The sequence below is a fragment of the Xyrauchen texanus genome, chromosome 35 (genome assembly GCF_025860055.1).
Source record: "Xyrauchen texanus isolate HMW12.3.18 chromosome 35, RBS_HiC_50CHRs, whole genome shotgun sequence".
In the NCBI taxonomy this organism is placed as follows: domain Eukaryota; kingdom Metazoa; phylum Chordata; class Actinopteri; order Cypriniformes; family Catostomidae; genus Xyrauchen; species Xyrauchen texanus.
The window spans coordinates 26,023,785-26,312,142 of record NC_068310.1 but is presented as its reverse complement, the minus strand read 5'-3'; the positions used below and the strand labels follow the sequence as shown (position 1 = coordinate 26,312,142).

Here is a 288,358-nt window from a genome sequence, read left to right as displayed (position 1 = left end):
CTGCAATGGATGTTTATAAGCAATCAGACGGAGTCTGTTTCTCAAATATGAGTTTTTAATGCGTGTACCAGTAAAAATGATAAATTCATAAAACTCTTTAAAAACCATCTAAAATAAAAAGTAAATTACATCATAGTATGGCCAGTATGGCGAAAGTGTGGCGAACCTTGGTACACTGAAGGTATCAGATGCCATGATACTGAATAAATTCAATGGTATTTATATGGAGGTACTTCAAAGGTACTTCAAAGAATACCATGGTGTTACCATGGTAGAAGTTCAAAAAGCCATGGTATGATCATGGGACCATGATAAAAGAAAGAAAAAACATGCTAATACTATGGTACTTTTTTTTGTAGTGAGTTTAGGCAGAAATCATTTAAGAGCACTTTTTCAATACAATCAGAGATAAATACAATAATCAAGAATTCATGGTCTTCTACAAAGCAATATTTAATGAGATCACAGTCTGGCTATTCATTACCTCTCTTTTTTTTCATTACTGTATTTATTGCACAACTTGCTATTTTGTGCAAATGAGTGTACACCACACCTTAGCATATATCACAGCGTCAGTTCACAGAATCAATGAGCAGAGTAACTACAGACCAAAGGTGTCATCTGTTCTTGTATCAGTCTTACCAGTGCAGTGTTTTCTATTAGAGTGGAGCTGGTATCCCAATCTACAAGTGCAGTAAAATCCCCCCACATAATTGTGGCAATTATGGTCACACATGGGCTCTCCATCCACAGTGTTCAGGCACTCATCAATGTCTGTAAATAGTGAAAAGAGCCCGTTTAGCAACGTTTTTTTATTTGCACTTATTCTTGAGGATTTTGGGCCATATAGTTAAATGTGGGCCATATAGTTAAATGCTAAATATGGCAAATTACAAATGACTGTATATTCAATCAAGATTTTAAATGAACTAATTATCTATTAAGAGAGACAGCAAGCAGTGAATCCATTATCTCCATCACCTTCTGCAGAATAAAATGCCTGGAACCCTGTGAATCGATCTTCATTAGAGAAATCTGATCTGAAGAGCATGGACATCGTGTTGGTAGCAGAATAGATGATAGTGTTTTTTGGTGCATCGCCATAATGTTTCTCTACCTCACCACAGAACCGAACAGTCTTATTTCCTTCTGAGAACACCTGAAACAGCCAGTTGTCAGTTTCAGCAAGTAACGCATTAAACAAGTAATAGTAATTATAAGCAAACATCATTTATACCCTGAATTTGCATAAAAAGCTCACATAAAGAACATAGATAGCATCATGCTGCCGCTGGCCAAATGAATGCACTACAAAGGGGGGTATGTGTTCCCCAACTGCTTTCGGGTCCTTGAATAACATATAACGTGTGAGTAAGGGCAGCCTGTAGGTAAGATGGTGCCTCCCTAGGGAGTTGGTGCCCTACGCAGACAGCATAGTCTGCTTATTGGGAGTGGCGGTACTGGTTAGCATACACTAGCAGATCAATAGGGAACTATAGTATGGTGTATTACATGATAGAGAGGTTTAATTAATTGTTCATAAGGTTTTTTTTTAGAACTTTTCATAAATTTTTAATTACTTTTAGTAATCTAATATCATTAAACTTAAGTTTTATTTTTCGCAAGATGGTTATATAGGCCTATGTTGCATTATACTTGCAGATAGTGTTGCCATCCGTCTCATAAAATAGCCTAAGGGATCATCAAGTGATCCCTTATTTTCATTTCAAAGATGAAATGATGCATCCCGTATCTAATCAATACAGGACGAACTTTGTCCCTTATTTTTAAGATGACCCCGGCGGACCCTGGTTGGGTGGCGAAAACGTTCAAGGGGGTTCAAAATACTTAAATTCTTTTTTTAAGTGTTTGAAGATAAAGATCTAATCTGTGTTTTATATTAGGTTTGGTGGCCCCTCTAAACAGCTTATGTAGAAACACAGAATAAATGGTTATTTTTCCAGTTAAGTTATTGGTAGCTACAAGCAGATTTTGGAATTACTTGCATGGTAAAACTTTAGAATAAGGTTCTGTTTGTTAACATAATTTAACATGAACTCACAATGAACAATACTTTTTAAGCATTTGTTAATCTAAGTTAATGTTAATTTCAACATTTCCTTGTAAATTTTTTAAATCAAAAGTTGTTCTTGTTAACATTAGCACTATGAACTAACAATGAACAATTGTATTTTTATTAACTAACATTAAAAAAGATGAATTAATGCTGTAAAAAAAGTGACATACAGTTAATTGTTTGTTAATGATACCTAATGCATTAAATAAGGTTAATGAATGGAACCTTATAGTAATGTGTTACCAATTATACTTGAAACATGGGGGAAATTATAGGTATCTATCATGGTGAAAACCTTTGGAAAAACCAATACCCAGTTTAGCTGGCATTTAGCCATATCATCAGATTTCTAATTAAATCTGATTTGGATTTGACACTGAAAGGTCTGTTAAAGACATAGATCTAACCTGAACAAAGTCATATTCACATCGGTGAGAAGGCTCCAGGCTAAAATAAGTGAAGTAGAGGCGTAATCGGTGTCCTTCTGGTCCTGTGATATTCCACACCATGTGCAGGTTGTTTGGATAGACATTTGGGAAGTTGGGAGAGGTGAAGCTCCCAAACAGTCCTGTTAGCTCTGAGCCAAACACGAATGGAAGCAGGACCAAAGCCAAACATAGACTAAAACAAAGCACAGAGAAAAATAACAAAAACTAAATTTTGTGATATCAGACATTCATGTTTGTTTCAATGACAACATACTGAAAAAGACACACTTCTAACAATTCAAACTTCCCCGTTCTATACTTAACAAATTACACTTAACACATTTGAACAATTTGCATACCTGTTCATCATTCCAGAAAGCTTCAAACTTCAGTTTATCCCACAAAGACGTATTAAGGACAATATGTCCTAAACACCTATGCAGAACACTAATGTCCTCTAGGTTACTGAACCAGCCACCCAAAACGACTTTGTGCAAACATTGCTGTGAACAGCACTGCTCTGATTTTCATTATTGTTCATTTTGTCATATGAGAGTATCAGTTATTGGATTGAAGACATAGAGTATCAGCTAACCCTTTACATCACCTTTACCCTCCTTTAAGGATGGATTTTGTCATTGTTCCTGTTCTATGCTAAGATGAAAACAGCAATCAGATGGTTTCAGACCAAGTAAATAAAAGGTCTGAATAATTCAACCTGATGATTACAAATATGGTCCTCTCTTAGACAGCGCTTGTCAGCAAAGGGTCAAATTAACTCTAGTTTTTGGAGTCTGTCCCTCTCGCCAGTTGTCAATAATTGATTTTTTCTGTTTACTTGCAAACAAAGCAAAGAACAAAACAAGTATGTACACTAAAAAACTGCACATCTTACAAAGCAGTTGCTTCAACTTTGTTCATAGCTTAGTTTTCTTAAATGTTAGAAAACCTATTACAATAACAATATATTTGTTTCTGTCTGTGCTGTTTTAAATAGGTTTTCTATGTAAACATGCACTAAACAGACGTCTTTGACCACTTCATGACACGCTGTGTCATGTTGGGGGTCATTTACACCAAATACATTTTACGTCCATCTGCACCACTTTGAGAAAATGTTTACAAGCAGTTTAATGGCTTTCATTTAGATTGAGCCAAATCAATTTCCTTATTGGTCCAAATTAATTTAGACTCTCACGTGATGTAAGTGTGTTTGCCTCCTCTGCATAGATATTCACATTTTTATTTGCAATACTGTTTCCACAAAAAACGGTTTATTCAGTGGTCTGAGCAATGAGCTTGGTCTGAGGCATCTCCTCCATTCATTTGCATTCAAACCAATTCAAACATCTCTCCTTGTTTTGTTGTTTTTGTGTTTTGTTTTTCCAATTTGGCATGCCCAATTCCCAATGTGCTTTTAAGTCCTCGTGGTCATGTAGTGATTTGCCTCAATACAGGTGGCAGAGGACGAATCCAAGCTGCCTCCGTGTCTGAGACCGTCAACATGCATCTTATCACATGGCTTGTTGAGTGCATTGTCACGAAGATATAGCGCGTGTAGAGGCTTTACGCCATCCATGCTCTACTCACCACATGCCCTACGAACCACATTATAGTGACCACAAGGAGCTTACCACATGTGACTTTACCCTGCCAAGCAACTGGGCCAATTTGGTTGCTTGGGAGACCTGGTTGGAGTCACTCAGCATGCCCTGGGATTCGAACTTATGAACTCCAGGGTTTGTAGCCAGCATCTTTTAACACTTGAGCTACCCAGGCTCCCTAACAGCTCTCCTTGTTGATCGTTCCAAGATAGTGCTGCAGTTGACATATCCAAACCAGCAGAATGAAGTATCTATGTATGATTATGCTCCTCTGTTGTAAACAACAATGCATTTCCGTATTGTTTCATATTTCATACGTCAGTTCTCGCGTGAACCAATGTGCACAATGTGCGAGAGGCTGCGTGACTGTGAATTTTCAGTAAAAAAAGTTTTAAATATTGATCTATTTCTTACAAACACATAGCGTTTCATTTCAGAAGACATTAATTAATCCACTGGAGTCATGTGGATTACTTTTATGATGGCCGTATTTGCTTTTTGGAGCTATAAATATTTCACACCCATTCACTTGCATTTTATGGACCTACAAAGCTGAAATGTTCTTCCTAAAATCTTTGTTTGTGTTCTGCTGAAGAAAGAAAGTCATACACATCTGGGATGGCATGAGGGTGAGTAAATGATGAGCTTATTCTCATTTTTGGGTGAACTATCCCTTTAACACACCTGCATTCTGTTCTATTCATTATAATGCATCTAGTTTTTTTTTTAATGCAATACATATTCAGTCTGCCCCTTAAAAGTAGTTCAGCTTTGAAAAATGCACCTTGAGACCTCTGCCTTTTGTTCCATTCCATTGCATTGTGTCTCACTGTTTTTGAATGCAAGAACGCTTCATTTTTGTCCGGCCCACAAGTCATTATTTTTATTTTTCCATATACACTTCAAATCTAGCAACGGGGAGTAAATAAAATATTCAAACAAGAAGAACAGAAATGGGTCATGGCATACAACAAAACTGTCTCTGTCATCTGAGCCACTAAACAATGTGGAAAAGTGAATCTATCTAGCTAATTTGTAAAATGGCTCTTTCAACACCAATAGTTGATCAGTTTTAATTGTGCTGTGATAATAGTTGAAGACATATTGTAAATGTAAGGCAAAGCTAGAATGGTCATATTCACATCTGTATTTGCCGACAAATTAAATTTCCAGACCTGTGAACAGCGATGTGCCATAGGCAGACACTCAGCAGAGATGTTTGTGATGAAAAAACAACAGGTGACGATGAAAGCCTATTGCTGTCGAATGTGCCAATTACACTGAGAGCAGAATTAAATCTAAATGCCTTTGTAATGCCACAGTCCCTTTCATTTAAACATTTGGCACAGAATTAAATAGTTATTTAATGATTTAAAAAGATGGTTCAGCAAGAGTGAGAAAGAGAAAGAGAGAGTGGGTGAGAGAGAGAGAGAGAGAGAGAGAGAGAGAGAGAGAGCAACAAATGTTGCACAAGCAAGCTTATAATAGAGCCCTCATTTCTAATACACTACTCTGTTAATGGCTGATGTATGAGGAGATTATAATAATTATCCTCATAACTGACAATGTAATTTCCAGCTGTTCATTCCCATGTTGATTGTGGCTGTCTGGTATAATGTGGTGACCTTTGTCATTATGCCCGCTTGAGATCACAGGTTGTTGGGCCATAGCTGAAGTGATTCTTAGCAGGAAACAACACTTCACACTAGTTTTCCGACTAAAAAGACACTAAGTTTAATAAAAAGTCATTTCTGCCATTTTTCTAAATTCTGCTTGATTTAGTCTCTAATTTAGACCTTTAAAACCTCTTTAAAACCCTCCACTCTCACTCTCCAAACGATATGTCAGTAAAATGACTGACAGATAGATCATTTCTGATTGGTTCAGTTTTCTGTTGAACTAAATTTAAAAAAGGAACAGATCAGACTTTGTACGGAGTTTGCAGAGACTAGGGTACAGAGACAGGAGTGATATCTAAGGACATCTTTTTCAGTGATATTGTACATGTTGGGTCAGACAAACTTAATTGTGTAATCTTTAATACAATTAAATGAATATACCTTTAAAAATAAAATCTATGGTATTTAAATGGTAATTTGTTAAAGATTATTTAAGTTTAATGGAAATATGTAATGAAATTGAAATATGTAAATCGTAAAAATATATACAGTATTTTTTTGAGTGTACGTGAAGTTTTACTAGAAAAGAAGAAAAAAGAACAATTGAAAACCGTTTGGTTACGTATGTAGCCTCCGTTCCCCGAGGGAGGGAACGACACGTTGTGTCGGAGAAGCGACACTAGGGGTCTCTCTTGAGCGCCGATATTCACCTCTGATCTTATTGAAAAGGGCCAATGGGAGTTGGCAGTCGGTATTTGCATATCCCGCCCCCGGACATACGGGTATTTAAGCGGCGCAAATACGGGAGTTCATTCAGGATTTTTCTGAGGAGCCGGAAATGGTCCGGCCACAACAGTGGCTCGGTTCAGTGACATGGCGGAGGAAAGACACAACGTGTCGTTCCTCCCTCGGGGAACGGAGGTTACATACGTAACCAAACGTTCCCCTTCTGTCGCTCTCTCCACGTTGTGTCGGAGAAGCGACACTAGGGGACCCATTCCAATCTTGCCATGCGCTGAACCTTGTACGTGGACCGCCGATACAGAGGCGGGCAGGGATTTCATCCAGTGCCACGCATCGTCTGTACCTGGCTGCACGTACCCTTCCCCAATGCCCCATAAGAACATCGGAGTCCTTCTAGTTACCCTGGGAGGGGAACAAGGCGATGTTTGCCAACATGGGAACAGGCCAGCCTGGCTGGGCCTCTTTTCTCTCTATGTTTCTCGCATAGAGCAATCACGGCCGGGGCCCTTACACGCATATAGGGAAGGGGGTCTTACCCAGACCCTGCGGAGACCACACCTGCCCTTTTTCTTGGGGAGGAAAAGTGGTAGACACGTCACACGGCCGTCTTAGGGCTCGTGTGGAAAGTATGGTGCGGTGGTAGATCCAGCCTTGAAAGGGGGGAGTTGCTACAGCACGGCGACCGAGGCAGCTGTAACTGCCTAAGGGAGACACGGGGGTCCGCTCGTAAGGGGACAGAACCGTGGAATTACACACAGGGGGAGTCCGAACAGGAGGCCTTCTTATTTTACCTGTGGAGCCCCTATACCAGTACGGGGTGGCCATCAGGGTACCCGCAGTGGCTTGGGTCGGCGAGTTCCTCCGCTGAACCGCGGACCTGGAGGGCTGGGGAGGAATCGACCAGGGGCCCGACTCGGAGTGGGGCGCCCTGGGAAGAAGGCGCACTACTTTACCTTGACGTCAGGAAAAGGGCGCTGGGCGCAAGCGATCCACCCGGCCGGTCGGTCTACGTGTTACCGAGTTCTACGGGCTCGGACCTGAGAAAACACGAGACGCAACCGACTCAACGCGGAGGTTGTAAAACCTTGCGAAGGTGTTGGTTGTTGCCCAACCCGCGGCTCTATAGATGTCTGCTAGGGAGGTGCCCTTGGCCAGTGCCCACGAGGACGCAACACCCCTTGTTGAGTGAGCTCGGACCCGTAAGGGTAGGGGCACGGCCTGGGTGTGATAAGCCAGTGTGATGGCATCGACAACCCAGTGGGCGAGCCTCTGTTTGGAGACGGCATTCCCTTTCTGCCGTCCCCCAAAGCAGACAAAGAGCTGCTCAGAGCGTCTGGTGCTCTGTGTGCGGTCCAGGTAAATACGCAGGGCGCGCACTGGACACAGCAATGAAAGGGCTGGGTCTGCCTCCTCCCGGGGCAGCGCTTGCAGGTTCACTACCTGATCTCAGAATGGTGTGGTAGGAACCTTGGGCACATAGCCCGGTCGCGGTCTTAGGATCACAGACGTATCTGCCGGACAGAACTCCAGGCAAGTGTCGCTGACAGAGAACTCTTGCAGGTCCCCGACCCTCTTAATGGAGGCGAGCGCGATCAGCAGGGCCGTCTTAAGAGAGAGGGCCCTGAGTCCAACTGATTCGAGCGGCTCGAAGGGAGGTCTCTGGAGTCCTGCCAAGACTACCGAGAGATCCCAGGAGGGAACTAGGCCTGGCCGGGAGGGATTCAACCTCCGGGCGCCTCTCAGGAACCTGAGGATCAGGTTGTGCTTACCCAAAGACTTGCCATCTACAGGATCGTGGTGGGCGGCGATAGCGGCAACATACACCTTGAGGGTGGACGGGGACAGCCTCCTGTCCAGCCTCTCCTGTAGGAACAGAAGCACTGACCTAATCGCGCATCTCTGCGGGTCTTCGGCTCGGGAAGAACACCAATCTGCGAACAAGCGGGCTCACAGCGGGCTCTCCACGTAGACGTCAGCTCATCATGCACCTCCGGGAAGAAAGGGACCAGGGGGATGCGAGGCCGAGAACGGCGCGCTGCCCCCAGGAACCAATCATCCAACCGAGAAGGCTGTGGGGAGGATGGAGGGTTCCAGTCCAACCCCACGCTCAAGGCGGCCCGGGCAAGCATGTCGGACATGTGAGCGTCGGCCTCAGCCTGGGCCTGCTGGCCTGAAGGCGGCAGTCCAGGGGAGTCCTCAGCATCAGACACCGCACTCTCCGATGCAGCGGCGAGCTCATCTGCTTCGGACTCGGGAGGATAGACAGCCGGGCCGTGAGGCGAGCCGCTATCGCCGCGAGCGTGGACAGAGACCAGCGAGCGTGTCGGGAACGGGAGGTTCGCGGGGGCTACCCGGCGAAACTGCACCCGCTGCCGCCCCAAATCACCCCCAGCGCCAACCGCACCGTCCTTAATCCCGTGGGAAGAAGGAGCAATGCGGGGTGCAGCTGGGGTGGCTTGCTTTCTGTTGAAAGCGAGCCGCGACCGCAACGTGGTCATGGTCATGTTCTCGCAGTGAGAACATGAACCATCCACAAACGCCGCCTCGGTGTGATCGCGGCCCAAACACACGAGACAGCGCCTGTGGCCGTCTGAAGCAGAGAGCACTCTACCGCATCCAGGAACGACACAGGGGCGGAAAGGCATCTTGAAAAAGACGCGTCCTTAAAAGGACGTTCAACGCCGCTGTGTTTGCTCTTTTAGAGAAAATTACTCTTTTAGTAAAAAACTCTTTTAATACACAGTGTGTGTGTGTGTACGTGTCTCGCGCTGTCGAAGAGCTCAGGGGCAACAGTGCACGCCGTGCACTGAGAAGGAGAAAGCCGCTGTTGTGCGCCGTCAAGATCCAACAGCATGCAGATCGTCAGAGGAAAACAGGAACGTTTAAGTGGCGTGTAATTCGCAGCAAACTGCAGACAGGCCATCGGCTCGAAGAAATTTTCTGAATGAACTCCCGTATTTGCGCCGCTTAAGTACCCGTATGTCCGGGGCGGATATGCAAATACCGACTGCCAACTCCCATTGGCCCTTTTCAATAAGATCAGAGGTGAATATCGGCGCTCAAGAGAGACCCCTAGTGTCGCTTCTCCAACACAACGTGGAGAGAGCGACAGAAGGGGAAACTCCTGTTTGCCTCGACAACCCAGTGGGCGAGCCTCTGTTTGGAGACGGCATTCCCTTTCTGCCGTCCCCCAAAGCAGACAAAGAGCTGCTCAGAGCGTCTGGTGCTCTGTGTGCGGTCCAGGTAAATACGCAGGGCGCGCACTGGACACAGCAATGAAAGGGCTGGGTCTGCCTCCTCCCGGGGCAGCGCTTGCAGGTTCACTACCTGATCTCAGAATGGTGTGGTAGGAACCTTGGGCACATAGCCCGGTCGCGGTCTTAGGATCACAGACGTATCTGCCGGACAGAACTCCAGGCAAGTGTCGCTGACAGAGAACTCTTGCAGGTCCCCGACCCTCTTAATGGAGGCGAGCGCGATCAGCAGGGCCGTCTTAAGAGAGAGGGCCCTGAGTCCAACTGATTCGAGCGGCTCGAAGGGAGGTCTCTGGAGTCCTGCCAAGACTACCGAGAGATCCCAGGAGGGAACTAGGCCTGGCCGGGAGGGATTCAACCTCCGGGCGCCTCTCAGGAACCTGAGGATCAGGTCGTGCTTACCCAAAGACTTGCCATCTACAGGATCGTGGTGGGCGGCGATAGCGGCAACATACACCTTGAGGGTGGACGGGGACAGCCTCCTGTCCAGCCTCTCCTGTAGGAACAGAAGCACTGACCTAATCGCGCATCTCTGCGGGTCTTCGGCTCGGGAAGAACACCAATCTGCGAACAAGCGCCACTTTAGGGCGTAAAGGTGCCTGGTAGAGGGGGCTCTGGCTTGGTTGATGGTATTCACAACGGTCGCCGGTAAGCCGGCTAGCTCTTCCGCGTCCCATCCAGGGACCAGACGTGGAGGTTCCAGAGGTCTGGGCGCGGGTGCCAGAGCGTGCCCCGTCCCTGAGAGAGGAGGTCCTTTCTCAGGGGAATTCGCCAGGGAGGAGCTGTCGCGAGGAGCCTGAGTTCCGAGAACCAAGTCCGAGTGGGCCAGTAGGGGGCCACCAACGTGACTTGCTCCTCGTCCTCCCTGACCTTGCACAGCACCGGTGCAAGAAGGCTCACTGGGTGAAATGCGTACTTGCGCAGCCCCGAGGGCCAGCTGTGTGCCAGTGCGTCTGTCCCGAGGGGAGCCTCTGTTAGGGCGTACCAGAGCAGGCAGTGGGAGGTTTCTTGGGCGGTGAACAGGTCTACCTGGGCCTTGCCAAACCGTTCCCAAATCAGCTGGACCGACTGGGGGTGAAGCCTCCACTCCCTGCCAGGCAGGCGTTGTCGTGATAGCGCATCCGCTACGACGTTGAGCTTGCCGGGGATGTGAGTGGCACGCAGCGACTTGAGTCGCTGCTGGCTCCATAGGAGGAGACGGCGGGCGAGTTGTGACATGCGGCGGGAGCGTATGTACGCCACCACCGTGGTGCTGTCCGATCTCACGAGGACATGTTTGTCCCGAACTAACGGGAGGAACTTCCTGAGAGCAAGAAGGACGGTCAGCAACTCCAGGCAATTGATGTGCCAACGCAGCGGGGCCCCTTTCCAACGGCCCGCTGCTGCGTGCCCGCTGCACACGGCACCCCACCCGGACCGGGAGGCGTCGGTTGTGACCAGGACGCGTCGGGACACCTGCCGCAGGGGCACTCCTGCCCGTAAAAAGCAGAGGTCTGTCCAGGGTCGGAGTGTTTTGAGGCAGGCGGGGGTGATCCTTACCCGATGCGTGCCGCGGTGCCATGCTTGTCTCGGGACTCGAGTCTGGAGCCAGTGCTGGAGTGGTCTCATATGCATCAACCCCAGCGGCGCGACCGCCGCGGAGGACGCCATATGCCCCAGGAGCCTCTGGAAAAGTTTTAGAGGGACCACTGTGCCTGGCTTGAAGGAAGCGAGGCAGTCCAGCACCGACTGAGCACGCTCGCTCGTGAGACGTGCTGTCATTGAGACTGAGTCTATCTCCAACCCGAGAAAAGAGATGCTCTGAACCGGAGTGAGCTTGCTCTTTTCCCAGTTGACCTGAAGCCCCAAGCGGCTGAGGTGCCGGAGCACCTGGTCTCTGTGTGTGCATAGTAACTCTCGAGAGTGTGCTAGGATGAGCCAGTCGTCGAGGTAGTTGAGAATGCGGATGCCGGCTACTCGTAGCGGGGCAAGGGCCGCCTCTGCGACTTTCGTGAAGACGCGAGGGGACAGAGAAAGGCCGAAGGGGAGGACTTTGTACTGAAAAGCCTGGCCGTCGAACGCGAACCGTAGGAAGGGTCGGTGTCGTGGCAAAATTGAGACGTGGAAGTACGCGTCCTTCAGGTCCACCGCTGCGAACCAATCTAGATGCTGAACGCCAGCCAGAATATTTCTCTGCGTAAGCATTTTGAACGGGAGTTTTATCAAGGCCCGATTGAAAACTCGCAAGTCCAGGATTGGTCGTAAGCCGCCGCCTTTCTTGGGTACAATGAAGTAAGGGCTGTAGAAACCCTTCCTCATTTCGGTTGGAGGGACGGGCTCTACCGCGCCCTTGGCTAAGAGGGTCGCAATTTCTGTGCGCAGGGAACTGGCGTGCTCGCCGTGTACTGCGGCAAAGCGGACGCCCCTGAAGGGGCGGGAGCCGGGCAAACTGAATTGCGTAACCGAGTCGAATGGTCCGGTGCAGCCAGCATGATGCGTTGGGAAGCGAAAGCCACGCTTCCCAGCTCTGCGCTAGGGGCACCAAAGGGACGAGTATTTTGGACGTACCCGGCGGGGCCTCGCAGCGGGGCGGAACAGGTAATGCAGCGTCGGGCGGCTTCGTTGGGGCCTGAGGCTGAGGTGCTGAGAATAGACTCAAAGCACTTACCTTGCTCCGCGCGCCCGGCAGGGGGCGGGTTCTTGAATGAGGAGGAGGTCTGATGTTGGCGTCCTCTGGACTCGTCTGAACCGGCCAGCCGGGGGACAGTCGTGGGCAGGCGGAAGGCGGGATCGCCGCATCCGGTGTACCGGGACTGTTGTGATCTGAAAGCACATTGCCGTGAGAACGGCATTTGCGGGCCAGGTGACCCAGAGGCAAAGGAAATAGCTCTTTTATTGAGAATGTGGGTACCACAGCCCACGTCAGGGGGTGTGGCAAATGAAAAAACAAAGGATTCTCCTCCCGGCCCTCCACCGGGGGACGGAGCGGTCTTACCACCTCCGGAGCTAACGTCTTCGGCTCTGGGTCGGCTGTCTCAGGAACGCTTGGGAGCCTTCCGGGTCCTGGAGGGGGTTCGTGAGACAGGGGGCGTGCGCCACCTGCGGAGTGCTCGACGCTGGGGCTGAGAGCTGGGCCCGGGTTGAGGCGGAGCAGGAGCTGGTTTCCTCGCAGGGGGACGCCCTCGGCGGGCAGACGGGGCAGGGCCCGTAGCGACAGGTCTGCGGCGGGGCATGATGTGCGAAATGGCCACCGTCTGCTTCTTCACCGAGGAGAACTGTTGGGCGAAGTCCTCGACGGTGTCACCGAAAAGGCCAATCCGGGAGACAGGTGCGTCCAGGAAGCGTTTTTTGTCAGCCTCACGCATCTCGACCAGGTTGAGCCAAAGATGCCGTTCCTGGACCACTAGGGTGGCCATCGTCTGTCCGAGTGCCTGCGCTGTGGCCTTCATCGCTCTCAGGGCGAGGTCGGTCGCTGAGCGCAGTTCCTGCAGCACATCAGGATCAGGTCCACCCCCGTGCATGTTTCTGAGAGCTTTGGCCTGGTGGACTTGCAGGAGGGCCATTGCATGCAGGGCGGAGGCAGCGCGTCCAGCCGTAGTGTAGGCCTTCGCGTTAAGCGAGGATGTTGTCCTACAGGGCTTGGATGGGAGTACGGGGCGACCCCGCCAGGAGGTAGGGCTACCGGGGCATAGATGGTGCGCAACTGCCCTATCAACCTGGGGAATCGCGTCGTACCCGTGGCGCTCTCCGCCGTCGAGGGTGGAGAGAGTGGAGCGGGTGGCACCTAGACGAGCGGAGAGCGGGGCTCTCCACGTAGACGTCAGCTCATCATGCACCTCCGGGAAGAAAGGGACCGGGGGGATGCGAGGCCGAGAACGGCGCGCTGCCCCCAGGAACCAATCATCCAACCGAGAAGGCTGTGGGGAGGATGGAGGGTTCCAGTCCAACCCCACGCTCAAGGCGGCCCGGGCAAGCATGTCGGACATGTGAGCGTCGGCCTCAGCCTGGGCCTGCTGGCCTGAAGGCGGCAGTCCAGGGGAGTCCTCAGCATCAGACACCGCACTCTCCGATGCAGCGGCGAGCTCATCTGCTTCGGACTCGGGAGGATAGACAGCCGGGCCGTGAGGCGAGCCGCTATCGCCGCGAGCGTGGACGGAGACCAGCGAGCGTGTCGGGGAACGGGAGGTTCGCGGGGGGCTACCCGGCGAAACTGCACCCGCTGCCGCCCCCAAATCACCCCCAGCGCCAACCGCACCGTCCTTAATCCCGTGGGAAGAAGGAGCAATGCGGGGTGCAGCTGGGGTGGCTTGCTTTCTGTTGAAAGCGAGCCGCGACCGCAACGTGGTCATGGTCATGTTCTCGCAGTGAGAACATGAACCATCCACAAACGCCGCCTCGGTGTGATCGCGGCCCAAACACACGAGACAGCGCCTGTGGCCGTCTGAAGCAGAGAGCACTCTACCGCATCCAGGAACGACACAGGGGCGGAAAGGCATCTTGAAAAAGACGCGTCCTTAAAAGGACGTTCAACGCCGCTGTGTTTGCTCTTTTAGAGAAAATTACTCTTTTAGTAAAAAACTCTTTTAATACACAGTGTGTGTGTGTGTACGTGTCTGCGCTGTCGAAGAGCTCAGGGGCAACAGTGCACGCCGTGCACTGAGAAGGAGAAAGCCGCTGTTGTGCGCCGTCAAGATCCAACAGCATGCAGATCGTCAGAGGAAAACAGGAACGTTTAAGTGGCGTGTAATTCGCAGCAAACTGCAGACAGGCCATCGGCTCCGAAGAAATTTTCTGAATGAACTCCCGTATTTGCGCCGCTTAAGTACCCGTATGTCCGGGGGCGGGATATGCAAATACCGACTGCCAACTCCCATTGGCCCTTTTCAATAAGATCAGAGGTGAATATCGGCGCTCAAGAGAGACCCCTAGTGTCGCTTCTCCAACACAACGTGGAGAGAGCGACAGAAGGGGAAACTCCTGTTTGCCTCTGCAAACACCTGAGCATGCTTATATAAGTACCAGGTAACACTTTCTATGAAGGGTCCACATTAATGCTAGTTATTGTAGTTAACATGAATAAGACAGTAATTAATAATGAACTGAATGTAGAGTAAGCTATCTTAGCCATAATTAACAAATTATTAAGCGTCTTATTTTAAAGTAGAAAGTACTGCTCAATTTCAGATATGTTATATTAAGTTTACTAAGCAATATTAAACCAATAATAAAGACTAATTAGTATTTGCTTTAAAAAGCTGTTAAAATTATATATTAATACAATCTTCTATTAAAGACAACTTTGTTTTGCACATTAAAATTGCAATAAAACTACAAAAATATATATTTAATGCTAAAACTGTAATCACATAATGAATGTAATAAATCGTTTAATAAACATAAAATACCACATTTTAAAAGCAAAACATACCAATAACTTGAAGAGGCTAAACTTTCACTTTATGGGGTCAAGTTGTCTTAAATACAACATTTTAGCAATTTATTAGTAACAACTTAGTTAAACCAATACTAATTAGTCATAATTGCCATTTAAATATATTGAAATATACTTTAATACCCCCTCAAAACAAATTTATAATTTAGGTGAATGTTTCACTTAGAACAGGGGATCCTGTTGTATTTAATAGAAGATTTTAGTAATTTATTTGTAAAAGCTTTGTTTTATGATGAATCTCTGAAATTGAGCATTAATAACATTACTTTCTATACAAAACCAAGATGTGGAATTGGGCATGCCTAATATGCTGTAATGTCTGGCCAAGATAGCCTTACTGTATATTCAGTTATGCAGGCACGTGCACACATAGACATCAAAGGGGTTTTATATATATATATATATATATATATATATATATATATATATATATATATATATATATATATATATATATATATATATATATATGTATGTATATATACCTGTTTGCACACAGCTTCCACGACACAAATATATTTATTGAATAAAAAAATCTAAATATCAGGTTGGAAAATGAGACTTGGTCAAGTTCGGATGCCCTCCCGCCCTCTCTCCCTCTCTCCCTCCCTCCCTCCCTCCGCGTCTCCGCACAGCAGTGCAGCACACATCAGCACATCAGACAGCAGCCCTTCCCAGCTCCTATCCCAGTTGTGTTTTTCTTGGCTTGTGTGGAGGTGAGTGGTGATGAACAAAAGACTAAGCTACCAGTGCCTCAACTTTACAGCTGATTAGCCAATAGACATAAGACAAGTATAGTTAACTTGTGTCTTGCTACCATGCATGACTCATAAGCTACTAGCTAATGTAATAAGTTATCTCAAGTTTGGCTAAGACAATATATCATGGCCATATAGGCTAATGATAGCCATGTGCTTAATGGAGACACTTCAGGTGAATACAGTAAACATTTGTGTCTAATAACGTCATCACGATTGATATGCAAATTAGGTGTTAAATAATTAAAATGCGCTAATTTGCATTCATTTGACAAGGCACTGAAGGTGAATAGGATAAACAAAATAACTAAATTATATCACCACAGAACTTCCCCAGTTAATGACTTACATCAACAGTCTTTTTCCCTGAAATGTTATGTTTAAATATGCTGATTAGCTTGTTTTGGTTCATTTAGAAGAAATCTACAGATGCAAAAAGACGGAGGGTAGTAGGCTTAAAACAAACACCATCTGAATGTGTATTTTGGAAGTTTTCTTTCCATTAGAGTAAAATAAGACACGGAAGCAAAACCTAAATATTTTGTAGAAATCTGTTGAGTATGAAACAATTGCGTGAGTGTGAGGGAATTAAAATAACTTGGTAAGGAAGTCAGAGTTGTTTTAATATATTTAACATTTTGTTTAAAAAATATTTATAAAAAAAAAAATAATTATGAGTTCTCTTTTTCCACTTGAGCCCCTGCCCTCCAAAATGTCTCTGCACGTCCCTGCAGTTATATATTAATTACTGTCTTTTTCAAGTTTAAATAGTGCATTATTGTGTACCCTTAAAATAAAGTGTTACCAAGTAGCACATTGACTCAGCAACATGTAGCATATAACTTAAAAGCACTGCACTTGATGCTGTCAAAGCTGTGGTACATTAAGCAGTTCAAGTATTTACAGGGACCCAGGTTTAAATCTGTATATATTGAATATTTCCTGTATATATACTGTAACTAATATATATATATATATATAATGTATGTAATCATTTCTGTCATGTGGGAAGCAGGAAGTGGGAATCAGTTATGTTGAAACTCAAACTCAGGTCTTTATTATACGTTTAACACAGTCAAGCTTACACCAGTGTCTCTCCTTGTCTCTGGCATTGTCTCTCCTTTTATCGCTCTCTCCAGGGCTTACTGCAACCAGAAACATGTGTTAGACATCATAGCGCTCAGGTGTGCACCCTTACCGCTTTCTCTCTCTCTTGTGAATGCTCAATACCAACGCTATACCAAACATGACAGCATAATTTTCTGAAAAGCTGCTTTGTGTTTAACAATGTGTGCTGTGAAAAGCGCAATACATATAAAAGTGGCTTAATGTCGCATGAACTTGACAAAAATGAGTATTCATTACTCTCTGCATGTCACAATTTTTTTTCATATTATGAAGGGATAAAATGTTTAGAGGAAATTGACATTACTGACAATAATCAAAGCAAATTAGACAATCAGTACACATTCATTTACTTGCAAGTGACTCTGCGTCAGAGATTGGGTGCTTGTCTGTGTATTAGCAACTAGTGAAGTAAAGTCAGTGAGCCCATGTTCAATTCGAAAACTGTTTACAGCTCTTTAGTTCCTTTTAGAACAAGTTCCTTTTTGGAACAAGTTAATTATGAAAAGATGAGTCACTGTTCAAGTACTTGCATATTGTTGCTGAGTATGCACTAGAATATTGAGGACAGCTTGAAGCATTACGTGAACTCTAATTAAAACAATTCATCACTCTGATAGCTTACGGTGGCCATATTCCATTCCATTAGCCTTGTTTGACATAACTGACATATTTTGTTTAGCTCTCTATTGAAAACATCAAAAAAGTATCTCACAAGCAGTGGCGGAAACAAACAAGTGCATCCATCCAAGCTGCTTGCACTGATGAAAATTACACCAAATTCTGTCATTTTAAAGAATTAAAACAAACCGGGCAATTTTGCACAGAACAAACAAGATTTACATATACAGAATAAACACAGTGCAAGACTATATTAATACATGTAAAACTGAAGCCCACAACTCAATTCCTTGTCAAAGGAAAACCTTCCCACTGAGCAGCCCAATGATATTTGTTAAACCATAGGTAATGAAGTACATCCTGACAAAGACGTCAGTCATCACCAAACATGTCACTTTGATGTAGAACGGGCACCCTACGGAGCACAGTTAACATAAAATACATATCCAAGATCAATACTGACGAAGAGACAAAAGGGGACAGAATCACACTTGTGACTGTGACCTCAGACTAAGGCCCTAGAGAAAAACATGTTGAAACGCTGCACACAGGGATCAAAATTAACACTCGCCGAATGCCAAATGTGAGTGCATTTACATTGCATTTAGTCATTTAGCAGACGCTTCTATCCAGAGGGACTTACAGAATAGGAATAGAACAAGTAATTTGTCACACAAAAGTAAAAAATATCTGCAGTATAACAATGAGTAAAAACAAATGAAATAAAATGATGCCTCCTATGCTGGCTGAAGTCAGTTCGAATCCTGCTCGGAGCGGGTCGAGCAGGACCGTTTACACTTGTGTGTGGGTGGCAAGTTTCCGAAAACGTAGGATGACAACGCAATGGTCATTTCTATACATGAGGAAAGCAATACCCGATTTGACGTTTCAGTAAATTTTATCAGTAAGCCGCTAGCTGATTGGTTGGAGAAACTAAACTCCAACCCTAACCCTACGCCTAAACCTTTCCCTAAAGGCCAAAGTATACTTCGGTTTTCTGCGTTCCTGATCGGCTCAGTCACAGTATGCATAACGCAACTTTTGTCATCAGCACAGTCTGTGCAGTCTGTCCACATGTGGCCCATTTTTGTTTCCCGACACACAGACAGTCCTCTTCTGTGCATGTCATTGTGTGTGCGCCTGTAGTTGACTGTACTAGATAGATTAGTAGTATGCATCAAATGCCTCTGTAATCGCTTGTGATCAAAATAGTACACTTTGAAAGGCTGAGCGCTCAACAGTGTGCGATACAATCTGGCAAACGAGAACACAAAATTACCTGTGCCAAACAAATCCCATCACACTTCACTCATAAATATGAACGACTCTTCGTATGCTATCCTACATTTCAGTACACCGTTTGTGTCAATGACATGGACAATAAGCCCAAAATTATTAATAATAATAATAATAATGTCAGATAAAATGTTTATTTGGTAGGAGGTATTGAATTTTCTAAATGAGTTAATTTTAGACCTTGGTCACATGCTAATGCAACCTTATGGTTTTGTTGTAAGTTAATATACTATTGAACTTTGTATACGACAGCCAGTGTTGGGGAATAACAGAATACATGTAACGGGATTACGTATTTAAAATACAAAATATGTATTCCACTACAGTTACAATTTAAATAATTGGTAATTAGAATACAGTTACATTCAAGAAGTATTTTGATTACTGAAGAGATTACTTTGCATTTTATGGTCATTTGTTTAGTTTAATATTTAGTCCTTTCTGATGGAAAACATTTATACTTAGAAATGATCCAAAGTGCATTTGAACAGCAGTGAAACACTTTCTTATGATGTGTTACACTCATACGAGCAGACAGAGAAGTAAGTGTGAAGTAAGTTTGGAGCAGAAGAAATAGAAATAAACCTTGTGTAAATTGTCAGCTTTATGCTAAGCTAAAATGCTATTTCTAGCCATTTTACATGCATGTTACCAGACACGATTATATTTTTTTATCAAGAAAATTCACAATGGATTATAATTTCTTTTTTTATATTAAGACCTTTTATATTAGGGCAAAAATGGAAAAAAATCTAAAAATCCTTAAACAAGATAAATTTGATTGATCTTTTTTTTAGAAACAACGCTGCATAAGATATTTAAGTTTTTCAGAGAATGTATTTTTAACATGTGTATTTTGTCTTACTGTACTGGCAGAGTTTCTATAGTCAAAACAAGTGAAAAAAATCTACAAGTGCTGAAGAAGTAATCCAAAGTATTTAGAATACATTACTGACCTTGAGTAATCTAACGAAATCCATTACAAATTACATTTTACAGCATTCTGTTATCTGGAAAAGTGGAATACATTTCAAAAGTAACCCTCCCAACCCTGAAGACAGCATAAGACATCTACATACTTATTGTTGGCTGGCTGTTTCCAGAACCGGCTGAATCAGGTGGAGGAGTTATGCGCATCACCTGGATGATCTAAAATTACAAACTGAAGCAAAGAGGTTACGAAAAATGCAAAAAACATTATAAAGGTTGTCAGTCATACATGCCACTCTCTCAGCTTTGGTATTGACTCTAGTCCTACTTCTCAAATAACTCTTTAAAACCACAGAAACTAAAAACACAAGGTGATCAGTGGTATCACCCACCTTTTCATTTGCCCAGGTTAAATAAAAACACTACAATCAAGACAATGAATATAATTTTCCTCATGGGTCAACTGTGTCATAAACTGACAAACAAACAATAAGAAATAAATCTTTGCAGTCTCAAGATTTTTCTGTAAGAGATCAGTATTTCTTATTTCTCGCACATTCATTGGTGTGTCCACTACCTCAGGGGTGAAGTGTCACAAATCAGAGAGAGAGGGTAATCAGTCCACAGACCAAAAACCTCAGAATGTGCCACCATATCTGACAGTCCAATTATTTTCTGTTTGGCCATCAAATGTCTGCTTGCTAAGGTAGACTGAAGCTTTGTGTTCAAAAAAGCAGCTCAGATATCCTTAACAGGCTAATGGATTTGGGAACTTTGAGCAAGTCACAACAGAACACCACAATCATTTAGCATACAAAAATGTTCTTAAAATCTAAATTAACATTAAGATTACGATTTTCAAGGATAAGAGCATGTCATGCAACCGGTCCATGTTGGCATCTGCTTCAATTGAATATCTACTACTGAGTGAAAGAAAAAATTTAACTGATCGGACTTGCAGTTTTCCCATAGCGGGTGACCAATTAGCCTATATGAGGAATGTTCAAGCAATGGAATGCTTGTTAATTTAATATATAACTATAACAGATAAAAGATGGGTAAGGAGGAGGCGGAAACCAGCTGAACTGTAAACATAACGTTTAATGATAAAACTCAACATAAAACAAACATAAACACACACACACACATGCAGTGCAGCCGAACCAGTGTCTCCGGCTGCACTTTATCTCGCTCTCCCACTAATCAGCCGATTCAGCGCCGGCTGTGCTCCATTACGGTCTGGCCACGCCCTCGTCCTCCTCCTCACCTGCCCGATTCAGGCCGGAGCGCCACCGGTCTGACCAAATCCCACCCCCATCGCTGGCAGACAGAACAGCTCCTCCACTTCTTGGCAGATGGCCACGGTTCCTCCAGCTCTTGGTGGCGTACCCAGGCGGTGGCTGCTCCCCTGATGGATGGCAGCGGCGAGAACTCCACTACAGCACATCCCTCGTAACAGTTCGAGGACGGGCAAGGAGGAGGTGGGAGCTGACTGAACAGTAAACATAAAGTTTAATATAAAACTCAACTTAAAACAAACATAAACAAACACAGGCACACATGCAGCGTGGCCAAGTGCGTTCTCCCACTGATCAGCTGATTCAGCGCCGGCCGTGCTCTATCACAGCCCAGCCACGCCCTTCATCTCGTCACAATAACTGTCAAATTATTCAAATGTAAAAAAAAAAAAGTATTTTATATGCATATAGCACTTAAATAGACATGTCACATATCAAATGGAAGCACTCATTCTCATGATGTTGACTGCACAATTTATTTTGTTGCCATAATACCACAGTTTGAATTATTTTCAAAAATATCACAGTGAAATTTTATTTCAGTTAGGCATAAAATGCAAACATCTCCTTGAATAATCCAATTTTGTGTCAATTTTATCGAACAAAATATGAAATTCGGTGGAAAAAGTATGAGAAACAAATCATCAGCAAAATAGGTTCTCATCTATTGAAGATTCAAGTAAATTCAAGTCAAGTTAAATTTATTTGTATAGCGCTTTTCACAACAGGCGTTGTTTCAAAGCGTCTGTACCTGGAAATATGCTATATAAATTTAGAACTATTAGTGGTTAAAATGAGTAAACAAAGTAAGTGCGGGCCAATGGTTAAAGTCATCCTGAATTAACTGAGAAAATGCACATAGATGCACTGTCCTTTCATTTTGGCCGATGAAGGCTTTTTTATTGTGGTTAATTCATTTTCTATGTAGTTATTTTTTCTTTTCTTTTTTAAGAGAGTGTTGTCCCTTCTTTGACCAAGTTGATAAAGGTATCATTCAGTGAGGAGTAGCGCAGTCCGGCTGGAAGCTTATGGCAAATCATTTTGGTGAACTCCATCTCAAGCCTATTCTTCAGATAGTGGCTCTTGTCATTGAGTTTGCATAAATTCATCCTCTGTGAAGTCTGTTTTAGTAAACTGAAATGACGTCTGGCTGGCACATGCTGCAGTTGGTCATGATCACTCAGCAACACAGTGGGAGTCGGACATCAGGCAGGACCGGAGATGGATTTGGCAGACTCTGGTAACCTCAGGATATAATCCCATGGTTTAGGCAGGGAAATAAATTGTATTAAATTACCATAGATACTATTCACTTCAAAGCAGGGTTTTTTTTCTGTTCTGGCAGAACTAACTAAAGCAGCATAACTATGAATTGAGGGATGAATTAGATATTTTTAAGTAGAACTTTAAAATTAATATTAAACTTAACAGGTCTCCAATGTAATGCCAATAAGATGAGGCTGATATTATCATATTTATTGGTTCTATTTAGCACTCTAGCTGCTGCATTTTGAATTGCATTATTAAACCTGCAGGACATCCACCTACTAATGCATTGCAATAATCTAGTCTTGAGGTCATGAACGCATTAATACGTTTTTCTGCATCAGAAACATATAGCCTATGTCTTAACTTAGCAATATTTCTGAGGTGGAAAAATGCAGTTCTACAAATATTGGAAATGTGTTTTTGCTGTAGAAGTTGGTTATAGTACATCCATCAAGAGTCAGATTATATTTTATCATCTTATTTTTTTAGGTTTATTTCCAATTTATTCTTACTTGTTTTATCAGAATTGAGTAGAAGGAAATTTCTAGCCATCCACTCTTTCATTTCATTTATACACTCCTGATAATGTCTCCTAGGTGGAGCATATATAGGGAGAAAAGCAGAGACCCTAAAACTGATCCCTGTGCCACTCCATACTTAATTTGAATTTGATCTGACAGTTCCTCATTTACACAGACAAAGTGGTAGCGATCAGAGAGATAGGACCTAAACTGATCTAATGCCTGTCCACAAATGCCAACACAATTCTTAAGCCTATCCAAGAGAATGTCATGATCTTACAAAGATCTAAGAGCACTAGAAGAGAAATGCAGCCGCGATCAGATGATAAGAGCAAGTCATTTGTAACTCTGATTATGTACTATGTAATCTCTGTACTATGATGGGGCCTGAATCCTGACTGAAATTCTTCAAACATACCTTTCTCTGTAAAAATTAACATAGTTGGGAGTACACTACCTTTTCAGTCTTTTCTACATAAATGGGAGATTTTAAATATAAATCTATAAATCTCCAGAATCAAGCTGTGGATTCTTGATAAGCGGATTGATAACTGCCAGTATGAAATTTCTTGGGACATGCCCAAAGTATAATGAGGAGTTAATAATATTAAGAAGAGGTTCTGAGATTACAGGAAATGTCTCGGGTTACATGTGTAACCCATGTTCCCTGAAAAAAGTGGAACGAGATGCTACGCTGCTAAGCGCTATGGGGAACAATCCTAGTTGTGACCGAGCTGAATAATGTGTGTAACACGTCAATGAACATTGACCGGAATTTATAGCCTCGGCTGATGTAATCATTAGATGCGCCTGCGGCCAGGCTATAAATGGATACGTCACCAGGTGTCGTCAGATACTTCTTTTTGAAGAGCAGTCCTGTGACGTCTCAGTGTGGCAAAGAAGCGCAGCATCTCGTTCCGCTTTTTTCAGGGAACATGGGTTACACATGTAACCAGAGACGTTCTGCTTCACTATGATGCTGCGTTGCTAAGTGCTATGGGGAACACAATACCCACACCGCCGCACTTGGCGCTGTCCGGAGCCCTACGGTTGTGCAGTGTACTCACAAAAACGCGAGAGGTCCCAGACATGAGCTTGAGATGTCGACTCAAGGGCATAAGAGCCCGGAGTAGCATAAACATCTAAACCATTAAATTTTGATGAATGTGTGCGGAGAGGACCAGCCTGCTGCATCACAAACTTGTTTAGGCATGGGCTGAGATGTCGACTCAAGGGCATAAGAGCCTGGAGTGCAGAACATCCAAACTAAAAAAGTCCAATGAATGTGTGCAGAGAGGACAACCTGCCGCATCACAAACTTGTTTAGGCATGGGCTGAGATGTCGACTCAAGGACATAAGAGTCCGGAGTAGCAAAGCATCTAACCCATAAAGTTCGATGAATGTGTGCGAAGAGAACCCTATCGCAACACAAACTTGTCATAAAAACTGATGAATGTGAGTGGAGAGGACCAGCCTGCCGTATCACAAACTTGTCCAGACATGAGCTTGAGATGTCGACTCAAGGGCATAAGAGCTCGGAGTGGCAGAACATCCAAACTATAAAAATCGAATGAATGTGTGCGGAGAGGACAACCTGCTGCATCACAAACTTGCTGCAGAGGGAGACCTCTTGCCAAGGTTTTAGAGGAGGAGAGCCCTCTGGTAGAGTGCACCCTAAAACCTACTGGTGAAGCTTGACCGCGCGCCTCGTAGGCCCGGGCAATAATGAGGATGCCTCTTTGAGGGCACCCCGCCCACCAAGCTGTGGCAAACCACAGTGGCCACATAGAACCTGGTACTGGCGAGGCAAGTGCCCGCTGACAGTTCTTTCTACAGAAAATCCAGAACTGAAGCAAACTGGCAGTTAGCTGGTTCTGTAATATGAACTTTAGTAGAAGGAAACGCATGCAGGCGCATTTGTGCTATGTATGCGTTACTACGATCAGAGGGGGGGGCGGGGGGCGACTCGGGGAGAAGTAGAGGAGACATTGCGCTATCAACAGAGGCGAAGAGGTCCTCTTCTGCCCTGTAAAATCTACCGAGATCAGTTCCAAGTGGAGGGAGCCCTAGCACTTGAAATGGTCTTGATAACCTCAAGAGAAAACCCTGTGAACATCATTTGGTACCCTTAGGGGCCAGACATGAAAGGTTTCACAATTCGGGCTAAGGATGAGAAGGTCCTCCCTTGTTCTGAATCGCCCAAGGTGAGCCATCGAGGAGAGGAATTAACTCCGAGAAACATATCCTGTTCGGCCAGCGCAGCGCCATTAATAGGAGGCAAGACCCTTGCTGGTGAACATTGCCAAGACTCCCGGGAGCAGAGAAACCGGGGAAAGAAACACACACAGACGCATTCTGGGTCATGTATGTGTCTTAACGTCCAGACCCATGGGGGCTGGGTGATTTCAGGGAGAAGTAGAGGAGACATTGCGCTATTCATAGAGGCAAAGAGGTCCTCTTCTGCCCTAAGATCTCACCCAAACTTGTTCCAAGTGGAAAAAGCCCGGCATTTAAAAAGGTCTCGATAACCTCAGGAGAAAGCCCTGTGTCCCTCAGTTGGTACCCTTAGGGGCCAAACATGAAAGAGTCCATAATTCGGGGCAGGGATGAAATATTGCCCTGTGCCTGAGATAGAAGATCCTTCCTGTTCGGAATCGCCCAAGGCGAGCCATCAAGGGACGAGATTAGCTCCGAGAACCAAGCCCTGTTCGGCCAGCGCAGTGCTATCAGTAAGAGGCAAAAACCCTTGCTGGCGAACTCTGGGCAACTACTACCTTAGGGTGGAGTTCTTAACTCCCCCGTTGGTATTTTCTGTCTGGACCGTAAATCTGCTCCCATATACGGGCATCCAGGGATTTAACTGACCTGAGTGACAGGAGCTTGCCCTGGGCCCTAAGGAGAATCCGACATGTCAGAAATACAGCTGACAAGAACGTGGGTCTCCTTGATGATTTATGTAAGAGGCTACCACTGTATTGTCCACCCGCACCAAGACATGGCAGCCTCAGGAGGAGGTATTTCAGGGCCAGAAATACAGCTATCAACCCGAGACAGTGACTGTGACAACCGAGCTGATGACCCTCCTATCCCCATAAGCTGGACGACCACTTAAGATCGCTACCCCGCCCGTCAGGGAGGCGTCTGTTGTTAGCAGCCTGCGACAACAAGACGCACCTAGAGTGGGACCAAAGGCAGAAAACCGGGGTCTGAACTACATAGAAAGGGAACAAAGCCTGAGGCGAGTAACCCTTTTTAGCCTAGGGGTTTTGGCAGTAGGAGCTTAGACGATGTCCCTGTGCTGAACTGCCAGTTCCTGGAACTGTGCTAGGATCAGCCAGTCATCTACATAATTCAGAATGCAGATGCCCCGGAGTCGCAAGGAGCCAACGCTACATCATGCATTGTGAATGTGCGGGTAAAAAGGGCTTGGCCGAGTGAAAGAACCTGACACTGGAAGACTTCGTATAGAAGTCATATAGAAGTGCGTCATAAGATCGATGGTTACCAGCCAAACGAGTTGTAGGGCTTGAGACACGACTGTCTTGACATGCCTCATCTTGGACTTGAACACCCACAGGCAGTTCAAGTTTTAAGATCTAAACCAGACGCCACCCCTGACCCTCCATGGGAAATGGGAAGTATTTAGTGTAATAACCTAACTCTCTCTCTGGAAGGGGAACACATACCATGGCCCCTTTAACCAGGAGATTGAGGGGTTTTTTTTACATAAAAAAGAAATCCGATTTACGGTAGTGAGAACACACCGTTGAAACACAGAAAAGCGGCGAGTGAATTAAATCCTGACGCCCTTATAAAACCCACAGAAAAGAATATCTGGCAGAAGTTTCCACGCTGCCAGGATCTCTGAGATGGGTATTATATTTTAACACTTCCTGTTGAGGGGTTGTCGAGTGTTTCGCATCCTGAATAAAATGCAGGAACAGCGAAAACACCCAATTTTGACGGAAGCCTCTGCAACCCGAAACACCAAGAGGTGGCGGGAATGGAGGGGCTTCGAGGGGGTACCGGGAGGGGTGAAGTGAAGCACGCGCCCCGTCCCGAGGGGAGCTACCCCCTAATCTAGGCACAAGACCATCAGGGTTTTCTCTTACTAGAAATTATATTCCTGAGGTCTTGCTTCGGGGGCTGGCGAGGGCGGCAAGACTGTCTCCAATCCCTGGGAGGAGGAGCACGACTCGCCACGCTTTGCTTTTGAGCCTCCCTTCAGACAGGACCGAGGCGGGTCTGATGCTTGCTCGTCAAGCGCAGAACCCACACTCAGGTCATCCAGAAGGTCGGCCTGGTACGCCTTTAAAACAGCCTAGTGTGCAGAGCAGCACCAGCCTGACCTGCTGCTTGATAAGCCCTTCCCACTAAAGTGGAGGTTGTCCTACAAGGCTTTGAGGAGAGAAAGGGCTTCTTAAGTGACGATGCCAAGCCCGGCGAGAGATGGCCCACAAGCGTCTCTTTTTTTATTGCGGACGGAAAGCTCAGAGGCGGGAAGAGAATTGCGATCCTCGTGTAATAACCATGTGAAGGACCAGCTGGGTTTGGGGAGAGAGCAAGAGAAAGGGATCAACCCGTCTCTTGCTCCTCAGCCAAATCCATGCAAGAGCCCCACGAACTATCTTTTTTTCGTGAGTGCTGACTCCCGGAAGCAAGCGAGGCGAGTGCGAAGTACTTTGCCTGTTAAAGCAAATCGCAGTGCTCGCACCCGCCCTGCTGCAACGCGAGAGCCGCGTGCTCTTACCCCCAAACAAACTGATGCAGTGTTTGCGGCTTTCAGTCATTCTCTCTTTTTTTCTTTTCTTTTTTTGAAATATATATATATATATATTCTAACCAATTCTAACTCCTAACAGAGGAAAGAAAGTTTTGACAGGGTTTGTAAAACACACAGAAACAGAATCGCTCTGAAAAAAAGAGTTTCTGACGACACCTGGTGACGTATCCATTTATAGCCTGGCCACAGGTGCATCTAATGATTACATCAGCCGAGGCTATAAATTCCGGTCAATGTTCATTGACGTGTTACACACATTATTCAGCTCGGTCACAACTAGGATTGTTCCCCATAGCCCATAGCAGCGCAGCATCATAGTGAAGCTTTTTGTAAAGGGAACACCTCTTTTAGGAGTTTAGTCAGTTTTGGATCTAACATACATACTGTTGATTTTGACGTTTTGATCATATTTGTTAGTGCTTCCTGACCTATAACAGCGAAGAATTGAAGTTGCTCTTAGGTAATAATTTTAGTCTTCTGGGGTGAAGATGAAATATTTCCATTGTTACCATTGCAAAGCTGTGATTCTCTGTTTTTCAATGACACCTAGATTGGGCTTCTAGACAATTTAGCAGTCAAGATATTCAGCAAAACAATGTGCTCTTAACACTTCAGAAAAAGACTTGTTGTCTATGGGTGTGCACAAAAAAGTGTTAGAGCACCACCTACATTTCAGATCAGTATAATGTGAAGGAAGGTGATAGAGGGAAAAAAAATTTCAAGTACTTGCTGCCATCCAGCGGAATACAATAAGACTTTTTTAGAGGACACGGAACTGAAATGGCATGCAACTTCAGAAAAAAAAAATGATCATACAATTGTAAACATATACAATGTAATTTATTATTTATTGCAATAATTTCTTAAGCTTTACGGTGTTATCTGTAAAATGAGACCATTTTTATTCAATTAGTCCACAGTATGTGTGAACAGGGAGCTTTTAAATTTGAGTGTGAAAACTTTCAGGCAGCAGACCAAAAATCATGCAGAGCATAAGAGTTTAAACTTTCAGGTCAAGTTTTGTCAAATCAACATCAAGTTTGTCTCGACAGACTTTACCTATCTATTTTGTATTGCTATTCTAACTACGCATGAAAATATGGTTAGCTGCATTTTATTATTTGCATTTAACCTTGTTTTCTTCCCTACTGTCTGCTATCCTATTAGAAAAGACATAAGGTTGCATCACCAGCTGAAAAATTGACATGTACCGTATCAATGAACTGACTTTAAACTACTACATCAGCTGTTGTTTTAATTCTTTCAAACAACTGCCGAACTGCACGTGTAGGATATTGTGGGATATGATAGTCAGCGATAGTCCATGCTTCCTTTGATTAGATGGAGGCATTTTAGTAAAGAAGTCATGCAAACATTGGGTTTGTACTTTTGATAAGGCAGCATCTTAACATTTTCAGAGACTTGGAGTAATTGAGAAAGTTTACTCTATCTTAGCAGACTCAGCTATCATTAGTAACTTCAGGGCTATATAAGTCACAAAACCATTGCGAGTGTGCTTAAAATGCACAGCGTAACCGTGATTAATGCATTTTTGGTGTTTTCCATGTCCTATGATAAGTGGTTGTCCTGTTGTCTGTAATCAAGTTAGATATTGTTCCATAGTCTGCGGTGAAGCTATTGTCAGCTTGAATTCTACACCAAAGCTGTGATTGCTGCACCTGGGCACCATTTCTCGTCATTGCCACCTCAGTCTCCATCCTTGGTGCAGAGCTGCGTGTCAGAGATACTGATTTGGCAAACGGCCACTGGCCCACAAGAGAATGGAAATGGCCATATGGGGACTTAAATCTGTGAAAGATGCATCAAGGACTAAATTGAAAGTGTAATGGCAATCTGACATTGGGGCGAACCTCACTGCAGTGAGATTCAGCCTCAATTTATCACAAGTAATTTCCCTATCATTAGCTGCACTGTTTAAAAGGACATACAGCTGCAGCTGGAGGCTTGCTGTGTTTTTCATTCAGCCACACATCAGGGTTAGTCTGTCTTTCTTATTCCCACCGCCATGTTCCCATAGCACACCCTCACTCCGCTCCAGAAGCAGCTTGCCCATTTAAACTAAGTGCATTAGTTGTACCTAGCTGAATACAAAGAAGGTATTAAAATGATAAAACTTCTCAAAATGCATGATCAGTGGTTTCAAATTGGCTTGACTAAATATATCAGTATACAGTTTAGACCCCTTGATTAGCTGTGGTTGATATGTTACACAACATTGATGCCAAAATCTCAAAACTCAAAACAGGACAGCAAAAAAGTATAGTTGATGCCAGACTAAGAGGATCAATAAAGCTGTTTACATTTGATACATTTAATATGAAGATTTTGGTACTTCCTGTTAAAATTAATAGCATTCTTAGCAACCCAGTAAGACCCAGCAATCTACAACAACGATTGTTAAATTTTAGGCTTAGACATTAGTCACCTTTACCATTTCGTGTCAAGTTTTAAGAGAGTTTACATTTCCCAGTGTTTCCCAGATTGCACTCCTGATGACATTTCTCCAACATGCAGAAATCTAATAAGAGAGCCAGAAACAAACTCAGAATTGTATAGAAAGAATAAACCTATGTAATAACGCCTTGAAAACCATATCCCACAATATTATAATTTTTGAGTGAAATTCTCAATAGAATACTCTATATTTATGCCAGGGAGACAATTTGCACAAGGTGTAAATAGCATCTCACACAGTGTGGCTATTTACACTCAAATAGTCTAGTGGAAACACACTAATTAAAGACAAACTTACCTTTAAGTGTTGCTCCAATGGCATAGCATGTAATGACTTTGTGCGGGAAGGTTAGATTTGATTCGATGTCCCACATTTCCCCATCCTGTTTCGGTCTCCACTTTCAATATTTCCTTCAATACTACTACTACTAATAATAATAAAAAATATATAAATATAAAGTTTGTTTGCTTCGCAGTGATTTGATGTACATACCCAATCCTTGTATGTGCAGCAAAACGTGGTCCAACTTCACACATGCAATCCATATGCATCCTTCAAAAATTATCCATAGCAATCACAAAATTTTAACATAGGACTTTTCTGAACACACATATAATGCAATTTATAACATTTTATATTACCCAAACGATGAACAAAACCAAGAACTCTCTTATGGCTCTAACACAAGTGCCGAAACTCAGGTGTCACAAAACTCTGGTTCTTAAAGGGGCCACGTCCAATTTATGATGAGTTAAATTACATTAACATTTTCCACTTGGCTACACTAGGAAGAAAGAAAGTCATACAGGTTTCAAAGGCATGAGGGTAAGTAAAAGATGACAGAATTTTCATTTTAGGGTGAATTATTCCTTTAACGTTATGCCGTTCATGATTCTGAAAATTCAGTACTTCACAGCTATTAATCAGGCATGGCCGCATCACAACAAGCAGGTAAGTAATATTAACAAACTTAAATTTCATGCATTTACATGCATTATGCAATTTTTCCTCCACCAGTGAAAATAGTTCCAAAAGAAGCCTAAGCATCAAGCATTACACTCAATATTATGTTTTGAACTAGTGGTGTTTCTTTTGTGAACAAATCAGTGTTTTTGAATGAATCATTTATGCGATCGAATCAATCTATTGTTTCGACCATGAAAGACTCTGTGGTTTTTTTTATGGATCATTTGAGAATGATTCAATGACACACTCATAACATGCAATGAAAACCACTGAAGTCACTGAATGAATCAGTAAGCGAATCTTGTACTACAGTATTTAGACTTTCACTTGCTCAGCTGGTGTTTAGACATAGAATAGCATTGACAGATGTCCTTAAAGGCTTTTTAATCATTAAAGCTCCTCATTTGCTGAAATACCAGTCCTTCAAATTGTAAAAAATTGTAAGAAAAACAAACTATCATAGTCTAGTTGTGGCATATCACATGGGTTCAGTTGTTCTGCCTGTGTCTTGAGTGTGATGACTCTATTACAGGTTCCCTAAAGATGGATCATTTCTGACATTACTCCACAAGTGGCCAGTCTGTGATTGAGATATCTAAAGCACAAGTCTCAGAGGTCAATTCTGTGCTTAAACAAGACTGTGTTGTGTTTAGTGGCCTTCTCTCTATCCACAGTCCATTCTCTGTATTTAATTACACCAGAGTGAGCGAGCGAGCGAGTGAGTTGGGATATGACGGAGTCATTGCACAGATAATGAGCTGCTGCTACAACAACCACTGCTTGTTAACAGACTATCTGTGATACAGACTTAAACAAGTGTGATGTCAAAGGAGAGCTTCTGGCAAATGGTGCTTTACTTAAATTTCCCCAAATGCAGAGTCTAGAATGAATCTGAATCCATATAGTTCCCTTGATAAACATACTTAGTCAAACCATAATTATGCTAGAACTGAAGCTGGAAAACAGATTTGATGCTCATGAAAGAGGCTGTTGTTTTTCTCATCAAAATAATTATCAGAATTTTAGATACCAAAGAAACTCTCAAAGACAATGTTGCAGTAATATAGGGCAGGGCACGATGCATTATTAACAGTACATATGGTAACAACTGAGCGTTTGTGATTCGGTTTACTTAAAAAATTCTAATGATTCATCAACAGTTGATTGTAAACACTGTAAAAATAAGTAATTGAATAATAAAGATGTCTAGTAGTTCATTAGTTATTCAGTAGTTATTTCTTTAGTATCACTAAGTAACACTCATTAGGTTACTACACACTTTAAAATACTTCAGCATGCTAAAATAGAAACATTTACTTGATCTCTTTCCCCTAAATGTTTTAGTAAAAATCAAAGTGATGCAATTTAACCTGTTGTAATAAGTTAATTGCACCTTTTGGACCACTTTGAATTTAATTACAAATAAATAAAAATGGCCAAAACCACATAAATTGAGTTGAAATGAAAGAAACAATTAATTTAAATGGATAGAATCTTAAATTTAGTTATAAGAGCCAGATAAAAAATGCAGTGCTATGAAAGTTATATTTTAAGGTGTGGTCACATTTCCATAGGTGAATTACAGCCTTACATTACATCTCAATGGGAATCTGAACGATCAATCATTTCGAATGGAGTTGCGTTAGACTTCCAGTGGCGAATAATCTCCCCTTGCGGATTTCACATTAAAGTTTGGTGAACTTTGACAGGCAAATTCATTGAGTTGACCAATAAGAAGTTGTTTTATATGGCATTGTGTGGGTGGAGCAACTGAGTGTTTACAAAGGACAAGTCAAGGATATAATTTGAGCGGTAAGTTTCTTTTTAGCTTCACCCTCACATAGCATAAAGTAAGAGGCTACTTGACCGCTCAATTTCTACCCACGTCTAATTTGCCAGCGGAATTTCGCATTTCCATTGGCACGGAAAACGATTGTGGGCTGTGTTTGCAATGGCTTACAATTCATAATACTTTTACAGCTTCTACCACATCAGTTTATGGCAGAATAGTAGAGAAGTATGTAGTATGCCATTTTTAACTCGTCCTGTGATTGACCCTGAACTGAAAACAGTCTAATATAAATATGCATGATTACAGCGAGAAAGATACAATATGCTTTCAGCTCACACGTGATTGGCTCGCGCTAGGCGTTTTCCGCTGCTCATTTGCATAAAGTTGAGAATTCTCAACTGTTTTATGCTCTTGGCCACTCTCAACGATTGCAAGTGTAGTACATTCATAAAGTATTCAGATCCCATCATTTTCCCCCCACATTTTTTATTTTGCTGCCTTATGCTAAAATGCTTTAAATATTTTTTGCCCTCATCAGTCTAAACTCCATACCCCATAATGACAAAACAAAGACCAGATTTTTGATAACTTTGCACATTTATTAAAAAGAAAAAACTGAATTATCACATTGACATAAGGATTCAGCTATGACACTTGAAATTTAGCTCAGGTGCATCCCGTTTCTCTGGATCATTTTTGAGATGTTTCTATAGCATATGTATACAAAATTGATTGGAGTCCACCTGTGGCAAATTCAACTGATTAGACATGATTTGGAAAGGCATACACCTGTCTATATAAGGTTACTAATTTTAAGGTATAGACCAGGTAGAAATAACTCCTTAAGTTAAACAATTGCAATGTTTCCAATAAATTTTTTCAGTGTACCAGATTTGTAATATTTTTTTTATTTTATTTTCAGTGCCAAGTAAAAATGCCATTGGAAGAGAATGTGTTTTGTGCCCCTAATAAGCCCCTTCTGAGGACTCAGTCCCTCCTCCAGAACTGGCCCCCTCTGTGATGGGCAGGGTCTCTATGGTTACAGGCATCCTGCATCCCTTCTTCATGTCTGTGACATCTAATTTTCTCAGCTCTCGTTGTGATGTAGGGTGTGATGAGAGGGATAATGATATGCTTTTAGCCAGTGCTGACTAGCAGTGCAGTCACAGCACAACACATCAGTCGTCATTAGTGGCTGTTGAGCACGAAATCTAGAACTTCATGTCTGGTCACATATGCGGCCTATCGTGGTGCCCTTTACCTCAACATGCCCTCTGAGATATTGACAAGGGTTTGATTTTGTGGCTTGTTTCATCATTTAAGTTTATGAGAAGGCAATTACAGTGTAATTCTCATTGCAATCTGATGGCATAATGTACACTGCCTTTTCAGAAAAATGCAAGGCACATTTCTGTGTATAATCCTTTATAGACAGTGGGGTTCAAAAGTCTGAGTTTATATTTAAATCTGGTTTGCAAAATCAAATTCAAACCTTGAAATAAGCAGAAGTTTTGGGATAAAAAAAAATAAAAAATTTCTAAATGTTTAATAAAATCAGGGCTGCCCCCGACCAAAGATTCTCCTAGTCGACTAGTAGGAGTTAATTTAAGCCATTAGTTGACTAGTCGCCCATTTATTATATTAATTTAATAACTTGAATATATCGCATCAGAAAATGGTTTGAGTTCCAGGGTTGAGAAAGGATGTTATACGTAACATTGCTAACACTGTTCTACATTACAGAAAATACTAAACCGCAATAATGAGCCTTTAAAATATACATTTTACAAGCGCACGCACAAAGCAAGCCACAGTGACACCGGCAAAAGTGGTAATGATCCTGAATGTATCGGAAAAACCAGCAAGGCTGAACATTTTGTTAATTTATAATGAGAAATACACATGTTGGTGCCGACAGATGATGATCTCATCATCTGACCAATAGCTGATGCTTTTGACCATAAGACGATATTTGTCTAGTTTTCCCATATATTCATTTATTATATTTATATTTATTATCAAACTATTATTATCAAATTAATATTACAAATTCTATTAATAATAGACATGCCCTTGAAGAAACACACTTTATTATATTATTAAGAATAGATGACAGAAAAGTGTCTATGTATGTATTTTAATTGTAGTGCAATTTGAATATAGAAATGTATTTGAATTATGTTTTTTGTTATTTCGTTATTTTAAATTTTCAATGCAAAATCACTAAAGCAAGAATATTCACCAATCCCTCAGCCCGGGGGTTGCCAATGTAATTGTATGTATGTATGTATGTATGTATGTATATGTATATATATATATATATATATATATATATATATATCGTGAAGGAGGGAACGAAGCAAATTTATTCACACACATGATGTATTTTCCCCGATTACGAAATACCTGACCGGTAGACAATGCACAGATGAAGAAGGTTCTTTGCCAGATAGACGTTTACAACTGTTGTAAAACCATCTTTCAAAAAGTTGAACAACACATTTTAATTGCACTTATTTTTTTTTCAGTTTTATTTGAATTTTTAGTTAAAATAAATAAAAAATGAAGTTCGAAGTTTGAAATCAAAATCCAACCAGCGGTAATACTGGTGTTCATAATTTTTATGTGGAGTTTTTTCTGTGACAACTGACCAATCAAATCTTGGTCGACCAAGACTCTTCTCATCGACTAACTTTTTAATTATGCAAATAGCACCTTAGCATGATACTGCATAGCACTAAATCCAAAAGTATACTTCGCCTGTCCGCGTTCCACGACGGTCCGCGCACAGTGTCTGTGTGCAGCCAGATTTTTCTGTCCAAGTGGACTGTGCATGGACAAACATGCATGCGCAAGGTTGACTGTTGAGATAGAAGAGTCCACTAGGTGGCAATATGCACATTTGGGCTCACTGTTGCCAACTTAGCGACTTTGTCGCTATTTTTAGCGACTTTTCAGACCCCTTTAGCGCCATTTTTTCAAAAAAGCGACTAGCGACAAATCTAGCGGCTTTTTGGACAAACCTTTGCAACTTTCCAAATTCCAAATATCGCCAGTAATGCAAGCGTGAGGTCTTACTTCCCCGCTGCGTCTGCTCTGTTCAGTGAGCGGCTGAGAGGAGCAGCACATTCCGTTGACTGCACGCCAGCAGACATAGACATGAATGAGCTGCGCATGTGCACGCTGTGTTAGCAGGAACCAATCAGTGATCACATAGCAGCTGCCTTCTCCTTTGTTTTAATTCAAAACATTTAATTTGACCGTTTTTTCTTGGCCTGCGCTTATATTCACTACTAATCAGAGTTTTAGTTCATTCCGGTTCGGTTTCTGAACTCTCCAACTTCAGATCGTATATTTACAGACTCTATACATTTTACTTATCCAAACACAACAATAAACATTCTTCAAACTCATAAACATGTAACGTTGGCTAAGTTCTGTTCCGTTCCGTTGTCTAACAGAAAACATGTAATTGAGAACCGTTTTACTGGACATTCGGCTATATACTTATATAAAAACAGTATGAGCACGGTTTAGGGGAGATAACCGTTATTATAAACTGAAGTAGGCTACAGTACCGACAAATTAGGCAGAATGCAAATACAACGCAATGACGTCATTAATATGCTAATGACGCATGACGTCATCTGGCGACATTTAGCTACTTTTCGAGCAGGCTTTAGCTACTTTCCATTGAAAATAGTTGGCAACACTGTTTGGGCTGCACTGTCAAGCAGTAGTCGAAGGACATATCCTTCTCCTTGTTTTGTTGCTGTTGTTCTTGCTCAGTTTTTCTTCTTCCTTATCCTTCAGAGCGAATGTCCTGTAAATGACATGACTCGGTGCTGCCCTCTAATGTCTGCTAGCGTAAAACAAAGCAATTGTACGGCGCATGTTTCGAACAAGTCCATTCACGCGAGGTATACTTTCAAAGCTGTGCGCAAACTACTGTGCGTGAGATGGACCTGAACGCGCAAAGTTAAGTATACACTTGCACTTTTGGTGCGCACCCGAGGTCGAATTATGTCAAATTTCGGTTCGTTTGGATAATGTAAACCCTGTTTTCCGAACTCTGGTGAGCACCTGCGAACCGCACCCGGTTCTGCTTGAAAAGGTGGTCCGGGGTACGGTTCATGTGAACTCGCTGCTGATATGAACACATTCGACCAAATCGCAGAAGTGTACTGCTTATGATGACGTTAATCTGCGTCTTTGCAGGCTCCCGATCGCAATTGTTATGGTATAATGCATTTCTCATATCTGCTTATGTCCAAATACACCATCTTCAGAGAGCAACTCACATTCTTCACATCCCTTCTAACGCATCCGCGGGCACGCACCAGACAAACGTTAATATTCATCACAACATTGCACGTTCAATGCATCTGCGGGAGACAAACACATGTGTTGTTCTGTGCATGGCAAGTTTTCGTGGTAAATTCAAAGAGACTAACTTTAATACTTCACTTAACACAGTGGGTTCTTCTAGAGCAGTGGTTCTTAACCTGGGTTCGATCGAACCCCAGGGGTTCGGTGAGTCAGTCTTAGGGGTTCGGCGGAGGATAAGACACACCCGACTCATATGATTCGTGATGACACGCCCCCCTTGGCCATCGTTGGCTGCAGGTGATCACGCAACATCGCTTGGCCTATCTGTGCTGCAGGAAATTTGGTGCGCCCAGTAGTCGACTTGTGACTGTCGTGATGGTACGTCGTGTGATTTTTTTCTTAATATTTTAATCCCTTCATACTAACTATGTCGAGCAAAAAAAGAAAGTGGTCGGACGAATATGTACAATATGGATTCACATGTATAACGGAACATGATGGGAGTCAGCGTCCTAACTGCATTATTTGCAATGCCAAGTTGAGCAATTCTAGTCTAGCACCAGCAAAACTAAGAGAACACGTCCTTAAGCTGCATGGAGATGGAAAATACAAGAACACAACGCTCGCTGAATTCAAGGTGAAGAGAGCCAGATTCGATGAAAGGCTACTTTGCCTGTTCTCGGCTTTGTACCCATCAACAAACCGATCCTCACAGCATCGTACGAAGTTGCTTACCTGATCGCAATACAGGGCAAACCACACACCATTGGTGAAACACTCATAAAACCAGCTGTGTTGAAGATGGCGAATATCATGCTGGGAAAAGCGGCTGAAGTTAAGTTATCCCAAATTCCTCTTTCAAATGACACCATCAGCGACAGAATAGAGAACATGAGCAAAGACATCTTGGCTCAAGTAGTTGCAGATCTGATTTCAAGCCCGGCAAAATTCAGCCTTCAACTCGACGAGACCACAGACGTTTCCAATCTAAGCCAGCTTGCTGTATTCGTGCGCTATGTGAAAGGCGACTTGATAAAGGAAGATTTTTTATTTTGTAAGCCTCTTACAACAACAACTAAGGCAGCCGATGTGAAGAAACTTGTGGATGACTTCTTCAAAGACAACAATCTTTCGTGGGATATGGTTTCTGCAGTTTGTTCGGACGGAGCTCCAGTCATGCTGGGAAGAAAGTCTGGTTTTGGTGCGCTAGTGAAAGCTGATGCACCACACATCATTGTTACGCATTGTATTCTGCACAGGCATGCATTGGCAACAAAAACCTTACCTCCAACATTGGAAGAAGTATTAAAAATTGTAGTGGAATGCGTGAACTATGTGCGAAATAGTGCTCTGAGGCGCCGCATCTTCAGTGAGCTGTGTAAAGAAATGGGCTCTGAATTCGAGGTACTTTTGTACCATTCTAACGTTCGGTGGTTATCCCGGGGACAGGTGCTGAATCGTGTTTTTGCCCTGCGTGTGGAATTAGCCCTGTTTTTGCAAGAGCACCAACATTTTCATGCAGATTGCTTCAAAAATTCTGAGTTCATTCTCATTTTAGCGTACATGGCTGATATCTTCGCAGCTCTCAATCATCTCAATCAACAGATGCAGGGCGGTGGAGTCAACATCATCGAAGCGGAAGAAAACCTGAAGGCTTTTCAAAAAAAGCTACCGTTATGGAAACGACGAATAGAGAACGATAACTTCGCAAACTTTCCCCTGCTAGATGACTGTGTATGTAAGATCGAAGATGTATCTGGAATCGGAGACATTTCTTTACCCGCGGAACTGAAGCAAGCAATTGCCACGCACTTAGATGAGCTTGCAAAGTCTCTCGACGGATACTTCCCTACAAGAGAGTCTTATCCAGCATGGGTGAGACAGCCGTTCACGTTTAGTGTTGAGACAACAGATGTCAATGATGAATACCTTGATGAAATCATTGAAATTCAGCAGAGCCAGGTCCAACAGCAACTCTTCAGAACAACAACGCTCTCAACGTTTTGGTGTCAACAAATGGTAATGTACCCTGTTATTGCTAAGAAAGCTCTGGAGATTTTCATACCGTTTGTTACAACATATCTTTGCGAGCAATCATTTTCGAGGATGCTGGACATAAAAACGAAGAAAAGGAACAGACTTTGTTGCTGAAAATGACATGAGAGTGGCACTTGCCAAGGTGAAGCCGCGCATTTCTGAACTGGTCTCTGAAAGGCAACAGCAGAAGTCACACTGATTTGCAGTAAATATTCATTATTATGTTTTTGTTTTTGTGTGAAAATCATGTTTTAATGGTTTTGTTCTTTGAACACAGTGATGTTGATGCACGGTTCATTTTGTGCACCAGTAAAATATATACTTATGTTTTGAATTTGAAAAAAATCATATTTTATTTTTCCAATTAAGAAGTGTTCGGTGAATGCGCATATGAAACTGGTGGGGTTCAGTACATCCAACAAGGTTAAGAACCACTGTTCTAGAGTTATACCTAGATACAATGGTAAACAACAGCTGCCGCTTGTACTCACGTTGATGACGTAATCAGACTGTGGATCGGACCCAAAAAATATGATGTGAACAGAGAACAGCGGAGGCAGGGGAGGGTGGAGGAAACTAAGACAGATTCGGTCCTAGCAATCGAAACAAGTGTGAAAGCACCCTATCTCTACTTCATGGCACTAAAATATTGTTCATAAGCACAATTATTTGTTGAATTTATGAATTGAAGACCAACACTATTTTTAATTCATATTCAACACTTTTATATACTCTTGAAGTATGCTGACTTCTACTATGGCTTTAACATGCCATCAGCTACCCACACGCTCGCTAGCTCATTAGAGAGGAGGAGAGTGTGTTGGAATAACAGTGTTCAGCATTCACAAATGTGTCCTCCTGACCTAAACCAAAGAGGGCCTCTTTGCAAAATGAACTTTCAGGAAAACGGTGTGTTGGTAAAAAAAAACGATTTGCTCGGACGAATCATGTTTCAACACCATGTGGTAAAAGTTCATGTTTTGTAAATCAGTCCTGCTTAGCATTCAACAAAATACAGTAAGTGAAGAAGTTAATAAAAGTCAGTAGTGTTAGGTTTAAGGTTAAGAATATTTTAATGACGTTCCAAATGTAAGTCCGTGAGGAGCTTGTTCATCTAGGCCTGCCAATCATATTTCAATGAAATATAAGCACCCGCTTCCTCGCTCTGACAATGATTCGACAACATGTTTCTTACATCAGTAATGTCCTGACTTTACTTTCTGATCAGTTGAATGCAACTTTGGTTAATTAAAGTAACAATTTCCTTCCAAAACAGCAAAATCTAAACATTATTCCAAGCTTTTGGCCGCCAGTGTATTTAAATCACATTGTATCTCACAATACATATTGTTCCAAAGCAGTTTTACTAAGAGAAGTGTGTTACAAACCCTGCAGTGGGCAATCCAAAGGTAAAACTAGCAAGGAAAATTCTAAGACATACATTATAAGTGACGAAGAAACCTTGGCAGGAACCATGACTGGAACACATTGACTAATTTGTTGTTTAATTATATATGATCCATGATGGAATATGTGGCACTAGTCATGTCCAGAGGTGTATCTGGGCATGACAGGAGCTAGTGGGTGGACAAAAGAAATGAAAAGCTTAAACACACACACACACACGTTGAGTTTTCATGTTTTATGAGGACCCTGCATAGACGTAATGGTTTTTATATGGTATGAACTTTATATTCTAACCCTACCCCTAAACCTAACCCTCACAGAAAACTTTCTGCATTTATAAACTTTCAAAAAACTTAATTTAGTATGATTTATAAGCTGTTTTCATCATGGGGGACTGATTGTCCCGACAACGTAAAACATTTCAGGTTTTACTATCCTTGTGGGGACATTTGGTCCCCATAATGTAAGGAATACCTGGACACAAACACACACACACATATATATATTAGTCAACTTCAATAAATCTGAATCACCAAATAGATTTTCCGACCGCCAATGGCAATATTTCCACAAATGGCAATTTTCTTGGTTCTTTCTTTGATTTCAAATGTCTTAGTTACTCACCCGTGGTATGTTTGTGTCTGTTCCAGTAGTCATACCTTCAAATGTCACTACAAAATAAAAAATATTGATGGTGATAGAAACATTGCTGGTGGCAATAGGTAAAGCAAACGCACAGACAATGCAGAACTAATGAAGTAAGAGTGCCCTCTGACTCAGTGAAAAAGAACTAACATGGAGCATATTGCCATTTATGCAGCACTGAAACATTACTCACCTCTCACCTGCGGAAGTCTATCAAGATCAGAGGAACAAGACATTTTGATTGGGGCCTTAGTTTGGATGTCTCAAACCATATTATGTTTGCTGGATAAACAAGGCAAAACAAATGGCCAATCATTTAAAAATGTAACTGCGTATTTGCCATCACTTCCTATTTACTGCCAGTGAGGTGAATCCCTTTCATGTATATGTTCATTTCAATTGCAATAACACATAAGCAATTTAATAAATAAGCAGCCTGTGGTTATGGCCTGCCATCTGAAACATTAGCTTGAAGGGGAAGGTTTCAAAAAAAGAGGAGTGAATTTCTCCTCTCTCACATTACCTCATGCAGACTAAGCACTTGACATTTAGTAATTTGTGTCCTCCTTTCATAAGCAAAATTTAACTATAATATATAATAATGTTTAAATTAGACAAGGTAAGGAGTGGGATTTCAAACTTGGATATATATTCAATTATTTCTGAATTGAGTTTGTTTTAGTGCCTAAAATGTGTATTATTAAGTTATTTGTCGAAAAACAAACAGATGAGCTTTAATGTTTAGGATCTCACTTTGTTTTGGAGGACTTTAGTGAGTTTACTGACAAGCCTGATATTAAGGCATATTCAGGGTTCATTATTATGACTTATGCTTGACCTCAAATCATGGGCACTGAATACAGGGGTGCCATGCACCTTTTTAGTTATTTAGTTTTTGGAGCTGGAACCAGGTGCCCTGGGCAAGATAACATATTACCAATAAATAAATACATTTTATTTTATAACAACTACATAATTGTCTATGTGTTAGACTAGAGGTAGGCGTTTTTTTTTTTACGCATTTCAGTTGTGTAACAAATTTCCAAATAAGATATTCTACAAAATTACATTTTATTAAACTTTAGTTTTTTAACTATTTTTTTAAAAAAGTTTTACTAATCTAATTTTAAGATTTATTCATTTAAACGAAGGTTAATCAATTCAGTCTAATAGCAATTTGTTATGCAATTGAACAAGGGGCGATTATAGGGCATAGGACATTCGGGGCTTAAGCTGCTTTCACACTGCCAGCTACTTTGTCACTGCATGGTCGTTAGTGGTGTGACCATATTTACTTGGTCTTTGTTTTTGCATTTTTGCTTTATCAAAGGAATAGTTCAGCCAAAAGTGAGAATACGCTCATCATTTTCTTACCCTCATGCCATCCCTACTGTGTATGATTTATTTTCTTCTGCAGAACACAAAGACTTTTCAGAAAAATATCTCTGCTCTGTTCGTCCATTCAATGCAAATGAATGGTGGCCAGAACTCTGAATGCCCAAAAAACATATAAAGGCAGCATAAAAGTAATATATAACACATGTGGTTAAATCCATGTCTTCAGAAGTGATATGGTAGGAGTGGGTGAGAAAAAGATCAATATTTGGGTACTTTTCTTTTACTATAAATCTCCACCTTTGACCAGCCCCAACCAGTAGGTGGCGAAATACACGAAGAATGCAATTAGCAAAAAAAAAAGAAGAATTTGAAAGTGCAGATTTATAGTAAAAAAATGGACTTAATTATTGATCTGTTTCTCACCCACACCTATTATATCATTTCTGAAGACATGGATTTAACAACTGGAGTCATATGGATTACTTTTATGTGCTTTTTGGAGCCTCAAAGTATTGGTCACCATTGTATGGACCTACAGAGCTGAGATATTCTTCAAAAAATCTTAGTTTGAGCTCTTCAGAAGAAAGAAAGTCATAAACATCTGGGATGGCATTACGGTGAGTAAATAATGAGAACATTTTCATTTTTGGGTGAACTGTCCCTTTAGACTCATCATTAAACACTGAGGGCAAAAAAGTCATTCTAGTTTCAAGCGGCATGCGGGTGGGGATGATTTTCAATTTAAAGCAAGTGATTTGCAGAAGCTGCCATTGATTAGACTTATCAAATTAAATTTTGTAAATGAGTGACTTCTGCCCCAGTGTTTTAGACAAACACCTTTTACCTAAACTATTCCGTAAATATAGTGCTCAATTACGAAGATGCACATATTTGTTTTGTTTTCAAGATTATTTCATAATTTGCTTTGCTCACAATTTGTATAGGGCATGTGTAATCTGACTGCATGACTTTGGATAAACTTTAGAGGTACATTTTCAATGGCTTGTCTTGTGTGTAACGTTTAATTTGAGGCTATAGAACTCAAATAACTAAAACTGATGAATAGAAAATATCCTATGAATAACATTTGAAAAACAAAATACTTTGTGCTTACCTCAACATTCCTGAGTGAATGGATTTGTGCTTACAAAAATACTTGACTTAGTTTTATTTTACTTAAATTTTCTTCCATTTTTATTTATTAATTCATAATTATTATTTTTATTCATAGTAGTGAAGTGAGTCAACCCTGTGCTTATTTCCCAAAGATAAATATACAACACATTACATGTGAATTTCAAATTCATGTTCAGGTGAATGCATGCCTTCAGATCAAAGCCAAGGCAATCAAAATGCTTTAGTTACCAGCAGCAGCTTTGATGTCCCCTCACAATGCTCTCATTGGAGCTCAGGGCACTTGTATAATAGCCAGTTTTTCCTTTGCTTACACAAGCCTTTGGTTAATAAAACATGTATTCCATTTTTGGGTAAACCAGAGACTTGATTTAATAAGTTACTGTATCATCATATGCCACTGTTGAATACGATTAATAAACTTGGTCTGTGGATCCAAGCTGTTAAACCAAAGTGATTATAGTACATTATTTTTTAGTATATTATTACACTTTTATCAGGTCCAATCCTAATGTCTTGTTGGAGTGTATAACACAGGATCTTCTGAATTTTTGATTTTAATTAATACAATTATTAAAATAAAATTGACAGTGTAACCAGTGTCAAATCAGCAGCACTCTTATGAAAAATCGAGTATTGATGTATATGTTGAAATTGTTAAGTGACTGTCATTAGTATTCTGAGAGACGACCAGACAGTTTACAATATATAACATCTAAGATGCTTTTGGTATCATCTTGACTTCACCATTGAACTGATCAAATAATTGAAGAATGGGTCAAGCTGACTCCAGTACAATAGAGCATCAGATATCTACTGAAGACATAATTTTCTCTTTTAATTTAGAATGTGATGACTTTTTAGGGTATAGTTTAGTATGGTAATAAAAGTTTAAAGCCATACACAGACATTCACTCAATTTAATGTTTTCACTTTATTATAAGAATGATAGTATTTGACACATTTGGTTGAATAAGTATTATTTTGTGCTGGGCAACTTTAGACACATGTGCCATATTGGACAAGGGCACCACGTTTGACATAATTTGGATTAGGTTTGAAACGGTCTAACACTTTTATCTTGAACATGTTTAAACGTACTGATATTTGACTGCAGATCAAAGCTTGTTTTCTTAAAGAAGTGTGTGATTTTTTTTGATTACTTTTTTTTAGATTAAAAATACTCTATTCTATTGGTGAGACCAGTACATGAGGGCTGAAACCAAACCCATATGATCTGGTGATTGATATGTCTGGAGCGTTTGTGCGAAACACCAGGTCATGCGGCTCCAACACGTTTTCACACTAAAATGGTCAATCCAAAAAAAAATAAAAACACTGAACACTGATGCAAGTAGCTCTTTACTTATGCAGACAGTTTGCATGACAATGTTTCAGAATGCAAAAGTATTATATCCATTTTCACTTATTTATTTAATTTTTAGATATTAAATTTACATTATATTATATATATATATATATATATATATATATATATATATATATATATATATTTGTTTTATTTTATTTTTTCTATTTAATGAAAGTCAAAAGCTACCATTTAGTCGAAAGTCTAAACATCTTTTGTGTTTCATGGAAAAAAGTGGAGAAATACCCAGTTAATATGTTTTGAAATGTATTATTTTTTATGCATTTAAGACTTTTGGTAATTGTTAAAGCTAAATAGACTTTGGCTATGTTGAAAATACAAGTACTTTATGTATGTACTTGAAACCTTACAAATGGCAGCATGCATGATATTGATTCTCTTAAACATACTTAATTGTGTTAGCTATTTAGGAAGTTTGGATTTCTTTTTATTTATTTTTTTACAAGCATTTAAAGATTTTGGGGGGGCAAACGTTTACCCTGACTCAAAGAAAAAAAACAATATTTATTTGAATTTGCCAGTAAAAAAGTATTAGGCAATGACCAGAAGAATAATGAAAAACCATAATCACCACAAAAACTGTAAATTGATTAATTTTATATTTTTAGTGTCAAACAACCACTGTTTGTGAAAATGGCATTAAAACAATACTGTATTTAAAATTTGCCATCTATTATTGTAGGGAAATGCTTACATGTTGACTATAATAATATATGTTATGTTTATTCAACAGTCAGGATAACATAATTTGATGCTTTTCTTGATGTTGACCACATTGAATGAGACATGTTTTATCAAAAACAGCAAACATGCTTAACCATGCTTTATTCTTTTTAATGCTGAATAACAAAAAAGTCCATAAATATATTAAAGAATTGATAAACAAAATAAATAAATATAATCATCAATGTCTTTAACAAACAGACTGTGTCAGAGTAAGTCCCCGGAGATCTTTCTTCAGACACTGGAGATGGTGTGTACAGTGGAGGTCTACACAGTTCATGTCAGGTATTAGTGAGTAGTGCAGAATCGTTGCAGGGCTTGAGCTGTTAGCACGATGTGAAGGTCTTCCAGAAGAAGTTTTTGCAGGGGGCTTTGCGGTCACGCTGTGGCAGCTGTGATAACCGGTTGTAGACTGCCCTTTCTTCCAGACGGGACTCAAGGGGCTCCTCCACATCCAGCGGGGCTGGTGCTATCTCCCCAGCAAGCACGCTGTTATCTACTCCATCCAGCAACCCAGAAATCAGCTTTAGGATCAGCTCCTTATGCTCTTTACTTAGTTCCTGATGAGAAAATGTGTTGAAAATGATATATGATGTTTTAAGGTTTTAAAATGGATTTCAAAGTAATATAAAAGTGTTGGCCTATCTACTTAACTAAGTAGCTTCTAGAATATACTACTATTCTAGTAGTAATACTACTTTTAATGCTAATATTAATATTATGAAAATTAAAGTTAAAGAATGGTTTCTTGAGGATGTTGAACAGCAAGATACAAGAGATTTGCATGGTAAATCCATCAAATCTATAACTCAACCAAATGAAAATCTGAATCACTGAAGAAGAAAAAAAAACACACAGACATCTCAGATGTAGTGTAGTATACTTGGCACCCACTCACCCTACTGTGTACTAGGTTCCTCTCCTCCACTGGAAGCACAGCTGCTGCTCTGACACTGTACAGCACCAGCAAAAGAGACACTAGGCTGGACAAAAACTGCATACTGACTAAATGTGAGTGAGCAAAAGTTAAAGTGCGCAAAGATCAGGCAAAAACCGGAGCAAAAACTTCAAAGACGATGTAGCTCCTGTTGCAGAGTAAAGCTGGAGGGATCTTGGTCTTTGAGAGCTTCAGGTGGCAGGGTCTTATATACCAGTCCCCTACTGACGCATTTGTTGGAGGATGAAGGGAAGGGGTTGGGGAGTGGGAGGCTTAGGGACTAACGAAAGCATTGAGTAGTTAACCCCCCAACAAACCAGAGACGCTGGTGCAGAGGACTGCGCCACCATGCTCACGTCATAGCTCTAAAAATGGTCCTAATTTTCAGTGGAGGCAAGGAAGAAAAGAAAAACGTTGCTCACGATGAATCTGCCAAAAGCGCAAAGTGATTCTGAAAAGTTCTGTGGGCCTCTCATTTTTAATGCTAATTATAATTTACATCTATGTAGAGCAAAATGGTGTGCAGGCAATGAACCATATTGATGGAGTACGGCAGGTGCACATACACTGTAATTATGTGAAGTTCTCACTCAGTGGTATTGTGATATCAATACAGAGTTTCACAAGGAAATCACACTAACCCGTTTTGTTGCATACGGTGATTTTTATGCCACTCTTCTCTCATTTCAGCCTGTAATTCACCAGCACTACTCTTCCTCTTTCAGATTGCCATTGAACTCTCTGGCACACAGAACAGCTGAGAAAACAGTTTTTATTTTTATTAAGGAGAAAGAAAAAGGATGTTTTGATTCACACATAGAAGGTAAGAGCAGTGTGAATAACAAGAAATAAAAATGTTATCAAAATTCAACTGCAATCTAAAAATCTTCCAATTAAATCTTAATCTTAAATACACTATAAAATGTATTAAAACATAACCTTAAACCTAAATCTAATCTTAAATTAATACATACCGTGTAATATAAAAATAAACATAAGCATTAAAGGAAAAAGATTATGGATAAGTCAAAACTACAGCAATAAGTTTAATAAAAACATAAGCTAAAGCAATCATAAATAAGGTATACATTTTAAATAACAAAATAATATCTTGAAAGGATATCAAATAATAATATAAGAAAATAACATGTAAAGAAATACAACAGCAGTAGTCAGTACTACAACATCAGTAAATCTAATGAAAACATAAGACAATGCAATACTACTAACAATTATTTAAAGACCACATTTGTATGATAACCACATGGATAGTGTACTCTGAAAGTATAGATTTTCCTAAAAAAGTTGTCAAAGCTGTTTGTGCATAACAATACACAGAAGGTTTGCTGAACATTAAATGGAAGCATATATTTGAATTATTTGAATAATAGAAGGGAAATTAATGTGCACATAAGAAGCCTAAAAAGAAGTTATGTTTTTAAGGGTTCGGTGTTTTTAATATTTTAGCTGAAATGTTTGTGCAGATAGCATAATATCTCATTTGTAATGCAGCATGCATGCTTAAGTAACCCGTGTGTGTTCCACAGTGTTTAATTACACTAGAAGGAGAAATGTCCTGTAATCAGTGAGGTAAAGTGAAAAATGAAATTTGTGATTTGATAATTGGCTTTTGGGCCCCTGTTCTCATTCTGGTCAGCTTCCTGGCACCCACACAGAATCTGAAAGACACCTCTTTGGATATGCATACACACCCCCCATCTGAATTCACTTAGCCAGGAGACCTAATACTCGTGCTTTAGCACGTTTTTCACAGCAGACAGACATGGGCAGACTTCGGGGCCCGGGGCTCTTTAAAGATTAACAGTGCGTTGAGATGAACTGCCCCAAGCTGAATCATGATAAAGTGCGTTTGAAGAATTCATGCCAATTGACCACTGCCAAACAAATAATACGTTCACTTGCCAACCAACTTCAAACATGTCTGGCGTCAGAGGAATCCACCAATCTATCATTCTGCTGTTGTCTCATCAGGTGTTTTGATGACTTCATAATTCTCATTTTAAAGGCAAAATTAGGCTTGCTTAACAAGTAAATGATCTGCTAAACTTTTCATTACAGTAACCATGTACATTGTGCAAATTTATACCACTATACTGTTTACAGTAAGTGAAATTAGCATAAATTACCATAATTTGATCCCTTAATGCTTTATTTATTTGCACTTGGAATTTCATATAAAATATGTATTAATTTGTGCATGCTATTGGTGTGTATTATATATATATATATATATATATTTTTTTTTCATTGTATAACTACTGCAGCAGGTATGCCTATATTATAATAAACTACAGTTCATAGTTTTGCATTTTTAAGGTTTGTACTTTTTAATATATTGACAATCTTAAGCTTACGTATTGATGTCGGGAGTGTTTGGTTAAAAGCTCTGAACTATAAATATAAAGAAAAGATCATTTCCAAGAATGTTATTTACGCCAGAAACAATACAGATACACCCTATGCTAGAACAAATATTTTATATTTACCTGGAAAGTATTTGAAGTCTGACAATTAAATGCCACTCGTGTTACTCTTCTCACAAGCGTCTTGTGCATTCAACTAGTGGCGCGACATTTGTGGGTTGAACTTCCTGACAAATGAAGCCATCTGGTGGTCAGAACTGCACAATCACGCATTCGTAATGAAGATAAAACATTTATTTTAACAGAATTGAATTACGTTTGATGGGTAATTAACAAAACACATTTCATTTTTTACACACTTTTTATTATTATTTCAAAAGAATTTATGAAATTCACAAAATGAAATGTACATCATGAACACAAAATGATAAAAAGGGCAGATAAACCCTTTCATACAGTAAAACTTGACAACAGTACAAAATAAGTGTGGCCTATGCAACTAGACTTAAAAGATATAGGATCATAAAACACACCGTTATCATTTTATCTTGACGTACAGCTAATATTCCTATTCAATCCATAACCAGGTTCAATATTAAGACAGTATCTTGAGACTTCGAGTATCCTTAAAAGATATTTCATTTCAAGTTAAAAGGAAACCCCGTTCCACCCAGTTTCCATTGACAATAAGCATACATTTGCAAAAGACACATGATAGCACATCTCTCAAAAAGCTACATACCAAACACCTACAGTTGAAGTCTGATGTTTACATACACTTGGGTTGAAGTCATTAAAACTCATTTAACAACTCCACAGATTTGCAAACTATAGGTTTGGCAAGTCGTTTAGGACATTTATTTTGTGAATGATACAAGTAATTTTTCCAACAATTAACACACAGATTGTTTCACTTTTAATTGACTATATCACAATTCCAGTGGGTCAGAAGGTTACATTCACCAAGTTAACTGTGCCTTTACGCAGCTTGGAAAATTACAGAAAATTATGTCAAGCCTTTAGACAGTTATCTTCTGATTGGTGGTGTCCTGAATTGGAGGTGTTCCTGTGGACGTATTTTAAAGCCTAACTTCAAACTCCGTGCCTCTTTGCTTGACATCATGGGAAAATCAAAAGAAATCAGCAAAGACCTCAGAAAAAAACATTATTTGTGGACCTCCACAAGTCTGGTTCATAACACAACTGAAAATGTGTGTGCGCCCAAGTAAGTCTACAAACCTGACTCAGTTACACCAGTTCTGTCTTGAGGAATGGGTCATAATTCCAGCAACTTATTGTGAGAAGCTTGTGGAAGGCTACCCAAAATGTTTGACCAAAGTGAAACAATTTAAAGGCAATGCTACCAAATACTAACAAAGTGTACATAAACTTCTGACCCACTGGGAATGTGATGAAAGAAATCAAATCTGAAATAAATAATTCTCTCTACTATTATTCTGACATTTCACATTCTTAAAATAAAGTAGTGATCCTATCTGACCTAAGACAGGGAATGTTTTCTACGATTAAATGTCAGGAATTGTGAAAACCTGAGTTTAAATGTGTTTGGCTAAGGTGTATGTAAACGTCATACTGTTTTTGCTCTATATAAATCACGTCAAGCAAACATGACTCATGTAACTAGAGTTACATAACTATTCATGAGAGCAAGACCACACAAGTCATCTGCAGAGACCCCAATGCCATCTTTACAAAACAAAAAGCATTCATGTTTTGAATCATTTTAAACAATTGCAGGAAATGATTTCCAGTTTGAGAGGGAGAGCCTGCTGTTAACAAAATATGTACAATTACCTGAAAGTCTTTGAAAGGGTTTACAGAAGAGGCATGCTGATGCTCTGGTTCTGTTGATTCCCACCAGTAGAAATGCAAAATCTTATGAGATTTCCCTTCCATTAGATTATTATGTAAAATATGCTTATTAAATGGAGTATTGCCAAGCTAGAACTGTTAAAACATAAATAGACTGAGGAATCTGTCATAATGCATGTATTGATTGTCTTTCTGTATACTTCTGACAGTTTGATGTGGGCAGTGGTATATAGGAAACAAACCAACTCATAAGACGTGAAGTACTGCTGGGACCAGGCATACGTAAATACAGAGAATTTCCCACAGAAGGCATTTCCACTTGAAACAGATCATTGACCAATCAGTCAGAAAGCAGGAGGCTGGAGAGTGATCCAGAGTGGGAGGTACTGCAGCTGTGGTGAGGGTTTGTTCTGCTTTCACAGAAGGCAGCATGACACAAAATGGCATCCAAGAAGCCATTTATGCCTCACTAAGTACCTGCGTAAATTACAGAACATAGACTTTTGTTAGAAATGGGTGTCAGAGCACAACAAATGGAAAATACTGGACTGCCCCTCACCTTTCTGGCAAATTCTGGGAGAATAAATGCAGCACGGTGGATTTCTGGATTGTAATATTTTAGGTCCATGCTCTCAATCTCGTCTCTTGTTAGTTCTCGTACTGGTTCACGGAAATGTGTTTTCTATTAAAAATAAAATCAGTGTTGAAGTTTTAAAGGAATATTCTGGGTTCAACAGAATTTAAGCTCAATTGACAGCATTTGCAGCATATTGTTGAGAACCACAAAAAACAATTCGACTCATTCATCCTTTTCTTTAAAAAAAAACAAAACAAAAAAAGCAAAAATCGAAGTTACAGTCAGGCTCTTACAATGGAAGTGAATGTAGCCAATTTTTGGAGGGTTTAAAAAGGCAGAAATGTGAAGCTTAAAATTTTATAAAAGCACTTACATTCATTTTTCTGTTAAAACTTGTGTTATTTGAGCTGTAGTTTTTTTTAAATCGTTGTTTTTGCGAGATAGAGTTACGGCGTTACGTTGTCTTGGCAACAAAGTTATAAAAATCGGATAAACCTTTTCTGTGTAAAGCTACGCAAGCGATTTTAACACTAAAATCAAGTTAACATGCATATAGTTTATGTCTTGTAGCTATACTTTTGAACCAGTGAGTATAGATTAGCCCCATTCACTTCCATTTTAAGTACCTCACTGTAATCAAACTTTAGCTTTTTTTAAATGCTGTCGATTAGGGCTGCAACTAACGATTAAATTGAAAATTGATTAAATCTAACGATTATTAAAACGTTTATTCGACTATTCTGCGATTATTGCAACGATTAATTATTAGCTCTTAACTGATTATTCAGTCTTAAAAGTTTGTATTAAACGTGCTTACTAACAAAAATAAATAAATAAAAATCATCTTTTAAACGTCTAAATGACATTCACTGAATTAAAGGGAAAAATTGTTTTTATTAAATTTAATCCAGTAAAGAAATTCACTGCAAAAAATCCTATTGTTATCAAGTGTTTTTGTCTTGTTTTCCGTTTAACATAGTCTAAAAATCCTTAAAACAAGATACATTTACTTGAGAAGCAACATATAAGCTATTTAGACTTGCTTTAAGTATATACTGTAAGTATATGTGTATTTTTCACTTGGCTATACTTCTGTGAGTGCAGTAAAGACAAAATATACTTATATTCAAGATCTATTCTCATAAAGCAAGTCTAAATATCTTAAATGCTGCTTCTCAGGTGAATGCATCTTTTTTAAAGGATTATTAGATATTTTTAAATATTTGTATTTTTAATATTACAACATACACGGATAACAATTATTTATTCTGCAGTATAGCTGGTAAAGACAATGTACTTTGTTTTAGATATTTATATTGGATAACAAGCCAAAAACGTATTTTGTTGCAGTGTGTACTGGGGCGAAGACTACCCTCTCTCACATTTCTGTTCACTTCAGTCCATCTTTAACTCACAAAAAAAATAATACTCTCTTATTAATAAAGCTGTGTATTGCCAATTTTCTTCACGATACGAAATGCACATTGACAAATATAAAGAAATAATAAATCGTGAGCTAACACGTTATAATCTAGCTGCAGCAAGCGTGCGTGCGTGCTTGAGAGACGAGCGTCCCCGCGACAGTGTATTCATCAGCCGGGTGCAGTTTCAGTCTCTCCCCCTTTGATCGGGACATTCACGCAACTAATAGATTTCTGACCGCACATAGAAATGCCAGTTTCAGAGTTTGTAGTTATTTACATGACCAGCTTCCTTATTATTTGAACTTTAATAAAGCTATATCACATTAAAATAACTGCATTTAAGATGTAACGCGTGTTTCCTTTAAAGATGTTCAGCTCTGCTTATTTCACAACAAGAGTGCTTCTGTATTTGTTGAAAGTTAAGAGTGCATCTGGACCATGATCTGTGTAATTCTTCCTCTTCTCAGTCAGGCGCAAACTGCAGTGCTGCTCTCATCATTAGAGTTTAATGTGATCTCATGTTACGTTAATTGAGATCAAACCACTATTCGACATCCAAAATGTTTGTTGACAATTTTTTATTGTCGAAATTGCCGATAACGTCGACTAATCATTTTAGCCCTACTGTCCTTTGAGCTTAACTTGTATTAAACCCGGAATATTCCTTTAAGGGAATTGTATGTTACTCAAACAAATGGATCAGCATTGCTAGGTGATAAAGGGATAGCTTACTGGATTTTTACTGCAAAGCATGAAGCCAATTTGGCCACTTGGGTATGTTGGAATGGTGCAGTAGGCATAATCTACTACAGGAAAGAGCGTCTTACAGAAGGTTCGCATCTCCTTGATTAGTTCCAAATGCAACCACTGACACTCTCCTGGAAAATTCCAAATGAAAATTGTGTTTGCATAATCTTCATTCGGTAATTGTTGTGCATTCTAGGGATGTGCGAGACTAGCTGACTGGTCGACTAAACGGTTCTGATTCTGCTGGTCAACACTGGAATTACTAGTCGGTTAATATTTCCCCCCCATTAAACTGATCATAATTTTTTCACATTTACGCTTGGCTTTATATTTTACATATTTAGGCTGTGCTTAAAATTACAGTCATATTAATGTTACATATTTTAAATAGAATTAATAATACAAATATTATAAAAATAAAATAAGAGGATATCTGGAGCAGATAAGAAGTTTAATTTCACCTCAGGCTGCATGCGCTTTCACTCACTCACTCACTCAACTCACTCAACTCACTCAACTCACTCACCAGGAAAATGTCTTCTCATTAGACAAGCAAACTTAGCAAAATAGTTATAGTACATTAGGTTTATTCTAGGCTACATCACAGGCCTATTTTATCTATCCTATAGCTATTTTTAAATACATGCAACTTCTCAGCACATTTTTCTCTCTCTCTCTCTCTCTCTCTCGTAGATTTGGCTTAGTCTACCTGTGCATTATTTTCAACAATGTCCTGACTATTTTAATATGTTAAGTAACCTTTACTTGGGTTAGAGCAATTAGGGTTGCTCTGTTGGTCCTGCGCAATTGTTTTCAATATATATCTCTGTTAAATATTTGCTAATGTTGATTCAGTGACTGCGTGTCATGTTCTATATTTAAAGAACAATGATCATAATGCAAGGCGAGTATGTCACAGATAAACACCCCTTTTCAGTGGAATTTAGCGTCGGATTTGGAATAGATTAAATATTTTAAATGGGCCACAAACATATTTTTTGACTGTTTTCTGAAGGTTGATTTGTTTTAGACTAGTCGACTTCAAGATTTTCGTTTAAACGTCAGTGAAATTAGTCGTTCCGCACATCCCTAGTGCATTTCTTTGTAACATATTTAGTTGTGATATTTAGCAATTATAATAACCTTGACAACATAGTATTCCTCCCTCGTGAAGTGCAGTTTTCATTAACTGATAGTAAGACTCTTTGAACAAGCTTTCGGCAGGACCTGTGGCAGGTAAAAAATAAATGGTCACAAATGAACATCACGTTTCTCTGAGTGTCAACGGCAAAATCATTATTTACCAATGCAAAAAGAAACTTAGAGCTGCATACCGACAGGGTCTGAGGAGTCTGTGATGATGACGTCAAAGGCATCCTGATTCTGTTTCATGAATTCAAATCCATCACCTACATTTAGAGTGAGCTTGGGGCTAAAGAATCCTTTTGCCATTCCAAGGAGGTACTTCTTGGATACATTTATTACATCCTGGAAGAAAATATAATCCACTTTGAAATATACCAATTTTTAATAATTCTGATAAAAGTTTAAGATATGTGCAACAGTTTATAGCAGGGTGTTTGATTTCCTTTAGTTTTAGTCTCAGACAGTACGGTCAAAAAACACCTACAGTACATTCACTGACAGTTTTGTTATAGGCACCTAAAGGGATAGTTCACCCAAAAATGAAAATTCTCTCATCATTTACGCACCCTCATGCCATCCCAGATGTGTATGACTTCCTGTATTGACTATTCTGCCTAACACAAAGATTTATAGTTGAATATCACAGCTCTGTAGGTCTATACAGTGCAAGTGAATGCGGACCAGAACTTTGAAGCTCAAAAAAGCACAAAGTCTGCATAAAAGTAACCAATCAGACTACAGTGGTTAAATCCATGTCTTCTGAATTTATCCATTAGGTTTAGGGTGAGAACAGGTCAAAATATAACTCATTTTACACTATAAATCTTGACATCAGCAGTCTCCTTGGCAATCATGGTTTCAAGCTTGATTACACTTCCTAGTGCCATCTAGCGCTTTTAAAACCCTGATTGTGCATAAGGACTGCAATGACAAGATGTTCCGAAGAAAAGGAGATTCATTTTTGTTTGTTCTCACCCAAAACCGTTTGATTCACTTCAGAAGACATTGATTAAACCATTTGAGTCGAATGGTTTGTGTCTGAGCTGCCGTTATGTGCTTTTTGGAGCTTCAACGTTTTGGTCTGCATTCACTTGCATTATGTGGACATAAGAGAGCTGAGATTTTCTTCTAAAATTCTTAATTTGTGTTCTGCAGAAGGAGGAAAGTCATACACATTTGGGATGGCCCGAGGGTGAGTAAATGATGAGAGAATTGGCTTTTTTGGGTGAACTATACCTTTAATAGGATGTAAACTAAATATCCACAAGCTTGACTGTATGTTCTCCTTGGTTATTAGCGGTATATTATATTGGCATCTTTGATTTTAGATTTACAAGCCCCTTAATGTTGTGCAAAAAACAATAACACACAAAAAGTGAGCGGTTCTTGGCAAGAATAAACTGCGAAGTGAACCAGACTTTATGCTGATAGTTAAAAGTCTGTTTCAGTGAGACTAGATTTCTTTGAATGTAACAAAATTCATTTCATACAGTGGGGGGAAAACAAATATGTTCAGGTTTAACATGACACAAACCTCATCAATCTCACACTGGACAACCGACTCAACCAATGGATGCTTTACAACTTCCCTCAGAACACCACCATCTCCTCCACCAATAATGAGAACCTGATGTGAGGAATGAGAAAGTCTAACTAAATTATAAGTGAATAAAACTTGCAGGAAGTTGCAGGTCAATTCATTTTAGAAGAAAAAGAAGAGATGGATTCATTCAAGCAGATTCTAAACAGCCAAAAGGTATCAGTTCTTCCTAAACACATCAAAGTGATGTATAGAAAAACAATTATTATAAATCTGGTACCTTCTTGGGGCAAGGGTGGCAGTAAAGAGGTAGATTTGCAATCATTTCCTGATAAGAAAATTCATCCCGTTCTGTGCACTGGATAACTCCATCCAAAACCAGAACATTTCCATATGTTTTACTGTATGAAGACAAGCATTGACATTAATTGATCATTCCATAAACAGAAGCAGGGAAAAAGAAGCCCTGCTGCCTAGCGCAACACAAATTTACCCCAAAGTATTCCAAATGGGCCAAAGGGAAAGATCAAAGAGTTACTTTGGGGTAAACTAGGCACTGCAACTAAAGAACGTGGCATTTAAAATGACAGATGACAGCTCCAGCCACTCATCACACACTCACATCAGTATCAAATATCCTATTGGGAACGAAGCAGCATGTGCCATACCAAGCAATTGATTATATTGAGTTAAAAGCTAGAACAGCCGATGTACAGTATTCTTAAGCTACCTCAAACCTCTGTATTTCTAACAGCATGAAGCATCTCAACGCTGACAATCTAGCGTTATGAGCCAAGTATCCCACTACTACAGCAGGACAAAGTGTGCTTCAATGACAGATAAAGGCCATGACGTGCTGTGAAATGTGATGCATTAATAAAATGTATCCTTTTCCTTAAATAAATGTACTACACAATATACAGTTTAAGTAGCACAGGCAACATTTGTGTCATTAATTGCATATAATTAGTGCACTATTTGACTATTTTTTACCTAATCTGTACATTTGTCAGATTTAGTTTATATATATATATATAAAGATAAAAATGGAAGCCATAAAAACAATGAAGCCTCATACTATTGCACTCTCAATGCCACGCCAGACCTATAGTAGGCTATGCAGATAGCAGGCTAGCTGTAGTCACCCACACAGCAAGACATACTAAAGCCAACGTGCCATTTCAGTGGACACCTCAGAGAAGAGAGAAGACATCTGAGCAATAACTTTGTTAACTATGACAACATTGACGATGAGCTTTGTTTATGCACTGGTAGAACATACGGGAAGTTAGCAAACAAGCTAATTCAATCCACTTTCCGCCAAACCTCACCTTTTAAAAACCATCACATCCTGGAACTTGGATTTTTTATGATACAACACTTCCTCCACTTGAAGACTCATCGCTTGACCAGGCCATAATGTGCACGTTTCGGTGAACCACCCGTCTTTGATGCTGTCCATTGCTGGGGGATCTAAAATAAAAGCACCGGTGCAATGAACCAGTCTGATCAAACTAGTTCAGTGAGTGCTCACACCAAGTTAGTTACGTGGATTTCTTGAACGCCGAATGACACGTTGTGGGTGTTCTCTGCAATGCAACCAAACCGTAAGACACGAGAGGTGACCAATAGGAGTAGGCTGACGTCAAACAAAGGCCTCAGGGCGCGTCTTTTTGAGAGGGCGGGGCGTCGACGGCAGCGGTCTGTGAGAGCAAGGTTGGGTATGTGCTGGTGAAGATGAGCCGCCCACACCCACAGTAAAGTCGGGTCTTAGCCGTTCACACAAAAGTTTTTTTTGGCGTCTGTCCCCGTTTTTGTACGTAAACATGCGCTAGACGGATGTCTTTGACCGCTTTTCAACGTCTCGCGCAAGAGCGCCGTGTTTTTTTTACACGCTGTGCAAAATAACTTCAGCGTTAAAACGTCTCTCGAGACACATGTGTTCTGTTTATTGTGCTGCGTCATACCTTTTTAGCGCAATAACGTGTTTGGTCCTAACGGCATCTAATATCAGTTTGTGTGTGTGTGTGTGTGTGTGAGTGAGTGAGTGAGAGAGAATTACTTTTAACAATGGTTGGTTACAACGTTTTTACACAGTACAAATGCTGGTCAAAAAACAAGTTTATATATATATATATATCCTTTGTTTCACATAACATTTAGGATAGCATGTGTTTATTGATGAAACCCAATGACACAAGCTCTTATTTTTTGTTTCAGAAATTATACAAAAAAAAAAAAAAAAGAAGACAAATATAGATTACATATAGGCCTACAGTACATGTTTCACATTTTTCCCTAAGGAGAGAAGAGAAAAATCATAAAATAGATTTACATATTAAACATTCCCCACTGTACTTAAATACAAAAGGCACAATTGTCAATATGGTAAGATGTTTTGGGTTGACACTTCAATTGTGTTTCATGTAAGATGTTACACAAGCATTACACCAAGAAAGTGCAGACAAAACATTGGCTATATGCAAAATCAGTGCACTAGTCTTTCCAGTTTAACTGAACATAGCTTTTCACAAGTATCTAATCTATAGTCTATTTGCAGCACAACAGTTTGCATTTTATTTTAACAATCATGCATACAATTTGGCATCCATTAGACAATATAGCAATTTAGCAACATTCTGCATTAAAATATATATGTAAATATGACTTTTATTACTTTTTACATAATATTTTATTACTGTAATAATGTTTTTGGAAAGATGACGTTGATCATTCTCTTCAAGGAATAGTTCACCCAAAAATAAAAATTATCTCATCATTTACTAACCCAATCATATGCCATCCCAAATGTGTATGACTTTTTTTCTTCTGCTGAACACAAATTAAGATTTTTAGAAGAATATTTAAGCTCTGTAAGTCCATAAAATGCAAGTAAATTGGTACCAAAATTGTAACGTTCTAAACCGTATAAAGGCAGCATAAAAGTAATCCATAAGACTCCATTGTTTATATCCATGTCTTCAGAAGTGATATGATAGGTGTGAGTAAGAAAGAGATCAATATTTTAAATCCTTTTTGGTAAAAAATTAGAGAATTAAAATTTTGGGATGAACTATCCTTTTAATTCTCAACCCTTGTCTACCAATACATTCAGAGTAAAGTGACCTAATCATTGGGATTGGGATTGCCATCCGGATACTGGGAAAGATCAAAGGTCAGCACTTTACTGATGACACAGTCTCCTTGCTGTGAATAAATAAAAATAATGTTTAATTTATTATTATTATGATGATTATCATTAAATTAACACAACTGCAAAATTGTACATGTTATACAATGATATATATACATATCAGTACTGTGCAAAAGTCTTAGGTGATGTTTCACAAACATTTGTCCTAAAACGGTTATTTATAGTTTCAGCTTTAGTGTGTCACTAGGAAACATAAATGTTAGACTCCCAAACATTCCTTTTGCAAATAGAAATGGTTAGAATAGAAAAACAGGACACTCTGCAACAGATGCCATGACCCCATGGAGCTCCCCTCTGAACATCGAGTCTGTCTAGGATTACATGAAGAAGCAGAAGCATTTCAGACAGCCTAAACAGACAGAAGAACTGTGAAGAATTCTCCATGAAGCTTGGTACAACCTATCTGCCAACAACCAAGAAAAACTGTCCAGGTGTATCTAGACAATTGGTGCTGTTTTGAAGGCAAAGGTGGTCAAATCAAATATTGATTTAGCTTTTTTATGTTTACTGGACTTTGTATGATGTTAATTGATAAATGAAAACTATTCATGAAATTATTATTGAAGAAATCATTACTATGCAAAATGTTTCATAAGTGCTTTTTGCACTGTACTGTATATACACAGTTGAAGTCAGAAGTTTATATACACCTTAGCCAAATATATTTAAACTCAGTTTTTCACAATTCCTGATATTTAATCGTAAAAAACATTCCCTGTCTTAGGTCAGTTAGGATCACTACTTTATTTTAAGAATGTGAAATGTCAGAATAATAGAGAGAATTATTTATTTCAGATTTTATTTCTTTCATCACATTCCCAGTGGGTCAGAAGTTTAAATACACTTTGTTAGTATTTGGTAGCATTGCCTTTAAATTGTTTAACTTGGGTCAAGACGTTTTGGGTAGCCTTCCACAAGTTTCTCACAATAAATTGCTGGAATTTTGGCCCATTCCTCCAGACAGAACTGGTGTAAATGAGTCAGGTTTGTAGGCCTCCTTGTTGGTAAATGCTTTTTCAGTTCTGCCCACAAATGTTCTACTGAGGTCAGGGCTTTGTGATGGCCACTCCAATACCTTGAGTTTGCTGTCCTTAAGCCATTTTGCCACAACTTTGGAGGTATGATTGTCCATTTAGAAGACCCATTTGTGACAGAGCTTTAACTTCCTGGATGATGTCTTGAGATGTTGCTTCAATGGCTGTTACATTTTACTTTTAACATCCACTCGCTAACTCCCCTAAGCACTTCCTGTTCCACATCGTTAAGATCCTGTTGATAGAACCTCAACCCCTTGATTTTGACCAAGGGAGCGAGTCTACTCTGATGTATGCTCCAGGTAGCTCCATATCCCACATTGCAACTCAATAGAGAAGATTGCACTTCATAAAGCCTAACCCCACACCACACAACAGTAATATATGATGGAAGTGAAGATAGGTTAATTAAGCAGTTTAGAAAAGATATATTGAGATTTAACAGAAAAATACTTGTAGCCACCATAAACTGTTTATCACACAGTTATAGCCTATGTGTTCATTGTTATGTTAACATTTGTGTTTGTGTAAATCTTGATTAATCTTTCCAACAATTAATTCTAATGAAAAAAAATTAAACATACAAGATTTATATATAAGACTCTGAAATCAATCTCCGAAAACATTGTTTTCTCAGGTGCAAAAATCGAAAAAATAATTCCACAAATTGACATCAGCCTTCAACATACTCCAAGTGATCAAGGGTTAAGGGTGTTCCAATTAAACCCATTCCATGTCTTCCGTAGTCTGTCTTTTTTAATGGCGGTTTTGGAGCAGTGGCTTCTTCCTTGCTGAGCAATTTTTCAGGTTATGTCGATATAGGACTCATTTTACTGTGGATATAGATACTTGTTTACCTGTTTACTCCAGCATCTTCACAAAGTCCTTTACTGTTGTTCTGCGATTGATTTGCACTTATCGCATCAAAATACGTTCATCTCTAGGAGACAGAATTCATCTCCTTCCTGAGCGGTATGATGGCTGTGTGGTCTCATGGTGTTTATACTTCCATACTATTGTTTGTACAGATAAACATGGTGCCTTCAGGCATTTGGAAATTGCTCTCAAGGACGACTAGACTTGTGGAGGTCCACAATTATTTTCTGAGGTCTTGGCTGATTTCTTTTGATTTTCCCATGCTGTCAAAAAGAGCAAAGAGGCACTGGGTTTGAAGGTAGGCCTTAAAATACATCCACAGGAACACCTCCAATTCAGTACACCTCCTATCAGAAGCTAATTGGCTAATCGCCTAACTGGAATTGTGATTTAGTCAATTAAAAGTGAAACAATCTGTCTATAACAATTGTTGGAAAAATTACTCATGTCATGCACAAAGTAGATGTCCTAAGCGACTTACCAAAATTTATTGTTTACTAATATTAAATATATTTTAAATATATATTTTTTATATTAAAAAAATGAGTTTTAATGACTTCAACCTAAGTATATGTAAACTTCTGACTTCAACTGTATAACAAACTGCTGCTGTTTCTAGGACATGGTGTACAATAAACATAAATAGAAAGATTAGAAGTTAGGATGGGTTTTATTTCAATGGATTAACTGCATGTGTTTACTAGTTTTGACATGATTACATTTATACAGCCCATTACTGTAATACATACCTCGGGGTAAACTCCAATGAGGGAGTCAGCTTTTGTGTAAAACTCCTCTTTGAGAGAGATGACAATAGCCTGGAAATTCTGGACTGACTGGTCCTTTATGTAATTGGCCACCTGCACAGTAAGAATTTATACCATTCATTTCTTTGGGGTGACCTATATCCATGCATTTGCATTTGGAAGACGCCTTATATGTGGAAGTCAAACCTACAAACACTGACCTTGCCTATGTTGGTGTTATCCAAAGCAGCATCAATCTCATCCAGGACAAAGAAGGGTGCAGGCTTGTAGCTATGAGGGAAAGGAAATAAAATATTCTAATCTGCGGGCAAAACATGCTAATAAAAGTTTAATATTAAATATAGCTGTACATTTAATATAAACAAGAGCTGATAAGATCTGGAGCCTTTATTTAGCTATCAAATAAACAAGACCTATATCTAGGGATCTTTGTTGCACCTGTGAATGGCAAAAAGCAGTGCTAAAGCTGCTACCGTCTTCTCCCCTCCGGACAGATTGTCCATGGGCCTGAATCGCTTTCCTGGAGCCACACAGTTGTAGTTGATTCCATCTAAGTAAGGTTCCTCTGGATTTTCTGGCCCCAGGAATGCCTGGAAGGGCATAGAACATACTGTATACAATAACACTAGAAATCCTACTTGTGCTATTGATGCAAAAAAAAAAAAATTAACCTGTGCACTACTGTTACGTGAGAGTGCTTTGTAGATCTCGTCAATGTTGGTGGCCACTGACTCAAAACAGGCATTGAAACGATCAAACCTCTCCTTCTTAATCTGCTCAAAGGCCTGTTTGGCTTTCTTTGCTCTTTTCCGGGCAGCCTCAAATTCTGTAAGGCAACACAATTTCATATATAATTCTTAGTGGAAATATCAGTTTAATTTCATGATTAAACTCAAAATCAATCTGTAGTTATGTAGCTCACTGATTCTTGAGATAAGGGACAAAACATGTCTTACATTCAAAAGTCATCTTCATGTTAAAAATCAAGACAACAGTGTACAACTCATGGTTAAGATGGAAAAAAATTGACCAACTTTGTCAGAATAGTGTGAAAACAGAAGAAAAAAATATTTTATCACTGAACAACATTATTAGATAATTAAAGACTTTATGCTCTTGTTTGATGGATCAAATTAAATGTAAATTAATTTGAAGAGTTAAATTAAAATAGCATACTTTTTAGTGTGTCTGACAGAGTTGAAAGAAATGACAGTAAGATGTAAGTTAGGAAATTTCTAATACTTATGGGTCATTGACAAATCAGGTTGTACAAGGCGTTATAATGAGAAATCTTATAAAAATCTAGTTTAAAACACTTTGTTTCATGTTATCAGAAATTTAATCTTTGTGTCCAATTTGGTTTAATACAAAAAACAAAACAAAAAAACTTTCAAATGGTCATATGGTTTAACCATTAAGTAAAACATATTATAATACTTTCTTTGCACCTTGGATACATGAGAGTATAAAAAACTTCATTTTCAAAACTTTTCAAGATAAAAAAATTACTATTTTTTTTTTTATATAATAATTTTTGAGTTTCAATATCAAGAAGATTTCTCAGGGTATTCAGGTAATTGATTTACTGCTTATTTTTTTAAGAAATAACAATAAAAGATTATTCTGCTCTCATCATGCCAACATTTATTTTTTTCAGGATTTTCAGCTTTTAATGAGACATTTTTGTTTCACCTATAGAATCTGGCAACCTCACTTATGTCTATATCTAATTCTGACTTTTATTTAAAATGTGTTATTAATCAAACATATTAAAATTAAATATTAAATATTTTACTTGCACGATTAGTACTAAGTAATACATGACACAACTGATCTAAAGCGGATGCTAAGTGGGATAGTGGTTTTACAAGGGGGATACTTTTTGGTATTTCTTGAAACAAGGGGGATGGCATCCCCTCACATACCCCCTCAACTCGAGCCCTGCCTTTATCCAGACACTATTGTGGAGTTGTAGCTGAGCCTGAACCCACCATCACTGGTTTCCTGGAACTTGTCTCTAACACTCTCGAGTTTCTCCATGGCCTTCATGTTAGGGGCACTGATTCTCTGCAGGATGCTCTGCTGTTCGTTCAGCCTCTGTTGTAGTGTGTTCATCTCTGCCTTGATCTCCTCCTCTGACAGAGCATCCTATAAACAGGTTTTTCATTACCGTTGATTGTCCCAGCTTGCTTATTATAAACCCATTCAAACTATTTTATGAGGTTTAAATTACCTTGAGGTCCTCATTCAAGTTGCTATAGTCGATCTCTATGAGGGCCTCCTTGGCATGCACTGAGCTCAATGCTTTCAGGCTGCTCATAGAATCCTCAATTTGAGAGCTTCCCTGCATGGAGAGATCAAGTTACTACTGTATAGTGCAAACAATCTATCAATGGAAATTGCAATTGCTAGCAAAAGAAGTATGGTGCACTGAAATATACTGTGCAGAAAAGTCTGTGTCTATACCTCTCCCTGGCTAATGTCATCCATGGTCCCTGATTTTAGGGGCAGTTTAATATCCTGCATCTTGCAGGCTTGCAGCAAGTTGTGTCTGTCACTGCGTTTCTGCTCTAGCTTGGTCTCAATGGCTGTCACTTCCTTCTGAAGCTGTGTCAGCTCTCTTACATTATGACAAAAATACCAAACACATTTTAATTATAACTCCAAACAAACACATTTTTGCTTCTAAAGTTATTTTGCATGTGCTGGTTTTAAAGAAATAGTTCCAAATATTTGATTGTATGGAACAAGGTGCAATGATAGTGAATGGTGACTGAGACTAACATGCTGCCTAACATCTCCTTTTGTGTTCCATAGAAGAAATTAGGTCAAATCAGGTTGGAACAATGAGAGGCTTAGTATATGATGACTGAATTGCCATTTTGGGCGAACTATTCCTTTAAAACCAGCACACTCAAAACCATTTTAAAATAAGATAAAGTATTTCTAGATTTAAATGTCAAACAATACATCTAACATCTCTTTAATGTACTGTATCTCTGGCTGCAAAAGCTCTCTCACTTGTTGGCAGCCCCTAGTTTCTTGCGGATCTCCTCCATCTCCCGATTCTTGTCATTGACCTCTCCTTTCTTAGTGAGGTGCTGGTTCTTAAGGTCCTGCAGCTGTGCCATTGTCTCATCAATAATCTTCATTTGCCTGTGTTCCTCCTGAGATTGTTGGGGTAGACAGATATCCATTAGAGGAAGTATTTTGCTATTCAGATTCAACTGAATTGTACTTTGCTTTTCAAGACTGGTTACTTAGACCCCGTTTACACCTGATATTACGATGCATTTTTGGTGATCGGATCATATGTGGTCAGCGCTAAATACAGGCCTAAGTATGAACTAAAACGTTTTGTAATCGGATCACAAAAACCACATACGAATGTGGTCAAAAACGTCTCGGTTATGTACATAACCTCGGTTCCCTGAGACAAAGGGAATGAGACATTGCGTTTACTAATGCATATGGGGAGTGCCTTCATACACAACCTATTTTAAACCTCTCTACAATAAGGCCAATATTCTAATATTGGCTATGGTGTTTGAGCCCCGCCTGTTTTGGCACAAACTGACCACTACCTACATACGTAACTTGTGATTTATCTTAAAACCAGGTGTAATCAGGGTTTTAGAGCACATACTGTAACATGGGATTAACCGGCAACTACAAGAAGGCTGTTTAAATCCTCATTCTCTTTTCTCTGTCACCTTTTTAAGTCTTTCAATTTCATTCTCATCCTTCTTTACAGTCTGCTCCCACATCAACACTTTCTCCTGGTCCTCCTTCAGCTGGTTCTTCTCATAATCAAGCTGGATGGCCAGACGGGTCTTCTGTGTCTCAAACTCCAACCTATAATGCTCATATTACGCATGCTAAATGAGCACAGATAGAATATTTCCTACCCTGTATACAGTGGTGTAGTAGTGTCTGAAGAGGTGGGCATACTGTGAATTTATGAAAATTGTTAATACTTTGTTATTACTCTAACTAATAAACAAATTCATAATACACAATAAAATGCATTGTTTCTAATATGAGTGTAGTAAAGTTCACATTAACACGTTATCTTCTACTACTCTATATAGCCTACATAAAAATAATGGTTATTTGTTTTACTTGTGTACTATTATGTGATTTTCTGTGTATAGTGAAATTGTTTTCCTAATTAGAAATATAAATTGAAATGATTTGATATCACGAGAAAAAGGCACCACCGACAGCAGTAAAAGCCAAAAATAAGAGCATCAAAACTAGTAGGGGTGCAATAGCATGCAGTATTTACACAAAGTTTAATTGCACGAGTTAAATATAAATGTGTATATATATATATATATATATATATATATATATATATATATATATATATATATATGTGTGTGAGTGTGTGTGTGTGTGTTTAGCAGAGAAATACATTTACAGTACAAATAATGGTTACTCCAGGGATGCTTGTGAATCAGACACTGGAAATGTCCCGCCCCTTACAGAAACTGATAATATTATTGGTTAGCAAATATCCAATCACGTCTGAAATGAACGTTCTGATTGGTGGACCAGCTTATTCGGATTGTCTGTCTTGCCCATGCCATCAGTTGCACTCCGGTCTGCCGCTGCTCTGTGTGCATTTAGAGAGAATCTCTGTACATTTAAAAAATATATACTGTATATATATATATATATATATATATATATATATATATATATATATATATATATATATATATACATATACACACACACAATTCACTCAACGGTGCTGCGGCATTGCGTTAGTAGATTGAAAAAGTTCCAGGTCAAAAGACTACTCGTTGTTCTGGTATCAGGTATGTATCAGGTATTTCAGGTTGGCATACGCAAAATCCTAAGAAAGATAGGTGGGCATACAGCATGCCCTAGACTACACTACTGCCTGTATACGGTCAATGTAGCATTAACAAGCTTACCGCTTTTTGGCAATCTCATTTTGCCTCTTGACTTTTTCTTCTTCAAACTCGCGGATATTTCGCACACCAATCTCCTCGCAGAACTCAACAAAGACCTCATCCTCCACCTATAAAACGCCACAGTTATCTGTTTGCAAAGTAAAATTTGACAGCATTTCAAATCTATAATCTCACTTCCATCCTTACCAGGTTCATACGGTCTCTTAACTCTGTAATGTCCCTTTCTCGTGCCTGGATCATTCCTTTGATGTCATTGATTCGTGGGCCGAAATTAGCCAGCTCGCTCTCCAACTTTGATTTCTCCTAAACAGACATACAACGGATTACACTTGTAAGAGTCCACACTGAAAGAAATGTTCACCTAAAAATGTGTTTCATGTAGATTAACTTGTTTAATTGATGTCTGAATCAAACTGATTACATTAGGTTACACCAACAAAACTCATTTTAATGGTTAGATATAAATAGCTCATTAATGTAACAATTACAGGTTACCACTTATTCCCCAGTTATGGAAACATAACATTATGTCCAGAAATCATCTGGAACTCTCTTGTAAAGGTTTATGGGGATTTTCTGATTACATTTCTTGACGGAGGAGGTGATTCTCAGGTGTACCTGCATGTTAAGAGAGAGGTGGCGGGTCTTGGTCTGTTCCAGATCGCTCTGTGAGTACTTGAGCCTCATTTGTAGCCCATGAGCCTGAGACTGCACCTGTCTAAGCTCTGCTTCCTTTCTCTTTGCCTTCATTTGTTCCTGGAAAGACAAAGATGAGGGATGAAAAACAAACTTGAGCAAAAAGTGATAAAGAATGCTTTATTGCCACACAATATTTTAACTGTAAAGAGATGAAAATTCTATCATCATATATTCATTATAATTTTGTTGCAAACCTGTATAACTTTCCTTCTTCCATGGAACACAAAAGGAAATTTTAGACAGTATGTTAGTCTCAGTCAACCATTCAATTTCATTGCAACACCTCCATTAGTGTTCCATGGAAGAAAGAAAGTAATTTTTGGGTAAACTATTCCTTTAATGTCATTACATACATTTATAAATGATGGTACATTTTCCAGCTGTGATGTCAACATTTCCAATTCTTTGTGTTACCTTCAATTCTTCTGTTAGTTTCTCTTTCTTTTCCTTGAGTTTGTCCACAGCTTTCTCATCCCAACGTCGAGCCTTAGCTTTCAGGTCACTAGCTCCTCCAGAGATCACGCCAGACTTTTGGAATAGAGTACCATCCAAGGCCACAGTCTACGTAAGAATAAGACAAAAAGTAAAATGAATAGTTTTAATATAAAAATATATCTTGTTGTGCTTTAAATACATAAAACTACAGCATATATATATATTAACCTTATGACGGTACGGGCCTCCAAAGGCAATCCTGCGGGCATCCTCCACATTCTCACACACTAGAGCATTCCCACAGGCATACTGGAGGGCTTTCTTTATGTGTGGAGGCTCATAGCGGATCACGTCAATCACAAGCTTGGCCCCTCGAAGCTCTCTCAGTTTCTCATCTGTGGGTTTCACCTGAGAGAGAGGAGAAAAGCATGTGTCCAGTGAAACCGATTCTACCAGCCTCCCAGAAGGAACACTTAAGACCTCTAACACCTTAGTAAACCACAGACCTCTTCAGACTAATAAATGATTTATTCAAATCTGTCTGTACCTCTAAATAGTCTAGAGGCAGAAAGGTCTCTGGTTCTCCTCTTTGCTCTTTTATGTACTGGATGCAATCTCTGCCTGTCTTTTCTGAGTCCACAATGATGGCATCCATGTTTTTTCCGAGGACTTTGGTCACAGCAATCTGATATTTTTTCTGGGTGGGCTGGCACAAGTCGATCAATCTGCCATACTTCACAGACAAAGGTTTGAACATGGAAAATAAAAAATGATTTTTATGCGTAAGCAAAGACACATCTTCCAATGTTCTGCAGCTTCGTTTGTACGCAAATCATGCACGTTTAAACTATCACTTTAAAACTAAACTGGACATACATGTAGTAACTCACCACTGAGCCAGGGTAGAGTCGTTTAATGCTCTCCATAATTTCAGCTTTGCGCTGCTGACGGCTATTTTCCTGCCTATCAATGCGAGCATCTCCAAGTTGCTCCATCACCTGTTGCCAGTATCATAAAACGCAACACTCTTGGTGAAATGTTTAACTAAGCCAGTATGTTTTATGTGTCTCTGTAAAGAGTGTGCCGTGCATTATTACTTGGTTCAACTCCATGTTTATCTCATCAATCCTTCTTTTGGCCAGCTCCACTTCCTCGGTCAATTCTTCTTCCATACACTTCTGCTCATCCAGAGACTGCCTGATGAGAAAAATACGGAGATTGATAAAAATCAAAGCTGTGCTTGGCGTGATACTTAAAGGATGAAGCAAAAGTAGAATAAAGCCATAAGCCAAGAGACCCTTTGCATTACAGTGATTTTACAGTTAAAGGAATATTCCAGGTTCAATACAAGTTAAGCTCAATCGACAGAATTTGTGGTATAATACTGATTACCACAAAAATCTGGGTTAAAATGAGGCCCATAAACACTAAAATACTCACTGTTTCAAAAGTATAGCCACAAGACATAAACAATATTTGTGTTAACATGATTTTAGTGTGACAAAATCATTACTAACTTTTACTGTGTAAAGTTATAGCCAATTTTACAACTTCATTGCCATGACGATGTAACATCAATGATTTAAACAACTTTACAGCTCAAATACTACATGAGTTTTAAAATAATGAATGTAAGTGCTTTTATAAAATTAGAAGCTTCATATTTCTGCCTTTAAACTCTTCAAAGATTTGCCCCATTTACATGCATTGTAAGTGCCTCACTGTAACCTCGATTTTAGGATTTGTTTTAAAGAAAAGGAGGGACGAGTCAATTATTTCTTCTTTTGATAATCGAAATTATGCCGCAAATGCTGTTGATTAAGCTTAACTTTCATTGAACCCGGAATATTCCTTTAAGACAAAAGATTTCTAGGTCACTAATAAAATGTAAGCTATCTATCATATTATTAATTTAATTACTATAATATTGGAGCATGCATTTTGATAAGTGATGTGTAAACACGGGTGTTTGTATATCAGTTGTTTTACAGATGGGAAATGTGGCTCATTCAATCACATTTTACAGACAATTATATATATGATCTCTTTTTATAATTTATAATGTTCTCTGCAGTACCTGCTTGTTGTGATATAGTCCTCCAGCTTTTCAATGCGCTTCTGGTTTTCCTCTATCTCTCGAATCTTCTGCTTGATTTTGGCCTGTTTTCCGAAAAGGGATATAAAACAGTTTATATCTTCCCACCATACAATGTAACCTGTGTCTGAAGCACAAACAACAGGGTTTCCATTCATTCCTTGTTTGTACCTCTGTCTCAATCTTCTTCCTCTCCTCCAGATCCAGTCTGTCCTGGTCGGCCTTTTGATCCCTGTTAAACTTCTCCAGCTCTTGTGCCAAGGTAGCTGCCCGCTTACTGGCCTCCTCTTTCAGTCTGTGATACTGCTTCACCTGAGAGAACAATATAAGTGTAAAATGATACACTGAAATATAAAAACATGATTTCATTCATATTTCATGGTGATCATGGGGCTTTGATAGGCTGACCTGGTTCTCTTCCAGTGTTAGATCCTGGCCTTGGCTTTGGGCCTCTTCTTCCATTCGTTCCTCAAACTCTTGTCTTGCCATTTCCACAGAGCCCTGCTCCCGGTCTAGTTCCTCTATGTCTGCCTTACGCTTCTTGTACATCTTCTGGGCATTCTGGAAAGACTTTCGAGCTACCTCCAGTTTCTTGATCTTATGCGCAGTGTTCTCCTTTGCTTTGATGTACTGCGGCCGTTTCTGGTTGAGCTCAGCATCTTTCTCTCTAAGGTGGTAAAACAAGTTTCAGTTTATCAAACTGTGCTTAAGTGACCATGGTTTTAAATACCTTGTCATGACTGTACTGCAACACATTTTTTAAAAAGTCTTAAACCACATTCAAATTTAAAATGTGCTTTTTATTTACAACAAAGAGAAGGATTTTGAAAACAAAAGGAAAGTTATGGTGTAAAATTAATTAATTAACTAATAATATAATATTTTAACAAGTGGTCTCAGAATTTTGGACCCTACTTTATCACTATAGCCAATGAATTATCAGAAGCCCCTGTAGCATAATGAAGCAGTCACATCACTTTATCTCTTTCTCCACATTCTGCTGTTCCCTCATCATTCTTCCAAGCTCCTTCTTCTTTTCCTTGAGCTCTTCCTCCACATGATCCATCTTCTTCCTGTCCTTCTCAATCTCACGGTTGCGTTGGGACAACTCTCGGTTCAGCTTCTCGATCTCTGCTTCATTATGGTAGAGTTTAAAGAGCTGTAACTGCACATGAGCTCTGACAACCTCATCTTTCAATCTCTGGTACCTCTCAGCCTGAAAGCGAAAGTTTAATCATCAATACCAGAGTATTGAATGGTGTTCCTCACTACATGAATATTATCTGCCCTAATAAAGCAAGACTATTACAATTATTTACCTCCTCTTTTTCTTGTTTGGCTTCTTTGCGCTCAGCTGCTATGTTCTTCTTACGGTGATAATTGAACTGTGTGTCTTCTTCTGCTTTCACCATTTCTTTCTTTCTGCGGTCGTACTCCTGGGCCAATTCACCAGAGCGGGAGATCTCCTCGAACAGAGCGGTCCTCTCTTTAGGGTTCTTCATAGCTATGGACTCCACCGCACCCTGAAACAACAAAACAATCACGTAGATACAGACAAAATTTATTACAATGAACCAACTCTGTCCTAAAAGATCTGATCAAGCTTATTGTTGATATTTTCTGAAGCAAAGTTACTGAGACACAGCAGGAGGTAATATGCATTTATACCTGGAACACAAGAAAATTTCTGGCTTTAATAAGGATACCAAGTTTCTCCAGTTCCACACTGTACTCTGAAAGCCCAACCACCTTACTGTTAATTCGGTACTCTGAAGAGGAACCTGAAACACAAAAATAGGTATTTTCACTTTGCACCAACACAAAAGTGGAAAAGTTATTTATAATATGACGGTGGGGGCACTTTTTAAAATTTACCAATGATGACCCGTGTGAATGTACGTTCATCTCCATTGTCTTCGCAGTAGACCATGCTCACAAAGGCACGGTTGGCTGCTGGTTTTCCCACTGGTGCTCCATGGATGAGATCCTTCAGGGTTTTAACCCGCAGGTTACTTGTCTTCTCCGCCAATACAAAACTGATGGCATCCATTAGGTTTGACTTCCCTGCAGAGTAGTGAATATGACATTACTGGTGGCCCATTGACATAAAGTACTAAAAGAGTTGTTTTACTTAAAGGTGTTAGCTATATAAATATAACGTACAATGGGGCTAATGGCCCTCCAGGAAAAACATTTTATTTACTTCCAAAATCCTAAAAAGCAAAAAAACTACCACAATACTTTCCTTAATACCTATTTGTCTCATACACTGCAAATATTCATGATCCATGAGATTGTTACAGGCAATGTCTAAAGTTTGATTTTGAGGTAATTTGATGTACAATGTCATTATAATTTTTTTAAATGTTTCAATTTGCACATTTATGTAGCTAATAAGAATCCCTGAAATTATCACATTTATTTTTAGACAAAATACTTATTTTTTATTTTCAGTTTGTTCAAGATGATTAAATAAAACATAAAAAAAATAATAACATTCCAATCAGTGAAAGGATAGTATTTGGGGTTTGTTATGAAATCTATTTGATTATAGAATTCTTGAGATGTTATGAAATGCCAAATGTGATTGAAATTAACAGAAAATGGTGCACCCTTTTCTGAACTGATCATGATTTGAATAAGCATCTTCATTTTATGCCAAAAAAAAAAGCATCTTGTTGTCTCAAGTGTTTGCATAATTTGACAAATTTTGCATAATAAATACATTATTTTTAACCATAACAACCTTATTATTTCTTTACACACAAATAATGCTACTACATAAATATTCAATAAAAATTCATTATTATATCAATCTTAATACACTTTTTGACCAGAAAAAAAAAACATATTTGTCTTTAGTCCCGTTGTACACTTCGAGCATTTAAATGTCAAAAATAAATAAATAATAAATGTAGAAAAACAAATAGAGCGATCAATCAAGCGATATTGACATAAAATAGAGCGATAGCGACACAATTACAAGTACATGCAACGTACACGGCACACTAAGGGGACGTTCACAACAAACATGTACTTGCGCTAAAATAATCTAGACGCAGCGTAACGCATATAACAAAACGCAGATGTCACGAGCCTTTACCCTGACACGGCGTCTAAAAACGCGGCGCAATGATCTAAGACCTCAATAACAGTTGAAAACAGAGTTCGGTGTGAATGGCCCCTTGCAGTCCTCTGCGCTGCATCAGTACCAATGTAACCGAAATTACGCTTACCAGATCCATTTGGTCCAATTACTGCTGTAAATTTGTGAAACGGTCCGATTATTTGGCGGCCCTTGTAAGATTTGAAATTCTCGATCTCGATCAGTTTTAAATATCCCATGCTGACTGTTATTTATCTCTGAGGAGGTGTGTCAGATTGATGCTCTACACAGAGGCGAGCTTCTGCAGACGTTTTATTGTTTTTGGGTGTCTACAACAGCAAAGCTGGTTTAAAATGAACTGACAACTGGTAATATAATATCTCGTCTTTATAAGTTTGAGCAAAACCGCTGCTTACAACGATAATCTGCTAAATTATTATCTTAAATTGACTGAAAATGCAGTACGTCCAGCTCTGTACACGCCCCCCATTCTAGAGCAGAATAGCACCCATAATAAAAGTCCTAATGCAAAGAGGGTAATTTAGCCTATGTATTTCATTATTCATCATAAAATGAAATGAAACTAGTCGAAATGACAACCCATTTCTACGAAGAGCCGTGTAAAGCCTCTTCTAGACACTAGTGAAACTTAGATATAGATATAAACATGAGTGAAATTCATTCATATGCATTATTGAAAATCTTACAAACACTAGTGAATTTACTTCATTGATATAAGTATTTGTGAAATTCATTCATATGCATTATTGGAAAGATTATTAGTGAAATAAAAATATTCATAAAACTGATTCGGTTGACATACATTACCTACACTAAATTTACACATAGCTGAAATTGTCTTTCAATTATTACTTCATCTCTTCTCATATACACTTATGAAATTGTCTCTCAATCACTACTGAAATCTCTTTCAAACAGACATATGAAAATGTCTTGCATTTCACTAGTGTTTATAAGAATGTTTCCAAGAATATATATGAATGAATTTCACTAACGCTCAAATTAATATAATAATGTCACTAGTATTTATAAGAATATTTCCAATAATGCATATGAATGAATTTCACTCACATTTATATCAATATCATAATTTCACTAGTGTTTATAAGAATCTTTCCAATAATGCATATGAATGAATTTCACTAACATTTCTTTCAAAATATTATAATTTCACTAGTGTATATAAGAATATTTCCAATAATGCATATGAATGCATAATGAATTTCACTAATATTTCTATCAATATCAGAATTTCACTAGTATTTATAAGAATCTTTCCAATAATGCATATGAATGAATTTCACTAACGTTTATATCAATATCATAATTTCACTAGTGTTAATAAGAATCTTTCCAATAATGCATATGAATGAATTTCACTCATGTTTATATTAATACCATAAAGGTACTTTATGTAATATTTTTGACCATAATATGTCATTAGAGAATTAGGAAACATGCTAAGTTGAAATACTGGCTTATCTGATAACAATGCTACAGCCAATACATTCAACTTTTATATTTCCATTCCGGGCTGGAATTTCTGTTTATGTTTTGGCCTGTGTGATCCCGCCCACTGCCCACTCACCAATAGTATTTAGACACAGCCAGGTTGCCAGATTTCAACAAGTTTGCTGGCAAACAACACTGCGTGCTGCAGCCATGGAAGCCAGCAAAGGAAGTGGATCAGAGATAACAGATTCCACCCGACCTAAAAAGCCTTGCCATCTGTCTAAAACCCACCACGACTAGAGGCGTAGTAAAACAAGGATAAATATTTTAGCTTAAAGTCCTGAAATCCTTTAAAACTGATGCTAAGTTGGCTAATTCTGACAAACAGCAACGCTTCAAGTTTGGGGTGGGGCAGACCACTCTCCAATATTTGGAATTTGGACTGCAGTACTCATTTCACACGTTTGTTGTCAATCTTACATATATCTTACATTACTTGTTTTACGCCATTTACTCGGGGAGTAGTGAAATCTACCTGTTGGTTGAAGGATATCCTAAAACGTTAGTGTTTACTATTTGTATAAATATCCATTAGCATTGATAATACATGTCAGTCAAACATCTCTCTCAACGTAGTCATTGAAGGCACACGTGACCGAACGTTACCATGGCAACGCCAAACGACGCTTTAAACACAACAGGAGAGCTAACAACACTGCCGCTCATATTAGCAAGTAAGTTTTATTTTCTCTCTCTTTCTCTGTATATACTATTCCTATTAATAATAATAAAACAATCTATTTATATTTTTAATACAAATAAAAAAAATTGTTGGGACTGTAGGCCTAGTTTTATTTAAGTCTGCAGAACGAAACTTAGTTTAAAACATCCTCGGCAGTGTTTGATTGGTGAGAGGGGGCTGATATATTTAAAGGGAAGGAAATGCTTGTTTTGCATTCACAGAACATGTACAAGGTTGATCTACCAGGGGATGAGTCTGTTCTTAAGGTGATAGAGCGGCGACGGGCCGCAGAGGCGGAGCGCAAGAGCCGCATATTCAACTCCAGAGCTCGGGTGATCGGCCTGGACCTGCCCGTGCTCCACAAACAGTTGGAGGAGAAACGAGAACGACTGGAGATGGAGAAACAACGAGATATGGCTCATGGTAGGAGGCAAAAATCTTGTAGCTTGGAAAAGACCGCTGCGTTTGTCTCTATGTCCCGCAGAAATTATATATCCTATGTTATTCAGATCTTTTACGCTTGTCCCTTGACGAAATGGCAATGCAACAACAAAAAGAGCAGGAAGAGTTTCGAGGAAAGTTGTCTCGGGAATTGATCCAGTATAGAGCGATACATCAACGTGCAGAGGACAGTCTTGATGCAGATATCAATTATGGCCAACAGGGGGCGCAAGATGTCAACATTTCTCTCGCAGATTCTGCACTGGGACCTGCCAGTATGCAAGTGTTTCAGGTAGGCATATATTTTAGTAAATGCAAGAATATCAGGGCAACAGATTACGACTAACAAATGCATCATTAACTGATAACAAAGAAATTACATGGGCATTCACTTTTGTCCTTTGTCAAAGAGTTTATCTTACAATCGTATGCATGTGTAAGATAAAGTGTATATTTTAAGTGTCTGTAACTGGTTAGCATTTCTGTTTATATATATATATATATATATATATAAAAATAAAGAATCTTTTGACCGGTAGTGTATATATAAGTAATTGTTACACTGCAGGAGTTAAAAAGTTTGAATATACACTGGTGGCCAAATGTTTGTTTGTGTAAACTTTTAAACTTCTGCAATGCAAAAAAATACTTAAAATTTTTTGAAGTAGGCCTATAAATATCCCATGTTGTCTTTCAATTAATAGTAAGTCATACAAACTGAAATTATAATAGTTATACAAGAATTAGGACAATAATATTTAAAACAGATTAAGTGTAACATGTCACACTGTGGAATACTGCTGTCACTGTTTGTAATTTCATGTCAGTAACCCAGATATGGTTATATTCTAATCAAATGTTTATCTATTCACAATCAGGGAGAGGGAATAAATGAGAATGAAAGAAAGAGAGCTCAAATGGAGATAACTGAGAGAAATCTGAGAATTCAAAAGATGGAGAGAGAAAAACAAGAGAGGGAACAGAAAAATAGAGGTAAACACAATAATATCCCCATATCTTACGCTGCTTACAGTATCCACCATTTAGTTTTGGGTGTATTTTCACTGTGATGCATAGCACAGAGTTGCAGAGAGGTAGTAGAGGTTCTGAGCATGTCTGTCTTATGATAACATGTGTACTTGCAGAACTTTTGACTAATAGGGAACTGGTGGAAAATGACCTAAGGGGAGTACAGTTAGACGCCCTGGAGGAAGAGTGCAAAAGATCTGCCCGCACTGCACTCAGTCGCTTTCACCAAGCTCAGGTAATGAATTATAAAAAAGAGAGAATGTGTAATCTTGCCATTCATCAGGCACCATAAATCTTACTTATTGAAACTGAAGGTCACGGTAATCTCTGTCCTCCACTTGCAGGCGGAGGAGAGGATGGAACAGGAGAGACAAGAGAAGTTGAAGCGAGAGGGAGAGAAGCTAGCAGAGGTACAGTACATGGTGACCTCTGACCTTCTGACAGAGCGACCCGAAGCTGCAAAGAGACAGGCAGCATGCTCAGCAGGCAGTCCACGAGTCCTGACCGACCGCTGGAAGGGCATGACCCCACAGCAGCTCAATGATATCCACAAACATAGAGAGAGACAGTGCTTTGAAAAAGAGGTTCAGATCCAACACTGACATTTACTCCAAACTTTCCCTTTGAGCATCAATTTGCACATATTATCTATGTGTGTGTTGAAATCTTTGATACTTTAAACAGAGATGGAGAGAGATGGAGAGGCAGAAAGAGCTGACCTGGGATTGCCATCTGATGGAACAGGCCAGGGATCAGGAGAGAGAAGAGAAAAGAGAGAGGGAACTGGAGAGAGAAAGGAGAGCTCAGCTCGACAAATACAATCAACAGTTGGCCAGAGAGCAGCAAGCACAGTAAGTGACAGATTTAGATCTCATTTTCATAAAAAATACATGATAGTACTCAAGCAGAATTCAGACTACTGTCAAAATACTGCTCTTTATTAAAAGTAGCTGTGCAGTGCAGTATGTTTAAGATCACAACACTAAAACAGATTTCCTTTATATGTAATATGTTCTATTACATGTACATTTGTAATATTTAATATATGTAATAATAGACATCTTTGTGTGTCTGTAAATTAAAATGTTGTCAGGCCTTGATGGAATCTGCAGACATTTTTAAAATTTTCTGTGCTAATTTTAGCACTTAATTTTGTGGAATGGATTTAAGCTGCATGAAATGGTGCTGATAGTACCTGATGCTTATAGGTATCTGAAAGCATCATCAAATGTACCAAAATATTTAATAACATTACATAGAACTTTTTTAGAATAACAGACGTTCAAATTCTTTGGAAATATTCTTTATAAAATATGAGATTTCTGTAGGCACAAGTTCCACATGGTCATATTATTTCACAGTTGTTTGCAAAGTCACATTTTTGGGTGTCTAGAAACACAGTATTTTGTGTTTTTTAGCCAACACTACTTGGACAAGCAGCTGTATACAAACCGGCCAACTGTTCAGTACTTCTCCCAGTTCAGCAGGAGCTCTCGCTAAAGTAACATCCCATTTTATCCTCTCATCTAACCATTTTCTTGATAAAGAAATATAGAGAACACAGTATGTATTTCTTTGCAGCTTTTTGCTCACACTGCTCTCTGTAAGGGCAGGGTCAAATAGGTCAAAGGGACAGTTCTGTATTTGGCAAGCCTCCATATGCAATGTTCACATGTCTACCCTGTATGTGCATTCTCCAGAAATGTGTTTGTAGGATTATGTACAGTATGAAACTGTATTTAAGCACTCATTTTCTCTTAAGCATTAGAAGGCACAGTTAACATCTGTGTGTGAACCAATACGATCACATGGGAAATCGGTATGTTAGTTTTAATTTTGTTTTTCATTCAAATGTGTACCCAATGTGCAGAATTCCAGACAAGCATCACAATGTGGCAAATTTGTATGCCCCCAAAAAAAAATCACCCATGCTACAGCTTTGACATCACATCCCTTTTGATCTCTGAAAAGCGAGATACTACATTTGCAAAGATGTAAGTGATAGAATGCTTGTCTTTGTACTGTCACGATAAGGTTTAGGGATTGGAGTGTATTCATGTAATAATACTACTCAGATGTTTCCAATAATTGGACGGACTGTGCCTTTCATGTCACGCCCCTTCAAAGAAGTGACAGATCACTGTTTTTGTCTCAGTACTGTTGGGGTTAGGGTTTGGGTTTGGGTTAAGGGTATATTTTGGAATATTGTGAGTGTTGTGCCTTTCACATCACATCCAAAGTGAAAAGGTGCATCCCAAATCACATACTTTTGCAATATTCTATGCTGTTTTGTAGTGCGAGTGGTGTTTTCACACTGAAAAATGCACCAAGAATTAAGTGTATTACAAGTACTGATATAGTTCTTCAAATGAAATAATAAAGTGTGGAATCAGTGGTCACGATTGTCTGACACAACAACTGTAATTAATGGTTAATATGATAACTACTGAAACTTCTGTGAGGACAGAACCTTGGAAATGTGATTTGAATGCTTCACCATCACCCAGTGTATATTTATCTAATTTGAGATAAAGTATGTGTTTGTATTAGCTAATGCGCTAAAGCTAGCAGCAACACTTCCCGTGCATTGGAAACTTTCGTCGGCTAAAAAACGTGAATGCTACCGTGTGGTAAAACATTTTAGTCTCCCATTTGGGACAACACTACACTTTGGAAAATACACTAGATGTGCATAGTAGCATGTCATTTGAAAGTTCACATACACACAGCTGCAGTCCAGATATTCAGAAAGCATAGACCAATTTTAGCAGATATTTGACCTATCACCAATTTTCCTGTTTGTGAAGATATGAAGACACATAACATATCAGTGTGTTAACTGTGAAAAGAAGAATTGAAGAAGATAAATAAAATAAAACACACATTTTTGGGTCCGAAACTTTGTAGTGGTGTGGTGGTGGCTTAGTGGGCTAAAGTGCTAAACCGTTAAGCAGAAGGTTGTCAGTTCGATCCCCACAGCCACCACCATTGTGTACTTGAGCAAGGGACTTAACTCCAGTTTGCTCCAGGGGGATTGTCCCTGTAATAATGGCTCTGTAATCGCTTTGGATAAAAGTGTCTGCCAAATGCATAAATGTAAATGTATCCTGCTATCTTCTCTTATCCTAAACCACGACAACCAGGAAAATTCCAAAATCTGATAGAAATAAAGTTGGTCTAGATTTCAGAGCACTAATGTTTTTCATTCATAAGTTGGACTTGTAGAAGAAAATTGTTGCTGTTACTTCTACAGTACATTTCTGAGGCAAGTACATTTGTTATAAATGTCATATGGTGATGAATTTTCACACAAAATGACAACTGTTTGTTGCTGATGAACATGATTCCATTGATTTTATTCAATAAGTATGTACTGACACTGGCTATTCGGTGATGCAGATACAATAGCATAATCCAGTTAATAGCTAGTTAATTTAGCCCACCATCACAAACCCCTTCAGTCCATTCACTGCTGTAGTACACACAAACACCGCAGGGGGGTGTGGCCAGCCAACGACAGTCCCACAGACTCACTCAATCCTAAACATCTGGTCCTTCATTTATTGTCACATCATATGCAGTAACAAACAGAACATACAAGAGGAAAAGACTTATTAGAGGTCAAGCTTATATTTGCATTAAGCCTACAGTAGATGAAGCCAGTTTAAGATGCATTTTAAATGGACTATGAGCTCCAATGCATACATTTGACAAATAACAAATATGGCAATGATTGTTCACTAATTAAGCCTTAAAGTCAACATGAAATGTCATTTGCAACCCATTTTATTTCCATTATGTGTCATTTCCAAATGAAAGGGAGATTTGATTGGATAGTGAAAAAAAAACAGTTAAGGGGAGGGGTTGAAAAATAAAAAGCTTTGGTGACATCAGCCAAAAAGGAAAGTCAGAACAATTTATTACATTTTGATTAAAGATTGCGTAGACCGTTTTATTCTTTAAAATAACATGCACCAATGAATAGTTCACAATGAGATCAAGAATGTGTATTTAGAAAGTAATTAGGGTCTATATATATTTAATATTGACTTTAAGCGGCACCCTCAATTCTCTTGCAGTAGTAGAGGGCAGTATAGTGGATATCTGAAAGTGAATTCATCTCCATTCTCAATACACAGTCAAGACACTGACAAAATACACAAGTCTAGCAGCAGTTCAGTTGAATATTGAATTGAATATAATTTGCATCACTGCCCCCCTCCTGTAAGAAAATAGATCTCTAACGGACTTTTGTCCTGAGTGTTTCTATATAGCTTTTGTGGAGGAAGCGAACACAGATAAGAATAAAAACAGAGCAGTCTGGCCACCACAGCTGTCCCAAAGGACTGGGAGTAACTGCAAGACAGTGGTCTCTTAGATCTGATTCAGTGCATATTGCACCCTGGGAGTGTATGTGTGTGCAGGGTACAAATACAACGACTGCATCCTTTCTTTTGCCCCACCACTGCAGTGATATACTTGAATCAGATACACACAATACTGCCATTCTTCCACACTCAGGAAACTATCAGTATGATCTTGTTTTGTCAGTTACTTCAATTAGATGAAAGTTATGGTGCTTTGTTGTCTTTTTTATCCAATCTGTTTTTACAATTGTATTTTTTTAATCAGAACCTGCAACATTTAGTTATCAAAGGACATTTTCTTTGTTTCTGAAAACTATGCACAGCACTACTTATCTACTCATATCACAACTAACAAGTTACTCTAATGTTTAAAAAAAGTTACAAAAATGAAACGAATGAACGATTACAAAACCTAAAATATAAGACAGTTTCAAACGTCATCGACAATCTTTTGGGTTATATTTACATTCATCTGAAAATTAAAGGTTTAGTTTACCCAAAAAAGACATTCTGTCATAACTTATTCACCCTTTCATGAAACAAGTTCAATTTTGTTATTTTTTTCCATACAATAAATGTGATTTCCAAAAGAAAAGAAAAAAACAAGTCTTACAGGTTAGGAATGAGTATGTGGACGATGAAATGATTTTCATTTTTGGGTCAACTACCCCCTTAGGACATTTTTTCCCCTGTGCCCCTCTTTGCCATAGATTCTTTCAGTGCTATATTCTGCTATATTTGTATATCAAACAAGAAATCATTGTAACCAAAAGGCAAAAAGGAACAAATGCTATTTGGTATACTGGTATGGAATCATATTTCCCATCCAAACAAAGCATACATTCTCTGTGTAGTAAGACACAAGCCAGAACATACATGATTGCATTTTACATAACCAAACTAAACTATATACGTCTCTGAGTGTATTGTTCTCTCTTACAACCCTATCTACCTCATGACTACCTCACAACTTACTACGCACCTTACGCGTGTATTCTTATGGCTTTACACTAACAGGACTGCAAGAGAGTTACTGTCAATACAGACTAATACACTTAATAATTTTTTTTTAAAATAAACAAAAACAGACAAATGTGTGGTGGTGGAAAATGCTTAAAAAGGCATATTTCACTCGAAAATGAAAATTCTGTCATCATTTAGTCATCCTCATGTCGTTTCAAAGCAGCTTGACTCTCTGTCATCCGTGGTACACAAAATAAGCTAGACAGAATGTTTGCCTCAGTCACTATTCACTTTCATTACATATTTTATCCATACAAAGTAAGTGAATGGTGACTGAGACTGTCAGTCCCTAGCATTCTGCCTAATATCGTCCTATATGGAAAAAAGAGAAATTCAAAAGAGGTTTGGAACAACATAAGGTGAGTAAATGATTAGCATTTTTGGGTGAATTATCCCTGGTGGTGGGAACATTTCTGGTTGAGTATGTTTTTGTAGGCAGGCACTGGAACCAATGGAGAGATGAGAGAAGATATATTATAATACTGTATTTGGCTAAATTGATAGATGCTTTTATGTACAGCTTGCTATAAACGATCTTATGTCGTAGAATCATTGCATCTCATATATTTACACTATGGAAATCTTTTATTTTAACTGAGGGCATGTGGATATGTATATGTTAATGAATCACAAATATATTACAATGAATTATGAGTAGATGACAAAGCACGACATTAAACATTTTCTTGAGTAAAAAAATTAATTAAAAATAAATTAAAAAAATGCCACAAACAAGTCTTCAAACAATAATGATGCCTTCTTTAGAAACAAAAATGGTAGAAAAGGACAAAACACAATTAGTTGATAAAATTTTGCAATCAATATCCAGCTTGAGCTGTCAATATGCTTGCACAGTGCACTTACTCGTGATTTTAAGGCCCTCAGTCCCTCGCTCTACCTGTTCTCCTTCCACAACACTTGTTATAGGATTACAGATGAATCCAACTCCATATTTGATTCAGCATCCACCATAAGAGCTCGGCATCTGCATTATTTGTATCTGAATTATCAAATAATTATTTTCTGTAAGTTACATGGGATGTTCTTGTGTATAACTGTAAACGACAATATCGCAATCACAAAATGAGAGATAATATCTGTAAACAATGAGCATGGCAGTCCTTATACGTTTGATGTCGGATGTCGAATGTTTCCTTCTGGCTGTGTTAAAAGTGTTGTGTTGGTCCAATTATGTCTGAAGTAAGTCCTGGCAATGGTTCTGCTATATTTCTTGGCATCTGTTTGGTTTGTAAGTGTCAATATTGTGGACTGTTGATAATTTGGTCAGTCATGAAGGGTTGCAACAAGTGGGCACGTGTGTGAATCCACATTTGGTCTCAGGCATGCTCAGCTCTAATCAAGGAGGGCAGCAGAGTTGGGCAGGCCTTGGTGGGAGATGGTTGTGGCAGGATTTAGAGGGGAGCTTTCCTGAGTCTCAGGGTCAGGAGCATCTCGAACTCCACTGCTCTGACTGGCCAGTGACTCGTCCATGATCACCTCAGTCTGCACGCTGTTGCTGTTGGGGTAGTCGTCTAGTGCATCGTCGGTGCACAGCTTACTGTCTTCACACAGAGATGGCTGACTCGCCGTCCGCTTTTCCTCATTGTCACTTCTCATCAACATCGAGTGAGAAAGGGAGTGAAAAACTGATAAATTTACAAACAGAAACCAAGTGCAGAGGCAAAAAGTAGGGGAGAGCAGAGGCAATTGGAACAGGGCCATCATGGGCGTCACTTTGTTTTAAAAAGTGGTGGGGACAGCATATTGTTGACATCAAAATTATGAATACGAGTTTGATTATGTGAAGAATAAAGCCTATGGGGGCAATTGTAATGCATTACATTTTAAATCTTAAACAAGTGCTGAAACTTTTTCAGCACATTCTCGGTAGAGTCTGCTCTGGAATACATAAGGGGCTTTTCCACTGCACGGTACAATTCAACTCAACTCTGCTCGCTTTTTGGGGGTTTTCCACTGTGGATAGGACCTGGTACCGGATACTTTTTTAGAACTTTTTTTTAGAACCACCTTGGCCGAGGTTCCAAGCGAGCAGAGCTAAATGTGATGTCAAAATCCTGTAGATCACTGATTGGTCAAGGAGAATCATCACTACCAGCGTTACTGGATTTCCGACACACGACATCAACCTGCTAGTTTTAAAGTTAGCAACAGTGATAACAGTATAATTTGTTCATGTGACTTTCGAATTGTGAAAAAAGAAATGGCGAGGTGCTCTCAGTAAGTGTCTCAACTGTTGGCTGCACACGGCGAAAAGTAAAAAAAAAAAAATTACTTAAAAGTGACTACAGAGCCATCAAGGAAAAGTGTAAGTGGTTCGACCAAATGGACGCTATCTAGAGTAGAGGCAGCGCAACTATGATGATCAGTCTATAATCCCACCCACGTTGAGGTGGCACTAAACTGCAATGGAAATGCAAGCTCAGAAAAGTAAAGCGAGTAGAGTTGAGGCGAGTCGAGCCGTAACGTAACGTGCAGCGAAAAATGCCAAAAGACAAATTAATGCCAACTAAAGCCTTTACCAGCCAGACAGCAAAGGACACTGCATTTTCATGCACCCCAGCTGCCAATTCGGGATGGTCTTTAAAGACACTTAATCATTAGTTTTAAATATTAGTTAAATATAACAAAAATCTACTCAGTTTCCTCAGTTACTTCCTCAGTTTCCTTAGTTAGTTAATTAATGTAAAGCTGCTATGAAACCTGTATTGCGAAAAGTGCTTTAGTAATAAAATTGACTTGACTATTACTTTAACATATTCTCTTAATTGAGATACAGTTGGTTAGGTGTTAGGGGCCATTCAGACAGAAGGCGTTCCCACAGACAGAATGCGTTCTTGTTTTAAATAAAGCTAGATGTAGTGCAATGAATGCTCAACATGCACTTTTTTTCCAAAAGTTTAAGCTTTTTTAACTTGACGTGGCATCTTAAAGGTGCACTCAATCTTTTTTCCCCATTAAAAAAGTTTTACTCCTAAAGAAATTAATTGTAATTTTGAAACAGATGTATAAAATGCACATGAGATGAGGACTCTTTTCAGTAACCTTATAAAAGCTGTTTTACTCTACATGGGGAGGGGCACCCTCATGGGGGCTGCCATTTTAGAATCATATGACCAGCTGAATGCTACTTGCTCAATCTCAGTAACCATCTTTGTTATTGTATACTTTCACTCTTGGATTAAATTAATCATGGCTGATTATGAATAGTGAATTTTCAAAATGCATCTGTAACTGATACTATTGATTTTGAATGATTTTGAACAGTCAAAGGCATCTGTCTAGTGCCTTATTGTGTCCTCCACTTTTCAAATTGTTCCTATGCCCCTGTATTCTGTGCATAAAAGGAAAAGTAATAAGAAAGCCATGCATGCAAAAGAACACCAAGACACTGCAAAGCATACCTCTCCAGCGATCTGCAAAGCATTGGGAAGAGCATTTAGGAAAGAGAGGAAGAACATAAGAAACAGGGAAATGAAACAGTATAATTTGTTTTAAGTGCCTATGAATAACACACTTTAGAAACGCACCTGTACTCCCCAAAAGCCTCGTTATTCATTGGCCGCGCTTCGGAATCTATCTGGCCTTCTTCTTTGTCTTTAACTGCAACAGAGGAATATGTGATATGGTACTAAAACATCAATACCTGCTGTTTTTGTGCATTTGATAGTTTGTTTCTTACTGTGAGTTAACTAATCACTAAGTAAATGCACTGAGGGAGGTTAAGTACTGTACATTGAAAGATTAAACTACTGTACACTATGTGAGTAATTATCTCTGTACAAAAGTGTGTGGACACACAAGAGTCTTGTTTGTGTCGAAACATTAACCACATGATTACTTATTCAGAAGTATATTTCTTGGAACAAAACTTTAATGTGTGAGCCTTTTTTCTTATTTTTGATGTTATTGTTTTGAACTCAGCACCTTAAAAACATTGCTTTGGTGTGCATGTGCTTTTATAGACAATTTGAAGGGGGTGTCCATATATTTTCAGCTGTGTAGTGTATGCATGTTTATTCTGCTGTGAGTTTATTTTACCAGAGTATTTGCCACCTTTGCTCCGTTTTACAAAACAGAGAATGAGCAGTAACAGTAGCAACAGCACTAGTGCGCTGATAAGTCCAATGAACCAGCCCTCGGTGACAAAAGCACCCTGCACCTCCATGACTCCTATTGAAATTAGGGAAAAGAAATCCTGTATGAATTACATGATAATAAAATACTCTGTTTGATAACTATGTTACAACAAAACATTCTCTCCTGTCCATTATCTAGTCCATCCTGATGTACAAGCTTAAAGACCCCATGAAATTGCTTGACGTTGTGCAATGTGCAGTGCAAAATGAGTCATCAATATTTTTGGTCTGTTTTTCCGGAAGAGAAATACTGTTGCATTTTACATGCATACAGTACATGCTTAAAATAAATTGCAACCACACATGGAGTAAAAGCCACAAAATGATGATTTCATGGGGCCTTCAAAAAGAACCTTCAAGTGGTCTGCATGGAAATAGGACATCAGCACAATTTATTGAGTAAGAGAATCAATTTAAGAGAATTTAGGGAGGCTAGTTACTTGCTCCCGCTGTCTCAATCTCAGTTTCCCAGAAAGTTTTGTTGCTGAAGTCAAAGTACAGGCGGTACTGGGATCCGGGCTGGAGCCCCTGCAATATGTGGAATGACTGAGAGGTGTTCACTCTTTCAGAACGCTTCCATTTACCCCTGCCTGTATAGAACACAGCACATATAAGATAGTTGAATGAAAAAACGTTTTTATTCTCTTTATGTTCCTAAAAATCTCCATCAGGCCCAGTACCTTAATTAAGTCCCTTAATGTAAAATTAATAAGAGATTCATGTTAAATAAGTATGTCTAAGAGGTTAAATTTTGGGGAACTGGGGGACTCTCATTCATACCTATTGGGCAATTTAGAGTCTCCAATTCACTTAACCTGCATGTTTTTGGACTTGGGGAAGTCGTGGGGGAAACCGGAGTACCTGAAGGAAACCCATGTGAACACGGGGAGACCATGCAAACTTCACACAGAAAGGCCCAGTTGAGCCGGGACTCGAACCCAGGACCTTCTTGCTGTGAGGCAACAGTGGTAACCACTGATCCACCGTGGAATGTATAATTTATGTGGCTCTTACTGCAATAAATGGAATTGCAAAAGTAATGAATATTTCTGAATAGGTTATGCCAAACACCCGCCCCATCTGCCATAATGTGTTCAAACAGTAGTCCAACCCCCAACTCAAGCCAATGGTTGAGCCAGAAGTTGACATTTCAAACTACACAGTGCTCATTCAAAGAGAGCATTGTTTTGAAAGCACACAATGTTCACAAGTTCACATGGGATTCCAACCCATGAATGACTTTACTTACAGTTGTCTCTGCACATTGAACTGGGATAGGAAGAAGTGTGTAAGAACAAAATATACACTTCACCTTTAAGAATGGACCAACAACATAGAGGCTACAAGAAGGGCCAAAGTAAATTCATATTGGGATAAGGGAATTCTAACAAGCTGAATGGGCTCACCAGAAAGACAGGTTCTTCCACACAATTAGGTGTACACCCTCATGGGGATTGTGGCTAAGAGAAAAATGATGTCCAAATTATTGACAACATATCCCACTCAATCCATGCCATGCTTTTGGAGCATGTTCGGCAGCTGGATGATCTGACTTTGAGGTAACAGAAAGTGCTACTAAAAGGTGATTTGTGCCTACTGCAATAACACTATATCTCATCCTCTATGTGCATGAGCAGAGTTGTGATTCATGTTTATTGAAAAGGGCATGAATGTTCTATCTGGTTTTTAAACCATAACCATTTTTTCTCTCTACCTACTTACTGTTAATACCTACCTACCTACCAACCAACCAACTTAATAACTAATTGTAACCAACTAACTAGAAATATTGATCAATATTTTTTTTATCAGATATTTACACTTTTCCACTTAATCTATTATTGGTTCTTTAATATCGGGTTTACCGATAAAATTGTACACAAAATAATTTTAAATATTAAGTGAGGGGCTTTGAACAAGTGTATTCTGCAACTAAAACTCGTTCAATTAGTACATTAACTACAATTGTTTTGTAGACTGTGTGCAATTGTTTTTGTAAAGCAGTTCACCAGAGGTTGGTGATAAATGATTAATGTGAATTAGTGTGTCTAAAAGCAGAAATAAAACAAGAGTTAAAAATTGGTTATGCTAAACAGTCATCAAGCACTTATAATAATCAGTAACCTATCTGTCACTAAAAACCAATACCGTCGATCTCTAAAAAATAACCAACTAACTAGTTTGTTAGTACACCTTAGCAACTGCATAGCCAACCAACTAGTTAAATAACCAACCAACCAACCAGTTAGTTAATACATCCAAGCAAATAGGATGTATCAACAAACCAGCTAACTAACTAGTTAGTCAGTGCACTCTAGCATCTGCATAGCAAACCAACCAACTAGTTAAACAACTAACTAATTAGTTGGTATACCATAACAGCTGCATAGTTAACTAACCAACCAACCATCCAATGAATTAACCAACCAACCATTTAGTTAGTACAGCCTAGCAACTGCATAGCTAACTAACCAACCAACCAACTAAATAACCAACAAACCAACTAACTAGTTAGTTAATACACCCTAGCATCTAACTAACTAGTTACTTAGTGCACTCTAGCATCTGTAGTTAACCAACCAACAAGTTAACCAACTAACTCATTATTTAATACACCTCAGCAACTGCATTGTTATTAACCAACCATCCAATGAATGAACCAGCCAAACAATGAACCAACCAGCTATTTAGTTAGTACACCCTAGCAACTGTATAGCTAACTAACTAACCAACCAATCAATTAATTAACTAATTAACCAACCAACCAATTAGTTAATACACCCTAGCAACTAACTTACTAACTAACTAACTTCTAGAATAGTGTTAGTTCCTGTTTTGTTTGGAATGCAATTTATTGGACAAGTTTGTTTTCAGTCATTTCAATCAAATTTTGTCTATACATTAACTTACCATCTTTTCTCAGGTAATGAATAAGGAAACCCACGCTTCTTTGTCTCTCTTTGGACACCCAAGTCAGATTGACTGATGTCTCTCCAATCGATAGGCTAATGTTGGAGGGAGGACCTATACACACAGAGAGACGGATAGAGACAGAAAGTCAGATTTAGGGGCCCTTAAATCTGTGCCTTTGTTTCATTATAAGACACATCAGCTTCATATAAGCATGGGACAAAATCTGTCTAACTTATCTGGACTAATCAAAATCAATTGCTTTATCATGACTTGGGTCTGAAAACATATCATAACAAAATATATAATATTGATAATATATTTAAAACCAGTGTGCATCTAGATACAACTCTATTATGCCCAGATCAATAATGTAGTGATTATTAAGTGTTGGACCTCCATCCAGTGTAGTGGCTCCCTCTCTAATGATTGGCAGGCCTTCCCCAGCAGCAGTGCGCCCTCGTATGTAGAAGCGGTAACGACTGTGAGGGTCAAGCTTTGTTAAGGTGAAGTGAGATGCACTGTGGCCACTAATAATTTCTACCTGCATAGGACCGTCTTCATTGTCAACTGCAGAGAAAAATACTGTTAGTTGTTTTTCCTTATAATGTCTACAAATGATTTGAGGTATATTTCATGTAGCACAAACAGTACAGGAAGAGTTACAAGCCAAAGTTTAATACTTATGTTTAGGGGTTAGTTTAAATCCCTAACCCCAAGTATGAGCAATAGTAATAGTGATTCTTGCCTCCTGATAAGAATGAATCAGTGGACGTGTTGACATACCTTGTTGATACTGTAATGAGTATCCAATCAGGACTCCATTTGGCTGGGTGGGTGGAGTCCAGTGCAGTGTAATTTCGGTTTCTGAGGGGCTATCCAGCATCAGAGATGATGGAGGACCAGGTACTGAAACAATGGAAGACACTCTTTACTAACACTCTTTTAATTTACCTGCCCCTTTCTATGTTTTATTTTTTCCCACACTTTCTGTCTTACCTCCCTCCGGTGTGTGGAAAGTGAGGGGTTCAGACTGGGGTCCATCTCCTTTATTGTTGAAGACACTGACAGCAAGTGCATAATGGGAGTAGGGCTGTAGATCTCCTAGAACTTTCCTCTCCTCCGAACTGCCCGTGGTCACAACCGAGACATTGGATGGCTTCCCCTCCCTGACACGCTCCCGTCTGAGGTGTCTGCTTTCAGGTCCATAGTGCATCAGATAAATCTGTAGGCAATTGAAGAAATATTCAAATTCTCTGAAATTTTCAAAAATATCTTCAATAAATGATAGAAATTTGTTCAGTTTCATAATCAAACTTTATCTGAGGAAGGAGATTTGAGTGTCAAATACTACTGTCCAAATACCACTGTTGATATGCCATTTATATCCATTTCTATTAATTCATTTGGCAGAGGCTTTTATTCAAAGCGACTTTGGGGCCGTTCAAACAGAGTGCATTTTTGCATCCGTCTGTAAATGTTCTAGACAGTTTTACTCTAACATGCCACCTCGCCATTCGTTCAGCTTCTCACACATTTTGTTTAGATGCCATGTCAACTTGTATATTCGTTTCACTGCGTCTAGCTTTTTTTTAGCACAAGAACGAGTTTGGTCTGCATGGACCCTAACAATGCATTTAAGGTTAGAGTTGTACATGAGGCACAGCCTGTTACCTTGTAACCCTGTAGATGACCCCTCACTGTCTCTCTGTTCACAGCTGCCCACGTCACTTTAATGGCAGTGCTGTTGATCAGGGCTACTCCAACATCTAGTGGGGCTTCAAGAGGGTCTGTCAAAGAGAAAGACCACTAGTAATGTTTGTCTCATGTTTTACATAAAACTAGAATCAGTGACCATGTTTATAGCACATATTTTTGATTAAAGATAACATTCTGGTTAAGCCTTTAAAAAATGCACACAAAACCAGCCTGTTTGAGTGTTAGTAGAAAATAAAAAAACAATCTTAAAAGTATTCTCTCTCAAGTAAACATAGTCAATGTTTTCTTTTTTTGAAATTTAAAATATAGCCTTACAGGCAGGTGTCAGGAAAAGGTGTACGAATAAAACTCACAGTCCTCTCCAGAGTATCCAATGGTGGACTTGGGATCTGGACCATCTCCAATCTCATTGATAGCTTGAACTTTTAAGTCAAAGGCAGTGAAGTTGCCCACATCTGTGACGATGAAGGGTGGAGAGGTTGTGTAGTTGGTGTGCCAGGAAGGACCACTGCCCAAAACCTTTCTCCACATTACTTTATAGTGAAAATCAGGGCCATTGAAACTACGCCTGTCCATCTCCTGCAAGAACACAGATTCAGTCTTGAGCTAAAATGCATTTTTCATTGAGCTTTGCACCATAAAGTTACAAAAGTGGACAATGGAGCTGCCTGTGCATTTATGGGACTTGCTTACTATATGTGTGTGGTCTATTCTGGTCAATATATTACAAACATATTAAATGCTAAATAGTGCACTGTACCTTCCATGTGATGACAAGGGTGTCTGGGTCGATGGAATCACTGCGCACTCCTTCTGGGTTGCTGTCTGGAGCTGTAGACGACAAATCATTGTTTAGTGGGGAAACATTCTAGCAGGCAATATAATCCTGTCACTTCACATCAGCCATATACTCAGGCTAAACACAAACACATAAACAAAACTGTCATACAAGAATTCCAGGCATAAAACAAATGCATCACAATGTGTCTATACACTTGTTTGTCAGTTTTAGGCAATGTAAACATACACATTCACAATAGCAATAGGGTGAGATTTGCAAACTTCAATAATACTTACGAGCTGCTGGTGTGGAATAGGGCTCTGTGTGCATGCTTGGGTCACTCTTGCCGATGTCATTGATGCCGATGACCCGGAAACGGTAAGAAATGAAGGGCTTCAGGGGAAGGGTAGCTCTGCGATTTCTGCCCGACACACGGGCTAGTTCTTCCCATTCCTGTCTTTCAGATCCTGTCTCTTCAAACTCAATCAAATACTCTAGATACATAAACGCATACATACAAAAGTTTACCACATGCTGTTTTTTTTGCTCGTTTGACATTTAAAGAAGCAAACATCAATAATCAACTGCATTTTAAATCATAAACATGTATTAAATATTGACAAATTGGGACTTTCTACACTTACTGTACAAATCCATGTGTTTCTGTATACAGTAGATGATACATAAGCAGGTCAAAATGATATACCTAGCACAGGGCTGTTGTGATCATCTCCAGGTGTCCAGCTGAGAGCCACACTGCGTTCTTTAGGTTCGGTCATCAGGACTTGGGTTGGAGGATCTGGTCGGTCTGGTGAAAGTAGGAGAAAAAAAAATGGTAAGATGCCAGGTAAAAGAAAGTATATATGGTTTTAAATGTCATTCCTTAAATCTGCCCACAGCACAACAAATCTTAACCGTTTACCCCTTCTATAGGTCACAATTAACGTAAGGCATGTAGAGCACACCACAACATGCTTAATTTTTGGAAATGGCCAGCTTCAGAAATTCTCAAACAAACCAAAATCTGGCTGCTTTTATTTCAAGAACTCTTTTAGTCCTATATTCTCATTTCACAAGGTTGTTGCTAGTTGATAGGTCTCAATTTATTATTACAAAAGCAAAATAAACCATGCTAACAATAAACCAAGAATAACTTGCTTAACTGCACAAAACTTCAATTTTTACATCAAAATTGTTTTTCCAATAAGTTTTCCCCCCACTAATTTTGATGTCTACCTTTCTGAAAATTGCAAATCTTAAGAAATCTTCCCAATTGTATTTTGTCTTGTTCTATTGACAGATCTTTCCACAAAATGTATCAATTCAATTTGTATTTTCTAACAGCCATTTTTGCAGTGCATACAAATCCTGACTGGCAGATGGTTTAAATATGGCCATGTCATAGGTAACTGAAATTTGTTTCACAGATTATAAAATGTCCTACCAACTATAGTGATGGATCCACTTGCTTCAGCCATATCCAGCATTGTGATGACCTCACAGGTATATATCCCTTCATCCTCTTCCTCGACATCAGGTATTATGAGGGTGGATTCATCTAGCATGTATCTAAGACATTTATGGTAATACTTACTTTTCATGAGCTCATTTATACATAGCAGCCACGTTATGAGTAAAAGAAAGTTGTAAAAGCGTACCTGTCTGAATCAGAGGACTCTGAGAGCTTTTGTCTATTCTTCCTCCACTGGACTTGAGGGGCATCCTGTCTGGAGTCCACCTGGTACTCACAGGTGAGGGTGGCTGGTTTACCCCGCTGGATTCGCAGAGCCAATGGAGGTTTCACAATGACTGTTTTGTCTGAGAGACAATGGAATTGTGTGTTTGTAAAAACCCTATAGTTTACATTTTTTGAGTTACAGTATTCTTATAACTCAATTGCAATAGAACTGCCATTAAAAGCGGTATTGTTCTATTGGAAGGTTTATAATGATTCAAAATCACTACAGTGCTAGTAGCTGTATGAAACAGTTAGAGGATATCAGAGTAGCTACAATAAAAACAATAACCAAAGAATTGTTAGAATGGACAAAAATGATTCTAACTGCCTGAAATTAAATTAATTCTGAATCAATTATGCATATGAATGCGTATGAAACTTACTGAGTACATCAAGCTCAGCTGTGATGGTGATTTTGCTATTGCTGACAGTGCAAGTATACTGGCCACTGTCATTAAGAGAGGCATTACTGATTTGTAGAGAACCATCAGATAGTTGACTCATCCTAGGGTTGGCTATAAGAGCACCCCAGGACTCCCTGTGAAAAGTACAATCAAAATACAAAATGAAATAAAAACTAGTCAAAGTTTAAGAACTATTATAATCCTGAAACACAATATTCATGTAAGCTTGTTCATATGAGAGCAACATGCAATTTTTTAAGAATACCAATATTTAGAATGACGCTATCAATGACTACGGTGAGTGAATTTGCCCATGTGTCATTATGCACTCCCCAGAAAGCCCCCCACTAATACTCAGGACAGCTGGCTGGATCAGTTCTGGCATGTGCGGAAGGAACACCCCACAGGATCGAGTCTGTCTCACCATGTGACATTAGGCAGAGGAGAGCCAAAGGTCTCACAAGCCAACTCGATCGCCTGTCCTTCTGCCACTGAATACATGAGGCCATCCTCTGTCAGAATCTTAGGGGGTAGTTCTAGAGAAACAAGAAATCTACTATTATTTACTTTCCAACATTCAAAAAAAAAAGTAGATTTGATTATTTTCTTAAGAAAATCTGAGTGGTGTTTCCCATACAACATTCACTATGCTAGGGTGTTGTGGGTGGTTGCCAGGGCGAAATGTGGTTGCTAAATTGTTCTATGTGGTTGTTAGCATGCTGATACTTTGTTGCTAGGGAGATCTAAGTGGCTGCTAGGGCATTGCTAGGTTGCTGCTTACTGCCCCAAGTCATAAGAATCCACTGCAAAGTTTCTACAGGTGCGTTCAACTCACTTCCTTGCCCACAGTGACGTTAATCACTATATCATAAACACAAATTCGGGCACATAAAATGGTGTTCATTCCCTGAACATTTGGACATTTATGACTCAATTTACTGCAACAAGCTTATATCCATCAACAACATGGCTGTATAAATGACACTGATGTGCATTTTTTATAAAAAATTATATTAAAAAAACACTTTACATTTTTTAAATATTGTTTCCCTTTCATGCACATTATGGATAAAAGTTCATACAAACATCTCTTTTAAAGAGAAAATAAAGCTTTGATTTTATCATTTTATTCTTGTGCTCACCTTCTCATGACTTGAAAGATTTTAGAAAACATGGTGACGTTTCAGGTAAGGGAACATAGTGAGTAATAATGCTGCCTGGGATTTATGTGCAATCTGGGAATTTTTAGGGAGAAAATATTTCAGTACACTGGAATGATTTTGTGATTGAGATAGTCCTAGAAATGGCTGACTCCCTGGTCAGTCCCCTGACTACTGAACTAGGGAGCTGATTGAGACACACCCTGTGATGTAGTCTGTAAGTATGGCTTGGATCCCTGCTTCAGTATAATTCATGGGACATTTTCTACCTGTTTTATCATCTGCCAGACAAAAATCGTCAATGTAAAATCAGATCGCTTAGGAAACGAATAGCACAACTCTCCTCAACAAGCCACATGATTTGAGGTATCATTCAACTCATAGCACAAATGGTGCAGGACAAACCATACATACCATAGTTACATTTTTAGGGTCAGGGATTTTGTCTTAGAAAGCACCACCAAAAACAGCTGTTAACCAATTTGGCCAAAATTCTCTCACCTATAACATAGACGTAGGCATTGATGAGGACTGTTCCATGCTTATTAGCAGCTTTGCACTGATACACTGCTGTGTCGCTGATTTTTACATTCTTCAGAGTGAGTATGCCATGTTTTACACTGCGTCTGGGGTCTGGGTCAATATCTGCACAAACACACCACAGTAAGTCAATGCATGACAATACACTAATGTCTCTCAAATCACAAATGCACAGATAAAGACTGTTCAACATCGAAAAGAGACAGAAATAAACAAGCAAATTGTTCCAGAAACATGGAATGTGTTACCAGTAAGAAGATTGCCATTGATGCTCCAGGTGACCACAGCGCTGGGAATGCCGTCAGCCTTACATTCCAGTTTGACTGTATCTCCTGGTACATACAGCTGGCTCTTTGGTTCTTTAGTCCAGTATGGGGCAGCTAGACCAACACAAAACATACTCATGACAGGTCTCTTCAAACAGTTATACAAGCTTCTAAACTGAGCATGGTAGCCTATGTGTAGCCAATTATAAGCTTTTATTATACAATTCTCGGAAATACTTGATTCTGATTGGTCAATTGCATAATTCAGTTGTCAAATGTTTTGAATAATATCTGCTAAAGTGTACATTATAAGTGTTTATTACACGGCTCTCTGGAATACTGTATTTTGATTGGTCAATGGCGCCATCCAGTGGTCAGATATTGCTCTGTAACAACCGCACATCCATGGATTAAATCGTATCAGACCACTCATCCAGGTTCTGCGAGCCTTCTCTCCTGCTTCTTGGATCACTGTGCGATCTCTACAAGTAGGCTAATAATTTCAACTCAAATCAATGTTTCATCTGCATTTATTTATTTGTTTGGCAAGTAGTCTTGTAATAGGCTGAATAATGAAGAGTCAGATGGTCTTTTTCATAAAATTAACACCAACAGAACTCCGATGCAAACCAGGGGTTGATTTCAGCTGTTCAGCGATTTCTTTCTCAAATTGCAAAATTTCAATGCATTGATGAGGACTGTTCCATGCTTATTAGCAGCTTTGAACTGATACACTGCTGTGTTGCTGATTTCTACATGATACTACAAAATAAATGCCTTCAAGATGATATGCTGTTGGGGTATATTTAGCAGGTAGACTGAACTTAATCCCTTCCTTTTTTAGCCAACACGCAATTATACACCAATCATACACAGCTAAAAGCCCTCAGAGAGAAAACTTGGGCTGTTGCGAGTTATTCTAAAACTCAGTGGGTAGCTTTTGTCAGCAAAGTTAAATTTTTCTGAGCTATTCTGAGTCATCCTCCCACAGTTGCCCTCAAATTCACACCCCACATCCAAAACTTCAGAGGAACTGATCTGGCAATGGGAAGCCATACCTTCTACAGTGATGCTGTAGGTGTGAGTGGTCATGCCCTGAAGGTTGGTGGCAGAACATTGATACTCGCCACTGTCAGACTCAGAGATATTCTTGAAGCGTAGCACTCTGTCATAACTGTCTTTGAAAGTGCGAGACTCAGACAGGACTCCATCTATCCTGATCCAATTGATTTTGGGAGAGGGCCTGAGGAGATATCATGAAATGAAAACAAATTAAGTTATGAAATATCACATAGAAGTCAGATGACCAATTAGTTTATGTTTTCAACATTCAGCAAAATAAGCTTTTTTTTTATCATAATTGACAAGTTAAATTTAACAAATGCTTATAGGTCAGTAATTTTTTTTTATAAATTGATTGCTTTATTAATATTACTTTTTCCTTTCTACCATGAGAACACTTAAGTAAAACTCCTGGTAAAACTTTGCGCCCCCATAAAAACACACATAGTCAGAGCAAATGGGACTTACAGGCCCTGTACAATGCACTCCAGCTCCAGGTTTTGCCCACTGAGTACCAGGTAGGAACTGCGGGACCCAGAGGGTCTCATCATTTGCGGCCTTCTGTTACGCACAACCGAATTAGCTAGAAATACACACAAAAGAAGAAATTATTAATGAAAATATGGAGAGTGCAAGACTAACTGTGTACATAAACACAATAACGTTCAAATTACTGAAACACATGAAATTATTAAGAAGTGAATGCCTTGGAGTTGATTTTTAGGGGCATTAAACCTATTAAATGAATAGTTCACCCAAAATGGTAATTCTCTAATCATTGACTTACCCTGATGTCATACCAGATGTGGATGACTTTCATTCTTCTGCTAAACACAAACGGTTGAGAAAAAGGTAAATCCATGGCTTCAGAAGTGATATGATAGGTGTGGGAGAGAATCAGATTAATATTCAAGTCCTTTTTTCCATATAAGTTCTCCTCCTTGCCCAGAAGGTGGCGATATGAACGATGAAAGTGAATCACCAAAAAAACAAAACAAAGAACTTTTAGTAGAGAAGAGAGCTTAGGAGAGCTGGTGATTAAAAAAGGACTTAATCACTTATATCACTTCTGAAGATATGGATTTAACCACTGGAGTCTTGTGGATCACTTTTATGCTGCCTTTATGTGCTTTTGGGAGCTTCAAAGTTCTAGCCACCATTCACTTGTATTGTATGGACACAAATCTTTGTGTTCTGCAGAAGAAAGAAATTCAAACTACAGCTCAGGGACAGTTTATTATTTTATAATATATATATATATATATATATATATATATATATATATATATATATATATATATATATATATATATATATAGTGATTGGGGCATGGCCGAGCACTGGTTTGTGAATGGAGAGCGAGGACTGGAGGAATGGGAAGGACTCGTACCATGGATTGTTCAACCGGCTCCCACTTCCTCCTCCAAACCACCAGGTTTCGGCAACAATGTGGCAGAACTCTGCTTTCTTATGGAGGAGGAAGCGGGAGCCGGGTGAACAATCCATGTAAGACTTTTAAGGACACTTTTCAGTGTCTCTCTGGGCTTCTTGTCTCCCCTTTATCTCCCCAACGCCACTGAAACACAGAACAGCTTTTAGAGAAATTATACACACGTGCGAGTCCTTCCCAATTATTCCTCCTGGCCTCGCTCTCCATTCACAAACCAGTGCTCGACCACACCCCGATCACCACAATATACTCTCTCTATCTATATATACAGTATATATATGTATACTGTCCCTGAGCTTCGGACAGAGTGATCTCTGCTAGACCTTTAGCTTACAGCTTGACACATTCACATAAAGAAGACATGAACTGGTGTAGTCTAGTCCAGTGGTATTTAAGCTGGTATCTGAAAGATTGTTTGAATCCCTGTGGATCCTTGAGCTATCACCATTGTGCTCTTGAGCAAGACGTTTAACCCCAGGTTGCTCCTGGGGGACTGTCGCTGTGACTATGATGTGGCTACAAATGCCAGTGTACTGATTGTAACAGATAAACTGGAATCCTATCGCCCTTCCCTTCTGTTCCTGCCACAGCTTTTTGTGGCCACACAGTGACGCCAGAACCGTAGGGCCACCTTTTGAAGTTCGTTAGATGAGGTATTAACAATGTTAATTGTTTAAATGTTTAATAATAAAAATACAATAAAAAAATCTTTCATATTTTGAAGATAAAATCAATGGAATGCTTAGCAAATCTAGCAACATCAGCATGACCTAATTAATATACATGAGTTAAGATATTCCATCTCAGTAAGACCCAGTCAGTGGCCTGCCATTACTTCAAAACTTGTTTTGGCACACAAGGTACTGTAAGAGTGCTTGTAGGTCTAGGACAGTCAGCATTCACTGTCTTGCTGCTTACAGGGGACAACAGTCAGCTTGATGGGCTCTTTGAGCACGATGATACGGGCACTGAGGAACTGAGTGCTGCAGGTGTAGTCTTCACGGCTGTCTGCCGCAGTCACATGAGAGAAGTACAGGTTTCCATCTCGACCCTGAATTACACGCTCATTCTGCTGAATGTGCCTGAGTCCTGATAGAGAGAGAGAGCAGAGACAAGAAAGTATAAGTGTGTTTATTTTTATATCGCTGAGTAGCAAAATGCTAATAATCTTATTTATAATCATAGGGGAAAATCTGAAAATAGAGCAAAGTAGTGAGAGAACGACAGACTAACTCTTATCCATCCAATGTATGACTGGTGCCACAGTGCTATTAGGAGGGTTACAGGGAAGCACCACACTCTCTCCTTCCTCCACTTTTTTTGACACCTTCTTCTCCTTCTGTAAAGTGGGAGTGTCTGTGTGTATGAGAGAGAGAGAGAGAGAGAGAGACAGAGACAGACAGAGAGAAAGAGAGATGAGACTGGTGAGAGAGGCTCACTTTCTACTTCACTGCCCTAAATTCAAGGGCGTAGCCAGGAAATTACTTTTGGGAGGGCCTCAATAAAAATGGATGGGCCAAGTTTTTGGCCAATAAATTTTTCTTTTTTAAACAAACTGTCCTTAACAACAGAGAAGTGGCACATTCAAACAGATCTTCTTTTGCACTTTCAGAAATCAGAATTTATGAATTTTTTAAACTAATTTATAAATATATATTTGAAGTCAAAGAATAATCTCTAATATTCTGGGTGGACCTAGGTCTAATTTGGGTGGGCCCAGGTCAACCCCCACCCACCCTTGACTATGCCACTGCCTAAATGTCAAGATACAAGAGATAAATCCTTGGAAAATCTTTCAAACATCAGACCACATATTTTTAATTTAGCAGAAAAAGATCAAATGCAAGTGCTAAAATTTAAACTACACACAAATCACTGCTTTGACCAGCATATTTACTAGTATATCTGCAAAGCAGATATTCTTAGAACAGTTTCTTAATTTTTTGTTATGTTTATTTTATTTGATTAAATCTATTGCATTTTATTTTAATCTATATTTATATTTTTATGAACGTTATTAATTGTTATGAAGAGACTCTCAGATTAATAGCAATTTATGTAAACATTTTTGTGTAATTTCTATTGACACTTTGGCAATATTGTGAGTATAAAAATCATTCAAACTATTTTTTTTAAATAAAAAAAAAAGAAATAAAGAAGTACAGAGAGGCACAGAGGGAACAAATTGTAAGAAAGAGATAAGTGCAAGAGAAAGGTTTTAAGTTGCGGTAATAATTCTATGAGAAAAACTCAACTTAATTATGTTTATGAATTTAAATGCATAATATACTTGTGAGAAACAGAAGTTTGCTAATTAACTTGCAATTACTTCTTCAACAGTTCACACAACAGTTAACAAAAACACCAGAAAGCATTAAATAAAACTACATAGCTAGTCAAACAGTATTAAGAAGATGCTTTGAAATGATATAAAGGGTGTCAGTTCGTTCATAAAATGAAAGTGACCAGCCCCGGCCAGCTGCATGAGGAGTAATATGTAGGCTATTGTTAGCCCTTCTCATGCAGAGTACTCTCACTTCCTGCATGCATTATTCCCACGAGTGGTCATCCCTGCTGACACCCTTTCACGACAACTCACACTGGTTTCTGAGGTAACCGTTGTCAGGGAAACTGGCAGAGACGTTGGTATAGAGTGAGAGACACAGGTAGATTGCTAGATTGCGTGGCAAAACAGCAATTGTGTTGCTTTTGTATACAAAGTGCTACTCAGTGTCGTGTTTGACAGCTAATTGGGGAGCAATCTAGGATTTTTATTTGTTTGGAAATTTTGACCGTGTCGGTAAAATGCTAGTGTGACTGGCTCACAAAATAAGCTGCAATTTCCCTTTAAATGGCATTTTATGCATATAAAACAACAGGGGGCAGGGGTTTGATTGTGTGCTGTTATCTGCTGCGCACCAGCTTCTCTCTTAAGAAAAACTATCCACATGTGGTAGCGTCAGGGATATCAAACATGCAATCAAGTGCGTGTCGCTCCATAATGTCACTACAATGAATGTGACTTACTATCTGTGATGATGTGAGCCTCGTTAGACACAGCTGTGCCAAGCTCATTAGACGTGTAGCAGCTATAACGGCCCTGGTACTGGTGGATCGGTCCATCCTTGGCAGTCAATGAAAAAGTTCCAGAATCTCTTGACACTGAAAGGTCAGGGTCTTGAGATGGGTCAAACTCCACACCATCTTTTACCCATCGGAACCTAGTGATGATGCAGAGATGAAAAACAAAAATAGATATTTTTCACAGAATTCAAATAGTGATAACATAATAGAAGTGTAACATTCATAAATTAAAGGGATAGTTCACCCAAAAAATTGTATTCTCTCATTCTTGTTTACCCTCAAGTCGTACCAGAAGTGTATGACTTTCTTTCTTCAGCAGAACACAAACAAAGATTTTTAGAAGAATATCTCAGCTCTGTAGGTCCATACAATGCAAGTGAATGGTGATCAGACCTTTGCAGCTCCAAAAGTCACAAAGGAAACCAAAAAGTAATCCATTCGACTCCAGTGGTTAAATCCATGTCTTCAGAAGCATTATAATAGATGTGGGTGAGAAACAGATCAAAATTTAAGTCATTTATTTACTCTAAATCTCCACTTTCACTTTTACATCTAAAAGTCACATGTGGTGCCTGTTTACTTTCACATCTGAAAGTGGAGATTTAGAGTAAAAAAATGACTTAAATATTGATCTGTTTCCCACCCACACCTATTATATTGCTTCTGAAGATATGATTTTAAACACATATATAAAAATCTTTTTTGTTCTGCTGGAGAAAGTCATACATATTTGGGATGGCAGGAGGGTACGTAAATGATGAGAATTTTCATTTTTGGGTGAACTATCACTTTAAATTGATGCTGTGTGGATTTAATGCTTTTTCTCAACCAATCCTTTTAAGATTAACACGAAATTATGGGTAACACATTACCTAAAATCCTGCACATGAATAAAGCAGGGCCATAACGACCCTAGATGAGGGGGACATGTTCCCCCTAATATTTGGAGTAGTGGTTGATCAGTATGGGGTTTTCATGGGCATATTCTTAAACTTCTACATTTGGTACACCAAATATTGAATATTTGGCTAAATCCTTGATATAAAGCAATAAAACACACACATACAAACATACACACGTGCACACACACACAATATATAAATAAACATAAAAATGCATAAATAAATAATGCATTCACGATGCCTTACAGAACACCTTATAATCATTTATACGTTCACTTTAATAATTTTACCACAGTTATACAGGTTATCGCTGTTAAACAATACATTATAATACATTTTTATTCATTCCTATTCCTTGAAAGAGGATAATGTATTTGTGGCATGGGGGGCGTGGTCATGTGTCGGTCTGCGGGAGAGAGAGAGAGCGGTAAGGCTTGTCACCTGGTTTGTAATTACCTCTAACACCTGTGTCTTGTTATAGTGATACGGAGAGAGACATTTAAGGGACGCCCCCCCCATGCCACAGTATTAAAACACTTGATAAACTCAAAATTTCTTGTCATAATGCATCATACATCGTTTTGCATCATGCATCATGCAAGGTGTATTGTAAGGTGTCCAATATACTATAACTGTGGATAAAACTATGAAAAATACAATGCATTAAATGCATTAAATGCGTTTTTTTGGAAGGCGTTATGAATACCTTTATGAAAAATACTTTCATAATGCATAATGTATACAGACGCCACAAGTGAAATACTACCAAATTAGGTAAACATGATGCTATGGATACTGACGTGGGTGGAGGATTCCCAGTTGCTTCACAGGTGAGTGTGATGTCATCTGCTGAAAAGGTGGTGACAGACTGTGGTTGTGCAGTTATCACTGGGGGGCTTTTTACTGCAGAGAGAGTATACAGTCAGACATAAAACACACATTTACCCACTACTTTCCTAGTTGAGCTGTAAATTTAGCAAGGCAAATAGATCAAAGTCCTCTATTTCCAGAAACCAATATTATTTTCATTAATTATTCTAAGATGTTGATGAGGAAGGCACATTTATAACAGTAATGAACAGCCCTTCTGCTGACCTCATGTAATCACACACCATGCAATATTCACAACAATTTAATGATGTGCTGCACCAATGACTTCCTGCAGCACCGTTTCCTATTGAAACTCTACAGCGTTCTGGAGCCAGTGCCTCTGAATGTTTAAAACACACACTTGATTAGTTCCAATAGACATGTCTGAGAAATACCATTAAAACTCCCTGATGCAAATTGTGCAGAGGTAATACATGGAGATTACTGTAGGTGAGCACGTGTCAAATGTTTTTACAGGTGAGTAGCCTGTGAGAGGATGGAAGAAATTGATAGTGGAGGAGAGAAAAATAGATGCAGATAGCAAGAGCGTAAAGCCCTTGATGTAATATGTGGATGCATTCACAGAAGCTATAAACATGTTCTTATACTTGACGCATAAAACCAGAGATGTCAGGGAATGGTGCGATTAGAGCAATCCCTCACACCATGCAATTTATGCCCTAAGACTTTTATATGCATGCCTGGTATTTGTATTGGTAACATATTTACTATTAGCTTTGGAAGTGAGAGCCTGGTGAGAGCCTGGTGTTTTCAGAAATCCTTTATATAGCTATTTTTCTAGTTATAATTTTTATAGTTGATCTGTAAATATCAAGTTGATCAAGTAAAAAATAATCTAAAATCAGGGCTAGGGACAGAAGTGATACTAAAGTGACAAAACTGCCTCAGAACTCACCTTAAAGGGGTGCCACTGTTATGCATTCTTCCGATTTTTTTATATCCTTAAATCGGTTACGCAACTTTTAAAGGGGTCATGAGTCATGGCATGCCTATTTTGTTCCTTGAGGTTAACTTATAATATTTGTAAAGTGTATTGTATAAAATCAGTCATATAGTTGTAAAAGGTGATCATTTTGACCCTCTGTCAGAAACGCACAGTTTTGGTGCTGCTTCTCCTTTAAGACTTGACAGCAAATTCCCACTGTTCTGATCGGCTCTCTGCTCTTTACTGACCCGTTTCCTCATTGCCATCTTACTGCAACCACTACAGAAGTGATAAGGTAAGTAAGCGTTGATGTGTTGTTGTGGAGGTGGTCAGATGCAAATGTATACCACAGTGTGACAATTTTTGCAGTAAGGAGGACATTTTGAGTTCCAAAACTTACAGTATATGTTTATAGTACAATGACCTCTTAAGTCAAAAGGTCAAAATAATATACTTTATAGGTTTTAATATAAAAACGATTTAATAAAAAAAAAAAATAATAATAAAAAAAAAACACAGTCGATGTGGCATTATATATATAAGAATGAAACAGTAGGGAAACACAAAAAATTAAATATGTTAGAGGCCAGTCCTCTATAACTGTGCAAAACGTGGTCAAACTCCACATATGCAATGAACAAAACCGGGAGCTCTCTTGCACAATGTATGCTCTCACATTTCTTACAGGAGTGTGTCAGAAAGCAGGTGTCACAAAACTCCAATTCTTAAAGGGCCATGTCCAATTTATGACTAGAGTTAAATTACATGAAATTTCTCCACTTGGCTACACTTATTATTCTGTTCTTGGCCTATTGCATGAATGGTTTTCATGCCCCTGCAGACATTGATGCTTGTTCTGTATTTGCTATCTCAGTGGCGAATGTTGTTGTAAGTGTTGCTAACATAAAAGACAAAAAAAAAAAAACTACAATCAGTAGTACAATATGTAGAAAATACTCCCGACAACTGCAAAACCAAAAACAGCGATTACATCAAACATGCTATAATTCATTTTAAAATATCCGTGTTTTAATACACCCTGCAATTTTTCAAATTGTTTATCCACTTCTGAATCTAACAGATTTCTCAGGGCTTGGCTATTGCTGCACTTTTTTCAGTTATTGAAACAAGTTTGGGGATTTTTTGTGAAGTAGTGGAGTAAAGTTAGTGCATGCAAAACCACATATTGTGCACACAATTATACACACACAGGGCTTGAGATACTTACGGTCTCTAATTTTGTCTGTCCATTGAGCCAGCAGGGGGATCAATCACAAAGAAATCATGTTAGTTTACAGTAATATAAAGTACCAGCAACATGCACTTGTATGTTACACAATACACATGCACAACCATATGCACTCAATTAATACACTTACTTGCGAGGACCTCCCATAAGACAATTATTCTTAAATTAAGCAAACTATAATTACTATACCCTACACCTTACCCTTTCAGACACCTTTTGCAGTTCTAGATTTTAATTAACAAATCATTTTGCCCATTTATAATTTTTTCCTAAAAAGTACCATGTCTTTGTCTTTTAATATAGCAAGGAAACCGACTTACTGAAAAAACAAGTCGGTTTTACAATATCTGTGAGTAATTTATCCCTCACAAGTATAGCAAATAAATAAAGACACATAGATTGCATGGTTCCAGATAATGCATTGTACATTTTTATTTGTGAGATAAATCTTGATAAATCTTTGTATGATTACGCTAAATTGGATCCGGGTAAACAAAGAAAATGCATTATGCCACTTCCGACACCTGGAGTTTAGTTCAGCTGGCTGAGACTCAAAAGCACGCTAGAGATAACAAGATGCTGGCAAAGCAGAGCAAAAATAAACTCTTTCAAGCTGTTTTCCTCGCTATGTTTCAAACTTCCTTTGCATTACTGGATCATACTGCAGTCCAAACAACTTAATATGAAAACAATTATGTTGAATCCTTGAAAATTGCCCCACAGGCAGTGGCATATGCACTCAGAGCACATGGGCTGTTTCCAGTCAGGCCGTGCTCACTGAACATTTTAATGTGGGAGTGTTACTGATCTAAGTGGTCACATCTATGTCAACATCTCCACTTTAAAGGTCACTAATTGAAAGTCAAGAGAAACCTTGACATTTACTCTTGGTGTAACTCTTCAGACTCTTTCAGCTCCACATGACATTTCTGTTTTACTGTTTTCATCATCTCTTATGTGTGTGTGTGTGTGTGTGTGTCAAACCTTCTTAGCAAAGTGTAATAACCATTACAATAAGCCATAGCAGAAAAACAACCATAGAACAACATTGCTAAAAACATTGTTTTTCTGCTATCAGTACCAGTTTGACACACTTGACTGAAATTATTTCTTAAAAATAAAAACCTTAAATTAAATGCTTATGCTTTAATGCTTGAAATTAGTTTTGTAGACAAATGTAAATTGTGCCTATGTGTGAATATCTTTTCAAAACTAAAATTATTATTATTATTAATTTATTTTAATGGACGAGTAAGACAAGAGATGGAAGGAGCAGCAGCCAAACAAGTGGCTAGCGTATTTGGGAACTAAATCATCCCAGTTTGGATACCTCATGAAGTTGGCTGAAAGAATGCCTAGACTAGTGTGCAAAAAGAACTGCAATCTAGGCAAAACTTGGCTACTTTAAAGAAGCTAAAATATAGTTTGAGATAGTCTGGATTTGTTTGACATTAATAGTTCACTGCATAATTCCCTTATTTCCATTAATATTTTTTTCAGTTTTGTGACTTCAATATTGTTCTAAAATCCGGAAAATGCCAATAATAATAAAAAAAGACTAGGTGTGTCCATTCTTTTGATTGGTAGTGTACATATTTCATGCATTGTAAAATCCTGTACTCACATTTAGATGGGATGTTGATGGTGGCTTGCCCAGGTTTGGGAGCGAGGAACAGCAGGAGGAGAGAGAGCAGAGGCAGCAGGAGAGGTGCACATCGCCCCCTGCTGCCCACCTGCTCTTGTGACGTGGCAGGCATTGCACCTGCTTCCAGGCACAAACACAACCGGTAGGAAAATCTTGGATAATCTCACTCAGAGAAAAGCAGACCTCCAATCTACCTCCTCCTCTGCTGCTCTCTCACTCACTCTGTTTCTTCTACTAAGTCTCTTACAGGTCCACTCCCTCCTGTCGTACTCTCACTGCAAGAGAAGAGAGAGGGGGAGTGAGGGAGGAGACCCACATATATTGGGGGAGAGAAAAATGAATTAGACCTCCACGTGGCTCAGGATAGAGGGAGACGGAGAGGTAAGAGACAAAAGAGTGAGAGGTAGAGAGAGTAAAATGGTGGAGTGAGGGACAGTGTCCTCCAAATTACCAATACTGTGGAGGTACCATGATGATGATAATGGATGGGGTAAAACCATGGTACTTTGATATATACACGATACTGAATGATTACCATATTCATGTGCCATGACATTTACACTTGCACCCCCCAATTTGAAAATCCCTGCTTTAGAATAATGCTTTGCTATTAGTTAATAGTATTCTAAAGTGTTACCAAATATTTAATGACCAATGGCACTTCAAGCGTGTACAAATCTAGATTGCTGCTTTAGTGTAAATGCATTTGTTTATATTTCAGTGGTTATGCCTTGTTAAAATAGGGAAAAGGCCAACAGTTTGAGTCGCTAATGTATAATAACTTAATACTGAATAGCAGATGATATCTATACTGTATGTAAAGTTTCCATACTGCCTACAAACAAGCAGAAACCAAACAAACTGGCAAGCGTCCTTTTCAACATCACAGAACAAATGTGTCATCTCATAAAACAATTTACTCAATGCATTTCCTGGATCTCTCATAGAAAAGACTGATGGTCATAGTCATTAATACAGTATATAATGGTGAATGGAGGCCTGTGTATGGAAAAAAGATGTAAAAATCCTGGCTGGGTCTTGAGGATTTTTTCAAGGACTTCTATAAGAGCATGAATATAAGCATCTATTACAGCAGGGATCACTCACTCTATAGGATTAGAAGCTGCTCTGCAGGAGGACTACTTCTGTACATGGGCCTGCCAAATTATACCACAAAGGCCTGCATGTGTGGCTCCATTTCTCAGTACTATCACTGGATCAAACTTCTTTTTTTTTTTTTTATTCATCTGCCTTGATCACACTACTGTACAATAGGACTTCCACTGATTACTCCAAGAAGAGAATGGAAAAAATTAAATGAGGAAATTTTCGTTGGCTTGGGTACAGCCTATTTGAAAGCAGATGGCAGCTATGCATATCTTTAGCTGGGCACCGCTGTAATCTTATGGTGCCAAACCCTGCCGCTGAGTAACCTTGGAGAGGAGGGAAAGGTTGGAGTAAAATACAATCTTTCATTCAGCCAGACATGTGCACGCAAGCGCACACACACACACACACACACACACACACACACACACACATGTTGTGTTTCCATGTTTTATGGGGACTTTCCATAGACATAATGGTTTTTATACTGTACAAACTTTATATTCTATCCCCTAAACCTAACCCTACCCCTAAACCTAACCCTCACAGAAAACTTTCTGCATTTTTACATTTTCAAAAAACATAATTTAGTATGATTTATAAGCTGTTTTCCTCATGGGGACCGACAAAATGTCCCCACAAGGTCAAACATTTCGGGTTTTACTATCCTTATGGGGACATTTGGTCCCCACAAAGTGATAAATACACGCTCACACACACACAAACACACACACACACACACACACACACACACACACACAAAGAACTAGCTCAGACCAGCAGACATTTCAATGCTGTTCCACACTGATATATGCTGGTTAGTATATATATATATATAATACTGGTCTAGTTGGCACACATACAATGCTTTTCACCACATTGCTGGATCATGGCAAAGTTCCTTTAAGGCAAGTCAGGACTCCAGGATGCTATTTTCTATGGAGTACAGCTCCAATCTACTCGAATGGCAAAGGCTAAAATCTCCAAAACCGTTGGTCAAGACTATGAGCAAATAACATTTCAAATCAGCAATAAAATATGACAACAATTGTATCATATCATATAGATCACACACACATTTTAAGGCTGGTCCAGCCGATGCGCATGGGCATTATCGACTGTAAGATGGGACTTCCATTCCTAGAACCACCATCTTCAGCATTATGATTTCTCCCATTCATAAGTGTACTGTATGTTAAGGAACCAGAGGGCCAAAGTGAAGATCTCTGGCTGCAAGATCTTTTTTGAGGCCCGGTGCACTGGCCTGACTTGCCAAGTCCCTAATCCAGCCCTGATTCACCAGCAAAAAATGCTGGTCTTGTGAAGCTGGTTGACTAAGAAAATCTTGCTGTATATGCTAGTTTTGAAGCCTAGTGGGGAACCCAACATGCTGGTATTTTCAACAAGGATGAAAACACTACGGACAGAGTTGGAAACCTCTTTCAGACAAGTATGTAGAGGCTTAACTGACAATGTATTTAATTTATTTTAGCTTCTATAGGTTTTGAGTCAGCATTTGAGCCTACACAACGGTACTTACAGGTTACGTATGGAAGATCATACACATAATATTGGTGTAGGACCTCAATCTTGGATTACTAGGCTCATTAAACACCGTCAACTCCTGTCAGTCCAGTGGCCTCAAAGCCTCATTGTGAAAGACAGAATTAGAGGAGAGAAGAAAAGAGAGGAAAAGTAGGGGAAGGGGTGATAGAAGATGACAGCCGAGACAGTAATCCCTTCCTCCATTAAATCACACAGCTGCCCAATCAATCAGTCACCTTTCCTCTCCTCTCATCCTCTCGTCTGTGTGCTGTGCTGGCTCTGAGATATTAGTACAAACAGATCAGAGGGGGCAGGGCTGTGTGAGTACCCAATTACAGGCTGGTGAGCTTCCATTGGCCTTTAACAAATGCCATCAAATGAGGATGAATTGAGCCGAAACACACTGGGCCGAATGGTAGAAGACAAGGGTGTTGGCCGTTATCGGAGTTCATTGGAACTGAGTGATGCTGAGAGAAGAGCGATTAGCTCGGTCAAAAATCTGCTCCTCAGGGAGCAAGCCGCCAATCAAATCATTGCCAAGTAACGTGTGATCAAACAGCAGCCGGTTACTAGGACACCAATCCAAGCATGGCTTGGCTGGCAGAGAACAGTAGAGGAAAGGAGGGGTTTGAGGGTGGAGAATTGGGCGAGAGTGCCCTTGCTTTAGGCAAACACTGCTTCAACCCCAAACATGCTGATAAGAACTGTATCTATAGCAGCGTGCATGTCTACTACTGCTGATGTGAATGAGATTGCCAACAGTCAGGGCTTTAGGTCTCTCTGCACTATTGTGCAGCTGTTGATAGCATCTAATCCTGTCACCTGCCTCATTACCTATGGTCATGAGACTAAACATCATTGATGTCCTGCAGCTGCAATGTACCAATGGCGAAAAATGTATTTTCCACAGAACAGATGTCCATACAATGAGATAAAAAACAATGCTATGCTTTTAGGCCCTTAGAGAACTGATGTACCATTCCACATAAACATAGTAATATCAAGACTTTTGAAAAATAACTAAATTATCTTTGCGAAATGGAGCACGCCACTTAACTCACAGCATAAACTGCTTAGATTATTAGCGGAAATGTGAATTATATCATCTCAGAAAGTTGCTGTTATCCACGGTATCACATCAATAGTTAATGGATAACAGTCTTTATATCTAAAATGAAAGCATAACATGATTTAAGGCTTCAAAATGTGAGATTTTGGGGAAAAGAAAAGATTTATTGTCCTTTAAGTGCATTACAGGAATATTTAACCCAAAAATGAAATCGCTGACATTACATACTAATGGAGATATTGGGCTGTTAACACTGAACATGCAGCATGAAGAAGTGTACTTTAAGTATCCGGATGAGGCATTATTTTAACCTTCAAATAGGAGTGTGGAATTCATGCACTCAGCGCATGCAGTTTGCCGTAGATAGCGGAAGGGGCGGAGTTACCTGGCTGCCCTGCTGGTATGACAAAACAGTTGTACAATGAAGAATATAGCAGCTGGCAAAACATCAGTCAATACAGCACCTCACAAATGTGAGTTTAATGCTTTACCCCGAGCTCTAGCTGTGAATTTGTACTTGTTTTAGATACAAGTTTTGAACTGATGTTGGCTAATGTCTTAAAGCTAGCGTCAACACATCACGTGCATTTGAAACGTCACTTCCGTCAGCTGTTAAACAGCAAATGCTTCCATGTAGTAAAAATGTACTGTTCAATTTGGGATGAAACATGTATACACTATATGGCTGAGTGCATAGTATATTTTGTAAGTGTAGTCGTTTGGGACACAGTTATTGATTTCATCTGAGTGCATCTTTTCTCCATACAATGAAAGCGAATTATGACAGAAGCTAACATTCTGCCTAACTTTGTGTGTGTGTGTCAATTCTTGGATAAACTAACATTTAATAATGGGAAAACTGAAATTCTCATTGTACTCTGTGGGGTATGGTACAAGCTTTGGCAGACCATCTTGCTGACCAATGCACTTCAGAAGCTGGAAGCTAAATTTCTACTAATCCTGGCATCTGTATTCCTATCATGTTAGCTAGATAAGGGTGGAATCTTGGAAGATTCCATCTTGGTCTTGATCCTGAGGTTATCTGTTCATAAATTTAATATGCCCAAGTAACACTACTATCCTCCCATTGGAAAGTGTGCAATATGAATCAAGAGTCTGTATTCACCTTATGCGCCAGAGAAACTAGCGCGCAGCCATCTTGAAAGTATTGTCTCTGAACTTCCATTGGTGTCAAAGTGTAATTAGTTGTCAAGTTGTCAAAAGCTATCATGAGTATTTTAAAGTTTTCAGGGGATGTCACAACAACGATTTTAAAGCAAGAGTACTTAATAAACACACAAGAGCTTCAAGCTGTGGATGTACTGATGTGCCTCTGTGCTCATGAAACTCCAAGAGACAACACGAAGTCATTAAAAATATCTCTGTACGACACTCATGCTATCTTTTTTTGTCATTCACCCATTGTGGTATTGTTAAGGTGAGTAGATTTTTAGAGCGTTAAACCAGGACGAGGAGAGGGGGTGACACAATATTCCCACACACACGATGTGAAACGGTATGTTTCATTTTTTATTACATTTTCAACTGTTTTAAATCACATTTAAGCCTCTAAAAATTCATTTTAAAAAGTACAATTTTCTTTAATGTTATGAACTTGCATGTATAATAATATGAGCTGTCACTGTTGGAAATTTCATATCAACTACACATTTTAACACAAATTAAGTTGAAACCTAAAAATTAAGCATAATTACACGTACAACAATTAAACGCTTATATTATGAAAAAGTTCAGTATGTCATAGCTGGCTGAATGTGATTTGCCATGTGCAATTAACCTCCGTCGGTGTTGGTAAAACGTTTTTTTTTTTTTTTTTAGAGTGACAGAAAAAAATACCTCACGAGCATTTTCACAACGTAAAGGTGTGCTGTAGACTCACTCCATCAACTCTTGGTGAAAAATACTTTGTGCTCCCACACGTAATCCATTTGGATTGAATCTTCTTGGTAGCTTTAATACAAACAGGAAATTAGCTGACAAAATTCTGACAATAAGGGCTGAATAAGGTGAATAACATTGTTGAAGTCTCAGTACAGTGAAGTTGTACTTTGGAACTACAACAACTGGGATAATTGACCATTCGTTCTTTAGACAAGCATTTTTCAGATGTAGAGAATGCTGCTGAGAAAGCACTGTGCAGTTTCTTGATAATGATAATGTCAGATTAAATCAAAATCAGTGGCTTGTTGTCAAAGCCATGTCTACACTAATAGGTTTTCCCTTTTATGCTTTTAAAAGTTTTCGGTGGAGGAAAATAACATTCCTACGTGGATGAGAGGCCTAATGCATTTTAACAGAAAATGTATTGGTGTGGACAATACAAATGTTTTAAAACATTTAATGTAATTCATCCTAATTTGAGCCTTTCCTCATGAAAAATAACGTGGCTGAGACACTTTTTTGGCAAAATGATATTACCTGGTTCATTACATGTATCACGGCAGTTCCAAGGCGAAATGTCCACTGAGGGGCACTAAAAGCGAGTTGAATCATCTCCCAAACAGATGAGGTTATAAGGGAATATTGAGTTTTATATAAACAAAACCTACCTTCCAACCCTAAACAATACCTAACCTACTGTGTCATTAAAAACAAATGTGAGATGAAAAATTTAATTGTAAATTATTTTATCGATAACTGCCTTAAAAATATTGCGATATATGTTATATCGTCAACCCCCCTGCCGAAGGTCAGTGAATGTTTTTGCTTTTATTGATTTTGCTTTAACATTTTTATTCATTTATTGAAACATGAAAAACATAAGACATTTCTAAATTCAGATTGTACTTTAAACAAAAAAGCAATCAAATAAAAGATGAAAAAAAACTTTAACCACCTCCCCAAATCCAAACATTTACCGTCTCCAACGGCTCCATTTGCCTTCACACAAGCATCCGTCAACAACAACAGGTGGAAAATTACTAATAGCCAACAGATTAAGAACTTAAGACAATTATAAATGTAAACATAATAATAATCATAATGATAAAGCCTAATAAATTTCCCTTGTATTCCCAATATAATGCTGCCAAATATGTGTTCTTATTGAATTTGTGTTTGTATTGTGGTTTGTTAATACAGTTAATGCTGTCTAAAGAAAATAAAATAGAACTCAATTTTAGGTTCAAGGTGAATGTGTCTTGTATTGCTTTATGATTTAATCACTTTCATCTTTGTTTCTTTAATACAAAGATATACATTACTAAACATGCAGAGTTGTGTTCACAATGCATGCTAACCACAAACTGGTCCTTGGAAATGAAGCAAACTAAACTCACAGCACCTCCTGAGATGATCAGAGATCCTTTGCAGCATTCTGATAGATGAAATTATACTCTCAAACAGTTTTCAGATGAATGAAACAGAGTGATAACTCTTTACATGCACTTGTTCAATGAGACATGCCTCTCAACTATTTCCCAGATCCATGGTTTTGCCATTTCCCGATATTGTCCATCATTGTCTGTCAATGAGTGTTGCAATCGGCATCGAGATCTTTGTAAGATATTATCAATATCCGATAACATCGTCCTATCGCCCAACCCTACTGCTGAAGCAACCATGTTAGTTTGTGGTTCTTCTATGACACATTTGACTCATGTGTTGACTCAGTTTCAGGATTTTTACCCAAGTCTTTTGCATCACAATTGCAACACTCTATCAATTAGTCTACCGTGCAATTTGATTACACTCGAACAAGCTTGTAAATGTAGTGGATCTTTTCATGAAAACGTTAAATTGTATTTCCTTATAAGTCATATGCTTCAGTTAAAGTGTTCTGATGTCATAATATATGTAGAATTGTGTGAGGAACAATGCAAAATGTAAGTGTTTATGAACTGATAATCTGCTGTTTTACTCTAGATTTGGGTGAAGGGGGTATTTGTAGCGCCTCTAGTATTCTACAATAGGAAACTGGCACGATTTTCTGAGGGTTTACAAAGTAAATCCTTAGCTAAATGACTTTGGCTTTGGAGTGTCCTCATGCGCATTACAAAGATGGAACACATTTTAATGCATTTACAGATATTTTTAAATAATGAGTACACACAAAAGCAATAGGAGACCTTGTAGTATCAGTGGATTTAGCTGTCGTGACCCAAAATGTAGGTCTGTTCTGATAGGGTCATTGACAGCAGGGGTAAAAATATAGGCTGAATGCATCTATGGCTGTATATTTAATCATGTAAAGTTATAAATGGCTGTTATCTGTTTCTTGTCATTTAATGTAGTATTCTCACATTTTCAAATTCAGATAAAAACAGAAGCTGATAAAACCACAAGAGTGTTTATCCAGTGAAAGTCATCTTATAAGGGCCGGGTTCTGTTATGCCTTCTCTTTAAATATTTACCACCTCCAACTGTGAAGATATGTGTCAGCGACTGGAGGAGAGAGAGATGGAGGGGGGAAATAAATGAATACACGCTTGCCCTCCACCCCTCAAGACCTCCCCGAGGGTCTGTCTGTCTGGAACGCAGTGCAACTGGGAGAGACAGACAGGAAAAGAAACAGATCTTGAGGACAGAGACAGAAAGAGAGAGGGACAGGAAAGGAGGAGGTAGAGGAGGGTAGAGATAGGTGACTGAAGGTAATGGGGAAAAAGAGGGAGTGGCAGAAGACAAGGAGATGCAGAGGGGGGCTTGTAATTTGCAGAGACCCCCTGCAGGGTAAATTATTTATAGCCTGGCCTTCCAAGTTGGTACAATTTGCCCTGAATTCACCTAAATTCATAATTCATACCGGTTTGTTCACCATATATTTGGTATGGGGCCAGACTCCAGACTCTCTGTGTAGTGCAGCACACTAAAGTGTTCACCATTCAATGAATAAAAATCAGCATCTCTTCTGCATGAATCTGTTACAGATAAAGTAAGGGGTTAAATCTGTAATGAGAGGTAGAACAAAAATAATGATCATCTCTGATCCAAGCAGACAAGCTCCACACAATAGGGTGCATGCTAGATTAAAGATTAACTTGATCTCATTACAGCTAAGCGAAAGTAGTGAAAGCAGCAATTATTGCTCCCTAATAAATAGTCAATAATCTACTGAGACCATGCAATGACTGTCTTTTCATTTCATGTGATGAAGTGTGTGCGCAGTAAGAAAAAACTGAGAATTCAAAAAGCCAAAAGAGGCATTCTTATTTCAACTGAAAAGCATTGGTACTTATACTATACAGTATATTATAGAATTAGCATGTTTGATAATTATGGATCATCCATCCACATGCCTAAATTTGATCAGTCCACTTGATTTAGCTGTACCTTCTACAGATCATTTTAATTAAAAACATTAAAAAAAAAACACACAAAAGGACACCCTTTATTGATGCTGCCCACAACTCACGTTTTATATAATTATTTTATTGGAAATACTGTTTGGAACGACCTTACAGTATGGCTACCGTGATTGTTCGTCGAAGGCACCATTTATGCTGTTTGGAACTGCTGAGACTGCTTTTTTCACCCCCTCTTCTGATATGGACATATGCACACTCCACTTCGCCTGGCTTTGGACAGTTTTAAAGTACACAGAGATCACTATATTGCTGACTTCAGGCGATATTTCGTGCTTTATTGACTTGACATCATATGCCATTTACCCCAGGGTCCCCATGCGTGGATGTGTCTCTGCATCTTCATAAAGGCCCCTGATGTGTGCCGACAGCACCGGAGAGCAGAGAACAGAACTACCCACCTGACAACTGACCTGTATGTAAAATCCGTTCAGATGGAATGTTTGCGCAACACTGAGTCTGGTCATCCAAAGAACACTAGTGCCCCCCCCCCAAAAAAAGAAATATTGTATGCATTACTTTCTAAAAACACTAGTTCAGATTCATACTTGTATATTAATTTGTCACACAGCAGGACTAATTAAGTACACTGCAAAAAGCTAAAAAAAGTGACAAAAAAATAGCAAAATAAAATAAATATATATGTTTACTCTATATTTCACTCCAATATTCATAATTTAAAATGTTTAACTTGACGTTAAAGTCTGTGTTATTTGTCCTGTAGCCCAAATTATAGAGTTGACTAGCAACAGCAAGGCCATGGGTTCGATTCCCAGGAAGCATGCATACATATAAAATGTACAACACAAGAATCTAATGTTTGAGGATGAGCTTTTATCATAATTCTCATGCTTCTCACTTACTAAAAACATCCACTCATGCGTGATAATCTATTTTATTTTTAAGTTTCATTCTTGCTTTCTCACTCACATCTGGGTTAAGGATTAATATCAGAGACAGAAAACTGTTGAAAATAAAAGGTTGTCAAATGGTCCACCGCCCACTCGCTCCATCCACGTTGCCATGGCTACGGGGTCTCCAAAGCATCTTCTCCATACATGGACATACAAATTCAGTTATTCACGTGCACACACACACACATGCACGCATAAACGCACACGAAAACAAAGCTTGGAAACATGATCAAGCTCGGAGGTTTGTAACACACTTGCATGCTGGATGCTTCTTGCACACACACAGAAGACACAAATCTCATGTTTGCAAGACAATAATCTCGAATGCACTCAAAGTCAACATGATGTCAAGCAATCCAGGAAAATAGTCTTTTTCTGTGTTCCTAAAGGAAGCAGCAGTCAGGTTTGTTTGTTTATTTATTTGTTTCTCTTAGGACAATCAAAAACAGAGAATCAAAGAAGCTGTGAATAATTCAAGTAAGGAAGTGTGTTCATTAAGATGAGCAAGGTGGAAAAGGGGGTATAGATGTTTCCAACAGGGCTTGAGGGGGATGGGAAAGAGGAGAGATGGAGGGAGGGACAGAGATGGATCAAGATCAAAGCAGATTCTGATTGAATGATGATATTAAAAATTAAACAGATGGTTGTACAAAGAGAGCATGAGAAATGTGGGAACATGGTGTCTGGAAAATGTGACGACGTTTAGGGAAAATTAACTAGGGTATCACTAGGGAGTTGCAATTTTTATCCAGACGACAGCAACATGTGTAGCTCCATTTGGCTTAGCTGGAGAGTCTTTTGGTTTGTTAATGGACATACATACAAGGTCAAGTAAGCTAATTTTACTAACAAATCACATGGAAGCATTAGGACTATCTGTTAAAAGGATCCAAAATTAACTTATTGTCCTACCAAAGGCAAGTGAATTGATAAAAATTCCTATTGGCCATGAATCTGAATTTTGCATTAGGGTAATCTTTAAAAAAAACTAATCCAACCCGGTCTCATGAATTGCCCAAGGACACAATGGTGGTGGCTGTGGGGATCGAACCAACAACCTTCTGATTAACAGTTATGTGCGTTAGCCCACTTTAGCCCACTACACCACCACCACTCCATACTCAACACTAGCTGCTTAGCAGAAAGTTTTGTCTTTGATTTGACTCGATCATGTCAATTACATTAGTGAGGTTCAGACTATTGTAATTACAGTTCAATTCAAACCATGTATAGGTTTTGGTTCCTCATAATGTTACCTACAAAATGGCACGCATTGCCGCTTTATTTACTCGCCAAAGACAATTTTCCAAATTTGGTGCTTGGTGGGTGTTAATTTCGGACCCTGTTAGTAGCCTCAGGTTATCAAGACAATCTGCTCAATATCTATTGCAGTTGCAGATCCAAACTGGATAATTGTACAGCAAACTGATGTCAAAAGCTTACATGAAGGCGCTTCATTTGTTTGGAACCAACACCTACAGATTCACTGGCACCTAAATGGGCCACGCTCACTTTGTTAGTGTTAGCCGCAATGACATACTAAGCCTGTGGAACACCAGCGTTCATTAAAAGTAACACCTCTGGTGCTTTGGGATGATGCATGACATGCACACTTGGCCGATCACCCAATTACAAATTTCACCCCATTCCGACAAGCCACGTCAACAACGACAGCTAATCTCTAAAGACATGGAGATATTCTACAGTAAAGATGTAATTAATATGACAATTGTTGCTTAAAGAGCTTGTGGAGTAATATGCTAGCATAGGACAGATGCAAGTCTATACTTTAGCTATGGGGAGGGGGGACCTAAACTCATAAAAGGCAACACTGAGTCAATATTAGCTCCAGTAAATGCAGCAATCATAAGATTATGAAATTAAGCGGAAAACCCATTAGCACTGACCTTCTTTCTCCCTTCCCCCTTGCACCGCTTTTTGAGGCACGGTCACTTTCATGCCCGAGTATCTAGTAACTATTGATTGTCTAAATTCTCTTTTGATTTTTCACTTTTAAAATACAACTTGATGCTTTCCACCTGACTTGAGTCTTGATGCTGGATTGCTGTTCTCAAGGGCCGTCAAAGGGTCAGGTTTGAGCAGATGAGACAGGTGAGGACGTTTAGAGGAGCTGTCTCAAGTGCTCTACTGCAGACAGTTAGGGTAGACACTACTTGTTCTACACTGACAGACCCGCAGTGGGGCATTTGACCCATGCAACAAGCCAATACAACAGAGCTTTATATAAAATATATTAAAAATATACACACAAGGCAACAGAACAATTTAGACAAGAGACTGACTAAAGGGTCGTTCACACCAAATTTATTTTTCTATGTTTTTCCATTTTATTTCAATGCAACTATGCACTAGTTTTTGACCCTTTTTTCTTTTAGCTGTTTTTTCAGTGTCTTGCACAGGAACGCAGCATTTTTAGATGCTGTGTCAAGTTAAAAGATATTTTAAAAATGTGTCTCTAGACACCCCAGTTATTTTCCAGTATTTATCTTAATGCAAGAACGTGTTCAGCATCCAAGATAAAAAACATGGACAAAACATATCAAAACAAATGACAACAAGTACAACAGTATGCAGTGTGATATGTTCTAACCCATATTAAAAAAAAAATTAAGTACCACTTTACAATAAGGTTCCATTTTTAGTCCACAATTTTAGTTAACATGAACTAACAATGAACAATACTTTAACAGCTTATACAAAACGTTTGTTAATTTTAACATATACTAATACATTTTAAAAATCAAAAGTTGTATTTGTTAATGCACTATGAACTAACATGAACTAACAGTAAACAATTGTATTTGCCATGCATTTACTAATGCTAACGAATGGAACCTTACTGTAAAATATTACCAAAATTTAAATTCCCAGGATACATGCATACTAATAAAATGTGTACCTTGAATGCACTGTAAAGTCACTTTCGATAAAATTGTCTGCAAAATGCATAATTGTTAATGTAGAACTACCGAAATACAGCCACACAAGCAAGCCGATTGGTAAACTAGATGCATAACATAAAAATGCTATAACGCAGTGATATTTTCATATAACAACAGTAAAGTCTACAACATTGTTAAAAACAGAAAAACATAATTAAACAAAGAACAATAACATTTGTCTATGGCAAACAGCAAGTCACAGCAACCCAACACAGAGGATAATTAAACCCAGCACATCTCAAAGCACAGCAGCTCAATTAGGCCTTTAATAAGGTCTGGACCACACAATTGTATGGAAGCATATCATTAGCATACCGCATGCTGTAGCTGGCTCATAATCTAAGGGCTTCTGTATGATGGAGACGGGGTACTGGCTGTCAGTAAGTGTGCATGAGTGTGCGTGGAGGTGTTAGAGGTCCCTTGGGCTCAGTGATAAGTGGAGAGTACAGGGGGAGCACAGCTGTCGAGGGGTTGTGTGACACACAGGGGCCATGTTCAGGCACTCCCCAGGGGACAGTGCACACGCACCCGACACCCTCATCATTCACAGATTGATGGAAAGCCCCTTTACACTGTCAGCTCTGACATTACACCACAAAACACACATTACCATCACAGATCACGGCAGTTACAAGTCTTTCACAATAGCTGAACTGGTAGAGGATGTGCTAAAACACTAACGTCATTGGTAGATTTCTGCTACCTAACCCACGCATGACGGAACCTAACAAATATTTGGGATCGGGATGGGTTTGGGTTAGTTTTCAAGAATAACTTTGGTTATTATAGGGTCCGGTTTGAGTTTGAAATTAATGAAAAAATGTATTCTTCTGTTGATAATTTTGATAATTTATATGCACACATGCTCTCATGCACAGAGTTAGGGGCTGTACATAACGAACATGTTTTGAACTGTTTTTCAATAGTTTTTCTATGTAACATGCACTGGACAGACATCTTTGTCCGTGGCACCTCGCTGTCTCGCTGTTTTGTGGCGTCTCGCATAGGACTGCAATATCTTTAGACACGGAGTCATGCTAAAAGATCTTAAAAACACCTGCAATCTGTTACTTTCGTCCCACTGCGTTTAGCTTTTTTAGCCCAGGTGTCGCATAGATGTTCTTAGGTTGCTAGTTCAGGTTGCAAAAGGACTTCATGTGACACTTACACTGTTACACAGATAGTTTCCAGATAGTTCTTGTGCTGAAGGGTCGCTGTGCCCTGTTAAAAGTGTATGTTTACTGTTACTATAACAATATGCCTACAATGCTTAAATAAAATAGACAACTGCAAGAAATGTGCTCACTTTGAGAAGAACTTATAAAGCAAGTGAGAAATTTTGAGTTTGAGTTGAGTTTGTTGTTAGAATTTGACGGTTTTGGTCTGGTTGGGTCGCTCACACAGTCTCAGGCTTTAACTTGAAAAATGAATATTCTCTCATCATTTACTCAACCTCACGCCATCCCAGATGTGTAAGACTTTCTTTAGAGTAAAAAGGGATTTAAATATTGTTCTATTTCACACACAAACCTATTATATTGCTTCTGAAGACATGGATTCAAACACTGGGTTCTTATGGATTACTTATATGTTCCTTTATGTGATTTTTGGAGCTGCAAAGGTCTGATCACCATTCACTTGCATTGTATGGACCCTAAAGATCTGAAATTTCTTACTAAAAATCTTTGTTTGTGCTCTGCTGAAGAAAGTATGAGGGAGAGTAAATGATAAGAGAATTTAGCTTTTTTGGGTGAATGGTCCTTTAATGTCCATGCAGACCTCTAGTCATGGGTTCAATTCCCATATCAGTGTTGTGATAAGAGCTGTACAAATTAACAGAATGAACTGAATTTTACTGAACAGAATGGAACTGAACTGAGTTGAATCGGAATACCTTAAATGCAGTATACTTTACTCTTAAAGATGAATTGTCACTGGAGTCAGAAAACAGAATTGCTGAAATAATCGCCGTTTTCAAACAGGTTTCTTGAACATTCCCCCAACCTTCCATTAGTCGACAAACAGATAGTCCCACTGCAAACTCATCCCATTATCACTGTAAAAAAATTCTGTAATTTTAAGGATAAAAATGATCACTGTAAAAAAAAAAACATAAATTGGTTAATGAGTAGTTACCGTAAAATACACGTAAAATGTTTAAAATATATGTTAAAAGAAAATACATGTAGTTTTAAGGTAAATAATTGCTAAAATTACGATAAAAAAAAAACAGTAATCAGGTGTTCCCATAATTCCCTACGTGGCTCGTTACATTTCATTATATTTTATGGGAATAGTTGATTCTTCTTATTTTTAATATCAGTCACATACATTGGGGTGTTCTGTGTTATATATGATGTAGTTTAATGTTTATTGCATAATTTTAATTTCACATGTGTTACCCTGATGGTGTTTAGTGTTTGTGACACTGAGCACTGTCACTACATGTTTAATGGTGTTTGTTCCTGGAAGGACCCTATTGATGAACTTCATGTCATTATGATCCCTTCTATAATTACTACGTGATTGACAATACATTCTAAAGTGGAAAGCAGATTTTTTTCAGAAGGTTAATATATTAACTTAATCACTTAATCATATAAACGACGGTACTGCACTGTAAAACATACCGTAAAAACAACAGTTTTAATCTGTAAAATGTACATGTTGTTCTGTAAATTTGTTAACATTTTAACTGTATTTTATTACAAAATTATTCTGGCTGCACTGTTATACATAATTATATAACAGTGCAGTGTTATGTCTGGCTGGTTGTGATGCTCAAACAAACAGAGCAATGTTTACAATTGTACAACCACAGTGTTTACAATTTTTGCAGGAATCAACCTAAAAAATGCTTACTTATAGATGTCCCTGCACAATAAGCCAAGATAGCAAAAGGTAGTTCTACATCTAAAATTTACACAGATCACCTTTAAAGAGCATGCCAAATAATTAAATAAATGTAAATGCAAAGTTCTTCCCCCTCAAGCTAAATATATGAAAACACTCAGCCAGGCAGTTATTCAAGTCTATTAGTCCATTAAGCGATCTTTGAGGCTATTTCAGCTTTGGATTATTCATGATGCTCCATGACTTGTTTCATTATCTAGAAAGGCAAATCACTGAAATATCTTTATTTCTGTGAATGGGAAATTAGTATGGGAATTCAAGGATTTAAACCAAATCCCTGCTAGTGCTCTCCTCTCATATGGAAATGAGAAGTATTGACAGCTCAAGGTCAGCACTGCTTTAGTGTTCCACAGGATTTGCATTCAGAGACCGGGCCTTGCCTAGAAACAAAGCTTTTTATCGGGAGGGTGCTGTCCACATGATCAGATGTTCATTTTGCTGCTTCATTCAGATCATCTGATTAACCAGGTTAGAGGAACCTTTCTCCACCAGCCCCATTAACTTTGTAAAAAGTTGCAAAAGTAGCACTTGCTCCTAAGTGCTCCTGTTATAATCGAAAAGAGCACCTCTTGGGAACGAAGCGAGGGGAAATAAAACTGAAAGAAATATTGCATTGGGTAAACAGACACTGCTGCCTGCAGGCTCTGTATGCAGTTTGTGTAGGTCAAGTGGAGATGTTATGTAAAGAAATTGAGTTGAGATATTCATCCTCCTTGAGCTAATGCTTTTCTATACATTTATCACATCCGAGCCACACAGGTTTAGATGAAATCTCTGTCTTTTAGCAGTTATCACATGCACACACACTAGAAATGGGCAATACACTTCCAATCTTTCTACAATACAATCTTTCTTCCGATCTGATATCACTTAGGCCTCATTTCAAGGCCAATTGTGCTGAAATGGATGACAATAGCTGTATTAAAAAGGATATTTTTGCAATTTCTAAGAATAAAATTGGCAATTATAGTCATTTAACATCAAATTCGAAACTTGAAAGCCATCGTTTTTAGCATTTAATAAACAAACTGCAAAAGATCACATTCGTTCATCATTTATGAACAACAATTACAGAACATTGTCAATCTTAAAAACTACTTTTAATGTAAATACTTAAAAATGCAACACAGAACCCTATTTTAATAAATAACACAGCAAATGATAAAGGATTTTTTTTGTTATCGCTAATGATAAAATGGGCAATCAGTCATTTAACATTATATTTGAAAGCCAACAACAGAAGAAACAAACTGTAAATTATTAGACTTTTGATTTAGTTTATTATTTATGAACAACAATTACAGAGCATTGTTAAACTTTAAACAACTTTTAATTTAAATACTTGCATTAAACAAATCCAGATTAATAAATATTGCTGAAACTGATAACAATAGCTGTATTAAATTGATATTCTTTTATTATAAGGATAAAATGGCCAATTAAAGTCATTTAACATTTTATATGCATGCCATAATTTTTACCATTTAATCAGCCGAAACTGCTAATTATCAGATATCTGATTTTGTTTATCATTTATTCACAATCATTTGAGAACATTCTTTTAAAAACATTTCATTTAAATAAACTTAAATGTAACAAACTCATTATAATAAATATCACATTTAGCTTTGTCGCTATTTAGCTTTTAGCTTTGTCGCGTCTGTCAAAAGAACAGATTATAGTGTATGAGTTCCTCGTAACTCAGTTTCAACAAAATGTGTATTTACAGCATTTTTCTTTTCTATGCGTTATTATACAGTATTATGAGACTTGGTTCCTATTGTACAAAACTTTGCCAACAGTTCATTGACATGCATACAAATTCATGGTTACTAAGTAATAAAATCCATATAGTTTAAAAAAAATACTTTAATTTCGATATTTTATATATATTAGGTGTAGCTCGATATTTTAATATAAGAGGTGTAGATACGTGATATCAATCCGCCCATCCCTAACACTTGTGCACACATAAGCAATTACTTGCATGAACAACAGAGGACAAGTGAAATCGGTTTGAACTGATTTGACTGCCATTCAAATGTTTTTGTCCGAGTAGTGAGAAAATGGGGTCATATTGGGTGAGTGTGCTGTGAAATGCATTCTGCCTGCCATACTCCACACTGCATCTCCTGGCAAAGCCAGTCTGATATCAGTGTGTTTGCAGAGCAAGCTTAACCTGAGACCAGACTGGTGTAATAAAACTTTAGGTTACTTGCATAACTCCGGTTCTCTGATAACATGAAGTTATCTCACTATGGGAATGCCTCAGGTGTGAACAATTGTGGAAGCGCCAATTACACCATGTTTCTCATGAATGAAAGACCAATCACTGCAGCTCTTAGGGAGTCCCACCTCCCCAAAATAAACCAACGCTACCTGCCTCTGCCTCATTCTCTGCATATCTCTTCTCCGTGCGAGCCGCAAGGAGGGCGATGCCGTGAGATACCTCACTTCATGGTATCAGAGAACCGGGGTTATGCAAGTAACCTAAAGTTCTCTTTCTAACACTTGTTCGGTATCTATGGGTTAGAAAACTTCCGTATTGCAGATACGCTGGCCGAAGCAGACGTGAACCCACCAGTAGTATTTAATCATTTTCTTTAATATAAAAGAAATTAAAACAGTAAACCAGTATATGGATCTGCTTTAGAATACTGTAATAAGTGTGTATGTGTATATGCTTCTTGTACAGTATGCTGCGCTCCCGTCTCAAGGAAAGAATGAGCCACTAAAGGCTCTGTGACATCCAGTCTGTAAAATGTGTGGGGAGATGACCTACTCGCCACAGCACAAATCTCTTGAATTGAAATGCCCTTGAACAGTGCCCAAGATGTAGCCATACCCTTTGTGGAGTGGACTTGTAACCCTTCCGGAGGCTACTGATTAGAGCTATTGTAAAAAAAAACACAATCACATCAAATAAGCCAATGAGAAAGAAATATTTACTCTTGTGAGAATCAGACCATTAAATAAATAGTGGAGTACTCGCTCCTCTGGCTTCTGTGGGTGGAGGGGAAACAACATTCTCAGGGGGCACTTGGGAAACTTGTGCTATCACTCTGCACACATTTGGGAGTGAAACTGAACAGTCTGTTTTGAAGCCACGAACTTGTCCAACAACAAGCATCTGTATCCGTTTCCCCATGGGAGAGAGATAGCCACTGACAATTTGGGGGGCCCAGACAGAGAAACCCGTAGAGCGGTCTCCATGCGCCCCCTCTAGCCAAGAAACAGCATCAGGTTGCCCAGCTTTTCATCTGTCCCTGGGGATTAGGGGGACGGTGTCTCATGGTGACCACTGCAAAAGACGGTTTTGGCTTTGAATTGCCTGGTTTAGGATGCAGTGACACGTTTCCCGGTTGCAGAAGCGGCATGGAGCGGGAGGGCTGTAAATCAGGCTGTCCTTCCTTTCCAGGGGGCCTGAAGCCGATCCAACTGATAAGGACGAGCCAGCCGTTTTTGCGGGAGACATTCTTTTAACGCCTCTCCTTCCTTAGGTCGCATTGTTGGCGTATAGCCTTAACAGTGGTGCTGAACATGGCTTTCGGGTCTATGGGAGTGTCCAAAAATGTCACTTTCTCCTTGTCAGAGAAACCTGAAAAGTTCAGCCATAGCGCTCTTTCACCTACCACAGCCAACCCCATGCTCCTTCCACAGCTTGTAACTGTGCCGTGTGACATATGCAAGTTTAAATCCGCGATGATACAGATCTCCTCCCCGAAAGCTGGGTTGGGAGATCTGGAGTCGAGCTGTCTTCCCATCTCCTCTAACAGCTCGGTCTGTCAAGCCGTCAGGAGGGACGTTGCATTGAGGGCACAAACTGCGAGTGCTGAAGATTTATAAATATGGAAGACGGAGGCCGTGAAACGCTCCTTTCCCGACAGTGATTCCTCCATGGAGGAGAAAACTGCTTGACGGCCTGGGTGATTGGCAACTGATAATTACACTTGGGGGGTTCAGATATCCCCATCCCCTGGACGTCGAGCCTCGAGGACCCTTTTACTGGCACTCGGTAAGAGAAAGGCTTATCCCAATAACGTCTCATCTCCACTATACAGGCAGGGACGGCCCAGAGGAATTGCTTTACCAGAGGTAGGCGAGACGGTAGCCTCTTGCCATCATACAGATCTCTTTCAGCTCCCGCAAGTCCTCCTCGAGGATATCTGACAAGGCTTTTTTGTCTCTCACCCACAAAGACGTCCTCAAACAGCAAGAGAAGGACCGGGGGCACATTGCCCATCATTTCACCCCATGATGGGATCTGAGGATGCTCCACTGTCTCTTCTCTGGCATGAGAAAAGTACCACAGGTCCTTTTTTGTCATCAACGACTACGCTCAACCTTCTCTCCCTCATCTTGGTCGTGAATGATAAACGGTTGCAACTGTATGGGCTGGACAGTGCTCTAGACAGCTCTTCACTTCATATATTTTGAATCCCAAGATCTCCAAATGAATCACTAACAATGTTTGTATATCTCTAACATGAATCACTAACATGTTTGTATATCTCTCCGCTTGCTGCTGAGACGGAGCGCTACAAGTAGATCATCTTGATAAGCTGATACCCGCATTCCCTAGCAATGTCAGAGCCCCCTCCACGTATTTGGTAAATACCTGAGGTGCCAGAGAAAGGCCGAAAGGTATTTTCCCATATTTCACACTTTGTCTCGATAAGCAAACTTGAGCTGGAACAATGTCTATGTGAAAATATGTGTCTTGGAGATCTATTGATGTAAACCAGTCTCCGCGAAGAATAGAATGCAACAGACTTCTGAGCGTGGGCATTTTGAACTTCTATTTCCTGAGATGTTTGTTCAGAAACCGTAAATCTAGAATGGGATAGAGACCTCCCCCTTCTTTGGGATCAGAAAATATTGTGATCCCAAATGAGGCATGAAGCAGATAACTGTGGTTTATATTGGGGAGGTAGGACTCCCTAAGAGCTGCAGTGATTGGTCTGTCAGTCATGACAGACGTGATGATGATTGGTGCTTCCACAATCGTTCACGTCTGAGGTGTTGCCATAGTGAGATACCGAACGATTATTTATTGTGCCATGCTTGGATGGAGCATGGACTGCAGCTGTATAACAGTGTGAAACAAGCAAGGTGTCAATACATGCCTTCTAGTTTCTTTAGCACACCAATCACCATGACAACCCTCTGACTCTAGCCCATTCCCCCATTCCTCCACCCCCCCCTTCTCTCTCTCTTCATTACCTATCACAACCTTCTTCCTGGCACAACTTCGTTTCCCTCATGTTTTCCACAGCACATGGATGGTTGACGTGACATGCTTTCATACATGTCTAGGCTGTGGTACATGGGTAAAAATAAGCAAACTGTCTTAAATTGCATGCTCATATTTTTAATCATATGCATTTGCTGAGTAAACTGGAATTTCAATCAGTTCTTGGGAAACAGTCAATATTTTTGCAATTCCATTGTGATGCTGGTGGCGCAGATGTCACAAACTTCAAAATTAAACCGCTAGTTAACCCAAAAATTCTGTTAACATTTTCTCATCATGTTGTTCCAAACTTGTATGACTTTCTTTCAGGAAACATTGAAGATGTTAGACAGAAAGACAGCCTCAGTCACCACTTGCTTTCATTGTATGGAAAAAGATGCTTAATCAATGGTGACTGACACCAACATCTCCTTCTGAGTTCCACAGAAGGAAAGTGGGTTTGGAACAACAACAGGGTAAGCTAATGATGACAGAATTTTCATTTTAGGACGAACTATCCTTTCAAGTTATTTTTTTACCCAGTACATATAAATTCAGCAGTTTATACATAATACAGGATTTTGCGGTTCTGATATATTTTGTAAGGGAATGACATGATACGCGCTGTTAACCTAATGGAATTATTTCAGAGTATGTGTCAAAGTGGAACAATGTTAAAACAAAAATTTAAAACTTTTAAATAAATTTAGACACTGGTGAACTAAAAGCATTAATGCCATTTGGTTTGTTATGAGGATTCTTGCTGGTTTCAATTAGGCCGAAAACCGATCATGATATTTGGTTTTTGAGCCACCTTTTTTTTTTCTTTAGGAATTTCCCCTTATATTCTTCTACCAACCACTCAGCATGACTATAGCAATTTTCAGTTGAATCTCTTTTTGCAGTACGATACATATACTGATGTTGTATATTATTGCACATGGAACAAGAAAGCTCTAGGAAAGAAAGAGTAAATATAGCACAGCCACGGAAAAATATATTGCACTGTATTACAAAAGAACCGTAGAATATTTGAAATGATGAACTGATTTTTCAGCAATATACTTGGAATGTTGTGTATTGTTTTTGTTTTAAAGAACAATTTTTTTTAACGAACATATAAAACTGTTAGAGTTGAAATTGTTGTAAAACAAAATTAAATATATAGAATTGTGTCATTCTGTTATTATTTTCCAATGTTGTTAAATAATGACATGAAATGTTCAAACATAACACTTTTACAATAATTTCCTGTATAGTATGATTTTCTTTGTATGCTGGAAATTTCATTTTCAATAGTAGGTAACAGTAGGTTGACCTTTCTTTAGATAAAATTGGTCTGTACTTATTGAAATGCGAAACAGTGCCCCCGGTGATCTAAGCGGTAAGTGTTACTGGGCGTATGGGCATGTGTGAGCTCCACTTTTTGGGTGTAATGTCCACAGAGGGGTGCCAAAAGCAAGTTGGGAAGTTCTTTTCAGCTGTATATGCTCTAATACATAAAAGAGGAATGTGTATTTTATAAATGTTACATCCCAACCCCCAAATATAAACCTAAAGTAAAAATGTACTGTTAGAGGAGAAAATGCAACATTCAAATTGCATTCATCACAGATTATGAAGATGCAATTAATTCCCATTTTCAACACCGGACCCAAACCCAGGTCTCCCATGCTGCTGACATAATGCTCTTTCGGACACACCACAGGGGAACATAAACGTGCTGGAGTGATTAAAAAATGTCTGATAGGAGGTGGTGCTTATTGGCGAGTCGGCATAGTGTGGCTGATCCTAGGGAATACCGAAAATCTAGGAAACAACATGCCGGCACCCACTGTGATCAATTTTGTGAACGAGCTTCTCTCATGCACTCATGAGCGCGCAATGGAGGCATTCATTTTGGGTTGTTTCTCACAAAGACATTGTATGCCTTCAGAACACTTGGAACATAATACACAAGTCACACAAACTACTTTTACAATACTTTTGGGGCATTTTTGAAGCTTTACAGTGAGGCACTATAGACTGATTCGATGAACCACAATATTCATATATATATAGTGTTACTCATATCAAAAGAAAGCCATATGGGTTTGGAACACTAAATAATAATAGAATTTTTATTTTTGTGTGAATTATCCCTTTGATGTCAACTGCTCAGTGTCCAAACATCCACTGTAATCTGTTGAAGGTATCTTAGGTTGAGGATTTGTTCTGGTTAATTAAGTTCTGGATACATCCAGTCAATCTCTAGCTCCAACTTCCAATTCTCCCTTCCTGTATAATGGCTGTTCATCTTCTGTTGGTCTGTGCACTAAAATGCTGAGCATCCCTCTCTAACAAAATGCACTCTCATGCAAACACACATCCTCCATCACTTGTTTAAACAGATTGCACTCTGTGTTCTATTAATAAGAACCAAGAGAGCTTAACATCTTACTGACAACATACTGTTTCCATCATATTTCCCTAAACATGTGTTGCAACTGTGTAATAATGTATAATGTAAATCCATCTCAAACAGTCTTATTCACTAAACCAAATAGATATTAACATAACCCATTCCTCTGCACTCCTTTTCTATACAGAAACCCACAAGTCATGTGGGCCATGGCTAGTTGATTTTTAATGCCTTGTCCAACAACCCTGCAAAAAAGACTTGCTTAAATCAGCATGCATTTCCATGCTGGTTCAGGCTGGTTAATGCTGGTTTAGTGCTGGACTATTATATCCTAAATATTATAGTCAACCAGCATGGTCTTTCTGATGAAGCTGTTTGACCAAATTTGTCTTCCTCTGGTTAAGCTAGTTAGGGAGCCTGGTGAGTACCAGCATTCAAAAAACACATATGCTGGTGATAAGCAATGCTGCTTTTTTTTTTTTTTTTTTTAAGGGATGATGATGATGATGATTTTACCCCAGCAGCAAATCTAATTATGCCCATTTGAAAGTACTGACAAACTCCATTTCAGAGCCAGCAGTCTTACCCTTTCAACTTACACTGATTTGGGCCCATCAAAGGCGACATGTTATCTCTTGCAACCAGCTCTGCCTCGGAGTTGTTCAAGTCTGTGCGTGGCATGCCACTTCACTATGTTTGGGATCAAACACAAGTAATTCACTCGTGATGATATTCTGTGGCTTGTTCTGTAGTAATGTGATACAGCACAGCGCATTCAATTTGTCCTTATTCTATATACATCACTACATCTCAATGATACCCAGTGAACAAGAATGCACACACATAGTGACTACATCCTACATTTTCTAATCTTTTTTTCCCCCCAAAATCGCATCAGGGATCTGGGGCCATTCTGTCCTTTCTTTCTCTTCTCCTCTGTTTTTGGCTATGTACTGCAGAATGGGACTCAGCTGTGACCAGGGCTCTCTTTCTCTCCAGGCTGATAAGAGATGACAGCGCTAGTTGGCCCTGATTCCTGGCTGAGACTCAGAGGGGAAAATGGGGAGACAGAGACAGACACACACACACAGGAGAGAGAGAGAGAGAGAGAGAGAGAGAGAGAGAGAGAGAAATCTGTACTGACCTTTTCTGGCTGTTACAGAACCAGTTGAAAAGCCATAGAAAAAGTGTATGTCCACATGGATCTAACAACAACCATATGCACAAGTGGTACTCTATCGTTTTTCTTCAGGATCCACATTTAACATTGGACATCAATGGGTGACCCAACACAATTACTAAAATTGTACAAAAGTAAACCATCATGTCCTTAAATTGATAAAAAAAAAAAAAAAAAAAAGAAACATTTAAATGTAATGTTTCATTCCCTCAAAGCCAATGATTAAAAAGTCTGGGTCATGCTTTTACCTTGCATAGCTCAAGGCTTTTGAGGATGACAGCATGTCATGCAACCTATCCATGTGGGAATCTAATTTAGCTAGCTTCTAACAAGTGACAAGTGGCTCGTTTTGCTATTCTAATTATGCACAATTATATTATTCGCTATACGTTTATTTGCATTTAGCATTGTTCAACAAGTATGGATCACAATGGTTGAATAATCCATTAACCCCTAAGTATCTGTCAATCTTGATGCGAATGCTCAGTGTCTGCATACAGTTGAAGACGAGCCTGTCAAAGTACACTCCATTTGACGGTGCACGCATACAGAAGTGGTTGGCGCATGCATGCTATGACAGATATAAGACATTGGACTATTTCTCTTCAGGAGTCTAGACTCATACACATGTCTTTATATTCCTTCAGACTGGAGTTATACAAATGCAGGTATCTCCTGACCTCCTCACACATTACATCTTCATTTAGCATTTCTTTGGGATAGCAATGGTTTAAATGTGAATAATGTCACCTTGTGGACCCTCTAATTAGAACAAACAATTCCAGGCATATGCACATTCTGTGCGTTCAAAGATGCACGATTGCAAAAATCGGGCTATGCACTTCAGTGCTCAAGCACTCTGCTGCTGACGAGATTTGCTTCACGTGTCTGACCGAAGTATGCTTTGGGCTTTCAAGCGATGCTTTAATTGAACAGTGTTCAGAGCGATCAGTCGACTATTTCTTCAGGCAACCCACCAAATAGGTGATTTATAACAGGGGTTTATAAATAGGGGTCCTAAATGTATTTCTTTTAAGGCAAAATTGGATTGTTAGATTGTTAAATTAAGATATTAATGATATCTAGCATACTTATTTTAAACGGTTTGAATTTGAGATAATTATCATCGTTCTTTCTAAATACTGGTCACATCCATGAGATATTCAATTCTATAAAATATGCAGTCAATTTAATATTCAATCAAAGTGAATATTCTCCAGATAATATTTAAATTTCATTTGATATGTTTTGGCTTGACAAGATCCCAAAAACTTGACAACCACTGGTATAAACTAAAATCAAAAGCAATTGGCTATCATGGGTATCACAAACTCAAAGGTAATATAACAGACAGAACAAAGACAGAGCAAGGGAACACCAGCATATCTTCTCCCAAATGCAATTAAGATTCCATGATGGTCTCTATAATCCATTCAGTTTCAGGGTCTACCAGAGAGGACAGGTCAGCACATCCAACCCTGTGTCATCCTCTATTCCACAAAATTAGGTTACCAACCTTCCACATCCATGTCATTATCAGAGACATTATCAGCCATACTAGAGGAGATCAAGTTACAAGAATCATGGTATATATTTCTAAGCGACCAGAGAAATTTTCACTAGCTCAAGTGATGGAGATATTACAGTGGGAAGCACTCAATGATGCTTAACAGACCGTGTGAGCTGCCACCACAGCTATAGCAGCTTACATGTCACAGGAATTTACATTTCATTGTGGTTTCTTTTCCACAAGAGGGGCGACGAAACGCATGTCTAATCCTTATAAAAATAAACCAGACAGGTGGTTCCACAGTGGCTTCACTGCGGGAGAAGGAAAACCAACAGAGTGCAAGACACAATACTGGAAGGAATGAGTGAATGAGAGAAGAGGGAGTGTTTGTGACAACAAACGCAGCAGTCTCAATTGTCTGTTAGCCTTAAAGGGATAGTTCACCCATAAATAAAAATTGTTATCATTTACTCCCCCTTATGTTGTTTTCAAACCCCATAAGACTTACTTTCTTCTGAGGAACACAAAAGGAGAGGTTAGGCAGAATGATAGCCTCAGTCACCACATACTTTCATTGCATCTTTCTTCAATACAAGGATTAATCAGCTGGTGGTGAGCATGTGATACTAAGCGATCAAAGACTGACGATTCTACGGTGAGTTTTGATTCCTGCAATCGGTCCAGAAACTTATCAGACAACAACATTGTTGGCAAAATTGTACAATGTGCACTGAGCTTTAGCTTAAAGGGAGGTGAGCCTTTGGAATGAAAATATTGCGCACATTTGTCATGTACGTGTTTTTTTTCTGCCGCTTGTGTGTATTTTTAAAGGAAAAAGGCAGTTTCCTAATTAGTGCAAGGCTGATGATATAAGCAGTGTGTTATCTTCTGCAGGGGATGTTTGTGCTAGTGGCATCATTTGAGTGTGTGTGGTGTGTGCATGCCTTTGAATTCATGTGTGTGAGCATGTCTGTATGCAGTTTGCCATAGTTCATCACTGTCAGCTGTGACATTTCAGTGGCTTCTTGCATCATCTTCCTTACACTCTGCTCTCTTTTAAATACAGTTTATACACACTCTGATGCAGTTCTTCTATTTTCCCACTTCTCATTAGTGGTGCTTGTTAAGGCAAGTATCACTAATACAATTGCTCATACTTATGGTTAGGGCTTTGAATAAACCCATAAGCACAAATATTTTCAGTTTTGACATGAAACTCGTCCCACAACGTTTGTGCCACAGACATGAATGATACCTCGAATCGTGAATTTCTCTTTTTTTTTTTGAGAGAGAGAGAGAGAGAGGTGTTCGATTACTGTTCTAGACAATCAGACTTATAATATTCAATTAATAGGTGACAAAACGGGTGCAAACATCCCTTCGAATTACATTGAAGGTACCCAAGACATATCTAGATTAGGACAGAATTTCAATTTGGCGGTGGGTTCTTTTGACTTGGGCTAGTAAGCAATCACCCAGAGCTACGCTGCTAAAATATAAAACATCTTAAACCAGACTAAGCTTGTTTGCTTAGCAGGTCTACATTAGCTGGTCACCCAGCCTGACCGGGGGATAAGTGCCCCAACCCCAAACCCAGTAAAACAAAGTAGCCCAGGGGTAGTCAATTAGCAGACTCCAGTCCTGGACCGAAGGACAATTCAACACCTGTCAGATTGTGTAGGCATATGCGCACAGAGAAGAAATGAAGTACGATCAGCAGTAGAGAGAAATATTTCCCTGTTATCCACCTTATTCCAGACTTCATGGTCTCCATGGACGATTGGCATTACGGCAACAGACTTCCTCTCGGATGCTCCACACTTCCGCTTAGTTGTTGGCTTAAAACTATACTGTAAAATGAATGGCACAAAAATAGGCCCCCACAAAAGCAGCCAATTCTGAAACATTTCAAGTCAAACCAGATATAATAATCAGAGGTTGGATTAAACTAACTCGGTCACTTGCCTATTTTTTAAAACATTGACATATAATTCCAAATGATGTCTGTCATTTTGGAAGATAACAAAGATGAAAAACATTTAAATCAAGCTCCTCGTTGTATAGCATGCAAGAGTATGATATTGCTTATATACAACTGTTCAATTAACTAAGTATATTAAACTGAGTACGGCCATAAACACGCATTTGTGTATTGAACTACTTTTTATGCGGCGGATCAGAATCTCTGTTGCTGGTTCAAACCAAATTATTAGTCCAAGCCTTCATTAGTAGTTCAAAATGTTCACTTCAGAAATAGTATCACAGCTTGTGCTGTTTCTAACATGTTATTGGATAAACAAGGATGTGGATGTGTGTGTGTGTGTGTGTGTGTGTGTGTGTGTGTGTGTGTGTGTGTGTGTGTGTGTGTGTGTGTGTGAGTGAGTGAGTGAGTGAGTGAGTGAGTGAGAGTGTGATCACCTTTTGCCACACCAAAGCAGAGATGCTGTCAGCTTTCTGAAGATCAGCTTTCTTAGTGGAAAAATAGTCGTCCAAGCAGGGGTATTTATCCCTATTTCACTGTATCCGGTGCGCAAGAGTTTTTCACTATAGAAACCGCAATGTCCTCTGCCATTTTAAACAGCAGTTCCTCTCTAATGTGGAAACTCCATTAAGAGGTAAGAGCATTGAGTTCTGTAATTAATCAGTCTGTTGTGTCTCTTGTTCGTTTAAAACTGTTTAAAGCTATTTTCTAACTTTAGTAGTGTTGTAGTAATACGAGCGATCATGGAGCGCTGTTGTATGCAAACACTGACTGATGCAGATTCACTTCACGTCACCTAACTGGCTTGTATTACACACAAAAATAATCTTTTGCCACCACCTGCATATGTAATATCACAAAAAATAAATACATATAAAGAGAGAGACATACTGTAGCTCTTAACACATATGCACTGCTCTTACAATATAGTTTAGCATGAACACACAGTGAAGTGTCCGAGTGCTGATGGTGAGACCATCAGATCTCATGGAATGCCTCGTCCAATCAGATTCAAGGACCAGAACCAACCGTTGTATATAGAGAAATATTTCTCTCTAGAGTGGGAATAAAGCGTGTCCAGCACTACGCAATTGTTGCTTTATTCCCAATCCGCAAGCGTTGCCTCTTTCCCCAGGCAGGCGCTGCATAAAGCCTGAACTGAACGTAGTCGAAGGTTCGGATATTTTAACAACACTGCCACAGATACTTGCATCTTTCACTTAAACACTGTAGAAAACAGATGTGTGATTCAGACTGTTCAGATTAGTCAGGTTTGTGTCAGGACAAGCTGTTGTGCCGTCTTTAAACTATAAAGTTTTTTCAGTCAAAGTTAGCTTCATTAATCAGCATGTTAGCCTTTCATAATAAACAAACAATTAATTAGATGTAATCATGGCATGGGTGGCAAGGAAAGCCTATTCTAAAAAGTCCATTCAGACTTTTACATTTTATAAACGTTCTCTCTGATGACACCCTTGAACACCCATACAGTAATTTTTATCCATCAAAAGGCCTCCTATGCTATATCCCATACATGTATATTATGAATGTAAAAATATTTAAAACACAAAAAGTGGACTGTTGTCATTCAGCTTAAAAACAAAGCTTTGAAGAGAATATTTTGACTGTTTAGGATTTATTGAGTACTAATGCTGCCAAAATGTGGCAAGTTATAAAACTATTCAAAAATATACATTATATATGGTATATAATTTCATAGCAATATGACACTATGTAAGCTCTGTATTATTATCTTATATACTGTATGTCTTTATAGAGACCGGACATCTTGGAACTTTAATTGAATACCCTTGAACTAGCCTGACCAGGTTTGGAGACCATCTAAGACCAGCAAACCAGCTTTGTCTGATTTAAGCAGCTGTAAGCAATGTACCCCCTCCACCCATATTTTCCTATTATTTTCTTTGCATCTGTGTCACACAAATTTCCCCCACCAGCTCTATCCACCTTTTTTTCCTCATTCCTCCTGAACCTCCTTCCAGCCATGTTCCCCTGACTCTCTTCAAAGAAATTATTTCCTGTCCCCTCATGACACCCTCTCGTCCTTAATGTGTGTCTTCATCCAGTACTCATGCCTGAAACCCCTTACGAACCCCTCTCCCCTCAGGTTATCCCCTTTGTCTAACTGCATAATTACCTCATTAGACTTGTTAGCATTGTTTATGACCCTGTATTTTTGCCTCCATCTCATCTTTCTCCCACCTCTCCATCTCTCTTTTTCTTTGTTCCCTAATCTCCTTCATTTTTTCAGTGTACTCCTAATTTGCCACCATTAGCTCCTTGGTTAAATATAACTCTCTCTCCTCTCCACTCTTCTATGCCATTTCATCTCACATTTCTCACTCAAAGTGTCTGTGTGTGTGCAGAATAACATCTCTCAAGTTTGTTGTTGTTTATCATCTCTTTTTTCCCCTGAAGTGAGCGTCAAAATACTGAGCAGTAGATTTTGCAGTGGTGCACTGCACCCAGACTTTTCCACCTCAGGAACACATCAACAACACAAACACAGCAGTTCTGGTTTTGCATTCAGTCCCAGTTATCTCGTGACTGTGAAAATACAACCTTCCCCACATTATATGCAAGAATGAGCAAGGAAAAATTGAAATAGTTGAGAAAGGGTCACACACACACTGCTTGGAGGCAGAGCAAGCCAAGTAAGCAAAGCTTAGCTGTGATTATGTTTCGAGTAATAAAACAGTAATGTATCTAACATTGAGAGCTCGGAGCATAGGCATGCAGGAAATAAGACATTAGAGAGCATTTCTGTATATAAATATCTCACTTTTGCCCTGCTGCAGAGAGATAAATGTGATTAACCCAAGGAGAACGTGTTCCTGGAGCAAAATCTTTTGTATAAACGAAATATTTACGGAAGACTCCGACCAGGATTAATGGTTGGAATAAAAAAATTAGACTCGTTTCCTGACATCAATGAGCTCATGTTTTGTTTGACAGGCTTCAGTCCTTTCGACATATACGATGATGTTAGCATTTACACTCATTTACATTTACGGGAGAACACTTTATGTAAAAAAACTTGCTTCAGCATGAAACCGATTTAATATTGCACTGTCCTGTGTACGCCGCCCGGTTTCAAGTTTCAACATATATAAATATTAAAATGAATAAATGCCTATTTTTCCAGCCTCTTGCATTAGTATTTATATATTGTCCCTTATTCATTTTAGATACAGTTATTGAATATTATTATTTATACAAGCTAAATATTTCATTAATGAAATCTTGTTTTATTACGTATCTTATTTCAGTGGGGATATAATTTATTACAGCTGACAGTTACGTGAGCAAACAAGGTTGAACATCAACGGTAACAAGATCAATTTGAAATTCGCAGCTTTTTAACATGCCTGTGCATAAATTTGAAGGCTGTTTATTGGATAAACTGCAGGTAAACGTCATATTGTGACTACGCATTACTTTAAGAACAGGTGGAGCAACCAAATTAAGCACTGACTTAGTTACAAAATAACTACTAGTTACTAAGCCCTTAGTGTAAATTTTACGTCTCAACTTAAGTGAGACCTTACTGGTGCAACCCTAACCTGGTCCCCAGCATAGAATTCTGGTGTGCTTCATTGGTTATCCAACTTCACCAGAAAGATCATTCTGGCTGTCCAGCATTTTTTGCTGGTCCACTTAAAAATAAAGCTAAATAGAAATGGAAACTTGCCATGTCTTTTTCCTTCTCGAACTTCTTTAAACTGAGCTAAATTCGAGAATGTTAAGAGTTAATGAGCTCTGAAAAGATGCTGTATACATTTAACATTATCATTATTATTATTTAACTCAATTATGGTGTCTCAACTTTCTGAGAAATTTGCCGTACATAATCAGTCACTTTTGTGATTGTGAAGAGCAATGATTAATGTGCAAATGTGACTGATATTTATACGCGTTAAGGGTCTTTCACGAGGCTAGCGTCAGCGCTGCAGAGTTCACTGGTGTAAAGTGACGTCACTTCATAGACTTCAGTGTTTTTCACACACACGTTTCTGCTTCACCAATAAAGTCTTTGAGAGTACTAAGCGACAAGACATTTTTAAAAACAGTCCAAATTTGTGATGAGACATTGAATGTCTCATTTCTTTTAGTTAAATATTACCTTGTCGTTTACGAATATCAGAAACCCCAGTTATTGGACTAATATAAATTCACCAAGAAAACACTTACACCTAAACATAAGAGTCCTTTTATTACTTTCTGCTATCAAAGCAACTGCAAGATTTTTTTTCTCTCTTCCAAATACATGTTTTCAAAGTTTATTGTGCACACCTCCTGCTTTTGTGTGTGGCAAACTTGTAAAATTGCCCCACTGTGATGCTTTCTGCAACACTTGTCATGTGGAGGGCAATCCGGCACTTGACGCCTCGACTCAACTCATGTGAAATGCGCTTTACAATAACGATTGAACATTATTGAAACTCAAAATTATTATTATTTGTCTATTATTGTGGTCTTTTCTGATAAAAGCCATGCTCAGATGTTTAAATAGGCTACTGTTGGAAAATTATACCATAGATCTGCTTTGTGTTTATAATTCTTATACTGAAGTCAATAGATTTGTAGCCATGCAAGTTTTAATAAAGGAGAGATAAGGACGTTATTGAAACTCACTTTTATTAGACTTTTTGGATAAAAATTAATGCTCAGACTGAAGGAAGACTATATATCTGCATTGTTTTTTAATGCTTAAACACTTTAAAGTCTCTTGGTAGATTTCGGTCATGACTCACTCAAAGCACATAAGATGCTCATTTGTCACCACCTATTGACATTTCCAGAAGGGGTCACAGTTAATAAAATTTAACCGATTTGTGAAAGAAGCAAGCCTCACCAACATACTCTTTATTTTGCAGCCAATCTGCACAATTGTAAACTTGAATCACTAAATAGCTGGAATTGGTGCTTTTAGCTTATTCTTTAAAAAATATATCCCCAGAAAAATATTCGTGGACCAGTGATTGTTTAACTTTTTCACCCCTCATGAGTTTGCAGCCCTGTAATTTGTTGTGGTATTGCAAAAACAAATCTACAAATTAGAAAAGAAGCTAATTTTTTTTTTTAATTGCCCATTTAGCGCTCTTGCCACCTGTGACTTCACACAGCATAGCCTACCTATGTGACTTTCTTTTTTTTTTTTTTTTGCATAGCTAAATTTCAAACATTACAAGTAAACACGTACTAAGACAGACAGAAAACATGGACATGTCCTTGAAAAGGAAAAATATTGACGATGGTTAGCCTATGTGGGAATTTTTTACTCGTAAAAAGTGAGCCATGGCAGAAAAACGTTTGGGAAACACTGATATAGAGAATAAGCACATTTACAAATTGGGTCTTAACCAGCGTCATGTTTGCGAGACAAATTGTTTTAAGGGGATGGAAGTCGGATGGAGCACCCCCATTTCAGGAATGGTGCTTGGAGAAGGGAGGGTGGTGGCTTTTGAAAAAGAAAATCTAGAAGACTGGGGAATTTGGACTTGTTTGTGAGAAAATGGGGCAAATATCTGCTGTTTTTGGAGGGCTCTCAGGGAGGGACAGTGGAGAGAGAGGTGTAGTGGTTAATATGTTCCAGAATTAAACTAAACCCACTGAGACCCAGATCAAGAATAAAATCACAGAGATACAGACCAAAACTAGACATTATTGAGACCCAAATAAAGACTAGACCCATCGAGATCCAGACCCAGAATAGACCCATCAGGACCAAGACTAAACCCATTAAGATCAAGACACAGACAAGTCCCATCTAGACCTAGTAAAATACTTGACTCACCGAGACCAAGACTAGAACCATCGAGATCCAGACCAAGACTAGATTGGTTTACACCCAGATCAAGACTAAACCTATTGAGACAAACCTAAACTAGAACCATTGAGATTCAAAACCAGGCTAGTCCCATTAAAACCTAGACTAGATCAAGACTAGACCCATTAAAACAGATCAAGACCTGTCTGTCCAAGGACAAGGCTGTGTTTTGTTTTGAGCTCAGACCAACAAACCAAGACTATAAAGACTTGGACCGAGATCAAGACTAGAAACCAAGAAATTTCACATAAAGAAAACAGGTAAGTTGGCAATTAAATTTAACCATGGCACACCAATAACTCTAAGAAACACCAAATAGTAGCTGGGGGATGTCTTCTCCCTATCAATGAACATGAAAAAATAATGGTCTTATATGAGACCATAAGCTGAGAACCACAAAAATGTGGTTTGGAGAGGTCTCAAGACCAAGACCACAAGATGAAGCCAGCTCTGATTGATCGCATAGGATGTCTGTTGTACAGGTGTCCAACCCCTTATAAAATGAAAAACCACAAAAAGAGAGTTTTTATTAAAGTACCCATTCTTTTACCAACAACTGTGTTTAGACATTAAACATTTAAATAAATTTTTCTAAACTTTGTTATGATAAGAAAGTTGTTATAGATGTATGGTGCCTGGTGTGAACACATCTCTACATTCATTAATTTACCAGACTGTCGAGCCCACGCCCACAATATGATCTCCCACAAGTCCAGGTCCTCATGAAAAATCTTCCAAACACCAGATTTTCATCACAGTGCTCGAAATGAAACGATTCGTTGCAGCTGTACACAAGTGGCACACCAGAACTTTAGGCATCATATGAAAGTTGCCTCATTGTTTAATTCAAATGAGTTTGGAGAACTGCAAAACGTTGCTATTAAGGGAAATTTAAGAGACTCCATCTAAACAGACTCCATACACAACTCTACAAGACAACAGAAAGACCTCTCAAAAAGCATTCATATGGTCAATAATGCTTCTTTCTTTTAAAAAGTTAATTAGATGAGTGAGAAGATGGTTTTTCAAACAAAGAGATGGCTTTATTTCAACAAACTATGAGAGGAAATGGGGAGGGCAGATGGTTATTAGGGTGCACTTGTCTTTAGCACAGCTGTTTTTTCTCCTTTAGTTTTTTACTTAGTTGATTTATGTTGATAGTCACACCCTAGTTGCTTTGAATAAGAGGGCCAGTTATCAGTATTTGTAATGAGATCTGCAGTCAAAATTTGATAGCAAGGCCTATAAGGAGAGGAAAACCTTTGAGACTTATTGCGGTTAACTACAATGTGGGTTTAGTTTTGATTTATTGTCAAACTTAAGTCTGCTTTTTGGAGATTAAATGTAGATGTGACAGATTTAATGTGACCTCTTGTCAGCTTAGTTAATTTATCAGCATATTCGGGGGCCTCTGTTTGAGACCGCTGCCATTACAGTCTCCATTGCATGATTGGCTTTATTTTGAGAAGTTTTGTGTGTGTGTGTGTGTGTGTGTGTGTGTGTGTGTGTGTGTGTGGTTTAAAAAATTGCAATTCATTCTCAAGAACCCATTACTTTGATTGCAGTCTAGAGAAGTGTTTCAGCCTAGCAATGTATGAAAAAGACATGGCCTTGGAGAAGAAAACACTTGATAGTGTAGAAAAACAACAATAAAGAAGAATGTTCAAATGTTCCCTCTTTAACAAATGCTTTTATTTAAAAATGTACCGTTTGTTTAATTAGGTTACAAATTAAATTCACTCTCCCCTCAGTTATCACTCTCTTATGGTCTCTTGCTTCCAACTCCCTTGTGCACTTTGAAGTGCTTTCTTTATATCTGATATTTGAGGGTTTTTATTCTGCAGTTTACTTCGTGCACTACAGTACACAGAATATTTTGACACTTAACCCACACAAAATAATGCATGAATTTCTTTGAAACCAAGGGGCATCTGCAAATAAATTATGCTAGACATTTTCTCAGAACTAACTACTTTGTATTTTGTGGTTTGTGTGTCTTGATACTTTTAAAGGCCATAGCACATAACACATTTTTTACTTGCATCTACACATTTTTTTCTATTATCATCATGTATGTTGTTACAGAGAAATCATATAAAACTCACATTAACTTAACTTCTCCTGCGTCTTGTCTGCACTCAGCTCCAGTATCTAATTTTTTTTTTTACATGAGCTCTACTGCCTTCACCCTCATTGGTAGTCATCCCAGAATGTCACTCATCATTTAAACTTCTCAACTTTGTCATGTCGCTCGCCACAGCCACAATTTGTGCTCTCAATAAAAATGAAAGGAATTGTTTCTCTTTGTCGCTGCGTGCTGCTGGTGTTGTGAACGGGGCTTTAGGCCTCTGCGTCCATCCTTACCACTAATCTTCCTCCTATCTTCTTATGAGCTCATGCAGAATCTTGAGTAAATTACAGGCACCTTTCCACTCATTCGTGCTCAGTATGACCTAGCTAGCCAGTTTTGTTGTTGTGCACTCTTTAAATCAGCCTAATGCATCCGGTCACCCTTTTTCTCCTTCTCTGGACTCATCTGAGTGTCTCGGCACTGTTATGGTCACACCCCCCACCCCTCCCCTAATGTCTACAAAGATCCATTCCAATCACAACCTTCCCAGCCACTGCAAATGGGTTTAACTAATATGTCTGTTCTCTATGGCAGCAGTGGGTTTGCTAAGCCCTTTTCACTGCATGGGTAATAAAAATGGTGTTGTGGGTGATTTTTCCCCATCATGCGTGCTGTGAGAGCAGGATGTGCCAGCGACACCAAGGCCCTCAAGCAATAACAGGTGGCTGTGGAGACTTGCGGGCTGTGCTGTTTCTCCCCAGAGCTTCTCTTTAACTGGCACATGTACAACAGATGCTCCACATTTACTGCCCAACTAACAGGAAATGTTCTACGCACATACTACACTAGATTTCTTCAAAAGGGTAGTTCACCAAAAAGCTAAACTTCTGTCATCGTTTAATGTTGTTCTAAACCAGTATGAGTTGTTCCACACCAGTATGACTTATATTAGGACTATTATGTTAACCATAAATTACATATAACTAATGTTAAAAAAATAACAAATTTGTTAGATGAGACAGCTGCGTCTCTACACCAATGCAGCATTATTTCAGCATGCTGCTATGATGATGTTTCGGCTGGTGTGCGTGTCAAACAGTGGTCATCAAGGAGACAGACGCTGAGAGTGATTGCTCTTTTCTTTCGGCCCTACTTTTAATAGCCCCCTCCCCACTCCAAGGGAACAAGCCCTCCCCTTGATGACCTTGCACCCATTCTCTGCCTCTCCACAGACAGCATAAGTGGACATATATTATCAGCCTGCAGAAGGGCTTTGCCTGTCAAAATGTAACCCCAGCCTGCCTCTTCCCTTCTCTCATTGCTCCTAAATCTCTCCAGCCTATCCATCCATCGGTGCATACAGCTCAATTAAAGCCTCTGCCTCTAAGGAGAAGATTTGGTTGTGGAAGATCATATTTTTCCTTGCAAAGAGCCAGTGTTTGTGTGGCAAGTATTACCAATGATGGATGTAGAATCTGAGCAGAGAATGGAGGATTCTCATATTTAAGAAGTTCACAATTCTTGGCCCAAGCACCTGTATGCAGTAGACACCTTGCCAATGATCAATTCCGAGTGATTTATCTAGGAAAGACATAAGCATTGTCAGAAAGAGCGACAGGCAATTCCTAAAAATTCCTTTGCAGGGAGATAAACTAATAATATTCAAAAATGAGCTGTACTAAGGCACTATGCATTATTTTTAGTGCAATGCTACAATATCCAATGTTAAAACCTGTAATCTGGTAAAAGCTGCAATGCCAGTAAGTCAGATTTTAATCACACTAAATTCATGATAACACATAATTATCGTTTATGGACTGGCCCCATTAAGTTCTATAGACTTATTCAGACAGCAATTATTTTTTACATGGGGACGTGAGGTAATTCCATAATTTACAGTGATTTTATTGCCATTTAAATCCAAAATGGCAAATCCCACGATAAAATTCCAAGCCAAATTACCTATTGTTTTTTGACAAACACCAAGGTCGTCTGGTAATTTAATTACCGCCGAATCCACATATCGGAGTTTATAATCCAAAAGCCATTTTAGAAACCCTTTTTGACCATGGCAAGTGCCGGACGATTGTGCTGTACATGGTAACAGCTCTGGCAGTAATGGACAGTTGTAAAAATTGGAGAATTGTGTAAGATAATTTTTTTTTAATAATTCACAATAATAAAATTACATTGTCGCTCCATCACAGTGAGTGGGAACTCTTTAGTAGAAGAGAAAGAAAAACGAGAGCCAGACCATGTAAACTTTTGAAATGGTCCATTATTATGTCAGCAATGTAATAACATTGCAATATATCACATTTTAATGTAAAAATGTTTACTAAATACATTTATACAGAGGGCTTGCATGACTACTCATTTATACGGGTTGAGTAGTCCAGAAAATTTGCCAGGTTAATGTCTTCTCTTATAAAATGAAATCTTAAAAGGTTTCATTTCCACTTTAACACCGACAGATAATTCCAAATGATGTCTGTCATTTTGATAGACCAATTACCATAGCACCTCACATTTTAATTTAACTATATTTACTGTATTTGATTTGCACAGCTTCTATCTACCTTTTTCCTGTGGGTCTTACTGGGGAAACAAATGTGGGTGGGACTTCCGCCGGAAGTTGTTCTACAGCATTCGCTAGCTCTGGCTGCAGTCATTTTAGACCCTGTTTACAGCTGGTAATAAGATGTGTTTTGGATGATCCGATAACAAATGGTCAGCGCTAAATATAGTTGTAAACGAGGTGCAAAATGTTTTGTGATTGGATAAAAAGGTAGTCAAATACCACATCACATTTGAGGTTTAAAACCATCCCGATGCATCCCGGACAGCAGCAAAGCACCACCTCTCACCAGTCAATCACCCGCCGAACAAATGTTTAAACTCACGTGTGGATTTAAAAGGAAATAACTACTTGAAAATACCATTACATACCCACGGATGAGAACATCACAGCTCTTCCTCAGTGTGTCTGTCTGATTTGAACATGCAGGGTGACAAGATGACATGCACACACATCTGAAGCTGAACTAACACAGGTACTCCACTAAAACAACCAATAATTCTGCTCGAAAAGTTGCATTTGTGCTTAGATTAAATCTCAACTGCATCTGGGAGAAAGTGCGCCGGTTTGTTTCACGCTTTCTTTGTCTATTACTTTTTTGCAGTTTATTATTGTTCAGTAACACACTGATATAGTGATTGATATAGGTCCATACGAAATCATATACGCTCTCCTCACAGTCCCAATACCACAACAAAACAATTAATGGACATAACGCCCATATTTCTCGCCAAGCATCACAGGATGTGGGAAAAAGTTGGTGGATCTCCTTGCGTGTTCTTAGGAGAGACAGCAGGCTCAAATAGTGGCAGCGGCATGTGACGCTGTTTGTGGCTGGTGCCACTTAATTTAAACGGCATATGCCTCTGTTTATGGATGATGCCAGTGTATTTCCGGCATCTGCCGCCGTTTATGGATGATGCCAGTGACGCTCCTGTTCTACCCACTCCATACGGGACTCGAACCTGTCTCTCCGCCGTGGGAGGCAGGTGCGCTAACAAGGAGGCTAAAGGCTACAGCCTCTAGCGTCAGTCGCTAGTGCACCTCTTGCAACACGCATCATTCATATACAGCGGCATCTGCCTCGTAAATTCACTGGCATCATTCATATACAGCGGCATCTGCCTCGTAAATTCACTGGCATCATTCGTATACAGCGGCATCTGCCTCGTAAATTCACTGGCATCATTCGTATACAGCGGCATCTGCCTCGTAAATTCACTGGCATCATTCGTATACAGCGGCATCTGCCTCAGTAAATTCACTGGCATCATTCAGTATACAGCGGCATCTGCCTCGTAAATTCACTGGCATCATTCGTATACAGCGGCATCTGCCTCGTAAATTCACTGGCATCATTCAGTATACAGCGGCATCTGCCTCGTAAATTCACTGGCATCATTCAGTATACAGCGGCATCTGCCTCGTAAATTCACTGGCATCATTCGTATACAGCGGCATCTGCCTCGTAAATTCACTGGCATCATTCATATACAGCGGCATCTGCCTCGTAAATTCACTGGCATCATTCATATACAGCGGCATCTGCCTCGTAAATTCACTGGCATCATTCGTATACAGCGGCATCTGCCTCGTAAATTCACTGGCATCATTCATATACAGCGGCATCTGCCTCGTAAATTCACTGGCATCATTCATATACAGCGGCATCTGCCTCGTAAATTCACTGGCATCATTCATATAAAGCGGCATCTGCCTCGTAAATTCACTGGCATCATTCAGTTACAGCGACATCTGCCTCGTAAATTCACTGGCATCATTCATATACAGCGGCATCTGCCTCGTAAATTCACTGGCATCATTCATATAAAGCGGCATCTGCCTCGTAAATTCACTGGCATCATTCAGTTACAGCGGCATCTGCCTCGTAAATTCACTGGCATCATTCATATAAAGCGGCATCTGCCTCGTAAATTCACTGGCATCATTCATATAAAGCGGCATCTGCCTCGTAAATTCACTGGCATCATTCAGTTACAGCGGCATCTGCCTCGTAAATTCACTGGCATCATTCGTATATAGCGGCATCTGCCTCGTAAATTCACTGGCATCATTCATATACAGCGGCATCTGCCTCGTAAATTCACTGGCATCATTCCTATACAGCGGCATCTGCCTCGTAAATTCACAGGCATCATTCATATACAGCGGCATCTGCCTCGTAAATTCACTGGCATCATTCATATAAAGCGGCATCTGCCTCGTAAATTCACTGGCATCATTCGTATAAAGCGGCATCTGCCTCGTAAATTCACTGGCATCATTCATATACAGCGGCATCTGCCTCGTAAATTCACTGGCATCATTCGTATAAAGCGGCATCTGCCTCGTAAATTCACTGGCATCATTCAGTTACAGCGGCATCTGCCTCGTAAATTCACTGGCATCATTCGTATATAGCGGCATCTGCCTCGTAAATTTACTGGCATCATTCATATACAGCGGCATCTGCCTCGTGAATTCACTGGCATCATTCATATACAGCGGCATCTGCCTCGTAAATTCACTGGCATCATTCATATACAGCGGCATCTGCCTCGTAAATTCACTGGCATCACTCATATACAGCGGCATCTGCCTCGTAAATTCACTGGCATCATTCAGTTACAGCGACATCTGCCTCGTAAATTCACTGGCATCATTCAGTTACAGCGACATCTGCCTCGTAAATTCACTGGCATCATTCATATACAGCGGCATCTGCCTCGTAAATTCACTGGCATCATTCATATACAGCGGCATCTGCCTCGTAAATTCACTGGCATCATTCATATACAGCGGCATCTGCCTCAGTAAATTCACTGGCATCATTCATATACAGCGGCATCTGCCTCGTAAATTCACTGGCATCATTCATATACAGCGGCATCTGCCTCGTAAATTCACTGGCATCATTCATATACAGCGGCATCTGCCTCGTAAATTCACTGGCATCATTCATATACAGCGGCATCTGCCTCGTAAATTCACTGGCATCATTCCTATACAGCGGCATCTGCCTCGTAAATTCACTGGCATCACTCATATACAGCGGCATCTGCCTCGTAAATTCACTGGCATCACTCATATACAGCGGCATCTGCCTCGTAAATTCACTGGCATCATTCATATACAGCGGCATCTGCCTCGTAAATTCACTGGCATCATTCATATACAGCGGCATCTGCCTCGTAAATTCACTGGCATCATTCATATACAGCGGCATCTGCCTCGTAAATTCGCTGGCATCATTCAGTTACAGCGACATCTGCCTCGTAAATTTGCTGGCATCATTCAGTTACAGCGACATCTGCCGTAGAAATTCACCGGCATCATCCATAATCAGAGGCATATGCCGTTTAAATTCAGTGGCACAAGCCACAAACAGCGGCACATGCCGTAAAGTCAACGGCATCTGAGCATGACACCAGAAGTGCCGCTGCTAGATGCAGCTGCCGCGATTTCAGCCTACCCTTACTGTAGGAGAGAGTGCGCAAGCGAGGTAATGTGGGTGACAAAACATGCCCACCACATTGTCAGATTTATTTGTCTGCGTTGATAAATAGTCTTGTCCTTACAATTTCTTGATTCGTTTAATTGCTCTTCGCAAGAATTTTGGCTTGCTCTGTATGTGAAAATTACACTGTAAATGTCCGCAGTACATGCTTTACATTTTATATTTTCAATTTAGCGCAATTCCAAACATATTTAAATGCAAATACAGAGGACACAGTTTGTGGATTGATGAATTTTCCATAACGCAACTGCAATCATGTGATCGACAAAGTCTTGCTTGTCCCCCATGATTTAATTGTCATCCGAATGCACAAGTTTTATTACAGAGGAGCCATGAAAATGTACTTTTACAGACATCACCCTGAGAAACAAGTGCCGTCTGAATAGGGCTTATCGTAAATGCCTAAAGCCCCATTCGGACAGGACTTGTTTTCCCTAAGGAGGTAAGGGAAAATTATGTTTTAAAGACGTACTTGGTAACTTTAATCCCATCCGAATCTTACAAATCTGTGGTCTCTTACGACTCAGTACACTTGACATTGCATTCTGCTAATGCATATGGGGTGTCCTTCTACACAATCTAGTTGAAACCTCTCTACAATAATGCCAATATTCTAATATTGGCTATGGTGTTTGAGCCCCACCCTTTCAGGCGTAAAGCTGTCCGCTATAAAAGCAGGCGCACAAACACCATTCCTCAGAATTCTCTTTCACACCAGCGATTCATCTCTCGTCTAGAAGCTTTCTACTACTTCACCGGTGACATACACAAGTCAGCGGGTGGGATCTTCATGGCAACGAGATGGTACTGGTAGTGTAGAAGGACACTCCCATTATGCATTAGTGTAATGCAATGTCTCGTCCCCTTCTTCTCAGGGAACTGAGGTTACGTACGTTACAGAGAAGTTTTCCACACACAAACCTCTGTGAGAGGAGCAAATAACCTACTGTTTTTCAGCAAACTCCAGGGTCCTCTGAGAAATCTTATCCCATCTGAATGCAAATGTCTGTGATTGCTGATATTTAATTTTCACAGCTCTTCCCCTTATGCATTTTCAGCTACCGTTAAGATCGTACTTATGCAGGCCAATCTTCTGCCTGCCTTTCAAAATGGATGTTGATTTTTATTTTTAAATAAAATCAACATGGAGAGCCAAATCATAGAAACAGCTAAGACACTGTAATATCAGCATCAGGTTAGATACACACCTTAATTGCTCAGTTGTTATAATGATATAATTCACAGATACTGCGAGTCTTATTTATTTCAGTGGGTTTATTATATGCAGCCACTTCTTTAAGTAGCCATTTAAAATTTTAATGATAAAGTTTTAAAGGGAAGTTAATTTTATCACCTAAATTAATTCAATGTGTTCAACCTTCTGTAATGCACACATCTAGAAAACAACAATCTCACCTCTGTAACCAACACAGACATCTTAGTCCCGTCCAAATCAGTACATGAAATCACAGATGTCAGGGAAAATTCATTGTAATTCAAATGTCGTTTAGAAAACCAATCCTGTCTGAATAGGGCTTTACTGTAACAGCGATTTTTGCATTTAAAAAATAAATAAATAAACAAGAGACAGGTCAAAATATTGTGTGTGTGTGTGTGTGTGTGTGTGTGTGTGTGTGTGTGTGTGTGTGTGTAACCAACATTATGCCACAAATGCTGTTGATTAAGATTAATGTGGTAATCTCTATTAGGGCTATAAGTAGCCTGGACATTGAGGGGGATGCATCCCCCCACCTCCCAATACACTAATTAATAGTCAATCAACCTGAGTTTTCCCAAAATGACAACTTCTTATAGTTTTATCTTGAATATTTGATTACATACTTGCACTGTATCATAGTATTACTATTGGATACCATGGTACTGCACTACGTAAAGAAAATTGTTCTTTAATTTTATGACTATTAACAAGTGTGCCAAAATACAACAAAGCACGTTATACCATAAACATCTCCAACAGAGCTAATGATTTGCCTGTAAATGAGACCCACCTTGAATCAAACGTGCTTGCATGCTGCCAGGTGAGTGTGTCTGCGTTTAAACGACGGTGAAAATAAATGCAGGCCCCACCCAACTCTCCCCTTTCCTATTGTCGCTTGCCCCATCAAAACATCGTTATTTGTGCTCTGTAACACACACGCCCAATCTAAGTACATTAAGAAGAGGGGAGAACTGCAGACCACCAATACCAAGGTAACACTAACACCAAGGCACCATCATGATTCACACAATTACACAGCCAGCAAATTGGTGGGGGAGGGAGGTGAAAAAACATAATACATAGATTATCAATGCATCAACAATTCTAACAAAACATGGATTTCTATACATTATAATAGAACAGTACAGCATGGTCCCCAGCATAATAATTATTTGCAATGCAGCATTACCAAACAAACAGAACTGGGTTAAGCAGCTACTGGTGTTATTAAAGTTAATGTCATCAAACATAACAAATGTTTGCATTATGCTTAGGTCAATATGAGCATTGGGCAGACACAGCTGGCTGCAATATGCAACCAGACCATCATATGCAATGAGATCTGTTCTAAAATGCAAGACAAGAGTGCACAGCCCTACATTCAAGATGAAAACTGAGGAGCCTGTTGCTGAAATCACATGAGATGTGTGTAAATCCACCAGGGAAATGTTTCTGTTTTCGAGACAGGCAAATGTTTCATCTGAGTAAATAGTTGTCAACTACTGCAACACTGCTGGCTTTTTGCCTTGTCCTCTTTTAATTCACTGGAGATAAAGAAAATATGACCTTCCTTCTCAATGCTTAAAGACCATAATCAAACACAATAGATAGAAAAAAACACAAAAATGTTTCTAAAATTGCTGTTATTTAAATGACCACAGCACTAGAATCAGAGATCACGGACCAAACCCACTGCAACACATTTACACCTTAAGTCTCAAATCATCTGCAAAAGAAGCCAATTCTGTTTGACATCCATCTGACACTAAATGCTATTGACATTTCTCTCTGACAACCTTCTCCTCTTACCTCTGCAGGTTTGAAATGGCTTCGAGTTCCCTTCTTCCTCTGGCAACTCTGAGCGTCTGGCGTTTTTTTCTGTCCCTGAAGATTCTTGTGTCTCTTGCTGTGCGTCAGATTGATTGTGGCCTCTCTTCACTGCTGATGCTGCAGTGCGAGGAAAACACACCCTCTCTGGCTCCCTTGCTGCCTCTCCCTGCCTCTGATTGGCTGCCGTCTAGAGGCAGTGACATCACCCTTTTTTCTCCAGCTCCCTGCCTATTTTCTCTCACTCTCCATCGCTCCTTCCCTCCCTTCATTCTCTGACCATTACTTTATTGTCTGCTTTCTGCTCAGCATTCCCTTGGTGCCAAACGAAATATGTCCATAGTTTCATCTGTAGTTGAGTGGATCTGTTTGATGCAGAGGTGGAGAATCAATCAAGCAGGGGAGTGCTGGCATGTTAAATGCAGAGAGCTGTTCCGCAGCACCATTAAAAGTCTTCTTGCTGGTCATTTGGTGAGCACGAGTAACAAGGCTGAGAAATATATGTATATATGTATATATATATATATATATATATATATATATATATATATATATATATATATATATATATATATATATATATATATATATATAAATAAATATATGCCAATTAGTGCATTGTTATGCAGCACACAAAGAGCATTTGGTCTACAACTACCTCTCCTTCTGACAGTGGTGGGTCAAATGCTGAAACAAGAGAATGCAGGAATGAGTGGTTAGATGGAGTGAAATGATAGAGATGGATAAATGTATGTTCTGTTGTCATTTACATATTACTAAATCCATATGACTTTCTTCAGTGAAACGAAGTCATTCGGGTTTGGAACAACATGAGGGAGAGAAAATTTTACAATTTTCAATTTTGGATGAATGATTCTTCTTTCACGTTCTTCTGTAATTACAAATATTTAAAGAATAAACCCAGTTAAAAAAAATTAATTAAAAAAAAATCATAGAAATTGACAAAAGATCATAAAAAAATAATAATATGCAGTTAAACAGGCAAGTTTCTAATTGGTTAACATTATTCACATTAATATCCCTTTTGTTAAGGGGTTGGATGATTTTTATCATCATGTTTAATGATCTAGAAGAAATTGGCATGAGATTTTGAGATCCATGCAAAGATTTATTGACAACAATGCTTATTTCTTGGTAGAAATGGAAAGATAAGTTGACTTATAGATAGTGAATGATTTATCTATAATGCCAACTGGATGAAGAAAGGTTTGGAGACAGGATGTTATGCAAGCATTGAATTCAAGCCTCAGATTATAATAAAAAGCCCTACGTAAACGTCCTATTTTACAACACCTTATTAGTGTATTAAAGAACTTTTGGGAAATCAAAAGTGAAATCCGTTCAGCCACTCTAGAGGATATTGTGACTAAAGGAGCCTTTTACTCAAAGTAGCCAACGGTTGAATGGCAAATGAATCACGCCCAATTTGATTAAAGTGGAAAGGGGACTAAAGGCAAATCGGCAGCTTTTCCACAGATTTTGACGTGAGCGAGGTGAAAATAAACATCTATCGTTCTTAATTTTAATGTGACTGTGCTCTCATCACTTTACACAATCACCCTCCACAGCATGCAAACACAAGGCAGAAGTGACTTGTTGTCTGTATGCGGTAAAGGTCAGTGTTTGCGGGTGTGCAAGAATAAGTCTACAATGAGATGATCTCTTTGTACGTGGCATTATCTGGCTTTATGTTCAGTGCCACATTTAAATACCCATAGGAACACACAGGCTGAAAACACCAGTGCTGCCCTTTAACTGGAAACTAAATCCAATCTTTCTGTTAAGGACCTTGATTTGTGACAGGTCCATGAGCACATCCCACACACAGTGAATCAGGCAGGACAAATGATGCTTGAAGGTTCATCTTAAAAATATCATGCAGGGAGTTGCCAGTTTGCATTAATACCGTAAAATACAATAACAAAAGCCCATGCAAAGCAGCTGCTTTGAATAAATATGAGTTGCAAGGACTACAAATAGGCTGTCAACCACCAAAACCAAATTACAGCATTATGATCAAAGGACGATTTTTTATGGGAATTATTTTTTTTTTTTTATCAAAGAGCTGGGCTCTTTTATGAAATAGTGGCACTCTGCTGATGGAGGCAATGTGGTCAAAAAATGTTCCAAAATAATCCAAAAAAGAAATCAATGCATGGCATTTTTAATATTACAGGCTCTGCATCATACATTTTTATTGAGCTATCCTTGCATAAGACTTGGTGGTAAGAGCTGCAAACTTATATACTGTATATTAATTTATTAATATAAGCAATACTGTACATACAACCCCAATCCCTGAAAAGTGCTAAAAGTAAAAAAAAAAAAAGGAATGATTTGTTAATTATATACACCATTTGCTATATTGAAAGCACGACAACTACACATAATATAATGTTTTACCTTGTGAAAACACATAATGTATTTTATATATATATATTTTAAATGTACAAGAATTTCAAATCAGATGACTGCAGCACGCTCTAAAAACGTTGGGCAGTCTAGTGTTTACCACTGTGAAACATTATTTCATTAATAAAACTTTTATTTTTAAGTTTAAAAAGTGTATTTTCACCCCCCATTCAACCATTATGCACATCTTCAGCTGCACAATTGTATGGGGTCTTCATTGCCATAAGGTGTGCTTTATAATCCTCCACACATTCTCAAATGGAGACAGGTTAGGACTTCAGGAAAGCCAATCTAGCACCCACACTCTGTTCACACAGCCAGTCTGGCCAGTATGTGGTTTGAAGCTGTCCTGCAGGAAAATGCAGGGATATCCCTGGAAAAGATGGTGCTGGATGACAGTATATGCTGCTCCAAAATGTGTCAAAATCTGTCAGCATTAATGGTGCCATCACAGATGTGAGTTTCCCATGCCATGGTCACTCACACACCCCTGGCCCATAAAAGTAACTGGCTTTTGGACCTGACACTAATACCAGCTTGGATGGTCCTTTTCCTCTTTGGCCCAGAGAATTTGATGGCTGTGTTTTTCAAAAACTATTTGAAGATTAGTCGGCTGCGTTTCTGGACAGAGTTGATGTATGGCTTCTGCTTTGCACATTGAAGTCATCTGTGGATGCTGCGGTGAGTGGTGTTGACTAACAAAGGTTTACTAAAGTTATCCCAAGCCCATGTTCATGATATCCATTACAGATGATGTTTTTTAAAACAGTGATGTCTGAGTGATTGGAGATCATGCGCATTCAGAAGTGCTTTTAGTCTTGCCCTTTACATACAGAGATTCGACCAGATTCCTTGAATCTTTTAACTATATTGTGCACTGTAGAGGGTGAAATGCCCAAAATTCTTCCAATTTGTCTTTGGAAACATTGTTCTCAAAGTGCTGGATTATTTTCTGAAGAATCTGTTGGCAAATTGACAAGTCTCGAATGATCCTTGCTCTTGAAGCACTAGGCTGTTTTTGGAGGCTTATAATGACACGATTGTCTCACCTGTTTAACATCTCCTGTTGCACATCGCCTTATTTTAACTAATCAAATTGTTATTAGTCTTAAATTGCCCATCTCAACTTTATTGGAGCGTGTTGAAATCATCTGATTTGAAATTGAAAATTTTCACAAAAAACAATGCAATTTACAAGGCAAAACATAATATAATGTGTAGTTGTAGTGCTCTCAATATAGCACAGGGTGAATAATCACTATTTATTATAATTACAGTAATGTCTTGACTCACTTGTGTTGCAACTTTCCTTATGCTGATGTCATAAGAATGGTGCTACTCTGAGAGGAGTCCCAACTTACCTGAAGTCCTCTGCAAAAACACCAAGTCTTCATGCTCATTCACAGCATATATTATATAATTACAATTATATAATAAAGCCTGATGACGATTAAGCCATTCATAGCTTTATGTACGCTTCTAAAGTTAGCAATTCCCTAATTTATTCTTCATAATGCATCAACTTTACATCTAGATACATTTTCACAAGTTACTAATGTAGAGTAGGTGTTATTATTAAGCATTTATAACATCATGTAAAATGGCTCACTGTTTAGGAAGTATTCCATGAAAGTCATCCTTTTTATTCATGTTGTTATAACCGCAAATCAATGATATATAATGTAATTATAAATGAATAATCATTAATGAAACCCTTTTTAAACCCTTAAAAAAAGGAACATTATTGTAAAGTGTCACCACTTAACATGAGTTAAGCAATATTTTAGCAGATCAACAAACATAATAAGTGTGTTTACTACACCGATTATGCCCAATTTGATGACAACATGTACGGTCATGTAAACACCTTAAATGGCATTCCTTTCTTAGCATAAGGTCAAAGTTTAAGCATAAAACGATCAACACAGGTAGATTTTTGCAACTTTTGCTCTGCTTGTAAGCACCTTTACCAGAGTAGTGCAAGTGTTGTGTGCATGCCTGTTTATGTTTTGACATCAAAAGCAGAGAATAACCCGCTGATTTAAAGTCTCATGTAAACAGTTTTCTTGCGTCGTCATATTTTTGGAATAAGCTGTTTTTTGGCAGTTAACGTCATATTGGTGCATGTAAACACACTCAGTTATTAATGAGTTAAACAGAAGCCACAGGCTAAGTTTGGCCTCCATCATACCCTTCAATTACACAGTGATTAACATGGGGTCAAACCATCAGAATGACCCCACATGCATTTAATGAATTTAATTAATCAATTAGCTGCCTGAGTATCTGCAAAATAAACCAGCTAAACTAGTGACCCCAAGAGTAGCCCTAAGTTGTAATGTATAATTCAACCTCCTATTGAAACTGTTAGTGGTGCCATCCGTTTTGCTGGGATAATTCATTCTAGTGGTCACAAATGCTTTCAGACACAATATGTCCAAGTGCACATTTGTTTTATTCTGTTTCAAAGGAAGCAGCCTTATCAGGATCTAAAGTGGGACAAGCTATGACGTTAAACTCTGTCTCGAGGTCTCTGGTTATTGTGCACCAACAGAAGAAACAAGTGCTGAAAATGTTAGTGTGTGTAAAGATTTTAAAAAAAGATAAAGGGTGAGACAGAGAACAGAGATGAAGACAGGAAGAGGAAGCCACAGACAGCAGCGTTTGATGATTTATAATAGCACTACTAGAATGCAGACTATGTTCATAAGTTAATTTGACAATGAGGTCATGCTAGCCTCGCTGGAGTCTGTGCTGCTGAAAAGAGGTTTTCTCAGCCTCTGATTTGAGCAAAGAGACTCCCAATCCATTTCAGACTGCTGAAAAGCAAGTGAAGCAGAAGAACATGGGGGAAAAACATTTTTAAAGTGACATTTGGTTTGTGCACTGCCTTGTTCAATGTCAACAACTGCCTGAGATGTGATTGAACAATTCTGTTGCATTCAGTTTCAAGTATCTTATCTTCATGTTTTTATCATAGCAGAGTTGATAGGTTACAAATCATGCTCTGAAAAGCATCAACACATGGTGGTTCATGTCTGTTCAGTTCCACTCAATTTCTGAAGAAAAAACATTGAGGACTCGAGCCCTGAATACCTTGCCCTAGCGACATCCCCGAGTGTAATGTTAATTTCAATAACTCGAAATCTTTTCCATAAACACAATTACTGATATCTTATTACACAAGCCTAATGGCCTAAAACTAATAATGCCATTCTCTGTGTGGTTTGCTAGACATCATAACAAAGCTATTCACAGCTTCATATAATGGAAATGAAGTTATTATCACCACCACAAAAGTTCAAATAAATATTCCCATTTATTAGGAGTATGAAGATAATTGCCTTTCAGCCAGCCTCAGAACTGAAGTAGTTAATTTATTCCCTTCCTTGTTTCTCAAGTAGAGTCAATAATAAGGCTGATTTATGCCAAGCTCAGCATACTGTTACACTAAGTGCTCTGGCTGCCTTTCAAAAAACACACTTCATTAATGAACTGAACTTGACTTATTTCAACAAGACTTCTCTGGGTTTCCTTTTCTTGCCAAATCTAAATCAGTCCATCTTAGAAAACAAATGTGGCGAATACTTGAAATTGAGTGCCTTATACTTTCTTTGATCGCCATGCATTATTGATAACTATTGATTTGTTTATTGATCAAATTAAAGGTAAAAGAACTGGAATTATTTACATGAAGAGAGAGAACAGTTTGTCATATATCATGCATTCTGGTTGCCATAACAGGTTAATTTTAACAAGAGAGAATCTTTTGACATACTAGAAGTGATGAAGGTTACTGCTGTGCCTTAATGGAAATGTATTAACTACAGATCACCCTACTCCACCTACTGGCTAAACACTGTGAAATGCAGAATATAATGTAAATCCAAGTCATATCTGCTCAGTCAAACAACTGAAACACCTGGTTTCTTCAGCACAAAAATAAATTCAGCAGCATTTATTATTTTGTCACTTAATATTAATTCAAACATCTCCATAAAGGGGAGACTTGGCATGGCAAGTGATGTCAAGTAACAAACCTCTATAATGCACATTTGACAGAGACATGGGAAAAAAAACTTTTATCTTTGTCGGCTGCATTGCAATGAGCAGTTGGCACATTCTGCTAGTTTCTTTGGAACAAACAGACCACAATGTCCAAAGCTGACTCAGTCAATAAAAAATAAAAACAGGAAAGAATAATGAAAACAGGTAATGATTTCAAAGCAGACATTTTTGAAGTACATTAGGCTTCAACACTCTCTCACCTTTGACCCTGCATTTTATGTTGAGGGACACTGGTCTAGTCTAGTGGAGTCCTGCTGTCTTGGGCGAAGAGGAGAAAAATGGTGTGACCAGGCTGATGGAAGTGTATCTTGAAAGCACAGACTTTCCTGGAAGGTCCAGATGGTCTGAGACACTGCAACCTCATTACACCATCATCACACCATCTCTGATGCAAACGGTGAGAAGGGCACAAACAGAAACTACGTAGCTAATGTCTTAAAAGAATGGTTAACCCAAAATTAAGATTGTTATCGTTTACTCACCTTGAAATCGATCCAAACTCAAAAAAACATTGACTTTACGATCCAAAAATGGCACACACGCACAGACACAAAATAAAAGTTGTCCACATAACTCGTGCTGTTTTCAGAGTATGCTGTTATGCTTTAACATTATATGCACAACAGACGAAATTTAAGTCATATTTCAAGAATAGTCTTCCTCTCCTCTGAGCTGTGACTGGATCAAGTCCGTAAACAAAACTCAAAAACCAGATTACGATTTGTAAACTGGATTAACTAGTTCATTGAAAAGAACAAACTTAATTTGGTGGTTCATTCAAAAGCTATTGTATGGCTTCAGAAGACTTGGAATATTGAGCCAGAGTAATTTACTGCAAAAAATAAATAATAATAATTACCTTAATTAGCATTTTTGTCTTGTTTTCCTGTACAAATATAAAAAAATTCTTTAAACAAGATATATTTACATGACAAGCAAAATGGCAAAAGATATCAAAGACATATTCCAGGTTCAATACAATTTAAACTCAATCGACAGCATTTTGAATCAGAGAGCATTTTTATGGATTGGTCCCATTACTTCCATTGAAAGTGCCTTTAAGAAAAGGGGCAAGTCACATTTTTTTTGTGGTAATCCACATAATGTTATGGCATTATGTGGATTACCACAAAAAAATGTGACTCTGATTCAAAATTATAACCACAATACATAAACAATGTGAATGTTAACATACACTCACAAACCTTTTCTGTGTAAAATTATAGCCAATTTTACAACTTTGCAATGACGATGCAATGTCAACAAAACCTTAAACTAATGTAAAGAAACAACTTCACAGCTCAAGCAATCAAGTGTAATATGTTTTAACAGAAGAATTAATGCAATTAAGTGCTTTTAAAAAATTATGAACTTCATATTTCTGCCTTTAAACACTCCAAAAATGAGCAACATTCACTTCCATTATTAGTGCATCACTCGCTTTTTTTAAAAGGATGTCAAAATACATTTTTGTGGCAATCAATGTCACAAATGCTGTTGATTGAGCTTTACTTGTATTAAACCCAGAATATGCCTTGGAGTCTTGTTTGCAGAGAAATCTAACAAAATTCTGTGAAATTTATGCTTAATAAAATATATCTGCCAACAAGATAAGAAAAATAAACTTTTTAAAGTAAATTTTTCTTACCCCATTTGTATTTATTTTTCTTTTCTTGCTTTAACCATAAATCTCACTAAATTCAGTTAGAGTTCTCTAAAAATAAGACTTAATATCTGATGTCATTTTACTTACCAAGTAAATATATCTTGTTTAATAAAGTTTTGATATTTTTTACTGTAAAACAAGTCACTAGTTAAACATATGTAAATTGACTATTTTTGATGGTGCTTATTTTGTTCTTTCATTTTTTTAATTCACGAGTTATGTTCGGAGCTCAACAGCTATGGTCACAATTAATTATTATTATTTGGAAAAGACCTGCATGAAGAATCATAAAAATTCTCCATTTGTATTCTATGGAAAAATAGCAGCATGCGAGTATGGAATCATGTGAGGCTGCACATATAAAGAGATCATTTTCATTTTAAGGTTAACTATTCCTTCCAAAGCCAATATAACAATTCATAATCATAAACTTGGGATTCATACAGATTATCTATAACTGGATAGATTGTAACAAACATTACATGAACAAAAGAGCTTTTAATACTTTGACCCAACAAGCATGCGTCAAGTTAGTTTCCACGGACCTCCATCGGTGTTTTATATTTTCCAACAAATAAATGATATTTGTTCCTGTTAGTGCAAATGGTGTAAGGCATACACTGAAACAACTCTAGAGGACAGACACAGTGGGCTCTTTTTTTATGCATTTATTTATGCAGCAATTTTTCTGATTAGCTGCTGAGAGGCTGCGTCAGCAGTTGGGTAATAACCGCACATGTCTGAGCACCTGCGGCTCATGTCCTTCACTTCTCAAATCTGTGTCTCCAAAAATTTCACAAAAGTTGCCTAAAAATGCCCCCCTTCTGAAAATCCCTGCACTTCTGCAATTTCACCAAAACCTAATTTAATGTTCACTCCCTCCCTCTTCCATAACTTTCCCTCCCCTAAATTAAAGTTCCCATTTGCAAAGCTTGTGAGGTCACACATCAGCAACAGAGGACATTTAACTTCTTCTCTCCCCCACAGAGGGTTACAACCATCCTCTTTACACACAACCCTCACCTTTTTTTTAACAGCCAGAGAAGAACAAAAAAGATTAAACATAATAAACTCCCAAACCTTTTGTACAAAGAAACCAAACTAAATGGAGAAAATGTCTTTATATTAGTCCACAGATATCCTCCATAATCCTCTCTCAGGCTCTGTAATTTTAATAGGGAGGTGAGACACACACATACAAAATACAGTTCGGCGTGTCAATGAGAGGCTCTGTGTGTAGTAGGCAATGTCAATACATCTCTTTCACTCGTCCATCTGTCGGTTTTATGTGGATTAGAAGTAGGTCTTGGCCATGTGTATGATGGTTTGAATATGCATGTGTGTGTCATAAGTTAACAACATGTAAGTCTAACATCTCTGTGTGTGTGTGGATTTAGGAGAGTATTTAGGCCAATCCAAAACCTTCAGAACATTCCTGGATGGCCATCAGCAGCATGTGTCTTAACTTCTCATAGCTCTCATATGCTGGGAGGTCCAACTGGTTAAAGCTAGAGGAGGAGAGAGAGAGAGAGAGAGAGAGAGAGAGAGAGAGAGAGAGAGAGAGATACCAAGGAGTGAAATAAATCAATTACAGGTGAAAAAACAAGCCACTTTTGTTGCGCCTAACAACAGCCTTTAACCTCAGACCTAATTTTGCCATTGCAGCCTTATGCTAAAATGGTTTAAATGATATATTTTTCTTCACATCACGTATTTATTTTCTTCTACACTCCATACCCCATAATGATAAAGAAAAAAAACTGATTTTTGCAAATTAACAAGAAAAAAAAAGTAGTCTGAAGTCCTGAGTGCTCTGGACCAGGTTTTCATTAAGGATGTCTCTGTATATTTACGTGTTCAGCTTTCCTTCAACCCTAACCAGCCCCCCAGTCTCTACTGCTGAAAAACACCCCCACAGAATGATGCTACCACCACCATACTTCAATGTTGAGATGGTATTGCGCAGGTGATGATCGGTGCCTGGTTTCCTCCAGACATGATGCTTGGAATTTAGACCAAAGAGTTCAATCTTTGTTTCATCAGACCAGAGAATCTTGGTCGGAGTCCTTTAGGTGCTTTTTTTGCAAATTCCAAACAGACTTTAATGTGTCTTGCATTGAGGAGAGGCTTTCATCTGGCCACTCTGCCATAAAGCCCAGCTCAGTGGAGCGTTGCAGAGATGGTTGTCCTTCTGCAAGTTTCTCCCATCTCCACATCTGACCTCTGGAGCTCAACCACAGTGACCATCAGGTTTCTTGGTCACCTCTCTTACCAAGACCCTTCTACCCCGATTGCTCAGTTTGATGGGGTGGTCAGCTCTAGGAAGAGTCCTGGTTGTTCCAAACTTCTTCCATTTAAGAAATATGGAGGCCACTGTGCTCTTGGGAACCTTCAATCCAGCTGAAATTGTTTTGTAGCCTTCCCCAAATCTGTGCATCAACACAATCCTTTCTGAGCTCTTCAGGCAGTTCCTTTTAGCTCATGGCTTGGTTTTTGCTCTGATATGCATTTTCAGCTGTGAGACCTTATCTAGACAGGTGTATACCTTTCAAAATCATGTCCAATCAATGGAGATTGGCTCCAATCAAAATGTAGAAATGTATCATAACAAAGGGTTTGAATATTTGATTTTTATTGATTGGTTTATTTTTATAGGGACAGTACAAAAACTATTTCAGCACAAAAACAAAAAAAAAAGATGCATTAAGATGCACAATGCATCTCAGGTCCTTATATAGGCTTTTTCCATTAAAAACAACAAATCAAGAAATATAATCTAATCATATAAAATATAATATATTAATAAATGGCTAGATAAATACTAAGGTGGCTCTCAACCTTGGTGACATAGTATAAAAAAACCAGACTAGAAATCATTAAGAATTAAAAAATTTGTACAGCTCTGGTTTCTTTTAAAAGAATTTGAAAGATTTTATGTCTGTTACTAATTTTATTTCAGATGGCCCCTTTGCCCCAGAGTTGTTCTGCGATAGTCAACCCTACAGTTACCATTCGCTGTGATCTACTACATCCTGTCGATTTAGAAACGTACATAATACCTGTTGGGATTTATTGTGGATACATTTATATACCAATTTTATGTAGGACAAATTTATAAAAAACTTTAAAACTAAGATTTTATATATATATATATATATATATATATATATATATATAGCAATGATGCACATGATTTCGTTTATTGTCCATATATTTTTAAGCCTGATTGTAAAGCGACTATATATGATTTACTGTGGATTCATTTGTTTGAGTCCAAACTGTAATGCAATATGAAAATATGAGACAAAATCATTGCATGCATAAAGAGCTGAGCTGCCTGCTTTGAAATGCACTGTCAAAAATATTTGAAAATGTAATTTAATGTTTCTGTATCAAACTGTGGTCATTTGGATTTCGGTACCCCCAACCTGAATAAAACAAATGCAGATTTTGATGTCGTTGTAAATGTTGTTTCATTAATTTTCTGACCGTAAGCACCAGATTGTGATCTTCTAAACCTGTCAACAGATTACTTGTTTTTGTGATTAGACTTTTTCTATTGATAAAAATGTGGTCTATTAAAGTTGTACTACTTATTAAATGTCCAACAAGAATTATAAAAAGCTTCAGCAGTCCTTTGATGCACTGCACATGCACCCTTCTTCCTTTACTGACTTCACCCAACAAATCCTGCATGTCCTCCTCCAAGCACACCACGTGTCTGGACTTGCATGCCCGCTATGCCATGCATGAGCCATCTCCACAACCTTTGCTGGAATGCGCACACAGATCCGACCGCATCTCCAACACTTCTACAAAGAGACACCACAGATCCAGGCCTTCATCAGCACCAATCACCACTGCTGCCACACTCCCTGCAGCGCTGCGCTGCCTTGCCTGCCTTGGAGAATAAAGTCCCCCATTGGTACAGCTGGCTCCATAGATGTTGAACATGGGAAGATATCACTCAATTGTTCTCCCATAGCTGGTCCAGGATTTAGATTTATGTCACCGGTCAGCAGCAATAAGTTTGCTGCTTATGCCAGTTTTGCTTAACTGATCTTTGTTTTACAAGTTAACATTTTAGCTTTGCAAAAATTTGTTTTGTCCACATCTGGACTGTGAAACATAATGCCCATATTCAGAGCAGTATAACTTTGTTTGTGATGGAGTTTGATTAACTTTCAGTGAGTCATGGTAATTATTGGAAGCCAGCACCAAACCGGCAGTAAAAACACTTTGCCTTTGTTGATTTGTTTTCTGATTATCTTTGAGCATTCACAGATATCACATACATATGCAATAAAAAAAATGCTTGAAACAAGTTTACCAAGAAACAGGAGCCTAACAAATTAACAACAAACACTCATTCCCTTGGTTGCCATCTTATGTCAGTGTGATATTTCAATTTTTTCTTTTTAATACATTTGCAAAGTTATCAAAAATATTTTTTTTCCTTTGTCATTATGGGGTATGGAGTGTAGCTAGGTGTGAAAAATAATACATTTAAAAAACTTTAGCATTTGGTCGAACATGACAAAATGTGAAAAAATTAAGGAGTCTGAAAACTTTCTGAATGCACCGTTTTATCTCTGAAATGGCTTAAAAGTGTGAGTTTGAGAGAAACCATAATAATCAAAATCAAGATATGTTTACCAACTGTTTTGGATCACTTTATTGAAATTGTTTGGACTGATTCCCATAAATGAATCAAACTTACAAACTAAAACACTGATTTAGACTTCAGTATCACAAATAGTTACTTTTGCCATACTAACACTCTTGATCCCTCATCTTGCAAATCAGGAGACCAGGACAGATTGCCAAATTAGTCTGACGAGATTAGGAAACTTAATTTGTAATATTAAAAATGTAAATTCACTGCAAATATACTGTGAAAAAGACATTGAACAGTCCTGATTTACAGATGTGGAGCAATGTAGTAACTTGGAACATTATAATAATAATACAAGTAAACATTTGAACTGTGTTTGGTGGACAAAGCACCGGTGATCATTTACCAAGTGTGTGCGGAGGGCAGACGGTCGGTAGAGCGGTCATCTCGGTGGATCTGGAACTTCTGGATACCGTTCATTCCCTCCAGTGCAGCAAAGCCCTGCAGTGGCACTTTGGATGTGCCTGTAACGAATTGAAGGAATTTGGCCCGGTCAGCCTGGTCAAAGGATCGTAATGCACGCCAGAACCATTGAATCTATGCAGAAAGAGAGAGGACAGAAAATCAAATCTGGGCAGACCACAAGAAACCAGACACTAGCAGACAGGGCAGAGACAAACAGGAATGATGATGTGTCAGAACAGTAAAACTAGAAGATTTCATGTGTACTGTAACTGGGAAGTTGCCATTTTAAACAGTAAAAGCAGTGTCCTGCAACTGTGATATTCTATACTTTCAAAACATAAAATATTAAACACTAATGTATAACAAATCTAACTTAAAACTATTAAAAACATGTCTTGTAATATTATTAAACATGCCGTTTTAATGACCTCAAATTATTTCAAAGCCTACATGGAATATTTTACTTTTAATAAATTAATTAGTCACACCTCAGGGCTATTAATTGTGAAAACTTAAATGAAATGACCAGTCACAGAACCTAGATTGTACTTTCGCTTTAAAACAAAAGTTAATTACCAAGCCATTTGTCAATTACAACATTCAAAATAACACTTGTAATTTATAGAATTTTTCTTAAATGCCATAGATCAATATCTCCAATATTAAATTGTTAAAAAATGTCTGCAAGTGTATGCATATAGTGTATATACCTGGATAGAACTGGACTGGTACTTGTGGTATTCAGTATTGGCCTTGAGGTCATCGATGTCAATGGTGGGCAGGCCAGAGATGAGAAGCTCCAGCTCCTGCTCAGTAAAGATGGATATCAGTCTCTTGGGGATGATCTCATAGAAGCCCTCCAGGAAGGCGGCCAGCTGCTTACGGATTGCACCTGTAAAACACAAAGAGATGCTTTAGTCTCCAGCGAGACATGCTCTATGACCTCCCTTTCCACACCGGCAGTGTAGTTTATTGGAGTGTATGCTCACCTGTCATCTTCATTTGGCAGACCAGATGCACATATTCCTTCTTATTTTCCTCCGTGACAAGAATGTTTGCACCATTGCCCTTCAAATCTCTCACCTCACAGACACCAAACTCCTGGACCTTTGAGCACATGAGGGAGCAGTTAACCAAACCTGATTCTAAAAAGCTTATTCAACTGTACATTGAAATACTTCAATGCCTGTTTTAACTAGAATTATTTAAAATTCTAGACTGGAGCTTTAGTGTGAACATTTTCTTTAAAGAAGAAAAAATAAAATAGCTAAAAAAATTTTTAAATGTATATCTATACACACACAACAACACACTCTCACACAAAAGTGAGTACACCTCTCACATTTTTGTAAATATTTGATTATATCTTTTCATGTGACAACACAGAAGGAATGACACTTTGCTACAATGTAAAGTAGTAAGCGTAGAGCTTGTATAACAGTGTAAATTTGCTGTCCCTTCAAAAGAACTAAAAAAAACAGCCATTTATGTCTAAACCGCTGGCAACAAGAGTGAGCACACCCCTAAGTGAAAATGTCAATATTTTGTGTGGCCACTATTATTTTCCAGCACTGCTTTAACCCTCTTGGGCATGAAGTTCACCAGAGCTTCACAGGTTGCCACTGGAGTCCTCTTCCACTCCTCCATGACGACATCACGGAGCTGGAGGATGCTAGAGACCTTGTGCTCTACCACCTTCGATTTGAGGATGCCTCACAGATGCTCAAAAGGGTTTAGGTCTTAGGTCAAAACATTTTTTTCTTTCTGTAAATTGTTTCAATACCCATTTTAACTTGAAACTCTAGTGAGAACACTTTCTTTAAGACAGGCAAAATAATATGGACTTACATTAACTGCAATAATATCGTTCTTTGGCCATAGCAACAAAGTATTGGTTACTGGTAAAAGCCAAATATTTGGTCCCTATCTATAAGTTATTAAAATTTCAACTGACCTCTGTGCTGAATGTCAGCTCGTAGCCCAGATTAGAGACATCATTCTCCAACAAGTAGACCAGACCCTGGAAGAAGGGATAGTCCTCGCTTTCCATGTCTGTATACCTGTGGCACATATTCAAGTGCCAGTTCAGTCTATATACACTGCAGCGCTATTGGCAGCAATAATAGTAATAAAATTGTGGTTTTGATGAGAATAACCTAGGCAGTTACCTGACACTCTTGCCCAGAATGTGCTTGTAGAAGCTGCGTGTGAAGTAGCACTCTAGTAGTCTGTTGTCATAGACAGCCTTGGCCACCACGCGCCCCACAAACTTGAAGTAGCTGAGGTGGTTGGGGTTGCAGTGGGAAGAAGGGTTGATGGTGTAGGTCACCCGGTCACCGGGGGAGGTGCGGAACAAAGCGTACATGGGGTTGAACATCTCTCTGGAGATGATCATGTACCACTCTCTCAACAGACCACCTGCATCCTGACCCTCCTCCCCTTCAAAAACTATATAACTGTAGAGGAACAGAGAGGCAGAGAACGATTGGCTAGCTGTTATGGGAGTTGTTATGCACCAGTTCTGGAAATAAATTCAAGTTTAAAATGTGTACTTCTGAAAAACTAATAACTGGATTGGCCAAAGTTTGCCAGTTTAGTGGCATCTTTGGGAGACACAGAGTTCAGTTTGAAGTACTTGGTTGCCAGTAAACTAGATTTCCATGAGCAGAACAATATACTTTTGGGGCAGTTTTCTGTCTGAGAAACAACCAGTACTCGTGACTTTTGGATTACTTCAGTACTATATTTTATTTACATATGGTTCTCTACTCCATGTCTCCATGTTGATTTACTGTAATGTTGACAATGTTAATGTGTTTGCTTTGATTTCTACATAGGCCTTTTATAAGAGGTCTGTGGAACAAAATATGAATACTACATAAATATACCAAAAACGTTTTAAATGTCTGGAGGGCTTGTTTGCATCTATTAAAAAAATGTGTACATGTGACAGTGAGAAAGCCTGAGAGTTTACAGTCTGTTCTTCATGTCCTCTGGGCTCTTGCGGTGCAGCTCTCTGTAAGAATCTTCAAAGACGTGGTCTCTCCTCACATGGACGGCCATATCCTCTTTCCTCAGCCCCTCATCCAGACGCTCCAACTCCTGACGGAAATACCTAAAAGACACACTTATTAGATTAACACTCAACCCAGATAAATAACAAGAGAGAAATACTATTCAGAGTAGTGGATTATGTGGTAAAAAAATCAATACGAAAATGAAATGTGTTTTTTTTCTCATGGACGGTGTAGAAAAATCATTACAGCAAGAGAGGGAAAAAGAGGGAAAATAGGAAAAAGGTAATTCTCTAAAATGCGAGGTCAACATGAAACAGCATTTACAAAATATTTTACAAGTTTTTCTGTTTGAGGATATTAAATGAGAAACATTTTATAGTGGAAATTGACTTTATCCTATGAGAACTGATTAGATCATGCAAGTACATAATAGAATGGAAGGGTTGAAAAATAAGTGGGCTTGGTGACGTCAGCCAAACATGACCGTTGTTTCAGTGGTGGAAAAAATTATTACATTTGAATGAAAGATTACAAACATTTATTTTACTGGAATAACATCCAATGATGAATTGTGCACAATAATAATAAGTAACGTGTATTAAGAAGCAAACAGTGTCAAACTTGATTTCATGTTGACTGTAACAGGCAGTAGAAAGGCCTTACTTGCGCTTAACATCAAAGTCCAAGATGCGGATGTAGTCAACCAGAACAGCGAATGGCCCATCTGCCAGATGAGTGGTGGATTGGCGCAGGATCTGATTCAGCACTGTGCGGTGAGTCTCTGTTAAAAGGATAGAGAGAGTTCACTCTGTGGCTAGCCTATATAAGTATTCAACATTCATTCCCCTCCACCGTTTGAACTTCAAATGAGGACACCTTGTATACGATTGACTCACCTGCAAAACGCAGGAAATTCTGTGTGTCTGGAGGCAGGTTGGAGGAGATGTGCATAGAGGAGGACTCTCGGGAAAAGAAAGGATCCAGGGAAGAGGGTGTGGCAGGGGTGAGAGGGGCGGGGGACAGTGGAGGTGGCTCATCCTTGATGTGTGACAGCTGACTCTCCCGTGTGTCTCGAACCGGAGGTTTGCTTTCACGCTCTGTGGCGTGCACCAGAAAAAAGGCCTCCACTGCTGGCTGTAGCACTACAGTATGACACAAAATAATTATCTTAGTTCTCAAAACATTTATTAAAAAAAAAAAATAAAAAATTATATATATATATATATATATATATATATATATATATATATATATATATATATATATATAAAGCTGAGGAGTCATTTCTGCACCATTAGCACAACCAGGGAATAACAACAAAATGTTTTGCATTTCGGTTCTTTCCGAGCAAAAACTTACAGTTCTGCAGCCTCCTTTCCAAAAGGTTACCGGTTAGAACAAAATAAAAGAACAGTAAATAACATTCTTTTAAAATGACAGTAGGGGTAGGTGAAATACCAACTGCGGTGTTGCCAGATCTCGCAAGAGAAACAAGCAACGAGGTCTGGGAAAACAAGCCCAAAATAAGCCACTTGTCTCACCAAAATAAGCAATACATTTTTTTCCTGTTTGGTGGATTTATTGGCATAGAAATCATAACAAGCAGGTAATTAACAGTTAAGTATAATTTTATTTACAGATCTGATTTTGAGTCAAAACCCAGCAGCATCAAATCTGTATTAATGTATCATATCTAACAAAAATTCAGTGAAAACTTGGAAACAAATGAGAAATTTACTTTTTACCTCTAATAATTTTTTTCCTTGTATCTGGATTAGATGTGCATGTACAGTATATGAAGTAATTCTACATAATTGTAAAAAGTTCTTCATTCAAAGAATGCGACAATCACTACAGGCAATTAGGCAAAGTAATGCGTGATGCAGCAGTTTCCTTCAATCTCAAAGCATGCGTTTAATTTTTTTGGGCAACATGAATTGTTGTAGTTCCAAAGATTTACTGTGATAAACTCTTTGGCCTTTAGTTTCATGGAAAACATATTCAAATAAAACAAATACCGGTTACCCGCATTTTCAAATAAAGTTTACACTCCGGAACAATTTAAAATCTTTTTGCAAAATTTTTTGTTTGTTTTCATTTTTCATTCCTTGAACCATTTTTAGTCCCTGAGCACAATAAAAATGTAAATAAAATTGCAAAGATAAACACTAATGGATCAAACCGATAGTCCCGCCCCAAACTCATGCCATTGGTTGAGTCAATTCTGCTGTGTCGAGCAGTTGGCCGCTCAAACAAACAGAGCAATATTTGAATTGCTCAACTGAGCCACATTGTTCACACTTTGAGGAAATAAACATACAAAATGGCTCATTTATAGTTGTCTCTGCATATTAAGTATTTTAACATCAAAAGTTACACACTTTAGCTTTAATATTTTTAATCTTTTAAGATGTATCATACCTAAAACTGCATGTTGGTCGTGAGACTCCTCGAGTTCCTTTAGACACTCTCCCAGCATGTCCCACAGCTCATCCAATAAGAGCTGCTCACTTAACAGTGGCAGGTCAGGCAAACGCTCTTCCTGTTCTTGCTGACTACTGCTCTCTTCACCTACACAGAGACATATTATTTTTAACATCTACTTTTGTTTATAATGTAGTTGTAAAAACTGCTAAAACATTTAACTTCTCCCAAAGGTCCTCTTACACAAACAAGATGATCAGTGCATGTGTAAAGAGATCTCACAAGTTCTGGATGCTGATTGGCCAAAAAATAATTTGTTGTACTAAAATACGTACAGCAGAACAGATACTTGTTATACTGTGATACTGTGAACATTACAGAAACCATAGAGGCCAAATGTAATTGTTTTACATTGGTTTACATAAAAGGGGGCTATATATTCTAACTGAGGAATGGCATTTAATGATGCATAGCCATTTTTCAAGACCTCACCTAATGCTGCCTGGTCCTGCTCTAAGGGCGAGGGCTCGTCCACATCCATGGGTGAATCGTCCCTTTGGGTTGCTGGGGCCACGGCAGCAGAGTGCATCTCAGACTGGACCAGAGGAACCAAGGAACAAGGTGAGATTCTCGACAAACCCCCAAACAGAGGAAGAGAGAACAAAGTGTGTGTAATGTGGGGAGAAAAAGAAACCAGAAGCAGAGCTATAGAAAGAGCACAGTGCATCAAAAGACAGGTTGGGAAGGGCTTAAGCACAGAAGCCTTGACAGCCAGCCAAACTCAAACCACATACAAAGAGACAAGACAGAGCATAGAGAAAATCAGGAAGCTGGATGCAACAATCAAAAATCTCAAACCCTGCACTATAATGGGTACAAAAGCAGACATTCCGTATTTAATGCAGTGAAAGGCAGAGCAATGGAGTGGTGGAACAAAGAAAGCTGGGGATTAGAAAATAATCATAGGTAGGACTGTGTGACAGAATCGCTTGGTTTGACACTGGAGAATATTTGTGGGCTCATTTTTTAAATATTGATCATTAGAGCATTTCAAGGCTGTATAGTTTTCATTTAAATTACAAGCAAATTAGAGATCATACATGATTTACTTATATCATGACATTTGATGTGTAATTAACCTGGTCAATGTCTCTTTTTTTTGCAATATATTCACACTGATGTAGATTGGCTAAATAAAAATAGGCAACATTGCAAATATTAATGTGGTTATAATGAGCACATTATTTGACCACTACATATTCTAAAAACCTTGTCACTGGGACAGTTTCGGCATAACTTTTCTTGCCAATCACGATTATATTTTAATTGGGTCTCTAGTTTAAACCATTACAATCGGTTTAAGGACTTGGATAAACCAAGATAAATTTAAACATCCATTTATAAAAGTTGCAGTTCAGAAGTCAATCAATTTCTGTATACGTTCTTCTGAACCTACCGTTTCAATTAATCATAAAAAACAGAAGAGATGTATATAAAATATAATCAAATGCATCAAGATACACACTCGCCGACCACTTTATTAGGAACACCTGTTCACAGGAGCTTCAATTAATGTTCACATCAACCATCAGAATGGAGAAAAAAAAAAATTTATCTCAGTGATTGACCATGGCATGATTGTGGCAGACGGGCTGGTTTGAGTATTTCTGTAACTGCTGATCTCCTGGGATTGTCACGCATAACAGTCTCTAGTTTACTCAGAATTGTGCCAAAAACAGAAAAATTCCACTGAGTGACAGTTCTGCAGATAGAAACATCAGAATGGCCAGACTGGTCTAAGCTGACAAAAGCTACATATGGTACCTTAGATTAGTGCTGGGCGGTATATCAACTTTAAAGATATATTAATATATTTTCAAAGGAGATATAGGATGACAATACAGTTTAGATCGATACAGTTTGATGTTACGCTACATAACCCGTTTCTTCGGTACAGCCATGCCAGTGTTTGTATCCCTCGACTCTCACACTCTCCGTGCAACCCCGCCCCCCATTGTCCCTCTGCGCCAAACCCGGCCCCACTCAAGCACAAGTTCTCCGGCAACATGGGAGACACATTGCCAGTCCACACTGCTGAAGAAAACACACACTGTGTCTCAATCAGCTCCCTAGCTCCCCATGTCATGAATCAGTATATCTTGAACATAAAACCAGGCACTGGTAAGGGTTCTGATCCACTGAATCACCGTGTAACAAATGTTTATTATAATTTTTTGGGTTCCTGGCAAGTGTTATTTCCTAATTACTTATGCCTTAAAAGTATAGAAAATGGGTATTATTTCAAAATATCACATTGTGGGGAATTTACATATTTTCCAGAACATTCCAAATAGATTCAGTGCTGAGTAAACTTGGAGTAACTGCTAGAACTTTCCAGTAATATAAATAGTAGTATAAATACAGGGACCTTAAGCCCACCAGTTCAGTTTAGTTCCAGCTGCCTAAGTGGATACATATCTGGATTTTTCTAAGATGGCATCAAGAGGCTGCAATCATCCGGCAGACGCATTTTGCTATGTCTGCAGCCAATTTATCAAGACAAGAGCGAAAAAGTACTCCGTGGAAGCATCTGCTAAGATGTGTTAAGCCTACAAGGCATATTTCAGCATGGGGATCAAGACAAACCCTAGGCACCTCATTTCACCTGCAAAAAAAAAACTCTGAAAAGGTAAGATGGACAATTATTCCTCTGAATTTTATGTTATAACATTTGTAAATTTTTAAATGTTAATGTTTTTTTTTTTTGGAAGCCTATGGGACAGCGGGGACACCAAGGTGCACTACCACAGTTGGGACAGGCAACAACATACTGAGTTCTCTGTGGGGAGGAACAACGTCAAGTGGGACCCACTGTTGAACCCCCGGAAGGTGCTGATGCCACCACTGCACATCAAATTGGGCCTTATGAAACAATTTGTCAGAGCTCTAGATAAGGAGTCAGCAGCCTTCAAGTACCTTCAAGACTTCTTCCCTAAGCTGTCTGAGGCAAAGGTCAAAGCCGGTATCTTTGTCGGACCACAGATAAAGAAGATCCTGGAGTGCAATGAATTCCCCAAGAAGCTCACTAGTAAGAAGAAAGCAGCTTGGAACAGCTTTGGTCGCAGTGGTTCGGGGCTACCTGGTCAATCACAAGGCTGAAACCTATGTGGAGCTCTGACTCTGGCACTCAGACTCTGGTGAACAACTACAGCACAATGGGCTGTAAAATGTCCCTCAAAGACCATATCCTTGATGCTCATCTTGATAGATTCAAGGTGAACATAGTAGCGTACTCTGAGCAAGGGGAGTGCTTCCATCAGAATATACTGGACTTTGAACACCGCTACCAAGGACATGTAACGAGAACATGATGGGAGACTACATTTGGGGGCTGATTCGTGAAAGTGATTTACAGTATAATCGTAAAACTACACTAGTCATTTTTGTGTTACTTTAGTATAAATACATGTTCATTTGGATTCGTATGTTGATTTTTTTTCTGACTTTGAAAAATGGTACATTTCAAAATATCACTGTCCTGGTCACACAAAAAAAAACTGTGTGGGGAATAATAGCCATTTTCTATACTTTTGAGGCATAAGCAATTAGGAAATAACACTACCCAGGAACAAAAATTGTGTTACATAGTGATATTGGGACACTTATGACACTACTCCAAGTATGCTCCCATGTTCTCCAGCTGTTATTAATCAGCACCATCGCTGTATAAATGAAACTATCATTCATTTTAGTAGAAGATATTCAAACATACAGTGTGTTATAGACCTTCTTCACACTCTGGGTTTTGGGACGCAGAAGTAAACGTTTGCAGGGTAAACTTCGACCGCGATGAAAGGAAGATCACAGCAAATATTATTTTCACTTACCCATTTGCTTCAAGACCAAAAGAAAAAATCCACTATTACGTTTGAATGACTTTCCAGAAGAGGAAAAAAAGAGTGGTGGATTAAGACAGTCAGATGGAGTAGATGCCAAATTTACTGTCACTCTCTCAGCAGCTGTAATAGAAACCCCCTCACATCTGTGGCAATTAAACAAATTCCAGAGTAGGGAAGCACCGATACCACGTTTTTTCTTCCAATCTGATTCCGATATTGGAAATCTCAGTATCGGCCGATATCGATCCCAAGCCGATACCGGTGTTGTTTTTTTGCATAATCAGTTTAGAATATCTTTACATTATTGTGTACGACTAACTGGGAATACTCTTTAATATGTAAAGAAACCCAAACCTCTAACTACACATTATTTCAATATAAATGTATAGCTTATTAGGAAACACTATTATTAATTAGTATACAGGATAGTGTAGCAGCAAAATTAACAGTAATTCCAGTCTTCAATTCTTCAGAAGAAAAGAAACCAGTGTTTTATTTTTGCCTTTTTTCACCCTAAAATTTTCAACTTGCATCTGCATTTTAAAGGATTCAGATCTCTTTTTTGATCTCTTGTAAGACAGTGTACTTTTCATTCACAGTTATTTTTTGGAACCCATTCAACTTAAATATTATTATATATTGTAAACAAATACTAATGATGACAATAATAATAATAAATTGTTATTAAAATTATTATTAACTTTTAAATTCTACAGTATTACATTTAAATTGTGCACTTTTTAAACCCTCACACTTTTATTTTGACATTCTAAGCTCTCCAGGAAGTCTGTTTGTAGGAAAGTTCAAATTCTGGTAAAATGCACCTCCATTTCTAAAAGCATATTATAAGTGAACCAAACTATTGAGCATTTACATCTGAGAAGCTGTTCTTGAGCAGCTCTCAAATATTGCGCACCGCTGTGAAGGCTAACAGTAGCCACGAGTGCATCACCAGCCTGTGCGTGAGTTTGTGTCAACAGAGCAGCACATACACTAACGCGCTGGTGCTAAGCATACTATATATTTACTTATTAAACACAGCCTTTTGTGATTCACATAGCTATTGCACGTCTTCAAGTGGCTTTAAATAAAATGTCATATGAACTGCTAATTGTTGTTTTTATGGTTCTTTGTCATTTTTGGAGCTTGACAGTAACGAACATGACTAACACATAGTATCGGATTTGGTTCGGGCTCGTCGGACCGAAACTTCAGTATCGGAGCCAATACCAATCCATGTATCGGATCGTTGCATTACAATTCCAGGGTAATATGAAAATAAGCATAATGTTATAAATTGACACAAAATATAAAAAATAATTCTATAAAAAGAATAGAGAGATTTACGCTGATAATAAGTCGGAAACTCATCACAGTCTGCGAAAAAGGTCTATTATAACAGATAAATGCCATAAAGAAATAAAAATATAAAAATGAGTATTTTAAGCCTTCTTTAAACAACTTAAATATTTAAAAGATTGTTTCATTTTCATGGTATCTGTGAATGAAAGACATTACAAACAACATCTCTATTTAAGAGAAAATAATGACTTCACTTGTGCTTGTCATCTAATGACTTGAGACTTCAGAAGATACAGGGACGTTTCCGGTAAGGGAATATAGTGAGCAATGATGCTCCCTGGTTTTTATAGTGCATTGTGGTATTTTTTAGAGAGCAAACAAACTGCAGTACAAAGAGTGTGTTAAACATTGTGCTGCTGCTGCAACCCAGGCCGTGAATCATTCGCAGCCAAAAAGTCTTCTGCCCCGAAACAAAGCGCGTTGCAAGCTTAATTTACCATCTCACATGTGGCTTTGACTTACAACTGAACATTTAAACCACTTCGTAGAAAATACAGAGATATATATTGTTTATCACCATTCAGCCTAAAAATACAGAGATATGATTTTTGGTCCATAACACCCAGCCCTAACTCCGATAACCCCTCTGTACAAATTTAGTGAGCAGAATAGCACCTCAGAATCCACATATCAAACCGAGAGGTGGATGGCCTACAACAGTAGGAGACCATGTCAGGGTCCACTTCTGTCATAGAACAACAGAAAGCTGAGACTGCAGTCAGCCTACCATCTGTGTACCTCAGCAGAAATTGAGATTTATCAGACCAGGCTAAGTTTTTCAGTCTTTAACTGTCCAGTTTTGGTGAGCCTGTGCCCACTGTAGCCTCAGCTTTCTGTTCATGGCTAACAGAAGTGGAAGTGCATTCTGAGATGCTATTCTACTCACTACAATTGTACAGAAGGGTTATCAGAGTTACCGTAGCCTTTCTGTCAGCTTGAAACATTCTGGCCATTCTCTATTGACCTCTCTCAACAACAAGGCATTTAAATCTGCAGAACTGTCATCACTGGGTGTTTTTTGTTTATGGCACAATTCTGAGCAAACTCTAGAGACTGTTGTGAGTGAAAATTCCAGGAGATCAGCAGTTACAGAAATACTCCAACCAGCCCACCTGGCACCAACCATCAAGCCACAGTCACTGAGATCAATTTTTTTCCCCATTCTGATGGTTGATGTGAACATTAACTGAAGCTCCTGACACATGTCTGCATGATTTTACGCATTACATTGCTGCCATACGATTGGCTGATTAGATAGTCACATGAATATGCAGGTATAGAGTTGAACCTAATAATGTGGTCTGCGAGTGTATTTGATTTAGTGATATTGACCAGCCCTGTGTGTGTAGGGTATTATAAGTCCTCCAAGTAAATTGATTCAAATTTTTAAGAGCCTTAAGTCATTTGAGCCTTAAGCTATGTGATATGAGCACTACAGTACACATTTCAGGGTATTATGAACATCAATTTGTTTGTGTGTGTAAAGGTGAGTAAAGTCAGTAGCAGTCTGCCTGCTGTAAGTGCGGCCCATGCTAACCGTGGCTGCGCTGGCCGTGCCAGCTGGGGGATTGTTGGTTGCAGAGGTACTAGGGGTGGATGATCCAGCCACAGCAGCAGATGCAGCAGCAGCAACAGAAGAGGATGCAGATGAAGAAGGTGGGGGGGCCTGCTGTAGACGGCGTGCCCTCTGCCCCTCTCTCACCATCTGAATGATGGCGTCTGCTTCAGCCTCTAGCTGACGGACTGCAGCCTGGATACTGCTGGCCGAGCCCAGACTTGTCGAACCTGCAGGAATAAGAAAGAGAGACAAGGAAACAGAGAGAGAATTGATGCAGAGACAGACCTATAAACATAACAAAGGCCATCTACTGGGCTCAAAGATAGCAGCGAGTTAGCTAAAAGCCAGGAAATGCTCATATAGGATGCCTGTATGTTAAAAGGGACAAAACATTTTTTATTTTTCCAGAGTATTTTTGGGCATGTGTATGCCTTACTTAGTCTTCCTCCTGTCTGCTTGGCTTTCTTGTTTGCACGCCTTGTGTCTTCTCTAAGCTGTATGATGACCTGCAGCACGCGCAGGAAGAACTTCTGTGTGGAGGTCTTGGATGTGAGTGAGCTCATGCAGGGCAGCTGCAGCTCACGGCCGCCTAATGTACGCTTCTGAGCAGCCACAATTACCACGCTCTCCGACCCGTCAAATCTGAGATGCCGCATTGACCAAAAAAAAAAATAAGGACAAGTGCTGTTACTGTAATTACCTACTTTGCCTCTCTTCTGCATGTAAAGGTTAAAGTCCTGCATCAGCCCTAAATGATACTATAATTTTTTTCATTCAATTAGCAGAAGGTTTTATCCAAAGCAACCTAAATCAAACTCCTGAGGTAGGCTGAAACTGTCTCTCCCCTCACCTGCTGGTCATCTTGCCTTTGGGGCGTGTGGTGATGGATGGGTCCTCATGAGAAGCTTCAGGAGACTGAGCATCAGCACGGCCTCTTCTCTGCTGCTCCAGGTTATATTCCCTCAACTCCGCCAGTAAAGTGCCTACAAAAAGAGGACATGAACAGAAACAAGAGATCAATTAAAGGGGCCATTTCATAAGAAATAAGTTTTCCTTGATCTTTGGAAATAAGAGATTGATGTACTATGTATACACTCTAAACTTTTGTAAAGCTTCCTTCCCAGCCCACCCAGACAATTTATAGAAAATAAGCAGCAAAAACAGGTCATTCAGAAACATCTTGGTGTGACATCATAACCATGCTTGTTTGTTTACGATTTTACACCATACCAATTTCTGAGGCTATTTTCATGTTGAAAAAAAAAAATACATTAAAATACAATAAAACAGTATAGCAATTAAAAACCAATACCAAGGTTTTTAAGATCCATTTTAGCAAACTGATTTAGGACTGGCTTCGTTAAAAAAAATTCAAAAGTGTTTCCTCGAGGAATTAAAACCAGCACAACCAAAATGTGCTTCAAAAGACAGGGGAATTAGCCATGAGGCACATACTGGTTAGTCTTCTCCTGATATTCAACACAACAATGAACAAATTAACATGACCGCCAACATTTACATATCAATGCCAAATCAATATACAGCATTGTGACTCCCTGATAAATGATAGTGTAAACTATCTACACAGAGGATAGCCAATCAAAACAAGAGGCCAGTTCAATATAGAAATTATACAGTACAGTAGCAATCACAGTTTATATAATTCTAAGGGCTTGAGAGAGGGTCTTAAATGGTCATGTACATTACAAACTTGATATAAAAGCCATTAAATTTGGAGGGGAAAATGCTAAAACAAAAAGATGTGTAGAAAAAGATTCACACAAGCCAGAAGATATACAATTTAGTTAATTGCCATAATGATATTCAAAACCCTGTAGTGGTGAGGTACTGACCAATTTGTTTGCAGAGAGTGTATCCGAGGTGGCGGGCCCCGCTGAGCAGCAGTCTGAGGACTGTGTCTCGGGTCAGAGCGTCCCCTCTGGACAGCTGCAGCAAGATGTTGGCTGCATCCTCTAGACCTTCCTCTGAACACGAATGGGAGGTCAGCACCTGGGCACAAACCATGGTGGGTTACTAATCACACTGCTGAGTTGGGTCAAAAGAGCCAAGGGTTGAGAGAACCAGTCATGAGGCGACGTAAGTGCATGCGCATTAAATACCTCAACAGAAAGCTGCAGCTGTTTCTCTGTTAGTCCAGCAGAGGCCAGTTTGGTTTCGTTGTCAGTGCTACTCACAGCTGCCTTTAGCTTACTTACTAAAAATGAGAGATACAAGGAACTGATTTACTGAAGTAGTGCATCACTAAAGACCAAAACAGTGGTCCATATCAAAACAAGAGAGCCTGACTAAAACACAAATCTGTCTTAATTTAATACACCTAAAGATAAAAAGAAAAATTGCAGATTATCAGAGATTGAGTGTAAGTCAACCAATTTCTTACATGGAAATCTCTTGTACATGTCTCTTCTCACATGATAAAATGATTTACTAAAATCAATATTCCATGTACATTTACATGGTAACTAACCAACAAGTAGGATTATGTAGTCATCTGGCCAAAATAATGATAATGACCTGCAGTGTACATAATCTTAATTCAGGTTCAGTACTTCTAAGAGAAAATACATCTCATAGGAAACAATATAACTGACCAGTCCATTTCACTAGAATTAAGCATGACAACTTGGTGTTGTAATTCTATGTTTTTAATCAATAATTATATTCCCCGAAACTCTTCTGACAGGACAATACTTGAGTGTCTTACCAGCAATACTGCTGGAGGTGGTGCTGCTGCCTGCAACAGCAGTGCCTGCTGTAGTGGCTGGTTGAGCAGGCGTTGGGACCAATGATCCCTGCGTGGAGCTCGTACCTGTCGCTGCTGAGATGTTCGCTGAACCCACTGTGGTTTGAGTGGCGGGGGCAGATGGGGTGGCAGTGGGAGCCTGAGGCACTGGGTGGCTGGCCGGAACCTCTGTGGCCTTATTGTCAGGCAGAGCAATGGAGATAAGAGAGAGCAAGCGTAGCAGTTTCTCAGTGAGCAGAGAACTACGACGGATCACTGGGTGGGACAGCATGTTCATCAACTGACCCAGCGGAGATGCCTCAAGACTAAACAGCAGCCCCTCTGTCTCGCCAGCGCCTCCTAGGGGCACAGTCTTCATGGAGGCCTTGCCCTTGCGGCTCACATTCATGTTGTCCAGCTTAACCAGGAGATCCCAGAAGTCAGTGGAGATGCCCAGAGACTGTGGTGTACCTGAGCAGGTGCTCAGGGAATTGTGGGTAGAAGAGGAATTGCTTGGGGTAGCTGCGGAATTGCTCTGGCTGGTGCCACCCAACAGGCAGCTTCTACTAACATTTGGTGTAGAGCTGGCACAAATACGAAAGTCCGGCTCCAAAGAGGACAGAGGGTCCTTACAGCGCTGCTGAGTGAAGTGACTGGGGAATACCTACAGACAATAATAGACAGAAACATGGTCTTCAAAAGAATGGACTGAAAAATTATTTGGATAAAGAGCAGTGGTTCTCAACTCACTTTGCTTTACCAAATTGGTTTCTTGTACCAAAGTAAAAAAGGACATGTTGACATCTGCCTAATTTGGCTAGTTTCTACTAAGGGTAAATTCATTTGATACAAAATACTAGATAGTTTGATTGGACGTAAAACCGTTGACGTCAACAACAGAAAGACATGAAGTGTTTTTCACTTGCCTTTTAAAAGTTAATAGCACTGTTTATTTTGCCATATTAATCAGGCAGATTATATTGTCAGATGCCCTTGCTTTAGTTATTATTTTTTTTGGGTTGCGACTCCCCAGTTGAGAACTACTGATTTAGAGCCCTTTTGCTCAAGTGATACTCTCATACCTTTGCCAGTTGGATGAGTGTATCCAGTACATGTCGACAGACGACTGGAGCTGCTTGTGGGTGGATGTGAACAGTTGATCCACCTCCTCCCCCCGAACAGGCGACTCCTGTTCCTGTAACTCCACCTCCAAGCGCTCCTGAGCTCATGCCGCCTCCTGCTGAATGCCTCTCCACGTGTTTCCTGCCCGATGCCCGCTGGATCTGAAAGATGTTGGTCCTGCACCCCAGAGCAGCGTCCATCGATACAGACAGCCAGGAGAGCTGACTGGAACTACGTGACTCCACTCTGTTCAACAGCTCCAGAGAGGAAGATGAGGAGGAGGAGGATAACGAAGAGGCTACAGCAGCCTGCGGGGATGAAGAGGAGCCCTTGCCTCCGCTGGAAGTGCCCTGGCCAAGCGAGCGCTTGCCACGAGACTCTTCCAGACGTGTGGTCTCCGTACAGAGCTCGCTCTCGCTGCTGCGCTGCAGGATGGACAGCAGGCTGCGGATGACCCAGCCTCGTGTTTGGGAGTGGTAACACAAGTTACGCAGCACTCGGTGGAGACGGCTGGTGTTTAACTTGGGCTCGTCCACAAAAAGCAGCACTAGAAGGCAGGATAAGGCCTCGTGGTCTAACAGGAGACGCCCTCGCAAGCGCAGGAGAGAATCCACATTAGAACTAGATGGGCTAGATTTAAAAACAAACATTAGACAAATTACAGATACTGGAATTTTAACTACACAACAATAAATAAAATAATGCACATAAAGCATCTTTCAATTTAAGGGTATAGTTTATCAAACATTTTAAAAAGCCATCATCATTAATTTACCCTCATTAACTCGTGTCATTCCAAACCTGTAGACTTTCTTTGGAACATGACATTAAGCAGAATGTCACCATTCACTTTCATTGTATGGACAAGTGATGCAATGTAAGTCAATGGTGACAGGCTGTCAGTCCCTAACATTCAGCTTGACATTCTTTTGTGTTCCACAGAGAAAAGAAAGTCATATGGATTTGGAACAACATGAGGTTGAGTAAAAGCGGACAATTTTTATTTTTGGGTGAACTATCCTATTATTGGAGAGATATATTTCACATTTACGTTGTTATTTTAGTTTCATCCTCGAACTTACCGGCTGTGGTTGGCACTCCCACCCATTTGAAATGTGCCTCCTCTTTGCACTGCCAGCCGGGTGTACTGCACCCCACGGTTGCCACCCAGGCGGCTGGTGAAGGCAGGTGAGCGCAGGATGGCAGACAGGGCTGAAGAGGAACTGTGGCCGAACAACCTCTCATGCATCAGCTGTCTCTGTCTGGCCTCCTGTTCCCTACGCAGAGCTGCAGCTTCTGCTGCAATGTCTGGGGGCATGACCGCTAATACGCTGTCTTCCATGTCCTCCAGCACAGATCGACGCAGCTCAGAGGGCAGGGTCTGAATGAACGTGACGGGGTCCAGAGGTTGATCACCCAGTGGGGGTTGCTGGGATAACTCTCGGCGCTGCTGTTCCGCCCGCTGCTGGGCCAAAACCTGGTGACCATCACATGCAAACCATCATGGATGCATCAGATTTTTGAAACTCTTTGAAGTTTACAATACACCAATATCATATAGTGTAAATAAATAGCTTATCAAATGTACCATAATATTAAAAAAGCAAAAAATGTGTAGGCAAAACTATGCTTCCTCCTGCACAGATGTTGTGTGTTATTACAAAAAAGTATTTCGAAGTCTTCCAATTATTATTACAACAAATATAGTACCATATGAATTTTAATGTAGGCCAGGCTTAAAATGCAAAACTGCATTTAAAAAGAAAAATGTTGAAGAGCTCTGCTATAAACAAAGACAAGATAAGCGCAAATCCTATCACTCATACCTCCTCCTGAATGGCAGGTGGCAGAGCAGCTAGGAACTCTGGGCTGACCTCTGTCACACTTGGCCCTCCAGCCAGTACAGAGTTAACTGAAGATACCAGTGTGGAGGTGACAGGAGGACGAGAGGGGGGTCTAATCCCCAGCTGGTTTTGCAGCACCTCCCGACGGATATCCTCAGGCAGTGCAGCCAAGAAAGATGGGTCGACACCTTCTGGTAGACTGATGCCTGAATGACAGTGACAAAACCATGTAATAAATGGTTTGAAGCTGCAGTGTGCATAGAAATGGCTCCATAACTTTGATCAATGTGCGCAGAGACACTGACCTGCCAGAGGGTCTTCCTCTTCATTGCTGGTAGCTGGGAGGGGTTCCTCTTGGATGGCCTGTGATTGGCTATCTGCACTGTCACTCCGAGGCATAGTCTCTCCAGAAGAAACTGATGTTGAGCTGAAAAAGATCAGAAAAACATATTTCCATACAATCATCTAAAACATAGTCGAGTTTGTTATACTCAGGGCTCCCACTCCCTTTGACCTATGAATTAATATGAGTGCACTTAAATTACTGTCATTTTAATGTTATATTTTATATAACCCCCTTTTTTTATTATCATTATACAATGTTTTTATTTGATATTCAGATTTACATCAGCAGTATCACACAATATAACATGTAATTCTAACCATGTTACAGGATGTTAAAACCTAAAAAATAAAAAATAAATAAAAAAGTATTTTATACAATTTACGAATAAGTTGAAAGCAGTCTGATATGTATGTTAAGGGAGCTCCTTTATATAGTCCCAAAGTGGAGACCATATACGCCACAATTTGTCAGATTTCTGATGTTTATCATAGGTGAGCTTTTCAAGTGGTAACCACACAGCGACCTGTAATGTCCATATTTTAAGAGACCTGTGGAGCAGACCAAAGCAACAAAATGTTTTTTTGGGCTAAATAGACCAGGATAACAAATAACTTTTTAACTTGTTTAATCAGGGTCCACACTAAGATTCAGTAGGTAAAAGGCTGGGGTCACTTTGAAATGCAGTCCAAGAAGATCTTCTATTATACAATCTATTTTCTCCCAGTATGGCAAAATTCTGTAACAATAACAAAAACAATAAACAAACGTGCCTTTTTTTTTTTCTGAGAACAGAGCGCGAAATGACAGTTTTGCCTAATGCGGGCAGTAGCATCGCAATTTCGCGCTCTGTTCTCAGAAGTCCTTGGAAGGCATGCGCAAACCTAGTTGTCATGGCAACTGAATAAACAAAACCTTGCCTGGTCAATATTTACTCGTCAAAAGTGCAAGTCAGACAGAAACTAAAAGGAAAGACATTATATTTATTTTTATTAAAATTTAACGAAAGTACATTTAAATTTTGTGCGATCTACCAGCATTGCCTTTGCGATCGACTGGTAGATCTCGATCGACGTATTGGGCACCCCTGCCTTAAACCATTCTCAGTTAGTTGAAAAGGGTAAAATGATTTTAGGTGTTCTAAGGAAGAGATATTTAAAGGGAGTGAAATGGATTTTTAAATTTTTATTTTAAAGCCAGAAAGTTTCCTGTAATGAGAAATACACTCCAATGCCGCAGGGAATGACTGGTCAGGTTTATACATGTATAATAGTACGTCATCAGCATATAGTAATATTCTATGTTCTTCCATTCCCACTGCAATGCCGTAGACGTCTTTACACTATCTAATAAATTCTGTAAGGGGTTCAATGACTAGGGCGAAGAGCAAAGGTGAAAGAGGGCATCCCTGTCTTGTACCTCTCCCTATGCAGAATGGAGTTGAAATAAGACCATTTGTAGTCACTGTGGCTTTAGGATTAGATTATTACAATTTAATCCATCTAATAAAATTACCACCTACATAAAATGTTTACAAGAGTGGCAAACAGAAAGTCCCACTCAACTCTATCAAATGCTTTTTCAGCAACAAGAACAAATGCAGGGTGCCTCCCATTCTGAACAAAATGAATAACATTCAAAAGTCGTTGTATTTTATCTGTAAAATAGCGAGATTTCACAAAACCTGGTCTGATTTAACTGAGGCAATATCAAGTCGATGTACAAAAACTGGCCTGTATTTTACAGTCTGTATTATGAAGGCTTATTGGCCTATATGATGCACAATCTTTAGAGTCTTTGGAATCAAATAGATAGTTGCAGTTTTCCATGTTTCCAGTGTAGTGTCTTGATCTAAAAGAGCTTGTAAAGCAGGCATTAGAATATGAGAGCGCTCAGGCCAAAATAATTTATAAAATTCCAGGGGAAAGCCATTAGGTCCTGGTGATTTATTAGATGGCATTGATTGTATTGCAGCTAGGACCTCATCTGGTGATATGGGTGAGTTAAGGTAATCTCTGTTCTAGTCTGAAATAGCTGGGAGAGAAATATTATTGAAAAATTTCAAATTCTGATTGAAGCACTGTTTTTAGAACAATATAATGCTTCATAGTAGGATCTAAATGTTTCATTTAGAAGTAAAGGTTCATACGTAGTGGGTACCATCTATTATCTTTAAAGAATGAATTACCCTCCAAGACAGATTTTTTAAAATCTGATGTGCCAGTAATCTACTAGATTTATTTGCATGCTCATAATATTTTTATTTGGAAAGAAATATTTTTTTTTATGTGATTAGTGTGATCCAGATTGAGTTTAGCCCTAGCATGGCAAAATGCAGACCAGTTGGCATGGTTGGGAGTTGTACTATGTAAGTATTCTAGTCTTTTAACCTCCTTTTCTAGCTCTCAGCATTTAGATAGCAAGGCATTATAGTGAAGTATAGTATTATGTATCCACGTATTATGTATCCACGAATTTCATAGCAGAGGAGACAGGTGAGTTTTTATTATCCAACCAATAGTTTTTAATTGAATCTCTTATTGTCACAAACTTGAGTCTGTTAGCAAAGATTAATTTTGCCTCCAAACCCTGCTTCTTGGTGGCAGGGTACCTAATGTCATGTCAATATGAACCGGAGCATGATCAGAGATGGCAATTGAGCCAATTTGACAAAAAAATATAGAGTTGAAGCAGCTATTCGGCATTAGAAAGTAGTCAATTCTTGAGTAAGAGCCATGGGGATTGGAGTAAAATGTGTATTCTCCACTGTCAGGGTTCATTTCTCTCCAGCTATCAATTAAACCAGTCTCATTACACATATTCTATAAAAACCAATGAGGATCTGGGATTAACTGAGGTGCCCACCTTTTGTTGTCCAATCTTTCATCCATCACATAATTAAAAACTCCAGCGCAAACCCCTATTCCCTTGCAGTGCTCATTGAATAACAAAATGATTTTGGATATGAATTTAGGGGAGTCTTCATTTGCATAAAGATTGAGCATGGTAAAATGTTGGCCAAATATCAGGCCTGAGCACAAAATAAATCTACCCTCCGGATGCCTAATTTGTTGTTTCAAAATAAATGGCAGATATTTACTTATTAAAATAATTGTACCTCTCTTTCTAGGATTTGCTGTGCATGAAGAACTGTATATTTGGCCCACCCAATCACGATTCAATTTTAAGTGCTCACTCTCCGATATATGTTTTTCTTGAAGCATGGTGACTGTGGCTTTTTCTTTTTTTAAGAAGGTCAGTATTTGTTTTTTCTTTTTACCCAATGCCCTGGTCCTGTAACATTTCAAGTCATAAATCTAGTCGAACTCTGTATAGTAATGGGGTATGGAGAAATAACCTATATATCTATGTAATTACTATGATTAAAATGCTCACCCTGTTTCTGTATCTGTCTGCCTGTCTGTGAGTCCACTGTCACCACTTCCTGAGAGTTCCTGAGACATGTTATTGGGTGGGGCTGAGCTGGCGACTGGCTCTTCCTGTGTTCCTGAGGCAGGACTGCTCGTATCCATGGGAGAACCTTCAAGTTGAGACACACTCACTGGCACAGGCTCTGAAATCTCAGCTAAATCTGGACTGAGAGAAGCTGAGACAGCGAGAGTATGGAAGATATGCCTCTGTCAATACAAACTAAACCTGCTCGACACTACAACATTAGCAAAAATAAACAAATATGCATATATACATTACACACACAACATGCAGTCATTGCATGCTGAATGCAGTGGGATCATCCAACAATTCTAGGGAAGGCTCAAGTCTCTTCAAAAATAATATTGTAGAAACGGAGTACTTTGGCCTATCGAGGTGGAATAAAGAGTGGAATCCTCCTGAAAGTGAATTCCACTCCACTAAACCACAGTGCGTAAAATCTAATTTTACAGGATTCAAAGTTAAATCTACCTTCCCTGACTGCATCCAATGCTCCTCCTCCTCCTCCTCTCTCACCGATAGTGGGTGCAGGTGACATCTCCATCTGAGATGCTTCTGCCTCACAATTTTGCCCATCAGGTGCTGAGAGCCGGGGAAGCCCTGCCCCTACCAAGACCCTGTGAGAATCTGGATTGGAGTCAGCCAGCAGCAGCTCTGTGATTGGCTGGTGCACTTGCTGGCTGATAGCTGTTTCCAAGGACACAAAGGCTTGCTCGTGGGGGGCAGGGGTAGTTGGGGTGACTTCTCCTGATGGGGGTGCTGTGAGGAAACCCTCAGAGGTCCGTGGAGGGTCCAGACAGGACGAAACCCCGCTCTGAGCCTGTTCTCCGTCTGACCACACAAAAGAAGAATGAAGATAAGTGATGCCAATCAGTGGAGATTACCACTTTAATGTTAATAGTCATTAACGGAATTACACATCTGTAGAAGGCAATAAAACTCCAGCTTCATGTGCGATTAAAGGTCTGCAGTGAGGAAGGCAGTAAATTGTATAGTTATCTCCTTCGAGGGCCACACTATACTGATCCTCAACAACAACACAACTTACTACCTCACCACAACACAGTCAGACACACAAGCTCACTGAGGGATCATCCAACCAGATACAATGACAATATTCACATATTATTTCAGCCATGGGCAAATAAATAAAAGTCAAAAATAAGCCAAATGACAATGACAATATTCACATATTATTTCAGCCATGGGCAAATAAATAAAAGTCAAAAATAAGCCAAAAACAAATAAAATAACTGTATATGTTCATATTGACATTAATGCAATGAATACAATTCACATGTATTAAACCTTTCTGCTCATAAATTTGATATTCATAATTGAGCAGTTGCCAAGTAACAACTATTGACTGTTGCCTAGCAGCCGTTGCTGAAGTGATGGGAGGCAGGAAGATCATCCAGTCGTCGAGCGGTTACAGAGGGAAAGACAGTAGACTGTATAGTTATCTCCCAGATCTGGTGTGATCCTAAAACTATACAAACTACTACCTCATCCCACAGCCCGCAGCAGAACTTGTCCCAAAGAACCCAGATTCATCACCATATGTGAAAAGTCCTATTTTCACATTTCTGATTCCAAAATGTAGTTTGCAATTTGACCTACATGTTCTTAGCTCAATACAAAGGCAATATAAAAACATGCATTAAACACTAAATATAGCACTCAATATTAATTTCACCTGTAAAAGCACTAACATATACTTTTACCTGCAGCATTCTCTCCAGCTCCATTGACTGTTCCAATCCCAGAGCCCTGTGGGAAATAAAATCAATATATCCACCCATGCAATAAAACACACATTAAATCAGCCGTGAGACCTGTGTCCTAGCTGATATCTATGGCCCTGTCCTAATTTAAAAGTGTTTGAATCAAATTTATGCTTCAACTTTTCTTATTTGCTTATTTCATCTGCATGCTCACTCTACACATCTCTTACATACCTGCAGGCTCTGTTCCTGGGTCTCTTGCCCAGCTGAAGAACTCCCATTCTGTTTGGCAGTCTCCTCTTCTTCAGCCAACTGTCTCCTCCTTTTCTCCCTGCGTTCCTCCAGCTCTTCATCACGCAAACACTCCAGGTGCTGCAGGATGGGCACCTTCACCACTGAAAGATCAAAGCACAAGCTTCCCATTAGACACACACTTGATATTTCTCAGCAGTGCATGGTTAACAACAGGTTCTATTATCAGGACTCAACAATCCAGATGGTTCAAGGCCAGTGTGAAAAGTATTGTCCATATTGGTCTAGTGCTATATTGTTACATCATGCATTGATTAAGTACAGTGCATTTATAAAGTATTCAGACCACTTAATTTTTTTCACATTTTGTTACGTTGCAGCCTTATGCTAAAATGTTTTAAAAATAAAAAAATTAAAATTACATCAATCTACACTCCATCCCCCTGGAGAAAGGAATGGCAAATCCAGGTGTGCAAAGCTTGTCGCATCATACCCAAAAAGACTTGAGGCTGTAATCACTGCCAAAAGTTCTTCAACTAAGTACTGAATCAATGTGATATTTCAGTTTTTCTTTTTAAAGGTGCAGTAAGTTTCAGAAACCCTTACTATTAATGACACCTGTGGCCTTTAAGTGAACTGCAGCCAGTTCAACGTGATTCACTGGAATCATGCTGACAGATGAGGTAGCATAATTAAAATTGCAAAGTTATGATTATTTTACTACAAACTTTGAGACTGTATATTATATTTCACTCTCCAGTGCTGGAACAGGGCAAAAAAGTGTGGATATGGTTCTGATTATGCCAGACCTACAGTTAGTAATGTTACAGTTACATTACTTTTTGAAGTAATCACTTTTCTTTGCATGATACATTGATTGCATTTATAAAATAGCCTATGTTGGCGTTGGCGTTAGCTAGCTAGCCAGCTTTCTCAATAGATGTTTGCTAAATTTGGTGGATGATAACAGCAGCTCTTTAAAAAATATTGTATATTATATATGTTGACATTTCAGTATTAATGTGATACCATCACAACAGTCATTTATATCGATATATCGATTTATAATCATAGAATGCATACATTTTCTGTATAACCAAGTTATGTTACACAAATGAATGGGTCTTTTTGCATTATCTTATACCATTCATTTCATGCGTTATTGTAGTTTAGCAAAAATTACACAGATCAATCCACTATATTTCACAAGCAGTTATGTAAGCTTACCTGTCCAATAAGAACAACGCCAATTCAGGGTCAGATTTGATCCCCAAAACCCAATGAAGTTCCCTACAGGAATCAAATGCCCTGACGATATTCACTCTTGTTTTTCGACCACGATCACGTTCCCGCTTAGCCAGATGGGATTCAGTAGATAAATGTTTTTTTGTTGTTGTTTTTTTTGGTTTACTCTGAGTTTGGTAAGAGTCGGTGTTTGCTGGATTAAATCTCAAAGATAACATTACCTAGTGTTGCAGACTGTCAGTTGATGGTGTTGAATAGCGGAAGAGAAGCTACTGTCTGAGGTAAGGCTCTCGGGGGTGCACATAAACGTCACATCTTTTGGATTTTCCCGGCAAAAGTGACCTACTCCCTTCGCATGAAAATGTGTCTACAGGCTTTAATAGGCAAACTAGGAAGTCCGGGAAAGGCTAATTTTTTAAAAAAAAAGCTAAGTTGTGTTACAAGCCGTTCACACTTTTTTTGCAAAAAAAAAGGCAGAATATTACATGAACATTTTTATATATTGCACCTTTATTAAATTTGCAGTTGTCAAAGATCTGGTAGATTGTAGTTTTTTAAAAAGCATTTTAGTATAAGGCTGCAACATAACAAAATATGAAAACAATTAAGTGGTATGAATACTTTATGAATGCACTGTATATGCTATTCTATGCCTTGAAAAATGAAACATTTTAAGTTAACCATTTTCTTTGATGTACTGAACACTGTTGCTGTTAATTTTTCTGAACTAAAAAGGTCACTGGGAAAACGCTATCTAACTCTCAGTGCATCCGGAAAGTATTCGCAGCGCTTTCGCTTTTTCCACATTTTGTTGTTACAGCCTTATTCCAAAATGGATTAAATTCATTATTTTCCTCAAAATTCTACAAACAGTACCCCATGACGACAACGTGAAAGAAGTTTGTTTGAAATCTTTGCAAATTTACTAAAAGTAAAAATCTCATGTACATAAGTATTCACAGCCTTTGCCATTACACTCAAAATTGAGCTCAGGTGCATCCTGTTTCCACTGATCATCCTTGAGATGTTTCCACAACTTGATTGGTGTCCACCTGTGGTAAATTCAGTTGATTGGACATGATTTGGAAAGGCACACACCTGTCTATATAAGGTCCCACAGTTAACAGTGCATGTCAGAGCACAAACAAGGAATTGTCTGTAGACCTCTGAAACAGGATTTTATCAAGGCACAGATCAGGGGAAGGGTAAAGAAAAATTTCTGCAGCATTGAAGGTCCCAATGAGCACATTGGCCTCAATCATCCATAAATGGAAGTTTGGAACCACCAGGACTCTTACTAGAGCTGGGCGCCTGGCCAAACTGAGCGATCGGGGCAGAAGGGCCTTAGTCAGGGAGGTGACCAAGAACCAGATGGTCACTCTGACAGAGCTTCAGCATTTCTCTGTGCAGAGATGAGAAACTTCCAGAAGAACAACCATCTCTGCAGCACTCCACCAATCAGGCCTGTATGGTAGAGTGGCCAAACGGAAGCCACTCTTCAGTAAAAGGCACATGACAGCCCGCCTGGTGTTTGCCAAAAGGCACCTGAAGGACTCTGACCATGAGAAACAAAATTCTCTGGTCTGATGAAACAAAGATTGAACTCTTTGGCCTGAATGGCAAGCGTGATGTCTGAAGGAAACCAGACACTGCTCATCACCTGGCCAATATCATCATGGTGGTGGCAGCATCATGCTGTGGGGATGTTTTTCAGTGGCTGGAACTGGGAGACTAGTCAGGATCAAAGAAAAGACGAATGCAGCAATGTACAGAGACATCCTTGATGAAAACCTGCTCCAGAGCAATCTGGACCTCAGACTGGGGCGAAGGTTCTGTTAACTTCATGTGCAAGAGAATGTGTTATTGCGGCAGTCTGAAATAAGGTGTAATCGGGAGTGGATGTAAGGAAATAAATATATGACTTTCTGTGGAACTACATCGTGTCTATGGCTATTTTCATGGTAGCAGAGGATGGTTTCCAACTACAGAGTACCGCCTAAGCTTGACGAAGCCCAACCATACGAGTGCTGGAAAAATGAAGTTAGTATTTGGAGACTTGTTACGGACTTGGACAAGAAGAAGCAGGCACTCGCGGTGGTGCTGGGCCTCGAGGGGCGAGCCAGAGAGACCGCTTTGGAAATACCCGCGAACGATCAAAACAAAGACGATGGTATGGAAACCTTGCTAGCTAAGCTGGACGCGATATTCTTGAGAGAAGAAAAAGACCGCGCTTATGAAGCATACTCTCATTTCGACTCGATTTCCAAAGACAGCGCGGTGTCCATGACGGACTACATCATAGACTTTGAGCAGAGATACAACCGCATGAAGAAGTACGACATGACCCTGCCTGATGCCGTGTTAGCGTTTAAACTCCTGGACACAGCTTATCTCGAGGAGAAGAGTAGGCAGCTAGCACTTACAGCGTGCACGGATTTGACATTCGCATCCATGAAGTCAGCGTTGTAGCGGATTTTCGGAGGAAAAACCAGTGGAGCAAGCGGCGGCAGCGAGACTCAAGATGCTGCGTTTTTCACGGGGCAGAGGCCACCGGGCAAATTCAGATGGAACAACGGCCCGTCACAGAGCAGACAGCGGCAGCGGCTTTTGATGCTGCTAAACAGCAAGAGATTGAAAACTGGCAAAATAATAATGTTTATGAAGAGGTCACAGACAAGGGTCAAAGATGTATTTCTACTAGATGGGTCTGTACGTTGAAGGAAAATTCTAATGGGATTGTTCCCATAGCTCGCCTTGTGGCGAGAGGTTTTGAAGAAGTCAATATTCATGAATTACAAAAAGATTCTCCCACATGTGCATCAGAGTCACTCAGGCTGCTGTTAGCTGTTATTTGTCAAAATAAATGGAAAGTAAATTCTATGGATATTAAGTCTGCATTTTTGCAGGGAATGGAACTCTCAAGAGACATTTACATTCGTCCTCCACCAAAAGCAGGCGTAGACAATGCGTTGTGGAAACTAAAGAAATGTGTGTATGGACTTGCAGACGCTTCCCTCTACTGGTACAACAAGGTCAAAGAACTCATGCTGAACAGTGGTGGTAAAATGTCACAAGTTGATCCTGCAGTGTTCTATTGGCAGAATGAGCAGTCTGAGGTGACAGGAGTACTGGCATGCCATGTGGATGATTTTTTTTGGGCAGGTTCAGAGCACTTTGTAACTAATGTCATCCCTGTACTTAAATCTGCATTTCATGTGGGTCGTGAAGAGCATGGGAGTTTTTCATACGTGGGGATGGACATTGCTACTGTGGGTGGTGTAGTGCAGGTGCATCAGCACAGTTACATTGAAAACTTACAACCAGTTCACTTACAGGCAGCACGTGCTGTACAGAGAGAGGCTCCACTAAACGAGAAAGAAAGAGAACAACTCAGGTCCAAAATAGGACAGATTCTGTGGGTTGCTAAACAAACTAGACCAGATGTTATGTTTGACACATGTAGCCTAGCATCCAACATTAAGAATGCTACTGTCCAGTCCATACATGAAGTGAACAAAGTGATCCGTAAACTTAAGTCAGAGAAGGTCACACTTAAGTTTCAACACTTGGGCAACAGTGATGATTTGTGTTTGGTGGTTTTCAGTGATGCTTCCCTGGGCAATCTTCCAGATGGAGGTACACAGGGAGGGGCTTTTATTGCCCTCATGGAAAAAACAGGAAAGTTCTTTCCTCTGTTTTGGCAGTCCAAGAAAATCAGACATGTGGTAAGAAGCACGCTGGCAGGACAAACCCTTGCCATGTCAGATGGTATTGACAATGCTATGTTCTTGGCTATGCTCTACTCTGAGCTTACCACTGGTAAAGCTGATCTTAATGCTCTTCCCCTTATTTGTGTTACTGATAACATTCCCTGTTTGACGCTCTTAAGTCTACAAAACAGGTCACAGAGAAGAGACTAAGATTAGAAATAAGTAGTGTCAAAGAGCTCCTACATGCTAACAAAATCAAAGAATTGCGTTGGTCAGAAGCCAAGTCCCAACTTGCTGACTGTTTGACGAAGAAAGGTGCTTCCTCACTTATGCTTCTTAAAGCGCTGTATCAGGGTGTATGGAAATTGTAATATCTGAACTTTTGAGCATTTATCTTGGTACATTTTTTTTGTTTGTTTAAATACTTAAGCTCACTTAAATGTTACTGTGTTCTGAAAATCGTTTGTATTTGGTGACAATGTTTTATATGTCAAAGTCATCCTTTCATTTGTTTTTTTATTTAAAGAAGAGAGGGAGATTGTTAACTTCATGTGCAAGAGAATGTGTTATTGCGGGAGTCTGCGAGAACGCGTTATCGCGGTAGTCTGCGAGAATGTATTATTGCGGCAGTCTGAAATAAGGTGTAATCGGGAGTGGATGTAAGGAAATAAATATATGACTTTCTGTGGAACTACATCGTGTCTCTGGCTATTTTCAGGTTCATCTTCCAACAGGACAATGACCCTAAGCACACAGCCAAGATAACAAAGGAGTAGCAACGGGACAACTCTGTGAATGTCCTTGAGTGGCCCAGCCAGAGCCCAGACTTGAACCCGTTTGAACATCTCTGGAGAGATCTAAAAACGGCTGTGCGCCGACGCTCCACTTCCAACCTGATGGAGCTTCAGAGGTCCTGCAAAGAAGAATGGGAGAAACTGCCCAAAAATAGGTGTGCCAAGCATTTAGTGTCATACTCAAAAATACTTGAGGCTGTAATTGGTGACAAAGGTGCGTCAACAAAGTATTGAGCAAAGGCTGTGAATACTTATGTACATGTGATTTTTCGTTTTTTATTTTTTATAAATTTGAAAAGATTTCAAACAAACTTCTTTCACGTTGTCATTATGGGGTATTGTTTGTAGAATTTGTAGAAAATTATGAATTTAATCAATTTTGTAATAAGACTGTAACTGAAAAAGTGAAGCGCTGCGAATACTTTCCACATGCACTGTAAGTGTGTTTACTTTTTTTAATGATAAAAAGAATAAATAAAATATGTATCATGTCTGGAGCCAGTGAACATATTAGAAAGGCAAGTAAATATATGAAATACTAGCACAAACGGGCCAGCAGAAAAATTCATATTGTTGAGACCTGAAAATATATGAATTGTGAGATCTCACCTGCCACACAGTCATGCATGCTCTCAGCATCCAGAACTTTACACTCATCAGTCCATCTGGTTAAGGCGGTCGGGATACTTGAAAGGGTGCCTGTAAAACAGAAATGATCAGCAGGTGCATCAGTAACCGTTCATTTATAGATGTGTCTGTGAGTGACTCACCAGCTTGTCCTCCAGTGCTGCTCTGCTCATGGAAGAAGTCATCTAGCAGCTCATCATCCGACCGGGCGATAATGTGCACATCCTCGTTACCCACCAGGAGACGGGCGCGGCCGCGTGACTGCAGGGGCAGAGAGCTAGATAGCTGCAAGATATCAGCTGCAGCACTGGGGCCTAGTAATCTGACCAAAAAAAAAAAACACACAATAAACATGTCAGAGTTAAAGATGGACTGCAAATTTCTGTACCACAAAGAATATCAAACCAAGTCTCCCAAACACTCACCCCATCTGCCATTAGAGTGAAATAACAAAGATATTATGAAATATTGACAAAAAAAAGTTTATTAAAGAGCGACTCACCTCTGCAGGATGAGTGGAGGGTTGGGTTGACGATTGCCAGGATAATGTACATGGATGGTGTGCCCTGTGTTGGCTGTGAGCTGGCGGAGAGAGCGTTGGCTACGTCCCATGCCCTGAGCCAATCTACTGCTGGTGCCTGTTCCCCCAAGTGTCAGTGAGCCGTGGTCAGCGTGGCGCACCATCAGAGGGTGGGAGCTGGGGATATTTCCTGGCGAGGGAGGGATGTCAGCTAAAAAGGTATAAAATACAGAACATAAATTATGCACTTTCAACATTTTTATATCCGACCTCTTCACAGTGACACTGTTCCAAAAAATATTTTGAATGAATTCATAGTAGCTGAGATATGTTTTCTTCGAAAAGCAAATGACTTACCAGATGTGGAGAACATGTTATCAAATTCTATAATGAGGTCATCATCTCGATCAAATCTCTCAAAACGGATGTGTGGGGCAGCGTTGATATCAGGAAAATCTTCATCCAGTTCCATCTCAGAGCCTTCGTCATCATCATCCTCATCTCCCTCTTCATCATCCTGAGGATAATAGGCAGGGCAGGTAAGCAAATGAGTAGAGCGCACAGAACATGAGGAAGACCATTTTTAACCTGCAGTGTGGAAAAATACTCTTCTTGTTTTATTTAATAACCATTACCTGATCCTCTTCCTCTTCCTCCTCCTCCTCTTCCTCCTCATCTTGACTGTCTTCATCCTCATTGCTACCACTGGAGTCTTCCTCCTGTGTGTGCTCCTCATCCTCTGGCTCCAAGATGTTCATGGAGTCTTAAACAGCAAACAAAGGAGTGCAGGAGTTAAAAACTTAAATAAAATCTCCCAGTATAGAACAGGCATAGTGATATACCATTATATTAGCCAGGTAGGGCTGTCAGCTGGGCTTAGAAACTAAACTTTTACCTAAAATATTACCAAAATTCCAATTAAAATAGAATTTAAGTTTAAGTTAGAAAAAAGTCTTTAAGTCAAATTTTAAATTGACATTGTGTCCTCAAGAGGGTGCAATGAATACATATAAACCATAGAGCACCATTCAATTATTGCCAAGAACATTGTTGAACATTTAAAAAAAAAAAAAAAAAAAAGACCACTCCATTTTAAACAAATATTTATTGAATAAATAAAAATAAAGTAAAACGAGGGGGGAAAAAAACACTTAAATACTGGTGCCACTGTTTGCGAGTACCCAAGACTCAAGCTTAATAATAAGAGCAATACTACAGTGTTTTTCATTCATTCCGGTTGTATGTACTGTGGTAATATTTCCAGACAGCAGTGCTATTTGGCGGTGAAGCGGCTTAGACTATGAGCCCGGGGCTGTTCAAACAGACGGAGCACAATAGAATGGAACAGAACGTGAGGATCTTTAGACACACATTTCTAAATTGCACTCCTGACAAAGCATTTCAAAATACAATGCTTAATCTGAAAAATGCTGATAAGAGAGCAAGACACAACGGACAATGAACTCCACCTGAGGGACTCTTCACAATGCAGTTTACCATTTGACTTTCTATGCAAACACGCACTATACAATTGTCTTAAAATGTCCTGTTGTTTATTCAGCATCTCATGCAGGAGCGCTGTGTTTTGTAAATGATGTGTCAAGTAAAAATAACTTCAACCTTTAAAATGTATTTCGAGACACCCGCTTTTGGTTAAACTGTATTTGTTTAACTTTTATTTTGAGCAAAAATGTGATCAGGTCTGAATTCAACATCTGTGCTTGGCATACATCTAAAACTCAAATGCTCCTAATTTTTATTTTTTTTATGAATATTAACATTTTGTTAATGGCTGATGATTGACCACTTTGGACTAAGCCATTAGCTTTCCCTTGTGTCAGTTCCAGTGTATCCTATTCCAATAGATAACGCACACATTTACATCCAATATTTATATTCCAATATGACTAAATGCACATCTCAACTGGTTTCATTAAACTGCAATAGCCTTCATTACATACGTACATATCAGCCATATGCCAATCCGCTCCCTAGTTTCGCCATCAGTCATTGAAAAACCTGAATCGGTCGACTACTAAACAGACATTTTTGAGTTGCAAATCTAAACGAGTTTGGATTGGTTTTTTCCATGTCTATTAGATACACCTCAGATTTGCTTCCAACTGTAAATACAGATGAGTTTCACATCCTACCTTCTCTGTTGGCCTGCAGGGTTGAGGCCTGACTCATATTGGAAGGTGCTTCATCCATCAGAACATCCTCCTGAGACTCATCCTCTCCAGATCGACCCACTATTTGAAAGTAAAACCAATCAAAAACACATTTCCAACGTTGTATTACTTCCATTTTTGACCATGAATCAAATAAACCACAAACCGATGATGGCGCTATTGACAGTCCCTGCATCTCTCTCTAAAAGTTCATCTATTAAATCCACCAACTCATTCTCCACCTACAAACACATATGAATAAACATATATTTGAGTTAAACAGCAGGAGGATTTTCACATTACTCTATTGAGAACATTTTCACAAACGTATATGTTTCCAACCTGCATGGCCTGAGTGCTTAGCACCTCAGGTTGTCCAGCAATGACCACAGTGTCTCCCTCGGTTTCACCATCCATCAGGTCTGCATCCGTGGCTTGACCACGGTTACGATTCTCAACTGGCTCTGCCTCACCTACCCCTATGTAGATAATATTAGCCATTAGACACAGATACAGTTGCCTTATGGAGCTATACATCTAAATGATTAATGATGAGTTACCCTGATCCTGTGTGTTGCTGTTGCTGTCCCTGACAGTGCCATTTTCTGTCTTGTTCTTGCTGGATGCCCCTTTACCCCCAAAAAGGCTGCTGGGCTGGTTCACAATTCGTGACAGAGTCTCCAAAGGCTTAAGAGCAGCATTTACTGTGTTTGCCATGTTGGGACTATAGTAAACCAAGCAAAGCAATAAGAAACATTGTTTTAAGTGAGAAAAAGTATACAAAAATAAAATAAAAAAAAAAACTTTAAAAATAAATAATCCGTACAATAAAACAAAATGAAAGAAAAAGCCAATAGACTTAATTTTCATCCATTTTATAGTATATAAATACCTAAATTTAACAATACCATGAAATTCAAATTTTAGTTGTGGCTTTTAGTCCATGTCTATACTTTAAGGCTATGTTAATAATATAATCTTAAATGTTGACAAAATTAACATCCCCTTCCCTAACACCACTTGCCTCTGACTAGCAATAACAAGTAGCAAATAATGGTTTATGGCTGTGGTGTAAGCTTATGCTTATTTAATTTTTTTAAAGAGACAAATCCTTCAATATGTCCAACCCAAATTCCTGTTTTAAAAGTAAATACATAAAACACAGGAAAACTGTGCAGTCAAGCCATTACATGAGGTCTTGTTGCCATAACTTCCATAGGGAGACTGTGAGGTGCTACCTAGATAGATCAAGGCTGTGAGGCACACGGGCAAGGTCATTAACAAGGCCTTTCTTCAAGAAGAGGCGGATGATATTGTTCATTCCGTTATGCTGGGTCTTGGCTGTGGCTGTGCTGTAAAAGCTGGAGGTGGAAGGACACGACTCCATGATGGTGCTGATGATGCACATCACTGCCTGCAAGCTGCAAAGAGAGAAATCAATGTTCACTTTTGTTTCACCTCTGATTTCATCATTGTAATCATGAATAAGTGTGATTTATAGTATAGCAACTAGTGGGCTAGAACTACCGGGCATGTTTCTCTGTGCCTTCTGCCATTCCCAAAGCCCGACTCAGAGCAGCTTTAACCTCATTGACCAGGGCCGCCTGGGCATCTGTACCCGTGCCTGATGCAGCGAGGCTGGCCAGGAAAAGACGTGCAAGGGCAGGGGTGTCCTTGTCCTCTGAGTTCTGAGTGTGTGGGAGCAAGTGGTCCAGAACAAATGCCAGCACACTGCAATCCTATACACATGGTCAAAAATTTTACAATACCTGATAAATGAAGTTTGCAGTTAAAACAACTTCAGACTGCACATGCACTACAACAATGCACAGTTTCTGAAAGTCAAGGCAACTTTGTCAGGAGAAAACAAGAACTTTCACAATGCCTATAAAAAGTATTGACTTACCTTTAAGTTTTATTTACAAGTTTTGTGTTTTATTGTCTTAGCACATTCAGGGTTCCCACACTTTAAGGCACAATTTTCCAGGACATTTCATGCACCCAACAAGTGCAATATTTAAGCAAAATCACATGCGTCCACTCTTTTATTTGGTGTTTTTTTTATGGTAGTTTCTCAGCTCTAGATAAGCAGTTTACTCCATGGCCCAGTGTGATTATTAATCCCTGTAAAGCTGTGATTTAATAAATAAATATATAGTCTGTATTATGTTTAAACATAAGAACAAACAGATGTTTGGTTTAATTTTCCTACAGTATTTAAACTGCTGAACATGACTTTTATCAGAAAAGACAACACTAGTCTAATAATAATTTTGAGTTGAAAAACTGGGAGCCGAGGTTGCGCTGTTGCGCTGACGAGTCGCTTCATAGACTTCATATTTGGCTGAGCTGACGCGAGTTATGTGAAAGCCCCTCAACGTGTATAAACATCAGTCACTTTTAAACATTAATAGCTCTTCTGCCCTTTTCTCTCTATGATGAACAAGGTAGATTCCCTCGCCGATGCTGAAGTAAACAAACAACATGCCCCTCTCATTCAGTCGGCCGGTACAAGTACCAGGTCATTCAGTTTGTTTATGAATGAGAAGATATGATTGGCTGCTGCTGTAATCAATCATGAGGGTGTAAGTGCCCTTAACCGTTAACGTTGTTTCACAATTCGCAGCCGCCGCCGGCAGTTTGTGTATTTGACTCCTATTCTCGACCGTTACCACGTACGAATGCATGTAACGAAAACCTTGCTAGAAAAACAGTCAAACGGTTTTATTATACCAAAATGTTTTCCTGGACAAATAATTATTTTCAAGGACATTTTAGGTATTTTTCTAATATTCCATGACTGGAAAACTGCATTGCAAAATTCCAGGTTTTCCAGTACACGAGGGGAACCCTGGACACTGAACCACAGGGGACTAAATTTGTTATTTTTGCCACTGATAAAAAAAAAAAAAAAACCTTAAATAAAAGATAAAACTGAAAACACTGGCAATTTCAACAAACATTTGTTTGTTTACATATATTTACCACAAATAACAAAAACTTGAAACAGTCCAAGAGGGTGAATACGTTTTAAAGGTAATCAAATCTATAAACAAACAGGCTCAATTCTTAAAGAAGCTGTATTAGAAAAGTGCTGAATTTGACAAGACACACTTAATGTTAATGCAGCTTTTGTGGCAAGTCAACTCAAATATAACCCACCTCCTTAATGAGCTCTGATTGGCCAGCTGTGTAGTTGTAAGAGGTGATGAGTGTGGCAATGCCAACGTAGGAGCGCACCAGCTCTGCCAGCAGTCTCAGGATGGTAGAGGTGGGCATCAGGGGTTTGCTGGCCTTCGCTTTTGCTGCTCGGCTCTCCTCTGAAGAAGCTCCCTTCTCTCCCTCCTGTTCCTTCTTTTCGTCACGCATTTCCTCAGGCGTAGAGGCTAGGGACAGAGAGAGAACAATAAGGGCAAAATAAGTCAAGGGCAAGTAAAGGAACCAACAAAAGTAAGAAATGTGGTCAGTGCGGATAAAGAGATCAGTGATTGAAGGGAATGGGAGGAGAGAGAGAGAGTGTGTGTGTTCAAACCTTCTCCTTGTGGAGTTCCAGACTGTGAAGATTCTGCAACAGCACCATCTGCAGCAAAAACCTGAGCCTGAAAGAGTATAATTAACACCCACAAGTCACAAGTTAATGCAAGTCCCACACTACAGTCCATTATAGTTCACATACATCTGGGGCTACTAAGTTTTTCATACATGAGCAATGTGTCATGTGGCATGAGTTACATTAAAGTTGAAGTATGAGCAATAACAATATTGATGTTTGCCTTAGCAAGCACCACAAATTTCTGCAGTCTATGTACAGTGCATTCAGAAAGTATTCAGACCTTTTGAAAAAAAAAATTTAAATAGACTTGAGACAGGCTTGTTTTGTTTACGAGAATCTATACAAGATAATATTCAGTTTTACAACATGAATGCTGCTCAGATTGAATAGTTTGTTGAAGAACGACAACAAAGGGTAATTCTTTCAGGCGAGATCTCATGTAAACAATAGACAATATATCAATATCTCAGATTTATCACTTTTATGGACAAAAATTGCTATTGGATGTTTTTCAATGAACGCATGTCATCGACAGTTAACTATGTGTGGCGAAGTGGATTCATCTGGCAATCGTGTTTTCATAAAGGTATGAAGTCCCGTTTTGATATTGCATGTTTTCATTTGTACTCCTGGAACAAATAACTAAATTGCTGTTTCTGAAGCATTGCTATCGTGAAACAGAGATCGGATATCAATGTTGAACCCTTAGACCTTTTAAAAGATGTATAATTTGTTAACATTAATTATGTTTATAGACAGTAAATTATATATTAAAATGTAAGCAGAGTGACGTCACTTCCGCGTGCAGGGTTTTTGCGTATAACAGGTTAAATAAAAAGAAAATTCACATTAATCTACAGCATAACCCATAATGACAATGCAAAAACCAGATTTTTGCAAACTTTGCAAATTTATTAAAAAGAAAACTGAAATATCACTTTGACATATGTTTTCAGACCCTTAACTCAGTACTTTTGGCAGCGATTACAGCCTCAGGTAATTTTGGGTGAGATGCGACAAGTTTTGCACACATGAATTTGGGGATTTTCTACCATTCTTCTCAGCAGATCTTCTCAAGCTCTGTCAGGTTGGATGGGAAGTGTCGGTCGACAGCCATTTTCAGGTCTCTCCAGAGACATTCGATTGGGTTCAAGTCCAGGCTCTGGCTGGTTCACTCAAGGACATTCACAGAGTTGTCCCTAAGCCACTATTGCATTGTCTTGGCTGTGTGCTTAGGGTCAATGTCCTTTTGGAAAAGTGAACCTTTGGCCTAGTCTGAAGTCCTGAGCACTCTGGACCAGGTTTTCATGAAGGATATCTCTATTTTGCTACATTCAGCTTTCCTTCAACCCTGACCAGTCCCCCAGTCCCTGCCACTGAAAAACACCCCCACAGCATGATCCTATCACTTCCATGCTTCAGCGTTGGGATGGTATTGTGCAGGTGATGATCGGTGCCTGGTTTCCTCCAGAAATGATGCTTGAAATTTAGACCAAAGAGTTCTATCTTTGTTTCATCAGACCAGAGAATCTTGTTTCTCACAGTCAGTCCTTTAGGTGCTTTTTTGCAAATTCCAAGCAGGCTTTTATGTGTCTGGCACTGAGGAGAGGCTTCCATCTGGCCACTCAGCCATAAAGACCAGATTGGTGGAGTGTTGCAGTGATGGTTGCCTTCTGCAAGTTTATCCCATCTCCAAACATCTCTGGAGCTCAACGAGAGTGACCATAAGTGTCTTGGTCACCTCTCTTATCAAGGCACTTCTCTCCTGATTGTGTAGTTTGGCCGGGTGGCCAGCTCTACAAAGAGCCCTGGTTGTTCCAAACTTCTTCCATTTACGACTTATGGAGGCCAATTTGCTCTTGGGAACCTTCAATGCAACCAAATTTTTTTGAAGCCTTCCCAAGATCTGTGCCTCGACACTATCCTGTCTCTGAGCTCTGCAGGCAGTTCCTTTGAGCTCATGACTTGAGTTCTGCTCTGATATGCATTTTCAGATGTGAGACCTTATATAGACAGCTGTGCGTGCCTTTCCAAATCATGTCCAATCATTATATTTGCCACAGGTGTACTCCAATCAAAGTGTAGAAGCATCTCAAATATGATCCAGAGAAATGGGATGCACCTGAGCTAAATGTCATAGCAAAGAGTCTGAATACTTATGTCAATGTGATATTTCAGTTTTTTCTTTTTAATAAATTTGCCAAAGTTATCAGGTTTTTGCTTTGTCATTGTGATATGGAGTGTAGATTGATGTGATTTTTTTTTTTTAAAGCATTTTAGCATAAGGCTGCAGCGTAACAAAATGTGAAAAAATAAGCGGTCTGAATACTTTCTGAACACACTGTATATTGATAATACACCAAAACAACTTACAATATGATAAAATTAAATAACACAAATTACATCTATAAAACAAACATTGTACACACTGTATATACATATAGACTCTTACATTTATGTGGAAGGCAGACTGTGAGTCAAAGTCACTGCCCTGTCTGGTGAGTCTGTACTGCTGGTAGACATCATCCCCAACATCCTGCAAGATCTGACACAGGTCCTGACTCCCCGGTACTGCTGCTACCCGCTCATCTCCTTTTTCTGCTACACATAAAATGAAGAGAGAAATCCATTGAGAAAAGTTTATGAGAGATTAAATATAGCTGGATAGATCTGGATACAAGCACATTTCTGACAGCTGACTGTCTCTTACCCTCCTCTGGTGCGTGATATGCTGCTAGGGCATTTAGCATGTCATAGATGACCTCTTTAATCGTCTCTGGTATGGATGGCAATGGAGACAGCTTAACGGGTGTGGTCTTCACCAACTGCACAGCATTAGGACCCTTTATTCTGAAGTTCTCAAACTCATCATCAGAGGCTGAATAATGGACAGAGAAAGTAACAAATGTTAACAGGTTTACAAATAACAGTACATTATCTTGATATATGGGAAATTTAGTGGCATACCAGACCCAGCGCCTCTCGGGGCCGGAAGAGCAATTCGGATACAACCCTTGGCAGTTTCTGTAAAGCACTCTGGGTTGCGGCAGGCCGCTGGGCCAAGAACACGCAAGATGTAATTGATTTCCCTGGAGCCCAGACTACCTGACACCACACCCGAAGTAGTGCTTCCTGCACCACTAGTGACTGCAGACCGCACTACCTGAGAAAAGACAGGAGAAAAACAATAAAAACCAGAAGAAAAAAGAAAAGAAAAAAAAAAAACACAGAAAAATGTTTAATAAAAGTGTTCTTTATTGGCCAGGCCAGAAAAAAATTATCCTTTGTCGAGCCCTGCTTATACTAATGAAAAATGTAGCCTTCAGGTGAAAAAAACAGCACCTTCTCCATCGTATGACGCAGTGTGGCTGGGTCCTCTATGATATGTCGAAAGAGAAGCGTGACCAGTGGGGTGAAGCCATTGAACCCAGAGCTCAGCGTGAGATTCAGGATCATGCGTGTGCTCTTAAGCTCAGCAAACATCATGGCGTAATGGTGCGTGCGTGTGAGACGCAGACAGAGCCGCAAGGTAGCGTGCAAAGTGTCTGGGTCCACAGGAACGCTAATCATGCTGACACAGGCTCGGATCAAAATGGTGATCATCTCCTCCGTCAGACCCTGCACAACAATGATGCTGAAAATAGAGGGGTCCTGAAGAGTGGAGGGAGCTGATGTGTTTGAATCCTTCTGCTCCGACTCCTCTTTAGGGGGTGCCATTTCCACAGCCACAGATGTGGGATCTAAAGAAGCAGGGAGGAAAAACTTAAAACTCCTGAACAACCTAAAACATTCTAATGAATTCAATTTGATTGTAAGAGCATATTGAAAGTAGAATAACTTGAAAGTAGTATTATCTGAAAGAAAAAATACAGAAACTTATTGAAAAAGTAGCACAAGATTAATGGTGCTTTATCTGTAAAAAGGGCTTTTTGTGTCCTCACCTATGTCTGTCTGTGTTTCCTCAGTCTTGGCTCTCTGTTCTCCCTCCTCTCTCTCAGTATCAGTGACACTTCCCGATTTAGAGGACTTGGGAATTCGCGGCACCCTCTGCACAGTCAACATAACTGGACGTCTATTCCCAGTCTCCTCATTCACCTGAAGATGAGAGAGAGACAAGAGCAAGATCTGTTACTCGTGATTCTTGGTTACTGGCATTTCTGAACTAATTTTCATTTCCATCTGATCCACAGCAGTATGTCCTCTGTGCAAGAACAGTTTATAGCTATTACCTGCACCATGGTGTTGAATTGGACAGTGTATCTCCTTCGGCCAGCAGTGAAGCGGACACTGGTCTCTCCCGCCCTCCAGGCAGAGTCTATTGTACTGTTGTTACTAGCGCTATAGCTGCACCAGCGGCCAGAACGGTCATCAAACCAGCGCCAGTTATTCCCATTAGGCTGCAGGTACTAAGATGAAAAAGAAAATTGTCACATATTCAGTATCTCCACTGTCATTTTCACAGCAGATTGCCTTTACACATCATTTGGCACCAACCTTGTTCATCTGGGCTCTTCGTTTGGATGAAACAGCCATTTTCTCATAGAAGTCAATAAGCAGGAGCACAGGGGTTATCCATCTAAAGAAAAAACACAACAGGGTTATGTTAAAGGGGATATATCATGGAAAACTAATTTCATGACCATTAAAAATAAGAGTTTGATCTGCTAGCACATCATTAAGGTCCCGGCCCCCACCCATACAGCATGTGTATGAAAACTGCATAAGCACAAAAATGTTGTTTAACATTCAAAAATAAATGTGTAGTACATGGTCCAATATACAACATAATTCCCCCATCTAAATGCTTTTAACAAGCTTGAGTGAGCAGTGCTGATGTGCTTTCTAAGAATGCACACAGAGTTAACTCAGTGACTTATCAGTCAGGCAGGCAGGGGAAGGACAGCAACTCACTTGGGTGTCTGGATGTCCTTCTGCTCTTTGGCAGCCTGCAGACAGGGCTGTACCACCTCCAACAACTTAATCAGCACAGTCAAGACGCCACTGCTCTCCACCACACGCGCACATGAGAGTTTCAGCTCCTGTGGCACAAAGCAAGACACACTTCCATCAGAGGGATACAGTAGGCATATTTACCAGTGACGTGCGGTGATGTCTTAAAGAGGCTAGGCACGGAGTTATGAAAGCCAGATTACCTGATTGTTTAAGATAATACGTAATAACAATGAACGTTACGCACAAGCGCAGCATATCAAGAAATGTACAAATCAGGATGTATATAGTGTGTACTCTCTCTCTCTCTCTCTCTCTCTCTCTCACACACACACACCCACGCGTAAACAGTGAACGTTACGCACAAGCGCGGCATATCAAGAAATGTACAAATCAGGATGTATATCGTGTATTCTCTCTCTCTCTCTCTCTCTCTCTCTCTCTCTCTCTCTCTCTCACGCACACACACACACAAGCGCACAGCCACATAGCCAATCTTTTCTTACATACCAATCAGTTTGAAATGATCGGATAATTTTTTGGGCCCTTTTGCTGTACTAGTCCATCTAAGGCTGGCGTAGCCCTCCCTCTTGCAATTAACTCCTATTTGGAATTAAAATCGAGCTTGGAAAAATTTCTTAATTCCGTGATTACGGCTGGTGCTGTCATTTTGAATTTTGCGGGGATTAGGCATGTACGCTAGCTGTGGTGTAATGACGTTAGCTACGCAAATGTCCAGGAATATCTTGATTTTAATTGGTCCATGTCTGATACGTAACGGAGATGATTACGGGCATAACATATTTACGTCAAAAGGCACAGCAGATTTGTGCTTTTTGCCGTACGTGTTAAAGAATACAGGATCGAAGTGCGCATGCGCAACATGGGTTTTCCGCTTGTCGTCTGCAATGAATGGACCGTAAAAGCACTGCTTATTCTACCATTTGTTTTTAGTTGATTATGCGTAACTGCTACATTTGTCATCATAACGTCTAAACAATTGGAATAACACACATATTGCATATATAAATCACAAGAATAAAAAGTAAAAATATAAATACAAGTTTATTATTTAATAAACATTTTATTTTTGAATTTTGGCAGGGTAGGCAGTGCCTAGTTTACCTACCCAGACCGCACGTCAGTGATATTTACTTCAGCAGAGCTGGGATGAGATCTTCCTGTTCTTTTAGAGGTGTGTGTATAAATATAAAACAATAATTATATAATAAACATTGTTGAAGCAGCTGACTGTGGAAGACTGTGTACCTCAAAGAGCAGTGTGAGCAGCAGGATGCGGGTGGCCAGGTTGGAAGCCTGGGGGAGAGTTGCCATCTGTCTTGTCCACTCAGACACAGTCTTGGTGTCACTAGTGGTCAGTGGCACGGCAGCCTTTATCAACACGTCGGCGGCCTCCCACACCTTTGTAAACACAAAAACACATACGGCTGAGGATAGCTTCTAAAGCACACTATGACTGCATCTCAAAACTTAGTTATCTACCTAAACAGCATTTTTGGGCAACATGTGCACATTCAAGTGCTTAGTTCGACATTTATTTATTTGTGAAATGTTCTTTATATGGTCAAGTTTAAGTAGAGTGCTTGAAACCCCTTTAGCCATGCATATACTCAATATACATCATGGCACTGAGTGCCATATTGCCTTCCCACATTATAATAAATAAAGGAGACAACTTTTCAATAAACTTAAATTAAGCAAATTAATTTAGTACCATCTTCTTTATATCCTGCATTTAAGCACAAGTGGAATGCTGTACTGACCAATCAGCATCCAGAATGAGATCAATCCATTTTAAAGATATAAATTGAGTAACTCTTGGTAATTATGACTAGGGATGCCACGGTATGGGTTTTTGTCAGTTAGATTACCATCAGAGACAAAACGTTAGTTACACATGTAACTGTGGTTCTGTGAATTCCGGATGACCGCCAGAGGCAGTATTAAACACTACTGGATTATCGCAGCGCCAGCCAGATAGGTCGAGATAATATACCAACAAAGTCACATAGTGACGTATGCTGAGCCCTGGGGGTTATAAACCGCAGCCGCTCAGCACTCTGCCTCGGTATAACTTTCTCGCGCATTCCGAGTGACCAAGAACTCTGGCGGTCATCCGGAACTCACAGAACCACAGTTAAGGCCGCTCCTGAAGAACTGCAGAACTCACAGCATGATGAGCAGCAACGTTGACCTTATAAAACCTGGCAAACGTGCATGGGGAAGCCCAGGTAGCGGCAGTGCAGATGTCTGCTAATGAAACTCCTCTAAAAACAGCCCATGAAGATGAGATGGCCCTAGTGGAATGGCAAGTTAGCCCCCGGGCAATGGTTGCCTTGCTGCCTTGTAAGCCAGTATTATAGTTTCCACTATCCAGTTTGACAACCTCTGCTTCGAAACTGGAGCACCTTTCTTCACACCACCATAGCAGACAAATAACTGGTCTGACTGTCTAAATTGAGCAGTAGTGTCCACATAACACTTCAAGGCGCAAACAGGACACAAAAGTTGAGCACTTGAACCAGACCCTGAAGAAGTCTGAAAAGAGGCCAGTTCAATGTGCTGGTTAATGAACTGAGGAAGAAGGACTTTTGGAAGAAAAGAATTGGGTCGTAGGACCACCCCGGAGTCATCCGGCAACCAACGCAAGCACAATTCGCTAACAGACAGTGCGTGCAACTCACTGACTCGTTTCGCAGAAGCAATAGCCAACAAAAAGGCAGTCTTCAAGGTTAAACATTTCACGTCAATGCTTTGCAAGGGCTCAAACTGGGATGAGCAAAGGAATGCAAGCACGAGTGGCAAATCCCACACGTGAAAGTGAGGATTCCGTTCAGACTTAAGACGGCGTGCACCCTTCAGAAAACTGCAGACAAGACTGTGAGATCCAAGAGAAGATCTGTCGTGTGGAAAAAGCCCTAGCATTGGAGATTGTGTGAATAACCGCAGGATTACAATCTTCCAGAGAAGGATTTAACCCAATGGCCAGACCCAAAGCTGCAGGCAAGCTGGATCTGGGTGCCAGACGCTGGCCTCCAGTTGGGACAGGAGGTCCTTCCTGGGGGGAAGCTTCCATGGATTGCCTGACAGAAGTCTTAGCAACAAAGGAAACCATGGTCTGGCTGGCCATCGTGGTGCCACGAATAGTACTCTGTGCTTGCACAGGGAGATCCTGTGTAATGCCTCCCATAACAGAGGGATAGGTGGGAACGCATATAGTAGGCAGTTCGGCCATTCGTGAGACAGTGCATCCTGGCCCAAGGGGCTGGACACTTCTGTCCTTGCGAACCATAGACGACAGTGAATGGTCATCTCCGAAGCAAAAAGATCTACCTCTGCTCTTCCAAATCGAAGCCAGATCTCCTGCACAACATCTGGATGAAGTCTCCATTCTCCTGGATGTACCAGATCCCTGGAAAGAGCGTCCGCTGTCTGGCTGCATGCTCCTGAAATATGGAGCTGCCCTCAGTGAAGCGAGTCGCGGCTGGCACCATGTCAGGATCTCGTGCGTAAGCTGTAGAGACCTGCGGGATTTCGTGCCGCCCTGGTGGTTTAGATGGAACACTGTTGAGGTATTGTTGGACCGAACGAGAACATGGCGGCCTGCCAGGACTGGCATGAAATACTTTAATGCCATGAACACTGCACGTAGTTCCAGAAGGTTGATATGTTCTGTTGTCTGGGTCGGTGTCCAGTGCATGCAAATACCCCTCTGGTTCCATGTTGCCCCCCACCCTGTGAGGGAAGCATCGGTCATGACCAACTCCTGTCGAGAGGGAACCACACCCAGGGGCACTCCTGTCTTCAACAACTCCACCTGCCTCCACCACCTCAATGCCCGTAAGCAACGGTGAGAATTTACAATCAGTCGATGGCGATGTTTGGTGGGATCTAGTTGCAAACTGTTGTTCCACAACTGAAGTGGTCTGAGGTGGAGTAAACCTAGGGGAATCACCACTGTAGCAGCAGTTAACATCCCTATTAGTCATAGGACTACCTGGTACTGTAAAGAGACACCCGGGCGAAAGCGAGCCAAGAGTTGTAGAATGTTCGTCACACGTTCTTGAGACAGGGAGGCAGACATTAGGCGGTAATTCAGGGTTATTCCTATGAACATAGTGGTCTGTGTTGGATTCAGACTGCTCTTTTTCTCATTCACAGAAAACCCCAACTTCTGCACATGTCTCAAAAGCAGTCTGGAGTCTTGCACATTCTGCTGTTTTGTGGGTGCACAAAGCCAGTCATCCAGATAAGGCATAATACGCATACCTCTCATCCAAAGAGGAGACAGAGCTGCTCTCACACACCTAGTGAAGACACGAGGAGCAAGAGAAAGACCGAAAGGTAGAACCTTGAACTGGTAGGCTTGACTCAGGAAACTGAAACGCAGAAACTTTCTGTGATGAACAGCAATTGGGATGTGAAAGTATGCATCTTTCAGGTCGACACTTACAAACCAATCGTCTGCTGCCACAGACCGAAGAACGTCAGCTGTGTGCAGCATTCGAAAAGGACCTTCAGGAACAAATTCAGATGACTCAAATCGAGAATTGGGCGGAAACCACCGTCCTTCTTCGGAACAAGAAAATATGTTGAATAAAACCCCTCTTCCTGAACCAGGGGATGAACTTTTTCTATGGCTCCCTTCTGTAACAGTGAACGAATTTCCAGAGAGAGGGCCATTGAACAAACTGCATTTTTGACAACCGTAGGAACGATTCTTGAAAATCTGGGAGGCCGGCGTCGGAACTGTAGAGTATATCCCCTGTTCAGAGTCGTCAAAACCCAAGGGTCTGCGGTGTTGGTCCTCCAGTACTCTATCTGTTCTACTGAAAAATGATCGACCGCCGGTCTCAGGCTTTATGTGTGCGACTTTTAGTGGTCGGGGCGCTGACGGGTCCTCCTGGCAAATGCCGATGAGGTGGCCGAAAAACTCTAGCGTTCTCAGTAGCCCGAGGCCTTTGAGGGGGCTGTGACTGAGGAATAGCGTGCTGGCGGAAATATGGCTCCGGTGTGGCATAGCGATGTCGGGTCTGACCTGCTGGCATCCTAAAGGTAGGGTTGTGCTGTACCTGCATCAGTTGACGAGTGGCCTCAGACAGCTTTACCCACTTTTCCAAAAGTTCCAGAACATCAGGACCAAAAAGATGCCCGGGAACGAATGGAAGATCTCTCAAGGTTTTCTTGCAGTCCTCAGGTAGCCGTGCTTGGGAAAGCCACACTTGGCGGCGGGCTGCCAGAAGCGTGGCTGCAAGACTACCCAGCTCGCGGGTTACGTGGCCCGTTGCCAAAAGAGCCGTTTGCAGAAACTGTGAAATTGAGGGATCAACATTTGCTGGTTCTAGCGTACTGGTAGCAGCAAGTAGTAACTGACAGATTGTGTTTTCTGCACGAGTTATGTAAGCAACAGACTCGTATGCCTTTTTCAGTAATGAATCCGTGCGACCACACTGCGCACTGGGACATCGCACATTCCCTCGTAGAGCCTCATCAGGAGACCCCACCAAAGCTGCAACAGGCTGCTCTATTTCTGGAGCACGACTCACCCAATGGAATCTGCTTCAGCCATAGATGCTAACGTCTGAGCAATCTTTGAGCGCCATTTAGGCAGACCAGAACCAGTGAGGGCATTTGAAAACTCGGCCACAAAATCTTTACATGGTGGCATGGCAAAAGAAGTCGCAGCTGTGGCCTGCCTGGAAAAGACATTGGTTTGGGCAGATTGGACAGGTGACGAGTCCTAGACGAGAAAGAGCCATTCGAAACACAGCCAAAGTATCATCAGAAGAGGGCTGGGCCTGTCCAGATGACTGGACTGACCCCCCACTCGACCCCTCCGTTGCTGGAAAACCAGCAAAAACATCCTGAGGTGATGGTTGCGCCGCAACATCCACAGCATTCCCATGATCATGAAAAAAAGAATCAGAAGCAATCGTATCGTAGAAAGCACATCCAAGTCAGAATGATGTGAAAAATTAGGGGAATCAAGTGACTCTTCCCCAGTTCCACGATTCAGAACATTCTCATCCTCCTGTGTCATCTTCACAGGTGTAGCAGATGTGACAGGCTGAAGCGAGTGAAGCAGACGTTTCAGCTCCGCCATCTCTGAAGAAAGTACAGAAACAGTCTTAGAGAGTGAATTTTCCTCCAAACACGGATGTTCATCACTTCGCGATGTGACCCTCCTCTTAGATGGGAGGGGAGCGTCGGCTGCAGCAGACGCCCTGCGCTTCTGAGTGCTAGAAGGGGCTACATCCAACTGCCCGAGTTTCACCGTTGAATTGGGGTCTAACTCAGCAAGACTGAGCCACCATTCCGACATAGGTAAAAGACTGCAGTGCAGACACGGGTCCGTGAGAGCCTCTCTCAGATGTTGAACACCCAAACACGACGGGCAGATGTTATGACCGTCGTCCGGGAGGAGATATTAGGGCACAGCTTACTAGTCAGTGGGAAACCAGTGGCAATCGAGCTGTGAGCCAAAGTTACTCACCAATAACACCTTCGGATAGAACCGTAAGGTTTAATTCAAGCAGAATGATCGTAACGAAGCAGAATACAAGAAAATAATAATTATATAATTCCTGCGGGTGAACAGACAGGAAATGTCAAAAAATATCTTACAAAAAAGATGGATTGAACCAAGGGGTGCAGAGATTCACATAAGTTCGAGGAAAAAAGTTCAGAACTACTGAATGAATGATGAAAATGTCAACGGGAGACTATTAACTTATAGCGCAGAAAACACCAGCCACCGGATAGCACCGAGGCGCACAGAGTGATACCGCCGAAAAAGAATGAAAACTCACCAAAATGCAGCTAAAAACACTTCAAATCCATTGAAGTGGCGTAGATGCGCACTGACACAGCTTGTGAGGACGATATCTCACTGCTCTTGTAAGCTGCACTTGACAGCGCAATATATCACTTAGGTAAACAACCTATCTCAACCAGGCGAGAAAGCGAAAGAGGCAGAGTGCTGAGCGGCTGTGGTTTATAACCCCCAGGGCTCAGCATACATCACTATGTGACTTTGTTGGTATATTCTCTCGATCTATCTGGCTGGCGCTGCGATAATCCAGTAGTGTTTATACTGCCTCTGGCGGTCAGTAGGAATGAAACAGAAGCATGAAATCTAGAATATCCGAGAATATCATTATTTTGATTATTAGATTTGTGTTATACAAAAGTAATATATTTCTGTCCCATTTACTTCATCTTCACCTGGGGGCTTTTATTTTGACACCGAAATTACTGTTGTATTTCACAGTTTACAATGTTCTGCATTTCCTGAAAAGCTGTAAATATCCTCCTTTTCTGTTATTCTGTGCCGCTTTTGCATATTTGTATAATAACTTGTAACTTTTACAAATGTTTGGAATTGCATGAACGCTTGAACCTGCAATACTTTGATTTCAGAGGGCCGCCAATGTGCATGCACACATATCAGCGCGTGGTTTGTTCTGAATCCAAGTTTTTGTTCTGAAATTAAGTTTTACAATGTTACTTTTCTTCCGATTTACTTTAAAATATGGTTGTATTTGAGGGGCTGCTGATATCAGCCAATCAAAACAGTGGCCGTTAATGTTGAAGTTAAAAGAGACAGTGGAGCCAAAACTGAGCATTTCAGACAGAAGGCCAGAGACAGGGTATAAAATTATTATATATTAATAAATTGACTGTTGGAGCAAAAAACCTTAATAAAATTATAAGTGGAACTCAGGGAAGATTATAAATTATATTTATATATAAAATTATATATACATAAAATGTCATAACCCCTTTAATAGTAAAAACCAAAAACTCAATCATGATTCCAATGTGGAAATGATGAAGGCTGCTGTACTGACCTGATTGACCACCTGTCTAAGGATGAGGTCTCTGTATTCAGCACCGTTTCTTTTGATGGCGGTCATAAGCAGGTCACAGAGGCGGTAGACAGTGTCTGGCAGCTCGTCCAGCAGGTGGAAGCAGCCAGGCAGCATAGAGTCTGTGAAGGTATGTAGCTCTGTGGTGTCCAGAGGCTCAGCTTCCAGGAAGCGCTCCAGACACCGTGCCTCTTCCTCTTCTACCCGCTCCCTCGCTCTCCTCTCCTCTTCCTCACGCCGGCGAGCTGCTTCCTGTGGACACAAAGCAACAGGGTTGTCACTCGTGAGTCTACTGAGTGACCAGAGAACATCTGTCTAAGATGTGAAGTAGACAGGTGAGATAAGACCTATACTGTGCTACTCCATTATTCCTGCTTCGGTGTGAAAGTAAAAGGATTGTTTGTGTGCCCACCTCAGGTGAGTCTGAGTGCTGCTCCATGCTAACTTCTTGACCTAGAGACATGGCAATTGCCCGCATCATCTGGTCTTCTTCAGACATGGTGAACTCCTACAGAAACAAAGCTCACAGTGACTACACTAGCTCATACCTATGCCTGAACAGAATCTGTGCCTACACAATCAAAAACAAAGTTCTACAACATTCCCAAACACCTTGGGTGTGTTTAAAACAATTTTGGCACACTCCGTTCAACTTATTATAACATACTTAGATCCTTTCTCAGAATTTCAGATTTTTCCCTTAAAATCAGCACAGATAAAGTGAAAAAGTATGGAGATTCCTTTAGGGCCTACTTGTGTGTTTCCTGTCTAGTGTGTGTGCGTGCAAGGAGATTTGCTAAGAGATTAGAATAAGACTATGTTAGGCTCCTACCCTGACAGCTGCGCTGAGCAGAGGAGGAGGGTGCGTGAGCAGGTACTCTGTGGCCTGTTCCATAGTGCTGGTGTTCAGCAGAGATTCCAGTGCATGCTCTCTGGAGAAGCCCATGTCCATTAGCTGTAAAGGAGGCAAAAGACAATCTCATTTGACAATACTGGTTCATTTGATAGTTACAACAAAGAACTTAAAAGGAAAATCTCACCAAAAAAAATTCATCATCAATGTGGCAGATTTTCTACTGTGGAACACAAATTAATAATCTTTATGGATCTTTATCAAACAACAACAGTTTCCAGTGACCATGGGCTGTCAACACTATAAAAGCACCATACAAATAGTCTAATGATGTGGGTGCTATTTTCCACAGCAATATGAATAAAAACATTGGTATTGTGTCTTCAAACATCATGACATCAAACAAGCACCATAGGTGCCACATTTGATTTGAGAGGTGCCACAGAAAGGAAGAACATTGATGAAAAACAGTATATATAAAAAAAAAAAAAAAAAAAAAAAGCATGGTCAATTCAAAACAAAATGCTGTTCTATAACTAGGGATGTGCCAGACTAGTCGACTAAATGGTACTGATGCTGCTTGTCAACACTGGACACTGGTTAATATTTCCCCCTCACTAAACTGATCAACATTTTTTCACATTTACGTTTGGCTTTATATATAAAATGTTTTATATAGCCTGCGCTTAAATTACTGTCATATTAATGTCACATATTTTAAATAAAATTAATAACATTGAAACATTTAATTATTTAAAAAAAGAGGATATCTGGAGCAGATAAAAAGTTTAATTTCACCTCAGGCTGCGTGTGCTTCCCTCTCTCTCACTTGCGACACAAACAGGAAAATGTCCTCTCGCTAGACAAACAAGGAAAGTCCCTATGGATGTTTTCACATTTCTGTCTTTAAATCTGTGCACGCTTGTATGTTATTTTTCCACTGTGCAGGCTTTTTCAAGCGCAGGATAGCAGCTTCATGTGAGTCGAATTTTGCACATCAAAAAATGTATTACTGTTTTAGGCTAGGTATAGCATTTTTTTTAATCTGCCGATTAGGGACAAGGCTATTTTCAACAAGCTGTCGACTACTTAACGGGTTAAAATATACTTTATTCTGTGTGCACGTCATGTTTAGAATACATTAGGTTTATTGTAGGCTACATCACAGGCCTATTTATCTATCCTATAGCTACATCTTTTTTTCACATCGTAACTGTGTTATTGGTTAATGTTCTTTTCCAAACAGCTGTCATATTAGATCAATGGCTATTGCACGACAACAAATATGTTCAGATTCAATAACAGTGTAACATAAAAAAAAAAAATTCTGGTTCCTGGGAAGTGTTATTTCCTGTCTCAAAAGTATAGAAAATGGCTATTATTCCCCACAAACTTTGCTTTTGTGACCAAGACAGTGATATTTTGAAATTTACTTATTTTCCAGAAGATTCCAGACAGATTCAGTGCGGAGTAAACTTGGAGTAACTTTCTAGAACATTCCAGTAATATAAATAAGCCCACCAGTTCAGTTTAGTTCCAGCTGCCTAAGTGGATACATATCAAGACCTTGCTGGACAACTTGAAGTATGATGAGTATGGCTGGGAGGTCATAGAAGACTTAAAAATGGTGGCATTCCTGATGGGTCTCCAAGGCAGTTTTACCAAGTTTCCCTGCTATCTTTGCCTTTTGGACAGCAGGAACACCAAGGTGCACTACCACATTTGGGACTGGCTACAACGGACCAAGTTCTCTGTGGGAAGGAACAATGTCAAGTGGGAGCCACTGCTTTGTTGCAGTGGTTCGGGGCTTCCTGGGCAAAGGTCAAAGCCGGTGTCTTTGTCGGACCACAGATAAAGAAGATCCTGGAGTGCAAAATACGCGCGACGATTCGTCGGACCCAAAACAAAGATGGCGACTGGCGAGTAGTAGCAACACGAGTGGCTCCTCAGACTATCAGAAGTGCAAGGCGGCATGCACTCGTTCCTCTAAAGTATGGGAATTCTTTAATTTAAAAGGAAACAATTCCGTGATATGTCGTCTTTGCAAAATGGAGATGGCCTTCCATTCTAGCACCACGGCAATGCACCAACATCTGAAGAGGCGCCACCCGGGAGCAGCTGCAGATGACAGAGCACCGTAAGTTTTTTTTCAACTCCCCACTTTGTACTCGATGTTGGAGTAGGCTAGAATACGTTGTCGACACCTAAAGTTTTCGCTTATAGCTATTAATAATGCGCTTATAGCTATGAATGTCTTGAAAAATACAGAGGACACTAGGGTTGTGCCGATGGACGATGGCTGACCAACATCACGATGTAGAGCCACCATCGTGATGCCACGCCCCCTTTTGCGAGTCTTGCTAGTGTGACTCACTAATCCTAGTCTCTTCTATAGTTAACCTAAAAACTTTGCAGGGATTGCTCTGTAAATTAAATTGAGAATATAACTAATGCATATATGCTATTTTAAATACTGTAGTATATACCAGAGACGTGACGTGTTAGTCTGTGAAAATACCGTGTCAGGCAGGCTACACAAATATTGATCTTGACATTGTTAGCTTCTTGTCTTTTTTTTTTTTACATGTCTTACACTGTACTTTTAGATTAAAATATTTTATGTTGTAGGCTACAAGAAAATAGCCTTTATTAATTAATTATTAGTAGTTGTAGTGTCTCAGAAAATCTTGCTCATTGTCACATAGCTCTTGTATACACTGAAGCGGCAGTGATAAACCCAGACCAGCAAACGTCAAATAACTTTTGTCTGGTTAATACTTTTAAAGAAAAATTTCCTTGGCCATAAATCCATAATGTCAAATCAAATGAAAGAAACAAGGTGAATATGAATAACACCCATTTATTAAAACATAGAAGAACAAGAAAACGGGAACAACACTCAGACCGAAACTCGGCATTAACATTTCACTTATAATTAGCAGCACAATTAACTTCAGCACAGGCTACAAAATAAATTATGTTATTGAAATATTGTAAAGTGGTCATATGAACTACACAAATTAACGTTTAAAAAATAATATGCAAAATCGAATAGCTCTGCAACGGATGGCGAAAAATGCGTAAAGAAGTCTAATATCTTTCACCATAGACCATGTTTAAATTTCGATGTTTCTGGCCAGAAATACCAACATATTCACTTTATCTGGTTTTAATAAGCTGCGGATTGGAGTAACTACACTACCCGCTGTGCTGAAGACCCGCTCTGATGGAGTACTGGTAGCACATATGCACAGATATTTCCGTGCTAATCTTGCCATGAACGGAAACCTTTTGTCGTTCGTTTTCCACCAAGTCAGCGGGTCCTCTTCCCCATCAATGGCCATTTCCTGCAGGTACATGGTCATTTCTGCCTCGACCTTTTGCTCATCAGTGAGTAAAATAATGAAATTATAGTTTTTAAGTGGAAAATAGTATTTATGTAAAGAGATATATTAAAATAAAAAGTGCACAACTCTTCTTAAGTGAAAGCTAAAAAAAAAAATGCTTCACGTGTCGTGCAACCTACTGATAAAGCGCCGACGAGTCATTAGTTGGGTTAGTAAAATAACGAAATTATAATTTTTCATATAATTTTTGAAAATTATATGAAATTATATAACCCCGATATCATCGTCCATCGCGATGTTTTACTGTCAACATCGTCAACTGCCAATTTAGGGGACATCGGCCAACCCTAGAGGACAATGACAACGCGCTGACAGACAGGACCAAGCAGGTAACATTTAATAAAGTCTCAACTTTCAAATTTGGTCATTCAAAGAAAATTAAACCATAAATAGGCCTACTATTTTGTGGCTCTTTAATGTGTCGTGACAGATTGCCTCAGTTAAAGCTGCTCGTGAACCGATCATCTTTTCCTTGGTTAATTTATAGCATCAAATAGGCTAAACATGAATGTAGCCTACATCAGAAGGACTGTTGTTTTAACTGCGGAAAGATGTCAGTACAGTAGCCTACAATCCATTATTCAAATTCAAATCCACCGACGTTAATCTTCTCTCTCCTGACTACTTTGTCGGACAAAAATGGCGTATTATGATTGATTGATCAGATCGCCAGTCAATCAAACTCCCGGCAAATGTTTTTCTTTTTTTTACAAAAAACCCCCGATGAAACCGGTATTACCGGTGTTGTCACAAGTCGATTAATCGAAATCGAATCGGACTGGAAAAAAATGAATCGTTAGATTAATCGATGCATCGAAAAAATAAATCGCTAGATTAATCATTTAAAAAATAATCGTTTATCCCAGCCCTAATTCGGCAGCACTGACCCAAGTCATGTGACATCCCCTCAACGTGCAGAAACAATAGTCAATTTTACATATTAATAGATCTTCCGTCCTTTTCTCTCCATGATGAACAAGGTAGACTCACATGCCGATGCTGAAGTAAATTAACAACATGCCCCTCTCATTCAGTCGGTCGGTACAAGTATCAGGTCATTCAGTTTATGAATGAGAAGTTTCACGAATGCCGCTTCTTTCTTTGCATGCGCCGCTGAAGCAAGGCACGCGATTGGTCGTAGCTGTAACCAATCAAGAGATCTGCCTCGGTTGCACCACGATTGCCAAGCTCACGATTGGCTGATGCTATACTCAATCATGAGGGTGTAAGCGCCCTTAACTGCTGACGTTGTTTCACAATGTGCAGCCGCCAGAAGTGAAAAAAAAAAAAAAAACTATAAAAATTTGTGTATTTGACTCCTATTCCGAGTCAGATCTTTACCATGTTTTTGTGCTTGTAACGGAAACTTTGCTATCAACAGTCAAATGGTTATATTAATATTTTCCAGGACATGTATTTTTCTAATTTTCCATGACCGGAAAACCACATTGCAAAATTCCAGGTTTTCCAGGATGCGTGGGAACCCTGATGTCACAAATAAATGACCGTAGTAGTGGAATTTAGTGTCGGATTTGGAATAGATGAAGTATTTTAAATTGTTTTCTGAAAGTTGGTTTCTTTTTACCAGTCGACTTCAAAATTTTCATTTAAACGTCAGTGAACTTAGTCGTTCTATACATCCCTATCCATAGCTCCAGAAAACTTGGAATATAGCCCAGTCTTATAGACTACCATTATAGATCTGCCAATCTTGGAAATTTGTTTTGAGTACCATCAGTGTGACGGGGCACGGGTTTGATAACATACCATGTTTTGCTCATCAGGACATTGTTCTGTGCACATCGCGAGTGAAAGAGAGAAGCATGAAATCATCCTCCAGATAAAGGCTTATTAAATAATTGTGTTAATAATTATTTTTTAAGTAATGATAAAAACAATATAACGCAATGTGTAAATAAAATTGTGTGAATTCAATATTAACAGACTAGTTAACTATTATTTCCAATGCCAACTAGCAGCAGCTGTACCATTTAGTCGACTCACACATCTCACACATCCCTAATTTACATATGTAAAAAACAATTATGTTGTGATGTAAAACACTGTCAATGAGAAATGAGTAAAACCCAAGTTTGAGTTCAGGATTTACATTTTGTTTAAAAACTAAAAATCGGCTATATATTCACACATCCTGAAAGGCAAAATGAAAAATGTAGCCTATTCAATTAAAAAATATCTAGAAATGTAGGCCTTCCTAGATAGCTAAATTATTACCTGAAGCTCCTTGATGGCTAATATCAAACATGAGTTCATTGATGTTATTAAATGAGTCTGCTTTTTTATTCCATCAGTTACTCCTGGTATGTAGGGTCCTACCTATTTAACGCTCAAATATTTAGTAGTGCGTAAATTGTGACAGTGCCCATTTACGCCACAACTAGACTAAGTTGTAACTTGCGCAAAGCTGGTGCAACCGGCCCCAGGTGAACAAGCAAGCTAGCTTGCAAATTACTTAGCTTTAGGATAAAGCAGTTCGTAAAACATGCTTTGTTTATTTACTATATTTGTTATACATTATTTATACAATATGTTTTTACATTATACATTTTTTAAAGTGTACAAGTGCAGATTGGTCAAGTGTTCAATAAATGTTTTTGGTGAGAAATTTTGTCTATCTTAAGTAATTATTTGTGTTACATTTTATCTTTCAAATAAAAGGGTCAAATAAGAGGTTAAAAACAAGCACATATTGGCCAAAATAAATCGGCAGCATTTATCGGCCATCGGCCGACCCGGATTTCAAAAGATCGGCATCGGCCTGAAAAAACCCACATCGGTCGACCTCTAGTCATAATCCAACCAAAACTAGGACAATACTCATATTTACTGTATGTCTGTCTTTAATTTCTTCATTCTGCCAAAAAAAAAACACTTACTACAGTACAGTAAAACCATGGTAAATTTTCATAAGCGCTGATTTATAAACAATTCTCATTACAAATCAGGGGAAATGTTTGCACATCTTGCGGTCAAGTTAACGTTATAAGTGGCACAAACTCACACAGTTTGTGAGGAGCAGCAGTGAAATGAGCTGCTCTGAGATGGAAAAACACTGCGTGTGAGCACAGAAAACGCGCCTGAACAATTCTAAATAGCTAAATTGTTGCACTTAAATCTGTTTTGTATACTATTCTGATGATAGTGAAACTTTGTAGTATGGCACTTTTTGTACCACTGTCTCCTTAAGAAGATTCGCTTATGTTTTCCTCTTTTGTAAGTCGCTTTGTATAAAAGCGTCTGCCAAATGAATAAATGTAAATGTAATTCTGGAACTCTTCGCTCTGGAACACACGGCGCCTCAAAAATTTTTAATAAAAGCACTTGCATAATCACTAAGCCATATAGCGATTTCAATTTTATTTAGATTTATTGCTCAACATTACTTGAGCATTTTATAATTTGCATGGCTGAATTTTGTCTTCCTCTTATCTGAGTGACCATGAATGACGGAGTATTTTAAATTAATCCATGCGATCACGTCGACTCCAGAGAATTAAGCAAACTCAATTCAATATCTCAACTTTCCACATCCACCACAACCCGTTTGCCTTAAGGAGTTAGAAGTACAGTACTGTCGCTTAAGATATCAGTAAGATGGCAGGAGTGGAAGGGGGGGATCGAGCAGGATTTTGTGTTGCTGTCGATTTGCAGTCTCTTATTAATGATAGGCACATTTGTCAATCATACCCGATTGCTATTTGGGGAATTAACCCAGCGCTAAGATTGGTCGAACTCTTCTTTTGCCATTGCTTGATTTGAGTACTGCGCGTGAACAGGAGTCACCAGGTTTTTGCGTAGTTTAGAGTGACAAATCATACCAGCGTACTTTGAGGTCAAAATGCATACCCGCTACACAAAACGCGTACAGGTTGGCAGGTCTGCCATTATAGTGTTTTTTTAGACCTTGAAAGCCTGTGTTCATTGTTATGTGATGATGCTTCATCTCTTTTTGTTTCCAGGGAAAAATAACAGCATGCTCGTTTGGAACGACACAAGGGTTAGTAAATGACAGAATTTTCATTTTCAGGTAAACCTTTTCTTTAACCTCAAAAAAGGTTTGTCATATAACAACAGGACATGACAGTACCTGAGTGAGCTGGGCCTGGTTGACTTGTGGCTCTCTGCGGGTTGTCGAATTGCTGCCCTCCTCTGCAGAGCTTCCGGCAGTGCTTCCGTTAGCAACTGCAGGCACTCCTTCTGCAACTACTGCACCTGTTCCGGAGGACACGGTTGCTGCTACAGCACTAGAAGAGCTGCCTTCTTCATCAGGTCGAGCAGTGCCTTCCCTCTCTTTGGCCAGGCGCTCCTGGATGATGGGTTCTCCTCGCAAGATGTGGCACAGAATGGCCAGCATGGATTCTGCCATGCGCCCACCATAAACCTTCAAGGGCTTACGGTTCCACAAGTTACGGATACAGTTGAATGCAGCCTAAATAAAGAGTGGGAGAAAGTAGAATTCAACTGCATTAAATCAAATAGAACTTCAACACTATAATACATAATTAAGACTTACATAATTAGCATTTATACCTTCTGAGTGACGATGAGGAAGCGCAAGGCGCTGAATTGTGGGGTGTTGAGCGTTGCTCCAGGCACTTTAGCAGGCAGAGAGTGAGGGGAGTCCAGCACTGTGCTGGGGTTCACCATCTTCTCCACTAGCATCAGCCAGGCATCAAGGAACTCCCCTGTCCCATCAGGCAGCTCAAGATGTTCTAGGCCCTCTGACACAGGCACCTTTCCTCCCATGGACAGCGCCCAGTTAAATGTCCTGATACAGCATTAGAAAACAGAGTTATGACTTATTAAAAATATTTTGTATTAAACTGTAGAGAGTTATATTAATCTAGTATTCACTAAAAGCAATCCGTAGTCAATGAAAAACTTGTCAATGTTTATTCACTGCAGTAATCGCAAAGATGTTTGCATGTCTTTCTAAGCTTTCGTTCTATTCCATGAGTTTTCCAAGGCCACTGTTTTACCATTTCAAATTCTCTGATATTTTCAGGTTTTCCATGATCATGCACTGGACTAGTAAACAGTAAAGAGGCCCTCTCCACTCACTCAAACAACGCATCATGGCCACCAGAACAGAAGAACTTCTGCAGCATAAGATGGTATGGATACTTCCTCTCATCAAACAGCATGGGTGATGTGAAGCCAACAGAGCAAATAAAGAATGTCAACCTGAATAATGGTAGAGAAGCACATTAACACTTACTATAGTCTCATACACCTCCAGCAATCACAGGGCTCAGACAAGGAAGTCTGTTTACATTTTCCAGATAGCAGCTCCCTTTCCAAACCCATCTTTAAATATGTTGACAATATGGTCTCTACATAATAGTGTGATGTTTGGTATAAAGCTGCATGTATACCACACCTGAAGCGTGGTGTGGGTGTGTAGGGAGGTGGTAGCCAGCTCAAGCCCTTTGTGAGGAGTTTAGTCAAAGAAGAAGCGGTGGCCCGTGCAGCCGGTGTTGGAGCGGTGCCCGTACTGGTAGTGTGGTGAGAGCGCCGCTGACGGACAGGTGAGCCCACACAAAGCTTCACCAGCAACCCAAAAAGCTCTGCCAGAGCCCTGCCCAAACGTGATGAGGCTGCGGACATATATAGAAAGACAAACCAAATAAACAGCAGCTTTATAATTACTCCAGTGCAAAATATTTTTTGAAAGAGGGAAACAGAGGATGATCTTTTTCTTTATTATTTAAAGACCTTTTCTTATTTCTTGTAATGGTAGACTGCAAATGGCTAAAATTAGGCAAGACAGCTCCTCAAGGCTGATTAAGACAATTGCTCTAACCTGAGAGCAGAGGCTTGATTTGCTTGATGCGTGTTGCCATGGCAGGGGTGAGTTTGGACTTGGCCTTCGGGTCAGTGGCAGTGGGCTCGTCCGTCTCCATGGGAGCGAGGGAGTCTCCATCCAACCCCATTCCCTCAAGCAAACCCTGAGCAGAGGGGTCCACCCCCACAGATGGGGTCTCTGTCTCAGCTAGTGGAGAAGGAGAAGGTATAGAAAAGAAAAATACATTATTGTATAAGGAACTGAAGTGGAATGGAGATAAAATATTTTTTTTCCTTGGTTTAAATAACTAAAAGATAATAAAAATAACAGGTAAATAAAGAATGTCTTATGAAGATGCTATTTTGCAGCACAGCCACAGTGCGGTATTGTTTTTCTTACCAGTCCTTCTGCCTGCAGCTGCTGCTATGCTGCTGGAGGGTTTGTCCTCCTTGGGCACAAGTTTCTGCATGTCAGCCTGACCAAACTCGCAGCCAGGGGGCAAACTACAAAACAGACACAAACACATCAGAAATAACAATCATGAACATTCTGCATTAGTTAACACAAATTGACAACTAGCTTTTTAGACTTGGCATAATTTTGTATTGTACTGTACCAAATTCTGAAAGTTTTATTTAAACCATGGAATGGATTTGTAAATTCCAATGCCAAGGTGTATGTCTAGTTAATTTATGTATGTCAAGTTAATTTATGTTCACCATTTGTTACAAATTCAGGTGTGAGATGAAAGAAGTACTGACCTGTTTGGTGTACAAAGGGACAGCAGCACAGTGCTCTCCCACACCAGAGAGCAGTAGAGCTGACTTAGTTTGTTCAGAACACTAAGACCCAGCTGAGAGCCCCACTGGTTCACCGAGATAGCACGGATCTCACTCTGAGAGAGGAGGAATGAGACACGGTCATCGCCACTGTTACTGCTCACATTCTAACAACCCATACCTCAAGACTCTACCTAGTACTCAAACCACATGAATATTTGTAAAGGCAAAACTTTTATGAAGAGCAGCATGTATACCTGTCCAACTCTGCAGGTGTGTACGAACATAAGGATGTAAGCATGTGCTGCAGTGAGGGCGTGCAGCAGTGGGGTGGCAAGAGCAGAGAGTGTTGCATCAGTGACGTGGCCTGCATTGGCAAGCTCTCTAAGCAGCACAGAGCCACCTGGGACCTCAATGGGCCGATGGAGAGGCTCCAGAGCAGTCAGTATGCTGTCCAACTGACAAAGACCCTCCTGGAGAACCTTTGGCTCATGGGACAAAGTCTAAACCACAGTGAGAGAGAAAGTGAGGGGATTTAAGTATTTTGGATCAATCTTGTTGACATTAAGTGAATTAAACAAGGAAATGCATCACTGAGACCATAGCAGAATACCTGACAAATATGTTTATCCCTGACAAAAAAAAGCAATATATCTTCCGAGTAAATCTCAATCTCACCAGTATAGATTTGCAGACACCTGCCACAGCTTGGCAGGCAGCAGAGGTCGGAAAGTCTATGGGCAGGTTGGGCAGCCCGAGGATTGACACCAGAGGTAGAAGGCCTTTCTGATTGACAAACTCCTGACAGTGGTCATCTGTTGTGTTATTACTAAGAATGGACTCCACAAATTTCATCTAGAGCAAACACACACTATAATTTAGCTCTGGTCCTTGTGAGAAAACTAAAATTCATAATAATGAGAAGATCGAGTATAAATAAAACAAAATACAGAGGACTTGAATCATCGCATACCACATTGAGGATATAATCCATAAGAGGGATGGGGATTCTCTCCTCTGTGCCCACCACTCTGTAAAAAACATTTATTTGTTAAAAGATATAATCCAATTACTAACATCTAAATCAATATAGATCTTCTCTCTCTCACTCTCACACACACACACACACACACACACACACACACAGAGAGATAAGAACAGCTTAGGTTCCTAAATGACACAGTGACAGCAAGGAACACCATATCAACATCCACCCAGATAGATATAGAAGATATTTTGATGGACTAACTGTCTGTTGCTTTCTGGCTCCCCCTGCTGTTGACTAAACGTATGTAGAGCATCTTCCTCCTCCTCATCCTCACTGGATGCCTCCTCTGCAGCGTGGTTGGAGCGGGCTGGAGGCACAGTGACAGTTCCGTCCGCTTTCTGTATGGAGGGTTTCTGGCATATGTACTCAGGTGATCGGCCTAAGTTGCAAATCTCTTCCAGCAACTGTTAAAAGGTCAATATAAGACAGAAATCAAATTCTAGGACACAGAATGAAAAGTTGAGTTCAAATATGCAAATAACATTGGATTCGGAGGTCTTTTCTAAAGACAAAATGGAAAGATATTTCAGCACTAGCTGCTTTACCTTGATGATGGCTGTTGTAGCATCGGTTTTCAGCGTGGGCTGGTGTCGCATTAGCTCATCAACAGCACTGCCCAAGTTAGAGGCGGTGTCACCTGTTTCACAGAAACACATTAGCTGTTATAAACACATTCCCTCTATCACCAAACACAACTGGTTTAAGGAAAATTGTTTTCCAAACCCATGAGTCAATTTCTTCTGTGGAACGCAAAAGGAGTTATCTAGCAAAATGTCTAAGCCACACTTTTCCGTGTAATGTAGTGAATGGTGACCAAGTCTGTCCCTGGTCCCTATCCAGTTTCAATGTATGGAAAAAGAGCTTTTTCTGCAAAAACTTTTCTTTCTCTGTTCCACAGAAAAAAAGAAAGACATATGGGTTTGCAACAACATGAGTCTGTGTAAATGACACAGAGTAGGTCATTTTTAATTTTGGCTGAACTATACTTTTCACCTCACAATTCACTGACTGAAGAGCAAAAGGTACAACCATAGGGGCCACTCACCTAGTGGGTCAGAACTACGTCGACGGCGCATGGCTGGCAGGTAGTCTGGTGAGAGCAACACCTTGAACAGCCGCTCGAAGGGCTGGCATTGCACAAAGGAGTGCAGACCCCGGGCATTTAGGCACAGGGCACTGAAGACATTAGGCAGGGATCCCAGCACCTCTCTGGTAGCAGGGACCTGCAGAAACAAAAAATTAGTATAGGATGGCAATGGGAGAAGGGAGAAGAGAGAACAACTGAGATGGACAGTAGCAAAGGAGGCCAAGGTATGCACTGGGTGAAGTCTAAAAACTTGTGGATTATGTAAGAGGGAGGAATACAGCAATAGAGAAGTGGTTACAAGAACATTAGGAAAAAGGGACATAGAGGGTCTAACAGGAACAGAACCAGGGGTGATGAAAGATGTTCGCTAGATCAGTTTTTGAAAGAGACAAAAGATGTTTTGAAAGGAAAGCATGAATGGACATAAGTAAAAACAAAAGAAACTAAAAGTAAAAGATGTTGATATTGGAAGAGAGAAAGAGAATGGCAGACTCACATCTTTGATGAGCAGTGCGTGTAGCATGACATCAGTGAGACCATTGTCCTGCAAAGAGGACAGTAGAGAGGGCTCCTGGAATACGAACACTGTCACTACTTCCGTTGCTGAAAAAGAGAGAGAGGACAATAAGAGAAAGCCTACAAAACAGGTGAAGAAATCACACAAGTTTCAGAGCTTCAAAGTAATTAGAACTTAAATTCACAGTTTTTAAAAAGGCTGTTCTTTCAACCGCACTGCCCTGGGACTGTCTATTAATCTACTATATGATAGGAGACTTTAAAGCTAGATCATGCATACGGATATGCATATGGCGTTCAGCTACAATTTCAGAAGCAGAGGCACCGTTACTTGTGCTTACCCAGGAGAAACAGTGAGGGTCCATAATACTCTGCATTACTGATGATGTGTTTCAAAGAGGTAGGGAGGGACCCATCCATTACTATAAAGAGAGAACCAAGGCAATAAACATCATGATCACTTTCAGCAAATTAAAAACAAACCACCCTCACTGCCAACCAATGTTTGACAATTATAACACTTTTAAAAACTACAATTTTTATACCATGACGAATGCCGTCAGAGAATGCAGGGTCCTGAATGGCTTTCTTCAAGAAGTTCAACATAGATTTCAACAGAGCAGCTCTCTGAGGGATGCACTGCACTCCTGTTACAAAAGAAAAAACATCTAATTGTCCAGTTTCTCCTGTACTAGGCCTATTATAAAAGGAGACTAACAGACTTGCAAGGAAGTGTAATTGTTGTACCTGCTCTGGGGGTGCTGGCTGCATTGCTCTGTGCTCGAGTGTCTGTCTCTGGTCTGGAACCAGAAGAAGTGGAGGGGCCAGGACTGCTCTCCATGGCAACCTCTGACACTACAGAGACAAGAGTAACTTCAAGTAACAGGCAGTGCAGACTAAAATAGAAGCTTTCAAAATATGTTAAGGGTGATTGCATTGAACCATGGGTATAAAAATAATCCACATGCTGTCATTACATACAAAAACACAAAGTGGAGATACAAAGTCTGTCTACACATATACAGTCTTGAAAAACACTTTTTTTTTTTTTTTTTTTTAAAACAGTTCACACAAAAATGTAATTCTTACCATAATTTTTTATTTTTTTTTTAAATGAGAGGAACCATCATTTCATCTAAACAGCCATTGTAGACATGTGGAATTAATATTTCAAAGAAATTAAATAAAAATCTAATGCATGTTTCCCAAAGTTCTTTCACTAAATTAACACAAGGGAGAGTAAAATGAAAAAATTTACATTTGTACTTATTTATATTTAACATACATGGAAGCTCAATAAAAATCTTATTTACCTATATTTTACATATATTTTTACTAAAACATTTTTCTTTGAGAATGAACAAAAACTACTTCACTTATTTTTTTTGAAACCAGATGAATATTGCATAGTACTAAATTATTACTGTGGAACCCAGTCAAATTTATTATTATAATATAATACTGAATTATTATTTTCAGGATAAGATTTGTTAAAGATAAAGGTATATATTTCTGTCCTATAGACCTTATTCACGCTAGTGCCATCTTTGCGTACACACTGCCAGTGACAGCGCGAGACAGCGACACCATCCCATTCATTTTCAATGAGAGCTGCCGACTTCCAGCGAAACGAGCTGTCGTGACCATTGGCGACCAGATGTGGGCGTGTCCAGCGACGCGACAAAGTTGAGACAAGTTTAACTTTATTTGAATAAAGAGTGACAGCCAATACGAGAGAAGATGGTAGAGCTCTCGTGATCCTTCTCTCTCAGCTCCTGCAGTAATGGAAAGATCAGGGGACCCACCCTCTAAAGCAGATCATCAAACTGGTTCCTGTCATCTAGCCACAGCTCCTGCACCAGCCGGTGGTACTCACCGTGCTGACTCCGAGATTTAATGGTTTTGTGGACACAGACAGACCGGCTTTTGCGTTTTCGCCGCAGATAAACAGCCGCTATGGCAGCAAAGTTTTTTGCAGCAAGAAAACTGATTCGCTATCAACAGCAATGGAATGGCATCCGTGAATGTCATTTATAAACGTTACTAGGCAACCAGTAGTGGGAACGCCCACTAGCGACCTAACTGCCAGCCACTGGCGACCTGCAGCGTCAAAGTCGCTGGCAGTGTGAACACAGCTTTAAGGTCTATTCAATGGGCTGTACTGATGTTTAAAGTGTTTTTGGATCATTCCATGGAGAAAACCATGAAACAATATCTATCCAGCATACAAAGAACTCAAGACAAAATGAGTTGTGGAAAATCAGATTTCATCTGGGATCTTTACACTATACCTTTCGTGCCACTGAAGAGATTTTAAGTCTATCCTTCACAGCCTCGTTATTCCAATAAAAATAAAAGATGGCACTAGTGTAAGTTCTTTCACCCAAAACTGGGGTTTACAGTAATGTTTATTTCACCTTTATCAGGAGAATTTATTTTGAAATGGAAAGTACAATGTTTGTTTTGCATCTTGTGAACCGCTGTCAAACTCTACTTTAATGTTCCGCATATGTAGATTTGTATAATAACTTTATAGCGGATACTTGCACTAATATTTGAACCAACAGTACTTCACAATGCAGGTGAACTGTGCTAAAAACATTAGCCCATGAGCCCCGATGCCCCCGCACACAGATCAACGCGTCGCCGTTTTTTTTAAAGCGCACACAGACTAAGTTTATCAGTCTATAATCGCAGACTTTGGCAGTTAACTTGTTGATACACACCCCCTTCTTGAGCACAAACCATGAAAATGACATATCTGAACTTAAATGGTTGTATTTACTTTGGAGTATGGACACAGCTGTAGTATCTTTTGAAAGACACTTTGGGCTTTATTTCCCAAGTTTCAGAATTAATATATGTTGTTATTTTTTAAAGTTAGAGAAGCTGAAGTTTATAGTAATGGAAATATTTTGTGCTGAACATGTTTTTATCATCTAAAAAAACAATAATAAAAGTTCCAAGACAACCCAGAAATACAATGTTCTCAAAGCCACAAGTCTAAGGAAGTTATGTTTCAAATTTGAAGATGATCTAACAAAAAATTAAGTTCCTGCTAGCTTGTTTCTCTGTAAAAAACACACTGTTTTCTCTGAGTGGTGAACTGGATTCATCTTGCAATCGCGTTTTCATAAAACAGGTATGAAGTCCCGTTTTGATATTGCATGTTTTCATTTGTACTCCAGGCACAAATAACTAAATTGCGGTTTCTGGTGAACTGCTATCGTGAAACAGTGATCGGATATCAATGTTGAACTCTTAGACCTTTGAAAAGATGCATAATTTGTTAACACGAATTACATTTATAGATAGTAAATGATATATTAAAATGTAAGCAGAGTGACATCACTACCACGTGCGGGCAATTGCTTATAAACAGGTTAAATAATCATATATGAACTTATCTCCATTTTGATGTTATTTTATTAATTATATAGCCCTGAAGGATCCTGAAATTAGTCTACGGATGCACTATGACAATGGCGAAATAAAAGGCTCATTAAAATCATTGCGATATTCATGATATTGATGAATTTTATATAGTCAGCAAAATCATTGCGATTACATCATGGGTATTCGATGTATTGCCCAGCCCTAATTCCAAGTGTTTACGTTTATTTAACTCTTTCCCCGCCAGCGTTTTTATAAAAAAGTTGCCAGCCACCGCCAGGGTTTTTGACGATTTTCGCTAAACTTTAATGGCCCGCAGAATATTTTCTTCCATGAATATATGAAGATGCTATATATCACAATAAAGATCTGAGCCTCTGCTTTTAGGCAAAAAAAAAGATTTTATTTATCTTCATTTGTTCTTTTTTTATTGCGACTTGAACAGAGGTAGGTTTTGTCAAAAAACAACATTTCAGACAAAAAGCTGAGAAAAAGGCATGTTTATGTCTGATATTTTGAGCTTCTCATACTCCACTTCTTCATGTTTGAGACGATCGCAGTCTGTTTCTTTGATCAAAGAGTTGCGTACTCTTTCAAAACATGCGCAGGGGTCTTCCTTACCGTATAACACCTAAAACACGGAAACCCGGAAAATTCCGTGTTTGGCGGGGAAGCGTTTTTTCATAAAACACGGAAAATTCCGTGTTTGGCGGGGAAAGAGTTAAATATGGTGCCATTTACAGCCAAATGCCAACTCTCATTGCAAAACATGATGCAACAAGATTGAATATGAGAAAATGCTAATTAATTTTGAGAGATACAGCAAAGAACAAGATTTTCAGTGAATAATAATTTTTATTCATTAATATTCTGGTCCTTTCCTCAAAAGCGACTGCATGGTTTCAGAAGAATGTAATATAATGCAAGAGCTGTTCTGACTACTTTTAATTATTTATTTAAATCATTATTAATTATATTGCTATTTTGAAGCTTGTCAGTGCCCATCCCTTCACATTTTCATTGTATGGAGAAGAGCACCTCGAGACAATCAGTTCAACAGACGTTTTAGTGTTCCACAAAGGTCATGCCGGTTTGGAACGACATATGGGTGAGTAAACGATGAATTTAAATATGGTATCACATGTAGTAAACTTGACAGAGGAGGTACTAACTGTCCATATCAGTGTCCATGTCCTCTGTCTCAGTAGCTGTGCTAGGCCTCTGGATCTTTGGTTTGATAACAAAAGGGCACTCTTTCCTGGAGAGGTCAACCTCATGCTGCACAGAGAAACAATGGGGTCACATTCCAACAACAAAGGGGCAGAGGGCAAAGAGCTGAAGTTTCAATGCATGAACATGGGACTGAACAAGCTGTGCTGGGAGGCTTTCAGTACCTCCAGTCTGCAGATAAATATTGAGAGGCCGCCATGGGACTGAAAAGCAGCCATGTCTAGATTTGTGATGAGATCCACAACTCTCACTGCCCGCGTCACAAATGTGATCTGGTCCTGCTCATCCCCAAGGAACTTGATCACCTGAAGTGGCATGGTTCACAATAAGTCCTCACAGAACACGACTCATTAAATTATCCAGATTCATAAATGAGGGAATATAGAAGGTGAAGAGGAAACAGAAAAGCACAAACCTTTAGCAAGGCCTCCATCATACCACAAGATACTAAAGCCTCTCCACCTGCATCGTAACTGGCCAGATGGTATAGGAAGGAGAAGAGGGCCGTAGCAAACTGGTGTGGATACGGCTCCATCAGTGGGTCTGAAACCCCAGGCAAAAAAAACAGAATGTCATCAAACCAAACACCCTAGAAAAATGCAGAAGTACCAGACTCAAAAAGAGCTAAAATTCCTTCTCCTTACCAATCATAGCCTGTATACAGTTGCGAACAAGCACAGGTAGAAATCCATGGTAGGAGGCTGTGCCTGTGCAGTCAATAATGTTCGAGAGTTTTGGGGTCCGCTCCAGGTGGACTATGGACGTCAAAGTACGCAAAGAGGCAGCCTTGATGTCCTGCAATGTAATATTTTTGAGAGGTCATCAAAAATATATAACAGGTTTAAAATACATTTTATCTAAAAGCATCTTTTCTCATTGCACAATGATAATAAACTTGAATCTAGTCTAATACTTATTTTTCTGATTTTAAGGAAAGTGCATATATAAATGCATTATTAATACATGAGGGAATGTAAACTTTGCATACACTCTATACAATGAAAAAGAAATATAGATGCAATATGGTGCTAGAGCAATAAGAACAGTTGAGAGGCTACCTACCACCAACTGTTTGTCTGTGATCTGAAGCACATCCACTAGCTCCTCTATAAGCCCATTGTAGAGTATGCTGTTGGCTGACTCTTGAAGGGCATTGGAGTACACTGCAAAAAAAACAAAAAAAAAAAAAAAACATATCCACCTTAGCAGACAGAAAGCAATACCTTAGGGCTGCTTCATGAAAATAACTGCATGTCCTCATTTTGGAGGCTACCTCAGGAGTCACTCACCGAGAATGGAAATGGCATGTAGCCTGGCTTGCACGGCCTGCAGTCTCCTCTTGTGGTTGGAAAAGCCATGTGCCAGACGAATGTGTGTGAAAAGTAATATTTGTTTGTCTTTAGGGATGATGTACATTGCCGTCAAAGACTGCATGATCTCTGATGGGCTCTCTGAAATCTAATGGTGCACCGGGGAAAAGCAGAAATTAGATTAAAGTGTAATCAATAGCTATCAAAGGCCAATGTGCTTCCATTAACTATTCCACAATGGATGGCAATGAAAACAACCAGCAGACCTCACCTTATCAAGTTGTTCGATATGAATGTAGTGTAGTGTGTTGCTGCTCGCCTGTTGAGAGGGCAATTACAACAACAAAAATGTTGAAAACAATGTTAAAAGGCTTTACACATAAACAAATGAGGAAAAATCATTTTATCCCAAAAGTATGTTAAAACAAAGGGAAGTCTGACACCAGGCATACCTTCTTCTCAACTTTGACCTCAGAGCTAGGTTCTGCATAGAACTCAAAGTGCAATGTGGTGGCACTAGGTGGATACTTCTGCACAGCAAAAAGAGACTAATCAGAATTAACAAACATACGAGAAATGGCTTAAAAAGAAAGAGACTTCAGACACTTAAAGCTGGAGTGTGTAACTTTTACTGTTAAAATAATTTCTCTTATCCAAGCTTAATATGCAGAGACAACAGCAAGTAAGCCATTTGAAGGTTAATTTTCTCAAACTGTAAACACTGTAGCACAGCAACAATGGATGGCATTTGCGCATTACGAATCACATTTTCTCATAAAAGACTCAATCAAATGAATTGTACATACAGTACACAGTGAATATGGCATTTTACTTTGAAGTTGTACTCATGCGCTTGTGCAGATCCAGCAAGAGCAGCAGAAATCTACTGAGAGTTTAAACACCATGAATCACCTGCTTTGATTATAATGGACTGACTATCTTGATATGTGAATTATTAGAGGAACATTTGATCCTTATCCTGAAGTTTTGATTCTCTTTGATGGAATACGCGCTTCAGCGAAAGATATTAGAAGAGCGCTGGATGGGAAGAAAATGCTGGATTTTCGTGAGGTTCGTGAATTACATCTGTTTAAACGAGATATCTTCATATTTGTGGAACATATATGACAGAAGTGTTAATTATATTAACTTTTTTATCATTAAACAAGACAGTTAAGAGATACAGAGAACTGTTGAGGAGAGAGATAAAGAAAGAAAAAGGCAAGCACTTCAACGCGTCATGGCTCTGATATGCAGACCGTTTAAAAGAGACCGTGTTGCACACTGGTCTATTGTTGTAGTGACAATATGAACTGTGATTGTTCATTTACATGTCAGACACTCCTTCACATGCAAGCAGGCAATTCTTTGCCCCATTGTGGCCTTAAAAAAAAAAAAATTGGCCGATGCAATAATTAAATTCAGAATATCGTCCGATTTATCTGCCTCGGTAATATATAGTGGTTATTAGCAACCACTAATAACAACTGCAAAAATTATCTGCTCTGGTTTTGTTAAACAAGCACCATTTAAGCATAAGGAACAATTATCTTGTTATATGTAGCACTTACAGTTCAGAAGAGCCATCTGACTCATGGTTCACTGCCGTTCTTTTAAATCCAACATTTTGAACAAGACGTCGACTTAGCCATCGAGGGATTATGGGATAGTTAATTGTCCAGTCGACCAGCAATTCAGAATATTGCAGGAAATAGTAGGTCATGCAGGTATTTCTCGCTTTCAGCTTCATGAATACTGTAGATTTGGACATACTATTCCATTGGCATACTATATAGTAGAGGTGGCGCAAATTCTTCTGTTTGTTTTGAGAGACCCGTCGATACCGACATAACATTGATTCAAGCCATAGCGTAAGTTGGGGCAGTGACTTTCTGTTATTTAAATCTACAGAAGTCAGGGGCGTATTCAAAAAAGCTGTTTGAAAACAAACATTTATATTTGCAATTTCCGTTCGGTGGTGCAGAAATTACACACTTCAGTTTTAAGAAGCTGGAAATGTAACAAGTGCTTTTGCCCCGTTTACACAGTTACATCGCATAATAAAATAGAATTGAATTTAATAGTAATAACATACCGACATCGGCAGGTCTCTGCAGCACTCAGCAAGACCAAAGCCATTCTCTTTCCCACCCCAGCTCTATAACAGGGAAAACAAAAAACTCAGGAAATGGTGTAGAATGAAAGACAACAACCCTCAAGCTAAAAATGTCAGTCTACTACAACCATGACAGCACCTGTCTGTACAGAAACAGGTCATCTTGAAGCTTCAATATGAACGGATACAAAACAATGACTTCAACAACTTCCAATTTCAACAAGGATTCAAATGTACAAACTAGAATGAAGGTGCTATTCTTTAAATAGCACCACTGACAACATTTTTAGAAATAAGAAAGTGTGTTTTTAGGATATTACACGCTGGCACCGACCATGCATATCAAAAGCCTCTTGTTTTGCAGTATCTTTATTGTCTTCAATGATCAATGCTTTTAAAAAAAAAATTTAAAAATAAAATTAGATCTCTAATACCTCAGCCAAATGTTGCAGACGAGCGAGCAATGGACTCCTCTTATCCGAGCCCAGTCTAGTGATGTAGTTGGAACGTTTGCTGAACACATACAGGAGATTCAGCACAGAGAGAACCACCTGCATGTCACATGATGCTAGAAGAGTGGTCAAGTGCTACAACCACAAAAGAAAACAGAAATGGTCAATGTTAACTCTTGAAGCCGCATTTAAGGCTAACAGAAGCGGATGCTGTTGGACAGGGCTTGTGGTACCTCTATAGAGCTGTACAAGTGTCTTGAAAAACTGTATTCGATCAACAGTGCAGTGAAGTTGAGCACCGCCAGTAATAAGGCTTTCAGCTGCCCATTCTCTGGCCGGTCACACACCAACAACCACGACATGTTCTCCACTGTTTGCCCCGCATCACAGAGAATGCCATCAAAGCGGTCCAGTAGGTCCACCCAGTGGTACAGCTCACACTTTCAAGAGAAACAGGCAGCCATAAGAGATCAAACCTCAAGTATTGCAGGGCCACTAATATGGCACAGTCTTATTTCTCACCTTGCCAATGTTCCAGGTCTTGATTTGCTGCAGTTCCAGCAACAGCTGTTCATCGCTGCATCCCTTCAGCTTCTCTATGAGAGTCCTGCAGTCGGCAGGCTGGAGCACAAGATCATGTCAACAATGAGGAAACGCTTCAGTGCACACACACACAAAATCAAATATGGATTATACACAGTAGATATTCCTGCATACTGACCGCTTCAGTGGGGGTTTTCTTCAATTTGCTTCTGTCGACCTTCATGGTCACTAATTTCTACACTCTGTTCCTGCAAGAAAAAAATTAATTAGTGTGTGCGAGTCAAATGAACAGTGAATAATATTAAATGACGTACTACACCATGGCATTTAAACAAACTTAGCACTATCAAAGAAAAAAGCCAATGAGATGCCACACAGGATATTTGCACATTCATGAATAACCAACGAGACAAATGTAGGCCTAAATGCCACCATATATATATGTCACTGTGAACATTCATTATGTTAAGGCAAGTGACCATTTAAACTCAAAAACCTAAGACAAAATTACTCACTGTATGTGATTTGGCAATTCCAACTTAACGGCATTTTTCATGTGCAAAACCTACAACAAAAGAGAAAGATTAAAGTGAAATTCTCCCCAACAGTGAACTAATAAAAGCACACACTCTCTAAAGTTTATGCAAAGCTAGGCCTTTTTCACAAATATATTTCTAATGAGCAAAAACATTAATCCTATACCAAGTAGTTGTTTGGTTGAGAGGAAACAGAGTAGAGACTGACAATAAGCCAAGGAAAAAATGACAGCTTGGGAACCAACAACCCACACTGGTTCAGATATGGGGCATAATTTCTGGGCACAAGCAATCTCTCTTCTCAAGCATGTTCTTAGTGAACCGATTAACCGAATACATTTTATTTTGCTCCTTCTGAAACAAGAAGCTGTTAATGTTGGGTTTTAAGAATCTTATTCATCACTGAGAAGCAAAACTTATTTAGGACCTTGAACTCGTTCAAAAACACGCACTGGCCTGTGATCAAGCAACCTGACTTGAAAAATTAGCCAAAAAAAAGCCTCGTTATCATGACAAAGCTGGCACAAAAACTTCATCTAACTCCACAATTATAATGATACTCCAAGTACTAAAGACAACAGTTTAGTTGTTAACAGAGAACCAAACTATTATAAAGTCGACATAGCAACACAATAGCCATCAACTGAACAGCTACTTACCGAGTACCAAATATTACAATGACATTAGCCAACCAGACCTTTCCCCATAAACGAAAGTACAACAGTTAACAAACAAACGAACAACAATCCCCTGTGAGTGCGTGGAAAAAGCAAGACAACAACGGGGGAATAAAGCAACAATTGAAAATATATAATCAATTATTTCTAATAAAAACAGGACCGAAAACGGGGGCAATAGGCAGCTAACATGCTAGCTAGTTTTCCCTAGCTAACAAGCTACCGCAGTCAGCAAGCTATATTTTGCGTATAAACGTTGTCATTGCTAATAGACGTAGTTTAGTTTTTTTAAGAGCACAAATAAAAGAACGGTAGCCGGTCTTCTTGTGTGTAAATAAATATCCGCGAGCGTACAGTGAGGAAATTTGACCGTTAGCCACTCATGCGACATCTTTGATTGTGAGCTCGCGGAGCTACACGTAATTTTGCTCAACATGTCAACACAAACCCGCACACCCTCAACTCAGTTTTAAATATTTACCAAAGACTTTATTCAAACAAGCATTCACCAGGTCCTTAATATAACCGTCGACTGTCAGAGAAATATATAGAAACGAAGCTACGCAGAATGATCCATATTTTCCCTCAAAGCTGCACACATGCTATGGTCTAATCTACAGCCCGGCTCAGCCCGGCCTGCTCCAGCAAACACGCTCACTCCTCTCTGATGTCTCCGGCTCACAAAACAGCGTCTGTCACCGCGTTCACATACTGACACAACCGTACCGTAGCGTATATAATTCACACATTTCCAGAAAACGCTTCTGTCTGGACGAAGTGTGGCTGGTGAAGCGCAGGGTGGCGTGGTGAGGAGATGCTCGTGCATGTGTTGGTTTGGTGGGTTAGCTGAGAAATGCTGAATAATATCTCGCTGAATCATTCCGCACTCGGGCCTACCATAACACTGACTTCCAGCGGACGGCTCGAGTTATCACTTTTTAGTGTTGCAATTGTGCGTAACAACATTTGTGGTGAACGTGCCGTGTCAGACATGATGCTAAAGTCTACTTTTTTGGAGTAAAAAAATACTAACACTAAACAGTCCATTAAAAGGTTAGTTCATAGTAAACTCTAAAGAACAGAAACACAAAGCTATATAAAAAAAAAAAAAAACAACTGTAGAATATTCTGACACCGGAGTGTCTGTCACTCACTACAATGACATGAATAATTTCCTTTTATTCCTAAATTGAACATACGATCAAGGTTTCCCATATTTTGTATACTGTCATTTTCCCTAAACATGTTGTCCTTGACATTTTTGAATATCTTAGCTCATTAGACCTGTTTTCAAATCTATCATCTAATGGCATATATTTGTACTTGCTTGTTTTGATTATCATAATCCCCCCTGGAATCTACACCCTGTCTCTATCCATCCATCTATCTATCTATCTAATGGCGTAGAGTTGGCTTGAAAATTGGGGGAGGAGGTGTTTGTACTTTCTTGTTTTGATTATTGAGGGGGAATCTGCACCTTTGTTTCCATCTATCTTTAATAAAGGCTATGCAAGAAAATTGTCTGGGAGTGCTTTATTGTGGAAACATCTTAAATAATGACATTTTCCCTCATAGAAAACTATAGGCCTTATATATGTCTCAAACAGATTAGAATGGGGCCACATTACATTTTACCTTGTCATACATTTAAACATAACAGGGGGTCAAGACTGTTATGACATGCTTGACTTGAAGAATTAATCATGGGTCTGAGCATCAGTACAGAGAACACAGTTGTCTCATCCAGTGTTTTGGAGATGACTTTTGAACAGTCTGAGGCGACGACGAAGGAAAATTCAGAATCATACAAGCACACATGCTGCAGAAAATCTCAGCTTGTACATTTCACATCAGCACATGCTAGCTACCACACAGGCTTTTACGTCGCGATCCAATGATGGACTCCGCTCTCACCCATGGTCAGAGTTAAATACTAATTTCCCTTCCGTTGTTGCAGCCACGTTCAATAAATGTCGACCATTATTATGGAGATTGTGCCTATGGTATGTACATACATTAGATAATATAGGTGTGTGCGCGCGCACACATCGCGCGTGCCTACAACACACCACAATGCTAGACAGTCCGACTGCAAATTAAAAATGGCGGTTTATGTTAGTAAAGTGCCCGGTCTTTGCATCCAAACACCCATTTAACTAACAGTATTCACGCACAAATTATACGCAAACCCATCTGTTAGTATTAACAGTCCTCCAGAATCAGCCACAGTCGCCTCTGCCAAACAAAGAATAATTTAAGCTCTTACCTCGGTTGCGCCTCAACATAACCTCTCCATCTTACAGCAGCGACTGGAGATGAACATATCGCGATATTTCAGTCGGGTCTCTCTTCTCCAATAGTAAGCTGCTGCAGACACGCAAACCGGCCCCTTGAGTGAAGTATTCCCAGACAGAATCCTAAAAAATATTACAAAACATGATTAAGTACAGGGGCGTAGCACCAAATTTTGGGCCCTGGGTACAAACCATCTTGCTGGGCCCCCGTACCAAATATGTATGTATAGAAAACTGACTTCTAAGGGGCCCCCCCTGCCTCGGGCCCTGGGTACTCGGTACCCTTTACCCCCCAAGTCCGACGCCCCTGATTAAGTATAATCCATTTTCGGACAGACTCAACTCCCTTTGTGGATTTCTTGAACCCTTAGATACCCCAAACGCTTTAGCCCTTGTGTGGGACCAATATTCAACATTTACTGACAGAAAGGCGATACAATTATTAGGGGTCCAAGCACCGAAGATTGTCTTCTTCTTATTATTCTTCTTATTATTATCTATTATTATTATTATTTCTGCCCTAAAAGTGTCTGTGGCTTCAGAGACCGTAAATCTAAAAGATACCAAAATTGGCAGAATGGTTCCCACTGTTTGCTCCACTTCAGGACACATCCATCGGACACTAGGTGGCGCTATTGCGAGAGAAAATATATATATATATATATATATATATATATATAAATATATATATTTATTGGGCCAAATAAAAAATTAAAATTTGATCTAACTATGGAACGGCTGGGCCGATTGACATGAAATTTTGCATGCAGTGTTTGTGTCAAAGGTGCCATCTAGATAAGGACAGTCATATACCTAGAAAAACATGGCCGCCATCAACAAAATCTTATTTTAGCAGCTATTTGATCTAGTCCTAGTCTGTTCACCTGATTGGAACCAAACCAGCGCAGAAAGATTCTCTGGAGTCCCATTATTAATAATTATAAAAAAAAGTTTTAACATTCGATTCAATGTCGCAAAGCTACACCAAAAAGTGTGCCTTGCCACTTTTACTTCAACAGTTATAACTTGAATGGAATAAGATATTTCCACAACTTTGAGACACTTATGTATGGGGTCATTCGGAGGACATTTGAAAAAAATTGCATACCTTTGCCTCTTGGTAGCACTATAATAGTCAGGAATGTAAAAAATACAAAATCTGTGTGATAGCGCACCTAATGTTTCTCAAAATGTAGGCACTTTAACATTGTTTTAGTTAAAAAAAAAAACATTCCAAAAAATCCCATAAACTTTGCATTGTGTAATATTTTTACGGATCATATCTCCGGATCAGAGTTTCATAGAGAAAGGTGGGAGGACTCGTTTCATATGGCCAAGCAAGCAGTTTTGGAGCATTACATGAGATTGGGGGTAAGATGTATCCCCGGGGGGTAAAACCGGCCCACAAATGCCCTATAAGCATACTATGGCAAGGGTCTCGCCCATAAAAACAATAGTTTTTTTATTACTCTGACAAGATAATGAATTTTGTGGGATCATATCTCCATCGTAGAGACATAGGGGCAGGCTCATTTTACTCAAGCTACCAATCAGTCTTTAAGTATCATCTTGGAAATGGCGTAGCCACACCCTAGCAACCATTTATGGCATCCTAGCAACCAGCCCATAGACTTCCATTCAAAATGGCTCAGAATGATATCTTCAGAACAGAACGTCGTAGACACTTTGGGATTGGATCTTTTGAGTCAGGTTAGTAATCAGCCAATAAGAATATCTCTGGTCACTTGCTAGCAATGCCCTAGCAACCATTTAGAGCACCCTAGCAAACAGCCCTATCAACTTCCACTAAAAATTGCTGAGAGTGATATCTTTGGATCAGAATGTCCTAGAGAAATGATGGTTGGATTGTTTTACTTGGGTGAGCAATCATTATTCAAGTATCATCCTTAGTCACACCCTAGCAACCATTTACACAACACACAAACAAACCTGTTTTTATATCATTGTGGGGACTATCCATAGACTTCCATGCATTTTATGGATTTTATACAGATCTAGTAATAATTTCTTTCCCCTACCACTAAACCTAACCTTTACAGAAACCTTTATATATATATATATATATATATATATATATATATATATATATATATATATATATATATATATATATTGTCTTATTGTGTATTACTATATATTTTCTATTGGCTTTTTTATTTTTTTATTATTATTATATCTGTCTTGTTGTTGTATTGTTTGTGCACTAGAAGCCTCTGTCACCAAGATAAAAATTCCTTGTATGTGTAAGCACACTTGGCAATAATGCTCATTCTGATTCTGGTGATGTGCAGGTAAAAGGTACTATAATAAAAGGGTGGAACTGTGTGTATGTAAAAAGGGTGTAGAAGTGCCTTCCACTTTAGATGAAGGTGAATATTTATTTCCCCAAATATGAGTATCACGTCTCAATTCTGAGTCTGACAGTGAGTTGTAAGAAGAAGATGAGATTGACCCTCAGCCAACTCCAGGTCCAGCCCATCAGCAGACAGCCCCAGAACCAGATATGCATTCTGTGCATATTGCTTGTAATTGATTTACACTGGCGCCCCAAAAGTTTGGAATAATGTACAGATTTGGCTCTTAAAGATACTGCAGTATAAGGACCATCAATCGATGTGTATGCGGTCTGCACATAAAGAAAAACAAATGATGCGGTGTAATATCAGGGTTTACAATTCTATGGATACATTCCTGATATTCAATATTTTGAACAATCTTCTAATCAAAAGCATCGCCATCACAACTTCATTATGGTCTGCATATTTCTCCAGCAACTTTTAATGACCAACTGAGCTTGATTATCATCTAAAATTTATTTTAGCTTCAAAATGCAATTGTATATTTTCTCGGAAGCAGTAAATGCGGTCCGAGGAAAAGAGGGTTAGATTTAAAATATTTAAACGTTTTAAAATGTTCAAAAGCTTGTTTTCTGAAAGTGAGCAGCATTGGAAAAAATAGGTCTGATAGTTTATAGTATTGAATAAAGTGCAGAACTTTCTGAGAGTCATTCAGCTGACTTTATTCGTGTACAGAACACGGTAAGGCTAATTTAAGTTTGAGAAATGAAAAGGCATTTATAGGTCTAATTTCTCATTTGATAATTTAGTTATTTTTTTAATTTAATGCTTTTTTCGTTTGGTATGAATTTCTTTAATTTAATGCTTTTTTGGTTTGGTAATTTATTTTATTTAATACAGGGGATTTTGCTGGCATTTTTTCAAAAGTAGACTAAACAATAATTCAATAGAATTGGGCTGTAAGTGTAAGCTGTAAAAAAAAAAAAAAAAGAAAAATAAAATACAGGCTTAAGCTTTTCACCTAGTTTTGTGTATTTATTCACAGAAATGTTTTTATTTAGTTTTTGTTGATATGTTTATTATTCTTATTATTCTCATTTTACTTATTATTATTATTATTATTATTATTATTATTATTATTATTATTATTATATGTTGGGCACTTGCTTTTTTAATCTTTTGTAGCTTTAGTTTTGTAAAGAAATTCATACATAGGCACAACTTAGACATATTTGTCTACACACTATTTTCATGCATTTCAGCAAACTATTGTATCAAGGGCCTCGATGTATCAAACTGTGACAGTTAAATTAATTTCCATAAGGGGTGTAAAGTAATTGAGTAATATTTTTACTCAAATTACTTAAATTACTTAAGTATTATACTTAAGTATTATTTTGGGGGATTTGTACTTTACTCAAGTGCAATTTAAACAGAATCTTTGTACTTTTACTTAATTACATTTTCAAAGAAAAAATAGTACTTTTTACTCCTTACAATTTTATTCAAATTTGAAAAGAACTCATTACATTTTTGTACATCATTTTCTTTCTCACTGGACTGAAGCCGCCATAACACTACATCCAAAAAAACAACAGATGACAGGCCAGAGGTAAGTCATTTCAAATGGAGTGTCGCACTGCGGTTGTATGGAGTTAGGACCATCTAGGCAGAATTTCATGTTGTTGTTGTTGTTGTTGTTTTTAGGCAACTATTAATTATAATAAAAACTATAAACCAGCAATGATAATAGGCCTGATAATAATAATAATAAAAATTATGGAATCTGAATGAATATAAATGATACATTTTATTTAATTCATCCATCTGCTCAAAAGCAAGGTTTTTAAGCAAACCTCAGAAAACCTTCAGAAAACCAACATTACTAAATTTCTTCAAAGCTTCATTTTAATTATTATTAAAAATTTTTTATCTTTCTCTATGTCTCAAGGGGCTGGGTGCTCTGACATCACAATTCGTGAGTGCCTTCTCCCATGCAATGAAAATTGCGTTACTGAGGCAACATTTTAGCTAAATAAAATGATGTGGCTCATTACACGTCTCAGGGCAGTTCCGAAGTGAAATGTCCAATGTGTGGTGCTAAAAGCGAGTGAAATGTTCTCCTGAACAGATGAGGTTTTTAAAGTTAATGTTCTATTGAGATTTAAATCAACAAAACCTTCCTACACTAAATCTTAAACCTAAACCTAACTGATAGTGTCAGAAAAGCAAATGTGACATTAAAAACACAATTTCTGAAGCAACCACGTCATTTTGTGGTGCTTCTGTGACACTTTCGGGTCACGTGATGACTTGCATGCTTGCACGACTTGTACCCAGGTCCTATGTTTAGCATATGCAACACTATGAGTTGAGCCACCATAACATTTTATCACACTAAAACAAGCTTGTAAATGTAGTTGGTTATGTAATGCAAATGTTAAAATGAGTCATGTGCTATAGCAGGAGCGATTCTTGGGTCAGAGCTTTAGGGGTGCTGAGCACCCAATGAGCCCCACTGCCACCACCCACCCTCTTTTCACACAAAAATATGTCTATTGAAAAATAACTTTATCATTTTTACATTGGTTCAACTAACTCCAAAATCCAGATTTTGTTTCCTTTTTTTTTTTTTTTTTTTTAGACCTTTTCAGAGCACCAGCTTAATTGTGAGAGTTCACACAGACAGCCCCCTTAACAAACACAAAACCTTCTTCACTCAGCTGGTTTTCCTGACCGTTAACTCCATGTGCCTCCTTTTGTATCAACAGTCATCAGATTGGTTAGATTAGATTCAACTTTATTGTCATTGAACAAAGTAACAGGTACTTGGACAACAAAATGTAATTCATCTTCTGTAAATTATTTACAAAAAATGGTTCTTGAAAGGCTCTTTTTGTGTGCTAAACTGAGTATGAGGGTATTGAGACAGCTTTAACTGTTTAGGACCAGTGTCCTTATCCCCTAAGTCTGAACAGCTCTCTTCTGTCTCTGCTGCTTTGGCTTGGTGGTCTCTATGTTGCACTCCCTCTGTCTCTTCATTTCTTTCACTAGTCAATTCCCTCTCATCCCTTATGGACTCTCCCTGTTGTTTTCCTCCTCCTTTATCATGAAAAAATGTGGTGTAAAATAATGTTACAAAAAGTAAATGTAATATAGGCTACTTAATGCCAATAAGTTAGTATAGGAGTATGAGTAGTTACTGTTTTGCTTGCCACTATTCACTATATGTCAATTTATTGTTGTTGTTTCCTCACCTGGTTCTTCCTGCATGCTCTCCCTTTCCCTTTCTCCTTCTCCATCTCCCTGACTTGGCACTGACAATCATACACAAATATATTGTAGGCAGGAGAGATGAGGTCAGTTTGTCATGTCACAAAAATGTTATGGAGACCATTTACAGATTCTAAGGATATGATCAAAAGGCACACAGAGGCGTGCCATTTTAAATGTGTTTATTATTATTATTGGGCTTAGAAACTTTTTTTAAATCACAAATTCCTTTCACAAGAGAAGCTGTATTCTCCATTGAGGGTTTGAAATAAATAAAAAAAATAAAAGCAGGGGACCATTGCCTAGATAAGTAATTTGATACAACAACAGATAGCTGGTTTGCATTATCTGTTAATTTAGCTTAACACTTTTCAGAAGAACAAAAAACAAGACAGAGGTCATTATGGACTGTCCCTAGTCTCTCACCTGAATCTGTCTTTTTTCTTTTAAAGAACTGTTGTATGTCCATTGCTCACTGGCAGGACACACACACACACACACACACACACACACACACACACACACACACACACACACACACACACACACACACACACACACACACACACACACAGAGAGAGAGAGAGAGAGAGAGAGAGAGTAATGCTAGGAGTTCAGGAGTTAAGCCTGGTTCAGGTTAAATCCTCTGTGTGTGAGGAATGAATAAATACAGCGTATCAGTACAAGGTCCTCCCCTTCAGCCTGTCTCTGTCCCCTCGCGTCTTCACGAAGGTCGCAGAGGCGGCTCTTGCCCCGCTATGAGGAGCAGGCATATGCATACTCAATTACCTCGACGATTGGCTCATTTTGGCCTCCTCGCAGGAATTACTATGCACACACAGAGACCAGGTGCTCGGGCACCTCGGCCGTTTAGGGTTTCAGGTCAACTGGGAAAAGAGCAAGCTCACCCCGGTCCAGAGCATCTCTTTTCTCGGTTTGGAGTTAGAGTCAGTCTCAATGACAGCACGTCTCTCCAACGAGCGTGCTCAGTCAGTGCTGGAATGCCTCGCTTCTTTCGAACCAGGCACCGTTGTCCCTTTGAAACCTTTCCAACGGCTCCTGGGGCATATGGCATCCTCCGCGGCGGCCACGCCACTGGGGTTGATGCATATGAGACCACTTCAGCATTGGCTCCAGACTCGAGTCCCTAGGCGAGCATGGCGCCACGGCACGCCGGCGTGGAAGTTACCCCGCCTGCCGCCAAACCTTCAAACCCTGGACAGACCTCTGCTTTCTACGGGCAGGAGTACCCTTGCAGCAGGTGTCCCGTCGCGTTCTGGTTACAACCGACGCCTCCAAATTGGGTTGAGGCGCCGTGTGCAACGGCGCGCAGCCGCAGGCCGGTGGAACCGAGGCCGCTGCGCTGTCACATCAACTGCCTAGAGCTGCTGGCCGTTTTTCTTGCCCTGAAGAAATTTCTTCCGTTGATTACGTGGCAAGCATGTCCTAGTCAGGACAGACAGCACCACGGTGGTGGCCTACATAAACCGCCAAGGCGAGTACGCTCCCTCCACATGTCACAGCTCGCCCGTCATCTCCTCCTTTGGAGTCAGCAGCGACTGGAGTCACTGCGCGCCACTCACATCCCTGGCAACCTCAATGTGATAGCGGACCGCTGTCAAGGCAAAACTTGCCCGGCGGAGAGTGGAGGCTCCACCCCAATCGGTCCAGCTGATTTGGGACAGGTTCGGCAAGGCCCAGGTAGACCTGTTTGCCTCCCAGGAAACCTCCCACTGTCCACTCTGGTATGCCCTCACAGAGGCTCCCCTTGGGACAGATGCTCTGGCCACAGCTGGCCCGCGGGGCTGCGCAAATGCAGCTTTTCCCCCAGTGAGCCTTCTTGCACAGGTGCTATGCAAGATCAGGGAGGACAAGGAGCAAGTCACTCTGGTGGCCCCCTACTGGCCCAACCAGGCGTGGTTTTCGGATCTCACGCTCCTCATGACAGCCCCTCCCTGGCGAATTCCCTGAGGAAGGACCTTCTTTCTCAGGGACGGGGCACACTCTGGCATCCGCATCCAGACCTCTGGAATCTCCACGTCTGGTCCCTGGGCCGGGACGCGGAGGATCTAGCCGGCCTACCTTCGGCCGTCATAGACACTATTAACCAAGCCAGAGCCCCTTCGACCAGGCATCTTTACGCCCTGAAGTGGCGTCTGTTCATGGACTGGTGTTCTTCCCGAGCCGAAGACCGCAGAAGTGCGCAATTAGGTCAGTGCTCGTGTTTCTTCAGGAGAGGCTGGAGAGGAGGCTGTCCCCTCCACCCTCAAGGTGTATGTTGCGCTATCGCTGACCCACCATGACTACGGTAGACGGCAAGTCTCTTGGTAAGCCACGACTTAATCGTCAGGTTCCTAAAAGGTGCCCGGAGGATGACTCCCTCCGGCCTAACCTGTTTCCCTCCTGGGATCTCTCGGTCGTCCTTATGGGACTCGGAGACCCCCTTCGAGCCGCTTGACTCAGTTGGACTCAGGGCCCTCTCTCTCAAGACCGCCCTGCTGATCACGCTCGCTTCCATCAAGAGGGTCGGGGACCTGCATGCGTTCTCTGTTAGCGGCGCTTGCCTGGAGTTCGGTCCGGCGGACACTTTCGTGATCCTAAGACCGCTGACCGGGCTACGTGCCCAAGGTTCCTACCACACCCTTCAGGGATCAGGTGGTGAACCTGCAAGCGCTGCCCGGGAGGAGGCAGACCCAGCCCTTTCACTGCTGTGTCCAGTACGTGCCTTACGTATTTACCTGGACCGCACACAGAGCACCAGGCGCTCTGAGCAGCTCTTCGTTTGCTTTGGGGGACAGCAGAAAGGGAATGCTGTCTCCAAGCAGAGACTTCGCCCACTGGGTTGTCGACGCCATTTCCCTGGCTTATCACACCCAGGCCGTGCCCCCCTTTGCGGGTCCGAGCCCACTCCACCAGGAGTGTTAGCGTCCTCGTGGGCACTGGCTAGGGGCACTGCCCTAGCAGACATTTGTAGAGCAGCGGGCTGGGCAACACCTAACACTTTTGCGAGATTCTACAATCTCCGAGTTGAGTCAGTATTGTCCGTGTTCTCTCAGGTACCGAGCCCGTGAGAACTTCGGTGGCACGTCCACAATCTGACCGGGTGAATCGCTTGCACCCAGCGCCCTTCCCCCTAACCAGGGGAAACAGTGCGCCTTCATTCCCAGGAGATCCCAGGTTTGGGACACTGGTTGACTCCTCCCTAGCCCTCGTGGGTCGCAGTTCTGTGGAGGAACTCGCCGACCCAAACCACTGCGGGTACCGCAAGCTACCCTGTACTGGTATAGGTGCCCCACAGGTAAGGCCTCCTGTTCGGACTCCCCCTGTGTGTAAAACCACGGTTCTGTCCCCTCACGAGTTGACTCCGTGTTTCCCTTAGGCAGTTACAGCTGCCTCGGTTGCCGTGCTGTATGCTTCCCACCTCTGCGAGTCTGGATCTACCACCGCACTACTTTTCCGCATAAGACCTAAGTATAGGCCATGCGATGTATTTGCCACTCAAAATTTGCCTCCCCTCCCGGGTAGGTGTGGCCTCCGCAGGGTCTTCTCCGCCCTAATAAGGGCTAAGACCCCCTTCCCTCAATGCGTGTAAGGGCCCCGGCCGTAGTTGCTCTATGCGAGAAACATAGAGAGAAAAGAGGCCCAGCCAGGCTGGCCCGTTCCCATGTTGGCGGCCGTCACCTTGTTCCCCCCTCCAGGGTAACGATAAGGAATCCTGATGGCTTAACTGGGGCATTGGGGAAGGGTACGTGCAGCCTGATACAGTTGGTCGATTCTGCGCGTAGGAATACCTGCTCGCTCCTGTATCAGCGGATCACGCATACGGCTCAGCGAATGGCTCTTTTAAGTGGACCCCTAGTGTCGCTTCTCTGACACAACGTGGAGAGAGCGACAGAAGGGGAACGTCTAGGTTACGTATGCAACCTCCGTTCCCGATGGAGGAACGAGGCGTTGTGTCTCCCCTGCCACGTCGCTGAGCCGAGCCCCTGTTGTGGCCGGACCATTTCCGGCTCCTCAGAAAAATCCTGAATGAACTCCCGTATTTGCGCCGCTTAAATACCCTTATGTCCGGGGGCGGGACATGCAAATACTGGTTGCCAACTCTCATTGGCCTTTTTTCATAGTTCAGAGGTGAATATCGGCGCTCAAGAGAGACCCCTAGTGTCGCTTCTCTGACACAACGTCTCATTCCCTCCATCGGGGAACGGAGGTTACATACGTAACCTAGACGTTATAGGTGTACCATGGTGATTCAGGATACTGACTCCAGTACTCACCGATATGGTTTCGGAATTGGAACAACTCTAGGTAAAAGGAAAGAAGTGTGAGACAGCTTTGGAGCAACTTAGTTGATTCACAACACTACATAACGGGTTCTCCCTCTGCGTGTGTTTCGCGCTGGATGACGGTCGTGCTGAGCGGTGCCGGTACAGAGGAGAAGTAGAAGAGAAGAGGATGATACCATTTGCTAAGCGGGGGTGTTTTCATTTTCATCCTTAACACATACATTTTAAACCACAAACTACGGAGTATGTTTTGGACATTATTTAACCTTGTCAAAGACGAACAAAAATTTTAGAATAACAACATTTCTTACTCCAAGTTTTAGGGGTGCTGAGCTCCTTCTTAGGGGTGCTGAAGCACCCCTAAAAGGGGCTAGACTCGCCCTTGTGCTATAGTAAAAGTGTTTAGATGTCATCAGACAGAATTGTGTGTGGAATAGAGCAAAAAGTTTGAGTTAATGAACTGGTAATCTGCCGTTTTTATTATGATTGAGTGAAATGGGGATAAAAGTGATTGTTATTTAGCGCCTTTAATGTATCATATTGTAACATGATTCTTTGACCAGGTTGAGAATGTCACTGGGGGAGTAATATGACAGTCATCGGAGACAGGAAAAGGGTGATATTACAAACCAATTGAATTTAACAACATCCTCTCTCACACAATCTCCTCTCTTGATTTCATTCTAGCCAGGAAAAAAGTAACTTTTTACTTTTTTAATACTTAAGTACAATTTAAGGTTAATAGTTTTTTACTTTCACTCAAGTATGTTTTCGGATAGATACCTGGACTTTTAATTGAGTAAGATTTTCACTCAGTATCCATACTTTCACTTAAGTATAATTTCGGAGTACTTTTTACTCCCCTGATTTCCATATTTAGAAATGTTAATGCAAAAGTTTGTATTATTATCATCTCAGTATTTAAATTATTTAAATTGTAATTATTACAAATTATACAGTATTTGTCACAACGAATGATAGTTGGAGACGTCCCATTAAACCGGAAGACAAATTATTAAGTAAATCCAAGTTTGACGTGTAGTCGTTGAAGTAGCCCAATAGATGGCGCTGCCGGCATTTGAGAATGAGGGCAGTTCAAGGGAGGAGATTAAATTGTCCTTAAATAAGAATTGTTCTCTTCTATTATTGTCACAGACCAGCTACAATTTCACACACAGCAATATGAATCATAAAAGACAGAAGCCTTCACCTCCATAACACAAGAATATGCAAGAACAATGCACGAGCTCCTGCCAGTAGATGACGGCATAGAGCTGATAGATTGTCTGTGCGAGTAACTAAATCGCAAAGCGGCAGAAGAAGAAGAGTGTTGTCGTAGCAACCCGAAGCTTTTGTTTTAGAGAAGGAGAACTGTTCAGAGTCCCTTTAGAATTTGAGATAATAATACAGTTATATCAAGTTTATAATTTTGTTATCTGTCAAGTCTGTACAATCAAGTAAAGGGTACGTCGATTCGCTAATGCATTTCATGTGTTATAATGAAGGATTAAGGGGTCTGGTTGCTTGCAAACATCTCACATGAACGTCTTATTTTGCATAGTTCAATGTCAGGGGTAAGCAGCCTGGTGCCAGCCCGTTTCCTGACTCTCATTGCGCATCTTGTCATTGTCATCATCATATTCTGGTCCAGGGTAAGAACTTGTGTATTAAACTTAAAGTTTATTTATCTGAACCATGCTGGAAAATCCATCTTAAGATGGTTGCTGTGTTTTGAAACATGGTCCAAGCTGGTCGACCAGCTATCATGTCCCTAAACACAGCTACCAGTTTAAGCTGGATTTTCCAGCAGGGGCAAGCAACCATTACAGTGTTTGTGTGTAAATATAAGTAATTCAACCACTCTACAGGAGAACAGTGTCAGGGCTTGCCTACCACTAGACTACACTAATGAAGACTACAAGTTAGAGGACACACGGTAAGAGCAACACACAGCACAGCACATTAATTCTCTATTCTGTATTTGCTTTACTTAATAGGGTAAAAGTGTTAATCTCTCATTCATTTTCATTCTGTTTGAGAGTAGGCTTGTGGTGGCATTATCTGTCACCCTGGGCCTGTTTGCCATAGAACTGATTGGGTTCCTCTGTGGAGTCTCTATGTTCAACAACAATCAAGCCCTTCTGTGTATCCTTATCTGTTGCTCATCAGTACCGCAGACTCAATCAATAGATATCATTGGATAGCAAAGCAGACTTGTTTAATCATTTTTATTATAATTTGTATTTATATAGCGCCTTTCTAGAACCCAAGGACGCTTTACAAAGCATACACAAAAACAGAAATTAACATATAAAATAATTTCAAGCGTGTAAGTGAGCATACATAATGAAAACACAAAAACGAGCCATGTATAATACAGAGACAACTGATTTACAGAGATCAGTCAGTTGAAAAACATAGTGTAAAGAAATTAGATTTTAACTGGGTCTTAAAGATCTGGAGAAATGTAATTTCACATAGATTTTGGGGCAGAGTTTTCTAAAGCTTTGGTGCAGCAATGCTGAAAGCCATACCACCAACAGTAGACAGTCTTCACTTAAGCAAGTTTACAGCAACAGACCTGAGGCTGCAAATGGGTCAGGAACATAATGATTGGCTAATCTGGTCCAATATGAAAGTACTAATCCATCAAAGGCCTTAAATGCATAGTTCACCCAATAATGAAAATTCTCTCATCATTTAATCACACTCATGCCATCCCAGATGTGTATGTATTTCTTTCTTCTGCTGAACACATACAAATATTTTTTTGAATGTGTTCAGCTCTGTAGGTCCATACAATGCAAGTGATTGGTGATCAGACCTTTGTAGCTCCAAAAATCACATAAATAAACAGAATTTATCCAAAGTAATCCATAAGAATCCAGTGTTTAAATCCATGTCTTAAGAAGCAATATATTAGGTTTGTGTGAGAAACAGAACAATATTTAAGTCATTTTTTACAGTAAATCTCCACTTTAACTTTCAGATACGAAAGTGAAACTAAACAGGCACCACATGTTACGTTCAGATTTGAAAGTGAAAGTTGAGATTTATAGTAAAAAAAAAAATGACTTAATATTTGATCATCCATGGCTATTGTATAACTTCTGAAGATACGGATTTAACCACATGATTCTTATGGATTAGTTATATGTTCCTTTATGTGATGTTTGGATTACAAATGTCTGCTCATCATTCACTTGCATTGTATGGAACAACAGCGCTGAGATATTCTACTAAAAATCTTTGAAGAAATAAAGTCATACACATCTGGGATGGCATGAGGGTGAGTAAATGATGAGAGAATTTACATTTTTGGGTGAAATATCCCTTAAAAGACTAAGACAAGAATTTTGAACTGCATTCCATAAGATACATTTGATCTCTTTACTTTCATTAGAAATAATTGTGAGCCATTATGAAAGAAAATTACTGAAAGAAAATTCAGTGCTGCTCATTATTAATTATGTTCGACTATGCTGACTGTGCTCATTGCTGAATGTCTTTTACATTTTTTGATATTAGATATGACACTTATAACCGGTACTGGAAGTGTGTGTGTGTTTTTTTAACCATAACTTTGCAGCCATCGGATGTCATGCCAGTGGATCTGTGGCTCTGCTCTTCTTCCTGTTTGAGCAATGGGCCTGTAGTATCTACTGGTGGATCTTTGGCTTTTGTAGGTCAGTAGACTGCAACTTTCATCCTGTTTGCCACTCTCACGAGTCTCCTGTTTTGTGAAAGATAAATACCAGAGATAAAAAAAATCTTACACAGAACATTTTCTGTAACTCCACACATTCCCACTGATAATGGAAAAAGAGTTAAAGGCATTTTGTGAGAGCTGTTTTTTAAATATTCTGCTCAGCTGAGTAATTCAGTGACATTTGATAGTGTTATTAGAACAGTCAATTTGTAACTTTGCATATCAATAGTCTTCTTTATTAACTGATTTCTGAATTTAAGTGAGCATGCCTCTTAAAGCTTCTTGTAATCATTGTTTGTCTCTTTCTCTATACATTCCAGTGTGATTCCGGCACTCTATGAGATGATCCTTTTTATTGTAGTGTTGGGATGTAAGAGGAAACCTCTGTGATTGTTTCTGCCATCTCGTCCTTCTGATTTCTGATTTGGTGTAAGGGCAATGAATTATGTCCTGCCATGCCGATGTATAATGTAAAACTGCAAAAACCTTCACAGACATGATAAACCAGAGATCTGATTTGATGCTCTAAGCATTTACATTATGCTTCTTTTGAAAGATCTTAAGTCACCAAGTTATTATCTTTAAAAAAGAAATGTGTAGATGTTGTTCAAGTAGAATCACATGCTTGCACACCACAAACAGTTTTTTAAATCACAATATTTAGTAGTGTCATATTTTGTCCTTTTTTGTGTTATATTAAACCATTTTGATTTTAGTACAACAGATATAATGCCATCCGATTCTTTCAATATTCTTGACTGACAATCTAATTTTGTTATTAATCTTATTACGCATAATTTATACTAATATGTTTTGGTTTGCCAAAATAACCCCAACACAAAAAGACTGGTCTTATCTATTGGTTGATTAGGTCTGAGTGTCGCTGTGGTTTATGTGTGTCATTGCTGAAAATTACATCTTGTTTATACATAAGAATACACATTTTAAAGCAATGATGTTGTAATACACTATTAAATAGTATTCATACTTCACATTCTTCAGCAGATTACACATACATTTTAATCAACAACACCTGGAAATTACAAGCACATGCAGTCTGACATATACGTGTAAGTGCATTCTCCATGTGCAAAGACCTTAAGGTAATGGAAGTGAAAGGTGTTGAACTTCTTTTTACATTTTAAACATGACATTTGAGTTTAAAAGAACCTATTTTTAATAAGTTGTTAGATGTATATAAAATCCTTTGCAAGGAAACATTTGTTCTAAGCAAATTCCACATCATCAAGGTGTCCACTGACATGCTGTAGAACCGCAAAGACAAGTTATAGTTCTTCTTAAGAGTGATGTGTCAGTGAGCCTCTGAGGTGCACTGTGAACACAGCACAGCTGGCTTCTGCTGGACTGCAAACACTCATTCATTTAGATGAAAACAAATAAATGAAGAGCAACTTTAATGACACAAATATTCAGATTTTCATTGAGAATTACTACACTATTAATAGATTGTTATGTTTTACATGTATTTATCTTCTTTTTGTCTCATCTTGCTATGTATCATTTTGTTTTTGTTTAATATCTAACAGGTTGTACAACATACACTGATCAGGCACAACATTAAAACCACCTGCCTAATATTGTGTAGGTCCCCCTCGTGCCGCCAAAACAGCGCCAACCCGCATCTCAGACTAACATTCTTCTTACTACAAATGTACAGAGCTGTTATCAGATTAACTGTAGACTTTGGCAGTTAGAAACAGTCTGGCCATTCTATGTTGACCTCTCTCATCAATAAGGCATTTCCATCCACAGAACTGCTGCTCACTGGATGCTTTTTGTTTGTGGCACCATTCAGAGTAAACTACTGTTGTGCGTGAAAATCCCTGGAGATCAGCAGTTACAGAAATACTCAAATCAGCCCATCTGGCACCAACAATCATTCCACGGTCCAAATCACTAAGATACAATTTGGTGTTGCAAATGGTTGATGTGAACATTAACTTATGCTCCTGAGTCCTGAGTGCATAATTTTATGCACTGCACTACTGATACATGATTGGCTGATGAGATGATCGTATGGATGATTGTTGGTGCCAGATGGGCTGGTTTGAGTAATTCTGTAACTGCTGATCTCCTGGGATTTTCACACACAACAGTCTCTAGAATTTAGTTTTGGTGCCAAAAACATCCAGTGAATGGCAGTTCTGCGGATGGAAATGACTTATTGATGAGAGAGGTCAACAGAGAATGGCCAGACTGGTTCAAACTGACTAAGTCTATGGTAACTCAGATAACCACTCTGTAAAATTGTGGTGAGAAGAATGGAATGCTATTCTGAGATGCGGGTTGGCACTGTTTTGGTGGCACAAGGGGGACCTACACAATATTAGGCAGGTGGTTTTTATGTTGTGGCTGATATTCTTAAATATTGACCTGTTTCTCACACACACTTATCATATCACATCTGAAGACATGGAGTAAACCGCTAGAATCTTATGGATTACATTTATGATGCTTTTATGTGCTTTTGGAGCTGCAAAATTTTGCCACCCATTCACTTGCATTGTGAGGACCTACAGAGCTGAGATATTCTTCTGGAAATATTTGTTTGTGTTCAGCAGAAGAAAGAAAGTCATACACATCTGAGATGGCATGAGGGTGAGTAAATGATGAGAGAATTTTCATTTTTGGGTGAACTATTCCTTTAAGATGACTGAATGTTATTCATATAGGAGAAGTTATTATGCATTGGTGCACAAGCTTAGCTGTGAATATTCATTAGTCTTTGCAGATGGCCAGCCACTCAGAAACCTACCGAAACTTTTATGTAACTTACTGTACTGATATGCAAAGTAAACCTTTTTTTTTTATATAATGACACACAGGTCTTTGAAAGGTCCCCTTGTTTAAAATTGAAATCTGTACGTTTTTCAAAATTAAAGGAGTATTCCGGGGTCACCACAAATTATTCTCAATTTACAGCAATTGTTGCATAATGTTGATTACCACAAAAAATATTAATCTTGACTAGTCTCTCTTTATCTTAAAAAATAAATAAAAGCAGATATCTGGGTTACAGTGAGGCACTTTCAATGGAATTGAATGGGGCCTATCCGTAAACATTAAAATACTCACTGTCTTAGGTGTAGCCACAAGATGTAAACGTGTTAAATTATTTGTGATAAAATCGCTTACTAACCTTTTCTGTGTAAAGTTATATCAAATTTTACAACTTCGTTGCCATGACGACATAACACTGTAAACCATATAGCCCTCAAAACAACCACAAAAACAATTATTTAAATTGTGTGAGTAAGGGGCAGGAATACCTATTTGGCCGAACAATGGGAGATGTTGTGTTTAGGAAGCCTGTTTGGAAAAAGTCATTATTTTTGTAATTCCAATAGTATCCCTAGTAGCACAGAAATCGTTTAATTTAAGATGATCAGGATGATATATTTGACAATGTTTTATTTTTCATAGCCTACTTACTTTTAAAACAAGGATTTGCAATTTAACACAATGCATCAATAAGAGAAACACACGCTCTTCCTTTCTACTCTGGTGGCACCTTTTCGTGTGATTTTCTTGGACAAAATCAATACCTCCATTTCCACAAAACTTCCCTCATATTCTCTAAATAATCCAACCACTTGTCCCAACTTAAATAAACCATACCAATCAATAAGGCAACTTCAGCCAATATGCTGCATCGGCCCGTCTTTAATGATCTCTACTCTCTGTGTGTACACAACCCTATTTCCTCTGCATCTCATGCAACTGTCTCCACACATATTATCGACACACTTTGCTCTCCATGGTTATTTTCGTCCTTGTCTCCATTTGCCGTGGCCCACCTCATTCCCTGACCCTTCCAATCTCTGTCGCATAGTGAAAGCTCTCTTCACCTTAGGCCAATTAGTGTCAACTAGACACCAACAACATCAGTGACCTCTGGCTAGATAATTAAGACTAACTGGACTGGGCACCCTGACAAAAAAGCCACTTCCGGTGACTGCGCTGAGACCTTTTGCCATCACCTTCAGGAACTATTAATACTGTGAACGCTACTGAACTCTTAAGTGCCCTGATGTCACATTCTGGCAGTATATTTCACATATTGTAGAAAAAAAGAACAATCCTTTTCTGTTTGTTTGTTTCTTTCATCAGATTTTCTTGTTTTGTGGTGCACCATGTAGTCTCATAGAGGCTAATATTCAACCTTTAAATGTATGGTTATTTCACCAAACATTATTACATACTCTGGTCTTTAGAGACCGCATGTATATCTATCACAAATGGATCTACAAAATGCCCAGATAGTGTGACATTTTATTTTTCATTGATCAAAGAGGTGATGCAACTAATCAGGACAAATCTAGAACAGGATTCATTACTTTCATACTGAAATTTCAAGAGAGGCAAACACATAGTGAGCTACACAAAAAACATAAGCCATATGTTTATATGTATTTTCTCAGGCACTTATTGAGTCTAAATAGATGCACAACTTAATATAATGATTTCAGCAGTACACCCAAATGTCAAAATATATCATACTGTTCATGTGTTGTACTTACTATAGTTTACTTGCATGCTGTAGTTTCATCAAATAGCAATGTGCACTGTAAATCAAGCCAATCACTGAAACAATAGAGCCTCCTTGAGTAACAAATAGCATGTATAATATTTACGTATACAGGTGAAACTCGAAAAATTAGAATATCGTGCAAAAGTTCATTAATTTCAGTAATTCAACTTAAAAGGTGAAACTAATATATTATATAGACTCATTACAAGCAAAGTAAGATATTTCAAGCCTTTATTTGATATAATTTTGATGATTATGGCTTACAGCTTATGAAAACCCCAAATTCAGAATCTCAGAAAATTAGAATATTGTGAAAAGGTTCAGTATTGTAGGCTCAAAGTGTCACACTCTAATCAGCTAAACACCTGCAAAGGGTTCCTGAGCCTTTAAATGGTCTCTCAGTCTGGTTCAGTTGAATTCACAATCATGGGGAAGACTGCTGACCTGACAGTTGTGCAGAAAACCATCATTGACACCCTCCACAAGGAGGGAAAGCCTCAAAAGGTAATTGCAAAAGAAGTTGGATGTTCTCAAAGTGCTGTATCAAAGCACATTAATAGAAAGTTAAATGGAAGGGAAAAGTGTGGAAGAAAAAGGTGCACAAGCAGCAGGGATGACCGTAGCCTGGAGAGGATTGTCAGGAAAAGGCCATTCAAATGTGTGGAGGAGCTTCACAAGGAGTGGACTGAGGCTGGAGTTACTGCATCAAGAGCCACCACACACAGACGGGTCCTGGACATGGGCTTCAAATGTCAAACGTCTTACCTGGGCTAAAGAAAAAAGAACTGGTCTGTTGCTCAGTGGTCCAAAGTCCTCTTTTCTGATGAGAGCAAATTTTGCATCTCATTTGGAAACCAAGGTCCCAGAGTCTGGAGGAAGAATGGAGAGGCACACAATCCAAGATGCTTGAAGTCCAGTGTGAAGTTTCCACAGTCTGTGTTGGTTTGGGGAGCCATGTCATCGGCTGGTGTTGGTCCACTGTGCTTTATTAAGTCCAGAGTCAACGCAGCCGTCTACCGGGACATTTTAGAGCACTTCATGCTTCCTTCAGCAGACAAGCTTTATGGAGATGCTGACTTCATTTTCCAGCAGGACTTGGCACCTGCCCACACTGCCAAAAGTACCAAAACCTGGTTCAATGACCATGGTATTACTGTGCTTGATTGGCCAGCAAACTCGCCTGACCTGAACCCCATAGAGAATCTATGGGGCATTGCTAAGAGAAAGATGAGAGACATGAGACCAAACAATGCAGAAGAGCTGAAGGCCGCTATTGAAGCATCTTGGTCTTCCATAACACCTCAGCAGTGCCACAGGCTGATAGCATCCATGCCACGCCGCATTGAGGCAGTAATTAATGCAAAAGGGGCCCAAACCAAGTACTGAGTACATATGCATGATTATACTTTTCAGAGGGCCGACATTTCTGTATTTAAAATCTTTTTTTATTGATTTCATGCAATATTCTAATTTTCTGAGATTCTGAATTTGGGGTTTTCATAAGCTGTAAGCCATAATCATCAAAATTATATCAAATAAAGGCTTGAAATATCTTACTTTGCTTGTAATGAGTCTATATAATATATTAGTTTCACCTTTTAAGTTGAATTACTGAAATTAATGAACTTTTGCACGATATTCTAATTTTTCGAGTTTCACCTGTACATGCATATATGATACTGATAATTAACTATTGTTGTACTGAAAATCGACATTATATTGTCATTTGTATGAATATAGTACTCATTTGTCTTGTAATAAACAAGGAAAAACATATCATGTGAAAGTAAACTTCTATAATGTAGATTTGAAATAATCATAAAAACATGATTTGTGGAAGCGCAAAAAACAAAAACTGACACTATTACATAACTACGGTCTCTAATAACCCTATAAATGCACACTTTTATTAAGCAATTGTTAAAATAAATATATATATATATATATAGTGAAAAGGCAGGCAAAGAATGAGGATCTAAGGGGAGCTTTATTAAAATAAACAAGAAAACGCAGAATAAAGAAAAACACAGGGAACCTAGCAAAACAAAACATGCAAGAACTGACAAATTAACTGGGGGAAACAAGGGCTTAAATACACAAGGGAAAACAAGGAACACCTGGGGAAACAATCAGGGGAAAACCAATCATAAAATGAAATTACAAAGGACTACAAAAACCTAACAGGGAACAGGAACTAAACAAGAACTTCAACATAAAAGCACAAAAACAAAAGACAACAGGGAATATGTGTCATTAAAACTTGGAAAATAAAGCCATATTGGCTTAAAAGGATAGTTAATCCTGAAAATTCAGTCATCATTTACTCCCAAACATGGAACGCAAAAGTAGATGTCAGGTGTCCATTTAAACCCTACTTTCTAGGCGTTAACCAGGCTAATCTGTAACATCTGTCAACTGCATTTATTAGTAACAAATATTTCACAGTTTAAGACTACATATGCCCATTAGCACTGCAGTTGACTGTTTTTGATACAAGTATACACAAAATAAAATACTCTCCATTATTGGAAAAATTAGGTAGATAGTGTCAACGTGAGAGGATCTGTTTACAATCATTGTGTAGATTTTTTCTCTCTCCAGAAGTTAACTAAGCATTGGGATATTTCGAAATGTGCAAGTGTTGTCAATATGTTTAGTTCACCCAAACAGGAAAAGATGGTCATAATTTACTCACACTCATCATGTTGTTCCAAATTCAACTTTCTTGCACAATACAAAATATAAATATATTTCTGCCAGTTGGTGAAGTTATTAATGCTTAAAAAAGGCCCCAAAGAATCACAAAATTCTTGAGTGAACTCATGTGTCACCGTGAACATGCTTCTCTCATGAACTTTGGCTTAAGTATCACTATATTACCTTTGACATCTGTTCTTCTGGCATCCTTTAGTTTGAGCTTCTAAAATTCGAAAAAGCTTCCCGGCTTGCATGTTAAGACCACACAGACAAGTGCTATTTCCCATCTCACTCCTCTCAGCGTCGATGATGTATTATAGGTAGTGTGACTATTCTAATAAACACGGTTGGGGTAATTAAGGCATGGAGAGGCAGCAGACAGTGGTGGTCTGGGGACAACACGAAACAATAAATCACAACTCCTGGTTCCGCCTTCTCGAGCATGGCTGATCACACTCACCGAGAAAGCAATTCTGCCAACCTAGGTTTGCACATTTGTCTTCATCAGCCTCTGGTGGTTTAGGGGCTGGTCTGAATGTGCCGGTTCCCATGGTAATCAAACAAGCCAGAGATATCAAATGTGTCCATTGTCCAATAGCATAACGTTCAGTACAAGCCTGCAAGCTAACTGCAAGTTTTATAAAAGGGCCCAAAGTGCACTGTATTAAGCTCTAAATGTAAGGCTGTGAGGTTGGTTATGAAATGTTTTGTAAGAGCAGCCAGGCTCTATTGCAAGTACAATACCAGACAGTAATAAAAATAGGCAAGCAAAACTTGTTTTTGCTGAGGGTTTTAATGGTTCTCCTGAAGTTCACTATCATCTCCACTGTTTGAGCGTGTTCAGCTCAAGGTTGTTGTGACCACAACAGACAGCCAGCTGTTCAATCTCCCATCTGTACCCACACTTGTCACCTTCGTGGATGTGGCCATTGACCGTGGTGCCATCTGCAAACTTCAGAAGCTGGACAGAAGGGTTCTTTAGAGTGCATTGATTCATGTTCAAGGAGAAGAGCAGTGGAGAGAGAACGCATCCCTGAGGAGCACCAGTGCTAATAGCGAGGGTCCTGGATGTGATTTTCCCCAGTCTCATTAGCTGCTGCCTATCTGTCAGAAAGCTGCTGATCCACTGACAGATTGTTGTTGGCATGGGGAGCTTGGTCAGTTTGGTTGAGAGAAGATCAGGGATGATGGTATTGAAGGCTGAACTCCACAAATAGGATCCTTGCATAAGTCATGTTTGTCGAGATGTTGCAGGATATAATGAAGTCCCATGTTGACAGCATGATCCACAGACCTGTTTGCTCTGTAAGGAAACTGAAGGGGGTCTGGCAGGGGTCCAGTGATGTCCTTCAGGTAGGCCAAAAGTGTCTTAAATGATTTCGTGATCACAGACATGAAAGCAACAGGTTGGTAGTCATTTAGTCCTGTGATTTTGGGTTTTTTTCAGGACTGGAATGATGGTGGAGCATTTGAAGCAGCAGGGAACTTCACACTGCTCGAGTGATCTAATGAATATCTGTGTGAAGATGGGGGCCAGTTGGTCAGCACAGACTTTCAGACAGGCAGGTGAGACACTATCTGGGCCTGAAGCTTACCTAGTATTTTATTTATGGAAGCCCCGGCACACATCCTCCTCACAGACCATATGTGTTGGTTGAGTAGCAGGAGGGGGGTTCTATGAGGTGCTGGTGTGTGAAGTGAAGATCAGAGTGGGGGAGGGGTGTGAGACTTGGGCTTTTCAATAGGTTGGTTTCACGTGACGTCACGCTGCTGCATCGCGAGAGCGCGCAATTCAGATGGAGGGCAGGAAGTGAAATAGCTGAGGATCTGCCGTCTGGCAAAATGCCAAGGTTTTGTGTAGTTTACGGCTGCTCCAATCGTTCTAATCGAGAAAAGGGAAAGGGTTTTTATAGAGTACTGAAGATTGTCACTCATAAAGGTGAGAAATTTTAAAAACTCACAGAACAATGCCGTAAAAAGTGGATTTTTAACGTACGTCTGCGGTCGGGAGGAGCAGAGTCTGTTAATGCCTGTGTCTGCAGCGACCACTTCGTCGGAGGTATGCTAGCTAGCCAACGTTTTTTTTGTGTCTGTGTTTATATAGCATTAGGTTGTCATTAAATGCTCATTTACTTAGTAATGCTTATTAAGTTACCGGTAGTCTAATATGGACTTCATTGGGGCTTTTTAGGTTGCCCTAGCGCTTTGGGTGACGTTGAGTCGGTAGATTGGGCTCCGACGGTCAACCTAGGTTACCAAAAAACTAAGCCCAAATCAGAGGCGTCTCTTAAATGAGAGCAAAGGATGAAGATCAAGGAAGACCAACAAAGACGGTCGGAATGTGCAGATGCTATGTTGGATCTCCAACAGACAGATGAGAGCCCGGATCTGACGCAGACAGCCGAAAGCTCAGAACCGAAGCAGCCAGCTGACAACAACCCACAATCAGAGGGGATCAGTGGGAATGGGACACTAAATGATAAAGGTAAATTATTGTACTAAGATGTGTAACCAGCATTATTATTCATTGTTATTAATAATTATTAATTGTTACAAATGTTGACCAGAAAACTTGTATGTTTGTAAAAAAGATTACTTCACAACAATTCACATAATTCATATTAACTAAAATCACTCTGTATAATTGGACCAGAGAACTTGCATGTTTGTAAAAAGGTTGTCAAAAAGATAACTTCACAACAATTCACATAATTCGTATTCATGAATTAACTAATTATGCTCCCCATTGATATGTTGCAGGCTATGTAGATGCCGGATGCCAGACTGAGCTAACAATGGATGACATTGAGAAGATGGAGGATGTTCTGAGACAAAACACAACAGAGCTGGGAGATCTTCGAGCCAAAGCACTGGACACACAGTTCAACAAGGAGTCCTTTGAAAAAAACGAAGACAAGACAATGTTCTACACGGGGCTCCCCAACTTCTTAGTTTTAATTCAGATTTTTGAGCTATGCAAACCCTACATCAGCTGTGGTCCTATGTCTGTGCTGTCTAAATTTGAACAGTTAATTTTAGTTTTGATGAAGCTGAGACTAAATCTCCCGCTGAAAGATTTAGCTTTCAGGTTCAAGATCTCTCTGCCAACTGCTTCTAGAATTTGGCATAAAGTAATTGACATACTTCATGAAAGGTTGGAATTTCAAATTGAGTGGCCAGAGCGACATGTTCTTCAAGCTACAATGCCAATGGGATTCAGACAGGCATTTGGATGTAAAGTTGCTGTGATAGTTGACTGTTTCGAAGTTTTTATTGAGAACCCCTCTAATTTACTAGCCCAAGCACAAACGTGGTCAAACTACAAGCATCACCATACTGTAAAATGTCTGATTGGTGTTGCACCCCAAGGCTATGTCACTTACATATCTTGTGCCTGGGGAGGGAGAGTCAGCGATAAACAGATCACAATAGAGAGTGGCCTCCTAAAAAACCTGTTACCTGGAGATATTGTCCTAGCAGACTGTGGGTTCAATATTGGTGATAGTGTGGGATTTTACTGTGCTTCACTACAGATACCTGCATTTACCAAGGGGAGAAAACAGCTGTCAGCGTATGAGGTGGCAGACACAAGAAAAATAGCGAATTTATGTATTCATGTTGAGAGAGTTATCGGTTTAGTCAGAAGAAAATATCAGATTCTGCAAAGCAGGGCTATGCCCATAGAGCACATGGCAACAAAACAAGGTGAGGCACTAGCATTGATTGACAAGATTGGGGTTATTTGCTGTGTCTTGTCTAATCTTTCGGAGTCTATTGTCCCATTGGAGTAAGGAGGAGGGAGGGATAGGGATAATAATCAGTCAGTCCAGTACCTGAGCCCTCACACATGTAGTGTCCAATACCTGATCCCTGCTTCTTGGCTCTGATGATGATAAGTAAGAGGACATGGAGTAGTAGTACCTGAGCCCCGACACATATCAGTCTGTTAATATGTTTTCAACAAGTGTAATACTTTTATCCAGTAGTCCAATTGTACTGGCTATATGTATTATATGTAATGAAATGGATTCTAATCTGTTATTGCACACCATGTTCTTGTTATTATAACAATTGTTGAAAAATCTAATCTTGTAAATAAACCACCATGTATAATTCTGTCTTCTCAATGGCATTTAATCTTTTCATTTAAATTATACAACAGCCAGAACTCACAAAGACCACACTCATAACAATAGTCAAAATGTAATCTTGTCTCATACAACTGTATTGATATAACAGCAATATCACACAGCCCACTTTCAAGAGTGCCTGGATCCTTTCATTACATTACACATGTGAGTTTGTAACTTGCTGTCCCAGTATTTCTGGAAGTATACCGTTTCTAAAAAAGCACTCAACTTTAGGGATAACACTATCCCAAAGTTCAAGATCTTTGAACAAGCAAAAGATCGTTCAGACTTTTATATGCCTTCATTTGCTGTCTGGTGTAGTACGATGTCTGAAGGACCAGATAGTTGGTGATGTCAACAGCCTCCATTGTCGGCAAATCTTCAAGTTCGACCGAAAACTCACTCATCTTCATGAGGAACGGGTCACGTCCAACATATGCGTTTACTAACTCCTTGTATCTATTTCTTGAAACTGGTTCTAAATTCGTACAATACGGGCTCTCCGCAACGGTTTCCTCCATAGACGTATTCTCCATGTTTACTTCCTGCCCTCCATCTGAAATCGCTCCGCCTTCGCGCGTCATCATAATCACGTGACTGAAACCCAAGAATTCTGCAGTAAAACACATTCAGTTCATCAGCCATTTGTTGATTCTCTACAGAGTGTGGGGGAGGTGTCTTATACTTGTTAATTCTTTTCAGGCCTTTCCACACAGATGCAGTAAAAATTAAACATTAAGAAATATCACTCTTTTTAAAATGTTATTTAAATGTGGGGCTATTTTTAGATGTCAGTTTCTGAATATGTAAATATATATATATATACAGTCAGGTCCATAAATATTGGGACATGGACACAATTCTAATCTTTTTGGCTCTATACACCACCACAATGGATTTGAAATGAAACGAACAAGATGTGCTTTAACTGCAGACTTTCAGCTTTAATTTGAGGGTATTTACATCCAAATCAGGTGAACGGTGTAGGAATTACAACAGTTTGTATATGTGCCTCCCACTTTTTAAGGGACCAAAAGTAATGGGACAATTGGCTGCTCAGCTGTTCCATGGCCAGGTGTGTGTTATTCCCTCATTATCCCATTTACAAAGAGCAGATAAAAGGTCCAGAGTTCATTTCAAGTGTGCTATTTGCATTTGGAATCTGTTGCTGTCAACTCTCAATATGAGATCCAAAGAGCTGTCACTATCAGTGAAGCAAGCCATCATTAGGCTGAAAAATCAAAACAAACCCATCAGAGAGATAGCAAAAACATTAGGTGTGGCCAAATCCACTGTTTGGAACATTCTTAAAAAGAAAGAACGCACCGTGAGCTCAGCAACACCAAAAGACCCGGAAGACCACGGAAAACATCTGTGGTGGATGACCGAAGAATTCTTTCCCTGGTGAAGAAAACACCCTTCACAACAGTTGGCCAGATCAAGAACACTCTCCAGGAGGTAGGTGTATGTGTGTCAAAGTCAACAATCAAGAGAAGACTTCACCAGAGTGAATACAGAGGGTTCACCACAAGATGGAAACCATTGGTGAGCCTCAAAAACAGGAAGGCCAGATTAGAGTTTGCCAAACAACATCTAAAAAAGCCTTCACAGTTCTGGAACAATATCTTATGGACAAATGAGACAAAGATCAACTTGTAGTGATGGGAAGAGAAGAGTATGGAGAAGGAAAGGAACTGCTCATGATCCAAAGCATATCACCTCATCAGTGAAGCATGGTGGTGGTAGTGTCATGGCGTGGGCATGTATGGCTGCCAATGGAACTGGTTCTCTTGTATTTATTGATGATGTGACTGCTGACAAAAGCAGCAGGATAAATTCTGAAGTGTTTCGGGCAATATTATCTGCTCATATTCAGCCAAATGCTTCAAAACTCATTGGACGGCGCTTCACAGTACAGATGGACAATGACCCTAAGCATACTGCGAAAGCAACCAAAGAGTTTTTTAAGGAAAGAAGTGGAATGTTATGCAATGGCCAAGTCAGTCACCTGACCTGAATCCGATTGAGCATGCATTTCACTTGCTGAAGACAAAACTGAAGGGAAAATGCCCCAAGAACAAGCAGGAACTGAAGACAGTTGCAGTAGAGGCCTGGCAGAGCATCACCAGGGATGAAACCCAGCGTCTGGTGATGTCTATGCATTCCAGACTTCAGGCTGTAATTGACTGCAAAGGATTTGCAACCAAGTATTAAAAAGTGAAAGTTTGATTTATGATTGTTAATCTGTTCCATTACTTTTGGTCCCTTAAAAAGTGGGAGGCACATATACAAACTGTTGTAATTCCTACACCGTTCACCTGATTTGGATGTAAATACCCTCAAATTAAAGCTGAAAGTCTGCAGTTAAAGCACATCTTGGTCATTTCATTTCAAATCCATTGTGGTGGTGTATAGAGCCAAAAAGATTAGAATTGTGTCCATGTCCCAATATTTATGGCCTTGACTGTGTATATATATATGCTGGGCACTTAGTGGCTGCTTTCCTAATTATTCGGTCCAAGTCATTCATTTAAAATCCTTTTTTTATATATATATATATATAAAATTTTAGTTTTTGCACAATTATATTTTTGTCTACAAAACTATTTTCAAACATTTAAGCATATGCTTTCAGATCAAAAGATTTTTAAGATCATGTGAAACATTTCAGGCAAGTGACCCCTTACTATTGAATGGTAGTGCGTGTGTGTGTGTGTGTGTGTGTGTAAATGTAAATATATATATATATATACTGACAGCCAAAAGTTTGGAATAATGTACAGATTTAGCTGTTTCAGAAGGAAATTGGTATTTTAATATACCAAAGTGGCATTCAGGACATTACAGATGTAAAAAACAGCACCATCACTATTTGAAAAAAGTCCAGCAGCCATCACTTCAACACCTTATCCTTGACTAATCATGGTAAATTGCTAATTTGATACTAGAAAATCCCTTGCCATTACATCAAACACAGTTGAAAGCTATTTGGTTCATTAGATGAAGCTTAACATGTTTGTTTTTGAGTTGAGTATGCAATAGACTGGCATGTCTTAAGGTCAATATTAGGTCAGAAATGTCAAAAAAGAAACAGCTTTCTCTAGAAACTCAGCACTCAATCATTGTTTTGAGGAATGAAGGCTATACAATTCTTGAAATTGCCAAAGAATTAGATGCCTCACATGTCCTCAGCTGACAGCTTCATTGAATTCTACCCACTCAACACCAGTTTCATGTGCAACAGTAAAGAGAAGACTCAGGGGTGCAGCCTTATGGGTAGAATTGCAAAGAAAAAGCCACTTTTGAAACAGAAAAACAAAAAGAAAAGGTTAGAGTGGGCAAAGAAACACAGACAACAGATAATTGGAAAAGAGTGTTATGGAAAAACTGACAGCTAGAATGCCAAGGATCTGCAAAGCTGTCATTGCTGCATGTGGATACTTTTTTGATGAGAACTCTTTGAAGTAGTTGAAGAAGTTCTGAAATTTATTTTCAAATTGTAATAGTAATTTCTCACGTTATTAATGTCCTGACTATACATTGTGATCAGTTGAATGCCACTTTAGTGAATAAAAGTACCAATTTCTTTCCATAAGAACAAAATCTGTACATTATTCATATATATATATATATATATATATATATATATATATATATATATATACTGTATAAATATATAGAAAGACAGACAGACAGACCGACAGATAGATAGATCGATAGAAAGATTTACAAATATTACTATATAATTTTAGGACTATATATATATATATATATATATATTTTTTTTTTCATACTACTATATGAATGTTTATACTTTTGTTGCCCAGGGGGAAAAAATCATTTTACAAATGTTAAAAGTTAAGTTACAAAAGCCAACTTCCACAGCATACATTTTTTATATAGATATCATAGGCTATTTAATGGCTTTTCAGCTAAATATAAACAGAAGAAAATTATGAAAAACAATATATATATATATATATATATATATATATATATATATATATATATATATATATATATATAGTAATGTTTTATCATACAAAAACATCAAACCATTGTTTTGGCCTTGTCCCAACCAAAGACAAATCAGGAAAAATAATGTCTATATACATAACAATTTGCCAGGTCTCCTAAGCAACCAAATTGTCCAGGTTGCTAGTGAGGGTAGAGTCACATGGGGTAACCTCCTTGTGGTTGCTATAATGTGGTTCTCGCGCTTGGTGGGGCATGTGGTGAGTTGTGTGTGAATACCACGGAGAATAGCATGAAGCCTCCACACGTGCTATGTCTCCGTGGTAACGCGCTCAACAAGCCACGCGATAAGATGTGCGGATTGACGTCTCAGATATGGTGGAAACTGAGATTTGTCCTCCGCCACCCAGTTTGAGGCGAGTCACTATGCCACCATGAGGACTTAGAGAGCATTGGGAATTAGGCATTCCAAACTGGGTAGAAAAGGGGAGAACAAAAAAAGAAACTTGAGACCAAAGTTTGACCAAAAACCTTACAGTAACTGAGAAATATAGTCCAAGTGAAATTTGGGGTTAAAATACCAGGATCAATTTCCACAAACTCCTCATAAAAGTCTTTGCAACAGATGGTAATTTGATCCAAAAACAAAATATATTAAAAATAGTAAACATAAGATGAGGACTTCACAGGTCAGATGTTGTCCTCTTGTCCAAACACCTCTAGACGTCTCTAATCTGGATAGATGTCATACAAACACACCTGAGCCCTGCAAGAGGAGTGACAACAAAAGAGAGGTGTGTTAGGTGTCAGGAGAAAACTAGGTCTGAACACAACTGGACTGAGAGAAAAGGCTGTGAAAATTTTGCCTCTGAGGGACAGAGAGGCAACAGCAACCGCTGGAGCAGGATATTCAGCCAGACAGAACACAAAACCCAGGAGCAGCCATGACACATGATGGACACTAAGAGGCAGAGAAAGCTTTTTTTTTTATTCTTCTCTCCACCCAAATGCATGATCTATTCTGATCATGTGGTGCGGGATCTTGAAGCGAGGAACAGAAGCCATTCCATAAGCTGGTAAGCTCCATTGATGGTGTAACTGCAGAACTGGCTGTGAATAAAACCAGGCCTCCTTGATTCACTCATGTCTGAGAAGAGAATATAGTGCAACAGTAGGATCTAGGAAGTGATGATAAAGAATAAACATTTCAAGAGAGATTTAACATGAGCTTTGTGGTTGCTAAATGATGATTTGTGCTTCTGTTGAATTATTATTATTATTATTTTTAAATCACGTCTAATAGACAAATTCCTGGTGAAGAACTGCATAATCCTGAATAGAGATCCACCAAACAATTAGTATGGAATCATAAAGTAATAAAAGAGTATCAACCGTCCACATTTTGTGAAAAACTTATACAACCCTAATTCCCAAAAAGTTGGGACAATATGAAAAATGTTAATAAAAACAAAAAGGAGTGATTTGTAAATGATATTCACCCTTTGCTATATTGAAAGCACGACAACTAAATATAATATGATGTTTTATCTTGTGAATTTCATTGTTTTTTTAATGTACAGTAATTTAAAATCAGATGATTGCAACATGCTCAAAAAAAGTTAAATGTTAAACAATTAAAATCGTGCCATAATGAGCCAGTGGAACCTTGTTTTTCGGTCCGATGACTCCACATTTATACACAAATAGTCATCTGATTTGAAATTACTGTACATAAAAAAACATACAAAAATAATTTACAAATACAATTTTTTGTTTTTATTAGCATTTTTCATACTGTACCAACTTTTGGGGAATTGGGATTGTATATAGGTTCATATATCAGTATAAATATATAGTTTTTATAATTAATCACTACACTATAACACTATTACCCTATACACTACACTAAAACATTTTGTCAACCTACATGCGCTAAAAACAAAATTAACTAGTCAAAAATGTATTTAATATGACAAAATAAACCTGAATACATTAGGTTACACCAACAAAGTAACTCATTAATTTATTAAGGGCTAGATCAAGCAGAATGGATACAAAAGCTTGTTACCACTATTCAGTGTTTAAAGGAAAATTTGGTACAAGTTAAGCTTAATCGACAATATTATACGTATATACAGGGTTTACGGCATTATGTCTTCATGGCAACGAATTTGTAAAATTGGAATATACTGCATGTCAAATCGTTTGGGTTACGTATGTAACCTCCGTTCCCCGAGGGAGGGAACGACACGTTGTGTTGGAGAAGCGACACTAGGGGTCTCTCTTGAGCGCCGATATTCACCTCTGATCTATTGAAAAGGGCCAATGGGAGTTGGCAGTCAGTATTTGCATACCCCGCCCCCGGACATACGGGTATTTAAGCGGGGCAAATACGGGAGTTCATTCAGGATTTTTCTGAGGAGCCGGAAATGGTCCGGCCACAACAGTGGCTCGGTTCAGCGACATGGCGGAGGAAAGACACAACGTGTCGTTCCCTCCCTCGGGGAACGGAGGTTACATACGTAACCAAACGTTCCCCTTCTGTCGCTCTCTCCACGTTGTGTCGGAGAAGCGACACTAGGGGACCCATTCCAATCTCGCCATGCGCTGAACCGTGTACGTGAACCGCCGATACAGAGGCGGGCAGGGATTTCATCCAGTGCCGCGCATAGTCTGTACCTGGCTGCACGTACCCTTCCCCAATGCCCCATAAGAACATCGGGATCCTTCTAGTTACCCTGGGAGGGGAACAAGGCGATGTTTGCCAACATGGGAACGGGCCAGCCTGGCTGGGCCTCTTTTCTCTCTATGTTTCTCGCATAGAGCAATCACGGCCGGGGCCCTTACACGCATATAGGGAAGGGGGTCTTACCCAGACCCTGCGGAGACCACACCTGCCCTTTTTCTTGGGGAGGAAAAGTGGTAGACACGTCACACAGCCGTCTTAGGGCTCGTGTGGAAAGTATGGCGCGGTGGTAGATCCAGCCTCGAAAGGGGGGAGTTGCTACAGCACAGCGACCGGGGCAGCTGTAACTGCCTAAGGGAGACACGGGGGTCCACTCGTAAGGGGACAGAACCGTGGAATTACACACAGGGGGAGTCCGAACAGGAGGCCTTCTTATTTTACTTGTGGAGCCCCTATACCAGTACAGGGTGGCCACCAGGGTACCCGCAGTGGCTTGGGTCGGCGAGTTCCTCCGCTGAACCGCGGACCCGGAGGGCTGGGGAGGAATCGACCAGGGTCCCGACTCGGAGTGGGGCGCCCTGGGAAGAAGGCGCACTACTTTACCTTGACGTCAGGAAAAGGGCGCTGGGCGCAAGCGATCCGCCCGGCCGGTCGGTCTACGTGTTACCGAGTTCTACGGGCTCGGACCTGAGAAAACACGAAACGCAACCGACTCAACGCGGAGGTTGTAAAACCTTGCGAAGGTGTAGGGTGCTGCCCAACTCGCGGCTCTACAGATGTCTGCTAGGGAGGTGCCCTTGGCCAGTGCCCACGAGGACGCAACACCCCTTGTTGAGTGAGCTCGGACCCGCAAGGGTAGGGGCACGGCCTGGGTGTGATAAGCCAGTGTGATGGCATCGACAACCCAGTGGGCGAGCCTCTGTTTGGAGACGGCATTCCCTTTCTGCCGTCCCCCAAAGCAGACAAAGAGCTGCTCAGAGCGTCTGGTGCTCTGTGTGCGGTCCAGGTAAATGCGCAGGGCGCGCACTGGACACAGCAACGAAAGGGCTGGGTCTGCCTCCTCCCGGGGCAGCGCTTGCAGGTTCACTACCTGATCTCGGAATGGTGTGGTAGGAACCTTGGGCACATAGCCCGGTCGCGGTCTTAGGATCACAGACGTATCTGCCGGACCGAACTCCAGGCAAGTGTCGCTGACAGAGAACGCTTGCAGGTCCCCGACCCTCTTGTTGGAGGCGAGCGCGATCAGCAGGGCCGTCTTAAGAGAGAGGGCCCTGAGTCCAATTGATTCAAGCGGCTCGAAGGGAGGTCTCTGGAGTCCCCAAGACTACCGAGAGATCCCAGGAGGGAACTAGGCCTGGCCGGGAGGGATTCAACCTCCGGGCGCCTCTCAGGAACCTGAGGATCAGGTCGTGCTTGCCTAAAGACTTGCCGTCTACAGGATCGTGGTGGGTGGCAATGGCTGCAACATAAACCTTGAGGGTGGACGGGGACAGCCTCCTGTCCAGCCTCTCCTGTAGGAACAGGAGCACTGACTTGATAGCGCATCTCTGCGGGTCTTCAGTTCGGGAAGAACACCAATCTGCGAACAAGCGCCACTTTAGGGCGTGAAGGTGCCTGGTAGAAGGGGCTCTGGCTTGGTTGATTGTATTCACAACGGTCGCCGGTAAGCCGGCTAGCTCTTCCGCATCCCATCCAGGGACCAGACATGGAGGTTACAGAGGTCTGGGCGCGGGTGCCAGAGCGTGCCCCATCCCTGAGAGAGGAGGTCCTTTCTCAGGGGAATTCGCCAGGGAGGAGCTGTCGCGAGAAGCCTGAGTTCCGAGAACCAAGTCCGAGTGGGCCAGTAGGGGGTCACTAACGTGACTTGCTCCTCGTCCTCCCTGACCTTGCACAGCACCGGTGCAAGAAGGCTCACTGGGGGAAATGCGTACTTGCGCAGCCCCGAGGGCCAGCTGTGTGCCAGCGCGTCTGTCCCGAGGGGAGCCTCTGCTAGGGCGTACCAGAGCGGGCAGTGGGAGGTTTCCTGGGAGGCAAACAGGTCTACCTGGGCCTTGCCGAACCGTTCCCAAATCAGCTGGACCGACTGGGGCAGGCGTTGTCATGATAGCGCGTCCGCTATGACGTTGAGCTTGCCGGGGATGTGAGTGGCACGCAGCGACTTGAGTCGCTGCTGGCTCCATAGGAGGAGACGGCAGGCGAGTTGTGACATGTGGTGGGCGCGTACGCCGCCTTGGCGATTTATGTACGCCCCCACTGTGGTGCTGTCCGATCTCACGAGGACATGTTTGTCCCGAACTAACGGGAGGAACATCCTGAGATAAAGAAGGACGGTCAACAACTCCAGGCAATTGATGTGCCAACGCAGCGGGGCCCCTTTCCAACGGCCCGCTGCTGCGTGCCCGCTGCACACGGCACCCCACCCGGACCGGGAGGCGTCGGTTGTGACCAGGACGTGTCGGGACTCCTGCTGCAGGGGCACTCCTGCCCGTAGAAAGCAGAGGTCTGTCCAGGGTCGGAGTGTTTTGAGGCAGGCGGGGGAGGGACCACTGTGCCTGGCTTGAGGGAAGCGAGGCAGTCCAGCACCGACTGAGCACGCTCGCTCGTGAGACGTGCTGTCATTGAGACTGAGTCTAACTCCAACCCGAGAAAAGAGATGCTCTGAACCGGAGTGAGCTTGCTCTTTTCCCAGTTGACCTGAAGCCCCAAACGGCTGAGGTGCCGGAGCACCTGGTCTCTGTGTGTGCATAGTAACTCTCGAGAGTGTGCTAGGATGAGCCAGTCGTCGAGGTAGTTGAGAAATGCGGATGCCGGCTACTCGTAGCGGGGCAAGGGCCACCTCTGCGACTTTCGTAAAGATGCGAGGGGACAGAGACAGGCCGAAGGGGAGGACTATGTACTGGAATGCCTGGCCGTCGAACGCGAACCGTAAGAAGGGTCGGTGTCGTGGCAGAATTGAGACGTGGAAGTACGCGTCCTTCAGGTCTACCGCTGCGAACCAATCTAGATGCTGAACGCCAGCCAGAATATTTCTCTGCGTGAGCATTTTGAACGGGAGTTTTAACAAGGCCCGATTGAAAACTCGCAAGTCCAGGATTGGTCGTAAGCCGGCGCCTTTCTTGGGTACAATGAAGTAAGGGCTGTAGAAACCCTTCCTCATTTCGGTTGGAGGGACGGGCTCTACCGCGCCCTTGGCTAAGAGGGTCGTGATTTCCGCGGACGCCCCTGAAGGGGGGCGGGAGCCGGGCAAACTGAATTGCGTAACCAAGTCGAATGGTCCGGTGCAGCCAGCGTGATGCGTTGGGAAGCGAAAGCCACGCTTCCCAGCTCTACGCTAGGGGCACCAAAGGGACGAGTATTTTGGACATACCCGGCGGGGCCTCGCAGCGGGGCGGAACAGGTAATGCAGCGTCGGGCGGCTTCGTTGCGGCCTGAGGCTGAGGTGCTGAGAATAGACTCAAAGCACTTACCTTGCTCCGCGCACCCGGCAGGGGGCGGGTTCGTGACTGAGGAGGAGGTCTGATGCTGGCGTCCTCTGGACTCGTCTGAACCGGCCGGCCGGGGGACAGTCGTGGGCAGGCAGAAGGCGGGATCGCCGCGTCCGGTGTACTGGGACTGTCGTAATCTGAAAGCAGATTGCCGTGAGAGTGGTATTTGCGGGCCAGGTGACCCAGAGGCAAAGGAAATAGCTCTATTATTGAGAATGTGGAAAATGTAAAAACAAAGGATTCTCCTCCCGGCCCTCCACCGGGGAACGGAGAGGTCTTACCACCTCCGGAGCTAACGTCTGGGTCTCTGGGTTGGTCGTCTCAGGAGCGCCTGGGAGCCTTCCGGGTCCTCGAGGGGGTCCGTGAGACGAGGGGGCGTCCCCTTCTGCGGGGAGCTCAACGCGGGGCTGAGAGCTAGGCCCGCTCTCGTTCATTGAGGCGGAGCACCACTTCCTTTCTTCCTTGAAAGCCACAGGAGGACACCCTCGGCGAGCAGACAGGGCATGGCCCCTGGCGGCAGGTTTGCGGCGGGGCAGGACATGTGACCTGGCCTCCGTCTGTTTCTTCACCACTGAGGACTGCTGGGTGGAGTCGTCAGGTGGTGTCGCCGAATGGAGCTGGGAGACTGGAGAGTTTTGAGAAAGCGTGCTTTGTCTACCTCCTGTACTACGACCAGATCCAGTCCATTTGTTATGTTTCTGGACCACGAGGGTGGACATCGCCTGTCCGAGTGCAATTCCTGCAGCACGTCAAGAACAGGACTACCCAAGTGCAAATCTTGAAGTGCCTTGGCCCGGTGGACTTGCAGGGAGGGGCCATGGCATGCAGGGGGGGAGCGGTCTGGGACCGTTCTACCGCCGAGGGTAGTGAGAGCGGAGGAGCGAGGAAGCTTGGCTCGCTCAGCTCGTCGTGCATGTCCGGGAAGGAACGGGGGGGGGGGCGCGGCTGTGGGCGGCGCACCAGCCCGTGAATCATCAAGCCCGGGGAAGCATAACGGATCTCCGTGCGTCAGGCTCAGACTGGGCAAGCAGACCCGTAGGTGGCGGCCCAGGCGAAGTTATCCGCGATCCGATGCCGCTGTGACGCTCTCCGATGCAGCGGTGATGTCGCCATCCAATGTCCGGGAGCTCCAGGGACGCTTATCCCGAAGCTCGTGAGGGGAGCAAGCAAGCGTGCAGGGGGGCGGGGGTTTCGAGCGGTTTTACCCGGCGAAACGCAGCCCGCCATTATCCCGGATCATCTTCATCGCTCGCGGCGCCTGCGCCAATCCCGTAGGAAGGAGGCGAGGAGCGGAGGGCGGCTGAAGTGGCTTTCTTCCTCACAAGAAAGCAGAGATCGCAACGCTGCTGCAGCTATGTTCTCAGGCTGAAAACATAACCCATTGGAGAGCATGCTCATCCCGAGCCCGGACGGAAAACAGCAAGCGTGCCGGGAGGCGGGGGTTTCAAGGGGTTCACCCGGCGAAACGCAGCCCGCCATTGACCCCAGATCGTTTCATCGCTCGCGGCGCCTTCCTCAATCCCGTGGGAAGGAGGCGAGGCGCTGGGCGGCTGAAGCGGCTCTCTCTCACTACAAGAGAAAGCCTACGACCGCAATGCTGTCATGGCTATGTTTTCGTACTGAAAACATAGACCATTCATAAAAAACGCTGCCTGCGTGTTTCGCAACCCAGGTACGCCAGGCGGTTTTATGACCGCCAGAGGTGGGGAGAAATCACCGCCTCCAAAAACTACACGGGGCGGAAAGGCATCTTCAGAAAGACGCGTCCTGAAAAGGACGCTCAACGCCGCTGTGTTTGCTCTTTTAGAGAAATTTACTCTTTTAAGGAAAATAACTCTTTTAATATACACAGTGTGTATGTGTGTCTGCGCTGTCGAAGCGCTCAGGGGCAACAATGCACGCCGTGCAAAGTGAAGGAGAAAGCCGCTGTTGTGCGCCGTCAAGATCCAACAGCATGCAGATCGTCAGAGGAAACAGGAACGTTTTATAGTGTTGTGTAAACTCGCAGCAACTGCAGACAGACCATCGGCTCCGAAGAAAATTTCTGAATGAACTCCCGTATTTGCCCCACTTAAATACCCGTATGTCCGGGGGCGGGGTATGCAAATACTGACTGCCAACTCCCATTGGCCCTTTTCAATAGATCAGAGGTGAATATCGGCGCTCAAGAGAGACCCCTAGTGTCGCTTCTTCGACACAGCGTGGAGAGAGCGACAGAAGGGGAACTCATTGGTTCATGCACATCTTATTACCAAACGTATTGACATTATGTGGCAACTCTATTGGTTCTATGTCATGATGTTTGGTCACAAGACACAAAAGAACCAATGAGTTTTAATTTATCGATGTAGACTTCAACGCTGTTTATGGACTTAATTAATGATTTGATAGCTGATGAAACATCTTTGAAAAAACATATTTCCAAAAAATCTTCAGTAAATGAAAACTCCTGAAAACATGAGATGTGAAAATGTGTTTGTGATCCTTTATATAGCTTTATCCAGTTCATCCCATTGAATATACTGTAAGTCTATCCCTCACCAGACTGATCTCACAGTGAAATCGGAAAAAGTCCTTATTCACGCTATCACCATCTTTGATTTTTAATGGGAATGACAGTGAGATGTACAGTCTCTTCAATGGGCTGTACTGCAATATAAAGTGTTTTTGGATCATTCCTCGGACAAAACATTGATAAAATATCTGTCAAAGAATATTCAGTATACAAAGAACTCTAGACAACATGAGTTAATCAGATTTGATCTAGGAGCTTTACACAGTTTTATACCGTTCTTGCCATTGAAGAGATGGTAAGTCTGTCCCTCACAGCCTTGTTATCATTCCCATTAAAAATCAAAGATGGCACAAGCATGAATAAGGCCTAAAGCTAAAATCGGTCAGTGCTTACTGAAATGTGAAACACTGCCCCCATTGTCCAAAGTAGAAAGAGTTATTGGGCGTGAGCTCCATTATCAGGGTGAAATGTCCGCTGAGGTGTGCAAAAAGTGAGTAGTTGTTTTCAGAGATATAGGTTTTAATACAGTAAAGAGGAATGCAAGATCAATCACACGCAGTTCCTGGTTTCAATTTGGGATCTGAACGCAGGTCTCCCATGCTGCTGACGCAAAGAGCTTCAGGTCGCTCCACAGAGGAAAGTAAGCACACCGGAGCCAATGCAAAAATGTCTGATAGGAGATGGTGCTAGAATGTGACTGATTCTAGGGTACTGGAACTCTTGGAAACAACAAATCAACTTCCCATGTGATCAAGTTGTCCTCACAGCCTTGTTTTCATTCCTGTCAAAAATCTAATTTGGTGCTACTATGAATAAAGTCTATCCTTATCAGTGAAATGTTTGCAACGATGGAATAATTTCATCTTTGATAAGGATAATCAGAGAGCCTGACAATCAAATGCACTTCACATGTGTGCCCCAGGGAGGAGCTGGAAGAACAGAGATGTGTGTGGAGGGCTGTACATACTGCCTGCAGGAAAGAGAGAACTTTATTATTGAAATCAAGGCCTGGTCTTCCTCTCTTGTAGTCTAGTTAGTTTTCAGAGTGCTATGGGCTGACGAATATGCCAAAAGGTCTTCTCGCAAAGGTTTCCTTTAATCTGTCACCACTTTCTAATTACATGTTTACCCATGGCCCGATTAAGTATGAATAATGGAAAAGGGACCTTAAAACAATTCATGCAAAATTAAAGGATTAATGTCCTGAATCAGCGAATGCAAAGACGTTCGTTTAACAACAGAGAATGCCTTTGCACTTATAGAAGGGTGCAAACAACTCACTCAAGCCAACACCATTCATTGTGAATTAGATCTGAACTGGTGACTGGCTGATTGATCAAGGCAGAGGGGGAAGCTACATTGTCAGGTCTAATATTCACCAAATCGGTCTGGCTGACGTCTCAGTGCTGTGGCACTTCAAACAATGGGGGGGGAGGGTGTGTTGGTGCAGAATAACGTTAATCCCCCACATCCCTGCCACCAACCACCTACTACAGTTGGGGGACGCCTCTGGAAGCTTCCTTTGGGGTCCCTCAAGATGCATTGCGTTCGCTAAAATAGCCCTGTCACCACTCCTTTACACACACACGTTCTCATACCCAATCCAATCTGGCGACACACGCTTCCCCCTCCAAATTACAAATGCACAAATAACCATGATTCAAGACACGGTGGTATTCTCACGGGTACCACAAAGAAGGCATTTACTAGCCACAATTAGAGGTAAAATAACAAATTCAAATCATTCTGTAATATTCTTAAACCTTGGAGAGCGGATTTTAAATGAGAAAATACACTTGCATGCCTTGAAGCAATTGCAAACACATGCACACCCAAGAAACAATTTGTCTCATATTGCTTGATGTGAGAAGGCTTGCTGCAAATATGCTGTAAACAGGCAGTGCTGAGACCTGACTTGTCATATAACAGCTCCAGATATCGATCGAGGCCTCTAATCCCCCCACACACGTGTGGAGTGAGCAGTGGGCGGCTGGACATAGCCTGCAGCCTCTGAGAGCATGGAGGAGAGGGAAAGAGAGATGGATGGGAGGGGTTGCTGGATTGGAGAAGGGGAGTGGAAGTATGGTGGAGGTTGGCAGTGTGTGCCTGGGGTTTGGACAGAACCTGTCAGAGAAACTGTGAGGCTGATGGGGAGAGGGGGACCACATGAGTAGATTTAAATATATAAACCTTTCAAACGCAAAGTGTGTGAGAGAAATCAAAGTGCATGAGCTGTTGCCTTCAAGTGCACCTGGGAAGCTCTGACTTTTGATTTAGCCACTGCTGCATATTCAAGTCGGAAACCAAATACAGAAGTAGCCATAAAAAATGAACGACAGTAAAAGTGGAAAATTTAAAAGCTTTTATTGTGTTCTTGGACCAATTTCATTTAATTTTTGCCAAGATTCCCAAGTCAGGTTTGTTTTTTTGTTTTTTTTAAGTACAATGATACTATTGTTGTACAATTTTTCTTATTAGAATGTTATCTTGACCTACATTTTTGGAGTTTTTGAACTTTGTGGAAAAAAGTAAGTAAATAGAAGCTGTGCATGCATGACTGGAAATTCAAGGCATTACCAATATAACCATTAGTTGATTTACATAATGCCAACTCCAAATGGTAAGTTATTAGCTTAACTATAATAAACACTTTAAAGGAAAATGAAAATTCTCACATCATTTACTCAACCTCATGCCATTCCAAATGTGTATGACTTTCTTCTGCTGAACACAAACAAAGATATTTAGAAAATATCTCATCTGCAGATCCATTCAATGCAAGTAAATGGTGGCCAGAACTCGGAAGGTCCAAAAAGCACATAAAAGCAGCATAAAAGTAATCCATATTACTCCAATGGTTAAATTCATGTCTTCGGAAGTGATTTTACTATAAATTCTCCTCCGTTCCGAGTAGGTGGTGAAATGCATGAAGAATGGAGAGAAGAGGGGTGTACACTTACACTTACTGTAAGAGGGGTGATGAAAGTGGACATTTTTGGTTAAAAAAGTACTTAATTTATGATATTCTTCTCATCCACACCTATCATATCGCTTCAGAAGACAAGAATAAAACCTCTGGAGTTACATATGGATTACTTTTATGCTGCCTCTATGTGCTTTTTGTAGCTTCAAAGTTCTGGTCACCATTCACATGCATTCAGTGGATCAACAAAGCTGAGACATTTTTCGTTTGTGTTCAAATGATGAAAGCATTTTCATTTTTGGCTGAACTATCCCTTTAATATAACTTAAATACAGCATTAAAAATTAAAAAAAAATGTGCAAAATAATTTGCTACAATCTACAACTTACGTTCCACCATCTTTCAGGCTCGGGTTTCATTGAAAATATAAATTTTCTAGTTAAAATTGTATGACTCTTCTTGGTCATTAATTTTCACATAACTGGTAAGTAAGATATTTCTGACTACATTTGAAGGCAGTATTAAAGGCAATGAGGAACAAAGACTTTTGAACTGTCTCATGCATTCCCACTGCCGCTCTTCTCAAACTCCCACGCCACCAGCATCACAGGTCTCCGACAATCTTAGACCATCAATATTTGGGTGTAAAAGGAGATGCACCTTGATGAGTTGTATCCAAACGATTATTGACTGATCTCTGTGGCGTGCAGATTTGCCAGAGGAAAACCCTTAAGGCACTTCTGCCCTCAAGGACCAGTGTCAAGTAAGCTGGTACGTGACTTATCAAACCATGACAGAAATATAACAGCTCATTTTGAAATTTATGTTTTATATCAGCCATTGATCATGCTGCTCAGGCTTTACCTTAAGAATGCCTGATCCCTCAATACCTTTATAATAATGTAGCAAAGTTTAATTGCAAAGAGAATTAAATGTGAAGCCCGAACAGCAATAGCTTAATGGCTAATAGGGACCCATATAAACAAGTAACATTAAAAAAAAAAAAACAGGAAAAATTGGCCAGTAATTGACACAAGTAAATGCAGATTCATATGCTTGGCCCACACATATAAGCATATGGCACAGTTGAAAATAGGTCTACTTAATGTGCACACATACACTCACCTAAAGGATTATTAGGAACACCTGTTCAATTTCTCATTAATGCAATTATCTAATCAACCAATCACATGGCAGTTGCTTCAATGCATTTAGGGGTGTGGTCCTGGTCAAGACAATCTCCTGAACTCCAAACAGAATGTCAGAATGGGAAAGAAAGGTGATTTAAGCAATTTTGAGCGTGGCATGGTTGTTGGTGCCAGACGGGCCGGTCTGAGTATTTCACAATCTGCTCAGTTACTGGGATTTTCACGCACAACCATTCCTAGGGTTTACAAAGAATGGTGTGAAAAGGGAAAAACATCCAGTATGCGGCAGTCCTGTGGGCTGAAAATGCCTTGTTGATGCTAGAGGTCAGAGGAGAATGGGCCGACTGATTCAAGCTGATAGAAGAGCAACTTTGCCTGAAATAACCACTCGTTACAACCGAGGTATTCAGCAAAGCATTTGTGAAGCCACAACACGCACAACCTTGAGGCGGATGGGCTACAACAGCAGAAGACCCCACCGGGTACCACTCATCTCCACTACAAATAGGAAAAAGAGGCTACAATTTGCAAGAGCTCACCAAAATTGGACAGTTGAAGACTGGAAAAATGTTGCCTGGTCTGATGAGTCTCGATTTCTGTTGAGACATTCAGATGGTAGAGTCAGAATTTGGCGTAAACAGAATGAGAACATGGATCCATCATGCCTTGTTACCACTGTGCAGGCTGGTGGTGGTGGTGTAATGGTGTGGGGGATGTTTTCTTGGCACACTTTAGGCCCCTTAGTGCCAATTGGGCATCGTTTAAATGCCACGGCCTACCTGAGCATTGTTTCTGACCATGTCCATCCCTTTATGGCCACCATGTACCCATCCTCTGATGGCTACTTCCAGCAGGATAATGCACCATGTCACAAAGCTCGAATCATTTCAAATTGGTTTCTTGAACATGACAATGAGTTCACTGTACTAAAATGGCCTCCACAGTCACCAGATCTCAACCCAATAGAGCATCTTTGGGATGTGGTGGAACGGGAGCTTCGTGCCCTGGATGTGCATCCCACAAATCTCCATCAACTGCAAGATGCTATCCTATCAATATGGGCCAACATTTCTAAAGAATGCTTTCAGCACCTTGTTGAATCAATGCCACGTAGAATTAAGGCAGTTCTGAAGGCGAAAGGGGGTCAAACACAGTATTAGTATGGTGTTCCTAATAATCCTTTAGGTGAGTGTACTTTGGTACAAACCTCATTACAACACAGTTCATTTCAAATGTCTGCACCATTAAACTATGTGTTATTATTCAGGTAGCATGCTATAAACACATATACTTTAATTTGCAAATGATCATAACTAATTAGGAAATTGTTTCTCCTTGACAGCAGCTGACCTTAAAAAGAAAACAGGCCATAAAAGTCTGTTTACACTAACATCCACTTTAACAAGTCTGCATTGAGCTATGAATTGTAGTCTTGACACATTTCGAAAGGTAACAAAGTACAAAATGAGCTTTCAAGTTTACTTTCACATACTGTAGAATTCACATAAACTTGCATAATGTACATTTCGGCGTATGTATCTGTGACATCATTCATTAATCTCTCCTGTAAAAAATGTCTGTAATTTTAATGGTAAAAGACATAATAAAACGTTAATTGATTAATGAATATCAACTGTAAAGTATACAGTATTTATTTTTTTGCCATTAATTGTACAGTAAAATCATAACTTTTACATCTAACATATGTAATTTTTACAACATTTTATTTTAAAAACTGCTGCATTGTCTTAAAATACAATAAAAATGTTTACTGTTAAAATGTTAATTAATGAATATCAACTGTAAAATATATATATAAAAAAATTCATTATATTTTAAGACAATACAGCAGTTTTTAAAATAAAATGTTGTAAAAATTACATTTGTTAGATGTAAAAATTCTGATTTTACTGTATAATTAATGGCAAAAAAAAAAAAAAATACATTATGTTTAACAAGAGAGTACATGTACTTTTTACATTAAATATTTTTTTTAAATTACAGTAAAAAACAATAATCGGGCATTTCCACAATTCCCTGCATGAACCATCATATTTAATTATATTTTATGGGAATAGTTACGTTACTTCTTCTTCTGTTTTATATTTAATGTTATTTAGTTAATGTTTACAGCATTATTTAAATTTCACATGTGTTACCCTGATGGTGTTTAGTGTTTGTGTGAGTGACACTGAGCACTGTCACTATATGTTTATTGGTTTTTGCTCCTGGAAGAGCCACTATTAGTGAACTGCATGTCATCATGTGCTCTTCTGTAATTTTTTACGGTGATTAACAAAACCTTATAAAGTAAAAAGCAGATTTTTACAGTTTCAGAAGGTTTATATCAAGTTTAAGAAATTTAACAGACTTTTTATTTTATTTTTTACAGTGCTATCATGGTCATGGAAATTAGTTTTAAGCTGTAAAATGTACAGGTCATTCTGTAAAGTTGTTTACATTTTTACTGTATTTTTTACATAATTATTATGGTAGCCACAGCTGCCAGTGTGTTTGTTTTTGTTTTGTTTTGTTTTTAGTAAACGCAACAGGATTGTCTTTTTTACAGTGTATCTTTTACATTTTGGATGAAAACTGCAGACTTTTTAATACTCAGAATAAACATCTTTAAACTTGTGAATGCCAGTGGTGGACAGTAACGAAGTAAATGTAATTCGTTACTGTACTTAAGTAGCTTTTTTGAGTATCTGTACTTTACTGAAGTATTTAAATTTGGGGAGACTTTTACTTTAACTCCACTACATTTCAAAGTCAAATATCTTTTTACTCTACTACATTTTCAAAATCAGTCGTTCCTTTTTATTTATGAGTGGATAAAAACGTAACTGGTCAAACGAGCCACCAATCACAGTACAGCGCACAGGCTTTGTTTTGAACTTGCCTTGGCGGCATCTACTAAGCAGGGGTGCGTTTCCCAAAAGCATCGTTAGCCAACTATGGTCGTAAGTTCCGTCGTTGTCATCGTAGTTCAACGAGTCGGTGTTTCCCGAAACCATCATTCCAACGAACATTCGCAAACAGCATTGCAGAGTTGTGTGGTTGGGACGACAGCTCTCGACTTGTGGTTTGAAGCAGAGTTTCTTGTTATTATAACATGTGGGCTTAATAAATTATTATCTTGAGCCAAATAAGCAAGATGACATTCAGTACAATCAGTATCTTTTATTTAGAAGACATACAAATGTCCTTTATGTCTTTTAGTTTGTCAATAGATTTAAAGCACCGTTTTTGAAGAGTGCACATGTGTGAACGTGCTCTAGTGCGCAAGAACGAGCCTATGATTGAATCTGGAAATAAAGCAAATAACTGAGAAAAATATGAGATAGTCCTCAGATGACATGTCCGTAATTTATAGCAAAACATCTAGCATTAATTCGATCGCAAACAGATTCATTAAAAGTAGTTTTTACTCCACCACATGTGTGACATCATTAACCAACGTGGTTGAACAACCAATTTGCGACAGTACGGTTTCGGGACACAGTCGTGACTAGCAAGTTGATTTCTTCAACAGTGCATTGTACTACGGTAGAGGAGCAGCAAGTTACGTCGTTGTACGGGAAACGCACCCCAGAGCCGTTAAATATGACAGTTGCGAACATAGACGGTTGCGACAGTGATCTCGCCGCCGCGCGGTCACGTGATTCGTGTAGCTCTCAATAGTTCCAAACAAATTGCATTGTCAATGATTTTAAGCGGGGCAGAGAGCAGCAGCTATTAATGCAGCAATTATCGGTAAATATTGACACATAATGTACATCGCTTATTATGTTGACACTAAAATGACTTGCATATAATAGCATTTTTTTTCTGGGGAGTAGCAGAAACACTGCATTAATACGTTTTTGTGTTTAATTTTGGAGGAAAATTGGCTGCTCCCATAACATAGAATATATATATATATATATATATATATATATATATATATATATATATATATATATATATTTGAATTGAATACATTTTTTGTGTGTTTAATTTTGGAGGAAGGGACTGTTCCCATAAGGTATAATACATTTACAGTATTTACTGTATATATTTTTCTCGAGTGTCTATGGTCATAATTATTAACATCCTAATGTTATGATACATTCACATAAACCTGCACAACACCATTGAATATATATATATATATATATATATATATATATATATATATATATATATATATATATATATATATATATATATATACATATACATATATATATATATATATATATATATATATATATATATGTGTGTATATATATATATATATATATCATATATGTGCAGGTTATATGATATATCATATATTAGATGTTAGTGATATGACCATGACTGAATATATATACAGTAATACTGTAAATGTATTATGCTATGGAACAGTCCCTCTCCAAAATTAACACGCAAAATGTATTCAATTCATATATACATATATATGTATGTATATATATATATATGTACCTATATATATATATGTATATATATATATATATATATATATATATATACTATATATATATATATATATACATATATATATGATATATATATATACTATATATATATATATATATATATATATATATATATATATATATATATATATATATATATATTATATATATATATATATATATATATATATATATATATATATATATATATATATATATATATATATCTCTGACTAATTAATGTCATTTTATTAATAGATTGGTGTGCCAAGATTGACACTAGTCTTCATGTAGACTGAGTTAAGCAAGAGTCTTGTGACAAATTATAATAGCACATTATGGCCATAAAAAATCATAGTACTTGGATACTTAAGTACATTTGAAGGCAAGTACTTTTGTACTTTTACTCAAGTGAATGTTTAAAGGCAGCACTTTTACTTTTACTTGAGTAATATTTTACCTTGAGTATCTTTACTTTAACTCAAGTACATGGTATGTGTACTTCGTCCACCACTGGTGAATGCTCACAACAAAACAGAATGCTTGATTTGAGTTGATTCTGAGTATGTATTACATTGATTAGAGATAAAGGAGGAGTGGCATTGAAGCATTACCTCAGAGTCTTAGAGTCGTGCAGATCCATAATTCACTACGCATGTGTATGTACCGATGCATTGGTATTCACATTTATGCTCAGGTCAGAGCAACAGCCAAAGAGGGAAGAAAGAAGAGAGATGCTACTGGTGCAGGAAAGCAGAGAAACAAAACAGAGAACTTGACAAAGAAGAGA

General features: G+C 39.8%; 9 protein-coding genes across 16 annotated transcripts in view; 3 read left to right on the top strand and 6 right to left on the bottom strand.

Annotated features, from left to right (window-relative positions):
- Nucleotides 1-3,183, bottom strand: part of masp2 (MBL associated serine protease 2) — a 16,248-nt gene extending 13,065 nt beyond the window's left edge. The window contains exons 1-4 of the mRNA XM_052105260.1: nucleotides 2,865-3,183; nucleotides 2,485-2,698; nucleotides 982-1,159; nucleotides 643-774 (exon numbers count right to left, since the gene is read on the bottom strand). Coding sequence (XP_051961220.1) covers nucleotides 643-774; nucleotides 982-1,159; nucleotides 2,485-2,698; nucleotides 2,865-2,875 — 535 coding nt within the window. The 5' untranslated portion in view covers nucleotides 2,876-3,183. The remainder of the gene's footprint in view (nucleotides 1-642; nucleotides 775-981; nucleotides 1,160-2,484; nucleotides 2,699-2,864) is intronic.
- Nucleotides 3,184-38,123: 34,940 nt separating this feature from the next.
- LOC127628571 (protein ZBED8-like) lies at nucleotides 38,124-39,473 on the top strand. Its single transcript, XM_052105349.1, has one exon. It carries the CDS (start codon nucleotides 38,124-38,126, stop codon nucleotides 39,471-39,473), a length of 1,350 nt encoding a protein of 449 aa, XP_051961309.1.
- A 6,358-nt stretch (nucleotides 39,474-45,831) lies between these two features.
- On the bottom strand, nucleotides 45,832-47,102 carry LOC127628496 (somatostatin-1B). The gene is made up of 2 exons (XM_052105275.1): nucleotides 46,895-47,102; nucleotides 45,832-46,556 (listed from the first exon to the last, which is right to left on the bottom strand). Exons 1-2 carry the CDS (start codon nucleotides 46,994-46,996, stop codon nucleotides 46,323-46,325), a joined length of 336 nt encoding a protein of 111 aa, XP_051961235.1. The 5' UTR covers nucleotides 46,997-47,102; the 3' UTR covers nucleotides 45,832-46,322.
- Nucleotides 47,103-49,674: 2,572 nt separating this feature from the next.
- Nucleotides 49,675-58,157, bottom strand: LOC127628492 (spermidine synthase-like). The gene is made up of 8 exons (XM_052105271.1): nucleotides 57,916-58,157; nucleotides 56,865-56,985; nucleotides 56,579-56,671; nucleotides 55,233-55,386; nucleotides 55,042-55,125; nucleotides 53,884-54,029; nucleotides 51,710-51,832; nucleotides 49,675-51,627 (listed from the first exon to the last, which is right to left on the bottom strand). The coding sequence occupies exons 1-8, from the start codon at nucleotides 58,044-58,046 to the stop codon at nucleotides 51,610-51,612; spliced, it is 870 nt and encodes a 289-aa protein (XP_051961231.1). The 5' UTR covers nucleotides 58,047-58,157; the 3' UTR covers nucleotides 49,675-51,609.
- A 703-nt stretch (nucleotides 58,158-58,860) lies between these two features.
- On the bottom strand, nucleotides 58,861-74,234 carry smc1a (structural maintenance of chromosomes 1A). The gene is made up of 26 exons (XM_052105254.1): nucleotides 73,887-74,234; nucleotides 72,526-72,714; nucleotides 72,319-72,431; nucleotides 71,970-72,173; nucleotides 71,628-71,866; nucleotides 71,059-71,317; nucleotides 70,822-70,962; nucleotides 70,633-70,715; nucleotides 69,653-69,752; nucleotides 69,446-69,553; nucleotides 69,103-69,288; nucleotides 68,784-68,963; nucleotides 68,535-68,681; nucleotides 68,040-68,177; nucleotides 67,608-67,724; nucleotides 67,422-67,528; nucleotides 66,189-66,330; nucleotides 65,497-65,642; nucleotides 64,942-65,095; nucleotides 64,709-64,819; nucleotides 64,467-64,623; nucleotides 63,147-63,301; nucleotides 62,914-63,065; nucleotides 62,676-62,745; nucleotides 62,458-62,568; nucleotides 58,861-59,791 (listed from the first exon to the last, which is right to left on the bottom strand). The coding sequence occupies exons 1-26, from the start codon at nucleotides 73,993-73,995 to the stop codon at nucleotides 59,711-59,713; spliced, it is 3,699 nt and encodes a 1,232-aa protein (XP_051961214.1). The 5' UTR covers nucleotides 73,996-74,234; the 3' UTR covers nucleotides 58,861-59,710.
- A 1,630-nt stretch (nucleotides 74,235-75,864) lies between these two features.
- Nucleotides 75,865-80,579, top strand: ribc1 (RIB43A domain with coiled-coils 1). The gene is made up of 8 exons (XM_052105269.1): nucleotides 75,865-75,963; nucleotides 76,193-76,394; nucleotides 76,481-76,704; nucleotides 77,291-77,405; nucleotides 77,558-77,676; nucleotides 77,786-78,025; nucleotides 78,126-78,292; nucleotides 78,860-80,579. Exons 2-8 carry the CDS (start codon nucleotides 76,196-76,198, stop codon nucleotides 78,939-78,941), a joined length of 1,146 nt encoding a protein of 381 aa, XP_051961229.1. The 5' UTR covers nucleotides 75,865-75,963; nucleotides 76,193-76,195; the 3' UTR covers nucleotides 78,942-80,579.
- A 195-nt stretch (nucleotides 80,580-80,774) lies between these two features.
- LOC127628497 (neural cell adhesion molecule L1-like) lies at nucleotides 80,775-153,027 on the bottom strand. Its single transcript, XM_052105277.1, has 29 exons — nucleotides 152,897-153,027; nucleotides 107,694-107,989; nucleotides 106,049-106,063; nucleotides 103,805-103,907; nucleotides 102,046-102,239; nucleotides 100,252-100,374; nucleotides 99,937-100,107; nucleotides 98,037-98,151; nucleotides 97,565-97,749; nucleotides 96,489-96,620; nucleotides 96,202-96,345; nucleotides 94,965-95,076; nucleotides 94,520-94,674; nucleotides 94,057-94,216; nucleotides 93,843-93,967; nucleotides 93,105-93,206; nucleotides 92,695-92,892; nucleotides 92,378-92,448; nucleotides 91,971-92,196; nucleotides 91,573-91,688; nucleotides 90,898-91,123; nucleotides 90,685-90,807; nucleotides 90,295-90,468; nucleotides 89,899-90,012; nucleotides 87,429-87,578; nucleotides 86,891-87,022; nucleotides 86,380-86,452; nucleotides 86,254-86,265; nucleotides 80,775-84,440 (listed from the first exon to the last, which is right to left on the bottom strand). The coding sequence occupies exons 2-29, from the start codon at nucleotides 107,824-107,826 to the stop codon at nucleotides 84,185-84,187; spliced, it is 3,840 nt and encodes a 1,279-aa protein (XP_051961237.1). The 5' UTR covers nucleotides 107,827-107,989; nucleotides 152,897-153,027; the 3' UTR covers nucleotides 80,775-84,184.
- Nucleotides 153,028-161,441: 8,414 nt separating this feature from the next.
- On the bottom strand, nucleotides 161,442-241,419 carry LOC127628477 (E3 ubiquitin-protein ligase HUWE1-like). Of its 8 annotated transcripts, none has more exons than XM_052105237.1 (82): nucleotides 241,381-241,419; nucleotides 238,417-238,466; nucleotides 238,080-238,149; nucleotides 237,881-237,979; nucleotides 237,592-237,798; nucleotides 237,341-237,493; nucleotides 236,886-236,948; nucleotides 235,243-235,320; nucleotides 235,062-235,109; nucleotides 234,770-234,938; nucleotides 234,543-234,643; nucleotides 234,125-234,275; nucleotides 233,896-234,023; nucleotides 233,645-233,785; nucleotides 233,423-233,528; nucleotides 229,605-229,712; nucleotides 229,403-229,504; nucleotides 229,199-229,279; nucleotides 228,838-228,944; nucleotides 228,300-228,477; nucleotides 227,800-227,891; nucleotides 227,456-227,658; nucleotides 227,180-227,237; nucleotides 226,885-227,061; nucleotides 226,464-226,709; nucleotides 226,189-226,322; nucleotides 225,827-225,930; nucleotides 225,446-225,634; nucleotides 225,023-225,239; nucleotides 224,704-224,826; nucleotides 224,173-224,410; nucleotides 223,730-224,071; nucleotides 216,194-216,316; nucleotides 215,774-215,869; nucleotides 215,344-215,613; nucleotides 208,742-208,894; nucleotides 207,434-207,561; nucleotides 207,017-207,098; nucleotides 206,752-206,928; nucleotides 206,464-206,617; nucleotides 205,865-206,262; nucleotides 205,490-205,685; nucleotides 205,233-205,400; nucleotides 204,975-205,123; nucleotides 202,502-202,568; nucleotides 202,132-202,355; nucleotides 200,497-200,708; nucleotides 200,208-200,390; nucleotides 199,530-199,693; nucleotides 199,312-199,448; nucleotides 199,136-199,211; nucleotides 198,952-199,050; nucleotides 197,434-197,561; nucleotides 197,156-197,315; nucleotides 196,781-197,009; nucleotides 196,422-196,600; nucleotides 196,261-196,350; nucleotides 189,885-190,045; nucleotides 189,651-189,696; nucleotides 188,398-188,757; nucleotides 187,870-188,080; nucleotides 184,436-184,557; nucleotides 184,113-184,336; nucleotides 183,369-183,763; nucleotides 182,247-182,916; nucleotides 181,147-181,828; nucleotides 180,542-180,636; nucleotides 180,275-180,431; nucleotides 179,272-179,404; nucleotides 178,858-179,063; nucleotides 178,566-178,648; nucleotides 172,095-172,197; nucleotides 171,600-171,749; nucleotides 170,075-170,320; nucleotides 169,842-169,959; nucleotides 169,136-169,276; nucleotides 168,330-168,617; nucleotides 168,116-168,221; nucleotides 167,151-167,268; nucleotides 166,872-167,053; nucleotides 166,103-166,293; nucleotides 161,442-162,589 (listed from the first exon to the last, which is right to left on the bottom strand). In XM_052105237.1, the coding sequence occupies exons 3-82, from the start codon at nucleotides 238,122-238,124 to the stop codon at nucleotides 162,487-162,489; spliced, it is 13,521 nt and encodes a 4,506-aa protein (XP_051961197.1). In that variant the 5' UTR covers nucleotides 238,125-238,149; nucleotides 238,417-238,466; nucleotides 241,381-241,419; the 3' UTR covers nucleotides 161,442-162,486. The 8 variants fall into 8 exon arrangements, with proteins under 8 accessions (XP_051961197.1, XP_051961190.1, XP_051961194.1 ...); XM_052105230.1 differs by having other exon boundaries at nucleotides 161,443-162,589; nucleotides 178,401-178,648; XM_052105234.1 differs by having other exon boundaries at nucleotides 161,443-162,589; nucleotides 178,401-178,648; nucleotides 187,870-188,014.
- Nucleotides 241,420-252,600: 11,181 nt separating this feature from the next.
- tmem107l (transmembrane protein 107 like) lies at nucleotides 252,601-255,871 on the top strand. Its single transcript, XM_052105272.1, has 6 exons — nucleotides 252,601-252,749; nucleotides 252,847-252,937; nucleotides 253,154-253,221; nucleotides 253,330-253,430; nucleotides 254,875-254,971; nucleotides 255,315-255,871. The coding sequence occupies exons 2-6, from the start codon at nucleotides 252,851-252,853 to the stop codon at nucleotides 255,382-255,384; spliced, it is 423 nt and encodes a 140-aa protein (XP_051961232.1). The 5' UTR covers nucleotides 252,601-252,749; nucleotides 252,847-252,850; the 3' UTR covers nucleotides 255,385-255,871.
- Nucleotides 255,872-288,358: the final 32,487 nt, after the last annotated feature.

Coding starts and splice junctions, on each gene's coding strand:
- LOC127628571 (XM_052105349.1), top strand. CDS start 38,124: ATGGCGAATATCATGCTGGGAAAAGCGGCTGAAGTTAAGTTATCCCAA.
- LOC127628496 (XM_052105275.1), bottom strand. CDS start 46,996: ATGCAGTTTTTGTCCAGCCTAGTGTCTCTTTTGCTGGTGCTGTACAGT. Junction 46,557..46,894: donor GGAACCTAGTACACAGTAGG/GTGAGTGGGTGC, acceptor TTTTCTCATCAG/GAACTAAGTAAAGAGCATAA.
- LOC127628492 (XM_052105271.1), bottom strand. CDS start 58,046: ATGGACAGCATCAAAGACGGGTGGTTCACCGAAACGTGCACATTATGG. Junction 56,986..57,915: donor GATGTGATGGTTTTTAAAAG/GTGAGGTTTGGC, acceptor GTCTTCATACAG/TAAAACATATGGAAATGTTC. Junction 55,387..56,578: donor TCCAGTGTGAGATTGATGAG/GTTTGTGTCATG, acceptor ATTTTCTTCCAG/GATGTAATAAATGTATCCAA.
- smc1a (XM_052105254.1), bottom strand. CDS start 73,995: ATGGGATATTTAAAACTGATCGAGATCGAGAATTTCAAATCTTACAAG. Junction 64,624..64,708: donor ACTTGAATGAGGACCTCAAG/GTAATTTAAACC, acceptor ACCTGTTTATAG/GATGCTCTGTCAGAGGAGGA. Junction 63,066..63,146: donor CACGTAACAGTAGTGCACAG/GTTAATTTTTTT, acceptor ATGCCCTTCCAG/GCATTCCTGGGGCCAGAAAA.
- ribc1 (XM_052105269.1), top strand. CDS start 76,196: ATGTACAAGGTTGATCTACCAGGGGATGAGTCTGTTCTTAAGGTGATA. Junction 77,406..77,557: donor GAGGGAACAGAAAAATAGAG/GTAAACACAATA, acceptor GTGTACTTGCAG/AACTTTTGACTAATAGGGAA. Junction 78,026..78,125: donor GACAGTGCTTTGAAAAAGAG/GTTCAGATCCAA, acceptor TACTTTAAACAG/AGATGGAGAGAGATGGAGAG.
- LOC127628497 (XM_052105277.1), bottom strand. CDS start 107,826: ATGCCTGCCACGTCACAAGAGCAGGTGGGCAGCAGGGGGCGATGTGCA. Junction 102,240..103,804: donor ACTGGGAATCCTCCACCCAC/GTCAGTATCCAT, acceptor CATCATCACTAG/GTTCCGATGGGTAAAAGATG. Junction 90,469..90,684: donor CTCATTACAGTATCAACAAG/GTATGTCAACAC, acceptor TTTTCTCTGCAG/TTGACAATGAAGACGGTCCT.
- LOC127628477 (XM_052105230.1), bottom strand. CDS start 238,124: ATGAAGGTCGACAGAAGCAAATTGAAGAAAACCCCCACTGAAGCG. Junction 234,939..235,061: donor ATATCGAACAACTTGATAAG/GTGAGGTCTGCT, acceptor GTGCACCATTAG/ATTTCAGAGAGCCCATCAGA. Junction 188,758..189,650: donor AGCTGGAGAGAATGCTGCAG/GTAAAAGTATAT, acceptor TTGTGTGGTCAG/ACGGAGAACAGGCTCAGAGC.
- tmem107l (XM_052105272.1), top strand. CDS start 252,851: ATGTCAGGGGTAAGCAGCCTGGTGCCAGCCCGTTTCCTGACTCTCATT. Junction 253,431..254,874: donor CAACAATCAAGCCCTTCTGT/GTATCCTTATCT, acceptor ATAACTTTGCAG/CCATCGGATGTCATGCCAGT. Junction 254,972..255,314: donor TGGATCTTTGGCTTTTGTAG/GTCAGTAGACTG, acceptor TATACATTCCAG/TGTGATTCCGGCACTCTATG.